This window comes from Aythya marila (genome assembly GCF_965140915.1).
Source record: "Aythya marila genome assembly, chromosome: 8".
Classification (NCBI taxonomy): Eukaryota; Metazoa; Chordata; class Aves; order Anseriformes; family Anatidae; genus Aythya; species Aythya marila.
The window spans coordinates 7,962,247-8,250,604 of NC_139049.1; the positions used below are offsets into that span (position 1 = coordinate 7,962,247).

The following is a 288,358-nucleotide window of genomic DNA, read 5'->3' on the forward strand; positions in this document are numbered from 1 at the left end:
TTCTTTTTATTGTTGGATTTGGGAAGGGGGGTTATTTTCTTTCATTTTCATTTTATTTCTTATGAAACTGTCCTTATCTCAACCCATGAGTTCTTGCACTTTTCAGTTTTCTTCCCATCCTGCCAGCAGGAGAGAGAATGTTGAGTTTACAGCTGCATGATGTTTAGCTGCCTGCATGTCAGGTTTAACCACAACAGTCCTTTTGACACCCAAAGCAGGGCATGAAGGCTTGAGAAAATGACAGATCTGACCAGAGCATTTTAGAACAATTTTTTTTAATAAGCATTATAACTGTGTAATAATTGCCAGTCACAATGTTGATATATTTGTTTATAATGTCAATTTATTTGTTGTCAAGGTTGTGTGAGGCTCGCCAAAGTTAACGTTTTTATCAGTTTGTATAGAGCATGTGCTCGTGTTTCACTGACTGTTAATGTAATCTGGTATTTGTACTCAGTATTGCCATCATTCTTGCACCTCAGGAACCTTCTTATGGGAACTATTATCATGTACAGTCTTTACCTTTTCTCCTTCAGGCTAATTACAATGGTTCCTGAAAATCTTATATATTCTTGGGATGTTCAAACTAGTACAATCCTATTGCTATATCTCCTGCATGTGTTTCTGGCTTTGGCTAAGGTTAAATGACTATTTAACATTATCACCCAGAGATCTGCCCTGAGGCAGGATGGTTACAGGTGGCACGGTGTATGGGAGGATATAGGCGAGTATCTATCACAATTGTCACTTTCCAATGGTTTTGGACTTCATCCCTGAACAAATGCAGAATCCTAAAAAAGGATAGTTTTTTTTTTTTTTTTTTTTAGAAAAGTATGTCCCTACCCAGAGGTTTATAGCTCTCTGCATTGTGCTGGGGCCTGGACTCTACCTATCAAACAAAAATCAACACCTTAAAGAAGAGAATGCCTCTGGATCCGATCCAAAGCACTACGTCTACTGCAACTCTCACAACAGACACTGTAGCTGAACTAGAGAACCGACCTGTTCTTGTATCAATTGCTCTTATATTTAAGAAGAAACAATGGAAGAGGAAGCCAGTTTGTTTAGGAAAAGAATAAACTTCTACTACGAAGGGGAAGGAGGAAGAAGTGGATGAGGCAGGCTACTGCAAAACAGGGCCATCACAAGAACAGGAGGGGGAAGAGGCAGATCTCATAAAAGACAGTAACCATCTGATACCTGTGGATAATGGCAGTAAGACACCTCTATACCCCCCTCCCCCCCCCCACACACACACTCAGCAATACATCAGTGGCACACAAACACAGAATCATAGAATCATTTAGGTTGGAAAAGACCTCTAAGATCATCAAGTCCAACTGTTAACCTAGAGCTGTCACATGTATCACTTATCCAGGTCCCTAAGCAACATGTCTATGCATCTTTTGAATACCTTCAGGGATGGTGACTCAACTACATCCCTGGGCAGCCTGGTCCAATGCTTCACAGTCCTTGCAATGAAAACCAACCTAAAACTTTCCTGGCACAGCTTGAGGCCATTTCCTCTTGTCCTGTTGCTGCACCCTGCTACAACCTTCTTTGCTGTAGCTGTAAAGAGTGATGAGGTCTCCCCTGGGCATTCTTTTTGCTAGGCTAAATAAGCCCAGCTGCCTCAACTGTTCCTCATAAGGTTTGGTCTCTAGATCCTTCACCAGTTTTGTTGTCCTTCTTTGGGCATGCTCTAGCACCTCAATGTCCTTCTTGTAGAGAGGGGCCCAAAACTGAACACATTACTTGAGGTGTAGCCTCACCAGAGCCCAGTACCAGAACTGAGACAATCACTTCTCTAATCTTGCTGACCATGCTATTTCTGATACAAGTCAGGATGCTCTTGGCCTTGGCCATCAGAGCACACTTTTGGCTCATATTCAGCCAGGTGTTGACCAATACTCCCAGGTCCCTTTCCACTGGGCAGCTTTCCAGACACTCTTCACAGAATCACAGAATTGAAGGGGTTAGAAGGGACCTCAGGAGATTATCGGACCCAGCCCCCCGCCAAAGCAGGTTCCGTAGAGCATGTTGCCCATGGAGGCCTCCAGATGGCCCTTGAATTTCTCCAGAGAAGGAGACCCCCCCCCCACAACCTCCCTGGGCAGTCTGCTCCAGTGTTCCGTCACCCTTACCATGAAGAAGCTCTTTTGCATGTTGGTGCGGAACTTCTTGTAATCTATTTTTTGGCCACTTGTCTTGTCCCCACAAACCACTGAAAAGAGGTTGGCTAAATCCCTCTGTCTCCTACACTTCAGATATTTTTAAACTTTAATAAGATACCCTCTCAGTCTCCTTTTCTTCAGGCTGAACGGCCTTTCTTCACAGGAAAGATGCTTCAGGCCCCATATCATCTTTGTGGCCCTCCTCTGGACTCTTTCCAGCTGATCCCTGTCTTTTTTGTACTGGGGAGCCCAGAGCTGGACACAGTACTCCAGGTGAGGCCTGACCAGGGCAGAGTAGAGGGAGAAGATCACCTCCCTTGACCTGATGGCCACGCTCCTTTTAATGCACGCCAGGATCCCATTGGCCTTCTTGGCCACGAGGGCACAGTGCTGGCTCATGGTCAACCTGTCGTCCACCAGGACCCCCAGGTCCTTCTCCTCAGAGCTCCTCTCCAGCAGGTCGTCCCCCAGCCTGTACTGATACTTCGGGTTGTTCCTTCCCAGGTGCAGGACTCTACACTTGCTCTTGTTAAACTTCATTTGATTTCTTCCTGCCCATATCTCCAGCCTGTCCAGGTCTCGCTGAATGGCAGCACAACCTTCTGGCATGTCGGCCACTCCCCCCAGCTTTGTATCTTTAGCATACTTGCTGAGGGTGGACAGCCTGTATCATTGCATGGGGTTGTTGTGTCCCAAGTGCTTAACCTGGCACTTAACCTTGTTGAACCTCATACAGTTGGCCTTGGCACATCAGTCAAGCCTATCCAGAGCCCTTGAGCAGATCAACACTTGCACCTAACTTGGTGTCATCTGCAATCTTACTGAGAGTGCACTCGATCCCCTCCTCCAGATCATTGATAAAGATACTGAAGAGAACTGGCCCCAGCACTGAGCCTTGTGGGACTCCACTTGTGACTGGCCTTCAGCTGGATTTAACTCCATTTCCCACGACTCTTTTGGCCTGGCCACCAGCAAGCTTTTTACCTAGTGAAGTGTATGCCCGTCCAAGCCACGAGAAGCCAGTTACTCCAGAAGAATGCTGTGGGAAATGGTGCTAAAATATTTAGTAAAGTCTAAATAGACAAAATCCACAGCCTTTACCTCATCCAGTAAGCATGTCACCTTGTTATTAAGAGGAGATCAGATTAGCTGAGTAGGTCCAGCCTTCCATAAACCCAAGCTGACTGGGCTGGAATATGTGGTTGTCCTGTATCTACCAAGGGATGGCACTCAAGATGATCTGCTCCAAACCTTCTCTGGCACCAAAGTCAGACTGATAAGCTTGTAGTTCCCTGGGTCCTCCTTCCAGCATTTTTTGAGATGGAAATCACATTTGCTAGCTGCTAGTCACCTGGGACTTCCCCCGATAGCCAGGACTGCTGATAAATGATAGAAAGCTGCTTGGTGAGCATTTCCAACAGCTCCCACATTACCCCTACGTGGATCCCATCTGGCCTCGTTGAATCTGGCACAAGGCCAAGAAGTCAAGCCTTCCTCCCAAGGAATCAAAGTTGCTTTCAATCCAAAATCTTGCCCTTTCATGAAATAGTGCAGAGGTTCAAGTTGTGCATAAGAATTGGGGTCTATGATCCACAGACTTTCCTGAGTTGTTTAAAGGAGAGCACTCGCCTTCACATCATGATGAGGCTGTGAGGACACTCATCTCTACCATGACCCCAGGCTAAACTCCCAGGAAAGTACACGGAGAAGAAGCTAGGAGCACACAAGACCACACACACACTACTTGCTGATCAGCAAATTAGCTGCACACTTTAATTGATGTCTCAGTATGCCACCAAAGCCAGCCTACTTCAGGAAGCAAATGTTAATAAAATAACAGTGAGATCAATACAGAACAAGAGTAAGAAGGAAGTACAGTCATTTGAATGGATAAAATGTAAATACTTTTACAAAAATGGTAACATATCAAAACAATCATCCAACAATTCAAAGGGAAAAAAGAAAGGCAAATTCTAACACAGAACATTGGCTAAGCTGCAAACACAGCACAATGAAACAGCAAACTCCAGGGAAAATTGAGCTCAAATCACTGGGTTGGTCAAAGGATCTTTCATTTCTCCAGCTGGGTTCCTTCATGCCTTTTCCATTTATCCAAAATACGCTGCAATGTAAAGAGAGAAAATAGAAAAGGAATGAACACCAAGGCTGGCACATAGCCATGTTTCTTGAGAGCAGTGGACAGCAAAGTTGCCTAGCATTCCCATTGCTTCAGTTTGACTCCCCAGGCCCCTTGGAACAGGAGCAGCCCCACGACAGTCACAAACTGGTAGAGGGTTAAGTGAAGGCCCCTAAAGCTGACCCTCCCTTCTTCTCCACAATTCTACAGAGCATTGTGCCCTCCACACAGAGCACTTACATTCACATCGAGGGTAGTTAATCACTCCATCGTGGCACTGTGCCTCAAAATCCTCTGGGTTTGAGACTTCCCGGAACCAAAATTTGCATTCAAACAAAATAGTCTCCTTAGAGCGATATATGTTAGGTCTTCTCCTCGAATGTCCTAGTTTTATATTGTTCCTCTTCATAGCCATCTCACTCAAACTACAGTTCCCTTGGGAAGAAAAAATAAGTTAGAGAAAAACTAGAAAAATTAAAGAACAGCCACCACCACAAGAGAAAGTACTTTCATCAGTTGCCTGTAGACCTCGTTGTCAACAGTGTGAAGCTGTTGGTACCAGCTGAGTGACTGACACTACTTATTCTCCTGTGCTGCATCCCTGCTGCATCTGACCCCACCTGTATCAACACACATTGCTGATGATGAAAGGCAAAAGCCCATTTCATACCCTTCAGCAATGTCACAGTAATTGTGGCTTGGGGAAACTGTAGGAGGAGGCAAGCACAGGTTTCCTGCTGGAGAAGCCTGTGAAGGCGTGCAATGGGCATTGCCCCTGCCTCCACACACACCAGAGCAGGGCACAACCAGAGAGAAGGCCACGGGTGCAAAGGGGGCACAGCTGTGGCTGCAAGAAAGAAGCAGGAGAGAAGCTCTCTGGGACAAAGCCCTGCCTGAACAGGCAGGCCTGGGAGAGCCTGCAAGGAAATGGTCTCCCTCTCTTCAGCCCTGCCACAGTCCATGGCACCTTCTTATTTCAGAGAAGCCACTTGCAGGGAACTTACCAGCCCTTCCATCCTGCCTGGAACCAGCCGGGCAGGCCCAGCACCAGTAACCCTGATGAGCCCCAGCGAGCCTGTTCCCCAGGAGCCTTTCCAGCTCAGCTTCTCCAGTCGGTGGCTTCCTGGGGGAGCCTCCCCTCATGGCCTGCAGCTTTGCAGGGTGCTCTCCCACCTTGGTGCCCCGCTATTTCTTCCCCAGGCACACTTGCTAGGGGCTTTCCCCTCAGCTTCTGCACTAAAAATACACCAAGGCAGCGGCCAAGCAGTGACAGAGTGGAGGTGACTTACTTCCTGGCTTGCACCATGGGTATTCTAATGTCCCGTCCATGCACTGCACTCTGAATGGGGAAGATGCCGGGTCCTGCACATGTCCTATTTTACAATCAAATTCAATAAAATCGCCTGATGTTGAGTACAGCTTTCTTTCTCCTCTCCATCTCAGCTCAATATTGTTTCTGTCCATGTCTTCTTCAGAGGCCGTACAAGCCGCTTGGAAAAGGCAAGAGAAGGATGTAATAAATTCATACAAATGTACCATACATACATTTTCTTCCCCTCTCCGAGCCTACAGGTGTACTTCACAAAACTCTTCCAGCAATGAGCTCTCACCCTCTGAGTTTTCCAACAGGGAAGACATTCTTAAGAAGGCAAAATGGAAAAACAATGATGGCTGAATCGCCACACACCGCTGTGGAGAGGCCTTTGCCCTCTGACAGTCTCACAGGGCAAGGGGGAAGCACAGCCTGGGGTGGGGGCACTCAGCTATGAACCTCCCTGTGTCTTTTTTGGGCTCTCTCCTTGCCCTCGTCCCAGCACTTCTCAAATTCATTCCCTCGTGGCCCTGGATTTCCTTGCACTCAGACCAACCCACCCTCCTGGATCTGCTGGTGACTGGGGGCAGGGAGGGACAGCAGGCAGCAGAGGCAGCTACAGGAGCTGACCTCCAGAGGAAATTCCTTCTGCACAGGAGAAGCATCAGCTGCTCTTCTGCCCTGTCAGCATCGCAGCCCCAGCACAAGCACAGCTTCACAAGTGCAGGGCCTGCAGGGCCTGAGAAAAAGACAACGAGCAGCTCACACAGCTCTGGGCCACACAGCACCAGCTTCCACCTACCCAAGCAAACTGGGGGATTTGTCCACTGCCCGTCAATGCAGGTGATTTGCTCAGGTCCTTTCAGGATGTAGAAACTTGGGCATTTGTATTTCACAGTCTGACCCTGGTCATATTCTGGTAATGGGAAGGAAAGGATGTCCCCGTTTTCAATATCTGGAGGTGGGCCACATTTTCTACCCTTCCCTGAAAGAAGATTAGAAAGAAAACCACTCTAGTTGCAAGAGAGGCCTAGTCACAAATTCTTCAGAAGACCATGTAGGCAGCACTTTGAGATACTTGGAGGAAAGCAGAGAGAAAACTGTCACTTTGACACCAAATGCTGCATTTGTTCATGTGCTGAAACCTAGCACATGCCTCATGAATCAAATGAGATTATTCAACGTGTTCGTGAAATGCTGGGCACCAACGTGGTACCAGCTGTTAGCTCACCCATCAGCTGCAGCCCACAGGTAATTTAATAGTTGACTCAATTGCACGGCATTCACGAAGGCAATGCACCACTTGAATTTTCTGGATGTCAGCGAGCAGGAGAACTGTGAGCTCTGTTCTCCAGCACAGACAGCACAATTTCTCACTCTCCTCACATTAGGCATTCTCAGAAAGTAGATTTGCAGAAGTGAAAAGTTGCAGTCTCAAAATCAGAGCTGGCCAGCAGTTCCTCTCAGCCTCAGGGTACTTTTCCAAATGTGGCACCCCTTGAGTGAAGCCATCGAGTAGACTTCCATTAAACACATCCTGCCACTACAAATGGAGGGATACCACGGAAAATCCCTTTTTCCTGAGTCTGACAGATATTCCTGCACTTGCTCACAAGCCTGAGACTGAAATTTGGAGACCTAAATGCCACTGAGCTAGCTTGAGGGCAGTCTTCACTGACAGTCTACTGCATGGAGAGAGAGAGAACTCACCTTTGCACTGGGGTGGCTCTGTCCAGGTCCCATTCTGACATGTTACGGTGGAAGCCCCCATCATCTGAAAACCTTGCCAGCACTGATAGTGAGCTGTCTCCCCAGGCAAATACCTTGGCTTTTTAACACCTTGAACTTTTCCACCAGCAATTTCTGGAGGAGGTTCACACGTCACATCTGAAAAGAGACATTTCTCCACTCAATTTGTAGGCACTCACATGTTCCCCTACACAAACTACAGTTAAGAGAATCATCTTGTTACTCCCCAGATGATGTTCTTAAGCTCAAGAGACAATACTGCCTTACTAATATGACTTGATTTTCCCGCTCTTTTTTCCTTGGCTTTCTGGGGCACTGTGAGCCCCAGGAATGTAAATTAACATGACAATGGCAGCAGAACACCTTCCAGATTCTCAGGAGATGACCGGGACAGTGAGAGCTTCTAGAAAAAGCCAACGTTTCTGTAGCTACACCACATGCCACAAAAAGCCTCCTTGCAAGGCCATGGCCCTCTGCTGAGATCCCCAGCGCTTCCCAAAATCACAGATGTAGCAGCCAAGCTGGCTCTCTGCTGAACTGCAGAGCTCTGGAAGACATTATCAGCCTGTACTACTCATGGGACAGGTAAGTAAAGTTGACTCCATGGAGGTGTATGACTGCCACGTTGCACTTGTTCAGCCCCAAGCCACAGATTTGGGCAGGGACTAGGAGGACAGCACAGCTCCTCTTCAGAGGAACCTTCTTGCCATTGCAGAACCCAGCCGATCTGCATGTTTTAGTTCCTGAGGCTCTGCTGGGATCTCTGTCATAGTGGAGCCTCAGAGAAGAGCACCTGTTTCTCTCCTCTAGTGCTTCTGCCATTCCGATACTCTCTGACAGCATTGAACACAACATAGGAGCCCTTACACATCTTTCTAGTGAAGCTCAGTAAAATGGTGTAGTCTGGAAATTACTTGTATTGCAGAGAAGAATAGCAAGTCAGCATACTCTAGGCCTTTTTTCTTCAAGATATTTTTGCTCTTGATGAAAATACCCATAGTATTTCTAGAAGCATTAAGCTAAATTAAAGTTCTTTGCAAGGAAGCAATAGTGGGTACAAAGCTGCAGTACACAAAGAAGACAAAACTAAAAAAGGTAATGTCTTTCTAGTATTAAGGTAATCCAAACAGTCCCCACGAAGCAAACAGCCATAATGAAAGCACAAATTCCTACCTCTGCAGCTTGGCACTTTTGTCCAGTGTCCATCTGAACAAGTGACATAATTTACACCCATAATTTGTGAATTACTTTCACATTCATAATGCACTTTGGCACCAGGCAGATACCTCTGCTGCTGAGGGCTGGTAATATGAGCACTGAAAATTTCAGGTGGGGGTCCACAGCGAACATCTGAAAAGAGATGTGCGTTTAAGAATCGTAGGACAGGAATATGGCTATCACAGAATAGCGCATTCAGAAGCACCATTATTCCTGATGAGGACAGATGGTTTGCATATGGTAGGTCATTTTCTACAAATAGGAAAGGAAGATACTATGGTTTTCATTCTGCAATGCTTCACCAGGCAATTATTTTATATATATATATATATATATATTTTTTTTTTTTTGCCTATAGTGACTTAAAAAGAGGAAAGGAGCTGCAGAGACCAGCTGAATGTGCAGACTGATGCCATCCAGAATTGTGTGCCAAAGCAATGGAGAACAAAGTGGTTTGTTTACTATTCAAAGGTAACTTTCATAGAGTGAAATTTCTAGTGATAAGCAATTAAAATATGTAAGGCTACCAGCTATGTCACTCTTTGCAGCCAACACACTTTCCTCCATAACCCGCTGACTGCTTGATCTAAGCAGTGAGCGAAGCTGTGGCTACTGGCTTCAGTCCAGAAGGGGAAAAGATTTCTTTGCTGATCAGTTCTGCTTGGTGCTTCTCAGGGACCAGAAAAACAGGTGTTGTAGCAATCTATTAAAAGCAACTCAATGATCAGCTCTACTGGTCTGACTCACTTGCACATATCGGTTGGCGTTACATTAACTACTGTTCCTGGAAGACTAAGAAGGATCATAGACTACTTAGAAGTACAACCTATACCTTCACAGATTGGTGGTGTTGACCAATTTCCCCTTCTGCAAAAAATTTCAGGGGGACCAGTGACCTGAAATCCTTCATGACACTGGTAGCGAACTGTTTCACCAGGCTCATACTTCTTCTTGCTCCTGCCTTCAAAAGCAGCATTGGCCACTGTTGGAATACTTTCACATGGTCTTTCTGAAAAGATATGCAAACTTGAAACTTTTGGTAATGTGATACACGTAGAATGACTGTATTGCTCCTACCAAAGATGCCTTTTATTCCATCAGCATAGTCAATCACTGCCTGTGGATTTTATATAAAAGGTAGCATTCAGAAACTTAAATGTTAGTACTCTAAATAGACATGAACTTCAGGCAATGCAAAGATTTAGATTATGTTTCTAGCCCTGCCAGAAAACTTTGGTAAAGGCTTCTGTCCTTTACTATACAGAAGTGATGTCTATCATTGAAGTACCAAAGCAATTTCTACTCACTAGTGGACTCTGTAGAAAACAGATCCTTGGATGGTAAGGATGTGCCCATGACTCATCTGGCAGAGACTGACTCTGAACATAGATTGCAAATATACCACAGGAATATATAAAAAAATAAACTGTGTTCTACTGTATCAGCCTTGCCCCCCACCAGGATTGCTTTGAAGACATTCATGAGGAAAAATAACATTCTATAGCAAAATATGGAATTACTGTCTGTTGCTACAGTTCAAGCTCCAGTTTAAAAAATTTCAGATTCATTGCTAAGTACACCTCAGGAAAAGTCTTGTTTAACATTACCAGAGCATGTAGGAGCTGAAGTCCAGTTTCCCATAGAACAAGTTATCTTTGATGGTCCATCTAACATATATCCAGGACGACAAACCACATCCAGTGTAGCACCAGCCAGATAAATTGTTTTCCCTTCTTTTTCCATTTTTAAGTTTTGATTTTCCAGCCTAAGATCATCTACATATTCTACAGGTTGCGGTGGCAAACAAGGATTTTCTTTAAAATATGAAGCACAGAGACAAATAGTATTACAAGACAATTAATATTCCAAAGACATATGCAGTCTAAAACAGAAAAGGAAAAGAAAAAAAAATCCAAACAAAAGTTATGTGGCTTGAAAGTAAGATGAAGTATGTGAGATTCACAAAACAAAACTCCTTTCCTCTCTCCCTCAAAGAAAATCCCAAAAGGATTTGTTTCATTTCACTTTGAACCAAATTAGAGCCATTTCCCACATCTTGACAAGGAGATATAGTTACAACTTAATAAAAAGAAAATTATAAAAATCATAGACAGAGAATCAGAAGAGACATTATTTTGTCCTGGTGAAAGTGAGTTTCTGGAATTGTAACTAAATTAAGCTTGTCCACCACTAATAAAATTATACCAATGTCATGGGGGGTTTCCTGATGACATAAGGACAATACCAGAGTGCAGCAGAGCTTAAGAACTATAACCTACCTCCCCAGACATAGAGTGGATTAAACCTCTACAAACTCCTCTTGAGTTGGGGTTGTCCCACTATGCTATTCTCTTACATGACTGTAGAGGGGGTGAACATATAATTTATGTTTCATGTACATTTTTGGTTACTAGTGAATTAGGATTCATCAACTGACACAAGTTGAAAGCATATGTTTCTTCTGAATTCCACAAGACAAAAGATCTAATTACAATCAAACTTCTTGTTTAGTAACTGTGACTGAGAATTTTATTGCAGTATAGCTTATTTTATGAACAGCTCAAGCACTTTTTCCATTATTCTTCTCTATCTCTGCCATATCAGTGGAAACAGAGTCTCCCAAGCAACAAAAGAGGAAAGAAACCACAGGGCATTAGAATTTTGTAGCTTAAAAATACAGGCTTGCTTGGCATGTTGTGCATATCAGTCACCAGCTCGCACCTCGTTTGTCCTGCGCTCATCTATCTCCTACCCATTTCTGAAAACACTTTCTTCTACTTCTTAATGAACTTCTGCTTACAAGATATCATCTGCATCAGCAATGTTTGAACAGTCAGCTTGTGGATTCCTCAGCATTCCAAGCACAAATACAGGCTGAGCATAGAATGTATTGAGAAGAACCTTCAGGAGAAGAACTTGGAAGTGTTGGTTGATGAAGAACTCAGTATGAGCCAGCAGTGTGTTCTTGCAGCTGAGAAAACCAACTGTATGCTGGGCTGCATCTAAAGAAGCATGGCCAGCAGGTTGAGGGAGGTGATTCTCCCCCTCTACTCTGCTCTTGTGAGACCCCACCTGGGGCACCCAGTACAAGAAGAGCATGGACATATTCAAATGAGTCCAGAGGAATGCCATGGGGATGACCAGAGGGCTGGAGCACCTCTCCTATGGAGTCAAGCTGTTGGGGTTAGGGTGGTTCAGCCTGGAGAAGAGAAGGCTCTGGGAAGACTTTACAGTGGCCTTCCAGTACCTAAAGGGGACCTACAGGAAAGCTGGGGAGGGACTCTTTGTCAGGGAGTGTAGAGATAGGACAGGGGGTAATGGATTTAAACTAAAGCAGGGTAGATTTAGATTAGATACTAGGAAGAAATTCCTCACTCAAAGGGTGGTGAGGCACAGGAACATCCCAGAGAAGCTGTGGATGCTCCATTCTTGGCAGTGCCTATGGCCAGGCTAGATGAGGCTTTTCGGCAACTTGGTCTGGTGGGAGGTGTCCCTCCCATGGCAGGGGGTTGGAACTGGGTGATCTTTAAGGTGCATTCCAATCCAAACCATTCTGTGGTTCTATGATTCCTTAGAACAGATGGCCAAAGTTATGCCATATCGTTCACATTTGTATTACAGGAAGAAGTCACAAAAAGGAAAGGAGAAAAATCAAGTAAGAATAAAGACAGAAAACAAACAAACAAACAAAACAAAACAAAAACAAACAAACAAACAAAGACTGCTAAAACTACATCCAAGCAACATAAATAAACACACGGCTCCTGAGGAGCTGCCTGAAGGTTTTATGCTCCATCTCAGATGAGTTTGTCTAAATAAAAAAAAAACAACCAACCAACCAAAACACCCCACAAACTTATTACATGACAATTGGTGAACTGCACCTTCTTTAGCAACTTACATTCTATTGCTTTTCTGCACAATTACCTGTTTGTGGCAGTCTTAACAAGAATAACATCATCCTTCTGCTAATTATGAGTGCAAGTACATAACACAGAAGTTCATAATAAAACAAATAGAAAAAAAAAATCCACTACTGACCGACACAGCGTGGTGGTGACTGCCATCTCCCATTTATACATGTTATTTCATTCCCACCAATGAGCTGGAAACTCTCAAGACACGAAAAAATTATCTTACTCCCATTCTTGTAATTTCTTTCAGCTGGTATCTGTTTAGCACCGTGCAGCTGAGGCGGAGGTGGGCAAGTGCTTTCACCTAAGGACACATATGCACATCATAACAGAACATAAGATAAAGCGTAACAGTTCACCACAGATTACAATACTAACAACCAAGAAAACACTGGCATTAGATAAGTCTTCAGTAGCTACCTGAAGCTTCAACTAGTATCATAATAATTTTGTTCTGCCTCAGAAACACCAGAGCTGCCTTTAGATGCTCATGTTTTCAACATGTATTCACAGAACACATGGTCAGAAAAATACACCATCAATATATTTTTCTACATCAAAATTGTCTTCAGAAATGTAAGCTGGTAGTCCCCTCTTTCCCTTACACAGCTGCACAAGCTTGTGTACTTTCCCTGACTCTCTCTGTATGGTGAGGTGTTTGACGAAAACCGGTCCAGCTTGTGGACCAATTCTCTCGGTTGTTTACAGTTTTGTGGTTGGTTTTGCCAGCTTTTCTGATTGTTTGCTTTGTTGTTGTTATTGTTTTTCCCAGGCATAGCTAATAGTGGAGTTAAATGAGAACCATGAAAGGAAACAAAAAAATAAATACGAATTTTGCCGCTCAAGGAATAAGGGGCAGCTCCTGTCATAGGAAAGGAAAAAGGAGGGAAAGAGGTAGATCTGAGCAGGAGAAAACCTCAGAAGCTTGGTTTGTTGCTTCTCATGGTCTCAGAACACTGGGAAGGTAGGAACTGTTTTTGAAAGAGAATGCCACCCTATGCACTTCTTCCACTTCCACACATCCTTTCCCATCAATATCGCACAATCAAAGCAGGCAATGAGGCCATGATTGTTTTTACTCTTTTACAGGCAATATCCTGCTCTACCTATGACTCTTGAAGGCAATCCTGCAGGCATCTGACCTTTGGTGTGCATTAGATTGGGGCAGTCTGGCCAATTCAGCTTTTTTCCTGTTGTTTTGATAAGAAATGACTGGGAAAAAAAAAATAGAATAAAAAATAGCAAGAGAAGAGCTTTGAACTTTAAAGAAAATAAAGTAACTTTGGCTGGAACTTGAGCTATGTGCTACTCCCATTTCTACCAGGGTACAGCCCTTTTGGAAGAAAAAAAGCTTAAATTTATCTTTGCATCTTTTCTCACAGCAGAAGTGACAGGGCCAACTGTTCCAATTGTCATAGTAGGTATTATTAGGTCTGCTTCACTAAAATAGTGTCTCTGAACCTAGTTCACTGTTCAAATCATTCCCATCATTAGTTCCCATGACTATCCCTTAGCATATAGTTGATTACACACACATACATAAGCGTGTTAGCATTTCTGTTTCAGACTAGTGGCACAGAGATACTAATAAGCTTTAATAATGAGCATTTATCATTCCAATATAAAAAGAAGAAATTGTATGCATAGTAAAACCACACCTGTACAATTAATCTCCGGTGACCATTTTCCAGACACACAAGTTGCCTCTTTAATATTGTTGTCAGCTGATGTACATTTATACCGTATAACTCCATGTGGCTCAGTCTCCTTTTTTGGCTCGGAAAAATAGCTAAGTTGTACAACGTCAACATCCACTGGAGTCACGCAGGGATGAGATGGAGCTGAATAAAATCAACACAAACAGCTAAAGAACAGATTTGATTCAGATAAGATGTACATGTGCATTCACTGATGAAGAGGTCATTGGTTTCCTAATGCATGTCCATGTGAAGATGTTTTTTCATTTACAGTAGTTTGAAGTAACTCCTAAGATTCCTAGATTACAGAAACAAAATTTTGTTCTTGCTATCTAAAGCACAGATATTACAAAATTATTTTATTTTAACAGGATCCCTTCTGCTGAGTCCATTAACTGAAAAACTAAGCATTCATTTCTTCCTCAAAACCGACAAACAAGAATAGAACCCTTCTTTTGCTTGCAGAAACAGGAGCATGGAGGTAGTAGTATTCCACACTAAATATATACCAGGTATCAGTCTCCAGGGAAAGTGTATGTAAGTCATAACCACATTTTGTGTTCTTGACTGGTGATTCTGAGTGTGAGAAGACAAGCTAATGCGAAAGCTAAGCGGATTGTATTTTGTTCCAGATTCAGTCCTCAACTGCAAATACAGGTACAGCGTATCCAAATCCCTGAGAAATACAAAATCACTTCTGTAGAAAGGGAAACTAAGAATTGAATATAATAAACTGTATTTCACTAAAGATAAATAATAGCCTATATACTCCAGTCAAATTTATTCTAGCCAAAACACCTTCTCATACAATACTTGTCTTTTTTTTTTTTTTTTTTTTTTGTTAAACCTACTGAGTCCAATGCATTGTTTTTTGTGACTTAGGCAAAGGGTTTACTTCACATCTTTTAAAAAGACTACTTTCAACAGTTTATGTACTGTGAAACTAAATGGGAAGGTTAGGAAAAAAAAAAAGAAAAAAGAAAACTACTGATCAGAAATGAAAAGGAATAATCTACATAAAAATGGCAAGGATAAGATAAGACCAGCACATCATGGCTATTACTACTATTTCTAATTTCTATTAGGATTTTAAAAAATCAAAGTAGTATGTAGAGACACAAATCTCCATGTAAGTAATACAATAGGCATGTGACTTTATTGCTTGTATGTCCCAAGGCTTCTGAAGGGTCTTTGTTGGTGAGGAACACTGGAAAACAGGTAAAAAATACTCATGTCATAAGGTCATTGCACACCAAAGGTGTGCAGTGCCATAATTGATGTGTCATCATATTTGATGTTACCCACTGTGAAACTGTCCATTTCTTTCCCCAGACTGACTCAGAGTATTTACTAATTTGTACCTTCGGAGTCTTTCCAGGATGAAGGACATGTTCACGCTTAAAAGGAGTAAATAAAAAAGCACTTAGTTAAGATGCATAAAACTATAGTATCTCTGGCTACTTATTGATTCCTGAAGATCTTGAAATATTGAATACAATGTTAAACTCATATCTGAAATATTATGGAAACAGATTACCATCACAAAGAGGTAAAGGCTTCCATTCCCCATTAAGACATTTTGTCCTCATACTTCCAGCATCGCCTTTTTCACATCCATATAATATTTCATCACCATGAGAAAACTCGAGCTGGTCTTGCTGGTGAAGAACAATATTCGGGATAGAGGAAGGTGATCCACATGGTGTTTTGTCTTCTGTGGAAAAGAGCAGAAATATACCACAATTTTACAGGAATCACATTTGAGTATCTGAAAGGATTAAATGAAAAGAATTACATTTGCACTTGGTAAGTCAAACCTACTCCTATTAACTAACAATACCTTCTATAGAGCTGAGGTATGTATGTAATTTAGTCAGTTTACTAAATCCCTTTCCAGACCTTTTCCTTCTTTTTCCATCACTGCGATAACTCCACAGCATACTCCCCAAGTAGTTTCAGCTAAGGTTAATTCCCCAAATTCTGTTTTTCAAAGATACATGAATCCTAAAGTGTAAGAAAACCTTCAATTAATCCAGCTCATCTGGATCCTGATTCTGATCAATCAAAATTATATTCAGTTACACACCTACACATTTGTAATGTGCACTCTCAATTAGTGTTACTACAAGAGCTGAAACCCACTGTAACATCACTTAGAGAGCTGCAGGGCTGTCATCTCTATGTGCTAACTGTGGTTCCTGCTGTGGGCTGCCACTGTTGCTGTGGTAGTGAAAGTAAAGGTTAATGGTTTGCACAGTTGAGTGCAGTACGAGGGTATTTATTTTGAGGGAGGAAAAAGGGATGTATTAGGGTAGGGGCATACAGCCGATTTTGAACAGGGAAGAGGAAAGACCCATGTTAATCTCAGAAACTGGATTTGAACAACTTTGCGCTCAATCTTGAACCACTCTTTTTTTCCAACTTGTGCACAGAAACTGTTCTCTGTGGAACAAATATCAAAAAGATGTGAGCAATCATTCTCCATGCTATACATTTTTAAAACGTCAGTGTTGCTCTTGGAAGATGTGTCAGAATTCAAACAGACCACCAGACTTTCCAAGGGAATCACAAGTCTTTTGGGACCTCTGTCAGTGCAGAAGATTTTGTTGCTAATGGATTTTAGCCTGGTTTCTAAGGAAGGAGACCCACATGATTGCATATCCCTTTCTGCCTGTTCCCAGAGCCCTTCACCCCCGCGCGTGCGCGCAAAAAAAAAAAAAAAAAAAAAAAAGTAGTTTTAGAATCTTCTGAACAGTTGAATAAAACATGGAAGATGATAGATATTTGCAAAAGAAAGTTCTCAAGAGCCCTGTGAAAATGAGGGGCAGCTGTAGCAGAAGAGCCACCTGTTGAAGATATTTCCATTTGATCTCTCCGTACACAAACTACACAAGGATCAGAGCTTGAGGAGAGAAGTATCTTGAGTGAGTGGGTATTTCTGCATATTAAGACGTATTATGGGGAGAATAAGGGAATTTGTATGGCACTTAGATGAGCACTGCAGTTGATACAGAAGATGATTTGTAGGACAAAGTAAACTAGTCCATGAAAACACAATGTTTATTGGTTCTCTTCCTTAAGGACACTCCTAATTATTTTCTGTATCTGCATATTCTCGCTTCAATTCTGAGACACTGTCTTAACAAGTGAATGGTAGTTTTGCACTCCTGCAATTGACATCCATACTCTGTGGTCTGAGGTACACCATCTAATGACATGCACAGAGAGTGGGTGCTTGTGTCGAGGCTGAACACCTGACTGTAGAACCATTCACCATTTCAATGTCAGCACTATAAAAAAATGTGGTGCATCTAACTCTAGCCTAGGGAAGACAGCAACACAATGCATATACAGTCATCACATTTGCAGCCCTGAGCCCCTGCAACATACAGTATTGTCATTGCTGGAAACAGGCCATGGCATTTGTACTGAGTTTACAAAGCCTCAGGATGGAGGCATATCCGGCTTACTTTGTCAGAACATGTCCTGACCTACCTGGAGACTTAGTTTTACTTGCTTTTACTGTAACAGCATTTTTTTTTTCCTAGTGATCAGTTGGCATTAGCTCTTTTACTTTACTTCTGGTTATCTTTGTATGGCAACACCACAGCTTTTTATATATAGAATTATGTAGGATACCAATGCAAGAAGGAGGAGGTGACCACTGTCCATCAACACATTCTATTTCCTTTGATCCAACCAATTTAAATATGGTGTCACATTCATATTCTGTTCTACTCCCATGCTGATACTGTTGCAGAGAACCAGCGGCAATACTTCCATTGGTAATCTCAGGTGGAGGTCCACAGCCTCTGGGATTCTCTGAAATCAAGAGATTAATTTTATGCTCTTTACTCAGTACTATCAGCACACTTACACATTAAGTGCAGCACAAAATAAAGTGAGATTCTTGTTTAAAGTTAAGAAAAATCCACAGAACAGGTTAAACAGGCTTTGACTATTTGGATTCATGTTGGGCTGCAGCCCATCGTCTGAGATGAATGACCCTGGCTCAGTCTACTTTCTTACTTCCATGTGCTGTCAATTTCCTGCCATGATAAAAGAAACAGTTGATGAAACAAAACCATTTTTAAGAGAAGAAAAGTGTTACATGGACATGCATTTAAAAAAAAAAAAAAAAAAAAAAAAAACTACAAGAAACAATGGCATGTTATGCAAATCACCCAGAAAGTAATATGTACCTCTAAAGGAATGAACTCCTGCCAAGGGAGCTTAACATGCTTTTGAGCTGAAGAGCTAACAACATAAAATATACTTGTTTTCAAATGCAAAAGAGAGTGAGCAAAAAGAAAGACAACAACATAACTGATCAAGCAGGAAAGAAATGTGAGAAATATGAGATGCTCTTGCCATCTTGAGCTTCCTTCAGAAGAAGAATAGGGGAATATGTCTTCCCTTCTGCATGACATTGTTAATCCTACAGGATGCAACTGAGGAATTTCATAGTAAAAAGCCTTCACTGAATTTTTTTTTTTTTTTTTGCCTTGAGTTCAGCTATGTATCATCTCCAAAAACATTTTTTTTTTAAATATAAAAAAAGGATATAGTGAGAGAGAGCATTGCTCAAATAAATAATTCCTGGCTGCCATATTGCAGCCTATTTATGTCTTTTCAAATAAATAATATTTTTTTCATACATTGCAGTGAAATTTTTTGCAAGCCATTTACCAGCTCACTTTCAGTTATTGCAGAACTCCAGTTGGCATAACTGAAGATAAAAGAATAAGGCAACAAGAAAAATATTTGGGCTGATGACCAGAAAAATGTTCTAGACATGTTCAATGTTTTTACGCACAGAAAAGTTAACATCATTGAAAATCCAACTGCTCAGACTCTTTCACGAGAAATAGCAGAATAATACCACATGTAGACCAGTACCTGCCCTTTTAGAGACAAGGTGACCACAAAAGTCTTCAGGACCCAGGCATTTTCGTACATTTCCTCCCACAATAAAGTCAACAAAAGATTTACCTTTACATGTTGGTGGTGATGGAGACCATCCAAAGTAATAGCACTGAGCAGAGGCAGGTCCCACTCTTTTGTATTTTTTTTTACAGAAAAAATTCACAACATCTCCATTGCTATATTTATCCTCCCTGGGAGAAATATATCCATTGGGCACTATTGGTATTTCACATTCTATTTCTACAAAGACAAAATATTTTAACATATACTGTAAGACCTACAAAAAGTACATGAGATACTACTAATGGAAACAGGGGAAACCAAAAAACAAAATACACAGACGCACAGCCCTGAAAAAAAACAACATGGAGGCAATGACAAGAAAAATACTTCCCAGTCACACTAATTGGTTAGCTATCAAAAAACTACAGGCACCACTTTCAAGATAATCAATCTAGTCTTTGCAACTAAGACTAAACCAGGGAGAACCTGGAAGGGAAACAGTGTGGGAATTGACACAACCATACAAACCCATAAGGGGACATGGAGGGGCAAGTGAGCTAAGGAGAACAAAGATCGGGATAGGCAGGAAAGAGATAAAAGGGACCAGTCATGTAACACTGTGCCAGTCAGTATGCTTGCCTGGCTGAGCCCTGCACCTGATCACTGCAGTCTGTCCTATCATCTGCATTTTATTAAATCTGTTCTTAACTCTCTCACTGTGTAATGTCACTCTCTATCCCCCTACGTGTAGCAAGGTTTAGGTGCTAGCTACTGGTGAGAACTACTGTATGTGTGTGAGTAAAAAAAAATGGTGCCAGTTAAGTAGGTGGGGTTCCAGTGCAGCTACTGGAGCCTGTGGGGGTCTTTACCTTCCAGCCACTGGAGTGGGAACAGTATGTCCCAAAAAACAGCTACGGGGTGGACACTGGTGTGAGTGAGGCAAGCAAAGGCCTTGAGGGCTCCATGAATGCATGTGCCTGTGAACCTAGAAAGTGCTGTGTGTGCACCTGGACTAGTGAAACTCTATCTTTACCAGCTGAAGAGGAGGAAGGGGACGTAGCTGTCCATATTTATGTTTTATCTGAGTGCCGTATGCACGTGTTGTTGAGCGCAAGCCTTGCCTGTGGCAATTCATGTGGCTGTGTCAGTGTCCTGTGTCTGTGAGTCTTGGATATGTGCTCAGCTTTGTTACTGGTTGAACCTGCAAAGGGGAAAGTGGCAGCTGCATCCCTTGGCCTTAGCAGAGGTCCCAGATCCCTGTGGCACCGGGCTGGATTCCAGCAGCCAGGCAGGAGCGATTCTGGGCCAGAGCAGGTAGAGGAGGCAGTCATGCTCTTATCATCACTTAGCACTGATTAGAACAAAACCAAATGAAAGAATAAAGCTTCACAAAGTTCATACAGTTACACTGGTCAGCAAGCAGAAAAATATTTACCAAGACACCTGGGTGCTGGTTTCCATTCACCATTTATTTCACAACTTGTAGTACCAGTTGCCATATTATCTGCAGTTTGAAATCCCTCTGAACATGAATATGCAATTGTATCTCCAGGAAGGAACACGCTTTTATCTACATGGTCATCCAAAATGTGAACATCAGGTTTTCTACATGATCCTGTAGAATAAAATAATGTTAGAGCATTTTGCAATCCAGAAACATTGCCTGTTGGAAACATCATTGCTGTAGGTACTTTAGTGTGTGCTAGGTTAGTGGACAATTCAGGATATTTAAAACATTAAAAATTCTGCATTGCCAGCATATGAATTTAGAATATTATATGCAATACATTCACGTAGTATCTATTGCATTCTGCATTCTAGAAAGAAGGAGGAGTAGAATCTGGCACAAATTCATTGGATTCAGTTCCTTTCCTTCCACTATTTATTTTTATTATAAATGTGATATCACACCGTTTGTACTCCTGTTCCCCGTGGCCTTTTGTGAGCTGATCAGAAAAAAACATCTGTGTAAATTCAGTCTGAACCAAAAGGACAGGAGAAAGTGCTAGCTAATGTTGGTCAGTATTACAGACCTTGGCCTTATAACACTGGAAGATCCAATTTCCTCTTTTAGTGTCCTATACCCCCGTACAGGAGAGGAAAGGACTTCTAACAGGAGAAAGGCAACAACAGTATGGAAGTATTTCTCAGAAAAGAACACTCTGGTCTTTTTCAAAAATGTGCTTTCTAGCCCCAGGGCAGAAAGCACAGCCTAATCTTTTATGCACAGTCATAACATGTTTCCAAATAATGAATCACGTTTCTTATTTGGTCACTTTTAAAGAAAGTTATTGACATAATTCTTTGGCTCACAGGCATTTCTTCATAAATTGTCCTTCACAAGTGTGAAAGGTTCTCACCCTCTTATCAAAAATATTGGAGAAACTGGGAGTAAGATTGGGTATATGCACATTGTATCACCTAAAATCACTGGAGAGGGCAGTGATCATCTACTTCATAACACTGAGGTTCAAAAAAAAATAGCTCACCTAGAAGACAGAAGATATTTTCCCTGCATACTCGCTTCAATTTTGCTTTCTGTCTTTCATTCTTGGAGCCCCAGAAAAGTTCATCTCTGGAGGCTCAGTCCTCTGTTTGACTCTCCCTCTGCTCTGTAAGAAACCTCTACCAATATAGATGAAGAAAATCAGAGTACATAGGGCATCTTGTTTGTACTAGTGGTTGCAACAGGGAGCTCTGAAGTTGTACTACTCACTGATGCACTTTGGAGTTGGAGTCCAGCCATTCTCTTGACACCATGTCTCTCCTCTGTCTTTTCCTTCTGGAGTTACAAAGCCATCATGACACGTATAGGTGACTTTTGCCTGTAAGCCAAACGTACCCCTTGCCGAGAGGAAAGAAGCATTATCCAGCACAATATTCTTGCATGTTTCTGAAAGACAAAATTCCTTTCCAGTAAAATGCTGCTAAACTACATACTTATGATACCCAGAAGATGGAGGACAAATGAAAACAGCAAAAGGATTGAGAACAATTTTAAGAGCACATTATTTTCTGCTTCTGTGTTAAGCTCCCTTCCTCAGGTACAACCAGAATGTGAAAAGTCGAAACTCAGTGTTACTAACTGGTATTTATATATATATTTTTTTTGTATTTACAGTCATGATGCTCACTATTGGCTAATACTAAGAATTATCAAATTTTGTTTTGCTTGCTCATAGCTATGTGAAAATATCAGCAAGTGGCTGTCCAAAACATTCTATGGTAGGTGTCACTTTCATGCTGGAATTGTTTCATTAAAAAATGTTTTGACAGTCTAAAATAAGGAGGTTAGTTTGAATTACTTTTTTCCATATAAAATTGTTATATAAAGTATCTAGTCATTATATAAAGTTATCTAAAGTTTAGGTGTGACATCATAGCAATTTTAGGCTTGCTGCAAGTCAGGTTCAAAAGCTGGAAAGGGCATTAGGAGAGAGAACCTTCCTGTTCCTTGCTCCTTCATGGAGGCTCTAAGGAGAGAAGAAATTACAGGCTGTTCAAAGGGAGTGATTACTATTTATTACATTACTGTACTGCTGGGTTATAGAAAATTTCACTACCAAAGACCAAGAGGGTCTGACTCCCACCCCAGAGCTTACAGTCCAGGAGAACTGAATGAGCCTGGTGTGGCCATTTTACAGGGCATCATTCTGCATGTTTTTATAGCTACTGACCTCAGTAGCACACAGGGACTCAAGAGCTGCATGAGACAGCTGAGGGAATCATGGCACTGTGTTTCACATGTAAAGCACCTAGACTTAGAGTTACCCCAAGCAGCAGTGATGGATTAATGCGGGTGATGTGACGATGGATTTATTGTTTTTTAGCTAGAAATTGTGACAAAATGTAAGCACACTCACTCTTACGGATACATCTTGGGAAAGGTGACCAGCCATTCTTTGTGCATGTAACTTCACCACCTTCACTTTCAGTATGATAGTCTTGGTTGCAGACATATTGACTTCTTTCACCTTCCGTGTAAATATAACGATTATATCTGAAATAACCATTTTCCAGGTGTGTTACAGAGCATGTTTCTAAAGAAGAAAGGTAAGTACATTTAACCACAGTAATCTGAACAGCTAAAACTCAGGTACAATAATGCTTAGGAAGACCGTTACCAAAAAAGGGGCCTCCTAGCACCTTTCTTTATCATTCTATTCCCCAAAGACGTCCATGCTCAAATCTGAATTAAAGTATGCTTTCCTTCACTGCCCTGAGGTTAACGTATCACAGGAGCGGGAGTTCAAATGACCCCGTAATGCAGTAAGAAGTGATCTGGTAAACATTAGTCCTTACCATAGTTCATAAGCAAGGCTGGCTAACTGCATTGCATCTAGTGTCATGAGCACTAGCTCTAGTACGGTCTGCTGAGTCTCTCATATGTTGATGCCTGTGCTGAGACAATTTTTGGCATTTCCCCTCAGGAGATTTTACCATCTCTATGCAAACGCGTCTCAAACCAGCTGTAGAGATTTTACCAACTGCTAAGCATGCTGGCCCTACGGATGGATGAAGGAATGCTGTGGCTCCATTATTGGAGTAACTGCTCCTTTCCTCTGGGTGGGACTCCACTTCTCCCCTGCACTGACCTCCACTATGCTCAGGGCAACTGGAGAAAGACCGACCTTTTGTTGATCTTTCAGGTCCTATCGATAGGTAGGAACTGTAATCTGACTGAAGATGGGGGTTATGAGAGAAGGCCTCAGCTCACTGATTTAAATATTTTCTATCGCTGAAAGATTAAGCCAGTGTATCTGGATCTCTTGCTGCAGCAATACTCACTCTCAGCTTATTGTGAGAGTGTGCCACCTGGCCAGTCCCAAACGTTATCCAAAAAGACTGGGCAGTGAATCCCAGACAGCAACCTCTAGACAAAGTGCACAAGCCACTGCAGGAATAATACATTTACACAGAGAAGATGTTCTTGGAATGTCTTGCTGCGTGTGCAGGTGAAAGCAGATACATGCATGGGACCTAGAAGCCAGAGATGAAAAACATTTCCTAAATCTTATTTCTCTTATTTTTTATTTATTTTTTTTAATCTCGGGGATAGGTGCAGGAGTAAAGAACATCCCAAACCCAGATTTATCATTTCAGCCTTGCTCACTTCAGAGTATCACTTATCAAGTGGCTGAGCTCTGCAGACAGGATAACAGTCTGGGTGAAGTTCCAGGGTTCAACTCAACCAGTTATACTTTAACAAACTGTACGTTGCTGCTACTTGCATTCCACCAGCACGAGTTCTGCTGCACAGATCATCAATAATCATAACAAAATTGAGCATATAGTAGAAGTGCACTTACTGAGGCATTTTGGCTCTGGATTCCAGCCCCCTTTCGAACAGTATATTCGAACGACTCTTTCTCCATTTGGGGCTAAGTAGCCATTACGACAGTGGTAATCAACATACTGTCCAATCCTCATTGGAAAGTAAGAGTGTGCCATTCTTTCACTTATCTTGCCGTTTTCTATCACTGGGTAGTCACAGGGTTTCTCTTGAAATAGAATTTAACAGCACCAGTATCAACACATGCATGGCAAAATGCTCAGCACACAAAGTCCTAAATATTAATTCAGATACCACTTCATTATTTGAGTGTTTCCTGGAACTGACAGAATCAGAACTGCACACTTTGGCAGATCTCAAGGAGTGCAGGATCAACTAGGCTGTGTTCAATTGATGTCTACAGCTATGCTGGTTGCCTGTTTTCATTGCAATCAACAGAAATCCAGTCCATCTTCTTGGTGGACACTAGAGGCTGATTCATGCAACCAAATGTAAGTATTAATTCTATGGCGAGATAACACAGTTTCTTCACAGGGTCTCAGCTAAGTGTACTATACTGACACTGATGGGAACCCAGGCAGCTAGCTCAGATCTAGACACTAAAGTGCAGAGTCTAGCAATTGTTGTAACAGCTGTCACCATTTTTATTTGTCACTTCCGAGATCTTACACCAAAAGCTCTTTCTAGCTTTACTCTTTTTCATTTTAAAACGTGATATTTCTTTTGTTTTCTCAGTTCCTCAAAAGCGCTTTTCAGGAACAAGTCAGGCTTAGCAGCAGCTGTCACTCAAAGATTACCCAGGGTGTCCTGCTTGGCCAAGGCAGCTAGGTTCCTCCTGACGTGCCCTGAACCAAAGCCCACATGCTGGGGGTGAGGAGGATGGGGAGGAGGGATCAGCCACTGAACGGACCATTTAATAATGAGAGAGGTGGTCTCCAAAAGATTCCTCAATTTCAGAATCTACAAATAGATAAATGCTTAATCCACTTGTTAACAATGTACTTTTCTTGGATAGATCAAATAATTTTACCCAAAGGTTCATTTACAAGACTGATTTTGTCAGGGTTTCTTTCACCTCCTTCTGTTTTGTATGTTTTTCTTTCATTTTCAGTAATCAAAGATCAAAGACCAATAAATAATGAAATTGCTGACTTTTGTTTTTCTACTGCATATAATGGGAAAAACTATAATTGTAATTAATGGAAGTTTAAGCCAAAAAAGAACTCATTACCAATCAATCAAGAGTATTTTGTTTTGCCATTTGACAGAGTATAATAAAGCTGCAATTGTTCATAACATATCAACACAAAACTGCAAGCAAAAATCTAAAGTTCTAGTTAACATGATGAAACACACCTTCCAACCATCACCTACGCATTGGTTTGGATATTTCAACACTCACTGTGTCCTCTTATCTTGACTGGCATGCTACTCCTCAGTTGGACCACAAACCTTCCTGTCAGGGAGCTGACTATTGCAGACTTTACTATATAATTTCACAAATATAGTAACAGATAATGCCCATGTTTATAAACATAATGTACATTTACATTATACCTTTGCTTCTTAGCTGTTTGTTTTCTAAGCCATTCACATTAAGTTTTATAACACCAGGAAACACAATGAATAAGCATTTTTTATTTCCTACGGTGCTGAGGTTTTTCTCTTGAGATATTTCCAAAATAACAATCGTGTATATTGTGCCTTCACTCACAAGAGCTACTTACCAACACAATCTGGAGCAGGCACCCAGCCTCTGCTGGTGCATTGAGCTGTGTTTTTGCCAGACAGTGTTCTCAAATGATATCCAGGATTACAGTCTATTGTGATCGTAGCCCCTTCTCTGTAGCTGTTTTCTTGAGGTCTAAAGATCCCATTGGGAACTCTTGGAGGAGAGCATAGAATTTCTAAATGGAAAGAGAAAAATGCAGTGCTAATTTGAAGGATGCCTTTATATTAATTGCAGAAGTTTTTATCTTCACAGTCTATTGACCAAAATTGCATAAAATAACTTTCAAATAGAGATGTCTTAGGGAGTGAGGCAAACACATTCTTTATAAACTGGAGCTTTTTTTTTTTTTTTTTTTTTTTCCACTTGCAATTCAGAAAATCACACCAACACACTCCGGGCTGGGAGGGGATGATTATACAGTCACCACAAGTTGGTCCTCCTGTGGAGTGAAGGTGGATGAATCAGCTGCATACATGTGCTGCTTAGTCATCTAGGCTCCTGGTAAGTCAAATAAGATCTAGAACAACTTCATGGTAGCATAAAGCTACAGGAATGAAGGAGGACAGAAATTATTTTATATTTTCCTACTATAGAATGACCTTGGAGAGGATTTATAATTGCATACAGCCCAAGTATCAGAGCCCAGTATATCCATGTCTGGAAGAAGGCTTTGTTTGTCACTTCTCAAAAGCAGTATGCTGCTAAACCATAGGCAATGCATATTGATTAGTATCATTACTAATCTTGAAGCAGAAAGTTCAAGGACTGAGTGGGCACTAGGACTGACTACTCTTTATTTCTAAAGGAGTCTTTCTGGAAGAGGTCCCAGGAAGGTGGGTGGCACATAACATCCTGTAACACTGCCCTTTTGCAAACATTTTTTTTTTCCAGTTTCAAGTGTTCTTTGGCAATTTCTTGAACATGATTTGATACAGTATAAAGATTTCTCCAAAATGTATATCAAATTATTTCAGCTAGGACATCATGCACATATGTCTGTTTGTGGGATTTGGAGTTCTAACGGAAGTCTTTAAGTACTGTAGCTGAGTGAAACTAAATCAAAATCTGTGACCCAGAGTGCAGATGTCCAACAGGACTGACGTCAGAAATCATGGATTTGTCATCTGAACTGCACAGACGGCGTTTGGGAGTTAGAAAGCATAAGGGAGTTTCATCACTGTAAATGTATGTATTTGTAGAGATCCTTAGACAATTTCTGATGGGAACTCTGAACATCATGAATAATGTGGTTGCACAATTACAGTTCCGGTAATAGTAAACAAACTGCTGTCTTCATCGTAGGCTAAGAGTCATGGACAGCGGCAGGATTCACGCAAACCATGTTACTTTAGTCTCTGATTATACATCACTTCAGGGCCAGATTGGTTCTTTAGGTTAGTGAATGTCAGACATACTGTACCTAATTCTTGACATAATGTCTGTGTAGAGAGCACATTTCAGCTAGCTTTGTGTATATTGCAACACTACAATTCCACTGTATTTTTCAGCCTAGACACTCGTGGCCATCAATGGACAACTTACCCTTCTGAGACTGGACTACTTAAAATTTGCTCTTATTCGTATGGAAACGGCCATAACCACTTCAGACTGTTCTCCCTACAACCCTGTCTTACTATTTCTCAACCTTAAGTGAGGATTTAAATTTGAAAGGTATTTTGAAAGGTACTTTTTGTAATTTCCACTCATTTTTTTAAAAAGGTGCACAGAACACTAACAATTTCTTACTGAAGGTCTATCAGTGAAACAGAGATCATTTTTGAATTGTTCCTCTTTCATTGGAACTAGTTTCTCAGAACTAGTAGCTCAGAAATTTCAAAAGCTAATGTAACAATGAGCAAACAGGTGCTCAGTCTACTCAAACTATGGTAAGACTCAGGAACACTCAAGAAAAATGCAGAAATGAGTTCAGTAGGTCAGGAAAACCTACTGTTCTATTGTCTTCAAGCCTTCTGTTGTTTCACAGGGTCATACAGGGTGAGATGCTGAGTGGCATTTTACTCTCTTAAAATTACAAGTAGCAGAGTGGTGGCTACGGTGCCACAGCATCTCAGCTACTGAACGTGGAAGACTTGAAGATACATACATTTGTAGCTCCACCTCAAAGAGCTGCTTGTGATTCATAAGCAAGTAGGTCATCAAGCTGAGAGCCAGTTTTATCCATACTGCTGCAATTCATAGGGTATCCGGTATTTAATCCCCTCTTTTTATTTTCAGAACAGCCACTGACTTTCACCAGTTATATTCAAGTTAAAAACAGTATACTTGAATTTCACTTAAAAAAGTATCATGTCTTGATTTGAAGACAACAGGACTTCAGAAACCATATCACTTCTCTAAGTTGGTTTCAAATGTTAATTTTTCTGTGCCATTAAAAATTTCAGATTCTTTCTCTAGTTTTAATTTCTCCAGTATTAGTGGTTTTTCTGCTTGCTTCAATAATCTTTTTAATGTCTGATTTTTTTTTCCATCCCTTCACTAAAGCATTTTCACTGTATTTTGTAGAAGATAAAGAGATTCAACTTTATCCTTCCTATGCAAATTAAGAATTATTTATAAACCAAGAGTATTTTTGCTATGTTATCCCCACTAATTCAGAGTCACAGAATAAAAAAGGCACAGGATAAAATTAAGCAGCTTCTAATGCTAAAGTATTTCATCATCCATCTCATTTATGCAGTATATGTGAGCAATTCTATCTTCATAGGCCCATCCAACTATACTCAAGTATATGCTTGAGTATATACTCAAGAAAGGCTGAACTAACCATTTTTTGCTATGGCCTCTCATGGAAAAATCATATTCAGTTGTTTTGTCACGATTTTCATGGTGTATTGGCAAGATGTGGATGATTATTTTTTTTAAAAATCAATAAACTAATGATAATGATTATGATAATACTGAAATTACTTCCAAATACAACCAGTGCCCAAAATAACTTTAGGAAAAGGCAGACCAATGCAGTAGGGGGTTGGATGCCATCCAGATTCAGTACATAGTGCATCTGCTCTTTCACCAAATGTGTATCCTTCTTCACAACCAAAGTGTAGTTGTTCAGACTCCTTGTAAGATGACTTTGAGTTACGCACAAATCCATGAGGAATTGCTGGTACATTACAGATAATATCTGAAGTTGAGAAAGACAAAACGCATATATGTTTATCAACTTTTATTTGCCAAAAATAAATCTTTATTGGAATATATATATACACGTATATTTTCCACGTAACTTCACAGAAATTTTGTCCTCATAAATGCTTTCATTTGGAAACCATTTGGAACTTATTTGAGATCTCTTCAATGACCCAATTGTAGGTGCCAAGTAGAAAGTACAGTGTAGTACAGCTACAGTAGGAAACTGAGTCAAAAGACAGCTTTCAGGGCTATGCTTTGTTTTTAATGGCTTTCAGAATCAGTATATACAGAATCGCAGAATTGTCTAGGTTGGAAGAGACCTCAAGATCATCGAGTCCAACCTCAGACCTAACACTAACAAGTCCTCCACTAAACCATATCACTAAGTTCAACATCTAAATGTCTTTTAAAGACCTCCAGGGATGGTGACTCCACCACTTCCCTGGACAGCCTGTTCCAATGCCTAACAACCCTTTCAGTAAAGAGGGCTTCCTAATATTCAACCTAAAACACCCCTGGCGCAACTTTAGCCTGTTCCCCCTCGTCCTGTCACCATGCATGTGGGAGAATAGACCAACTCCTACCTCACTACAGCCTCCTTTAATGTACGTATAAAGAGCGATAAGGTCGCCCCTGAGCCTCCTCTTCTCCAGGCTGAACAAGCCCAGCTCCTTCAGCTGCTCCTCATAAGACTTGTTCTCCAGGCCCCTCACCAGCTTCGTCGCCCTTCTCTGGACTCGCTCGAGCACCTCGATGTCCTTCTCGTAGCAAGGGGCCCAAAACTGAACACAGTACTCGAGGTGCGGCCTCACCAGAGCTGAGTATAGGGGGACAATCACTTCCCTAGACCTGCTGGCCACACTGCTTCTTATACAAGCCAGGATGCTGTTGGCCTTCTTGGCCACCTGCGCACGCTGCTGGCTCATATTCAGCTGACTATTAACCAATACTCCCAGGTCCTTGTCTGCCTGGCAGCTCTCCAACCACTCATCTCCCAGCCTGCATCTCTGCTTGGGGTTATTGTGCCCCAGGTACAGGACCCAGCACTTGGCCTTGTTGAACTTCATACAGTTGACCTCAGCCCATTGGTCCAGCCTATCCAGATCCTCCTTCAGAGCCTTCCTACCCTTGAGCAGATACAGTATGGGACATTCTAAAATAAGCAACTAGGCTAGCTGAAATTTATGATTTTTTCATTTTTCAGATAATTTCATTTTCTTGTAAGGAAAGCTTGAAGCTCTCTCATGTTCAGTAGATGATTAGTAAAATTATAGAATCAACAGAAAAAAAAAGCAATAAACAATCTGGCAAATTGACATTAGAATACCTAGCTATCTATAAAAGAACCCCAGCATCTCCAGCTCCTTGACAAACCAGTAAAACTACTGAGATCTTGCAGTTTCCAAAATCTGAATTCCTGAAGTGAGATAATATTTATGGCTTTGTTTCCTAGGCTATAGATAAGGACACCAAAAGGTTATCCTGGATTCGTCTGCTGGATGTATTTTATACTTACCCTGAAATATATTTCATCATAGATGTCTTTGTTTAATAAAATTCACTATATTCTACGAATGGTGCAAGGACTTGCGTTTAATACCATTTATGTTGTTCAAATTGAAATAAATGGGTGTTTCAAAGTGGCAAAATTTAACTCTGACATTGTGAACAGACCATACATGTATCTGACATCCTAGCAAACACACCTGGTCTTACGAACATATACTTTCATATGAGATAACATATAAATAATCTAAGAAACTTGTTGGACCAAATATTTGACAGAGATTGTTACTTCCTGTGGTTCATTATGTACTGACAAGCCAATCGCATACAATTCAAATTTGGAAAATGGGAGGAATAACACCATTCACCATGACAGGCTGGGAGTCAACTGACTGAAAAGCAGCTTCATAGAAAAAGACTTCACAGTCCTAGAGGACAACAAGTTGAACAGGAGCCAGCATCCTGGGCTGGATTTAGACAAGCATTCTCAGCAGGTCCAAAGATGTGGTCTTTGCTCTCTACTCAGCACTGGTAAGACCACATCTGGAGCACTACGTCCAGGTCTGAGCTCCCGAAAACAAGAAAGAGATGGACATTTTGGAGCAGGTCTAGTGAAAGTCACAAAGATAATTAAGGGAACTGACAGATAAAGAGAGGTTTAGGGAGTCTACAGAAGAGAAGGTTTTTGGGGGATCTTATTAATTGCATGGGAATGCACAAAGCTGTGCTGGGGAGGTTCAGACTGGACATTACGAAAAACTTCTTTACTGTGAGAGCAGTCAAACACCAGAACAGACTTCCTAGTGAGTGGTTGATGCCTCTTGGACATTGATGGGAAAGGTGCATTTGGATGATGCCCTTAAAAATATGCTTAAACTTTTGTTTAGCCCTGAAGTGGACAGGCAGTTAGACGTGATGATCCTTGTAGGTCCCTTCCAACTAAACTATTCTACTCTATTCTATATAAATTTCTGACTGTAATTGGTGACGTGGAAGAAAAGATGATGGAACCATGCCTTCTCACTGGCAGGAAGTGACAAGATGAGAAGCCACAGGCACACAGAGGTACAGAAAATACCACTTAAAATAGGAAAATAATTTTTACTTGAGGGTGGTCAAACAATGGACTGGGTTGCCCAGAGACGCTGTGAAGTCTTCATCCTTGTGGATGTTCAAAAGCCTACTGGACATGATCCTGGGAAATTTGCCCTAGCTGACTCCATTTTGAGGGACCTCACCTATTCTGTGATTCTGTAGAAACTGAACATGATTTAACCTTCTAACTTGTCAAAACACAGTAAGTAGTTTGAAGAAAGAAAAATCCATCATGATTTCTTTGCATTTTATGTAGCTTACAAACATGAATGAATTAGAATCATACTTATTTTTTAAACTAGGTTCATATAGATTCAAAATAATATATCATTACTCTGGTTAAATAAACACTGAAGTGATTGACTCTTATGTAGGTACTGAATCTAGTTTCAAAGAATTGAGTGCAGCCTGGCAAACCATTTAGCTTGTAGTTAAAATGCAGAACAAACAGGTGGTCCATTTTGACTATGTTATCATACAATATTCTCTGATTTCTCTTTCTAATCCTACTTTTGCAAATATGTAATAGACATTGTTCACAGACAAGCTATGCTTAATTGCTGTGCAATAAAGTGAAAGCTTTGTAGTTTCCTAGGTGGTAACCAGTCCCTAGAAGTATGTGAGAATAAAGCTTATTGCAGATAATAGTGTTCCGTTTACCTTGGCACTGAGGTACATCGCTATCCCATCTTCCATCAGAAGAGCAATGTATTTCTTTAGATCCAACAAGCCTGTATTTTTTATTACATTCAAACTCTACAACCTGGCCAAAGGAATATTCTTGGTTTAGCTCAAATGCACCAGTCATAACTATTCTTCCATTTTCTGGTGCTTTTACAGGTAAGCATTTTGCCACTGGAAAACAAAATAAAGTAAAGCAAAACAAAACAAAAGCAAAAAGATAGCTATTTTGATGGCTATTCTCTGAAATATATTGATGCACAAAAGTTACAATACAGATAAACCACTGAAATTACCTTAACCATTTTAAAATATATATAAACTTGCTAGGTATTCTGATGCCATTTATAACAGACATTTCAACCTAATGAAAACTCCTCAGGCATGAAAGGAAAATTACATAAGGACTTTGAAACTGCAGTATCTTATTGATGTGACACAAAAAAAAAAAAAAAAAAAAAAAAAAAAAAAGTTGGAAAACATTGCTCTGCATTGTGCAGGGAACAAGCTGTATGCCTAAAATTGAGGACACTCAAAATTCAGTCAATTGAACGTGGAATACCCGAGAACAGCTATTAGGAAATCTTAATAAATAAAAAAAAAATAAATCTAACATTACAAATTTTTAACTTTTAAAAGTAATCATCTCTGGGAAGAAAGGAAACTTTTTAATAAAGGAAATTTTTATAATCACACAGGTTTGAAACTGATAAAAAGGTTTCCAAATTCAGGGAAGTATCTAAACTATCCAGTTTATTTGGTTCTGGGGACTGGCTGTCTTTTGTTCTCATTCTCTCCTACTGAGATTGTTCCACTGTATGCTAATAGGGAGAAGAACTGTAAACAAAACCTTAATAGCTAAGATATTCACAATGGCAGAAAAGGAAACAAGCTACAAACAACAGACTTTCACGTACCTGTGAAATGTCTTATCCCAACTGTCTTTTATAACTGTGTTTCACAGATACCTACACATTTGGGGTCTTTATGTAAGGCAAAGCTTTAAGCCTGTCTGCGGGTGACAAGACTTAGTTTTGAGAGTGCTTTTTGATAAAAGCTTGAGTGTTTACTGGATTAAAATATCTGAGCAGGCATTGTAAGAGTTTCATTATTGTATAACTTGAGTTTAGACATTTATATATCTTTGTGAATTAATACTAGAGGTTTAATCAGTGAATATAGTTGAGTTGTTATTAACACCATGAGAAGTCATAATATAGTCACAATAGACAAAAGTAGCCCCACAGAGAGTAGCAAGACCATAAGCAAGTTCTAGATAGTATCAGACAGATAAAAAAAATAACTTTGATAAAAAATTAAACGTCAAACTCCACTTACCTTCACAGTGCGGGATATCATTGCTCCATCCATCTGCCAGGCACTCACGGTAATTTTTTTGGCTAAGCATCTGGTATCTTACAAGAAAAAAAGTAAACAATAAATTACAGTCTCATGACAGAAACAGCAGTGCTTCTGTTTTTGAAGCACAGGAAGTAGGTTTCAGATATTCAATTACAGACTAACCAAAATATAACAAAAGAAAACAGTATTTTTCTGCTTGTCTCCCCTATTTTGTTTCTTTTACTTGCATATGGCAAAAATATAAAACCAAAAAGAAAAAAAATCATAAAGTAGGAAGTAATTAGTAAGGTATATTCTTCATTATAGATACACCAAGCTTTGCCTAGAAAATAAATGACCTAAGGGTGATATACACAATCATTAGCTAGCAGAGTAAATCTCATGCTGTCTATGCTTCAGTATGAGTGAAAGCCATGGGACAGCCATACGTATTCCATGCTTTGCTGAGTTAGAATTCTCTTAGGTTTGAGGGCATCATAGCCACAACAACATTGCTTCTGCTTAGTCTGGAATGAGCTCCGAGAGGGATTACAGTTAGTCTGAAATGACAAAAGAACTGTCTGCATTTAAGGAATTAAGAGGAATATTGATTTTGCAACTCATATTTGTACTAGACTAGATTCAATAATACATTTCAGCACCTCAAAGTGTGCAAAAGCATGGCTAAACCACTGTATTGTGTTTATGGCTGATTTGCATTTCATGAGGACAGAATGTTGTTATAAGCATGTTTACTTAAGCACAATACTATATATTTGCCTTGCTACAGTTTTCATTGGAGAAGATGAATAGAGGGAGAAGAGAGAATTTCTTCCAAGCAGTAAGTGAAGAGATGTTATCCAGTCCAACAAAAATTTCTTCCTTCAAACATTTTTTACAAAGCATTTTGTTTCATAACTCACAGAAACGATTTAAGCAGGACTTAACGGTTGTGGTTCTGAATAGGTGATTCCATTGTACTGCCTAATGACTTCTCCAGATAACTGCATAGTGACTGCCTGCTGAGAGCAAAGATTCCAGCATGAGCAGTTGTGTTTTCATCAGCTATCTGGTCAAGTCATGAGGCAGCTTTACATGCAGACCATTAGTTTTGTTTTCTACTCGGACAACCATGATTTCAAATGAGCTACAACCTTATTTGTTTCAGACAGTCTGGATGACAGCTTCATGTGTGTGAAGTACAGTTAATTCAATACCACCAGACATGAGAAATAGTTATGTTTAGTATTACTGTAATCTCATTATTTTAAATTAAACATTAACTAAATGTTCTTAAATATTAGTAAATTGCAGCTGCTTTACAGATAACAAATCTATTACTGACACTTCTCTTATCATTAAAGCCTTAAATTAAGTCCCATATACTGAATTAAATAATATTACCCATCATTACATCTGTACTCCACTCTAGCACCAAAGACAAACTCATTTCCACTGGTAAGTTGAAAGGAACCAAACTCAGTATCTCCGGGATGTCCACAGGGCTTATCTGGTAAGAAAGAGAGAAAGAAAAAAAAGTACTTACACCATACATAGAGTCAAAATTTGAAAGACAGCAATTTTGTATTAATTAGTAGAGTGTATTTCATGCAGAGTATATGTTCAAAAATACTCAGCTTTAGCTTAATTAACCTCCTTTAATGAATCACGGTTTTCAATGAGAACATATTAGAGTGAGAATTGGTTTTATTTATTTATTTTTAAAGTAAACAACAAATTAGGAGCTTTCATTCCTTTAAAAAAACAGCAGATCTCATCTTAAGTTTTATGATACGTTTAATGGCAGGATGTAATTTCAGTTTTTCATATACTTTCTGACATAAACTGGTTCAAATCTTCCACCACAGAAGCAATCCATGACTGGAAATGAAATTTCCTCAACCTGATGGGGATTGTGTTGAGTAAAGAGAGATTAGATGAGGCCACAGGAGTCCTGTGGTCCTCAGCCCTTTCTGCTCAAAGGACTGTAAAATAAACTACATGGCTAAACTTTATTAGGCCTCAGAAGAAATCCTTCATGATCCCTGTCAAACTAGGCATTTTCATTTCTTGGATCATATCAACATCCTTGTTTTTTCCAAGGAAGAGGTGCTTGAGTAGGCCCTAGACTTTCTCCAGTGTGACACAGAGGAAATGGACAACCCCATGACCAATTTCACTGTTTAGTGTGGCCTCTCATAGAAAGGGGATGTTATCACTTAATCTGTGCCAACCCACCACTTTTTACCTTCCACCCACACCTTGCCAATATCAGCATCTGTTCACTTGGTGGCAGTATTTCCTAAAATATGTAACTAAAAAGCTACAGCAATTTTTGTATAATTGAAAAGATTTGTGTGCACTAAGTACTTATATAAACACATGTAAAAATAAGAAGTAATTAACATAATTTAGCACAGGAAAGATAAAATTCTGACTGCAAGATGCCAGAAAAAAATAACAGAACTTTTTTTTTTTTTTTTTAACATGCTAAAATACAATTCTTCCATAGCCTGCCATTTATAGGCAATGTACAGTGACTTGTTATTTTTATTTAATTTAAATGCAGAAAGGTCTATATCAACTGTTTAATGGACCTCTTTGTTGCGGTACCTTAGCTTGTGTCCCAGATATACTATAATTGTATCACTTAACCAAAACCAGAAACACAGCTGCACAGACATACATAGAATGGTGCTAGAATTAAAAGTGTCTTGGATATTCTTAAAAGCAATTTCTATTCTGATAGCAGATACACAGATTGGGTTGGTAAGGCTGGCCTAGCATAAATCTTCTGTAAAGCAAAAAAAATAAAAATCCTTTGACCTGGAGAAAAGGAAATTCCCCAAATGTTTCCTTTTGCCTAAATGCCTTTTAAGATGATATTTCAAAGGATGCTGAAATAAATAATGTACAGGTAAAGGTGCAATTGAAATTTCACATTAACTTTGTTGGTAAGGTATGTGACACGCCAGGTCAAATGTTTGTATGTATTTTGCATAAATACTTACTTCTGCATTCTGTCAGTGGGTGGCGTTGCTTCCATTCTCCATCATCACACTCAAACAAAATTCGTCCATATTTTATATATCCAGGCCGACACCTGTATGTTACTTGAGTACCATGTTGATAGGGGGGGTTGTTCCATGCTTCAGTAGGCACTTCTTTAACTCTCCTAGGAGGAGATTGTTCACAAGCTAAAAATTATAAATAAAAATATTGGTGACTGAGGAACATCCTACAAACTCCAAAATATTTTTACAATAGAAAATGTAGCAAGAAATCCTGATAATATTTGTAATTAAATGAGCATATCTTTTCTACTTAATCAGTATAAAGAGTCACTGCCAAGAATCCATATGTTGTAGGGACAAAAACTACATACTGTACAGTCATAGTTCATTAATATATTTTAGTTGCAAAGACTGGGACCAGATATTAGTGCCCCAGCTCAAAACACAAACATCTCTTACCCTTCCATCAGAGGGAGCTGATGGGGGAGCAGTCCTTTCATTGCCACAGAGAACAACTTGGTGCACTCTGTAGATTTCCTTTCCAGTTATTTTCTCCAGATGCCACCGCCATCCTTACTGACATTAACTCATGTGCCACTTGATCAAGTTCAGTCAAATCTCCCTTTGCCTTTACATTCCCTAAAATTTCTGTCAGGCTAAAGTTATCCAATATTCCAAAACATTTCCCCCTGTCCATGAGATTACTTCTTATGACATGTTACATGATGTAATCAATTCTGGGTATTCACTTTGACCTTTGTAAGCTTCAAAGCATTTCAACTCAGTTTGGGGGGTGATGGCTGTCTGATATTTCTCATTAGCTCAATATCATACAGTCTTCCCCAAAAGTTCCTTACTGGGCCTTCTTCAGTGTTGAAGAAATTTACAGCCAACGTAAATTTAAAAAAATGAACCTGAATTAGGGTAATAGCAGTTTCTTAACCGTTTCTCAATGTCTTAATAGAAATTTCTGAACTTCTTAATAGAAGATTCTCAACAGTTTGAGAATGAGAATAGTCAGACTGAAGGGGAAAGAAACAAATGCTGGGAAGATGTTAAGAAAGACAACAATCTAACGTTAAGAAGGTTAACAAATGTTTTATTTGTTTATAATCATTGGCCTGATTTCAGTGACTAATTCTCTATGCCTGAGTGACTGAAATGTGCTTATTTTAAAGGCTGAAACTTTACCCATAGAAGAGTCTAGACAGTCTAGCTGATTAGATACAAGTAGTCTGTTTTATATCTGAATGTCAAAGGTGAGAATTCATCAAGAAAAAATAAAGCAATCTCTGAGAAATTAAGCCTTAGAAAAGAAATGAAACCTCCATGTAGAAAAGAAATGGGAGAATAAATGTTCACTAGGCAAAGATATTTCTTGGTGAGTAAGATTCATTACTCAGTACAGAGCTGGCACCAAAATCCTCTCACCAGTTTAGTTGTCAGGCCACAGGTTTGAAAAACCATCAGTACTGTCACTGGTACTTTCCTACATGTCTAAGTGCTGTGAAAGTGGATCTACAGCAAAAATATTTAGGATCTTTCCTCATGCAAGGGATGTAGGGTTATAGCTTGCTGAACTAAACTGGATTTCTAATCCAAAGTGAGCAAAATAAATCCTTACTCTTCCTTATCAAAGTGTGCAAAGTGAATTTTACTTTAGGTAAGACATACCCCTGAACATTCACTGTTTCTATTTCAGTTTGTGAAATGCCAACCAAATCAGGCAAATTTTTGGAAAATTCTTTAAAGCTTTGGGGAAAAAAAAAAAAAAAAAGTATAATTAAGTATATTTTTAAGTATTCTGTAGCTATGATATTTTGAAAGTATGAAGAAAATAATGCTCATTGTGAGATCTAAACTTTCTTTTGACTGGCTTAAATACCCAGGAAAGGTAGACAAGACTTGAGGATACTGCTGAAGTGATAAAGGAAGAGTTTCAGTTTGCTCAAAAGTTCACATTTTTTCCAACTCTTTTAGCTATTCTAATAACAAGCATGTTCCTTCTAACCAATCATTCTATCTTGAGTATATAAGATTGCTCTGTCCACCAGAGGGTATTATAACCCTACTATCAAAAGAGAGAGTAGAGACTTACTTTTATTAACAAAATTCATTAAGACACATTCACATTTTAATACAAAATATTCCTATTGTACATATGAGTAAATTGCTTAAAGAATCCCCCACCTCAAAAAACAAACAAACAAAACAAACAAAAAAAAACATGTTTATCATGACATAGTGTGCCTTGGTCTATTAAATTTCAATGAGATTGACATTGAGTATGCTATGATTTCTCCAAACTGCTAAAAAATTTTCATATGGCAGCAAGTAAGTAAAGCTTAAGTCGACGGTAAAACAGAGCAATGTTGAATGTCCAGACTGAATTGGCTTCTGCAATGATGGAAATCTGCAACAGTGCACTTGGGTGATGGCTGGAAAGCCGCAGGCTATTCAGTAGAGGGATAGCTTCTCTTACATCTGAGTTGTTACACTTTTATTGACCCTTGTGCAGACTAGGGACTCTTAAGTCTCTTCACCATTACTAAGACATATTTGCTTCTGGATTTAATTTCAGCTCTCTGTTCTTCACCACTACTGCCCTGATGTCAGACTATGCCATGGCAAGTGTTACTCTGAAGCGCCACAGTATGTGTATGTATTTCAGACTACAGTTAATTATTCTCTCTCTCTCTTTTTTTTTTAAATGCAGTTTCTTAGTAGTTTGAGAAAAATAACTCTGCTTACAGAATGTACTTCAAAACTATATTAATTGTATTATGTACTTTGATCTGGGTACCTAGTAAAATTGAGATTTTTTGCATTTTTATATTATAAAGTACGGCTTAAATGCTTCAAATCCCTTCGTGGACAGCTGGAATTAATGATTTAGTACATATATGCGACTTGGTTAGAAATAGCTCAAACTGCTTTCTCACCATAATGCCAATAGCAATTTCCTGAAAGCTAAGCACAAACTATGAATTTAAGTAGAAGTATATTTCAGCACTTGTGCAACAACCTAGCTCTCAAACAACTCACACAGACTTCCAATATGAAGCTTGAACTAAGAATCCAGCATGGCCCATGGTAGTAGTTGTCCCAGATGGATCAAATATTGCTACATTTGCATTCCTTTGCTATCTCTTTAATCTAAAGAAAGCATTGTGAAAAGAAAACACAAATTCAGGCAAACTCTCTTTTCAAATTCCAGGACCTTTCTAGACTACTTTGAAAACAAATTAATGATTAGTAGTTGCATTGAAGCAGCATTTACTGTAAGTACATATAAAAAAAAGATGGTACAATTCATTAATATCAATATTTTTCTTTCTTTTTTTTTTTAAAAAAAAAAAAAAAAAGTAAAATCTATCAGATCGCTTTGATTAATAAGGTATTCATAATCTTCACCTAAAATTAAAACAACCTGAACTGAGCACAGACACATTAGCTCCAAAACAGGCAGTGCCCTTTCTCCAACAGTTTAAGAAAAAAAACAACCCCCCTCCCCCAAAACAAAACAAAACAAAAACTAAAAACCCATACAGAAAGCAAAGCAATTAAATAATTAAACGGGCACTAAACAACATAAACACAATATCAAGGAAAATAAATTTAACAGTGAAGCAGAAAACATCAGTAGAGCCTTCTGGAAAAACACCCAGAATACTAGCTACCTCTTTAAATATATACAAAAGCATATCTGTATATATTTATCTCATTTAATTGATGAATATACCACAGAACAAGCTGTCATTCAACAGCTATTTTGTATGCTAAGTCAGTCACTAAACATTTATTTTTCTCAGATTATCTCATAGAAAAAAAATACACATTAATTGAATATTCTCTATTTTAATCTACCAACTATTTACAAGTTTTAGATGTTAGAATAATTAAAAATATAACAAATAACAAATGATTTGTCCATTTGTAGTTTATAGAGATGATAACCATTTAAAAAAATGTGCAACAGTTTAGTAACAGCAGTAGTTATCCAATAAATAGGTGAAATAATACTCGTGACAAGATACTGAATCCTGTGTTAAATATTACCAGAAGAAATCTCAATTACTGTTGACAGAACTTCATTAAAATAGGCTTCAATTTGCACATTTTATTTACAAATTGTTTTAGCAACAATCTTCCTACACACTTTAAGCATTTTTTTTTCATATTAAAGCTTACCTCTTTCTGCAGTACAATACACCCAACATAGGAGGAGAGCTGTATAGCCCAGGAATGACATTCTAGTGACTCAGAAAAGGCATTTAGTACTGTAGCCAACTTTTTTTGATTACTTTATGCACTCCTATTTCACTCACTGAGTGACTTCAGGGACTGACCTTGCAAACCATTTATACTGTGAGTGATTTCAGCAGTCACTTCCCCTAACCCTCTTGCAACACACAAGGGTTTATTTTTTTTCCTCTCCAAATGTTGCTAAATAAATAAATAAATAAATAAATAAATGCCTGTCAATTTTGGATGACACTGTCCCTCCCTGCGGTGTGCTTGTTTTTACATCATACCTCCGCCCCCTCCCCCCCCCCAAAAATAAAAAAGTACATATTATTTTTTTGATGTTCTTATATGTTTAAAAAACAATAATGAATATTAAATGTGTGTAAAAATGAACATCTTTGCTACATACATTTAAGACCTATGTTGAAAATAACTGAAATACAAAGCAGACAAAAATACAAAGTGATTTACTAACCCTTAGTTCTTGCATAAGATAGCCCACTACTTAGATCAGAGGTAATATATTTCATCAAATAACCCTTGGTGATGCTGAAGAATTTGTTTCAGTATCACATGAGAAATTCCAAGATGGAGATGTGAATTAGTGTAATAACTATAACATGGATAACGAACTGTCCAAAGAAAAATGATATGGATCGCACAAAAAGATGAACCACATGATAAACTGAGCTAATGGAGGAACTCTTTGTGGATTCATGTTAGCAACAGTCTTATTAATACTTTCCCTAAATGTCTTGGCTTTAGAAGAAGTGCACTCCACATAGAAGGGGAGTTACTTGACATTGAGAATTTGGAAAAAAAAAATAATCTAAGTTTACAAAGCATTCTCAGGAGACAGATGAAAAGACAGGTGCTGACCTCTGTATTGGGTTTATGTGGCAAGGTTTTGGTAGCCGGGGGCTTCAGGGGTGGCTTCTGTGAGAAGAGTCCAGAAGCTGTCTCATGTTAGATAAGGGCCAGTTGCAGCCAGCTCCAAAGGGCCCCACCGCTGGCCAGAGCCGACAATAAAAGAAGTTGCTTGCACCTCTGTGAGAGCAGATTTAAGAAAGGGAAAGAAACTACTGTACAACAGCAGCTGGGAGAGAGATGGGTGAGAAGCAGCCCTGCAGCCCCCAGGGTCAGCACAGGAGGTGCTCCTGGCACAGAGCAGAATTTCTCTTGCAATGAGGTCCCTAGTGGAGCAGGCTGTCCCCCTGCAGCCTGGGGGTCCCACATGGAGCAGACCTCCATGCTGCAGCCCATGGAGGAGCCCCCAGTGGAGCAGGTGGATGTGGCCTGGACGAAGCTGCAGCCCATGGAGACCCCCGCAGGAGTAGGCCCCGGGCCAGAGCTGCAGCCCATGGAGAGGAGCCCACAAAGGAGCAGGGGCCCTGGGGGGAGCTGCTACCCATGGGGGACCCATGCTGGAGCAGTTTGCTCTTGGAGGATGGACCCCATAGTACAGACCCACAGTTGGAGCAGCTCTTTTAGAGCTGCTGCCTGTGGGAAGCACATGCAGAATCAGTTTAGGAAGGATGGCATCCTGTGGGAGGGACACCATACTAGAGCAGGGGCAGAGAGTGACCATGAGGGAGTGGCAGAGATGAAGTGTTACAGACTGACTGCAGCCCCCATTCCCTGTTCCCCTTAGCTGCTTGGGGGAGGACGTAGAAGAAGGTAATGGGGGGAAGGTGTTTATAGTTTGAGTTTCTCACTGCTCTAGCTTGTTAGTAATAGGTAATAAATTACATTAATCTCCCTGTGTTGTCTTTTATCCTTGACAATAATTGTTGAGTGATCTCCCTGTTCTTATCTCTACCCTTGAGACCTTTTCATTGTATTTTCTCTCCTCTTTCCCTTTGAGTAAAACCACCACAACCACACACTGTTATGTGGTGGTGTCTGACTAGCATGGAGAATACATAGATATGTGCTTCCAAAAAGACACATAACATATCCTCATGATAACTGGCTTAGGTAGTCTACTGGTATAGGTTAAGAGAGTGTTTAGAAGAGAGATTCCAAATCAAGCCTGAATTCCAAAGCAGTGAATTTTTTTTTTCCTTCTCAAAATACAGCTGGAGTTTTTTTTTTTTTTTTTTTTTTTTTTTTTTTTTTGTCTTTTATTTATTTACACCTAGACTGTGTTTCCAGTTATCCATTTAAAGGAATAGCCTTGCTGAAAACTAGCATTCAGTTGTTTCACCTACAAGAAATCTGCCAGACAGTAAAACACCTCTTCCTTTCCCTCCCTCTTTCTATTGCCAAGTGGTTCATAAGTGGAAAATGATCTCTCACCCTGCTCCATGACCTTGTGATGATTGGCCTGCATCCATTTTGCAGGTACTGGTGCATACCTGATCGATAAAGATTATTTTATTTTATTTTTTTCACCTGTCTAAGCTGAGTTCTAAAAAACACCTTCTCACAGAACAGCACTGTAAAAATCTTTAATTCTTTTCATTCTGTGGTACAGAACAATGTGCTTCTGCATACAACAGTGCTCTTATCTGCACCAGGATAGCATCGTTTGTCTTCTCTGCATCAATCTCACTGCATGCATTTACATGTTTCTGTACGAGTGAGCTGTTGAGTCCAAAAGCAAGTTTCCTTACAGCAGGAAGGAGCTACTCACCAGTCAGCCTCACCTCACTGTCCAATAGGGTCATGGAAGAGATTCTTCTGGACACTATGCTGAAGTATATGGAAGACATAGAGGTGATTCTGAGCCAGCATAGCTTCCCCAAAGGCAAATAGTGCCTGGCTAATCCAGTAGCCTTCTCTGATTGAGTTACTGCATCAGCAGAGAGGGAAGAGCAACTGATGGCATCTATCTGGACTTCCTGTAAGGCCTCTAACATAGTCCCCCAGAACATTCTTGCCTCTAAATAGGAGACATATGGACTTGATGAATGGCATGTTAGATAGATAAGGAATTGGCTGGATGGCCACATCCAGAGAGTTACAGTCAATGGCTCAGTGTCCAAATGGGAACCAGTAACAAATGATGTCCCTCAGGGGTCCCTACTGGAACTAGTACTGTTTAATATCTTTTTTAATAATATGGATAGTGGGATTGAGTGCACCCTCAGCAAATTTGCAGACCACACCAAGCTGGTTGGTGCTCTTGATAATGCTACAGGGAAGGGATGACATCCAGAGCGACCTTGATGGGCTTGAAAAGTGGGCCCAGGTGAACCTTGTGAAGTTTAGCAAGGCCAGGTGAAAAATCCTGCACCTGGGTCAGAGCAATCCTCAACATCACTACAGACTGGGTGATGAATTGATTGAGAGCAGCCCTGCAGTGGAGAATTTGGGCTTGTTGGTTGATGTAAAAATGGATATGAGCTAGCAACATAGGCTTGCAGCCCAGAAAGCCAGTTGTATCCTGGACTAAATAAAAAGCAGCACGGTAGTAGGTTGAGGGAGGTGATTCTCCCCCTCTGCTCTCATGAGAGCCCACCTGGAATACTGTATCCAGTTCTGGGGTCCCCAGTACAAGAAAAATATGGACCTATTATACAAGGTCTATGGAAGCACAATGAAAGTCTCTGATAAAGCCACTGTCTTCCAGCAAGGAATTTGTGATGCCTAGTAATAGCAGTTCAGCTAGTCTCTGCTAGAATAGCACCTCTGACTGGTATAATTACAGCATGTTCTGACAGCATGCTTGCTGTCACACCTGATTCTAACAATACCAATACAGCTTGTAGCATTCTAGAAACAGTCAGTTTTGCTCAAAAATCTTCAGAAAGGAGTCCTATCTTACTATCTTAATAGTGAGATTATCTTTTCATTGTCAACAACTGTTCGTCTCTCCCAGTGGTAGAGAACTCCAATTCATAACATTACGTATCACTTAATACCTACAATTACAACCTAATGGTGTAACAGGGAAAAATTGCCCAGTTTGCTTAGGCATGTAATTAGCCAGCAATCACTGAGCTATTCATTTGGGATCAGTATCAACAATACATCAGATAGGACACTTAACAGAAAAATGCTAACAAGCACCTAACAAATTTCTAAACGTCCTTTCACTACCAATCTCCAAAGTTTCTATTCATGCACACAAATCCATGTGCACCTACTCACAGAGAGTTATATGCACAGTCCCCCTCTCACATAGCTCCTGTTGGAGATGTGGGTTCTTAATGTGTACTTTTACCGCTCATCAAAGTCTGTTAATGCACATACTGGGGAGTAAGCACCACCCAAGGTCACAAACACATACAGGTGTGCATACCTACATGTTGCACCCTGAACTGTCTCTGCCCTCACTGGATGCAAGTTGCTTGTATTTGATGGTGCAGATGCTCCAGCTGGCCTAGGGAAAAGCCATGTTGCTGGTGGGCCAACATTCAAGAGTTAAGCCCAGCTGCTCTGCTTTTTGACAGCTTCTCTGTTCCCACTGTTCTCCCTACTGCTACAAACTTTCCTTCATTCCTTGTAACACTTGTCCAAACTGGGACCTCCCTTGTTTCAAAAATTACTCTGTAACTCTCTCATTACTGTTTAAGCTGTCTGATAGTCATCAACTCGTTAAATGTGGTCAGCTGTGGCATACGGAGTCTCATACACTTTTGGGTGCTTTAACTTGGATTCACATCTTAATGGCTGTTTTTCAGGCCATTTCACCAAGGGTGGTATATGTAAACACCCATGGAAATAGAAAAGCAATTTTAGGATTTATTTGAATATTGCTTTATCTTCTAATGCAAAATATATATTGACATGTTCAGGTAGGATTTTGCAGCCATGATGGAGGACCTATCATGCCCACTTCTAAATAATCTGTACTTTAAATAAATGTTATATTATAAATTTGACATTTTCTGTAATTTTTATTAAGAATTATCGTAACTTTATTATAAATTACAATAATTTTTGTTATAAATTTGCAACATGTAAGTATGCACACCCATGTACGTGACCTTATGTGGTGCTTACTTCCCAGTATGTGCATTAACAGATTTTGATGAGCAGTACACGTACTCATTAAGAACCCACCTCTGTTTAATTGCCATCTCATTCTCCTAGCTTGGTACTCTGTAGTCAAAAGAAAAGCAAAAGTTACTTGAAAAGTGCTCTTTGCAAAAAAAAAAAAAAAAAAATTGTCTCCTACATAAAAGCAGTTGTTACTACCTCTAGTTTAAACTAAGTTCTATTTACAGCCCAGTGAAGATCTACTGGAAGGCAGTTCAGAGGACATCACCATTTCCTCCCACATTGCTCTGCCCTGCCACAGTGCTACCATCCCAATTGTTCCTATAGTTTCTGTTACTGGTCACCATGGATGTCAGAGCACTGTGGCATATAAGGGCCAGGGATGGCCCTGAAGTGGATACAGCTCCTTTTGGGATCTGTGCTATGGTGGTGCTGCTTATAAGAACACATAGATCAGGTGATATTGAATGCCCTGTGTCTGAAACAACATTACAAGGTTCATGCTTGCAATACAGAATCATGCTCACCAGACTGTGTAAAGCAGGCCGTCTACCTACCAAGGTTTCAGTTCAATTAAACAATTGAAACAAACAAACACAAAACCTTCTCCAGTTTTTTATACTTTGAGAGGAATAATCAAATTGAAAATTCCTCAGTTTTCTCCTTCTCCCCTAGCTTTACGGTGACCTTAAAACTCTGTTCTCACTTTGGGCTATTTCAGTCTGTTACTGTTTCTGAATCACTATCAAACCTTTTGCTCCAGCAGAACAGTCTGTATACTGCACAGTCATTTACCAAATGTAGAAAGAAAGGAAGACTCCAAGAATACTTTTTCTTTGAAGTTTAAATAAACATTTTTCCTGTAGTTTTTGCATGCCAAACAATGCAGTATTGTACTCCAAAAGGTGTATCAGGCAGTAAAATGAAGAGAGATGCAAAATCAACATGAAGAACACACAGTAAGAAAATAAATAGGATCATTAAATCTTTCAAGGTTTATAAGAATAGCAGTGTACTTCTTTTGGAACAAGCTCCTGGTATAGTCTGAAACTGGTGCTGCTGCTTGTTATGATTAGTTATGATTAAAAGCTTTTGTAAAGTTTCATTTTGTATTAGTAATATTCCCCCAAAGGCTGTGTCCTCTTGAAGGACAATTAAAACTATCAGCAACTATTCTCGTTTGCATATCCAGCATACAAGCCAGCTACCTAGCAAAGAGATAACATAAGCATTTCTTTCTGTAGAAAAACTGTAGAAACTGATAGTTATTTAGGCTATGGTCATACACAGACTGCCCTCCTCATTCTCCTTATGGTAAGATTCAGAATGAACCAAAATTGGATCTTATCCCTAATAGCTAAGAATCTAACAAGCCACAACAAACGTACATTTAAACAAACAAAAAGAGGGTTCAAACCAATATGTTCATGTTGACCTAATTTACTACTGAGATCTTTTTGAGAAAAGGATGCGAAAGAGATCAGAGTGGCATTGCTATTGCTATGGTAGTTCTCTTGCAGCAAGGGAGAAGAAAACGATGACGCTTTCAAATGTGTGGGAACAGAGACTTTTGTTAGGGAAAGATGCAAAACAGAAGTAAACATTTGAATAGAAAATGACATAATAGAATACAGAAAAGTCCAGGCAGCCCTTGGAAGTGAAATGGAAATAAGTAGTGGATCTTTTATCTAACAGATACAATGTTATGGTGACAAAAATGGGGAAGGTAATCAAGGCTGCCTTTAGCTGAGCAGCAATAGACATAAAATTATGGGCCTAGGAAAGAATACATTTTAGATTACATGAAATAAATGTGCAAGAAATAGATCTAACTAGATTTAAAATTACAGTCTCAAGGGCCCTAGAATTGTTGCACTGGTCAGCAACATGCCCTTTGCTTTCCACCAACCTCAAGAAGCACAAGCGTTGGGTCAAAGTAAAATAGAATGCTACAACCAACAATTGAAGGTCATTTTGCCCTCTTGCTACTCAATAAGAACCCACTTGGGCAACATGCCCTGAGCTATAGCTAAGTTTTATAGTGGTGATATATATGCTTTTTACACATACAGTCAAAATTGCTGTCTACAAGCTTTCATGGTTAAATTCATTAAGGCGTCCTCTAGATAATCATTTTACACTGTTGTAATTTTTAGTCCTATACTCCATATTAGTAAATAATAGTTTTGTATTGTGGTAGTCAAAGAGGGGGAGTCCTCAAAATAGAACTCTCACCAGTTTCTGATATTGGCTTGGTTTAGCCTTTCACATCCATTCAGACTGCTGGCCCCTCAGTCCAGCACACCTAACTTTTTTCCTACAAGGCATCCATGTTCTGTGCTTCAGAACACATCTATGTGCTCTTTCCATTTGAGCTTTGCACCCATTAGTTTCTTGCTTTTTAAAAATATAGTAACTTTTTTTTTTTTTTTAAATAAAAGTACTGTTTTCTAACTGAGGAGTATACTCCTCCCCCCCCCCCCCCCCCCCACTACTGCATCTCTATTTTCTAAGATAAATAATATTTATCAGGAAAGACTCTTCAGAATTATACCTAGGCATGTTTTAACAGACAATGTCATTATGATTTTTTTTTTTCCTATTGAAAAATCTACCTTTGGAGGGTATTTTGGAAGTGAAATTGCAGATAAGTAAAATGTATTTAAACAATATTTGATTAATTTATCTAAACCACTGTTCATTTTATGTTATGTGAATAATGAATCCCCAAACTTTCCATTCAGCCAGCAAATCTGCAGAATTATCTTGTGCGCTTTCCAGTGGTGCCAGTACTCTAGACCCTTGTTCCAGTCTTAACCATGAAACCACACAAACACACTCAAGAGAGTTGATCAATGCACAGAAATGTGGAAATAGAGTTTGAAAAGTAGTTACCTAAACATCCAGATACTTCTTGGTTCCGGGATGGAGGAGGTGGAGGGGATATCTAAGAAGCACCAGGGCAGAGAAAAAAAAAAAGCTTCAAAATAAGTTTGAGTTTTTGTCATTTATTTTTCAGTTAAACATTTTTTAAAATCATGTTTAGCTGTTTACCAGCACCACAAGACTAATAGGAAAAAGCATGCCAACTTTACAGAGAAGGCATTTCCTCTTACTGTTTTTCACTACCACCTAGACTACTGGCCTATGGGAAGCGTCTTGTATATGCCTACTTAGTGAGTTAACTGAATATCGAAGACAATATTAGTCTATCATCTTCCTTAAAAGGATAATACTTGCAAATTACTGCTGAGTATTACAGAACCATTTAAAATAATTTAGTATGCACTTGTTTCATACATGCCCTTTTCTTCTTCACCTTTTGTTTGAGAGGCTTATCTTTAAACAGTGTTCTTTCCTGTCTAACCACAACCTAACAACACTGTGTAGAAGAATAAAAACAATAGGGTCATAAGCTTATCAGATATGTCAGACAACATTTATTGTCTCTGAATCTGGTATACAATTGAAAAGCAATGGAGGGAACAGAAATTAAGAATTGTGTCTGATAAGGACTATTTCATCTCCTCAATGCAAAGGACCATCACCACATCAAAATGCACCACTTTATCTCAGGCAACATTCTACTCTAACTGTTTGCAGTCAAGTTTTGCTTTGATTTACCTGAAGAACTGTAAGTATCAATACCAACAGCAAAGAATGTTCCAGTGTCAGTAAATAAACTGAATAATAAAAACATACAATCTTTTTGAGGAAGGTATCAAAAACTAACCAGTTAATCTGATTTACTTGATTACAACAAAATGCACAATTCAGACTTACATAAACGGGAAAGACATCATTAATAAATAATATATACCTCCATATACACTGCAAGTGTTCCAAAACATACAGAAGTCATTAACATTGTGCCAGCATATGCTTTTACCTATACATCAACAAAAATATGAGTAACCTAAAAAGGAAACTTAAATGCTTTTTTTCTATTTTCCATACCTTAGTATGAGCCAAGATTTATATAAACACTAGCAAAAAACTCAGCAACAAAGTTCTTACTCTGCCTCCCTTAATCTTCAGGGTTACCCACCTGTACCTAATCAGTAAAAAAGTTTAAAGAAGACAGATTAATTCAAGTCTATTTTCAGTTTCCAAGACTGTGTCACAGGTGTTTCTGATACTTCTCAGGGCTGCCATCCCCTGAGACTAAAAACTCATATTCCTTGAAAGAAGTGAGTGTAGCTCACAGCTTTTCTTTAACACTTCAAGCATAGCAGAAAGAAATCCTAGCTTGAGCACAGTGACCCAGTAAAACAGCTTGTGTATAAGAGCATTTATCTCCACGCAGAAGATTCAGTGTCTCTTCAGCTTGAAGATGTTCAAGGGGGTTTAAGTCCTAATCAAAATATTAGATTCAGATAACTAAAAACCTAGCTCTGTCCAATTTTATACACTTAAGAGCTTTTCTGAAAAAGTACAGCCTAATTTTATACAAAAGTATAGTCCAATTTTGTACACTTAAGTCCAATTTTTATACACTTAAGAACTTTTCTGAAAAAAACTTTTCCTAGTCACTTTTATGAGTGACTAGGCCTCATACTGTCAGAAAGGAAGAACAGTTATTTTATAACGCAAAGAGTTTATATTACTTTAGAGAATAAAATTAAGTTTCCGTATATATTGAGTGACTATAGACTCAGTTATGAGTTTGCTTTTTATTTACTCTGCTCAGCTATTTACCAGGGTGCTAGTATGCCAGATACCTACTACCATTTTGAAAAGCATTTCTGTGGTAGAAGAAGTGCAAAAGCTTCTACTGTTACTTAGCTCCTCAAGCATGAAAACAAATGTTAGATTAATCAATTAGGGTGGAAAAATTAATGAGGCTGTTAGAAGATACAGTAGACACACAATTAATTTCTCATCTGACCTATGATTCACAGACTTCAGAAAAGGACTATAGTTAGCCCAAACCCTATTTTACTTGTACAACAGATCATTATAATATATAGTTTCCCTCTGCTTCAAGTGAAGGAACAAACACAGAGACCAAGTTTTCGCAAGATGAGAAAACACAGGGGCAGAGCAAGGAAACAATGTTTTCTAAGAAGAGACACCTTGCTTGGGTGGAGAAACAGCTAAGAAGAAAAAAATAACTGCACATAACAAGTATTCTAATGGAAAAAGATCCTGTACTTTTTTGTTTGTTTTTTTTTTAAATTAGAGTTTTAGAGAACTCTGACTTCAGAATGCAGCATGGTAAAACTGGCAAGAATGTGGCAGCAGGCTAATTCACTATGTTATTTATTTCTCATATCAGCCAAAGCAAAGAGTGACTTACCTTTGAACTGTTGACACATATGTGCATCTGTCTTGCTTAATCTAACAAGCCCTTATGAGAAGCACATTGTGAACTCTGAATGCAACAAACTCTGAAAAAGGGCAAGCATCATCCCCCCTGTTATCCCAACGTTTTACAAGACTTGGGCTACAACATCCCACTCTCTAAGAAACAGCAATCAGAGAAGCAGTGCTTTAGAACTCTACACTAAAGAAACAATGAAAGATGCGTTGTCTGTAACAACAGAGGAGATAACCCAAGTCCCCAGTTAGTCATCTTGGTCACTTGTAGAAATCTTTCCACAGCAGTATGAAGCTTAAAGTCAGATTCTCAGCAGGGCACATCACTATTATGCAGTACACTCCAAGTACACTTGCCATGCTTCAGCTGATCCCATTTGTGCCAGCTTTTAACTAGCTTACACAGAAATCCAACTGGATGGAAGATAGAAGGCTCAATCTTCAATGCACAAAATGAACGTAAGCATCTAGTTAAGCATGCAGTATTTAGACCACATTTAGGGATTAACTTCTCACTTAGTCCCAGAACCAGCAAAGACTAAAAACCTCATTCAAACTTAAACATTACACCAGTGTCACACTGTGAGTTACTTCATTTTAATAAAGAAACACTACTACTGAAGAGCTTAGATGAAGACCTAACCAGGGAAGGCAAATCATGACAGTCAGGGAAAATGTAACAGTATTTTTGTTTACTAAAGCTGTGGCATTACATACTGAGTATGACTATAATACATATGACAGTCTAGATTACAGTGTACCTTTAAGAAGAAATCTAAAAAACTTTCTTTGCTATTTCAATTCGGACAGTGAATTCAAAGAGATCTTCATATTGGTAATATGCACTTCCTCAGTCATGTGGGGAGTTAGAGTAGTTCCTAGAATGTCTCCCACTTTCAGTCATTGGCCACAAATTTCAATGTTCAGTTTTCTTTTTCTTGCACAATTCAGAGACTTTAAAGGAGTAAAATAAGATTTCAGACAAACATTGCAACTTTGGTCATCCACAGATTACTTGCTTGATTTCAACAATATCACTCAAATATGGTACAGTCTGGTCTCACTCAAAACAGTTACTAACACAGAAAAAAATCTGGCTTGGGAAACAATGCGCTAGAAATGTTTTCAGAGATGAACCAATTCAAGTACAAACCAAGATGTCCGCTTCTGTGAGAAGAGAAAAAAAAAAAGAGAGAGAGAACAAAAAAAGCATTATAGTGTCTGCTTTGATGCCCTTAGTTGTTGGTCTGATCTGTATTGACCTCAAAAAAAAAAAAAAAAAAAAAAAAAAGGAATGCTAGTATGCAACTAGTGTTTTATTTTATTTTATTTTATTTTTAACAAGGAAAGTAAATTTTTCATCAGACTATATTCTGTAAAATAAATTTTTATATCCACATACAATCTTACACATTCAACATGTAGCCAAATCTTATAAGATGGATGATTACACTGAAAAAGTATAGGAAAAAATGGCGAAGGATTGTGCAAAACACCCACGTATATTAATAAGAAGTGTTTGATTGATGCTTGCTTGCACAGAAAACTAAAATTGTAGTTTATTGAACCTTTAAACTCACACAAACCTACTGCTGAGATAAATAAGTCTTCCCTATCTTATGATGGCTTGTTGCTGCTCTGCTGTAGCTGCACTAGCTCTTCTGCCAGCACTTAGGGTGAACCTAGGTTTGGGAAAGTGACAGAAATTAAAATTAACCCAGAAAAAAAAAAAAAAAGTTATTTTTCGGCTGCATGGGTTGCAAATTCAGTATGTGTGGGGAATAAGTAGCCAGGGAGAGAGGAAGCGTACAAATGACCCCTCTGCCAGCTCTGCCCCTTCGTTAAGGCCTGTCAACATACAGGCGAGGCAGAACCACCTGGCCACCAGGCACTGCTCAAGAACCTCAGTGACCCTGGAGCATCCCCACGAAGGGACTGTGCTGGATGCATTTTGCCATTTCAGAGGTGCCTGTGCTCCCTTGGTAGATAGACCAGCCCAAACTGGGGAGCCAGGAGAGCCCCTTTTTGGGGAGCCAGCCGTGGCAGCTGTGTGGCTGCGCACCCCCTGGGTTCTTACAGGGCCTGGGCACTGCTCCTCCTCTGTTGGACAAAGCCCTGAACCATTATAGCACCAGCTCACCAGTGGCTTACCGCATCTGCACGTGTGGCTTCAGAGAGCTGGCACGAAGCAGGACGAGCCATTTCCCAGAGCCGTGCTTTAACCCAAGGGACTACAGGTGGGCAGGGGACAAAGGTAGGGGACAGCGGGCTCGGCTGAACAGCTGTCAGTAACGCGGGGCTGCGCAGACACTCCCTACAGCCGGAGCAACCAAAACCAAAGGAACAAACCCAAACACGCGGCCCCCAGGGTTTATACTGGCGTTGCATCCCTGGCGTGGGTCCTACACCGGGGCACCCCCAGGTGCAACCAGCGGGGGCTCAGCCCCCCGCCGCAGGGCCCGCTCAGCCCCTGCCCCTCGTGCCAGCGGGGCGCCTCCCATTGGCCGGCAGTGCAGAAATCCCCGCCCTTCTGCTTGAATATGCTAATCAGCGCCCACCCCATTGGCTGGCCCGGCGGCGGCGGCTCCGAACGACATTTGCATGGCGGCGGGCAGCTCCTTTGTTGTCAACGGCGGCGGGCGGCGCGCGTGCTCGCCAGGGCTGCCTGGGTGGGTGGGTGGGTGCGCGCCGCCGAGGCCGCCCCACCGCCGCCCCCGGCGACCGTCACCCGCGGAGGGACGGCGCGGCGCCCCCCCGGCTCGGCGGCTGAGGGGGGACGCCGGGGAGCGCCGCTTCGCCACCTCCTCCTCCTCCTCCTCCTCCACCAGGCAGGATGGTGGACCTGGACAGCGAGGTGCCCCCGCTGCCGCCGCGGTACCGCTTTCGGGACCTGCTGCTGGGCGAGCAGGGCTGGCAGAGCGACGACAGGTGAGAGGGGGGTGGCAGGACCCCGCCTGCCCCGCGGTGCGTGAGGGGGCTGCCGCGGCCGGGCGCTGAGGGGAGGCAGCCACCTCACCGCCCCTCGGCGGGGGCTGCGCGTGTTAAAACGCCCGGGGTGGCCGATTGGCACGCTTCTTGTGCTAGCTCTTAGGCTGAGGCGTAGCCACCGCTCGCCGATTTATGAATTATTCCCTTTACTAAGAAAATCAGCTAACGCCGTTAGAAGAAACAAGAACAGACGGCGGTGTGTGGTTAATTGCAAGGCGCGATGCAGAACTCAGGGGCAGCAGGAGGGCTGTGCCGCGGCTTGACCACGCATCCCATCCCCGCGTGTCGGGAAGCTGCTACACGATCCAACCTGGCAAAATTGCGTGCGAGAACCACTTTGCACGGGCAATTTATTATGGTTAAATGACAGGGAAACAAAATTGTCTGCTCGTATACAGTGGCATGCTGGATCGATTTTAATCCAATACTTTTATATAGCCAGAATGAGTCATGCTTTAACTCAGCAGCCAGAAACTTTGAATTTAATGCTAATCTAACCGTTTTCAGATTGTAGCCACATTCCTAAGAAAGATGGATTCTCCCTGGTAATCATGCAAATACGGAACTTGGTGTTAGCTCTGTTTATGGGAACATGGTATACGTTGAAAAACTAAATTAGGTGTATTAAGACAGTTTTGAAATGGTGAATGATGTCTTAAGATGATCACAAAAATGAATGCTGTTGATTGGAAATGATGGCGTTGTAAGTGTGTTGCATTAGTTTAACACACTGCCGAGATGTTTATCAAAGCATGGTTTTATATTTAAAATATTAATTAAACCATAGGTATATTCAGTGTTCACAATTTCTGATGACAGTATTCTTTGAGATTTTAGAAAATGTGGATCTTGGCAACTTATACCTACATTTTACTTTCCACTGGCATAAGAAAATAAAAAACACAACTTTTCTTATTTTACCAGCTAGGATTTCGATGGCTAAAATAAACAAAATATTCTCTATACATTTTCTCTTTGGACCACTCCATGACAATACTTTGCCAGCTCTAGGTCAAACTTCTGCCAAGTACTTCCCTGATACCAGTTGTTTGACTTTCCTAAACTTTATAAAGTTACGTTCTATGGAGGAAGTGTTGCCTGGTCTCAGCAGAAAATAGTGCATAAGCACCTGCACAAACCACAGCACCTCTTTAGATATAGAAATTTCAATTTCAAGTCTGTGTCTGCTTGATGAAATATATAGAAATAGGCCTTGGAAAACATTGATAGTGGAGTTATAGCATGACAGTATTACAGAGCATAATTATAGATGGAAAATTATGCCTAAGGACTAGTGGAAAATGAATAGTTACTTCTAGTTATTTTGTTGATATTCATTCAAGCAATGTAAGGAAGATCTCTGGACACATATAGAAATAAAAAATACGAACCACAAAATAAGAACCTGGGACTGCAAATGGCTAGCAGAAATGGCTTTCCAGATCTTCAGGTGTTGTCCTCTGCCAGGGCTAGGCACAGCTGCGGTGTGGGGGTAGGCTGCACAGTTGTTTCCCCACAACACAAACAGGATCCCACTTTACATGAGGCTGTCATAGCAGCACTCCTCTCTTCCAGCTCTGCAAGTTACCATAGCAGTCTTTTCTGATGCTAGTTTTCTGTTAACTGAACAAAGTCCATTCTTAAAAAAAAAAGAAATTTGAGTTTGTTTGTCCACCTTACTATAGGATTCTGTTGAGATTCTTGTATTTCTGTATTCAAGGATCTCTTCTAATACTAACATGTTACTCCATGCCATGTTATTTTGCTACTAGTATGAAAAGCATACTCTGCGCAGAAATACTGTCAAATGGAATATTTCAAATATTACACCTACTTTCATGAAATGTTTAATGAAAGAGACAACAAACCTGTGGGGACCCTAAGATAAATTGTTACTTTGTAATAATTAGTCAAAGGAGCAATATCACAAGTATGCCTTTATTTTATATTATTCTTTTTCTTTGCAACCTTAAATGGTCCGAGTTTGGTTTTGGTGAATTATGTTTCTAGTGCTATCTTCTAATTAATGTGTAATACAGATATTGCCAAAGGTGTTGCTTGCACTCTCTTCAGCTGAATGGACGTTGACTATGAATAGAATACCCTAACATTATAATACAATTGAAGCAGCCTTAAAATATGGCCACACAATAGCAAGTGATCAAGATAGTTCATTTTGGGAGGTTACTTGCCCTCGATTAAGATCCTGGAAATAATTTTCTGCACACTTCCAGTTCACTGCAACTTCATACTTCCAGTTGCTTTCAGCTCCTGCACTCAGATTTACATCGACTGTTTTCCATCTGTGGTCTGTGAATTTCAGGTCTGTTACCAGCTGAAACCCTCTGTTTCTTGTCTGTTCATCCTGGAGGTCTCTCTTTTCTCCTTCCTCTCTCCCTTTCTAGAAAGATGTTCACTCTTTGCTGGCTGAGGGGCATACATGCCATCTCTGTGCTTGTAGATGCCTGTTGATTCTTCAAAGCGGAGAGGAGATGCAATCATTCCTCTGATCTGCCTGCCACAAAACCAGCCAGGGTTCTGTACCACCGAATCTCAGTTTCAAAGGAATAGTTTTCCAGAAATTCATATGGTACTACTTAATAATAAATATGATTGGAATGATGTAGGTCTTTTTTTTTTTTCTGGAAGATATATTTTCAACATAAGCATAGTGTCCAGTTTTGAAACCTTACAGGTTATGTTTTTTTAGGAGCAGGGTTTGATCAGCTCTTTATTTTGAAGGATCCTGTTCATTTATAAGATACAAACATAGAGTTGTTCTTAGCTGAATGTAATAGAATCCTGATTCAGGAAACTATTCTTAGATCTGTGCCTGGTTGCAGGCAGTTTTATAATTTTCCTTTTCTCTCCATGGTGGAGCTTCATTTAGGTTTTTCTTTTTTTTGGTGTCTTTCATTGTCCGTTTCTTACCCATCCTTCCCCAATAAGGTAACATCCATTTTACTACTTTTGCATTTCTCTCTCAGAATAAAGGTAACTACACTTGCATGGCATAATTCCTAATAAATGTTGCAGTTGGCCTCAGTAGCAGATGGGTTCTGGGCTGTCGTATTCCACAAACTATCAAATTGTGTTGTATACTCTTTTCCATAAAAGAAGTTTCTTTGTGAACAAAAACACAGCAAGCCTTTGGCAAATACATAAACTATTTAAAACAATCAACATTCTTGAATTTTCTGAGTAGTTTTTCCTGGGGGGGGGGGGGGGGGGGGGGGGAAGTATGTTAAGACCAGTTTTGTTTTTAAGGGCTAGATTTTCAAAGGACCTAGCTCCCTTTGAAAACCTTGGAGGTAAAGATGATGCTTACAGCACACAGGAATCACAAATTATCTCTTTCTGATTTATAGCTTAAACTTTCACCAACATCTACCATTTAACCTGGTACAATTAGATGATGTTAATTCAATAATGTTAAATTCCTGGACTATTCTGAGGCAATCTTTTCATATTAAGCTATTCACATTTTATATGAAAAACATTACTCAAATCATTGTGGTTAGTTTTTTATTTTACAAGTTGAGGCATTCATGTTCCTGTCACTATGAAAAATATTTAAATATTGCCTAGATCAACATGAATTTTTTCTGCAGGAGAACAGGTAAAAGATCGGCCCAGTAGCTAAAGTATGGGTGTGCCATGTGGGCTATTTCTGCAGCAGGTAGGGTAGCATACCAGGTTTCATCTGGCCTTATAAATATTCCGGCCATTGGACTAAGGGTAATGAAAAGACTGAATGATTGACTTTTTCACTAATTTTGTAAATATCACTAATATCCCTTTGTGAAGCTCATATTTTACTTTCACTGTTGAAAATATCTGAAACTAAATGGTTTGATTTATTAAATACACTGAGATGTTTTTCTTAACTGTCATAATGCAGATTGTCTTTCAGTTTGGGTGCTTGGGAAGGAAGCAGGAGTAAAGGGTTAACTCAGTGGTTAGCACAACAGTTATTTACCCACTAACTCAGTGAGGTCTCACTGAAGTGCAATTATAACAGTAAATTACATAATAAAATGTTTCAGTTTCCATAAACCTACTGATAGTCAATTCTTAGTCTTACCAGCTGTGTTGAAGAGCTACACAAATAAAAATAGAAAATATCCTACTAAGTGAAGACCTGATATGTTTAAAATCTGGTAAATAACTTGCTTCAGAAAAGGGCAGAAAAGAAGATATTTATTTTAGGTTCCTGTGTCAGCTTTGGAAAGAGCTGTTTAGAAAACAAAATGTGTTTTCTTGTGTCATGTACCTGTGTAAATATATAGTCATTATATACTTTAAAAAAGCCAAACAAGAAGATACTAGAGACTTAAAAATTCTAAGTTAAAAATAAAAAAATAAAAACCCAAACATTTAAATTCTGCTGATAGGAGTGCCTACTTTCTGTAAATAACTCAGTGCTTAAGTATCTTGAAGAGTCAAATTTACCTCATGTTTCTTAAACTGTTTGTGTACTTCTAGTCCATTCTTCAGAAGCTTATAAAGTTATGATGCTGCATTTGTTTTAGTTCAGTAAATTCAAGCAATTCTAGAATGTTCCCCACCATCGAAGAATGACTGCTTATACTAGTGACCTCTTTAAATTTTCTGCTGTATGCTTTGGCCAGCTGTTGAACAGCACCCATAAGTGATTCAGCAGTTGGAGTGTCCAAGGAAACACTCCTAGAAGGCAGGTTGCAGGCAGTCACCCTATTCTGGAGGCTGAAACAGTTTTCCGGTGTGTATGTAGAATGTTTTGTGCAATTTAATGTCAGTGCATGGGCATGTTAACTCACTGGTAAAGACATACCTGGAGTGGGTCATGGTTTGAAGTAACTGCTACGCTTGAACATTATGTGCCATTTCTCCCATTTGTGCTGCTAGATCCGTCTTTCTCTTCTCCTGTATTTCCTGCACAGTCACACACTCAGATTATGCATATATGGTGGCTGCATTACAGGGAGATCCATTTATAACTCACAGACTTGCTAATGCCTGGTGTCTTCCTTTCTCAAATATACAATATAGCCATAAATGTAGGCAATAAGTGTATTTTGTCCCGGAGTCCTTAAAAAAAATATGTATCTGTTAAAGAGCTTTAATTTATTGGAAAAATTATTTTCCCACAATATTTTACAGATAGAAAAAGAGAAGCATATGGATGTTTTTAAGATGTGCAGAATGAGATTCATTGTATTGACCTCATAGAAGCATATGTAGCATTTTAGGTTTTAAATATCTTTTACACTTTGGGTTTATGTAAGATTCAGCAATATGTTGGGCTTTCTTTGGATCTTGCACACCAAGGTAAATTTTATCAATGCTGAATATTTCTAGCAATATTCAACACCATCAAGTACATATTACAGCATTGAATTGGTGAATTAATAGTCTGTCATATTAATAGATTGTATATGCAATCCTACACATGATTGTACAGTCATATCTGCTTTATACTACTATTTAATTCTACCACTTGTTGGAGTTCAAGGTGGTATACAGAGGCAATATGTTCTAGGAAGAATCACCATTATTGTGCCACTGCAAAATCACAAAGATAAAAATTAAAGAACAACAACAACAACAATAACAACAACAACAACAACAAAAAACACTAAACCCTGATACATTTTCCAGCTCCCACCCTCAAAGCATTGGATTTCATAACTTTTCCATATGCTGTATTTACAATTTCACAGTCATGGAACAAAAATTTACATTTCTCAAATCTGTATTCTTCTCATTTTGATACATAAGTAACAAGAGACATTAGCTGGTACTGGGAATGTGTTTCAAATACTGCTCCTATATCAAGGTAAAGATTTGAGTAATTTTGCTGCAGTTCATGATGAAACTATAGAACTAAATGTTACCTTTGTGCAAGAACTATTCTTATAGTGGCTACTTAATGGATTAAATTAAAATTAGTTTTCCCTTCTGATATGCTTACTACTTAATGAGCATTGCCACCTATCTTGGAAGGAAAGATTCAGATAATACAGAACACCTCCACACATCACTTGGACAATTGTATGCTGCTGGCTGTCATGTTGACTGGTGACTTTCAAGGAACAACTCCCTACTGTAAGTCTCAGAAGGCACTTTAACAGTCATTTGTCAGTGTGAATTACTGAGTAAAGCCCTCCCTTTGACTTTCGTTTTGGAAATCACCTGAGATTGCTAAACTAAAAGGGGATAAAAAGCCCACACATTTCTGAATCAAATGATTTAAAATATCTGAGTCTAGATTCAACTCACACAAAAATTCTATTATAATTTCCTCAAAAGAAGGTTCTATTGTTTTCTTCAAAATAATCCTCCTCTTTCCTTTAAGAAATACTTCTGTCATTTTGACATCGATTTAACTTTTATGAGTTCTTTATTTAACAGAATCACAGAATCACAGAATTTCTAGGTTGGAAGAGACCTCAAGATCATCGAGTCCAACCTCTGACCTAACGCTAGCAGTCCCCACTAAACCATATCGCTAAGCTCGAAGCTACAAAGTAAGAGGACTTCAGCAAATATTGCCAAATTTATTTTGAATTATCCTCATAAGTAAATTTTCAAAGTAAATTAAACGATTTAGAAGCCTAAGTTCTATTTTAGAAGCTTGATTGTGATTGAAACTGCTCAGGATCGGCAGGGACAACAAGGCTAGTGTCCTGGTCGGGGTCTGCTATAGACCGCTGAACCAGGATGAGGAGACGGATGAGGAATTCTACAGGCAGCTGACAGAAGTTGCGAAATCTTCAGCGCTTGTTCTCGTGGGGGACTTCAACTTCCCTGACATATCCTGGAAGCACAACACAGCCCAGAGGAAGCGGTCTAGGAGGTTTCTGGAGAGCGTGGAAGATAGCTTCCTGACGCAGCTGGTTAGTGAGCCTACCAGGGGTGGTGCCCCGCTAGACCTTCTCTTCACAAACAGAGAAGGACTGGTGCAGGATGTGGTTGTCAGGAGCTGTCTTGGGCAGAGTGACCACGAAATGGTGGAGTTCACTATTCTTGGCGAGGCCAGGAAGGGGACCAGTAAAACCGCTGTATTGGACTTTCGGAGGGCTGACTTTGAGCTGCTCAGGACACTAGTTGGTGGAGTCCCTTGGGAGGCGGTTTTGAAGGGCAGAGGGGTCCAGGAAGGCTGGGCGCTCTTCAAGAGGGAAATATTAATGGCGCAGGAACGGTCTGTCCCTACGTGCCCAAAGACGAGCTGGCAGGGAAGAAGACCAGCCTGGCTGAACAGAGAATTGTGGCTTGAGCTTAGGAGAAAAAAGAGGGTTTATAAGCTTTGGAAAAGTGGGCAGGCCACTAGGGAGGACTATAAGGATGTTGCGAGGCTGTGCAGGGACAAAATTAGGAAGGCCAAAGCTCATCTGGATCTCAATCTGGCTACTGCCGTTAAAGATAACAAAAAACGTTTCTATAAATACATCAACACAAAAAGGAGGACTAAGGAGAATCTCCATCCTTTACTGGATGCGGGGGGAAACTTAGTTACAAGAGATGAGGAAAAGGCGGAGGTGCTCAATGCCTTCTTTGCCTCAGTCTTTAGCAGCAATACCAGTTGTTCTCTGGACACTCAGTACCCTGAGCTGGTGGAAGGGGATGGGGAGCAGGATGTGGCCCTCATTATCCATGAAGAACTGGTTGGTGACCTGCTACGGCACTTAGATGTGCACAAGTCGATGGGGCCGGATGGGATCCACCCAAGGGTACTGAGAGAACTGGCAGAGGAGCTGGCCAAGCCACTTTCCATCATTTATCAGCAGTCCTGGCTATCGGGGGTGGTCCCAGTTGACTGGCGGCTAGCAAACGTGACGCCCATCTACAAGAAGGGCCGGAGGGCAGACCCAGGAAACTACAGGCCTGTCAGTTTGACCTCAGTGCCAGGAAAGCTCATGGAGCAGATCCTCCTGAGAGTCATCACACAGCACTTGCAGGGCAAGCAGGCGATCAGGCCCAGTCAGCATGGGTTTATGAAAGGCAGATCCTGCTTCACGAACCTGATCTCCTTCTATGACAAAGTGACGCGCTGGGTGGACAAGGGAAAGGCTGTGGATGTGGTCTACCTTGACTTCAGCAAGGCTTTTGACACCGTCTCCCACAGCATTCTCCTCAAGAAACTGGCTGCTCTTGGCTAGGACTGGCGCACTCTTCGTTGGGTTAGAAACTGGCTGGATAGCCGGGCCCAAAGAGTCGTGGTGAATGGAGCCAAGTCCAGTTGGAGGCCAGTCACTAGTGGAGTCCCCCAGGGCTCGGTGCTGGGGCCGGTCCTCTTTAATATCTTCATCGATGATCTGGACGAGGGCATTGAGTGCACCATCAGTAAGTTCGCAGATGACACCAAGCTAGGTGCGTGTGTCGATCTGCTGGAGGGTAGGAAAGCTCTGCAGGAGGATCTGGATAGGCTACACCGATGGGCTGAGGTCAACTGCATGAAGTTCAACAAGGCCAAGTGCAGGGTCCTGCACCTGGGGTGCAATAACCCCAAGCAGAGCTACAGGCTGGGAGAGGAATGGTTGGAGAGCTGCCAGGCAGAGAAGGACCTGGGAGTGATGGTGGATAGTCGGCTGAATATGAGCCAGCAGTGTGCTCAGGTGGCCAAGAAGGCCAACAGCATCCTGGCTTGTATCAGAAACAGTATGGCCAGCAGGGCTAGGGAGGTGATCGTCCCCCTGTACTCAGCTCTGGTGAGGCCGCACCTTGAGTACTGTGTTCAGTTTTGGGCCCCTCGCTACAAGAAGGACATCGACGTGCTCGAGCGAGTCCAGAGAAGGGCGATGAAGCTGGTGAGGGGCCTTGTGAACAAGTCCTACGAGGAGCGGCTGAGGGAGCTGGGCTTGTTCAGCCTGGAGAAAAGGAGGCTCAGGGGCGACCTTATCACTCTCTACAGTTACCTCAAAGGAGGCTGTAGCGAGGCGGGGGTTGGTCTGTTCTCCCATGTGCCTGGTGACAGGTCGAGGGGGAATGGGCTTAAGTTGCGCCAGGGGAGTTTTAGGTTAGATGTTAGGAAGAACTTCTTTACCGAAAGGGTTGTTAGACATTGGAACAGGCTGCCCAGGGAAGTGGTGGAGTCACCATCCCTGGAAGTCTTCAAAAGACGTTTAGATGTAGAGCTTAGGGATATGGTTTAGTGGAGGACTTGTTAGCGTTAGGTCAGAGGTTGGACTTTATGATCTTGAGGTCTCTTCCAACCTAGAAATTCTGTGATTCTGTGAAGATCCTGACGGTCTAATTAATTCACTGAAAAACTAAGTGTTTTCATAGTATCTGCAGTGAGACTCTACACAGTAGTAGCTGGAAAACTTCAGTTGCCCTAAAACCTGAAAAAATTGCTGTATGTACAGGCCAACCCCTTTCCCACTGTGCAGCACCACCTAAATTAAAAAAAAAAAAAAAGAAATGATAGCATTTGTAAAGCCACTGCATCAGCCACACTTGAAAGTCCAAGTTTATACTTACATGGCAAGTGTAGGAGTGGAGTCTCACATGCATAAGTTCTTAATGTATCTCAGAATTCACCTTCCTTCTAAACTTATGTAGGATTAGGTCCCTTTTGTAGATAAAAAGGGGAATGCATTTCTTTGTGTGGAAGGGAGGAAGAGGGAGATGAGGAAACAATTCTGTCAGCCTCAAGGTAATTTCTGTTCTGACATCATTCTTATGACAGCAGTGAAAGCAAAAAAAACACTTTTTCTGTAGTCTACTTAAACTACCAGAAATGAGAATTGGGAGAAAGACATAAAAAGAGGAGGAACACTTCAGTATTTTTAAATCCGTATCTTTTCTTAGAAGACTTTGGTGGTGTGCCCCAGCAGAATTTTCTTGTGCAGAAAAGCTTCAAGTGTCGCAGCTTCAGAACTCTGACAGATCAAGTAGTCTTCCTCTGGGACAAGATGGTGCACCATTTGTAAATGTGCTTGGTACTTCAATCATTACTTAATTATACACTTAATACTCTAAAGCTCTTATTTTTCCATCTAGAACTTGATACATGCTACTTTACATCTGGCAGACACTATAGTATTCCTTGGGGAACTGAAGCAGTTCCTTCCCAAATGGTTTCTCTCTTAATTTTATGATTATTATTCTATCACAGCCAATGATTATGATTATTTATAATGGTAAACTTCTGTGCTGCACTGTGCATTACTCTCAGAATGACTCTTCTACAAGAAGTGGTAAAAAACACTGGTTCCTATTGTCTCCCTTTTATCCTGTAACAAAGAAATAGATCACTTGAAGCATATGAAATGTCCAGTTTTAAAATATTTTTATTATATGATAATTCTGCTAGGCATCTCAGTGTTACACATCCAGTTTCTAAACTGCACTAGTAATGTTGATCTTTTGTACTGATTTCTGTGGTACATTTAGTCCACACAAGAACTCATACTAATCCACTAACTACTTTAAAATGGGATTCCTCCTTTTTTGTTTGTTTGTTTTATTTTATTTTTTTTTTTCCCTCTCTCCTCTCAACTAACTGAGCATGTTAAGTAAGTCCTTCCCATATGTCTTTACCCAATGGTCCCATGATCTGTGTTGTTTTAAAGAACATCCTTCAACTACTTTAGGTGTTCAGCACTGGAGAAGATTTGTTACAGAGTGCCTTAAAACAGCTGTTAAAGATTTCAGCCTCCCCCATGCAATCATCTGCTAATTATGTTAGCAGTCAACTTCCTGGTGGGAAGCAGCAGTAAAACAGAAACAGTCATTAAGAGACAAAACCAGTGTTTATACTCACAGATAAAACAGTGATATTATTTAGTAAGAAGTATCTCTTGGGGGACAAATCCTGCCTCCTCTCACAGAGATGTCTGTTACCAACTTTTCACCACAAAATACAGCACTTTCTAAGTCTGACATCCTTGTGCCTGACTTGATAGCCATGGTGGATATGGGGGAGCAAGGAGGGAGGAAGGAATTAGGTTGAGACCAGTGCAGGGGCAAGATACTGAGTTAAGAAAAGAACTTTGCCTAAAACCTCTGCCTAGGTCTTACAAGTCTGCCACTTTCTTTAGCCATTAATAAGTCCATATCTAACAGCTAGGACAAGGATCGTACACCTGACAGGGCGATTTACAAGATTTGAGCAACAGTCCTAGCTATGGATTAGCTCTGCCAGGAAAGTCCTGCCCGGTCTCCTAGATTCTGTAACCTAACTACCTTGACATTTTGCAAACAAGAGTTTGTACTTTAGCTTTTCAATGTTGAACTTAGTAGCATTTACTGTACATCAAGTATCTTTAAGTTACAGAGCTCCTTCAAAATATAGTGTTTTTAGAATCCTTAATAAGGAGTAAACACTACAAAATAGCCACACTCTTATCCTTCTAAATAGCCAAAACTCTTTTAGGGATTTTATGTTTTTACTAGCTTTCTTTTCTCTTCCCATTGCAACTAGAGAAGACTTCAGCACAGAGAAAAGCAGAGTTAACAAACCAAATCTGAAACAAATACAAAAGGAAAAAAACCAAGCTGAGTTGCAAATGGAAAATTGTGGTTATATTTGTTTGTTATGCAACAGCACCTGTTAATAAACAACATTCCCTGACTCTGGAAGGGAATTTAGTTTTCCATCTTCCCATCAAATTCAAAATAAACTAAGGGACCCAGTCATTTATCACTATTGCCCTGTAACTCTCATCATCAAGCACAGACAGCTATTGCAGAGATGGTCTAAAGGCTAGGCTCTATATTTATCTGAATGTACCCTTTTTGAAAAGCAAGCTATGTTTTCACTGTGTACTTGCATTTTATCACTTGTTCAAAGTGGTTTAATAATTTTAATAAATGATTATTTAAAAGGTATTTTTGTAGATACTGTCCATTTTTAATTACTGTTGTGTTCTTTGAGTAGAAATTCAAAAAAGACAAACACACAGCATATCAAAATATTCTGTAATGTGTAGATTCTGATTAGCTGACCAGTTTTTATAAAGACTATCAAACTCTAAGTGCATTTTTCAACACCCAAGAATATCATAAGAGTAAAATTTATTTCACAAGTGAAGTTCCAGATATCCGGTATCTGATTGATACTGAAAAATTAATTTATATAATTTATTCAAACAGTGACCCAAATGATCATTTGTTTTTGTACTGAGACTGACATCAGATTGCATGAAAATTACAATTGAGCTAAAAATGATTAAAAAAATCACATTTAAAGTGCACCAAATTTTAAAGACTTGATTAGTTTTTACTTCCCATTTTTCCTCTTATTTGGCAGTTCACAGATCTCAATCCTTAAGAAAAACAACAAATCAAAGTAAGTTGAATGTCTACTGGCATTATAAATTCATATAATTCTATTAATTGTGGCAGTTTCCTGGTAACAAAAACTCAGCGATGCTATTTTTATGTCTTTGTGATTGATTCAGGTGGTCATTCAGACTCTTTTAGTATGACCTTGGCAAAGTGTTGCATGTTAGGAGGAACAGGACCGACTACTGAGAATGCTTCAGAGTAAGCAGCTCCGAGGCTATTGGGAGGGATCTTCGATTATCATTTTAGACAAACGAGCTGTTGTAAAATCATCATTATCAAAGTTATGAGGTGAACATCTTCCTCTAAGGTGGGAATGACCTGGAGGTAGAGCTATCTATCAGGCTACAGTGAACTGTGGGTTTAGAAATTCCTTTCTAGGATGGCAGTGCCACTTTACAGTAACAGAAAGCATCATATTGCAGAGAAGGAAAAGTTGGAAGTACTACCATACCTTCTTTTATTGACTCAGACATTTGACAATGTTACTTGTTATTACTTCCTAATGTTAATACAATCAGTTAATTTCATAAACTGAAAAATCTCTGGTCATTGTATCTATGTATTCCACCTAATGCTAACTACTTAGCCTTAAGATCTATATACATCATCAAAACAAGGTGATGGAACAATGCCTTTCCTAATCCATCTCACCAACACAGTTAACTAAGAAGATTTTAAGTAGATTGACTCTCAAAGACAGAAAATGATGAAATTTCTGTATTCATTTGGGAAGTCACAGTTGAAGAAAAAATAGTTTACATTGAGTAAGCAAGTTTTCTGAAGGCACCTGGCTAACTCATTTTGTAAACAGACCTAAGGCATGTTATGGAAGTTGGAAAAATTAAATGCCGGGCACAGAATTCTACCAGCCAGACCACAATGAACTTTGAAGTGCTGTGAAAGTGCTACTTAACATGAATAAAGATGACAAATAGACTTGTAAAATATTTTCACAATATTTTAAGTTTTTCTTAATCTAATGAAAAACAAAACAATCCCTTTAATCAGGAAATATTACAGCTCACTAAGAAGAATGAGAATTATGTGAAATCCATGATTATACATGTACCTTGTTGCTGTGAAGAACAGTATCAGACAAGTGACATTTTAGACATACTGACTTTACAATACCTGTTCTATTATATATTCAAAGTTCCTGAATCGTTGCAACTTCTTCATGAGCTATTTAAAAGTGTATTACAATTAAATAACAAAGTAATCATATATAACAAATGTACTGTGCAGTAAATTGCATTTGAAAGGAAGAAAGACCACTGTTAGATATATTGCAGTAGTGTATATATATAGGATTTATGAAGTAATATTTGCAGTTTAACATATTTTATTCTCTATCTGGTAAAATTGATGTCAAAGCACCTTTACATTCTAGAAAATCAAGATAGATATGCATCAATGCATAATTACTTTAGCAAGTTTCATCAGCATGTGCTAAATGTGCTCTTCTGTTGATCTGGCAGAGCAAGACTTTCCTCAGTGGGGAAACTTCAGGCAAGACACCTACCATCAGGTATCAGGCTTTCATTTCATGCCTGTTTTCTAAACCTTTACCCGAATACACTTCTAGATTATATTTATCTATTAAATAAACACATTTATCCTCTGTGCAACTGTTAAATGCATGATTGCTGGAGACCATGCACAGGAAGATAATCTCATATCCATCCCTGTATTTACTTCTCAGAGTTGTTGGCATTCTTACAACAGCTTTTGGGGGTACCGTTTAAGTGTTTCCAGATTGCAAGCCTGGACTGTTTGGATATCCATCTTGGAAAAAAAACAACCCACACTTCTTTTTGTAAGGCTACCACGGTCCTGGGGATGTGTAAAAAGCATGTGCAGTATCATTTTTTTCCCCTCCAACTTTTTAACACTTCAACTATATATGGAATCTCAGATAAGTTCATTCTAGGCTTGCTAAAGCATTTGTGGGAAGTTTCAGATTAAGTAAACTTAAAAAAATATATATATATAAAAATCACTTGCATATCAGGCATAGTTCCTATGGTTATAATTTCTTACACTGTAATCAACAAATACTACTAACATAAATAAGGAACTAAACAATTTGAAAATTGTTTAGAGTACAAAAATGAATGAAACATTTACAGTTTTATTGTATTGCTCTGGCTGTCCAATTTTTACATCCTACTTAATTTAGTATTTCTTTTATTAGTAGAAGGAAAAATGTAGCATACAAAAGAAAAAATGTTTGCAGAAGAAAAATGTAGCTTAAATGCTTTGAGGTAAATCTTATTCTGTTTCAGTGTGCTTTGTGACAGTGATCAATGCACATCTTTAGAATAAAGTCAAGAAATAATGGAATAATATTTTTAGTTTTAAAAATTCTAAAAATAATAAATCTAGTATTATTGTATTTTAAGAACACTTACTAAATAGTGGTACTTCTCCTTTGGGAATACTGCTGACTATGATAAGAGTCAAGAAATAGCTATAAAAAACCAAATTGTTGTGCATTCTTTACCCTTGTAAACGGAGTTCATATGGAGGTGAAGAATGATCAGATTAATTAAGTAGAGATATTTATATTCGAGAAGGACTATGTATATGTTACCACACAACTTGGTCAATACATTTCCACAATCACTTTTACTAACACTGAAGAGACTATTTTAATCCTTTCCTCAAAAGAAACCAGAATTAAAAAAATGTTATATTGAATGGTGGTTTGATGATAATTAGCACAAAGTATGATTTTAACTGGAAGCCTAATCTCTTCGAAGCTGAAAAGTCTTTTTCAAGTATTATTCTGCTTCTGTGATCAAGTTAGATTCACACTCCAAAAAGTTTGTTAACAATTTTTTACTAGATCATAGGGCAAAGAAGTTTCAGCATTTATTCCCTATTGCAAAACTTAACATAGATAACCTGTAAATGGTGTTGTTCCTTAGAAATTATGCACAAATGGAAAAATCCCAAAACACCCACTCAGTTTCTCTTTGCCAGCCTTCCTTCCTCCCATAGTCCCTGCTTCACTTCCAACAGAATTAGAGTTGAATCTGTAGTTTGTGGAAGTGAAACACTAATGTTCTATCCATCAGATTGCCAAGTTTAAGTAGACTCATACAAATTCTGATCTGTGTAGCAAGACTGTAAAATACTATATTAGTATTCTAGAATATAGTTTTGCCCAGAATTTTATTCCCTTTGTATCATTAAGTATTCATTAAAATACTGTAAAAGCACTGGATCTACATGAAGAAAGTTGGCCAAATAGTGTTCTGACAGCTATGAGAAAATGGCAAGAAAAATCACCCACTTCTTTTTTAAAGTAAAATAATTTTAAAGTAATAAGTTAAACAACATATTATAAATGGCAGTGCTACCAATGCATACTTGTAAGTCTTACACAGAGTATTTCAGGTGACATCTTAATATCAGAATTTGTAGGTTGGAAGAGACCGCAAGATCATCGAGACCTAACACTAACAAGTCCTCCACTAAACCATATCACTAAGCTCTACATCTAAACGTCTTTTAAAGACCTCCAGGGATGGTGACTCCACCACTTCCCTGGGCAGCCCATTCCAATGCCTCACAACCCTCTCAGTAAAGAAGTGACCAGCATTTGACAGTCTAAGAACATTCTAGAGGATAGAGAAGTTCCCAGATAAGTTATGTATATCAGTCAAAATGTTGAAAATGTTAATTTGTTAATATTCAGCATTGTAAGGAGATGCTTTGTACACTTTTGAAAAACATAAATACTCATCCAGTCCAGTGCTTAACAACAGGCAGATAACAAAATGGCAACTCTACACTGCAGCACTTGGATTAAATGTAAGCCTTTGCCATCAGCTCCCATTTCAAGTACTATTACTGCTTGCAAGAGAACAAAGAATGTGAACTGGCTAATATGGACTAGCACAAGTCTGGGAAATTCAGGTATACTGTAAATACTTTGTATCGTAGTATTTCCTTTAATCATTAATTTCAATGCACCAGGCTGACATTTACATTGTCAAACAGTAAACTGAAACATAACTTTTTTTTTTTTTTGAAAAGCTGTATCAGAATGGGTATCTGACATCAGAGATGAGCTAGCGTTTAAAGATGGTGTTTACATAGCTTTTCTTGTGATGTTAATGACCAAAACTCAGCTACTGTTAAATCATTACATTGTGCTCTGACCATACCTAGAATGCCTTAAATCTTAGTGAGATTTTGATAAGAATTTACACAGATAAACATTTAAAAAATTGAAAAGTGTCACACTGATCTTCAGAATAAATCAAAATACTATAATTATGTGTTTTAAAGTTAATTCATTATAAGCATACTGATATTTTTTAATCTTCAAAGGCATGACAGAGAAAAGACAGAGTGGTAAAGAAAATTTTCCATTGGCATTTGATCATCTCACCTTAAATATGGTAATATAAGTAAGATTGGTGGATAAATGCTGAAATACTAACAGACTCCATAAACAGAGTAGGAACCATTTAACATTGTATGTTAGTATAGTTGTGGGACATTTTTCCATTTCTGCAGGACAAGTAGTTCAACACAGTCAGCTGGAATAGAGTTATTCTATTGAAAATATGTTTTATTTTCAGCTATGCAGAATTGCAGAAAAAATAGTTCTGAGGAAAACAAAACCAAAATCTCAATTGACCAGTTTAATCTCTGAAACTATACTGAATTTATTTCTCAACAAATTTTCTCAAACTGGTCATTATTTCATGGCTTCTTTAATGATAAGAATCCAGACCATTTTTAAGAGAAAACATTTTACGCTCATTTTTAACCACGATTGTCTTCTTTATACTAGTGATTTTAATATATAGTTCAAAACACTCTGAGGTATGAAAGCATTATTTTATAACTGTTATTCATTGGTGGGTTTTGTGGTAACATTTTGGAGCTGGAGAGTAGAGTGCTGAAATAAGCAAGAGATAACAGACAAAATATGAAGTCCAGGCTAGAGAAAGGATTTATAGATGATTTGAATCAGTATCTCAAAGACATACAACAGAAGGCCATCTTTTCCCTTAGCTGTCACGAGATTTGTAGATTAGATGACAGCATGTTTAAAACACAGAGAGCAAGATAACCATAGGTCTCTCTGCTCTATAAGTGCATGTGTTAAGCTACATGTCCTAAGCTTTCCCTTGTCTTTCAGACAATTTCTCAGACTTCCAATTTTAACAATGCAATTTTAGACCTTTCAGTTCAATCACATAGGCACCAGGAGGGAAAGATAAATACATAGACCTTATTGTAAATATTAGGGAAAAAAAGTTACCTTGGAGCACTCCAGTTTTCTGAAATGGTTCACATACCTTTTGCCTTTCCTTATTAGAAGGAAAAAAAAACCTGTTCTAGTGACAAAAAAAAAAAAAATCTTGCCAGCAGAATATGAGAAGACCCAAGATTGAAAAGTTACTAATATGGAATAATTTCCTTGTTAAAAAACAATACAGATGTAAAACAGAACATAAGTCACAGCTCTATAGCTGCTCTCTGTCTTAGGAGATACAAGGATGGAATCTTAGTTCGCAGTGAGGTAAACAGCAATCTCCCTACATAGTGCAGGATTTTGCTTACATGCCTGCAAATGAATGGAATGAGAGTCTTATAAAAACAACAATTGAATTTTTCCTTTTTCCTTTCCAGTCCTACTTCTTCTTAATACTTATTATGCTAAAACCACTGCTTAACAGTTAATGTCATGAAAGTTTCTTTTTCTATATTTAGTCATAAATTCTTAATAAGCGAAGGCTTTTTTTTTCCTCTCCTCAGCACCTAGCAAAATGATGTCCTCAGCTATTGGAATCCTTAATGTTCTGGTAAAAAAAAAAAAAAAAAAGTCTAGAAACATTTCCAGAATCAGGGCCTTAAGAAACCTTTATTCGGTTGAACTGAACAACTGATGTTTAGCCTTTTGTGTGTGTGTGTGTGTGTGTGTGTGACTAATCAAAGTATTTATTTGGCAATCTGTTATTTAGTTGGTTCTCCACCTGTGAGCATACCAAGTACATTGCTTGCCATAATTTATATATAAATACAATTCACAGAGCAAATATGTTTAGAATCATCACTAGCATGTCAGCTATGTGTTATTTTATCAAAGCAATTTAGACAACAGAAAAAAATAAGAGGTAATCATTAGCAATTTGTCACACAGCTATATTATCTGAACACCTAATATATTTGTATATGAACATGCAATATTCTGATAACCTGTTCCTACAGCTTTCCCTCCCCAGTGCCAAAATAGCTCATTCTACACCTGGAATATATATGTCCAATCGTGTTAGGCTACAAAGCATTTTTATTACTTCTGTGACCACATGTACAGCAGTCAGAGTCTTGTTAATAAACGCTGATGAATACATGTTTATCTAAATGATCAATAGATTCACACCATAGGGAGAAATTAGAAATACTTGGATTTATTATTCCTTTGCATTTCAGTTGTATGTATCTAAGTTGCAAAATGCATATTCAGCATTACTTTAGTATGCTTGTTGTTCAAGGCCAATGACAATGAATTCTATCTTGCTTAGTCTGCTTGTACTTTATAAGTGCATCAAACCTCTGCTTTGATATGTCTGTAAGAAGTTACCTGACTTACTCTACTAGGATTCTCTCTGTTCTATCTACAGGAGCAATGTATATTCCTTTATGAAAACGGACTGCATACTATTCTATTCTTCAAGAAGAATCATCTTCCTACACAGTTTCTTTCCTCTTTGATTTTTCAATCTAATTTACTTCTATTATATTAAAAAAAAAAGTCATGTTTCTTTGGCCATAATGGCAGTGGTACTGTATGTTATTTCTTAGAGAATGCCTTCTTGGAGGACAGACTCCCACTTTGTATTATATCATCTTTTTTTTTTTTGGGGGGGGGGGGGGGGGGGGAGGTAGAATTAGATGGGGATTGTAGGTTGTTTACTTCTTTTCCTTATTATAAAAGTATTTGAGTTTTTCTACTTTCAGTATCAATCTCCAGAGAACCTTTTTGAATGCCTTATAAAAATTTAAGTACATGATGTTCACTTCAGACTTCCCCCTTATCTATCTCTTCCAATTATCTCATAATGGAGCAGAGTGCTACAGCTCATACTCTATTTATATCTGTCATTTGCTTCGTTCTTAGTTTGTTCCCAGGCTAAATCCAACTTGAAGGTCCTGGCATGGGTGCCGTTTATTCTTTTTCATCTCTTGTTGACATTCTAACTAGTACTCGTGTTTTTAAATCAATCCTGATCTCCATTGCAAGAATGTATTTGTTATCTTTTTACCATGATTTTATACCATGACTTATAAGCAAAATACACTTTTAGCATGGGAAATGATCCATTTTGATTTTAAGGGCACTACAAATTGAAATAGGTGGCTACATCATGCTTTATTTCAGTAAGCTAACAGGGTATACTGCTGTTTCAGCTATATAAATTCACACAGTCAGTTGAAATTCAATATTGTAAGCTTTTAAACACCTTTTTGTTATAAAGGTGAAAGTTCTCATAATATTAATCAATTACCAGATACTTGGCTTTACTCAGCTAGGTTTCTTTTTAAAATCCTTAGTCTGTTACTTAGTAGATGATACTGGTCTGATTGGTCAGTTATTTGCAGACAGTAGTAAGAGACAAGAGGAAAAGTGTAAGAGCAGAGCAAGTTAACATACTAACTCCTGTTCTAATATAGCCTCTTTCTGGTGTACTCTTTTCCAATTCCCCTCTCCATGAACACTTGTCATATATGGTCCCATATTCTCTTTTGGACAATTTATTCTCTAATTGTCCTTACTAGTATGGTTATTATTGAAACAAAGGACAGTTTTTCTAGTCACATCAAGTGCTTCTGATGCTGTGTTCTGAAATGCTAAAACGTACTCTGGAACTTTTCATATTAGTTAACGTTTAAGAAGTGTTATTAGGCAGTCTAATATAGGCAGTGTGATTAAGGGAAGGCTGGAGAGAAACAGCTGTAATTTCTTAGATGGGGTAACTTGTTGAGATGGGCTTTGGTTGTATGATTGTTAGCATGATCAAGTAAACAAGTGATATGTTCTGTTGAAATTACCCCTGTAGGAGATCATAGAATCATAGAATATCCTGAGTTGGAAGGGACCCTTAAGGATCATCAAGTCCAACTCTTGACACTGCACAGGTCTACCCAAAAGTTCAGACCATGTGACTAAGTGCACAGTCCAATCTCTTCTTAAATTCAGACAGGCTCGGTGCAGTGACCACTTCCCTGGGGAGCCTGTTCCAGTGTGCAACCACCCTCTCTGTGAAGAACCCCCTCCTGATGTCAAGCCTAAATTTCCGCTGCCTCAGCTTAACCCCGTTCCCGCGGGTCCTGTCACTAGTGTTAATGGAGAAAAGGTCTCCTGCCTCTTGACACCCCCTTACGAGGAAGTTGTAGACTGTGATGAGGTCTCCCCTCAGCCTCCTCTTCTCCAGGCTGAACAGGCCCAGTGACCTCAGCTGTTCTTCGTACGTCTTCCCCTCAAGGCCTTTCACCATCTTCGTAGCCCTCCTCTGGACACTTTCCAACAGTTTTATGTCCTTTTTATACTGTGGTGCCCAGAACTGCACACAGTACTCGAGGTGAGGCCGCACCAGCGCAGAGTAGAGCGGGACAATCACCTCCCTTGACCTACTAGCGATGCCGTGCTTGATGCACCCCAGGACATGGTTGGCCCTCCTGGCTGCCAGGGCACACTGCTGGCTCATATTCTAACATCCTAATAGTGATGATACATATTTTTTTCCATAATCCATTTGGAAACATTTTTGCACTTTATAGATCACCATTTAGCAATTACCTACAAAAATATAGGCTGGCTACATGGAATTAATTACAATAATATGTTAAATTTTGTTCAAATTTGAAGGAGGCAAAAATTGAACCAACTCATTTAGTTTTGAAATACTGTTTTTAAAGTATGTTTGCCAATTGCAAACATTCTGAGTGAATATATAATAAAGCAATAACAATTATTATTGATACATTATGACTAGCATAGGTATTTTACAGAATTGTTGGAAGGCCATTCCTAAAAGGCTCTGTATCAAAGGACCAATTATGGAAATATGTATAGCCAGTGAACAACTCACTAGTAATACGTATACAACAGTTCAGTATGCTAAGTGAAGGCTTAGTTTTAAACAGTTATGGATAACACCATTTAAAAAAAAGACTAGCTAGCATTGTAAACCCAGATACCTATAAGCACATTTATGAATGCAATTCCATAAACATCACATGAACATAACAGCGTATAGTAATTGATAAAGTTCCTGGTTGTTTCACCAGTCATTCTTTTCTCCCAGTATTTTTTTTTTTCTTTTGGTAATTTAGGCAAGTGCAGAGTTGATCTATTAATTCTGTGGCAGCAAATTTATGCTAAGTCTTTCACACCAGTGCAAGGAGATAGTTCATAATTGCCTTATACCACTCAAACATTGCAGTCCTGCTGCTCTTTTGCATTAACTGTGATGATAATCACAGTGATCAAGGTAAGTCTGGTTGACAACTGATCCAATTAAAAAATTACTCTCCAAAACAACAAAAAAAACCACACACATATATATTATGATAGCTTTCAATCAGAGCAAATCCCTAGTTTGACTCATACAGAAATCACCCCATTGTAAGGGCAACATGAACACTCCCTTTGCAGAGATGGCAGGTTCTTACACTGGTCATAAGATGACATCCTAAATTTAGGGTGTATCTAATGCTGTCTGTCAACAGTTAGAATAGGTCCATTTTACATGCCTTATAATCTTTTATTCCTACATCTGAATCATACAGAAGCCTGTACCACTGGTTTATCTGGTAGTATGCAAATCAAGCATTGGTGAGTACTGATAGATTTAACAATAGCTGGCACAAAATTGCATTGTTGAGAGCAGCAGAGAGAACAGGGACCTACATGTTGATAAATAAACAGCCATCAGTTCCAAACATAAATCATAAAGCTACTGCATCATGTAATATAAAAGAAACAACTATCTGACTTTCCTGGAAGTCTGCAAGAAGCCAATTAACACCAACTAGATGATTCAAAGAGGAAATACATCTGCCTATTTTGTAATAGTTTTGCTGCTTCTGCAGACAGATCTCAAATCTACCCCAGTAAATGACTCTGCACTGCACACATGTATTTTCCATATTATGTACATGTACACTGGTCTGCAAGTTTATCACCTACACATCAATGTTAAACATTCAGCTAGCTCAAACTGATATTGGTAGGCCTGTCAGTGCAGTCTACACTTAGCCTTATGTCCTAGACACCTCTGTACTGTCAGGCCTCTGTTAGCAGCCCTCTCCCTGTCACGGGTAATAGGAAGCTCAAATCAAAGGCCAAAGCTTGGGTCTCTCCTTTCAGATCTGCTATTCCTTGATCTTCAGATTGTGAAAGTAATGAAGGCCCATTGTTCTCTTGGGTAAAGTAGCTACTGCCTACGTAAGAATCCTGGATATCTACTTTTATATGTCACATTGCAAGGTTTCTTCAAGGCTTTATTTTTTTACAGCTTCCTCCTGCTTTCTCTTATGTTTCATTGTAGCAGTTGCAGTCTGTGCCTCCTTTGTAACAATTAAAAAAACCCAACTGCATAAGTAATCAGTCCTGTCACTTGGGCTTTGTGGATTACTGCTGCAATAGCGGTGTGGACTTTTATTTAAATCCTATTGAACTATATTGTACCTGTCAAATAAAGGTTTTAAGTCATTTTTCTGACTAAAAAATATTTTAGCTCATCAGTCCTACAGCTATTTATATTTACATCACTATGTTAACATGTACATAGCTTTACCTTCCACATAGCATAAAACTCACCCAGCCTTCTTCATGCTGTATAAAGTACTGTGGATCTGCTACACAGAGCCCCAAAGAGCAGCTTTGGCACTTACTCCACACTCATCATATCCTTCTCTGGAGGGGATTAGGAGGTGACAAATGAAACTGTGGTGACGACTGTGGGTGGCAAGAGGAAGTTGTGAGGATTAGGGATCAAAGGAAAGGAATAAGTGACAATGGTGGTAACAAAGTGAAATTGAATATTTTTCTCCCTTCCCATCTTCAAAAGTGAAGTCTTTTTTTTTCCTCTCCCCTGAAGGAAACAAGTGAGGGGTAAAATAGTCAAGGAATCAAATGTGTATGTATCCCAGGAATATAGAATTGTACATACGGTGTACAGATGATGTCACTGGAGATTAAAATTAGCATCAGCTTGGTTGTTGTGAAGCAGTAAACATACAAAAGATATATTGTCTCAAGTATTTCAGTGCTTAGTTTCCTGTGACCTGGCAGTTGCAGTAAACTTGTCTATTTTCTGAAAACATAGTTCATACTCAGATTGCCCTTGCAGAAAAGCCACATGTGAATTGTATAGTGCATGCCAAGCTTTCATTGACTGGAGATGAGTTTCATCTGCATTTTTTTTTTTTTTCATATAGCAAAGAAAGTATTTATTGAGAGAATTGTGTGATTAAGGTTTGAGGCATCATGTTAGTTTTACATCACAGGAAATGCAGAAGACATTTTACAGGGTTCACTTTGAAGCTAGATTCTCAGATCCAGAAACTTGTTGATATGCTTTATGCTCATGGTTAATAGTTATCTGCACTTAAGGTTTATAATTGTTTTAGATAAATAAGCTAAACTTCATGCTTCATTTCTCCTCCAAATATCTGCAATATGGTCACTGCGTGTGAAATGAAGCAAGTAAGTTATGCTTAGTTTGTCTTGAAGGAAGCAGCTTTAGGAGATTGAATAAAAAAAAAAAAAAGAAGAAATCAGGTCAGTCTGGATGGTATGAGATATCTATTTGGTGGCCAATTAAAAAAAGTAGGATCTTGAGCATAAAATGTATTCACTTTTAGCTTAACACTTAAGAAGAAAGTCTTCCACATTTGAAGGACAAATGCCGTGTTGTTTTTCTGACAGACACTTCCAGTTTATCTGATGCTTCTTATAGAGCTTTCTTGGTATTTTCAGCATAGCCAGGCTCTTTTTTTTTTTCTTGCCATTTTTACTGCAGAGCTCTGTGGGAAGCTGTTAAACAGCTAAGAATCATTATCATCTCCATGTAGTTATCTAGAAAGTAATCAAGACAACAAAGCTAGGACAAAGAAGTATAAGAACACAGCTCTCAAAAGGGAGGACACAATAGATCACATCCCACTAAGTCAACGTGATACAAAAGGCAGCATAACGTCAGGCATAGTAACTGCAGTTTTATGCGGGGAATAACTTTAAGGCTACAAAAACTTAAATTTCAGAATTTCAATACAAAAATTGAGACCAAAACAAGACTGTTGTTTGGGTTGATGTATGAACTTTGCTTGGAAAATTTGGATAAATTTTCTGCTTAAGGAACAATAAGGTACACAAAGTATAATTACCTTCTTGAACAAAACTATTTTCAGAGGGAAGACAGGAATTTGTGATTTCGACATGACATGTTGACATTGTCTTAAAATTCAGAATTCACTTTCTGAAACCTCTTCTTAAGAAATGTTAATCAGTAAGACTGCATACAAAGGTCATTTAAATTCATAGAATCATTAAGGTTGGAAAAGACCTTCAAGGTCATCTGGTCCAACCATCATCCTACTACCAATGTTACCCTGACTGCTGTAGGTCAGGGTAACTTTTTTCCATAAACTTATATTTCTTTCTGTGTGGGTACAACTAATACCTCTCTATAATTTACAATGTTATATGTAAAAATGTAGGTTATCTTATTAAGCCCCAACATTTCAAGAAAAGTCTTCAAAACTTGTTTTTCTGGCTTGATGTAATTATGCTATTGATTTTTCTAAGACAAATTGTCAGTTTTAATGGAAGAATAGCAAACATAACATAAAAAAAGCAGAAAAGCCACCAAAGAGAAGTAATTATAAAACAAGATGTTAACAATAAAAAGCTCTGAAGTTGTGTTAGAAAAAGATCAATATACATCCTCTTCCAAATCTCACACTTGACCTCCAGGGTTGTGTAGAACATGTTGTACAAGTAACAAGAAGATACCTTTCATTTTGGGATAAAAACTGTAACTACTAAAAGCAAATGCCCAAATCAATAAGTGAATATCTGGTGTAATTATTTTATTACCTGGTTATTTTACTCAACTCTAAGTGAAAAGAATCTTTCTGTTGACCTTAGTGGGCATCGATTCTGACCTTCCAGGAAGCTTGCTGTGCATTTCAGCTAACAAGTCATATTTAAAGTTATGTTTTCCACTTGGTCACATGATACTTTAGAGGTAACAGATTGGGATTCACCCACAAGGTTTTTTGTTCCTTTTTTGGATTTTTTTTTCTATATCCATCTGCTCTTTTTATCTTCTCCCTGCTGCTCCGTTTTCAAAAAAATGAAATCTTAATTTCTTACTTTTTAAGTAAAAATAAAACCAAGATAAGAGATCCAATCTGTGAGGATACTATACACTAACAGCTCTCAGCCTTGTCCTACTTCCTGGTTTTGAAGAGGTGCAATCTTGAGAAACAAGAAGGAAGAAAAAGGTAACTTCACAGATGAGCAATAACAGAATAGCAAGATAAGTCTGTCTTATAGATAAGAGATATCCAAATTACTAATCGCGTAAACTCCACTTCTTATTAGGAACCTGATTTGAGATACTTGCAAGTGACCAGACTTGAAAAGAGTTTACTTAGAATTTCTTTACTGTCAAGACACTTTGGTTTTATCCTTACTAAACAAAAGACCTACACAAACACAGTTCTTCCTACTGTTTGAAGTCCTTGGCCACTACAAAAGTGAAAAGAAAAAAAATCTGCTATGCCACAGAGACATCTTTTTTTCCCCTCATTTTTAAGAAAGGTGCTGATAAAGAGAGCAATGAGTCTAAGATTCCTTTATTTTGGGATGACAGAATCTAGCAGAATTTAAGGCTTCAGTTTATCTGAACACCTGTTTCTATCTTTATCTGGGTAATCTCCATGACAATGTCCCTCAGTGTTTAACTGCTAGCTTTGTAAGAGAGAAGTGTTAAATTGAGAATATGAAAACAGTATCAAAACTTATTAACATTTGATGCTATCTCACAGTAGGTTTTATTTTAAGTATTGGAAAAGGAACAGTACAACTCCTCACCTCTATCCATCCATTTTGAACATGCAATAGATATTACAATGTGTGGTCAACATTAAGTTTCAAATTGGCCTAAGGAAGTGATATCTTTTAGGGACCATATAGCACCAACAGTAATGGGGCCCATATGGCATTTATACAGTTCAGAGTTTATTAAAGCCATGATATCTGTGGACTATCTTAATAAGCAACACAGGTTATAGGCTGAAAATTGATGAAATAATCCATGAGAGGAGAGAAGACAAACATCTCAAAAGACTGAGATCTCCTAAGGTTCTGAAGTGATAACATTGAGAGCAGGAATTGTCAGATATACCCATGGCACAGGTGAATATTTTGTACATTAGCAATTCAGAAGGAATTGACTTCAATTTACTATTAAGCTAAAGAGATAGCAGAAACAGATGGGTGATTAAAGAGACAAAGAAGTTGCCACAGATAACACTAACTTAATGACACTTGGTGACAAAGACCTGTGAAACTGTTGACAGTGGCATATGAGAGATCTAGAGAGAAGGCTATACATTCTGTTTTCTCTGTAGTTTGAGTTAGAGGTGGTGGTGCTATGGGAGAGAATGAATTGTTTATGCAAAAGAAAAAGCAGAAGCAAAAATAAGAAAATGGAAGACTTTGACCATAAGGAGAGGAAGTTGCCAGAGGAGAATAGAAAAGGGTTAGTTACTAGCAGAAAGGAAAACAGAATTCTGAGTTACCTTTCTTTACGTGTTCACCATCTGGAAATATGTGTTGAAAGCAAAGGTTCATGTGGAGAATTAGAGAAAAAAAGCCACATGATTGTGCTATTTTCCTCAATATTCTCAGGTAGAAAAAAAATGACATTCTGTAGTGTGGAGGAAGACAAGACAGGGTGAGTTCTGCAAGGAACTGGATAAAAGGACTGTGGAAGAAGAAAATGGAAGTATTTTACACTTCAGATGGAGGAATGGGGAGGAAGAGCAGCTGGAATGACAGGTTAGTGGAGTGTAAATTCTGAGCTGAGTGTGGAGAAGAGGTCTCCAAGGACCAAAGAAAGAGGTAAGCAGGAATTTAAAGGGATGGAGGGCTATAAACATTTCCTAAAACAGTCTGCAGGGACAGGAATGGTCTTTAAAGCTTTAGTGTAGACAGAAATATGTCTACTTGAGGAAAACTTACAAGTATTTTTATTTTAGGAGAGGAAATGAAAGAATGAGTCTTACTAAGGTAAGGTAACTCATTGGAAAAGTTATGTATACAGAAATTTGGTAAGCATTAATAAATACCTTTAATAATTTGTCTAAGAACAGTTATTTCTAAGTCTTTCATACATCATATGCAGTTTACCCCAGCAAGCTGCATGACCCTGTGTATAACTTGCCTGTCAGAGAGAATAGATTCAATGAACAGACCTATGTAGTTGTAGAAGTATCTGCCAAGTAGCTTTTGCTTTAGAATGTCAACGGTGATAGGGACATGTAGCTGTGATACAGAGTAGAGCACATTAGGCTCATGAATTGGCCTCCTCCTAAGGCAGTTGCATTACTCATGATTCACCAGCTGTCCTGTTGCCTTTCATAGAAAAGCAAACTCTTGAAATAAAAAAAAAAAATTGGTTTTTTGAATGGTATAGAGAAAAGTTAGTACAGAAAAATAACTTCAGGAAGTCAATAAATAAATTAGTCTGGTGAACATAGAATAATATGTGAGGAGCAAAAATAAAGATATGGTATTCTGTGATGTGTTACTCTGTCTTTTGCTCCTAACACTACAACATATAGTTAATTCTGGGCTGACAGCAACTGAGAAGTCTTATCAGCGTGCCTGGTATTCAAAAAAATTGTTTCAAGTCTCTTTCTGAAAAGGAGTTGCCAATGCTATTGAAAAACACGACTAGTATTTATGCAATTCAGGAATAGTTAACTGGCACAACTGCATAAACACTGAATATGGTCTGGAATCAAACTCATGAAACATACCACAGAATCACAGAATTTTCTAGGTTGGAAGAGACCTCAAGATCATAAAGTCCAACCTCTGACCTAACACTAACAGTCCCCACTAAACCATTTCCCTAAGCTCTACATCTAAACGTCTTTTGAAGACTTCCAGGGATGGTGACTCCACCACTTCCCTGGGCAGCCTGTTCCAGTGCCTCACAACCCTCTCAGTGAAGAAGTTCTTTCTAACATCTAACCTAAAACTCCCCTGGCTCAACTTAAGCCCATTCCCCCTCGTCCTGTCACCAGGCACTTGGGAGAACAGACCAACCCCCACCTCGCTACAGCCTCCCTTGAGGTACCCATAGAGAGCGATAAGGTCACCCCTGAGCCTCCTCTTCTCCAGGCTGAACAAGCCCAGCTCCCTCAGCCGCTCCTCGTAGGACTTGTTCTCCAGGCCCCTCACCAGCTTCGTTGCCCTTCTCTGTACCCGCTCAAGCACCTCGATGTCCTTCTTGTAGTGAGGGGCCCAAAACTGAACACAGTACTCGAGGTGCGGCCTCACCAGAGCCGAGTACAAGGGGACGATCACCTCCCTAGCCCTGCTGGTCACACTGTTCCTGATACAAGCCAGGATGCCGTTGGCCTTCTTGGCCACCTGAGCACACTGCTGGCTCATATTCAGCCGACTATCCACCATCACTGCCAGATCCTTCTCTGCCTGGCAGCTCTCCAACCATTCCTCTCCCAGCCTGTAGCTCTGCTTGGGGTTATTGCGCCCCAGGTGCAGGACCCTGCACTTGGCCTTGTTGAACTTCATGCAGTTGACCTCAGCCCATCGGTGCAGCCTATCCAGATCCTCCTGCAGAGCTTTCCTACCCTCCAGCAGATCGACACACGCACCTAACTTGGTGTCATCTGCGAACTTACTGATGGTGCACTCGATGCCCTCGTCCAGATCATCGATGAAGATATTAAAGAGGACCGGCCCCAGCACCGAGCCCTGGGGAACGCCACTAGTGACTGGCCTCCAATTGGACTTGGCTCCATTCACCATGACTCTTTGGGCCCGGCTATCCAGCCAGTTTCTAACCCAATGAAGCGTGCGCCAGTCCAAGCCAAGAGCAGCCAGTTTCTTGAGGAGAATGCTGTGGGAGACGGTGTCAAAAGCCTTGCTGAAGTCAAGGTAGACCACATCCACAGCCTTTCCCTTGTCCACCCAGCGCGTCACTTTGTCATAGAAGGAGATCAGGTTCGTCAGGCATGACCTGCCTTTCATAAACCTATGCTGACTGGGCCTGATCGCCTGCTTGCCCTGTAAGTGCTGTGTGATGACTCTCAGGAGGATCTGCTCCATGAGCTTCCCTGGCACTGAGGTCAAACTGACAGGCCTGTAGTTTCCTGGGTCTGCCCTCCGGCCCTTCTTGTAGATGGGCGTCACGTTTGCTAGCCGCCAGTCGATTGGGACCACCCCCGATCGCCAGGACTGCTGATAAATGATGGATAGTGGCTTGGCCAGCTCCTCTGCCAGTTCCCTCAGTACCCTTGGGTGGATCCCATCCGGCCCCATCGACTTGTGCACATCTAAGTGCCGTAGCAGGTCACCAACCAGTTCTTCATGGATAATGAGGGCCACATCCTGCTCCCCATCCCCTTCCACCAGCTCAGGGTACTGAGTATCCAGAGAACATCCGGTATTGCCGCTAAAGACTGAGGCAAAGAAGGCATTGAGCACCTCCGCCTTTTCCTCATCTCCTGTAACTAAGTTTCCCCCCACATCCAGTAAAGGATGGAGATTCTCCTTAGTCCTCCTTTTTGTGTTGATGTATTTATAGAAACGTTTTTTGTTATCTTTAACGGCAGTAGCCAGATTGAGATCCAGATGAGCTTTGGCCTTCCTAATTTTGTCCCTGCACAGCCTTGCTACTTCTTTAAAGTCCTCCCTAGTGGCCTGCCCACTTTTCCAAAGCTTATAAACCCTCTTTTTCCTCCTAAGATCAAGCCACAATTCTCTGTTGAGCTAGGCTGGTCTTCTTCCCCGCCAGCTCGTCTTTGGGCACGTGGGGACAGACCGTTCCTGTGCCATTAATATTTCCCTCTTGAAGAGCGCCCAGCCTTCCTGGACTCCTCTGCCCTTCAGAAGAGCAACTCAGAGTTGCTGCAACATTAGAAACTTAAGGGAGATATGGAAAGAACTCACAGCCTCAGTGGGGTCTCCCTGGTAAGCCTCAGGAGGTGCTTCCCTGAAAGTATCCTCTCGTTTTGAGAGCATACAGAGAGTCATAGTATATGTGTAAAATTAAATCATGTTGCATAATATCATTCTAAAGCTGCAGTCATTTTTGTATTTTGGCAAATAGGTATAGAAGATTAATGCAATTAGTGGGACAACTGTTGGCAGCAATGTTGAAATCTGTATCTTATTCTTATAAGAAGAAAACAGATCAAAATATTAATCATGTAGATATGTTTTAGAATCATGTTTGGAGATAATTTAAACTTGGCAAACAAGCAGTTGAGACTGCTCATGGGTTTGATAATGAATGCCTTTAAACAGAAGACAATTACAACACTAATATTAGTAAATCTGGAATATTTAAGTCAAACTAGAACACCTGGGTAATACCTTGTGTTCTACAGGCATAATAGGAAGAGTACTTTGATTCACTATTCAGAAAATGTTTCATTCTATAATGAGAGGAAGCATTAAGATAAGGCAAATGTAAATATTAGATCTTAGTTTAGAGCCTGTGTGGTTTGCAATCATGGAGTTTCAGTACACAGTATTTATTTATTTAAAACAGAATACATAAGAGCCATAGGAGCTAATTTACCTGAAATCCCCTAGCTGTTCCTGGGATGTCATGTAGACTAAGTAGTAGTGGCTGTCCAGAGCCCAATGACTTTAGAAAGGCAAAAACCCCAAGTGTCAAAATGCTTCACTACAGTTTGAAATTCCATATTCTGCACATTTTGACAGTGAAATGAAGAGATAATTGATATAATACAAGACAGTATCACACAAATGGAGTTCAGCAGAGATCTTGAAAGTATTCATAACAAGTAGAAAAAAATCCCCTATCAGAAAGAGGCATTACACCTGTCAGTTTTAATTATCCTACACTTGTAGGAAGTATTCTTTAAGAAGATACAGGGACATATTGCAAGCACTAGATTTCATCTAGTACTATGCTTAGTGCTCGGCAAATGGCTTAAGTAAAGACTTGGCTTTTAAAAACTGTGTTGTAAGGTACCCCCAAAAAACATTGAGGCTGTGATCTCCACAACTCTATCATATCATGCTCACACCACAAGAATAGACCAACAGATCAGGAAGCTACTAAACACATATCTTTTCTGTCTCTCCAATAAGTGGGATCAGACAAGCACCTCCCCAAAATGACTTGCTGTCATTCAGTATGGAGAGGAGTTGGAAAAACTCAGAACTTTTCTATTGTGTTTATCCTGACCTGTGCAACTGGAGACTCATTTCTTACCAGAAACAAATAGACCTCCCTGAGCTAAGAAACAGTAATGGAAAAATCACTAGTCTTATTGTTCTTTCCTTCATCATGGGAAGATGAAGTATCGTTTGACAAATGGTCTTGATTGGTCATACTGATTTTGATAGAAAATGCAGGCCCAGAAAATCTAGTGTTAACAATTTAGCTGTGATGCTCTAAACAAGTCAGGGTTCCATTTATCCCCAAACTTACAAAACTTCAAAAAATGGGCTTCTACCCAAGGCAGTCCATTAAGTCACACTAATCTTTTCTTAAAAACTGTGAGAAAAAAAGTGTCCATTCCTTTTTCATTGTAAAGTAAGCCCTGACAATTCACTTCAGTATTTCAAATACTTTGTTTTGATGCACCAACTGCAACGCGCTTAATTTCCAAGTTGGAAATCTAACAGGATTTCACATATATTCGATTGTCAAATCCCAATTAAAAAGAACATTGTGTCTATATTACAAGGCTCTTGTAGTATATGTATCATGTAGTAGCATGAAGTGTCTCTTGCCGTAAAGACAGATTCAAATAAATGGGTAGTTATCTTCAGATTGGTTCCACTTGTACAGCTGATGCCTTTGCTTGGTTCCCATGTCAAGTAACATTAAGCATAAACATTTTGCAGCTCTCTATGCACATAGTGAGAAATCCTACTCATACTTCAGTTTCTGAAAGGATTATTTCTGTCACATCTGCTACTGTTTAACACAAAAGAAAAGCAATTTGTAGATTTGAGGGTGCAGGGTAATACTGTAACTACAGTGAAGCATGGCTATGGAGTTAGAATGACATTATAAATAGTAGTGGAAAACTGCAAGAAAAATTAGTTAAGTCACTGTTTCCAGTGACACATGGCCACAAGAAAGGGATTTTGTATTAGTGTCCTTGATGTGAATTCGTATTTTTCCACTATACTTTGTATTACATTAAAGTACATTAGTCAAGTTACATTTTGACAGAATTAGTAGAGTGCAATCCATACTTGTACTTTGGTACTGTCAGTGGAATGTTTTCAATATATCTTGCATCTCTCTTCCAAGCTTAAAATGGGGGAAGACCACCACTAATAGTATTTAAATCTAGAAAAAAGCTTTTAAAGCATGAACAGCACACACACAAACCAATAAAATGTTTTCAATAGTCATTACTTTAGTTGTTTGTGCCAGAGATATGTTAGCCACGTATTTGTGCATTTTCAGTAAAGCTGAAGCGAAGTAAAGCAAAATATCTGCTCTTTAACTCCCCAGAGCAGATTCACATGGTATATTCACTGCCTCCCACATAGATTGAGTTAGAAATGATTGACTGACTACATACACAATATTCTTGTGTTCATTAAACATTTTTGTCCCAGTAACCATCATGAAGCATGAGTGTTTAACATTAATCCACCAGCTTGATTTACTTTCTGATCAGGGTACACTGCACTACAACTGCTGTGTATGTGGAGATGAAAGACCCTAGGAACATAGAACAAAACCAAACCTATTCTATAGGCCAGATCTACATACACAGATCCCTGCCTTCATGTCACAGCTGCCATTTCATCAACAGCAGAATCACCAGTTCCATTTGCTTGGAACCAAATTAGTGTTGAAACTAGTGTTTCTGCTGCAACAGAGTAACCTTGTTTTATATAAACATATTGCAATGAAACATCCTAACTAATGCATAGTGAGTGCAGAAAAATCCTGTGCAAGCCCTTCACTGATAATAATAGGTGATCGTAACATTGCAGGCAAAAATAAGAACTCATTTACATTCTGTTCCTGAAACACTCATTTTCTATGTTACACTTCAGAGCAGGAATAAGAGAGAAGACAGCAAGTATTTAGGGTAAACAATTATTCATTTGAAGAACACAACAATGATTGAAGTACAACAAACATTCTCCCCAAAACTAAAAAGCAGAATATTGAAAAAGAACAGTATCCAGCAGTTTCCATCCTTATCCCTACCAGTGGCTCCTTCAGTCATTTATTTTTGGTTTTATTGCTGTTTACTAAGTGAAATATTCTGTCCAGTAGCCAGAGCATTATGAAATTACAGTGATTATGTGTGTGATAAAGTATTTCCTGCAAATATAGGTCAGAACAGTTTTTACTGAAGTTGAAAAAAAAAAAAAAAAAACAAAAAACCAAGAAATCCACAAACACAACCGGGGGAAAGGAGGAGTTGAACCATAGGAATGGTGTTAGCAGCATTTGTGATGCATTTTGCCATGGAAACTGCAGCAGCGTGGAATCCCAGCCTGCTGCAAGCTCTGGCTGCTAAGGAAAGTGAGGTGGAAGCAGACAGCTGCTAGAGGGCTAGCAGAGCAGTTCCTAACTGTAGTGATAGGAGGGTGATTAGCTCCCACATCCTCTTCCTTCGATATCATTAAATCATGGCTTTCTGTTAACATGTTGTTCTTCAGTTGTCAACTAATTTTTTTTTTTTATTTTTTTATTTTTTTTAGCTAAAATCAAAGATTAGTGTAAAAAGATAACCAATACTGTGCTGCTTTTAAATAACATCTCACTTCAATAGCTTGTGCCACTTTGTTTACCTACTGAAACACATCCTTGAAGATTAAGTATATACACTTCTGTTGCAGTTGCCAAGTCATGGGAAAGAAATGTTTCCCACCTAAACTGCCACTAACACAGTGACAGTAAGTACTTTGGGAAATGCGCAGAAAAGAACTGAAGCAGAGCTCAGTCCCCTACCCCCAACCTGTTCACCTTCTAATTAACACCTGGACATGCTTCTTTAACTTGTCTTGAGATTACAGACAGTCTAACCTTCATTTCTGTTAATGCCAGTGCCTCCCACAGTCTTGAGCAACATAACATTCCATTTGCATCTAACCTCAATAAAGAAGAACCCAGCAACAAGCTGTTCATTGTCTGATGGACTTTTCCTCTAGACTAGTGGGACTCTAGGACATTCCTATATGCCTAAGCTATTCTAAATACATAGTTGTGGCTACTCTTAGTTTAAGAAGGGGAAGACAGGTGCATTTCTTCTATTTCCAACTGCTTACAGATCTTACCTCAGAAGGGGTAGAGCCAGTTAGGGCAGGAAAGCTGGTAAATCATATGATACAGTCTTAACTCTATCAAACATGTTATTTCACAGAAATAAATGTAAAATTCTCTAAGTTACAGAACATAGTTTCAATATAAATAGATGCTTAGAAATAAGCTTTTTTGGAATCCTTTGAATAGGAAGGAGTGGAATTCTCATTTGCTTTTGCGAACTCACTTCAGTAAGAGTACAGCAGTTCTCAAACTGACTGGCTTCTCAAAGAGGCACAGGAATTGTTCTGGGGTGAAGTGAATGAGCATTCTCCACAGGAGAAGTAGAATTTGTGAAGGAGGTCGAGCTAATTGAATATATCAGGGACTTCAGTGAAAATGGAGTTAATGCTGCACTCATCTTAGCTGCAACCAGTGCAGCTCCACAACTCTAGAATGGACTAAGTTTTTCTGTACAGTTAATGTGCACCTTTTTCCTCTTGCTCACATCTACAACACTGTTCTCCCTTCCCATTTGAGAGCTATTACGTAGGTTATACTCAGACTGAACTGAGGGACAGAGACATGAACAGGATCCTGGCAAGTTGGGGGGTAATAGAGGAAAAGTTACTGTTGCTTTAGCAAAATTGGGAGGAACTGCTTGCAGTACAGCATCAGATGACTGCATTATGTTCTTGCTTTCAGGTCTCAATTTTGTTGTGACAAAAACCAATGAAATTCAGAAGGTGGTTTGCATGGTATAGAATCATTTGAACATTTGATACTAGCAAACACTTAACAGAGGCATGAATGCTTAATAAAGTTGTGAAGCAAATAGGAAAAGAAATCATTAAAATGCCAACTTTAGAGAAAGAATTAAGTTCAGATGGTTTAACCTGAACATCAATGAAATAAACTTCCAGTGGAAATTCAAAAAACATAGAAGTGTCTGATTTCTCAGTGTAGAGCATTCAAATACTTTGAAAATGATTCTGCTTGTGAAGAGGATAAACTAGTTACGTTTTTGTTTCAATTTTAGTCTTAATATTAACCACTCAAATCTCAGTAAGCTTTTGACTGAACACTTTGTTCCTCCAGTCATATAGAAAGAGAGATTATTAGGGAAAGTTATTCTTGAAAAAAAACATTTATTGCCTTTCATATTCAATTCTAATCCTTCCTTTTATATTTCAGGGTGCAAGTTGAATTCTATATGAATGAAAACACATTTAAAGAGAGACTAAAGCTCTTCTTCATCAAAAACCAAAGATCAAGTAAGCAGTTGGATTAATTTCTTTAAAGTATAATTGCGATATTTCGGGTAGAGTCCAGTTCCATTAAAAGCAATAGCAAAGTTAACATTAGTTTTCTTCTGAGCTAATTTTTCCCCAAAAGGAGTCCATTTTAATTGATTTCTATAATACACACAAAAGTATAATCTAAAACTTACAATTACTTATTTTGTAGGATCAAATAATTATAGGGATGTGATTTTATTGGTGTATGGTGATCAAACTGACTAATTTGCAGTGCTTATTAACATGTCCTGACCTTATGTTTAAGAAATAGAACTTCCAAAATGTTGAAGAAAGCAAAAACATGGGTGCTTCTGCAAAAGTGTTTAGTAGTATTAAGTATTCCTAAATAAATATCAAATCTTTTCTGTACAAAAAAAAAGTGATTTGGAAGTCAAACTGTGGGAAAGATATACCAAATTCTCAGTTTTCCTGAAAGTAGTATCTTTTTAGTCTAATTTAAAAACCATCTTCATTGACATATGCACTTAGGCTATCATAGAGGAAAAACTAAGACATTCATCCATCCATGCAGCTGATTCAGAGATAAAACCTTATATATGTTACCGAATCTTCATTAAACCAGTAAGTTCACAACTGAGAAGAACAGTAGCTGAACTCGGATTTTATCTGTGTAAAATGACTGACCTCCCTTTACCCTTCACCTGTAAAGAACTAAGATTACAACAGTTTTTTAGGTAGTTTTACACATTTTATGCAAGTTTTTAAAAATAACAAGAATGCTTTTTGGTCTTCATGGTCTTCAAGATGGCTCCATGTCATTGTGTTTGCAAAAGGACAGAAGGGAGGAAGGAATGAACTTGACTTTCTCAGTGCCACAATTTAAGAAATATTGGAGAACTAGATGCAGATTATTATTATTATTATTTTTTAAGACAGACCACAATATATGAGACCTACTATTAAATAAATGATAGTTTAAAATCACAAGACATGATCTTTTGATTTGCTTCTTCAGCTTTCAAATTGAGATAAGCAAAATATTATACTAGGCCCCCCTCAAAAACATATTGTACTGTAAAACTGACACTTAGAAATCTGCAAATAATTCCAAAGATGAAATTCAATCTGGAGAATCAAGTCTAACAAACCTGTTGGATGTTCATTAACTTAGGGATGGGAAAAATCTTTGTAAGTTTAAAAAAGTAAATATTCATATAATAATAAAGACAGCATAGGGGAAAAGTCACCTTAACTCAGGTACCCAAATAATGTAGAAAGCAGAGACCTTACTTTCCTAGCAAGTACTTTGGGTAGCCTTTAAGTATCTTCATTTCTAAACTTAAAATAGGTCATAGGGTAGCTTATTTTTGCTTGGTGTTAAACACATTGTTATATATTTTACTAGATTTGGTTGGTAGATTTGTTCTCCAGTAAATAATTTTAACTTGAGTAATTCTGCATTAGCATAGGTTAGAGCTCTATTATATTTTGGCCAATATGGAAAGCGTATGAGATTTCAGCATGCACATCACAAAGAAAGGAGATACATGAAGAACAATTTCATACACTTATGTTTAGAATAGCATTTTTTTTAAAAATGAAGTTTTGCTCAGAGTTAAGGGCTATTAAGTTATATTAAATTTACATTTTAAGTGTAATTAATTGCACTATGATTTCTCCAATGGTTTTAGTTCTACTCTATTTTTTGCCCTGTGACTTTCAGTCGCAAGTAGTTTATATCTTTATAGTCTTCATCTTTTGAGGTAGTTGATATAGCATGTAACAGAGTAAGACAAAAAAAGGAAAAGCATTCTGAACTAAGAAAAAAATATTACTCCTGGCCGGAGATGGAGTAAGAAATAAATAGCTTTCTTTTTGTTCCCTGAATTAGTCCACAAAACAGATTTGATGCACTCCTATTTACTAAGTAAGAACATCTGTAAAATTAAGAGCTGACTCATCATAAAACTCTTCTCACTGATAAGATAGGAAGGTTCTCAATACCTACTTGCTTGAGAAAAGGTCAATAATTCCTCCCCCCCCCCCTTAGATCTTAACAGGATTAACAAATGCTTATTTTGATGACAGAACTGAAGATTGTACATTTAAAAATATAAGTTAACAGCAGCACAAAATGAAACCTGAAGTTAATCAATTGATTACTTAATTGGTTAGTTAATTTGCTAATTACTTTGGCAAGTGCTTACCTTTCTGGCTAAGCACTATAAAAGAGTCATCTTAAGTTATTACACTGGGACATATCCCCTAGGTTACGATTGGAGAAGTATTGGACTACGGAAGAGGAATAATGTGGAAGTTTTTATGAAAAATCATTTATGTTTTCAAATATAAGAACATCACCCTTTAGATCTTAGAATTCAGTGAAAACATTGAAAGCTTTCTTTCACATACTACACATCTAATTCCCATTCTTGCTGATTCTACTGATACATTTTCCTCAAATTTTCAGACATTATAGTGAACTTCTGGAGTTTGATTTAGTTAAACACTTTTCACTAATTCTCAAGACTTCAAGTAGATGTAGACCAGAGAACAAGAAGTAATATCATTTGGTCTGGCGATATTACTCCAGAATTTAATATTCTATTGAAAATTAATATAAATTGTTTGGTCATCAAAAGACCAGTAGCATGAAATATGTTTCAATCATTATTCCAATTTTGAAGGCATTTCTATAAACCAGTAAAGTAGTAACTAAAATCTAATGTCAACCTAGTTACCACTCACTCCTTTTGCAAAAAAGTTTATAATCAAAGTCCAAACAATACACAATGCATTTTAAAAAGCTGTTGGCCAGTGAATAAAATGCTTGTAAGACTTGCTTGCACTTGCTGTGATCACATACAGCTTAAAATAAGTCTCAAAGGAAAAAGATGAGTGAAACTTCAATTCAGTGGAGAGGGAATAAAACTTATCAGGGTATGAATTATTAACAGTATACTTTGATCCAACTCCTAAAGCTAACTGCTAGTAAGATGATTTTGCTAAAAACTAACTGTAGTTTACAGACTTGCAAGGAGGGAATAATAGAATGTGATGGTAAAATCTTCAGCTACTGTCCCTGTCACTTGTGCTTTGATTTAGATCCGGTCTCTAAATTGGAGGATTAATCTCTGAAAATGCTTGTAACGGAAGCATCAAGAAGTTATAATAAACAAAAATCAAAGTTACAGTCAGTACTGGTTAAGTATGATGCATCAGTCTATACTTAGAACTTCTGGCGAGAAAGATAGCAGATACTTCTTCAAACTGAGGAGGAAACATTAACGTTTGATGTAGTTATAATTATTTCACAAAACAAACAGACTTTGAACTGTTATTATCAATTTCTTCTTTTGAAGAAGACAAAGCATCTATTGCTATGGTTACAGGCACACGGTGAAGTTATAATCTCATTAAACAATTCATAACAGTATATGATTGATGTAACTGAATACAAGTTTCAGACACCAACATCAAAATAGAGATTCTGTGCAAATGACCCTGCTACTTGAACAGTCTGGCTGGGAATGGGGAAAAAAGAAATTAAATCAAGCAGACCATGTTGCTCCACTGACAGCATGTAAAATAGAGGACCAAAATAGCCAACCAACAAACAGCGGTACAAAATACTTTCTTTTTAAGAGGGTAAGAAATGAAAAGTTAAGCCCAACCATTTAGCTAATACCCACCCCTTCCCTGATTTGAAACCTTAGAACTCAGTAATAGTGGAATAAACACATTTCTTCCAATTCACAGGTGTCACCCCTACATTCTGAGGCTACAGAGTACTGTTCTCTGGTACTTTGACCAGAGAACACTTATTTAGTATGCACACTTGTTATTACAGATTTAGTAGTAGTGACTGAATACACACCCTCTGACAGCACATCCTATTTCTAGAGGCTGACACATACAGAACTAGTGTTTTTCTGAAACAGAGGATATACTTGGTCTGTTCTTCCGCATTAATATTGTAGTGCCTGACCCAATCTTGTATGATAGGCCTATCCTATCACCTTGTCAATATAACCTACTCCATGATACTTTGTCTATGCTAACAAGAGCCCTTATATGGAAGCCATATGTGGTGTGAAAACCCTGCCTCATTCTGTGGGAAACAGCCATTCCTGTTGAGACATTCAGAGCCTGAAGCACTTAAATATAGACTGGAATAGATCTGGGAAATTTTAATATTGAATATGTAAGTAGTTTTAGATCTCTTAGGAACAAAATGTGAGAGTTTAAGACAGCAGCCAGGAGTGTAGGTCCCATGCATTGATTTAGTTTATAACCAGAAAAGCATTATTTTCTTTCAGAATTGAAACCAACATATAATTTCAAATGATTAGTAGAAGTTGGCACATCATCAACATAGAAGAGAAGCATTTAAGACCAATATTAGTATTACAGAGTTAAGAATAGAAGAAACAAGTGAAAGACCTTTGAACTTATCTAATAAAGCTAGGTAACACAATATGGATAGGGCAAAGAAATCCAGTGTTTTTGTTATTGTTTCGTTTTTGCAAAATCTGTTGTTATAAGTACCTCATTGTTACAGTAACCAGTAACTTTAACAGACTACACAAAATTGTTAATGCAGACAAACAATTTACATTTTCTTCACCAAGTGGTCAAAAAAAATATGGGAAAAATTCTAGCATAGTCCAAAAAAAAGTAGTAGGGTACTTACTAGCAAAATAATAGCAATAACAACACACTTACCTACCTTTCACATCCCCCTAATACATTTACTATTTCATTGTCTTCATTCAGCTTTGGGGAATAAATAGTCTGTGGCTAATTAGGCTTGATAAAACAGCAGGAATCACTTAGGTTAATGTTCACAAACCTAATTACCAATAACAGCTGTGGGACTTCTCATGGTCAAGACATAGGCACAGAATTTTAACCCCTAGTTTACAGATGAGATGCTGTAAAAGTCCATCCACTTCTCATGTGATAATTGCAGCTTCACAGTTATGTTAATAAACACTGTTACGTAATAAATTTTCAGGTTTCTTTTAGCAAATGAATGTAACAATAGTTAAGAATGTAGTCTTTATTTTTCTATGATTTGCTGTTTGTCTTGTTTTAATGGAAATGGACCTAGGAGGTAAAAAAGGTGATTTTCCAGTATTGTCTGTAAGGTGTACATTTTGAACAGAGGGCTGAGTGAAGTGAAAAAGTTTGTAACAGAACCATAAGGTAATTATTTCATTTAAAGGGAATGTATGCACACAGATTTGGATATGCACAATAAACCTGTAGTTCTCAAAGCATAGAAATAGTTATATCAAGTCCAGCAGGCCTACTAACATGTTTGCAACACAACAATAAAAGATCCTATCTTTATTGTGACTAGGTACAAATGAAATCAGATCTGTGTGAAACCCATTCAATCAGCGATCTGCTTTGGACAGAAGGGTTCAACTGCATGGAATTGGACTCTTGGTTGACATGACTGAAAAAAAATAGCTCTTAAGGTTGCCTGCTACCATTTAACCGTAGACAACCAACAGTTTAATGTAATTAGTGAATGAAAACTTAAAAGCAAGAGTTAGATGAAAATATCTGGTAAATATTTACATTTAAGACCAATGAACTTAATAACAAGACTGAGGATTTAAACTGTAATACTCTAATGATTGCAAAACCTGATTAAAATACAGTTAAGTTTCATTGTAATATAAAATAGCAACAATTAGCACTGAATTAAAATGCCCATGTGATAGAACCAACAATCCAAGTGGATCCCTTGGAAGGAATCCTGTTTCTGTGCAGTAGACCTATGTTTGTGAGATATACTTAATAGCGTGTGATAGCATTTAGTATTTGAGACTTACCAGCTAGGACATTTCACTATTCACATGGTCCATAGAACAAGTTATTGATGCATTTCAAGTTGTGCATTCAACATGACTTTCATGTGTCCTGATTCTTGGATGTGTAATTATGCAACTTCAATGTTAAATAACTAAAACTTAATATTTTATGTTAGCAGAGTATTTATATATTCTGTATGAGAAACTACTTCATGAAGACTTTCAGATATTAATATTTAAATATTTGCCATTGGATATCCTCAGTTTATGGTTGAAAGTATCTCTTCATGTTACTGTATCTTGCATCTCAAATATTATATGCCCTTCTGGTTCCCGTTCTGAGAATAAATCCGTAAAGCTACAAAAGATCCAACGAATGGCCTCAGGAAAGATGAGTATCATAGGATAGCTTTGAAGCAAATGACTGAGTAGATCTTCACATTAAACAGACCAAAACTTAACCCAGAGATTTCTGGAAGCTAGAAAGAGGTACTTTATGTATATAGGCATATTGCTACATTCTTCTGTATGATATGCCAAAGGCCAATATCAGGGACAGGTTAGTGGGTGGCTAGACCTTTGCAGCATGGCTATTCTAATTCCTTTTAGTTCTACCTTAAAAGTGAGTGAAAACAGAGTCTGAATTTCTGTGTTTTCTCTCTTTCTTTCTTTCTTTTTTCTTTTTTTTTTTTTTTTTTTTTTAATAGGCCTGAGAATACGATTATTCAATTTTTCTCTCAAGCTACTAAGCTGTTTCTTATACATAATTCGTGTGCTTCTAGATGATCCAGCACAAGGACATGGATGGTAATATTTGTTTTGTTATTTGTCCTCTCAAATGACTGCTTAACTTACATGAAATAAATTAGTTGTATGAATAAATGTTTGGTATCCTGCCAACAGGGATTTAGTTCTATGTCTTCCAGATATCATGAATGAACGATAAAACTAGTCTTACATTTTGAATGGAAATAATACAATAATATCTTTTAATTTTACTGATAAAATAATACTGGCTATTTGTGCAGATACTGTGCAAAAGACATAGTTGTGCAAACATGTATCTTTTGGTTTTATTACTACATAAAATTTCTGTGTATAATTTTTGTGTTTTAATTTATATAAAAAATGAAATTACAGACACCTGAATACTAGTTTATGCAAAAGTACTGTAAAAGTATTATAGGATCCATACAGAACAGTGGCTGATAGGTGAATAGCTGGGAGAACCAAGCCAGGAAGAAAATGGGCAGATGAATGAGGAACAGTACTTTGGAGGGAATATGGAAAGGTTTTCCAGAGAATACTTCTACAAGATATGTATTTTTTTTTTTTGTGGTTATAAAACATAGGACAGGAGTTAAGCGGAACTATTATCCACAATAGCTGGAATGGTTTAGAGCTGTTAAAAACCACCATTCTTCTTGTGCATAAAACGTCCCTATATAGCAGCTTCTTTCTGGTGCATCAGCTGGCAGAGAAACAACAAATCAGTAGTAATTTTTTAGTAGTTTATTAAGTCTCCTGTCAAAAAATTTGTGTGTTGCTCTGCAGTTGTTCTCAGACACCAGAATGGAAAGTCCTTTCAATGTTATTTGTCAATAGGATAGTTTATCATATATGACTTATCTATGACACAAATATTAGAATGTTAGCTGTCTTACTTAAAACCCCGGATTTTGCAGTCAAGCAAACAAATGCATGAAACTGAGCTTTCATGCAAATGATATTGATGATAATTTTCTAGCCCTCTACTTTCTCTAAACACTTAGAAGAGAGGGAGACCTAAGGTACATTATATGCTCATGTTCTGTCATTCTAATGGATGATTTTTGCATACCTACAATTGGCAGTATGATATTCTATATGGGTCAATTGATATGCTTTTTTTCATGTTTTATACAATCAATTATCAATTATAGAAGAAATGATATTTATAATTTTTGCAATCCTGTACTTCAGTTGTATTTGTATTCTGGATATAATGAATCTTTTAAATTGTGAGTGCTAATAAGCACCACTATTTTATTAACTTACCTGCTTGTGCCTGGTGGACGCTGCTGCCTGTCTCATGTGCCTGTACGTAAACTCCCTAAACTTTCAGTCAGAATGAGTTTGCCAAAATGTAGTTTTAATATTCTCAATAGGCCATAGCAATCAAATAGGGACCATATTAGCAAAAAATTGCAAAGATCACAGTGACTTCCTGGGGCATGGACACATAGTCTCAACAGTCCTATGTAATCCTGATCAGGTCCTGCTGATTTTTCTTGTGACTAATATGTCCATCATTGAACAATGTAGTCAATTTTCCTCTCTTAGCATGTTATTTCAGAGTATGTGTTGTCAGTGTGATGTATGTAACTGGTAGTCACTGATGTAAGTTGATGTAAGATCTTCAGAGACAACTCTCAAAAGATTGTTGAAGTTACTGCTTCTAATACTTTGACTAAAAAAAATGCAAACAAATTTTCATGAAATAAAATCACTATGTAGAATTTTAAACTTGACATTATTAGCTATTCTACAGTGAGAAGGAGTAAAAACTCAGGATTTTAAAAGACATAATGTGAAATGAGGGAGATATTTGAGCATTAAGTTGAGAAGTCTGCACAGGGAGCAATACTTTATAATGCCTCATAACAGTATGGAAGAGTGGTATTAATTCATGTGCATTTTGCTACAAATATGGCTTTTGGAAAAAAATGTCAAATTCAAACACTGAAAGATATATATATTTAAAAATAATTGTGGCTACAGAAGGGATTTTGTGGAAATTGAAACAATTATATTATTCTTCTGGTTTTGAATAAGTAATGCACTTGGTGTTGAAGTTTGAAGCACAATTGGGTAACAGAAAGTAAAATTGGACATCATGGATCCAATTTAAAGTAATACAATTTTCTAGTGAAAAAAAAAACAAACACAACACTATAGTTCACATGTTTTTGTGGCTAATAGTTTCTGGCATGAAGAAGCTACGTATATTGTCTTATTTTGAGAACTGTAGTGAGCCCAAATGCATGTTTTACATAGCAATGTTGTGGCTGACTATGTAGAATGGATTAGAACATCACCACTTCTGCCACTGGCAGGTATACTTGGATACTTTTGTATTCATATGCAGAGATCTTTCTTCATCTGGTAGGCTGCTTAATTCTCCAGGCATTTCCTAATGTATTTGTTCCTCGAGTCTAAATGTTTAATAAGTCACCAGCCAGAGAATGTATTTATCTTTTCTATATATTATTCCATTGTATCATGTTGCGGTACATTTAATAGACTAGTTAGTTTGTTCTGTGTATATAACACCTGTCTGGCTGAAAAGTTTCAGGTAAGTCACTTCTTCATGCTCACCAAGAACCAGCCTTAGTAACTATTAAGTTACTAGTAACTTAAGTAACTTAGTTACTTAATAACTACTATACCAGACAAACAAACCCTGTGCCCAAATGGTACCTCATTTTGTCAATGGTTTTACCTATACAGATCCCAAGGGCTTGATACCTACCTAAACTACTGCCATAATACATTTTTACAATTGCTGTGAAAAAAAAAAAAAAATCCTTTCTAGACACTGTGTCACAGTCTGTGACATTGTGTCCATTGTGTCAAAGTGGTTGACTTTAAAGTGACAATTCTGGGAGGAATGTTTTTCATCACAAACTCTCCCTGCAGATTTATTGCTTGTCTCAGAAATTCTAGCACAAGTTAAGAGTCTTTCATTTACTCCTTCAGGCACAGCAGATGTACAGAGAAGTGCTTACGACATAAAGTGTCCTTATTAATGGACACCATTTAGCATCTGTCTCACTCATAGTCAGTAAAAATATCACTATTACTTATCTGTGGTCCACAGATTCCTTTCTTTTTTGCTGACCTTGCTTGCCAGGGACAAACAAGGATATTTACCATCATTTTCACAAAAATATTTTCCCACATCCTTACATGACTGTTAGAAGGAAGGATTTGTACCAGCAATTCAAGGAAAGAGAACATCACATGTACGTAGCAGATTGATTTTTATTTATTTATATATATTTTTTACATCAAGGTCACCAGCCTTCAGTAATTTCATATTCAAATTACTGCTTCATGAAACCCCAGCCCACCTCAACTCCTCACAAGAGGTTATGAAGAGTAGTTGGATGCAATCTTTGTTGTTGAGTGTATGGCAAGTGTATGTGCTCTTTCTATCTCAACATGTGTGACCTGTGTGATAGGGTTCCTAGTATGTCTAGATCTTTAATATCTATTGTGTACTTAGCTCAGGTTTTGAAAGCATACTTTGTTATATTGTTTTTGAATTGGATCATGTTTGAAAATGTCTTTAAAAGATGTAATCTAAAATGCTTTATAGTCTTCATCTATGGATACAGAACACATACAGAACTACTTTTTTAAAAAATATTATTTTTAAATCACAGAATCACAGAATCACAGAATTTTCTAGGTTGGAAGAGACCTCAAGGTCATCGAGTCCAACCTCCAACCTAACGCTAACAGCCCTCCACTAAACCATATCCCTAAGCTCTACATCTAAACGTCTTTTGAAGACTTCCAGGGATGGTGACTCCACCACTTCCCTGGGCAGCCTGTTCCAGTGCCTCACAACCCTTTCAGTGAAGAAGTTCTTCCTAACATCTAGCCTAAAACTCCCCTGGCTCAACTTAAACCCATTCCCCCTCGTCCTGTCACCAGGCACGTGGGAGAACAGGCCAACCCCCACCTCGCTACAGCCTCCCTTGAGGTACCTAAAAAGAGCGATAAGGTCGCCCCTGAGCCTCCTCTTCTCCAGGCTGAACAAGCCCAGCTCCCTCAGCCGCTCCTCGTAGGACTTGTTCTCCAGAACAAGTGTCTGGAGATGAGTCAGAGTGTCTAAATGTCTATATCCATTGTCTAGTGTTACAAACTATTGCATATATATTACAGAACACTGTTAATAATGTAACTAATATGCTTTTCCCTTATATATTTTTATGATTGTGTTTTCATATATATGTGCTAATGAAAATGAACTTTCCATGGATGTGATGACAACTATCAGTAAGGAATTAAACCGGAGTTGTTCCAATCAAAACTACACACATGGAACAATTGATTGGTGAGTTTGAAAAAGTAAACCAAAAGTCCATGTAATAGTGGGAAGAGCAGGGGAGCATGAAGACAAATATACTTCTGTCTTGAATGGTGACATTTTAACAAATAATGGTGACATTTCCATAACTCTCAAGCATTTTCAAGTTCCTACATATTTAAAATTGAGTTTTAAATTCTAATTATTTCTCTGATTGTATGACTCAACTGTTGGATTGGATGCTGTTGCAAGATCTGAATTCCTGCAGTCCTTATATCTTGCTGAAAAATAAAACAAAATGCAAAAAAACCCAAAACAAGCAAACAAAAAAAAATTAAAAAAAAGGGCAATAAAAAAACACACATTATTTAGAAAAAAAAAGATGACTAAGAGTAAATGACTAACCGTAACTTACTGTGTTATTGAGGGTGCCAGATTTCAGTAGAGCTCTATCAAGTATTATTGGGTTTAGTAAATACTAAAACAACATAAGATTTTTCTAAGATATGACAGTTCCTATGACATAGCTACCGTTTATACCATTATAGAGATGATAACAAAAAAATTCAAATGTAAAAATTGCCAAATTTCTTTTTCCCGGAACAGGTCATTATTCCTCTGCATCTCTAGAATCAAAACCTCAAATTGATATATTCATCTCCTATGATTTCCAGAATCATAGGAGATGAACTAGCAGCCACTGAAGACAGTAAAATACTTTGATGTTACTGGGTGTTGGATTATTCCTATGTGAACTTTGTGACTGGCTCTGGATTAGAAGGACAAAGAAGGACAATACTCAGATAGCTACTGATTTATTTATTGAGATTTTAAGTATAAGGTTGCTGTAATTTCCATTGACATATATAATTTTTCGAAACATTAACCAGCTTTTGTTTATTTTTGTATTTTTGTGCTGTAATGAACAGGTCTCCTATTATTTGGGTGAATCGAAGTTTGCCTTTATGGGGATTACAGGTAATATGTAAATGGCCAATTTAACTAATTCCATTTAATAACTATAGGCAATATTGATTTACAGTATTTTAGTGATGTTAAAGGATATGTGGAAGACTTAATGTTAAAGAAATCTACTTGATTACAAATACAACAAAAGCATAATGTAAAGATGAGCAGATCTGAGCTAACTGAATTAAATTTACAAAATATTTATGAAGTATTAAAGCTTATAACAAAATATTGTAGAATTGGGATAGCCTTTTCTCTTAGAATTATGTAACTCTGTTGAGTCTATCAATAAATATTTTCTGTAATGATGAGTTTAAATTTCATAATCGGTTATGATTAGCATTTCATGACACGTGTTTCCTGGGCTTTCATGTTAAATACACTAGAAAGTTAAGGTTACTTCATAGTAGAAGCCATATGTTTAGAGGTGTATGTTACAAAAAATGCATTACATCTGCCCTTTGTGGGTCTTGGAGATCTTTTGAAGTACCTGGTCTAGTGGGAGGTGTCCCTGCCTCTGGTGTGAGTTTGGAACTAGATAATATTTAAGTCCATTCCAACCCAAGCCATTCTGTGATTCTATGTTATGTTGCAAAAGAGCAATGGGACTCAAGTTATGGCCTATGCTTTAGTCAGAAAAATGAGTACTTTAGCTTTATGCTAAATTCTGTTAGTTGAGATGAATTCAGAGGATGCACGGAAACACTTATCTTATTCTTTTCAATGTGATATTTTATGTCATATTCTGTAGAAGCCAGTATTAATATAAATATTTTCTCTCTCCTCTTAAGGTTTCAGTGGCTTTAATAAGTCTCTTTGAAACACTGCTGCTGAGTTACCTAAGCTACAAGGTAAGTACTTTAGTTGCCTGACTTACATCCCCACTGAATCCAAAACAAGAGGGTGTGTTGCTTTTTTCAAATCAGTACAGTGTTACCAACACTGGGACACAGCCTCTAACAAGAGAGAGATGCTAAGAAACTGTCAGTTTTCTGAAACATTCCTTTTGATGTTATTAATATACATACGAACAGTAGACCACAAAACTGCAGTAAAAATTCCAATGAAAATCATATTAAAACAGAAAGTAACTGAGTTAAATATTTCAATATGATATTCATGTGCCTGCATTTGAGTCCGCATTGATGTACAAGCAAGAGTTTGAGAAATATACACATACAGAAGACAGGATATGGAGGACAGGCAGCCCTGTTCTTGTTTCCCAAGTTGATAAGCAAATGGTAAATATTTAGAAAGTGGAAGTCAGTAATGGAATTTCCGTTCTTTAACTTTGTTCACTGACACGTTGTCATTTGGAAATCTTGCTTTTTGGATACCAATTTTCAAGTGCACAGTTTTATATGTGTTTGGAGTCCTTAATACAATGGACACATGATTCTCATTGATATCAAATCTGTACCTACTCATTATCTATAACTTATATTTCAGGTTTCTAAAACTACATAACAAAGGCTTGGGCCAAGGCAGTATTTTTTATTTTATTTCATTTTTTACAATTACCTAGGTACCTACATATTTATGTCATCTATCTCTCTGATGGCATTAGGCCTTGAAATCCTCTGATAAAAGAATGGGAATAAAATATACTTTTGTATTTCATTCTCCTTAGAAAGTTATATTCTCCTAGTATATTTATTCAATTTTCATCATGTAATTAATTAATTTTGTTAACTGATATCCTAGTGAGCTTTAGCATTTTGATTATCCAGGGAAAAAAAAGATTTAAATAATTTATAAAATTTAATGCAAAAAGACTTGGTTTACAAAGCTGAAAATATCTTGGAACACTGTTTTATTTCTGCATTACTGCCATTCAGTAGCTGTAAGAGCCACTGAAGTTACAGAATTGTATTTTAGTGTACTTATCAAGGCATAAATGTTTTCCTTAGTGCCCTATAATGCTGAGAGCCTTAAAACTGTCTGCTAGCTAAAAATTGTTCTTCTTAATCCTTGTAAGCAGTATATGCTATTTAGGTGTTGCAGTTTACAAATGCAAATCAATTGTAGGCAGAAATAATCCATATTAAATTAACATATTTTGTGCCAAAACTTGACTAGCAATTGCAGTTTATACAGTTCCTGAATGTATTAGTCAGCATTTGATCCCTGTCCCCTGTGCCTGTGGTATGCACCAGTTTCAATGAGTACAGAAGATGAGAGAAATATTGGGAAGTCAGCTCCATTGAGAAGTTACTTACTATTGTACAGTGGATATAAAGCTGTACTGTCCTGAGTTGCCGCACATACCTGTCAGAGAAGGTAATTTGACGCAATTTTAGGGTGGCTATATTTCTACTCTCCATAAGGAAATAAGAACATTATAAGGAAGAATAATAGTACTGAAATGCAGTTAGGCAATCTACCAGTGCAAACACCTCCTTCCCTTTTTTCCTGTCCTGATGTTTAAAATCTGGAAACATCACGATAGAGACATTTACCTCAGTTTTACAGCAGTCTCAGTAAGCCAAAAAGGCTGTCAGATGCTGTAAAGCCTTTCCACACAGCCAGGAAGACTGAAGGAGTCTTGGTGTTTGTAAATCTATGACAGACTACTAATTTCATGCTACCATTTCCAAAGCTATTAGAATTTAGACACAGGTCAGAGGACAAGGAGGAAGAAAAAAACACATATTGCTAGGATTTCACAGATAATCTGTGAAATAAATAAATCAGTCATTTAAGAGAATACTTCAAGTAATTTACCGTTCTGATGCTTGGATGGTGACACAAGATGTCATTTAACCTGCAGAATATTGAGGACATAATAGCACGTTACGCTACAAAGATGCAGTGAATTTGCATGTTTTATTCCTTTCATACAGTGAGAAAGGCAAAGAACATAGCCCTGTATTGTACCGCTGAACACTTGGAGTCAAGAAAGAATGGATTACAATCTATGTTCTTACAGTTTAACACATTACATGAAGGTTTGCCCTTGGACAGAATTCTGAAAAATGTCTACATTACAAATGTTCATTGCCAAAACTTGTAGCAATAGTTGGGCAATCCTCCTATATCACTTGTGCACAAGCAGTCTTAGCTGCTTGTATAAGTACTGTGCACTCTCACTACAAGAGGCAATTTTGCAGAAGACATGATGTACTTGTATGTGGGAGCTGGAACCTTAAGACAGCAAGCATCACTACATCCCTAGAGCACATCGTCACAAGTATTTTGCCTGCAGAAGTAAATTATGTGATGCTGCTTTTCAAGAAGCAGAACAGATAACTCTTAACATTAAAAATGAGGAAATTATCAAAAACACAGAATGGGTTAGTTGTTAGTATATAAGAAATATGAAAATCAAATTTTCATTTTATTATTCCTACCATTAAAATCAGCTTACAGTCTCATAACTTCAATTCTACGTATAGGGCTGCTTATCATACAAAGTATTAAAAATTATTCAACTATGTCTTAACTGCCACCAGTTACAATTACATGGAAGAAAATAATCTCTGCACCATAGGTACAACGGCTTCCAGATGCAAAAGGGAAAAATAGAAGTAGAAAAAGAATGTTATACACAATGCAGCTTAATTTTAAGTTGCTATATCAGATGGTTATTTTAACAGGAAAGATTAATATGTAATTGCAACTGAAAATATGATGCTGTATTGGCAAATTATTGCAATATTATAACTACATATGCTGCATTGTTATTGCATTACCTATGATGGACTGTTAATATACAGAGTTAGAACCTGTAAGTCACTTAATTTTAAATACCTCCTTTCTTAAATATATGTATTTTCATCCAAACATATAATCGTTTACAATCACTGGTCATACGTGGAAAAGGTGGTATTCCCATTCTGCAGCTAGTGGTAAAGATTAAGAGATCTGTACTACTTCCTTTGAATTATGTGGGAAGACCTCTGATTTCATGTAAGCATGATCGAGGTTCAAAAAGTGTGCCCTAAAATGAAGTGTTTGTGGCAAAAATATAGAATTTTAATCTTGGAGTTCTAATTCATATATTAAACACTAGACTGTCTTCCTTAACGTCTCTCTCAAAACCAGTTGGGAATTAGAGGATACAAAGTAAAGGTAAAAGAATAAATGCAAAGGATGGAAAGACTCACTATAGAGTACAGGTATCTTTTCCTAACTTAACCGCATTCCTCTTTTTAATACTTATTTCTTAATTAGTATCTTACTATCTTAATAGTAGGATTGGAATTAATAAAGACAAACATGCAGACCTCTGTGACTGACTAACATGCAGAAGCTAATGAAATAAGATTAAGAGAAAATGAGCTGTTATTTTTCTTTTGGAAAACAAAACATTTATACTCCTCTTTTACATTATATTCTGCTCTGAAATTCTATCAGAAGAATGTACAGAGATGTGGCTCATCATTCTACATAAATGTTGATTTTGATCATAGGGCAGTCACTTGTCCTTTTGATTAAGGATAATCAAAACAAAAATTTTCAGAGTAGGACACATCCTTTGCATATGTGTCTATACAATTCTTATACTGCACTGGAGCTTTGTCTCTAGTGTTTAGGCAGTCATAAATAATAGGTACTAAAGTGAGAAAAACTCTAGGTGCAATCAAAAGCTAAAAAAAAACCAAAACACACAAAACAGTTGAAGCATTGCAGTGCAGAATTTTAGAGATTTAGAGGCTTCTAAGTAGAAATAATTGCAGGTAGAAGAATTTTGCCAGCAGGCTATGCTGCTGTATGAGCTTATGACTTGTATGCAGATTCAGTGAAAAACTAGAATTATTAAAAAGATAAATTCTGTAGGACAGGAGGCTTATCTCCTCATCTGTGTTAGTGTAATGTAAAAATTAAATTAAGCCAACCTTGGAAGAAGAAAAAAGCAGCAACAGGATCTCTATGTAGGATTCCAAGGTACTTAAAAATGCAATAGAAGGAACCAGAAACATTATTCTTTGAAAAAATTGAAAACTTAATTTCATGAAGCTCTTCATTAGAGCTGAGAGAATGAGTTGACTAGTTAATGCAATTAGAATTCTTCATTTGAGCTGTCTTACTAACTAGGTCATAGCAAGGAAATATACGGTCATAGGGAAGCAAGGAACTGCTGTATTAAAAACACAGATTTAAGAAGTATACACATGAGTTAAATTATGTAAATTATGTTAAATAACAGTAATAAAAATAGTCAGGCCATAGTGTCATATATTCTATTCACATTTTTATGTGTGTGTTTACATCTGTGAGACAAATCATCCTCCTGAAATTCAGCTACTAGGAGAGACTCCATATATGGTATTGGAATATTGCATATGTTCCTTATTTTGCTTATATATATATATATATATACACATATATACATATATATATTTCTTTCCTTTTCTTTCCTTTTCTTTGAAGGGAAATATCTGGGAACAAATTCTGAGAATACCCTTCCTACTTGAAATAATAAATGCTGTCCCTTTCATCATCACGGTAAACCTATTTGAATTAATACATTTGCACATTACACTTTTACAGCTGCACAAGTACTCTTAATCTTTATTGAAGTAAAAGTAAGTCTTTTATGGATGTTAGGTCTATGGCTATGGGAATCAACATTAGTCAACAAGAAGAAGAAGGCAGTTTTCTACTTAAATGAAAACAATACATAACACTTTCTCCCCAAAAGGGGGCAAAAAACCCCAAAGACCTGAAACTCAAATTACAGTGCAATCAACAAAATCAACCAGCTAAACATAAAAATCCAAGAATCTCTTGTGTCTGCACTGGCAAGTGATTTTCTGTATTTTACCATATTGTTTAATATACAGTTCATCAAAAAGAAAAAGTGTTCTTTAAAGCCTTATACTAGAAACACATTAATAAGATAAATATTTTTACTGAGTGTTTCATTGCTGCTAGTTTCTTGAATAGGAAACTTTTAATGAATTTGCTAATTTTTCCTTCAGATTTTCTGGCCAGTCCTAAGAAACCTGTTCATTCCTGTATTTTTAAATTGTTGGCTGGCAAAGCACGCTTTGGAGAATATGATTGTAAGTATGACAAAACAACAACAACAACAAAACCTCAAAAACTCATTCATACTTTCTATTTTCTTAGTATATTGTCTTTAGTGGGATTTTGGCATTGCAGTCCACTGTCCAACTTTGTTAGGAAGCTAACCAGATCTGTAGTTACATTATACAAATGGTCAAACATTGCTAAAGCTGCATTCTCCATCAAAATTAGAAACAAAAATGATGTCAAGTGGAATCTCAAATTAGCATAAATTGGTACTGTGCCAATGAGGCAAAGTTAGAATGTCTGGTTCTTTCGCTACTCTATTCGTATACAATTACAGGGAACTCAAGTGCTATGCCTTAATTGGTCCTTGCAGCCTGTAATTTGTAAGCTAGATATGAGCAGACAAACCTTGAGGCAGCTTGCAATAGTACCAAAAGTATCAAAATTGTGCTGGGATGAACGAAGAACTAGTTAAATATTCACTAAATTACAGCTGTCTCTTTTGCACTCTTCAATGTGATCAGCAAATTCTAAGTGCATTTGAATGAGTGTATTTTATCAGGGCACTATATAATTCCACTATATAGAATCAGTTCTTATTTATTAATTCAAAGCCAAAAATAACAGCTATTTTCCATTAATGTAGAATGATCTTCACAGAGCCATCCAACGTACACAGTCTGCAATGTTTAACCAAGTCCTCATTTTAATATCCACCTTACTGTGTCTTATCTTCACTTGGTAAGTGGCCAAAATCCCTTTGTGTTTATTATTATATATATTGACTTTTCTCACTTCAGTACATGATGATAAAACAGGCATTTTGGGAATCATGCATTGAAATAAAAAGAATAACATGCTTGCAATGAAAGCGTTAATTAGCACCTAGTACTGTTGGAGTCTTGATACTCTAGGTTTGGAAACAATGTGCATGCATGGGAGTGAGACTTACTCTCACTCTAAGGAAGGAAACACATATGATGCAAAAGCACAGGAGAAAGGGGAGGGGGGAAATACACATACATCCTAAGAGTGCATTCTCAGTGGTAAAGTTGCTTGAAGAGTACCAATGGAAGTACAAAGTATTTTGCCAGACAGAGTGCCTTTGGGTTAGCACACAGATAAAGATTTGTCTGTCGTCTGGGGACAGTGATTTGATTTTCTCTTTATTTCTTTAGCTTGTTCTTGATAGCTGCTGTTAGGTGCCTCCTAACTCTTTTGGTAATAACAGTGTAAAATAAATAACATATGGCCTTTTTCAGTCCTGTCCCTTTCTATTCTTTGTTCACGAAGAGGAGTTTGTTCTAGCCAGTGGCTAAATGAATGGTCCTTTGTTTTATGGCCATAGAATTCCATGACAAATGCTATCAGTTCTAGTAAGCTAGTAACAACATTTCCTAAGAACTGACTGTGATCATTCCTGGTTGATATGGTACAGAAGATGCAGCTAAAATGGAACATCCTGCTCACCACCAGAAATTTTAATAAAGAACAGTAAAACATGAAGAAAATGGCAAGCTCACCTGAAGTAATCATGTCTGCTCTCAACAGCTGTAGATAGCAGCTCATTACAGATCATTATATACTGACCTAGTATTGACCCCACTAGACTGCAAAATAAGCTAAATAGGCTGAGAATACTCATTAATGCAGGAACTAAGGAAATTAAGTACTTTTGGAATGACCAAGAATAGATGTTCAAGCATTTGAAGCTTGCCTAAGACTGGGGTTCTGTTTAGGCATTTTTTTTTACTATTGCTTACATATACAAAAATGGTGTTTTTATATTTTTTTAGCCCATCTATGTATGACCTTTATTATAAGGTCATACCTTTGTTATTAAGGTATGACCTTGTATTACAGAGTATATTTTAAACATACCTAAGAAATTCTTTGTAAACAGTCAAAATCAGCTTAATGTCTTCAAATTATATTATATCCATAGTAAATTTGAGGGAGTAACTCAATTTAGGAGACATCTTTTAGAGATTACATGAATTTTGTCATGTTGAAGGAGAAGCAAAGTCTGTTTCTGGAATCTGCCCACTTGAGGTTGGGTTTGATCTCAGGCTGTTCTCTTGTACTTTCTGCAATAGCAAGCAGTAACCGAGTGACTGTATTTCCCCCAGACACATATGGGACTATTTATGGGTTTATCTATACATGTAATAGAACATATTAAAAAAAAAAAAAAAAAAAAAAAAAAAAGTTTTGAGCTAGCATCAGTCAGTTTTCAAAAACACATTTTGGTGACATTTAGAGATATTACCTTGGTCCACAGAGTAGCACAGTAATGCAAAATTGATAAGCCTAGCTTAGTAGTTTGAATACTGTGTGTATGGTTTCAGAGCAATTACACTCATCCATACTTTTGAACTTTCCCCTTACAGTATTTTCGGTACTATGGAGACATGTGCATGGTGTGCTTTTGGTGGTACTGCTATGTCTACCTACTATGTCTACCTCCCCAGCTTTAAAGTTAATGAGATAATGCCTTCCAGGCACTGCATGTATTAAATTGTAATTAAATTAGTAGTTGCTGGTTGACAGCCTTACTTTTACCTTCTCAGTACTAGTGAAGTCTATATAACTTTACAACACAGGTTTCTGTTCAAAAGTTTGCCTTTTCTAGCAGACACATAGAAGGAAGAGGCACTAAACTTCTTAAGGGAATTACATCATTTTATAGGAAGTCTGAGATGGAATGAAGAACAGAAGGACTCCTCTTTCTACTTATTTTTACCTTCTTGGTTAGTCTGCTGCACTAAGAAAGTGTAGCAAAACTGCTTTCTTACTGCTTTAAGTGAGACTGACAGCTTTTGTAAGACTTGTGATGATCCTTTCTATGAGAAAATTTAAAATAAATTAATGCTGAAACATAAGCACACAATCAAGCACTAATCAAGTAATTAGTCCACATTTAAAAGACATGTTCCTTTTTTTTATTTTTTATTTTTAGCTTTGTGTGTGTATGTTTTTAATACCTTTAAAATATTGTTTTTGCTAGGTAACTGAAATGGGAAAGAGTTGCTTACTTTCTTGTGTAACTACAGTTTTGCAAGGAGTACAAAACAGCTGGATTTGTACCAGCTTGTTGGAGCTGACACGTTTCCACAGATAGTTCTGAAAGTACAATTTTGCTGCAGAGTGTATTCTAAAGACTTTTCTGAGAGCTCACATGTTTACAGAGTAAGAGGTTATTTATGTCAGGAGATACTTCTGTCTGATCTTTGTGTGCACGCAAGTCTAGTGAGCAGCAACATGCCATGCTAGTTCTGTCTAGGCAGAGCTGAAATAATTCTTTCTTAAATGTGGAGGGAATGTTCAGTCCCATCATTTAGAAATGCCACAGCACACCCAGGACCCTGGAGATGAATCTGGCTGGACCTCCTGACCTCCCACTGCTTTACAATGGAGGGAGAAGATTAAGTGTGTTTAAGAACAGTACATTTTCCCTTCTAATATATAGACAATAGCATCACATTTGCTACCATTTGATTGATCATCTTTCTCAACAGAAATTACTTACGCTAGCTGAAATGAAGCAGCAATATTTATAGAAAACATTAAAAAAAAAAGAAAAAACATAAAAGTAGCTCTTCCTCATCAACTTTGCTACTATCTTGATATGTGCTTTCAAAATAATCAAACTTCTGATAGCTAGCAGAAAACCCACAGAAAATGAATTAAAATCTGCCTCATGCATCATCATCAAAAACATCAGTTACAATTCAGAGGTCTTGTAAGTGGTAGTGTCACATTCCAACCAATGTTTTATAACTCAAAAATAAGCTTTCAGATTAAATATTTAAAAAAATACGTATATTTTACGTATATATATACAAACATCTATATTTTACAATATTTATAAAGTCATTATTCAAGCTGTCCTTTGTGCTTAGAATTTAGCTGGAAAAAGCTCTTACATTTTTGCACACAGCTGACAATTTTTGGTGTTATTACAGAACAAACAGTAATCACATAACAAGATTTGTTGTCTACGCTGTTCTTTGATTTTTGATAATTGTTTATGGATCTGGGGGTAGAACTCATCTGCAGACTAGCAAATTCATAAGCCTAACTCCATGTATCTGCAGTTTACAGATTACCTACAGGGATTTTAAAATCTTTTCTTCTGATTCCAAGGATATGTTAGGCTATCAATAATTTATCTTTCTTTAAATATGACAGTGATCTTCTAAGTAAAAGAAGTGCCCACCTGTATGACAAAATGTTCAGCAATTACTGTTAGACTTTTAGTCAAAGTATATGTTGTGTCATTTAGCTAATGGATGTTTGCATTTGCTTGCCAAATGGAATACTAATTACTTCTGTAAACTCTACAGTTTACAAATAACAGTGAATGACTATTTCAGGCATCTTTCTATAACACAGTGAATCATCTATTAAGACTTACTTTGTTTTTTAAATCAATGTTAATCATATACTACCAGTGTAGAATAATTAGCTTGTGAAAAAAGTGGCTACAAACAGATTATTTTTTTTTCTTGCTGAAGAACATAAGAAGCCTGCACAAACTTTACTCATTGAAAGCTCACTGAGGAAAATCTTAACATTACCTATCCTTCAGTGCTTTCAACGTCAGAAAATGACGATATTTCCACAAACTCACTTACAGAATACCTGTAGTATGCCAATACTGTAGCTACAAAGTCAATTAAAAATTCTCATCTGAAGGAAACAGTAGGAATAAGTTGCTTGTAAGGATGAAAACATATCCAGACAACAACCCAGTCCAAACAAGGCAAACCTTCAGACTTTGAACACTATGTTACAGAAGACAAAAAAAAAAAGAAAAAAAAAAAAAAAAAAAAAAAAAAAAAAGGGAATAATCTCACTTAGTGTTAAAAAGAACGGGGCACCTCAATGCTCCAGTTCATTTTATTATCAATAAGAGAGGCAGCCACCTCAGAATGCAGTGCAGATCTGAAGCCAACTAATTCACTACATGCAGGTCTAATTCTCTGCCCTTCTGTGTTGCTTATAGCGGGAGCTGATAATGGCAATTCTCCAAGAAAGATGCCTAACATTAAGTAGGATGAACTCAGAGAGTGTTGGTGGATTATGTAATGTAGAATAATGGTTTTTTTTTCTTTTTTTGTTTTTGTTTTTGTATCTACACTTCTTTCTATGCTGTAATGTTTTGTTGTACAGCATAGCCAGTTCTCAGGTCCAATCTCAGTTTATGATTTAGAGAGATTATTTGCATTCAAAAACAGCACAAAATTAAACTGCGATTATGTCATTTAGTTTGATCAAATCCAATGATTTGATCATTGGTAAATGGTAAAGCCCATTTAGAACATTAATTGAAAGGCCTAAGTAACTGTAAATAATAAAAAATAAATTATTCAACTATTACAAGAATCCCACAAAGTATTAAATAATAGCAGTTGTTCTTCTCTGTCTCTGAAATGAATCAGACCTGTCAGGAACTTGCCTGTTTCCAACAAAGGACCTCTATTTTCTGTTTTGAAATATCCCTATGCAGTGCTCTCCAAACAGAAAAATCCGGTCTTAGAAGTAAGCCAGGTAGTACTTCAGGTGGTCAAGAGCAGTAAGTACTTCCCAAATTCATTGTACCAACTTTCCCCATGTCCTGTTTCTTGGTTGCTGAAATCAGGGTGGGGGATAGGGATAGTTTTCCTGTGAGTGTGTACAATTGAGTTCTACTTCAGACTCTACCTTAATGCTACGTTAAGTGATGGAACAATAAAAAGGTTGTGAAGCCTCTGGAAAGTCAACAAAACATTTCTCAAAACATACATTTGTTATTTGTGGGCAACTGATCTTTAAATTCAATAAAAGTTTATCTAAAATATTATTTTCTGGGAAAAAAGTGTAGATGAACAGGGAGACAACATTTTCATCAACTTCAGTAGGACAGAAATGTATTTATTGATATAATGTAAATTGTATTTTAGTAGAAGATTGTGGAGGAATTCAGAGTTGGCCCTGATTTCTGGCATCAAATGCAGTAGTCAAAGTCTTACTGATTTCACTGTGGCTGTGCCACATTTCTGTGTGTCTGTAGTGCCCAAGTATTTCCAAGGTTGTATATGGATATCATTTAAGCTGTAACAATATTATTTTTTGATGGTCATATATGCCATTTGAAAAACAAAACAAACAAACAAAAAAAAGGCATTCCTGAACTGTAAATTCACTTGTTAAAATTAACCAATAAATAAGTATTTTGAGATTTAAACTATTAAACAGACATTTAAATAGTAAAGCAAACTGCTGATTACATTGTTGGTTCATGTTTGTCATGAAATGACAAAGTAACTGCTTTGCATCTTGGATGGATGTCATGAGTTGGTGATCCTTATCTCATAATTAAGGGAATCAGCCAAGACAATTAATGAATAGATTGATATATGTTGTTTTCAGGTATTTGGTTCAGGCCATGAAGTGGCAGAGATAGCTGAGGATAGCTGAACATGAATCAGCACATTTTTATCTGTAGATTAACTGTTGAGCTTTCAGCAAGGCCAGCTCTTTGCTTCTGTATGATAGATATGAACAGGCAAAAGGGATATATTTAGCCAGAGGTAGTATTTCAAGTCAAAAATTTACTGCAAAGAATACTGTATGACATTATTACATCCTGAAGAGAAAACAAAAGGACAAATTAGTCCAATGTTTTTAATTTCGTCACAGATTTTAAAAGTTTGCTAGTAGCTAATTACTATTGTATACTCTATATCACTTCTCAAGCATATGTTGGCAAGAATTATTTAATCAGGTTTGAATTTCCACTGAGAAAGCTGATTTGTGATCCAGTCTGCTGGATCTGCTAAAAGCATGTTATTTAAAGATAATTTTTCTGTTAAAATTTTCAGATCAATAGTCATTTCCCCCCACCCCCTAACCCCTGATTGAAACTGTGCAGTTGTCAGAAATGCATACTGAGCATATGTTTTGTTAGGTACAGAAATTGCTAAGGTAGCTTTGTAAAATCTGCTTTATCAGAACCATGTGAAAACACAGTATTGCCACAAGTAGTTGACAGTCTAGATTATTTAAATGAAACAAAATTTATATAAAACTCCTATTGTTTATAATGGAATAAGGTCTTCTTGGATCGGCCACATCTTTCGCACCTTTGCTAGCAATGGGGATCATTTGCTTACGTTAGTTAGTACTATTAGTACTTGTAGGCCAAAGCCTTTCAGAAAGCTTGATTAGAACAGGTAATGAAAAATTACAATGATAAAATGTAATAAAAAGAAAGTTTCATGGATTAATGATGCCCTTGCTTATTTTAATGCAACTATTGTATTGCTACAATTGTCATATATAAATTTATACTCTTCTTTCATTTGGATGATAGAGTGGTATTTGTCATTATACATTTTAAAAAAGATTTTTACATTTTAAGTTCAAGAGTTCAGATCTTAAAAAAGCAATATGGCTGATCAAAACTGTTAGAGTGCTGCTTAAAGAGTATAGGATACAAGCTACTAAAAACTGGTGAGTTGTTTATGGAAGGCGGAATAGAAATCATGTTTATTGTAGGGCAGAGCAGAATTACAAAAGCCCAATCAGAAGTCTTCTTGGCTACCCATCAAACATGGTTTCTATGGAAACTCAGATAATTATACAGTGATTTTCATGCTATTTTAGTTAATAATTTGGTAGTGACATAATATTTCCTTTGTTAATCTTTTTAGATGTTTCTACATAGTTATTTCTAAAATAATTAGGTCAGAGTCTTTCCCATGCTGCTTGCAGGGAATTCTTTGTGCAACAGATGTAATAGAACATTTAAAACTAGATGCAGAGACCAGTGAAATTAAAAATAATTTGAGTAGCCTGTTTATTGTGGTCTGTGGTGCAAAGTCATAAAGATTAGGTAGTTCAATCTGTATTATCTTCTGAGTGTGAAAGATACCATTTGTAGTCACCTTCTTCTGAAAATAAAATAATCAGAAAGGCTAAATGGTAGTTTAGAAATCTGCCCTTCACAAAGCTTCTATAAAATGGAGTGTCAAAATCAGATTATTTATAAGCAAATCTTACTTTTATTTTTCCTGATTTTTTTTTCATATGTAGAGAAATATTAAATTAAAGAAATAAGCAATATGATTGAAGGATTCCTGTTGTTTTACTATACCCTGGAAGATGAGTAGGGGGCTTTAGGTAGTTGTGATATTTTCAAGTTACAATCAAAGCCTTGTTGATTTTCTAGCACAGGTTGTTGCAGATCATTAGGCTGAAAAGTAGTTCCAAGGTGAATTTAGATAACGTGGGCAAAGAGCCCCCACAGGGAGCCTTGAGACATAGGAAACTACAGATGTAAAATTGAGAAGCATGCAAAGTCATGAAAATTATTGGAATATGGGTTCCCCAGTAAGTTTTCCATTCATTTGCAAATACACATGCACACATATCTGCTGCTGAATCACAGACTTGTAAGTAGATACCTTTTGTGGAATTGTAAATGTTGCATATGCAAAATATGCATGTTCTCTTCAGGTTAGGGTGACAAGAATAGCTTTGGTAAAATAAAATTGCTAGAATAAAAGTAGATCTGGAATGCAAACCGTGATTTGCAGATTGTGAAATACTTTATCATTTTATTGGTTAAATAAATACATAAATTTTAGGTTTCTCTTTGATTTTGGAGGACTTCTAAAATCAGATAAAGATCCTCTTAAAGAAGCAATTTAATACGTATACCAAGTGTTAAAAACTTGTCTTCCTTTTTTTTTATTTTTTCATTGCATGAAGGCATTGCATATCACATCCTTCTTTTTATCTTTGCAATTAAAAGAAAAATCTGATATTCCCATGCTGTCTTTGAGAGCATTTTATTATTTTAGACATTATCAAGCAGAATGCCATGTGTAGCAGCAGATGACTAATTAAGTTGAGGATATTACTTCACTATTTAAATTCAATGCCTGGCATCAACCCGTCATCACTCACTATTCCTGGCTCAAAAATGAAGTTGTCATTAGCATGCAGAATTAATATATATATATATGTATAATATTTCATTGACTGATTCATTAGCCTGACAAACTATTTACTTTACATTAGTGAGATTTCATGTTTGTGTTGGCTTATGCTAACACATTTAAATGTTATATTAGATGCCATCAGTTCTCTGATGAACAGTAATTACGTGTAGTGATTTGCTGACTTTTATTGTCTTTTACATATTCTAAATGTATTTTCAGAGTGTGGAGTTTAGCACAGTTAATATTTCTCAAATCAGAAAGTGAAGAATTAAAAAAGATGCAAATTTGGACTTACCAACAGAAGCTGGCACCAGCCACCAGGAATTACTTGCTCACATTAGGCATAGTTTTACTGACTATTGAAGGGATGTCTCTGAGACTTTGGCATAGTTAGAATTGCAATGTAAGATGATCTAAAATTAAGAAGAAAAAAAATTCATGCATTTAGGACAGTGATTTTTAAAAGAAAGAATTCTCATTTTGCTCTTCTGTATACTTGTATTCCATTAGAAATTGTTATGATGTTTAGCCAGATGTTCTTCAAACAGGTGAAGACTAGAGGGGTAAACAGTCATCCAAATATAGTACCACATTTGGTTGATAAACTTAAGTCAGATGTCCTTGGATTTCTCTAACTCACCTGTGTATGATATTCTTTCCACTAGCCATAGGGTTCCCGTTCCCCATGCCTGATGCAACATGACAAAATCACTTACTGAGCTTAAATAAAGCATATAAAGAATGAAAACTATGATTCATTATGAAAATGTTACATTTAAATGTAATCTCTGATAATTGCTTGTGGAAATCAACAGAAGTTTTTAACAGAACATACAAATTTGTCAACCACTTGACCTAATCATCACAATAAAAAGTAAATGTGGGTCAAAAAGTGTTGAAATTAATCTCCAAATGGTATTTCAACTTTAGTAAATTTGCATTTCTAGCACTGTCAACAGATACTAATTTCCATTCTTCCTCACCCTCCACAAAGTAGAAGTCTTATTAATAAAGGACATTATTCAAATAAATAGCAGAGAGATATAGGAAAAAAGCATAACTAACTAACTTCTGTTGGCTAGCAGCAGTCAGATAATAAAGTCTGTACTTCCTTTGGCAATAAAAACCTTCTCTTAAAAACAACTTAAAAATAGTAAATTATAGGGAGTTCTCAGCTTTGGTAAAGCATCCAATTGTATAGAATCATAGAATCATTTAGGTTAGAAAAGACCCTTTAGATCAAGTCTGACCATCATGTAACACTATACTTATAAAGGAACTTGAACCTAAGCCTAAAGTTGGATTTATGCTCCCATTATTTACAAAAACACAACTATATTTTTTGTTTGTGGAAGTTGAATGTTTCTGAAACATACATGAAATATTATATATATACTGAACATCATAGTGGAAGTGCCCGAGTCACAGCAATAAGGAACAAAAAAGAATTAGTATTCATTTACTAAACATTGAAGTAGTAACTGTGAGTTGATTTTGCAGACTGAATGCTTAATGACAGGCATGAAATCAAATTGTCAATTCCTTTGGGCACAGAGTACCATACCTAATTACATTCCACAGCAAAACAGTATGCATACCAATATATTACAAAAGGAATAGGAGATCGTATACAGGGTGAGGCTGTTTAAAAGCATCCAATGCATTATGGTCTCCTATAATTGCATGTATTCTACTACTTTGCTTAACTTCACAGTGCAAGAATAAAATTCTTCATGAAATTCCAATATATTTTTGAATTACCTTTCTCATATTATCAGAACATCTATCATTATCAGCTAATAAATATGGCAAATGATAATCAACTGCTGCTTACTTAGGAATAAAGAAAAGCAGTGAATGAGTATTGATAATTTGTTTTTCAGTTTACAGTGTGTTGATGTCAAACAATTAAATCCAGTCCTATATTTTGCAAGTTTTTTATCATTAGTTATAAGCAGTGAAAACAAATTAAATAGAAGGATTTTTTTCAGGGAAGTTCAAAATAAAAGAGGATAGAGTTATGTGTGGGTGTGTATGTACGTTTGAGTGTACATTTATGTACCTATCTGTATGTACATATACGTAAAAGGGGGCCTACAAGAAAGCTGGAGGGGGACTCTTTATCAGGGAGTGTAGAGATAGAACAAAGGGTAAGAAAAGACCTCCAAGATCATCTGGTCCAACATCCCCCTATCACCAATATTCCCTATCACCAATATTATAAGTGAAACATAAATAAGGAAAGGAGAACTCAGTTTATTCCATGTCCAGAAGTAAAACTGACTTTTGACAGAGCTTGGATATACCTGTTTAATAGATAATAGTCTAAGATAAACCAAAACCAATACTAAACAATAAAAGGAATATTGTTTGTCATCAGAGAAATGCTATGAGGCTGAAAATAAATAAAACCATGTTATCAGTAGCTTATGGACCATTTTGTAACATGGTAACAGTTATAAGGGGGTGAACACCTAAGACTGACCCTGTCTTGAATAGCTGTAAAACTTTTTTTTTTTTAATAAACTCTTTTCCTAAACATTTATTTAATTTCATGGCCTGGCTTATGTGGGATTAGATATTTAGTAAATTAGATATGTTGTGGACAGACTGTCAGAACAGACTGAAACTAAGGTGTTTTACCACCACAGGATCTGCACAAGGAATTGCATAAATCTAATAAGCTGCCATAAAGTAATATTGGCATCTGGGATTTTCCAGGAAACCAAATAAATGGTACTGAAAGATATTACACATTTCAGTGAGGTCTGGAAACACTTCTACCACAGGCAAGTTCAGTACATTATACATGTAAACATTAGAGAAGATACTTCAAGGACAGAAGCTGCAGGCTCATTTACAGAAAAATCAGTGTTTGTAAGGAGACTGAAGTATACTTAGTCTAGAATGGACAGAAATGGTTTTCCCTCCACAAGAGAAAGTCTGCTTGTGGAGCACAACTAAGGTATGCACACTGAATTATTATTACAAGTTCTTTAATGTAAGTGGAGTATCTCTTGGGACAATCCTTCTATGCTGTTTTTGATTATTCTTTCATTGAACATCTGCTACTGCTCTCAGTAGAAACAGGCAGTGAATTAAAGGAGCCTTTGCCTAACCTAATATGGACATTGCCATTTTTTTCTGTCAGTAGTTTAGAAACTTTTTCTCTATTCATCTAACTTGAAAATCATTTTGCCTGTTCTTACTAGATCTCTCCTTCACTATCATAAAGAGGAAAGAAGCAGGAGAAGATCCTTAAAGGATTCCATACGAGTTCATAGATTTTTCTTCATTTTTGACTCTGGCAAAAGATAGGGTTGTAAACAATTTTGTCATTTAATGAAGAGGTTTTGGAGCATAATGAACTCTGCAGCTGTTCAAGTCAGTGACTAAACCTATTTTTAGTAAAATAAGTCCAACTATTAGTTGCAAGATAATAACATGCAGTGCACAAAAGTCTGAGGAGGTTTTTATTGTTTTGAGAGATCATAAAATGGTATGAGACTTCAGCTAACCTAGGGCTTGCCAATTGTACAAGATAATTGGCAATTGGCTACAACTCTGGTTTAATCAAAAGGCATCAATAAATAAATGTTTGGTTCTTGATATGACTGAAAAACAGTTTGACACAGTTTTTCAGAAGATGTTCTCAGAGATTCAATGAACTATAGAACTGTCTGGGATACAGACATCTACAAGGCCAGAACATAGTAAGTAAGAATCCCTGTGCTCTTTTCTGAAAGTAAAAATTTAGTAAAAACTGAGCACGGTGAGTAGCTGTATATGGTACAGACTAGGAACTTCTCCCTCCCCAAAGTTGAGGCAGTTTCTACAGTTCATACACCACATCTTTGCACCTGCAGTATTTGACTTGGAACTAACATTGTTCAAAATCAATAAAAACCTAGAATAATAGGAGAGACTGTCAATGTAAATTATAGATTCTGAGCACTTTTTCCATCTGGTAATGTCTGAAAAAACATAAGCGTCCCACAAAATCTTGATTCTCTGAAGCTATCCAAGCTAGGTGATTCTGTGGTTCTATACTTGGGAATACCATTTCAAGTAATTCTGAAAGTATATTCCAAAGAGTGGGAAGTGTATTTGATGGCCTGCTTGATCTTCATGGCTCCTGAGTAGCTCAGACACACTGTTGCCACAGATTAACAGCTACACCTGACAAAGATATAGAGCCAAAGATAACACGTGTGATGTTTAAAAATTTTCTGAGGAGTAATGAAGTCCAACATTTGGAACATAATTTTGTCCTCTGATTCATGTGGCTTAGCAAAGAGATTTGTTAGAAATACAGAAGCAGGAATGAAAAATGATCAATAGATTCTGGAAAATAGAGCAGGCTTGTTTTCTTTTGTAATTTATAGCTGTCCCTAGAACTTCAATGTGTGTAAGCCCACCTTACCTTCTCCTGAAAGGGGAAATAAAAAAGAGCCTATTTGGATTTAATCGACCTATGCAATGGAGACAGACTTTTCATAAACATAATCCTACCTGTTGTGCAAAATCTGGAAAGCAAGGTTTAAACATGCTTTACTATGATTGACCTGTGTAACAAAAAATCAATTATTGGAAGAGGGCATAGAATATTCCTAGGTGCCAGCACTCCCACTAGGCTGGGTAGTCCTCCTCTCACTTTTATTAGTACCCCCACCCCCCCACTGCTCTCAAATAATGCATTTTTAATGATTCCATGCAAGAGAAAGTACCTTGGTAGAAAAGTCTGAGTCAATCAAGCTTATTTCATGACCTATTTACTATTTCCTTAGAAGTGGAGGATGTGAATTTGAATTCACAGACAGAGGATAAATATGAAGCTGGATCTTCCATATTCCAGTGGCAATCTAACAAATACTGATTAGTTCATTTAAAAATAAGCAAATATTAAAAATGATAAAAAGCAGTGCTGTCATAGTGGATATAACCTGAGTATTGATTTAGAGTTTTAAAAGATCGAGTTTCCATTTCTTTATTACTATTGTCTTCTCTTAGCCAACCTACTCTGATTCAAGAATATATATATATTTAATGCATCTGATTATTAAAATCAGATTTTTAAAACGTTTAACATGATTAAAAATGACAAATCTGTCAAGTACATAATCAAGCAACTTCTATGCTGACAGGTGTAAAATATCAGGGTTTGGAAATGCAAAATATTTTTCTACAAGTTATCTCAGAGCAATGTCAGATTCAGACAGATATCCAAGCAGTTTTAGAGGTAGTTTCCTTTTTTTTTTTTTTTTTTTCATTTTGTCATTATAAGGATTTTTTATTACTTTCAGCAATGACTTACGCTAAGTGGATAACTTTGGACTCTGTTCTGTTACATGGGAAGGAAATATATGCAAATCTGTCTCCAATTCCTATCCTGATTCTACATGCTGGGTTAGTTTCTTCTCATGTACATTTAGCAAATGTTTGGCTATTGAATCCTTCAATTGTTAATTTAATTTAAACATTTTGTTGGAAGAGGGAATATGGATGGTTTGCATAATGCCTGTTACCCTCTTGGGAGTGTTTCAAATGTATTAGAAGAAACATTAAGCATGATTTTCCAAAGCATACCGTGTCTGGTGCAGACCACTTATTAAATTAGAAGTTTGCATTTGAATTTTCCAGCATAACATATATAATTTCTGTGTATTTTAGATTACCTAATTTTGTTTCCTGAAAAAGGATAGGTATTGTAATACTGCCTAATTCTGTAGATTTCCTGGTGGTTAAAGTACGACTTGCATATTTCTATTTCCTGAAGAGTGAGTGACTCCTTGTGTGAGCAGTACAAAACCTCAGGCTCCAGCAGGCTCTTAGCTGTAACAGTACTGACACACTGAGGTCGGAATGTCAAGGTTTACTTCATTGACCATCAATGCTCTGGGGCAGACTGAAAGCATACAAAAATACAGATAGTTCTCAGGACTTACAGACTGAAGCGTGCACAAAGCTTTTTATGGAAACACTCTAAGCTGATGCAGCCTACAGTGGGACTCTACTTGAGCAGTCCCAATGACCAGGGTTCTTACACTGCAGCTCTACTTCACATAATGCAGCAGCAGCAGTAGAAAAGGTTTTCACTCAACTTCAACAAATATTTATACACACTTGTTCATTTCGTAATATCCTATTCTGCTTAACAAGATGTTCTGCAGTTTCTAGAAGTCACATGGCGTATTAGTAGAAGTTTATTTTTGTAAGTTCAGCTTTTGTACCATTAGCTACATATAACTTCCTTGGGGAAGGAAAACACTTACATTAGACATGGATAAGCAATAATACATCATCAGGCAAGATCATTTTGGCTGGAGATAGAATTGGAACAGAAAATGGTTACCTTTTCAGCTGAAGAGAAATTCAGTATTCATTTCTGACATCATGGGATTGCTGCATAGAGTAAGACAGACAATTCTCCACCCATACCTTAACTTGTATTTACCAAGTCCTACAGAACCCAAGAGCTTGATTCAAAGACTATTGAAGTTATCTGAGTCTTTTTCTTCGCTACAGTGATTTTGGGAAAAATAGAGAGTGTTATATGAAAATGTTTGCCTCTGAAAAGAAAACATTCTGGAAAAGTATAAAGACATTGGGCTGTCTGATGAAGTGGAATATTTGCAAAATATTCCGCAAAAATATTTGAGGTATTGTGTCCAGTCAGTCTTAGAATATATTTCAGCATGCTCTACTGCACTCAAAGTTCAACTAAGAATAACAAGTATATTTCTCGACTCACTCAGTTTAAAGACAGTATAACAATATTTATCTTCTTTCCAGTCAGCATTTCTCCCTCGTTTCTCTCACTGTCTTGTATATAATTAATCATTTCTGTGTCTTGGAAGTCAATAATTCCTACAGTTTTAAAGCCTATTATATGGAATGAAAGAAGGAAATTGGAACTTCCGTTCTAATTCTTAAATTTAATATATTATATATGATATATTTATCCGACCCCTACAATTATATTGTATATATTTGGATATTCCAACCCCTACAATTCTGTGATTCTGTGATATATTGTACCAGATTCTCTCATTTTAACATTTTAGAAATTGCAAATCTCTTTAAACAAGTCAATTTTGTTTTCCTATTTTAATGCTGTTTATGGAAAATTGCTTTTCAGAAAATAAATAATCAGACAAAACAGATTTTACAAAAGACCTGAGAAAACATCACAGGGCTTGGAAAAAGTGAAGCATTTTGTTTTCAGCAACCTAAAACCTTAGCTTTGGGAGGTTTGAGGAGGGTAGAGATTTTGTTATTGGTCGGGGTATTTTCTGATTGTCTTCTCTCTTCATTTACTTGCTATAGATTCTGATCATTCCTTGTTCTTTTCTTTGCCTCTCCCTCATTACAAAAGAATCAGAAGCTATTAGAAAGCATTAGATTATTAGATCACGCGTAAAGTGTTCAGCAACATCTTCGCCTTTTCTGACTGTAGGTTCAGACTGCAAAGCTCTGTAGTGTCTCATAGAAGATCATCAAAATTCGGAGGACGTATGTTGTCATTCAGAAGTTAACCTACAGTATTTCCATAATTATGATATAGTAAATTAAAAAGTCACTTTAATGTAATTCCAGTTACATCATCATTCAACACAAAGTTTTGTGAAGTATAAATTGAGCTTTTAATGATTCTCTGTATAGCAATTCTACCAGCACTGAGAGCTGCTTTTCCAATAATGCCTAACTTCAAAGCATAGGAAAGTACAGGACAAAACTGTATCTGTCTCTACATCAGTACCCTAAACAGCACAGCATACCCTACAGAGACAAATTCCAGTATGAAAGGTTATTTCCTTCAGTTCAAAGCAGGGCATTCTTCAAATAGAGCATTAATCCTAACATCGCTTTCGTTTCGAGGACTTTAGACTACCGCCAACTTGATATTAGCATCTTTAGCCCACAGTGAACACTTTTTGCCAATTTCAGACAAAACTTCAGTACATTTATCAGAGTACTAAAATATAGTAAACACCTTCTAGAGACTGAAGTATGAACTGTTCTAATAGCTACAGTTTGATTTTGATTGAGAAAATTTCTTTTAACAACCTGAGTGAACTCTTACAAATCTTTGCTTTCTAATGCAGATAGTTACAGCCACTATAGTGGCAATGTATATCTCAAGGGCCTGCCATGTATTTCCTAGGAAGTTAAAATGGTTGTTGTCATCATCATTATGCTCTGTATTTTGCCCATAGGTATTTACTACAGTTGATAGTCTATCAGCAAAGGGTTCATTCCAATCTTTTTCATACAGAAAAATAAAAAAGTCTGTGAAAGTAGCATTGGAAAACTTTAAAATAATACAAATATTAATTGGCAGCACAGATCAATCAAGTAATTGTAATTTAATTTGTCATTTGTTGTAACGTCACCATTTCATATTCAAATATGTGGAAACTTTAAAGACATTTGGATGTGAGAAACTATTAATTTAAATAGGAACACTTACTTCATATGGGCTGCAGAATTACTATATTTCTGAGTTATTTCAGATGTAACTTCTACAGTATCTAAGCACTGAGCCTGTACCACGGGATCTCACTGAACATGTTACAATTTATCCCCAGTGCGTTCAACATATTCATTAGCTATTCCATATAGCTAGCTACTTACTTAAAACACTACAGAGGTAATTAGTCAAGTTGAAGCTCAAAGTCCAAGGAAAACAATGCTGTTAAATGCCACCTAATCCTGAAAACACCTAAGCATCTCTAACTTTGGCTTTAGCCTCTGATGCATTATTTTAGACCTCAAGAGGCTGTACCTCTAACTAATAATTTTCTGTAAAAGCAGAAATAAAGAAATATTAGATATGTTTAGCACCACTGACAAATGAAAATACAAAACAATCTAAAATGATTATATATAAAAAATAATTCATGTACAATGCTTGCAAATTGCTATCCAGATTCCTGTGCCCATTTCTGTGACATACTGCCACAGCATGGTAGCAACATGATTTAATCTCAGGGATTATTTTACACTGCAGTATTTATTTCTAACAGCAGGTGCTCAGAAACAAATAGGAACTGGGTTTGAAATAAAATAAAGCACAAGTTTTCCTTATTCCTCTGATTTCCACCTGTCCAGGTGACTTGCTTAACAGCACTGCAGGAGCAACATTGTAATTTTATTCTTTTTATATATAAAATAGTTGGGTAATTGTAACTCTTTTTTTTTTTTTTTTTTTTTTTTTTTTCCCTTACAATTGTAGAATATTTTGTTACGTGTTACTGCAGTATGCTACTATTTATAAACTAAATCAATTCAGGCCCCCAAACATTTGTCTGGTTCCTTGGTATGGACTAATGTCATAATGCCCTTTGAATTCTCACTGTGGAGTGAACTGTCCCCTCTTCTGTGCTCAGATTTTCCCTGAAGAAAAAAAGTTCAAATTGGATTGCATAGGTAAAACTTAGGATATGCAGGGTGAATCATTAAGGTCCTGTGGTAAAAGAGGAACAAACCAAGCAGTGCAGACATTCAAAAAAAGGAAGTGGGCAAGACTAGATTTATATTTAACTGGACTATCCCTAGGTATAAGCTACAGCATCATCCTGTCTGTTCTGTTTAAACATCTGAGTTTCCTTACAGAAGGGCTGTCTTTTTAGCATGAAGCAGTTAGAAATTTGCATATCTGTGTCACACCAGTGTATTATCATTTCGATCTTAACATTTGGTTATTTTATCAGGACAGTTAAATACTCAACTAAGGGACAGGGAGAAAACAGTAAGCTCCTGGTAGTAACCACTTTCAATTTTTTTAATTTTTTTTTTTTTTTTAAGGTAGCTTCTGTACTGCATGTGGAGATAGGTTATTTACAAACTGTAGTTAGTTTTGGCACACAAAATACTTAAGCAAGCAAGTATTCCCGGAATTAAAAAAAATAAATAAATAAAAATTCCAGTAAAATGAAGATTGAACTCTCAAAAGTTCAAATGATACCTGGCTAAACAAAACATGACTGATCTTCAGAGATTACATTTATATGTTTAAAATAAGTTTTCTTCATGAGTTTGTAGTAAATTTGCTGACACAGCTTTTACTTTAGCAGACCCATGTTGTTGTTTTTTAGTAATAAAAATATCCTTTCCATTATACCAGCTTTATTTGTTGTTATGGCTTGCTTAAATCCACTATGAGAAGACTGCTTGTTGGAATTACCGAAACCTTAAATTGATATAGAAGGTGGAGAATTGGGCACCCTATTTTAATTAGGTGTTTTCTATGTATTTATTATTACAGTTTTCTCTTAAAGTACAAGCTGGTTTAAGCATTGCTTTTGCTGAACATTGCTTTCTTGATTGATATCGTTATGTCTGTCCAGGCATGACTAAGTAGATAATTGTTTTGTCATGGCATGAAAGGAAAGGAGGACATAAACAAGAATAAGGAGATAAAAATGCCACCATACAATATCAAAAAAGCAAAAAGAAAAAGTCTGAGTTATTGTATATTGCATTATGTTGGGAAATATGAGAAAGCAGAACAAGAACATATGCTGGCTCTTTTAGCACATGTAGTATTGATTCATCTTTTAAAAATAATGCTCAACATTTAACAATTTACAAGAAAAATAAAAAGATGCTGATGCTGTTATTCATATGAAGAATTAGGTTATAGAAAAAGTACTCAATAAATTTTGGGGGAATGGAGTAACTAATCCATGTGGGCTTGTCTTATTGGAAAGGCAGTAAATTTCCATTAGACTCTGTGTGCAGTATAACCAGGTAGCCCAGACTAATGTTTCTTCGGATGTACTGGTAGTGAGATTAAAGTACAAAATTATTGGTGAGGAGTAAAAGGGGTAATATTTAATTTGGAAATTAGATTCCCATAAAGCTGTCTCTCAAAAGTCACTTTTTCTGCAATTTTGTGATCCCTTGCTCTGCTAAAAACAACAGGCAGAGCAGCAAAATGACCAGTGAAATTAAGACTTGGTAGACTATTTTTGGATTTATCATTCCTTTGCTTGCAGGGTTATTAGGGCCTCAGGTATAATCTGGTAGAACTGCAGATGAAGTGCAAGTAATTTTGAAGAAAAATAATTTTTTCAGGTTCTAAGAAGAGATTAATTTCTGGTTCAGTAAAGCTCCCATGTCTTACTGACTTTAATATTCATAGCTAAAAGTAAGAAGCACTGGTTTATGCCCACTGAGTTCAGCAAAAGACAACTTGAATCCACAACAATTTGGCTAAAGCACAAAATTATTTTGACAGCTTCAAGGAATATGAATATAGAGGATTGTACAGGAGTTCAGCTAATAAAATGATGGGCTCAATGGGCATTTTGCTGTTCACTTAGAAAAGGCTGGAAGGTTAGCCAGACTATAATTGGGTTGGTTGGCTAAAGAAAGTACATGAACAATAATATTAATAAAGAGGATATCCCCTTCATCAAGCTGTGAGCTTTCCTATAAGCAAATTAGTAAAGATTTTTCAAGGTTTTACAAAGTGAATAAAAACTGAAGAAACAACTCACACTCCTTTAAAATGTAAAAAAACAAAACAAAACAAAGAAAAGCACCACCACCACCAAGAAAAACAAACGAACAAAAAACAGATTTTATACATTTTAATCCATTCCTTTAGGTACAAAGTGTAGAATTGACCCTTTTGATTATGCAAACACTAAGCAATTTGACAGGCACCAGCATTAGAGAAAATACATTGCTAACAATCATAGAATCATAGTTCAATGCAAACCTATCTGCAGATACTTAACACTCTCAGTGGAATGGTATAATAGTCCTGTTATGGCCATATCATTGACTATGTGTAATTGCTACTTTCCTGGCCATCGTGACTTAATTCCACAAGTCAAGATTGTATTTTAGAGATGTACCCACAAAAGAAAACTGAAGAGAAGAAAACACACAAGGGTGTTCAGGAATAATAGCAACAACAACAAAAAAATCCACCACAAATCTGTTTTTAAGATTACATATAAAAGTTATGTGAATATTAAAATAGGTTATTTTTTGTACTTGGATGCCTCTGCAGTGTACTCCATTATTTCAAATTGAGACTAGAATAGGAGCTAGCTGAAAAACTTCCTTGCCTGAGACCAAAATAAAGTGTTTTTCATTAGCATGTTTCCAGACAGTCCCTCTGTTAATATTTTCAGGAACAAAAATATAATTGCCATTTTTTCTAAGAAGGGAGGGAAAACAAAGAAACAAAGAAAGAAGGAAACAAACAAAAAACAAACTGGGAACATAGTGAAATTATGGAAGATCTAGATTACACCACCAGTGAAAAATGTGGAACAAATTGGATAGGAATATAAAAGTATCAGTTCTGACTGAAGGATGGAACTTATGCAAACAGAAAAAAAAAAAAAAAAAAAAAAACGACACCCTTTTTAGAACATTTTGAGAAGTGTGAAAACTACAAATGCTAGAACTGTGAAAAGGAAACTGGGAATTTGATCCATATGTTCTGGAAATGCCACTGCCCACTGCTAAATTATTTTTGGAGAACAGAATGGAGAACAGAAGAACAACTGCTAAAGCTGTTATAAACACAGGCTCTCCCTGGTGATGCAAAAATTTTACCATGGCAGATATTAACGAGTGACTATTACCATCTGGATACGGTATTTGAAGAAATAATCTTTGGTACATTCTAGAATAATAATTACCAAGGAATACGGTATTATTTACCAATTACTTCTCAAATTCTCCAAGAGGAAATCATTCAGCTAACTTCAATGATAAAAAAACACAACACTATTCAGAGTGGTTCACGGATCAATTTTCTTCTTATAGGTGAATATAGTTTAATAACTGAATTTGTTTACATGATTCTACTGTCTTAAAAAAGATCATATTTTAAGCTTGGAAAGCTCTTCATCATGGTATAGTTTTTCAAACTGAAGTAGTTTTAAAACATGCAAAATACAAAACAGCAATAGGACCTCTAAATAGATTCTGCCACTACTTCTAAAAACCAAAAGAGCATTAACTTACACAAATCATTCTGATTACAAGAGAAATAATTACCAAGTAACACGTGGAGCACACTGACTTGTTCATAGAAATGCGTGACAGGAAGGAATGAACATTATTTGTCCTGCTATTAAAAACAACCAAACCATATATTTCTATTCTGTACTTGTAGCAATCAGGAACTTCATAACAGTTGGCACCTTCTACCTGAAGTTTGGCCCTGGATACTTATTCCTCTGACAATTGGATAGCCTCCAATTCCTACATTCAGTTTATTCTAGACAGTTGGTACTCATTTATACCAACATTATCTTTTTAGTATGCAACATGTACTCTCATAACAAGTTCATTCTAGTAGCTCTTACCATACAAAGTGATTTAAAGAAAGTATTATGTACATTTTCTTGGCCATACCAGCAAACGCTCCCTGAAAATGTTAAAAGATGCTTTTTAAAAAATTCTGAACGGTGGCAACTATATACCATCTGTTTTGTTCTGGTTTAGAAAGGAATTGCATCAATCCATGATGTTCTATACACCACCTCTCCCTCACAACAGCCACTAAGCAAAACCTAGCAACAAAGTTCTATCATATCAAAATATTGAAAAAAAATATATTCTTTTATAATAAATGATGTAAAAATTATACAAATAACAAACTTGTGGTTTGATACTCATTTTTCCTCTTTTTGAAAAAAATGTCTTTGCTGAGCAATGTATCCACTCTAAAATAAATAATTTTCTGCATATATAACATAATCATCAAATTTGAACTGAACCTAAGTGCACTTTATTTTTCGTGTCTTTATTCATTCTTTTCTACATAGTATTTGTGGAATTCAGCATCTGGAACGAGCAGGAAACAGGTTGACTCTCTTTGACTCCCTTTATTTCTGCATAGTGACATTTTCCACTGTGGGCTTTGGGGATGTTACACCCAAGATATGGCCTTCAAAGCTGCTTGTTGTCATTATGATCTGTGTTGCTCTTGTGGTGTTGCCCATACAGGTAAATGTGGATTTTTTCTTCTCTTTTGAATTGTTTTTAAAACAAAACAACTGAAAAAATACTGTTATTATTGCATATAAAATATCAGAAAATTACTGTCTTCTATATCTTTTATTCTATTTATACTTTTGCCACTGTTTGTCCTCATATAGTTTAGATTTATAATGAAATACGGAACACTAAAGCCAGTTTTCAACTGCTGGCAAAAGATATCAAGTACCACATAGCCCTTCTCTTCATCCTGAGATATGGGTTATTAATGGAGCAATTTAAAAAAGCAACACAAAACAACCAAACAAAACCAACCAACCAACCAAAAAAAAAACAAACAACAAAACAATAGCCAGCACTTTCTTTATGAGTATAACATTTCCTCTGCAGGCTTTCCCTGTTTCTAATCTTGCTTCTCTCCACTTCCTCTCTTACTCTTACAGCTCAGTGCTAACTTAAAAAAAAAAATCATTAAATCTGCAACTTAAGCAAATTTTCTTCATATCTGTGTATGTCAGTATACACAGAGCCAAATGCACGTTTAGAAAATTTTGATGCCTATATAGGCTTAGGCCTTCTAACCCGTTTCTACAAGAAAAGGTTGATTCATTAAAATACTTGGATCAATCAATCAGTTTCATTACATTTACTGAACATTTGTCAGCTCATGAGCAAATGCTTGATGTCAGACACCCTCAGACTATACGGCAGCACTGTCATGATGTTAATGGTCTGACATCTGGTGATGACCTATACCTCCAGGACACAAAAGGGAAGTGTGAGGAGACACCATTCATGCTTATCAAATCTTGGAGTAGGCCTGATAGACCTTGAAGCTGCAGTTTCTCACACAGCTATGGTTTCCAGACTCTGTTGCTCTGATGGTGAACTAAAGCTTACTGTGAGCAAACACCACAGAGTCCCTGGGAGACTTGAAGCTTGAGCTATCAGCATTAATTTCCTTGAAAAAAATTGAACATTTTAATTATAGCTAAATATACAAACATACACAAACATATGCACTAATACAATTATATTCCCACTCAGTGGCAATTCAGTAAAATACATATTCTTTTTGAGACTAAAATATGCTTTAAGAAATTTGGAACTTCCCCAGAAATAGAAATTTCATGTTTGAACTACTTCTAATATACACTTAAGCATCGTGTATATCGCATCCCTCCTGAGCAAAACTGCAGGCCACCATGAGGTCTCCCCTCAGTCTCCTCTTCTCCAGGTTGAACAAACCAAGTGACCACAGCCACACCTCACACATCCTCCCATCTAGTTCCTTCACCATCTTTGTTGCCCTCCTTTGGATGCTCTAATATTTTTTATGTCCTTATACTGCTGTGCCCCAAACTGCATACAGTACTCGAGGTAAGGCTGCAGAGTAGAGTGGGACAATCACTTTCCTTGACTGGCTAGCAATGCTGTGCTTGATGCTCCCCAGGAGATGGGTGGCCCTTTTGGCTGCCAGGGCGCACTGTTGACCTTGCCATTAACCAGAAGCCCCAGACCCTTCTCCACTGAGCTGCCCTCCAGCTGCTTGTTCCTCAGTCTGTATATATATCCAGGGTTGCTGTCCCAGGTGCAGAATCCAGCACTTGCTCTTGTTAAATTTCATACACAAATATTCATTCTTGTTAAATTTTACACACATACATTCACTAGAGTGCCTAGCACTCTAGTCCATCAAGATTTTTTTGCAAGGCCTCCCTGCCCTTGAGGGAGTTAACAGCTCCTCCTATTTAAGTATCATTTGCAAACTTAGTATGCATTCAAGTCCTTTGTACAGATTATTCATAAAAACATTGAAGACAACTGTCACCCCAAAATGGAGCCCTGGTGTACCCCACTAGTGACTGGCCACCAGCCTGATCTAATCCCATTTACTATAATCCTCTGATCTCTTGAGCTTTTGTCCTGCTATGATATGATATACAATTATTATTCACAATTCAGTTTCTCCATCAGTTGAATGGAGTGAGAAAAAGAATAGTTATCAAAAACAGTTAAATGAAGCTCAGGATTAAATGCATATTACATACTACAAGAAGCTTTGAGATGGCATTTGTGTGTTTTATTAGTGGCACAGATCATTACAATATTATCTTTAGTCTAACAGGTTCAGACTAGAGGAGCAACATTTTATATACTTAATAACTAATTCATATTTCCTAGCCTATTGTGCACTAGGCTTCCCTTTGCAAGAGTACAAAACAGGTATTACTGTTAGCCTGCATACACTGTTAGCTGAATGCATCTATTATTCAGCAGCTGGCAAATGCAAAATTGCTGTATTAACAGCTCCAATTATTTTAATTGGTATCTATATGTATAAAACAGATAGTTGAGTATAGATTTGATAGGAATATACAATGATATTGTCACCTCCTGAGTATTATAAAATCTCTGAAAAGAGTCATTGTCCAAAGAAAAACGGTGCTTCTATCTGAACATTTATACTTATAGTGACCTACATGTATGAAAATTTAACCTTTCATTTGAGAGAAGCATTTACGTAACAGGGCACTGGAAAAACAGATCAGAGGTGTGAAATAAATAAAGTAAATAAGGTACAGTCTTCATTCTTTTCCAAATTTTTGTGACTGAGTATCACTTGATATTTTAATGGACTTATCCTGCTATTTGTGTGATAGAGACTGGCTGTGTTGCCATGTTTTTTTATTGATCTAATCCACTTATTAAAGAACTTTTTTTACAAAGAAAAATGCATTGGGAGCTAAGGACGTCTTTTAATAAAGGTATGAGCTAAACAATGCAATGTAGCTAAGTCATGATACAGTTTTACTGCACAGCTGCTTGTCTATATTTCACCGACACATGGCATCTATTGCAGTTTGAACAGCTGGCATACTTGTGGATGGAAAGACAAAAGTCTGGTGGCAACTACAGTCGACACAGAGCTCAGACGGAAAAACATGTTGTGCTGTGTGTCAGCTCCCTGAAGATTGATTTACTTATGGATTTCTTAAACGAATTCTATGCTCACCCCAGATTACAGGTATTTAGAGTGGGGAAAAAAAAAAAACAAAAACAAAACAAAACACAACAAAAAATAACAAAACTCAAAACACTGATTTCGGGAGACAGTGTTCTGGAATGGCCTTTAATTTGAAAAACTGAATTTGGGAATAGTTGACTGAATTGGGAATCTATAATTGCAGTAAGAAGCTGAGATACAGTATGGAGACAATCATTTTGAATTGAGCTAAAGGGATTAAATAGATAGAATTACTGTCTTGTTGAATTATGCTAGTCCTTTCAGAAACAGATATTTCCATGCAACTTCCTTTTATTCTATTTAAAGTAGACAAGAAACGAAAAATGTTCAAATTCTTTTTTTCCTCTTGTTTTGGGACCGTATCCAAAACTCCTCACAAGCCAAAGAATATTTTTGTTTTGTCATTTTGCTTTGTTTTTCATCAGTGTTAGGATAATTAGATCCTTTTGGAAATGTTGAAATTAAGAAAAAATTGCATGGACTTTAAAGGACAAAGACCTTGTAAGGTTGCATGTGAGATTTTTCTTGGTTTACAGTTATTCCCTAGTTAATGCAAACAGATGTCATAAAGTTGTTCTGATCACATAAAAGCATATATGAGGTAGCAGTTTGGATTCATTATTAGCTTTACTATAGACAATTTCTTTTACAAATATTTCTCTGACAATGTCTATTACTATGTTAACTGTGATACATTAAGTAATGCAAAACCCCCACAAAATACAGTTCTTCAAATAGTCAAGCAGCAGTATGACATCCCAAATGCAGATTATTGCCCAAATTAATTAGCTAATAAGAAGCATAAGCAAATGTATAGAGAAATCCAGTTTTTCACAGATATATGCACAAACTGAAATCAAAAATTTACTTAACTAATCTTAATAATGAGTCTGTGATACACTAGAGACAAAGTAAGAAAAATCCTAATACTACTTCTGTAGCCTGAAACAGCTTATATACATTCTCTTCATATTTGAAGTAGGAAGCTGTAAGATACAGATGATGCTGGAAGTAAGCTTCCAGCAGAAGTCTGTGTCTGATAAGGAAGACTTCTACATCAAGCCTATCCTAAGCTCTCAGTCTCTCCCCTCCTTACATTCCTTCTCTCTCTCCTTTCATAACTACACACTTATATGCCTCTGAGCAACCTTACTTTTGCTGATAGGAATTTGTCTGTAGAACAGAACAGGAAGAAGTGTAGAACAGAAAACGAAGTTTGGATCAGCCCATTAGTGTGGAGGAAAAGATTTCAGGGACTAATAGAGCTGGATAAAATAATTCTGTTTTGATTGCGGAAAGCTTCTTACATTTTCCAGCTAGAATTACAGGAAAGTGAACTGTATCTAAAAAAATGACACTTGTACAGAAACAAAAAAAATGTTTCTAACTGGACTCTAGTGGCCACCTTTTAAGTCCTTCACGAGCAGTGAACAACTGTCCTGCCATTTTAAATTTGAGAATTAACACAAGTTTTTGACACCCTGACTCTCTATTGACTCATCTGCAACAACAAATGGTAACATCAAATAATAATGTGATTATTCCCCATTATGTTTTTTGCAGGACTATTATGTTGTCATTTTGTGTCCTACTGAGATGGATGCTCAGGTCCGAAGGGTGTTACAAATCCCAATGTGGTCTCAGAGAGTTATCTATCTGCAAGGCTCAGCACTGAAAGATCAAGACCTGTTGAGAGCTAAGTAGGCAAATATTGACAAATATTTGTTTTTTACTTTTGTTTTACACATACTGTTTCATAAATAAGCTTGACGGACAACAAAAGCTGCTGTACTAGAAAGAAAGCATGGGTATTTAGAAAGCAGGGATCTTTGATGTAATTTGTTTTTCCTAATATCTGAAAATTTTCAAGGAACATATATTTGTAAGCTTTCATTTCACCAATTTTTTCTTCACTGTCTTTTCTTTCTCAGTTTCTGGAGTTATTGATAGAGAGTGCCTGTTTTAATGTCTTCTGAAAAAGCAGTAGAGAAAATTCCCAAACTTCCAATAATGCTAGAATTTGTTTCTGTTCTTTGTGCTCAGATAATAAAGATAACAGTAGCTCTCCTGACTGATTAAAAGGGGTTGGGGGGGAGTGAAAAATTATTATAACCCTTTGAACAGGCTTGTTTTCTTACTAAGTTCAGCCTGGTAATAAAAGTGACAACTCTACTATACCTCCAGATACTCTTCCTTCAGGACCTTCCACTTAACTCACACTTATATGACTTCTAAAAAAAGCCTTCTGCCAGTTCTTATTGAATGACGTTACTCAAAACACATCAGTCAAACACCATTTCTCAAAAAAGAAAAAAATAAATAAAACAAACAAAAAAACCCACCTACCATTGCTCAATCACTAAAAGGTGGGAAGGAATTCACAGTGGAATTCACGTAGGAGGACTGTCTCTTCAAACTCTCCAAAGAGAAAGGTGATACTTTGCAAATAACTGATTTAACTTACCTGCACTTCTCTTTATAAGAACTTACCTGTCATCACTTAAATTAACCAACTAATACAGATATTTCAAATTAAGCCAGTAACTCAGTACTTGTGTCACTCAGCCTTTTAAAGAATTATTCCCAAGAATTTAAACTGTGAGAAATCTTGTAAGCAGTGGTGGCTTTTCAAATATCTGCTACTAAAAAAAAGCTACTTTCTTATCTGTTTAAAATTTGAAAATACTGCAAAGCTTATTTTCAGGATTGCAAACTTTTTTTTAAGAAGTGGTTCCTTGTTTTTCACTTTGTTGCTGATGTTAAGGAGGAATTCATATGGGGATTTGGCTGGCATTTGTTCTACACATTGAGAAAGGAAAAATTAGACTGTTCCCTAAAGATAATCATGAATTTCACTTATAATAACCTGGAGGTAGTCAACTGTGCTTTTTTCTGCAGAACATGTAATTGAATGTACCTGTCATAGAATAATTTTAAACCTCTCCTGAGGGAAGAAGCATAGTAGGAATTTAATAGAACATTTAATATGAACTATAACCCAGTACCTAAGATGTTTGCTATATTTCTTTTTAATGAGAACGTAATGTACTGAGAAGATAGCAAGGGACATGGTAAACAACTTCTAATACAGTAATGGTTAACAACAACAACAAAATCAAGAAGTGTTTTTTTTTTTTTTTTTGTCAAAATTTATACATACATTATACATGAAATACAGTGCCAAAATATTGGTAATAAAGGTCTCGCCAAAAAAGGAAAGGAATACCAAAAGTTGGCAGACTAAATAATTAGTAAATCGTTAACTAAGGACTGTATTTTTCTTTCTAAGCCTTAGTACACAATCTGACTTTACAAAAAATTGATATTTGTTCTTGCTTCCTATCTTTGAGAGTTTCATTTTGGATTTTTTTGGTGTTCTCTGAACAGTGTTCACATGCCTAGCATTAACAAGAAAAAACAAATTCTATCCTGTGGTATCATACTGCTACTTATATCGTTCATCAGGACAACTAGAACTTTTGTATCTACTTCAGCATTTGAAATAGCACAGTAACTGATTAAACAGCTCTCATGCTGACTATTACTAGAATGTGAACACTACTGTGCTTGATTTCCTTCCCCTAGAGCTTTCTCCCAGTCTCTGTCATGAAAAACATTTTTTTTTCTCTCTTTACACTTATCCACTTCAGTGAACCCTGCACAAATCTTAATCCTCTTCATATCCAGTCATTTTTTTACTTTATATTTTTTTCCTCCCACAAATTTATCTTCAATATATAAAGCGCTTTTAAATTCTGTCATTGTCAAGCAGTGGAAGAATTGTTTTTTGCAGATCCAGATTTTCTGACATACAAATATGGTGTAAAAGACAAAGCTTTTCCAATTGTTAGAACATTGTTAAAACGTTTCTCTCATTAGGGTATTATTGTGTTTAACATAGTTGTTATTAGTGTTTCTGTTGTCAAAATTCATAATATCCACAGAATGTTAATATCAAAGGGGTTGTTACCCTTGCAATATGTAGCTGAAGTGATTCAAGAAACTTCAAAAAACATTGGAGAAAATGGTGGATACAATCATTGAAGTTTAATTTTCTTATAAAATCATCTATGCATGCTGTTGGTCCCTCATCATCTCTCATCAAAACGTGTTCCATCACTCATTTTACTGAATTTTCTTTCTTACAGTTTAAGACCATACCTTCCTATTTATGTTCTCATGCTTCACTGAAACAACTCATACAGCTCCCATGATTTCTTCTAAATCAGTGATTAGAATCAGCCTCCTGTCCTCACTTCTCCACATCAGCTGCACTTGACCTTACTATTTTAGATATATGGATTTGCCTTTGTTGCAATGTTTTTTTTCCATTTGAAATACTTCAATCTTCTGAAGCTTCCCTTGTTTTCCTGTTGTTTACTGCTTATGGGGAACCTACAATGACCTAACCTTATCCTTCTCTTTGTACTTTCTCTGAATGACCTCACACAAACCATGTATTTAATCACCATTTCTGTAGCCATAAATTATGAGGTTGCCCAATCTATCTGGCTTCTCATTATAGATATCTATTCATCAACTTTAGTTTAGTTCCAGGAAAATACATCTTAATTTTTTTTTTTTCTGCCCAAATAACACCAGTATGCTATTGTTGGTCATAAGTTTGGGATCATCTTGAAAAGCACCCTAAGTAGACTGAAACTGCAAGTTTCAAGTGTTTTCTCATAGAAGCTCTCACTTTAATCTCACTGAAACAATGCTTATGTTTTTAATATATATCATCACTTTAATCTCACTGAAACAATGCTTATGTTTTTAATATATATCATCTTAAGTCCCTAAATACTTGTTTCAGAACACTCTGGAAATATTATTTATATAGTCCATTGTGTTACCTTTCACTGCAGTTCTTCCCTGGCTTACGTTTCTTTTCACATCAAAAAGTGACCCCTTATTCTCATTTAGCCTGCCACTCCTGGTCCTTACAGAGATGAAACTCTCTGATAAGCCTATAATACTATTCTCTTTCACACAAACAATAGGTTAGCATACAAATCCCACTGTGATTTCACCTGTGTTCTCCCTTCAGTCTGGGATGAATTACTCAGAAACATCTACAAAGTAATGCTAGTATTCTCCATTGCATCTTCTCTTCAATCTGTTCTCTGCTCTGATATCTAGTGAGATGACTTCCTCTCATGATAATTGTCTTTTTGTTCTGTGTGTACACAGCACCGAATAGAATAGGCTCTCAGTCTAAGCCTATGACCTAAACTATTGCTAGCAACCACCACTTCCATTTTCTAGCAGCAGAGAAATCAAAGATTTGGGAATCTCAGGTCCCATTCCAGAGTTGCTGTAATAAGCAGATAATTTTCTCCAGCTTATGTCTCACTTTCCCCTTTCCAGGACCATATCTGTCATGCTGTTTTTCTTTCCCCATAAAGTCCTGTCTTCGCAAGCAGGTCAGCCAAGTCCCCATTTCTTTGCTTCCCTGCACCAGCAGGTGAAGTAGACTCACTGGAGGATGACAGTAAGATCTGAGGCAAGAGTCAAAAAGCAAGCTTTCATGAGACTTTCAGTCAGAGAGTTTTTCCTCCCCACTTCCACCATCCCTGTTTTTACTACATGACCTGTAACCTGTAGAGAACAATTAAGCATTAAAAGTTTTCAAAGAGGCCACGGACTGAAAACAGTTGGTTTATTGCATACATACACAGAGATGTTATTTATTCCTAACACATTATTCTATCACATCTACCCATATTCTTTGCAAGTGCTATGGAAGACAATTCTATATCATAAGCCCCCTCTCACTTCTTCTTATCAATAATAATGTGTACATAATGTACACTTACACAGTATATGAATCGGTGCTATTTATTCATTTTTTATACTCATGGCAGATAAATACTTATTTTGCAAAGAAAATGTGTTTGAGACCACCTTGTTTTTTGTTAATGTTGGTACAACTTCTACTGGCACTGGGGAAAGAAAGTTTCCTAGAACATAGTCAAGAAGTAGTGATAGTACTGTGATGTAGTACACAAGTTAGACTAAACTTTCTCTGTATTCTGTATCTATAAGCACACAAGACTATAAACTGTGAAACACAAGTCAACAGGTGTTTTTTTTTTGGTATATAACAGGGTTTTCTCCCCCCTTCTTCTAGAATGGATGATGCTGAAGCTTGTTTCATTCTGAGTAGCCGCTGTGAGGTGGACCGGACAGCAGCTGTAAGTTCTGAAGAAATAACCAAGAATGAGTGTGCATGCTGTTTATACTGTTATTGTGCCTTATAACCTCTGAGGAACTGAGGTTTGTTCTGTGAAGAGATTAAACACACAGATTTTGCATAAGGGGGATTAACTTCAAGTCAAAAACCTACTAAAACTTCCATAAATGCTTCTATTTGAATGAGTTAGAACCTTTTCAATTAAAAACATTTGCTGGAAAAAATCAATTCATCAAAATCATTCCTAGCAGATCTATCAGGTTCAAAACTGTTTATAGAAAAGCAACGTATCTTGCAATTTGCTAGAGATCGCACAGCTTTAACTGCTGAAGGTTCCATAACAAAGCCTACTATTAGGGCTCCCTGGAGCTGGAAGCAACAGGGTTTCCAGCTTCTATTTATCAACCTTGGATCCTGTTAGCTCATGTCTCAATGCTCAGTTCTGTCACAGACCTGGGAGCCTTGAAATCCCAGAGCATTACGATTCAAAGAAGTCATTATTCTGTGTCTCCAAAGGAGAATGGAGAAAGTCAAGAATCTCAGCTGTAAGACTCTTTGGGTCAATGTATTTTGAAGTTTTTAACCAAGATTTCACTTCCCACTCCGTTTTGTTGTTCAGATTTCCTTTTCACAGGGAATACAATTATCTATACTTTAAGTAGGAAATTGGACAAGCTTGTTTCTGTTTTTCATTTTGTTATATTTTACTACCCCCTAGAACTTTGAAATGAAATGGAATTTATTTTCTACACTGTTCCAGCTCTAGGCCCTACTGAGGATTTCAGTAATGTAGAACACAAGGCTACAGTTTGTCACTGAGCTGGTGCTATTTCATCTAAGTCCATCTCAGAATCAATCTACAACTGATTTTTTTACCCTGCTGTGCATAAGAAGCCAACAAACTGTAGGAGTGCCTTGGATCCTCTCCTACTTTTGACAGCTGTTGAAATAAAAGATGCATCAGGGAGATCCCTTACCAGAACAGCTGTTGTTACTCATGTGATTTTTCAAAGCCAATGAGGCTTTATCTCTCCAGCTAGTCCTCAGCAGCAGATCTACTCATTTTGCCATAGTTGCCAGTGACAGTTCATTACTTCCTATTTTCTTAGTTAAATTCCACTGCCAAAGTTTATTCTGCTTCTGATCCATGGATTTCAACAGCAACTCAGAAGTACAATAACAGGTGACAAGCAGTTACTTGATAAAAATTGTTTCCTTTCTCACTTAAAGTAGTAGGAATTTCAATAGTCAGAGCAAGAATTTGTCAGCTTTCCAAAGTCTCCTACCAGCAACTCTCTCTATTCTGGCAGGAGAGAGCTTTGCCAAGTTTAATTTTATCAAATGCTATTTCAACATCTCAGACCAAGATGTAAGCTGCTCTTCTGCTATAGAATGCAAGACACACATCTGTTTCACACAGTAGGATGCAACTCTTAAAAGTGAATTCAATGGGCTGTCTACATCAAATTGCTCCACAAAACTAAGGTTCCTGAAACAGTGCATCTGCTATTTTAACCTAATAAAGGATGGGAAAAGTGTCTTTTAAACTATCCTGTAGATAACTCAATAATAGGTTATATAAGTATATGAAAGATGAGTTCTACTGCCAAAAGCTTTGTTCTGGTGCTTTCTGAAAATTTGGAGATTGCTGATTTCAAGGTCGCACCTTTTCTTCCTGTCTTTAATCAAATGGAGTGATATTACTCTACTGCTAACCTAAGTGTGAAGAAAAAAAAACACACAATACTATTCAAAAATGTATTAAATCAGTCTTGGTTTGAGTTCTGATGATGTAAATTCCCACTACATCCTCTTTAAAACTTGCAGCTTTTAACAAATGAACTTAAATATCACCTCTATATTTATCAGCATCAGTATAACAGATAATTTTTGATCACTGTCTGCAAGTTACTGTGTGGAATGCACACAGAAGAGAATGTATTTTTTTTCCCACATTTCCCAAAGATGCATATATTTTATAAAGAGGATAGAAGCATACTTTTGCATTAGCTGTCTCTGTTTATAATATATCCATATATGCTGCCTTTTTACATTGGAGAAATATCAAAATTTTAAAGTCACTGCAATATAGTATAGAAATTACTATAAACGTAAAACAGAAAGCCAACAGTTCTGCAGTAATGTCAAATTGTGATGAAGCTACAGAATCAGTGCAAACTACTCTAAAGACTGTTTTTCTGACACCTTTTCTATTTTCCTGACACCTTTTGCATAAAACAATAGATGACATCTGCAATAATACAAGTTTTCAAATCAGTCCCCAACCCACCCCCAAACCTCTTCTCCTGTAGTGTATCACTATAACCTCCATGTATGCCATTACATAGCCTTTTGTTACTTCTCAACTGCGTTGGTGTTTTATTCCCTTGAGACTAAACAGGGAAAACAAAACAAAACCAAACAAATGCAAACCAAACCCACAGCACCCTAGGGATAAGAAGTCATAAAATACAGAAAAAGTGAAGAAAACGTGACTGCAAACAAGGAAATCTTATAGCATGGTATACCTAAGATCTGAAATTTCCTGAACAGACACAGCACTCCTACATCTTTCATGAAAAGGTTAACATGAAAAACATGAAATGAAGCATTTTACCATCCTCAACAGGTCTTTCTCTTATGATTTCATTCTAGTATTTCTACTAGAAAAACTACTTGCTACCATCTCAAGTGACATTAAAATATTATGGTTTGAAAACATCAATTATGTTCTGTTCCAGGCAGAGATTTTCCCTTGTGTTTATCAGTCTGAAAGCTTTTCTTATTGCTGATGCTGCAACCATAATGAATCATTCTTTACATATTATCTTTCCAAAGCACCAATTTCATGACTAGGCAAAGCATTTCAACCCAAATATTGTTTCCTACACGCAGCTCTCAATTATTCCTTTCTAGTTCTGAAATAAATAAAAACTGATCACTAATACATTGAAACTACCTCTAGTTCACGAAATTCAATATACGAATGCATTAGCACATACTTTTCTTTCATGGAATAACAGTATTCTTCCTGTCATTAACTCACTCTTGACATGTGGTAACAAGTGGGAAAAACTATCAGGCTAGGAAATCTGTTGGAATCCTTTGGCTGGTAGCTGGCTGCAGATAAGCTGTAGATAAGGATATGTTTGGTGTAGATATATACATATTTAGATTTATGTAATAAGCATAATATGTATTATTACTTAGATGTACATAAACATCCACACCAGCCGGTGTTGCATGTTTTAAAGTTAGTTTTCTGCAATGGAAAGTTTTTTATTTTCTAATGGAACAATATTATTTGTATTATATTGTTATCACCTCACACTCTTTATTCTAGGATCATCAGACCATTTTAAGAGCATGGGCAGTTAAAGACTTTGCCCCAAATTGTCCTTTGTATGTACAGATACTGAAACCTGAGAATAAATTCCACATCAAATTTGCAGGTAAGTGTAAGATTTCAGCCATTTGAACCACCTGTTAGTGGTTAGCAGCTTGTTTCATAGATGCACAAGCAAAGTCATTTTACCTAAGCATATTTACATGTTAGAACCACATGAACAGTACAATATTTTCAAGTACCATGGGCTTATATTGTAAAATTTCATTTTTATATTAAACTTACTTATAAGCTTTTTGAAGATTACTGTATTTATTACTCTGCTATGTTATGTAATATACCATGTTGAATTATTTGAGGTCCAGGTAGGTTTTCATCCTGCTACATTACCCATGTCTTGAAACAACTTCTTACTTAAAACATACTGTTACCAAGGCGTGTATGAAAAGATCTGCTTAGAAAAGGCCACATTTAATTCAACAAGCAACTGAAAAAAATCTTTACATTGGAGTGTTTTTTTTTTTTTCTAGGTCATGTGAAAAACATGATTTTCTTTTCTTTCAAATGTTTTGGAAAGAGAAAAATAATTTAATTCTATATTCAGTAAAATTTTTATCTTGGAAACTATGATATAAAATGCAAAATGATGTTAAGAAATCCAAACAAATCCTCTCTCATAAGAATGGATTACAAGCTCTAATCTGGCAAACTTTCTCTGCACTATATATGTGGATATCTGTGTCTCTCAGTATACATAGAAACACACAGATGTTCACACACACACATGTATATATTCATGTGCAAAAACATATCAATACATTTATGATGACAATTCATTTTGCCTACCTCTGGAAAAATACTACTATGAAGTAGAAGGAAAGCTTTCCTTTTCAACTGTAATTTTGAAAATTCAGTTTTCTTGAAGGATATTCTAATCAAGAAAAGATTGATGATTCATGCAAAATTCAAAAAAACTCAATGGAAAAATATTAGTCTCCTTCATCATCCCAGAATGTGGTGAAAAAGTAAATTTCAGCGCAGAACAATTCCGGAGCAACATTTAAAGCTGTAATTTTTCAACAAGGTTGGAAAGAAGGAAAAGAGCATCAATAGCAGTCCCAAAGTTATAAAAGTGTAATCTTAAACTATGAGATGGCACAGCAGAGAATAAGATTCATGCTGTGACAAGAATGATGGTGCTTTTTCATCTCTCCCTTAAAACCACACAGCACAAACTCTTCTCCCTAGCCATGGCCACTTTTCTTTATTGGTGACTGTTAATTTGTTGTTCCTAATTGTATTTTTAAGAGAGTTTCATTATTCTTAATGTCTTGTCTCTGTAGGAGCTTATACGTAACTAGATTTGCAAAACAGAGAGCTTTTTAGTATCTGTTTAAATCTCAGGTTAAGAATTTGGCCCATATATTAAAACAAACAAAACCTACAAAACCTTCTTTTGTAAGATTTCCTTCCATTGAACTTAATCAATCTGAATGTTCTGTATTTCTTGAAGCTCTTGAGGAAACCTTATATACTCTATGCTTCATTAGCCCCCTCTAATATTAATAATAAAAGCACTGTATTATAGAACTATATGTATATATACAGCACCTTACATCTCAAAATAATTTTGAACTGATCAGAGGGATCACTGCATCCATTTCCACACACACTCATTTCAAATCATATTGTTTCTTTCATACAATTTCACTGTGCAAGCAGAGAATTATAAGCCTTCCTGCAAGATTAATTTAATCTTACTGATTACACAGGAAATTTTTAATGCAGTTTTAAATTTGGCTAGGTTACCAGCAACACCAGATGCTAATCTACCACAGATAGCTGGCCACTGATATTAGAATCATCAGAGTAGCATTTGCTTGCATACCTTTTCCCAAGAGGACTCTTTTGGTTACTAATCTTGTCCAACTTGCTTCATTCTACGATACATACCCACTGGAAGCTGCAGGCTATAGCAATGTCCAGAGTCCTTACAAATAAAATTTGTCATAACCATTGGCAACATTTTTCTAAGTGTTTTTCCTGTTATGTTTCAAGACTGTTTTATTACTGCCTTAATGCAAGAGACTTCCTTTAGATTTGATACTCCTCTAAAAAATGACTCCTTTCTTCTGAATGTTTCCCAAACCAATATTGTGCATTTTTATGAACCTGAAGTACTCAGTAATACGATTTCTTCTTCTACTACTACTTTGTGTGTGTGTGGTTTTTACGTGCAAGTTTACAGAACACAGCTCTCAAAAACAAAGTTTCTGAATTTAGGAAAAAGAAAAAAATCAGGAAAGTTCTCCTAACAAAAAGTTTCATTTTAAACTAAATTGAAAATGTCTAAAACACTCAACATTTTATATTAACCAGTCATCTGAGATTGTATTAGACAATCCTGAAATGTAGACCCTAATTGCATTGTCCCAAAGAAAATCTCCAGGATGCTACTCTGTCTTGGATTTAGAAACAGTACATAGGACAAGTAATTATTATGATTTATTTCCATCCAGTAGATAACATTTTGATGTTTTTCTTCTCTTTAATAAGAGTACAAGAACCCATTCTTATCATCACAGCAAGGGAATGGAGACACTTAGCACTGGGTAATATGGCCTGTCAGAAAGACATGTTTTCCTGTCTTTTCACTTGATGCCAGAGAGACACCCTTGCATCCTGTGTTTTCTCTGCTATTTTTTGCCATGGAGTTTTAAATAACTTCCCTTATTTAAAATGGTAGCTTACACTTAATACAGTGGAAATATTTCTCTGTATTTGGGTACTATGTTTCAGTGGAATCTGAAAAGCATGTGGCATAAGGGTTTATCTTAGTAAATTTCTTGGTGTGTTCAAGGTGTGAACACACTACAATGTGGTGACCTGAAAGTTATCAGATGGGCAAGGAAAGACTATATCATCATTCCTAACTATTTTTTGTCTTAGCTGAAATGCTTTACTTCTTAGCTATTTCCAATATCCAAATACTTTCACATGTCCCATTTTTCTTTCAGTAATATTGCATTTTCCTTCACCTGCAATTGCATATGGTTTTCTTAATCTCCCAGTTTTTCCTGCAAACTCACAGGGTTACAAAAAACTACGTACCCTTAATGCATGCATCTGCTGTTGCATTTCAGCACAAACATGAAATAAAGTGAAAATTATCCACAGCAGAGCAGTACATTTATGTAATTCAGAGACTGGAGTACATTATATATTTTTTGAGTTGTACTAATAACTTCATATATTTTCTAGAAAATAAATTAATCATCTTTACGTTGAATATTCAGAAATTATATATAATCACAGTTCCAGGAACAGGGGACATATTTTGTCATTCTGTATTTATTCAAAATGCACTAACAAATTAGCTCATATTGGTGAAGTCTGACATTAAACCTTCAGTGGTTTATTATGAAAGAACACAGTCCAGATTCACTGAAATGGATATCGAATACATCTGATGATTAATCTATCCAACCACAGATAAAAATAGTGTAGAGATAATGGATGGACATTTTTATCTATCTGGTCTGGTAGTGATCATGTTAATTTATCAGATTGACAACAGCATCATTTCTGAGAATAGTTATGTCAGGTCTAGGACATTCTTACTACCTGGATAATGCTGCAGACATAAATCATTATTTTGGGTATGTTTTATCTTCAATAACATTACAGAAGTCATAACTCACTTCATGGCATTATTACATCTATTTGTGATAGACAGCAAATTTTCTGTCAAAATATATTTTCACAAAAACTACAATTTCCCAAATATTTTTAATGGCATATTTCTATAGTATAAATACAATCAAAATACTTCTGTTTGGTAATCTGATTTGACATCTTTAATATCCAAGATAACTTCCAGTTTCTTCCTCTACTTTACTGCACAAAGAATGAGTAATTTGTTGATACCAGTAGCCAAAGTTACAGATTTGACCAATGTCCCAGACTCGAGAACTGTTACCCAACTTTTTCCTTACTCACTTTAAAAGAGGAAGCATTAAATACAGTTCTGCATAACCCTCACCACAGCTCCACAATAAGAGTCCTGAATGTAAATATAAAGCACAATGACAATGTAGGCAAGTTATGATCTGTCAAATAATTAGAGAAATGAACAAGTTATTTTTGACCTTGTTTGTGTATTATATGAGACCTTAACTCCGACCAGAGAAGAGAAACCCATAGTACCTCTTCCTGATGTTTCAAATGACTACAGAAAAGAAGGAAGAGTGTTTATGTAGTACAAAATATTCATTTGAATAATGTAAAAATGCAACTTATGAAGGGGAAGAGAGATATCAGATAATTCATGAAATAAGCACCACTGAAATAAGACGACAGCACAAATTAGGATAGGAAGAAGTAGTGGGCAATTTTTTCCAGTTGTATTTCTTGTCCTGTAAGTCAACACCCATAGTTAGGATAGAAGAATAATTTAGCGCAAACCTCATTGTTATATGAGTAGATTTCCAGAAATGAACTGAAAATGGTAATAAGCATCCCATAAAGTCAGACACATTTTAACAATAAAGATAGACACATTTCTAGAATAAGACAAGGTTGGTTGCAATTATTTTATATTGCTTATAAACCAGGAGCAAAACATGACCCTAATATAGAGAAGAATCAACATGCAATTCTATTCCTTAGCACTTTGGATCCTTATCATTTTGGATCTACAGAATTTTACACTATTGGATTTCTTAAAACCTAGTTTCCAAGTGTGTTATGCGAGTCTGACGAAAAGGCAGATGAAGCATGAAAATGAAATTCAGAAGTAAATCTGATTCCTGCTTTGGGATTTACTAAGCCTAATGTTACTGTTTATAAATTAATATTTTACATAAATTTCATTTTTTTCTTAAATTGCTGAACAGGAATCAAGAAGGGCTGCACTATTGTATAGGCTGGAAATGGTGGTTTTTTAATTTAATTTTTATTTTTTTTACTAATGAATTCGAATAATGTTTCTAATAATGGTAATAAAAGTGCTGAAGAACCTTTTGTATGACGTTGTTGAAGTATCTTTGAGAATATCTATAGCTTCAAAACACTTCTGAAGTAGGGTATTATTTTCATACCCATTTTACAGATGCATTAAGAGTAATGAAGGACATGAGTGACTCACAGTCAAAGTCTATAAGAGAAGTGGAATTAGTCCTATAAGTTCCATTGTCATGAATCCTAATCTAAAAGCACTTGAGAACACCACATGCATTCCTTACACATCGGTGATTAGCATGACTACTGTAGGACAGCAATCTGTTTGCTGAGAGCTATATTTTCTGTTAGCCTAACATTTTGCATAAAATCCATCCAGACAGTCCCTATATACATTAGAGAGTATAGGACATATGTAGGATTTAAGTGAGATATACTTTTCATTTGCATTGTGCCATCCATGACTGACTCTTTCATTTATATATAGTTAGGTCAACATACACAGTTTTGTTCAATACAAGATTTGAAATAACAGCTGATGAAGTAATTTCTCTGTATATTTTTCTTGTGTCTATTTTCAGAAGTATTAGGTGTATTACAACAACATTATAAGGAAAGACCAAGGGGCATGTATTTGGTAAAGCTCTATACAAATTCAAAAATATAAAGATTTCTTATTCAATATTAGGAAGTCAATATTAGTTTTCATAAATCTTTGCTATCTGAGTAATGGTAACGGAATAGTGATATTTTATCTAAGTAGTAGACCATGCCTTACGCTCTCAAAATCTCTAGTTTAAAATTCAAATAGATGTATTAGTGTCACATGGTCAACTAAAAGAATACATTTCTGTCTGAAATATTTTGTGCAGCAAATACTTCATTGCTATAATTGAAATATATTTAGGGGAAGAAAAATCTCAGTTTGTTCTACTTTGACAGTGTCTTCATATAACTAGATTCATTCTTTCCCTATGGCATTCAAATAGGTCTTGATCTTCTGAAAATACAAGAATGAATTCCTCCTTTCAATAGCCAATGATTCTGTTAGTGAAAAGTGTCTAGAAATTAAAAATAATAATAATAGTGAAGGCATACAAAGTGCCCTTGTTGTTTTCAGCAAGAGGCATGCTCATAGCTACACTATAAATTCTGGCTGGAGAATAGCTTATTTATAGCAGTAAGGTGGTTCTAATCATTTTGATGATATGTTAGTGCAGTTAGAAGTAGAGTTATATAGTCAGCTCAGATCCAGATAGGATTATTCAAATTTACTTACTTTTAGTCATCACTTTTTATATGGCTTATATTCATCATATACGACCATCATCTGTACCAAGTGCAGATCATGCTCATCAGAAGCAAATACTGCTCCCATTGAAAGTGTGAATCTCCCATTTAGTGTGAATCAAACACTAAATTCAGAAGAAAATAAAATTACTTAGCATGCAATAAATGTCTTTGAGACCTTTAAGATTCTACAATGAATGTAAGTTTAATTAAATTGTAAGGTTTGTGCTTATCCCTTTTTATATCTGTTTTTCCACTGTCAGGTTTGCGTGAATGCCATTAAAGAGTAGTATCTATTTCCTTTTCATGTTATCACCAGCACTGGTGAACTGATGAACTGTGATCTGAATTGTAAGCAGTAGTCATCCAACCTTAATAATAATTATTCCAATACTGAAAGAATGTGCAGAAGATTTGGCAGTTTTAAATATAAGCCAATGTAGGGAACTAAATTTAATGCCTCTCTTGCTTTCTCTTATCAATTCCTCTCCTAAATTCCATTAAAACAAAGAAAAAAATAGACATGTCTACAGTACTGTTCCATCACAGCAAGTATTACTGTGCAGTACTACTGTGCAGACATACTTTCTTGTAAGAACTCTCAGAAACTAAGCACAATTTTGTAATTGCAAAACCCAGGCAAGGACTGGATTAAAAAAAAAAAAAAAAAAAAAAAAAGTAAGGTTGTATGAAACGGTAAAAGAAAACAGAACCACCTTTGCCTAGATGATAAAAAGGCAGCAGCTATCAGCTGCTTCTAGGAGGTCGTACTAGTCAAAACTACAACATACATGCAAGTGCAGTGCAAACATCCCAGAGCTGCTGTCAAATAACTGGTCTGTAAGCCAGCACAGCCTATCTAATTGATCGGGCAGTCTTGCACTGCAGTATCCTACGTATATTATTTTCTGAACACAAAAGTGCATCTCTGTACCATACTTGATGTCTCTATACGAGTTCATAGAGAACTGCAGCAGGTACAAAATTTATAAACTAGATTATGTTACAAGGCCTACTCATACTACCAATGTAGCAAGATAATGGAAAAGCAGATTCACAGAGCTATTGCATTCTCTCCATGCATAGCTGTGGTGAAAGTAGAAATTGGATGCAAAATTAACTTCAGTCATACAATCTGAGAGACAGCATAGATGGGGCAAATCATCTTAACATCTTGAACCCCTCCAGGTTCAAGTGGATGCAGAAGATCTGAAGGCAAATTCTTGTCTTGTCTTCAGCATTTTCCTATACAAGGACAGGAATTGATAATTGTGTTCAATGGAAAGTATTTTTTATCTTTTTTCCCCCCCACAGATCATGTTGTGTGTGAAGAAGAATTCAAATATGCTATGCTAGCTCTGAACTGTATATGTCCGGCTACCTCTACATTAATCACACTGCTGGTTCATACATCTAGGGGACAGTAAGTATATACTACCATTATATTACCACAGCAGTCTTCAGACCATGTTTATATTTTCTACACTTTAAAAGCATTAAGATAATTTACTCAAGGTATTATAATATCAAAGAGATTTCCCCTTCCCCCACTCCAACTACTTAACAACTTCTTGCATCTATTGTGCACTAGTTCCACAAAGGAAAATGTTCATTGAGTTCAAACAAAATTTCTTTTGATAATATATAAAATACCATATTCTATTAATTGTGTGTACATTAAATAGCAAGCAAACATACACTTGAAGAGGTAGGTGGATTTCAACATTACTACCACACTGCTGGAAGGGGTACAGAATTACAGTATCTCTACAGACTGCAAAATCACAGTAGAAATTCTTTATATTTATTAAAATAATTTTACCATATCTATTACATTTCTGTTACACTACAGTCTTGGAATAATAAGATGTTCCTATTAAAATGTTATGGCGAGAGAGAAACATTTAAAAGTAAATCTCCAAATAGATCTGTAGAAGTGGAGTACATGCATACAGACTGTACATTTGAGAGCAGTAAAATGCATATTTTTTTTTTCCAAGTAATCACAAGCCCAGTAATATCTTGATATTCACTAGCAGAATTATTTAACCTTCTGTATGGCATTTGCAGTATTCCCCTATGCCAAAGATGGGGAACACTGAAATTATTGCTACTACCAGCAACAACAAATGTCAAGATTTTAATGGCACTGTCTGTACTAGAATCTGTTAATAGGCTAACAGCAAAATTCTGTTTCCACATCTCCTGAAAATCATGGTGACACACATTCTGTATCTGCCCACTTTTCATTACATGACATGCAAACACAGAATACAGATCCACTTTAAAATATTCCATATTATTTGTACATGAAAGAAGAGTAGTGTTAACATCAATCAGAGTTTTCTAGCAGCATAAAAACTAATATATGAAAAGGACTCTGACTCTGTTTTCTACTGCACCTTACAGTATTAGCATTTCTAACACAGGTATATTGATCCCCAGGCATAGAGCTTCCCAAATAAGATTCAAAAAGTTGTAATAGAATGCAAAGGTACTTATTACTTCTTTTGCAGTAAAAAATAATTGATGTAAAAAAATAAGTGTTTTTAAAATAACCTATTTCTACTCTGGCCATAAACTTTCAAAACTGGTTATTGTATACTAGGAGTAAGAAAAATATCTGTTGTGCAAATAATTATTAGTATTCCTTTGAATCCTATTTGCAGAAACATACAAACTTGCTGGATGAGTACAAAAAGACTTTAGTGAAAATGTTTAGTTGTCAGTCTTATACTTTTAGACAGTACTCATCAGAGCAATTGATTTCAAATGGGTTCCCAAAATACTGTCAAATGGCAAACTTTGGATAGCTTAGAGCACGTGTATTAGTGCTGGAGTAATTGCTTGAATAGATGTGACTATTCTTTAAAGCCCAACTGTATTTGTGGAAGTTAAAAAAAGGTACCAGAAGGAAGTAACTTCAAAAGTATTTCAAATTTGAGTAGTCTTGACTTCACAGTGCAAGAACTAGAAAACTTAAAAGATCAAGTATTCCCCTCCCAACATGTCGCTAAGCTTTCCAATTTAATATTTTTGCTGCTTCCCTTCATTCCATCTTTACATGCATTAAAACGCACATAATTCCCAGACTGGTGTTTTTTTCTTCACATCTTATTAAAGATGATCTTCAGTAATGAGAGTTTTAAACATTGATATTTAACAAGTATGTGTTTATTGAATACAATATTCTGACTTTAAAGGACCATAATCACATATATTTGAAAAAAAAATTGTGTGGGTGAAAATAATTGCTTTTTCCTGGATTATCCATTAAATGTCCTGATTTTATCATTCTAGAGGAAAAAAACCTTTTAAACATGTCTTCTTCATGAAAGTCTCCTGAGATTTCAACTGACTTTGAAGTGCATGAAAAATGTTGGTAAAAAAAATGACTCTGCACTTCATCGTCTCCAGGGGGTAATGTGTTTTCAAAATAGCTTTAGGTTTTTAGCTTCATCTACAGGTTGACATTGTATTGCAAACATAAAATTGCTTTGGATTTGGCTAATTAATAAGCCAGATTATTATTTTTTAGATTTTATAGCTATTTTCCAGGTTAAGTAATAGGTAAATGAACTAATTGTTAAAATACCTGCCCAATGACCCTAATTTATGCATAAGAAAAATGATGTCAAATGAACGTTTGAGTTTATCTCAGTATAAGTAAAAAGATTTGGTGAAAATGGATTATATAAACTAAAAATTAAAAAATTAACTATACATGCATTTGTATCTGGACAAAATACTAAACTGTATCTTAATAATGAAAAGTATTGGATTAACAGACTTCCAATCTTAATAGTGAAGCCCTTTCCCTTAACATTGGTTCCTGTTTCATTATCTTTTCATTATGCCATTTTGTTTACTACCAATAACTGTATTCAACTTTCAGTAGGATGTGAGGTATAAAATCCCTGTAAGCAAGATTTACATGAGAAGAATAGAGTTGGATTATGGGGACACTGCTTCCAACTTTGGATAATCCTTTCAAGTCTATTCAAAATCACTGGATCTTAATGATTAGTTTTAGCTTTCACAGAATCATCTAGGTTGAAGACACTTCCAAGATCACCTAGTCCAACCTCTGACCTAACAAGTCATAAACCATATCACTAAGCTCTTTAAATGTCTTTTAAAGACCTCCAGGGATGGTGACTCAACCACTTCTCTGGGCAGCCCATTCCCCATATTTGCTGGCTTACAAGTTTAGTAACTTTAATGCAGTGATTGGGAGCGTTTGTTCAAATTGATATCACAGATAAGAATTTATTCAGAAAGTAGCTGGATTGATAATTTAGAACTGTGAAGTAAAAAATTGCTACTTGCTACTCAAAAAAATAAATAAATGTTCCCACCCTTAATCACCTCTTATAGTGACAAAGCTTTATCATTGTCTCTTTCCTAGATCTCTTTTTGATACAGCCTTCTCTTACCACTCAAAGTAGGAATTTTTTCTCTGAAGTCTTTAGATCTACTATTCACAGGACTGTGTAGCTCTAGTCCCTGCTGAGGGAGATGCTGGAAGCATCTAGCCACAGCAATGCTCCTGGCTGCCAGGAACCAACGTGTCTCTTTAGCACAGCTTTTAAAAAGAAAGATACTTCCAAAAACCGTCATTGCTCTATGTCAGCATTTCATAACCAATATTTATCAGAGAACTACAGAATGTTTGAATGACTAATTTTAAATGATCATCAGTTTATTAACTTAGAGCATTGGAAAAAAAAAAAAACACAATATGGAAATAAGTAAGGTTAGCAAAAATAAAGCAGATCAGAACTAGAAATTGCTGACAAAACTGAATAAGAAGTAATCATGAATAGTGGGTTAATTTTAAGTTCAGCTATAACTGGGTCCAGTTACACACTGAAAGAAATCATTTATAAGTGCATTTGCAAACTGTACACTGCTGTTCAATTTTTACCAAGTTCAGATGACTGCCTACATCTTTCCATTCCACAAGGAATGGCTCCTCTTCTTCTATACAATTTTAGACACATCCAAATGGAGGACATTATCAAGACACTGACCAATTCCTTGATTTTTGTCATTTCCCTGGTGAAAATGAAGGGAGAATATGACCACTGTCACATTCTAGCTTGTTGTCATTTGTTAATTTAGCAAAGTTAAATCTTAACATGCATGGCTTATAATTTCATGGAATTGAAGAGTTCATTGACATTTCATTTGTTAAAAGAAAAATTGTCCCAGGTATTTGTACTTTTACAAATGAACTGCCAAGTAATATATCTACAGGTAGACACAGGAAATCCCATATTTTTGGTATTTATAACATTTATTATATTTATATTTATAAATGGTGTGACACAAGTAATATGAGCTCTTTTCTGATAATCATGAAGATAAGTACACTAGGATAATACTGGAAACTAAAGGCAATAAATAGCAGCAGAACACAGACAAAAATAATTATTCTGTATTATCCTAATTAGAACTATAACACAATAAACAGTAAACAAAAAGAAACACATACAAAAAGACATCTTGTCTACTGATATAAATATGTGAGGATGTTAGGGAAAATGTTCACTTTCTAATCAGTGTTGACTGCTTAAAATTAAGGGGAGGTTTGCTGAACTGGCTTTCCTCTTTAATACTACTTTTCACATTAACCAGACTAGATTGCCATCCCAGCTGTTTATGGAACTCAAAACCTCAGTTTGAGAGAGATCACCTCAGTTTGAGAGAGGTCAAAATTCTACCTTTACATATGTTCTTATTTAAAATCTTATTATTGATCTTAATTATTAATCTTAACATTTACCTTTAAACATTTCCAATCTAGTAATAGAACTCTAATATTGTTTGTATTATGATACAAAGAAGAAAATACCATTTCTGACTTGAACTTCACATGATCTTTGCAGAACAGCACCATGGGAAGCTTTTCGACAACTAACTGGAACCAAGCAGACTTTAAGCAGGTAAACATTTCATAGGGGGTAAAGGGAAATACGAAACAATTTTCTTCTGAAATTACAATCTATTCTACACGTAACACACTGATTTTTAATATTGTTTTACTTATTTCCATTAGCCCTGAAACAAAATGTTTCTATGCTGAGGGTGGAGAAAAAAAGGTAAACTGAAGAAAACAGAAATTGCATCAAAATACTGAAAATTCACAAGAAAGAAAAACACAGAGCATGTTTGCCGGTTATCCTGATACAGATAGGGATATATGCATCTATTATATCAAGTAAAGCTCATGCAGATGGAACCCTGTTTCCATGTAAAACTTCAATAAAGGAAGAGGCTCACAGAGGCCCCAAGTTTGCAAGTTTTGGTATTATCTAAGGTTTGGAACATTTCCACTAACGGTTCACTTGGATAAAAGAAGGTTAGCTACATATACTAAAGGTGATTAAAGGTGATACCCTTAAGGTGATTAAAATAATAATTCCTTTTTTTTTTTTTTTTTTTTCCTAGGAGAAAAAGGGTATATACTTATAATAGTATACAAAGCACCAGTAACTAAAAATGTTTTTTGGGTAAATGCTGAAGATAAACTGAGAATTAAATGCAGAAAAAACATCTCTTTTACAGATAAATTGATATAAGCCAAATGGGTCTTGCCTGTGTAAGTTATTTGTAAATGATTCTTTACCTTCTTCAAACAGAACCCAGGCAAACTGTCAAGGAGCATCTGAAGCAACTGCCTTTATAAATAGAATGAGCATGCTGTTGGTTTCACTTGTCATCTTTCGATTGCAGTGAATCTACTTACTGTGGTGTGAATTTAAACTAATTCTGCCATATTTTTCCTGATACTGAAGCACATAATCTTATAGGCCTATTACTTAGCAAAAAATGCACTTTAATTCATTAAAAACAATCTCTATACTTACAGCATCACCAAGTTTTGATCTCAGATATTTCACAGAATCACAGAATCACAGAATTTCTAGGTTGGAAGAGACCTCACGATCATTAGCCCATGGGACCTTTCCAATATACATTTGTAGTTTCTACAGCCAAGTGATATTGCTCTGAGATTAATAAGAATTTTACATTGTTTTAAATTATTCCTTTTATTGGTATATTTCAGGGAGAGTCCGCAATCATCAGAACAATGGCAGAAAATGTATGGCAGATGCTCTGGTAATGAAGTGTATCATATTAACCTGGAAGAAAGTACTTTTTTTGCTGAATATGAGGGGAAAAGCTTCACGTATGCTTCTTTCCATGCACATAAAAAGTATGCTTTTTTTTTTTATCAAGTATTAAAAATGTAAATAATAATTTGTTTTGCCCAAAATGTACCTCTGCATTTGAAGGTGCAATATTATACATTACTCTGTTTCTGGAATTAAATACACTAACACGTTCTTATACTAGTACTAATAAGTATATATTAATATATTATGTATTAGTGTATTATTATATTATACTAAAATATTTCATAGATATTCTTCTCTATGTTACAATTGGTCAGGAAAATCTTGTGTTGTTTTTTAAAGACAACTCAGTCTGAGAGATTAGAATATACAGAATAAGCCTGACAACCAGGAAGAATCATACCTTTGAGACAGGTTATATCAGAACACCAGTCTTTTTTTTTTTTTTTTTTTTTTTGATTTAGGAGTCAAAAATTTGATTTCCTTCACCGCATGTTCGTTTTTGGAAAATACTCAATTTTAAGGTAGTAATCGCTTAATCCTGGTGATTTTTCAAAATAAAAACATTTTGTTCAGTCAGATTGAATCTTAATGTTAACATATATTATGTTCCAGATCATTCATTTTTATTCAGTACTGCTATGTGAGTTGAATATACAAACTGAACATAAATCATGTATATTCATATGTATTTAACAAAATTATCATATACCAAACCCTAAACACTGATTTTATTCTCATACTTAGTGTGAGAAAAAGATTTTTTAGCTTTAAATCCCTTTTCTATCACTAATCAAATAGATTTTTAGAGGTGAATGGCAAAAATGAATTCGGAAAATGGTTTCCATTGCATGTGAATAATGGAACAATTTAACTTGATGAATACTTTTTCATGTCATGTATCCATTCTTATATTAAATATTTTCTCAGAAGGGACTATTCATCTTGTTGAAAAATTAACTGAAACAGTATTAGAAGAATACTCTGGGGATTAAGAAAAATGTTGGATTCAGATGCCAAGGGATTCATCAGCTCATAAAAACTGCTTGATCAGAAGTGGCCTATTTAGGAGATAACATTTTTCAAATTTATTTGTCCTCCAGAACTATACAAAATAGCAAATATACTGAAGACTCATTTCTGACAGTGGAAATTCTGGTGTATACAGAACTATGCAAAATGAACCATGCCTTTCCTTTTCTAATTAAGGTTTGGAGTCTGTCTGATTGGTGTTAGAAAGGAAGATAACAAAAACATTTTGCTGAATCCAGGTCCTCGCTATATCATGAGTTCTACAGATATATGCTTTTATATAAACATCACCAAAGAAGAAAATTCTGCTTTTAAGAACCAAGATAAGCATAGAAAAAGACATGAATCAAAATTATTGTATCATGGAGCTTCTAGGTTGCCTGTACACAGTATAATAGCCAGCATGGGTAAGTAAAAAAAATAAAATATATATATATATATCAATAAGTAGCACATTTATAGAAATACCATGTTTTAAGAAATACCAAGCTTTAAGAAATTAAAACATTAAAATAGAAATTGTATTAAACACTTGCCCTCTTATTTTCTAGAAAAGTATTTTTTTTTCTTTTATTTGAGAATATGGAGTTAAACTGTTTAAGATTGTTGTATATAAAATGTATGCAAACCAAAACAGGGGATAAAATCACATAGCTAATTTCTGTCATTCACAACTAGACTTTCACAGTAAATTTTCATAATCTTCTTTAATTACCAAAATGCCCTGTGCAATTTGCCTCAAAGCTGCTGTAACTGTATCTTACTCAGCAGACAGAGATAGCCCCCCCACCTCCCAGCATAACAAATGTTATCAAGAAGCTAGCAGACATACAAGGAGAAAAATCAGTATGGAAGATATGCCTATGATAGACTAAAAGTCAGAGCAAATGAGCCAAAAAAAAACCCCTGCTTAATTAAGATAGAAAAACATGCTGTAAATCATGTAAAACTATCTTCGTTGTCAATTCTTAGTGATACTTGAGAACAATTTGAGCAGGTTCCAGAACTGAGATTTGGTGTAAATATATATATATATATATATATATATATATATATATACATATATACACACACACACATGCATGCTCATATAAATACGCTATTATTAAAACCATCAAAAATATAAGTACTTTTTAGAATGGAGATTATGATTTTCACATACATGGAAATAGAATAAATTGATTTAGTACAAATTAATAAAGTAATTACACATTAGTAATTTCCATCAAGATTTTTCTTCTTTTCCATGGCAACCACTAGTAGATCTTACAACAAATAAGGAGATAAACAATCCCGTCCAAGTTTTTTTTCTCTCTCTCTCATTTCAGAAAATAACGTCTTAAAGTTAAAACAGACACTGGAAATTAAAAATTAAAGTGAATTAAAACAAAGTAAGAATTCAAGTGTCAACTTCTCATGGAGATTTTAGAAATATGAACATATCTAGTGAGTTGTTACATGCATTGGCAAATTTATAACTATTATTAAATGATATTCATCAATCAAATAAATCTATAGGAGATGCATACAATATGGATTAATTACAAATAGTATATATACTCTTGGTTAGAGAAAATGCAGTTTTTCAGGAAAGGGCTTCTTCAAGTATAGTTTAAATATTTGTTATATTTTAATGCAATAAACACAAATAATCAATACAGTATTCCTTTCAATCTTTGGGTGTGTGGGTCAGATAATCCCCATGAAATATGGGAATCTTATTTAAATGTTTTGACAACCACATTGAGAAAACAATTTCAACACTACTTCAGGGACAGTGGCTATCGATTTACAAGACACAGGATGTCGAACATCCAGCGGACCTACACTAGCTCTTCCTTCTGAGGGAGGTAAAGAGGGCAGACGGCCCAGCATAGCACCTGTTTTGGAGGTTGCAGACTCTTCCTCACTTCAGACATGTGACCTGCTAAGTGACCAGTCAGAAGATGAAACTACCCCATCGGATGATGAAGTCTCTGCAGGCTTAGAGTATGTATATTCAATATAAACGAAACAGTATTTGAAATACTAATAGCATGTAAAAACAAGCATGGATAATTTTAGGACACGCAGATCAATCCAAGTTTTAGCAAGCAAGAGACAAAGGCCAGTTATGGAAACATTTCCTTTTTAAGAAATGCCATTGTCTGTTAGCAGAAGACTGTTATGCCCATTTTGAAATAAAAACAGATCAACTCCTCCATTTACTGGAGATTTTCTACACTCTATTAAAGATTTAGATGTGTAGAGCAATTTATTTTATAGCATAGACAAAGTAACATTCCTGAGCGTTTTTGTACACTCCATAGTTATAAGGACTACTTAACTAAGTTGTAAATGGATAAGTACTTCTGTCCTGATGATCAGGTCATTTAACAAGCTTGTTAACGTAGAACAATAGGCATAAGCATCTGACTTCAAAACGTAGGAGCAAAAAAAGCAATATGAGGCAAACTAATCTAAATTATATGTATGTTACTGAAAGTAATGATGCATTGCTCACATAAATGCTCAAAAACAAATCCTTTAACTGCTGTACAGATAAGCAATTATGTTTATTGGAATACTGACAGGGATATTAAAACTGAAATACACAATTAAGCCTATGGCTCACCTAGCACAGTTTCCTATCTCCAACAGCGGGAAGTATGAGAGGTCCCATGGAAGATCACAAAAATCCAATGAAAAAAATAATATAAGAAGTCATCTTCAGTCTTCAAACTGAAATAACAGAGCATAAAAGGCTTCCTATTTTCTCAGTGTCCCCTGATGGCTGTGGATATTGTACATATCATGTATGTACAACTGAAAAACTTTCTAACTTCTGTTGCAAGTGACAGTCTTCCTTGCTACCACCCAGATTATTAAAAATGAAAGCCAATTAGAAAGCTCATCTCAGGTAAAAGAAGGTAATGGCCTCTTTCAGTCTTATTGAGTTTTTGAAAGACAAATGGAGAAGGAAGAAGTCCCACTATGACTTCTAGGCTTTTTTATATCTTTATTTTCCTTTGTTAGAAATTTTTTGTATGTGTATTGAAAACACTAGAGCAATGAACTACAATACATCAGCCCAATTCTAAAGATGCCTATACACAAAAAAATACCAATCAGATTTCCTTCATTCCACAAAAATGTGACAGCTTTCATTAAATTTTATAGAATTGGTCAAAGATACAAAATACATTCTTTATTAGCTTTATACACTTCAGTCTATTAAACTACAAATAGCTACAAAACTTAGACATAGGTAAAAAATTGCATAGAACAGTTGCAAAGTCAATTGTGTGTTTCAGTAATTGGCTATATTGAAAAATGTTTTTTCTACTCCCCTAGGTATGCCAAAGGCTATCCTCCTTACTCTCCTTATATTGGAAGCTCTCCCACATTTTGTCACCTTCTGCATGAAAAAGTACCCTTCTGTTGTCTAAGATTAGATAAGGTAAAAGGAGTTTCTGTTACTGCATGAAACTGCATTTGCATTTGTCTTTTGCGTCAGTTAAATTCTGGTTTTAGCTTAGAGATAAGCTTTATTTAGTACCTACTAAGTTTTCTCACCCTTTTCATCACCAAGTATTTGTTTATGTCTACTCAGGTCTGTATCGGGTCAGCTGATACAATTTTCTATTTCTAGTCATAAAACCCTTCAATGTCACAGCTAAGTCTTTATTCAGGCTGGGAGATGAGGGGTTGGAAAACTGCCTGGCAGAGAAGGACCTGGGAGTATTGGTTGATAGTTGGCTGAATATGAGCCAGCAGTGTGCTCAGGTGGCCAACAGCATCCTGGCTTGTATAAGAAGCAGTGTGGCCAGCAGGGCTAGGGAAGTGATTTTCCCCCTGTACTCGGCTCTGGTGAGGCCGCACCTCGAGTACTGTGTTCAGTTTTGGGCCCCTCGCTACAAGAAGGACATGGCTCTGGATGCTCGAGAGAGTCCAGAGAAGGGTGACGAAGCTGGTGAGGGGTCTGGAGAACAAGTCTTATGAGGAGTGGCTGAGGGAGCTGGGTTTGTTCAGCCTGGAGAAGAGGAGGCTTGGGACGACCTTATCACAATCTATAGGTACATTTAAGGAGGCTGTAGCAAGGTGGGGCTTGGTCTGTTCTCCCATGTGCCTGGCGACAGGATGAGGGGGAATGGGCTAAAGTTGCACCAAGGGAGTTTTAGATCGGATGTTAGGAAGAATTTATTTACCGAAAGGGTTGTTAGGCATTGGAATGGGCTGCCCAAGGAAGTGGTTGAGTCACCATCCCTGGAGGTCTTTAAAAGACGTTTAGATGTAGAGCTTAGGGATATGGTTTAGTGGAGGACTTGTTAGTGTTAGGTCAGAGGTTGGACTAGGTGATCTTGGAGGTCTCTCCCAACCTAGATAAATCTGCGATTCTGAGACGATTCTGTGATTCATACCCACTGAACTTTTTTCTTATTTTGATTTTAGGGGTGCCAGCATAACTACTATGAAGATGCCAAAGCCTATGGATTCAAAAATAAATTGATTATAGTTGCAGCAGAAACTGCTGGGAATGGCTTATATAATTTTATTGTGCCACTCAGAGCTTATTACCGACCGAAGAAAGAACTAAATCCCATTGTATTACTCCTGGATAACCCGTACGTAGACTTTAGAAATATTATTCTCTATTTATTGTTCTTTTTTTTTTTTATGATAACATTTTAAAATCATTTACCATTACTTTGATAGATGATCACTCTTCACATGACCAACTTAAAATCAAAAACATTATGGCACGTATAAGTTTGCAAAGTTGGTGACAAAAAATAGTACCCTATATGCATTGTCACGTACAACATTGACTTTCTGCTGACTGTAAAAGGTCAAAATTTTTATGTCCTTATTATTGACTGCTGATGTTTCAGTGGTATTTCTTAAAACACCTCAAATAAAATGAGTAGTTCCTAAAATTAAATAACTTCATAACTGCTATATAAAGATCAATCCGTGCAACAGTTTTATAGCTACGAAACAGCACTTCAAACCCTAACTTCAAAAAAGCACTTAAACATCTGGACCAGATAAGAATATTAATAATTTTAGACAAGATAAGCAGTTCTTTAAGCCATTAGGACCCACCTCCCACCCCCCTTTCTCTGTGATTATATAAAATCGTGGAAGAAGATTAAAACCTGAAATATTGTTGTAAATACCACATCTGTATGGTGACAACTGGAATTATTATTAGACAAATTCTCTAGCAAGACCACTTACAAGTTCACATTGAATATACAACTTTTTTTTGCAGCACTTTGGTGATGCTTAAGTATGTACAACCACAATCTGGAAGACATGCAAATAGAGGTTAGCCAGATGCAGAATATTAGACCAAACTGTGACTTAAAGAAATGGTAGCAACAGAAATGTACAGATTTTGATTCCAGACTGACACTTGTTTGCATATATATGTTCTGGTTTATTATAAGTGATTTTTTTTACGTACAGATCTTCAGTGAAGTATCCTACCTAGCCTCAAACAGCTCTTTAATGTATCTATATATGCTGGTGTTTGCAAAACAAATGTTTTATGTTTATATGTGTCATGGCATAAAATTTAAATTAAAAATACGAGCACACAGTGACCTCTAGTGTCCTATTTACTATAGTGCCTGAGTTATACTTTAACACTGTTGTGATATTTTACAGCTAAAAACACTTTTCATAAGCAGAAATTAAAGTTGTGGTTGTTAAACTAATACCCTTAGTGTTGCACTCTCTACACAGCATTTTCTTTGACTCCTCCCATCATTCAGTGAGGCTGCAGAGGCCTAGCTGAAAAGCGAAAGTGCTTTTCATACGTGCACTAGGCAGAATTCATGCTGCCATTCAAGTCAATTGGAATTTTTAAATTACTTCACTGGACTTAGGAATTCAGCTACTTTTGACGAAAATATCCGTGCCTTGTTGCTATATTCTTATTTTCTGTTTATTGTAGCAATTTATTACAGTATGACCATTCTGACATATATCTCATGTTTTAAGATTTCACTCATTTCTCAGTATGTAAAAAGAAAGCCACTAAAACTTCTGAATAAAGAAACAATAAAATAATATTAGATTTCATGTTCTGTTTTAAAAATAAGGTTTCCTCTAAGATTTTCTCATCAACTTGAATAGTTACTGGCACTATTGGCACTAAAACCAAATGATGATTCTACTTTTAAATACTGCTAATTCATGCATTGGAGTATAAGTTGGCAGTATGTCTTTGGAATCAGTCATTCGTTTTTATATTTGAAATTGTACTGTGCCATAAAATTTCTGATTTAAGAGGTGCATTTATTAATATAAGCATGTTAATTCTGATCATTCTTTACAATTACAGAAAACTGTTAATTCACAGCTTTCTGCAAACCTATCTCCTTTTTAAAGAGATAATACTGCCAATGTCTTTAAAAAGTTTATTTTTTATTTTGTAAAAAAATCACATGCTGAATCACATTGAAGTATTTTAGAAGAGATGCTGCTGTTGTGATATTGTGTTTCATTTTGTAATCCCATCTGCTGCTTAGGCCAGATATGCATTTTCTGGATGCAATCTGTTGGTTTCCAATGGTTTACTACATGGTGGGCTCTATCGACAAGTAGGTGAAGTAACTGTTAGAAAACTTAACATTGTAGTGCTCAGTGGTATGTTCTGTGTATTGTCAATGCATGTTTAAATGTGTCTTGTATTTGAAGATGATCTATTTGCATGCATAGTTTGTGTCTGTGTGCAACAGTTTAGGATTTCAAGTTTCTGATTTCTGAAGGATACAGTTAGTGAAAAGAATGAGAGGGAATGCAAGTTAGTATCTTCAAAAACAAAACAACAATTTATTAATATGTATCTAGAAATTGACAGATAATAGCCCTGATTCTAGTGTCATCCAATACTTGTCAGATTTGTTTGCATTTACAGACTGGGGTTTAGCAAAGATAGCTATAGAACATACTAAAAATGATAATTCTAAATGTATCCAACAGTCCTCATTTTCTGCTACATAAAATAATCGCCTAGTCCTGTCTTCAGAAATTCTGCTAATACATGTTCGCATCTCTAAGTTTAGCCACATGGATTTAACATAAAAATCAGGCAGAAATGAATGGATCAATTGCTCATTAGCATTTTACTAATATCCCTTGTATAGAGTGTCAAATCAAAGAAAATGGTTTACTTCACTACACAGCTAATAATACTGCCCATAATACTCATTCTCCAGATGGAAATCAATCACTTAATTTGCTGTCCTGAATTAACAGAAACCAGTTTTTCAGAGAAAATTCTAGAGATTCAACATTTTTCAGTTTCAACCTGTTGTAACAAGAGCTTTAAAACTACTTGTAATAGTGATACAGTTTCAGATTTATTTTGGCAGTATCACAGTCATTGTGAGATTTTCAGTGAATCTACAGAACTGTTTTTCACTTTCCAGATTTTTCTCTAACCCAAAAAGGTATCTTGAGTTGTTAATAGCTACTATTGTTTTTTTTTTTTTTTTTTTTTAAATCTCTTAATTCCCTAATGATTATAGAAAATTACCTAAAAACTATAGAAAATTACCTAATAACTATAGAAAAAAATCATACCAGCAGAATAATCAAATTGACTCAAAGTATTCAAAGTAATTAATAACTCAAAAATGTTTGTGTTTTTATTAATGTGGGAAATTCAGTTTAATACAATTCACTGAATTTATTTCATTTATTTCAAAGAGGAAATCACCAAACCCTTCCCTAAATATTGCATTTTATTTTATTTTTTTTAAGAGCTGGATGCCTAAAATGGCTGTGTGCCATCTTTAAAAGAAGTGATTATGCAGAGTTCTCCAATCTACAGTTATACTAGCATGTACAGTTGTACTTTAAACCACTTTAAACTCTTGCTACTATAACTAGTCAGACTCTGTAGTTTATTTTTTGACATCTATTTTTGTCAATGACAAGACTTAAAAATATAGTTCATACTTATTCTGTGTTTTCCAAAATGTGTTTTTAAATCACATGCAATTATTAGAACCTGATCATCGTTAGCTAAGAACTACAATTAAAAATACCCAGAGTTCCTTTCTTATTTAATGTCTATGCTATACATTTCCTAAGCATTTAAAGATGCCACCTACTACCTTTTATACCGTAATTATATTATATATTTGTTTTTGAAGAATATGTACAAAATGTAAAATAAATACCTAGAATTTCTATCCTTTTCCTTATTCCAAAATTTCAAAGTGAATTTATAATAGGATATGGAAACCTTGGAACCTTAGAAGATCAATGAGAAAATGAAAAAAATGAATCAGGATGGTGAAGACAATATTATAGATAATATCAATTATAGAATCACAGAATGGTTGTGGTTGGAAGGGACCTCTGAAGATCATGTAATCCACCTCCTCTGCCAATCACAATCACCTAGAGCACATTGCACAGCATGGCATCCAGATGGGTTTTGAATATCTCCAGAGAAGGAGACTCCACAACCTCTCTGGGCAAATTGTTCCAGTGCTCTGTCACCCTCACAGTAAAGAAGTGAGCTCTTATATTCAGGTGGAACTTTCTGTATTTCAATTTGTGCCCACTGCCTCCTCTCGTCCTGTCACTGGACGCAACTGAATTGCCAAATGAAAAGCAAATATAATAACAAAATAGCTTTTCTCTTTGGAAGTAAACATGAGGATGCAAAAATTTAGCTTTCAAATTTCCTCAAGAAACCATGAAATACCCTGCTCATTTTAACTTAAGAATTGCTACGTTTCTAGCAGACACACACACACACAAATGTATGCCATCACAAAAAAGTCCTTCCTAAACTCTTCAGAAAAGTGCTTTGTTTCTATGGAAAATGTTATTGTTAAAACAACTGAAACATGCTTCATTTTGGAAACAGACACTAGTTGCCTGTGATTGTTTCCTTTGGTTGAGCTCATAGGAGGTATTGAACAATATTGGAATATATTCACTATTCCAGCAAGGTGAAAAGTTTTCCTGAAGTACATCTGCTCCTAAACACATGATAAGAACAATGTAACTACATAAGTAAACCTAAAAGAGGAGTTTCTCAGACATACTGTTATTTTTTGTTTGTTTTTTAATTAACATTTTGAAACAAACGGTTGTGGGGAAGAGCAACCCAAGTCATTTTAGGTCCATTTATTGCCAAAAGTAACTACAACAAAGTGAGTTGTTGAAGCACATAAGGACATACAGTTTTCCCACATTAGTGTTAAAGGCTTATTTTAACAATCTGAAATAGTTTTATCATTTTAGCAAAAGAAGAGGGACCATAACCTACTGAAATACATTCTGTATAACTTCAAAGTCAAAATAATTATTCATATTCTATTCTATCAATTCATTAAGATGATACATTTAACACAGACTATATTGGAGGTTATAGTATGTACATGGAGATTCAGGGAACCAGCAACTCAGCATGTGATTTACCAATACCAACCATCACTAGTCTTTCAAGCGTTCCATATTTAAGTGACTTGTTTGTTTCTTTCTCCCTCTTTCTCTACACAAAAGCCTAGATGACTTATTAAGATGTGGGGTCACCTTTGCAGCTAATATGGTGGTGGTGGACAAAGAAAGTACGATGAGTGCTGAGGAAGACTACATGGCAGATGCTAAGACTATTGTAAACGTTCAAACACTTTTTAGGTAAGAGACTTTTTCAATCTATCTATACACCATTATTAATCATGAAATATCTAATAATGTGTTATATACTTAGATGAGAAATAATTCTTTTTTCTTTTCTTCTACTTCAATTTCTACTTAAATTGTGTCTTATATGGGCAAATCTGTTCACATAGCAATAAATCTTAGCAATAAACTTTTCTTGGCATACTAAGATTTTCTTTTGAAATCTCAGATGATCATCCCAAAACAGGATGATTGATCATTTTTTAAAGTCAATTTACAGGTTTGCAGAAAAAGAAAGAAAGCTACTCTTGAAGACTTAGGACCAAAACTAGTTGAGAAAAATTTTTTTTCCTCAGTGCAGTCTTTTAGAGTAATGCTAAAGCCAATACTAAAACCAGATTCTTCTAAAGCAATAACTTCTAAAGCAGTAACCAATGCATTACTATGAAATTAGTTATAAGTGCTTGCATTTTGCGTACATGGTTTTGAAAAAAAAAAAAAAAAAACCTGTTTTGTAGGCACATTTGTGTAGTATTATGTATGACAACAAAAGACTAAGAACCATAAAAGAATGCTTAGTGACAAATGATCAGTATAGTAAATGGGCTAAGGAACCAGTTTTACGATGAAGAGATAAAAAATCCTGAGAACCACTCCTGATTAAAACCGCATATTCAATATATTGATTCAACAAGTACCTAAGGATACCAGTCACTTTAAACTGTGAAAGAGTTCTTAGTTGCTTAAAAAAAAACCCACAAACAAACAAACAAAAACAAAAAAAACCCTCACAAAACCATATGTGTATATAAGCACTATACAGCCAAGTATGAAACACCTTCTTGATATAGAGGGTTCAGTGTCATTCAACACTACTGCCCTTTTGTGTGTCCATTTAACACGGGAGAGAGATGCATAGAAGTCTCTTGAAACTGTCAGTTTCTGAGAACTAAGCACATGAAAACAAAAGTATTTTAACAGATTTATTTTAATACACCTGCAACTACATAGCTAAATGCTGTCAGCATTATTGCATGTGCTCAGAAGGAGCAAAATCAATGTTGCATAGGAAATTAGTTCTGACCTGTTTTAACTTTGAGCTTAGTTTTTGAATTTGTATCTGATTTTAGCATAGGTTTGTTTCATAATCATGCACAAATTAAAAATTAAAAATGAACTTGATCTGTGCAACATTCAGGTGTACTATTAACCATATCACATTAGAGTATCTCACTGAGACTTTGATATGCATCACTAAATTTTCCAGAAATACTTCTTACCCTAAAATATAAAACAGAAATATAAACTGAATAACAAAATTCAGTAAGGACTAATTGATTTTTCCACAGTTGTGTTCTACCTTGTCAAATGCTAAAAATAAATAAAAAAGAAATCGCAGTAACACCATAAATATCCAACTAGAACTTGGTGTATAATCATTCAGTTGTCTTGCACAATGCTTACAACTAGATAGCAGCTTTAACTCATGCATGAAACGTAAAATTCCAAGTATAGTTTAGTATGGTTCTAAGTCTGTCTTGTTCTTTTTGCAAACATCAAAATAAATATGTTATAAGAGTTAATATAACTTTTCTGAAAACTTTCTAAACTTTGTAAAGTATTATATTTTATATATTTTTTAAATTTTTATTTTTTTTTCCTAGAACACATGCAAAACATTCACTATACTTTATGTAATATCAGAGTTGAAGAAATAACTAAACTTCAAAAAGAAGCATAAAATAGTGGCATTTACCTGTTTTGCAGGATAAACTACCTAGAAGACAGAGACCAAGGCTGAATCTCATTGATTTGATTGACTCAAATCAACCGATCTCATTAAGAACTGTGGACAGGCCTGAAAAGATGTTGCAAGTGTGCTGTAATACTGTTTGGCCTAGGTTGCCATTTCTAATAAATGTGTTCTGACATTATTCCCTGATTTACATAAATTAATCTTGCTTTTCCAGAAGGGTTGTTTTCCCCCCTCAACTCCCTTTAGGAACTAGATGTATTGTTGACAAGGTTATTAGCACCTTTAAGGCTAGAAATTGTTCCATACCAATTAAAGTTGTGACACTAGCTTATCTGACTTAATTATAGTTAAAAGGAGTGAAGAAGTGTGACTCAGTCATACAGAATTATAAAGGACTTTTTTAATCCTTTAGACAGAAAAGAACTAAGGAAAAATTACAAAAATAAAAGTACAAGGAGAAATTACTAGTTTGGGGCTGTGTCCTAGAGATGCTTTTCACTTCTTGCTGTAAAATTAGCCACCAACCATTGAGTTCCTATTGATAGCCACAAGTGTACCTGAGAAAAATAGGTTTCTAGCACAGATTCTCTGCCTAAGGAAAGAGCATTTATATTTACTTTATATTAATGGATTTAAATGTTGGTGTTTAGAAGTCCTGTTTAAGTTCTTATAAGCTAGCATTCTGATGCCTATGTTTCAAATACTACAAGAAGTATAGCAGTATCTATATAATCTATAGCAGTACATCTAACAACTAAAAAGTTCAACTGGGATCTGGCAATCAACACCAAATGAGGTTCATCTATAAATGAGGTTATGATGGCATTACATACTTTATCATCTTGGCTCAGGAAAAAACTAAATGCATCTCTCACTTGTCTGATTCTCAAATACCATTTCAACAGCAACCCAGGTTTTCCATTAGACTGATCAAGGCTTTCTCCTCCCAGTCCAGCCATTTACTTTTACACACACACACACACACACATATATATATACACTTATAAGTGTGTATATATATATATAAGTATATATATAAGTATATATATAAGTATATATATATACACTTATATATATAAAAGTGTATATATATATATATATATATATATATATATATATATATATATATATATAAGTGTGTATATATATATATTATATATATATAAAACCAGAATGGAGTAGAGAAGAAGAATCTTGGCACAGAATTGGCCTGTTCTGGTGCTGAAAGCTTGCAGGCAGTGCCTTACACCAGGGACAAGAGGCAATCTGGCTTTGACAACCTGGAAAGTCTTTTCCCCTAATTCTGCTAGAGGGCACTCGAAGTATGAATTTTACCAATAGCAGGTTTGAAATAGATTTCCTAACCAAAGTCAGTTTTTACATCTTGGTGATGAACTAAATCAATTTTTAACAAATCTAGTAAATTGCAGATTTTCTGCTAGTTGTATAGATTTTATCATTAGATCAGGTGTTCAATTTACTGCTACTCTTAGTGCGAAATATTATACTGTTATTTGTCAAACCTGAATGCCTGTCCTTTAAACACAGCAGTACAAAACTTTTCAACCAGCAGAAGTTTCAGTAATTATTCACTATATGATGCAGAATTCATGCAAAAGAAATCAGGATTTAAAGAGGAAATTTATTCCTCAGAACTTTAAGAGATTTATTAAGCTCCTTAATAGATAAAAGTTCATACCTATAGAATATGACATTCTTAGGATTTTTACTTTTTAAACACATGATACATGTGCAGATGTATCACAGATGCATCTCAAGGGTATGGTTACTGTGTATTTAATCTGTGTATGCACTCTATTACTTAAGTGCTTTATCTTTAGTAGGATATAGCAGACTGTGTAACTACTGCACCACTGAGAGTTGGTATCAGTCTTACTGTAAAAGCTAAGAAGCTACAGAAATTCCTAAGTGTACACAATGCCTTTTAGGGTACAGTGCCCACAAATGGTCATCATTAAGTGATTCAGATTCTCACCCAGTTTGCCAGCTCCATTAACTTATCCTTATACAATCATTCAATATTTGGTTACTCGCAGGGATGTAAGTGCTAAAATAACAATGGTTAGCATTTCTATCATCACATGATCATTAAAAGTCTACTTTTTAGCTTCAACATACCTAGAAAACTATTGGAATAAGACATTAACACGCATACTGGTAGGTAGCTTTTGAAATGTATTTCCCCACATTTAGGCTCTACATGAATTAATATTTCAGTGAAGCTCCTCACACAAGACTGAAGGTAAAGACTAAAGACATGGAATTGATTTGACACTAACTTACTAAGTTCGGGTTCCAAGAAAACCACACAAAAACGGTTGATGAGCACCGTTTCTTATTGGTATAAGATGACAGAGTTAAAGCTTTGCGTCAAGGTCTGTTCAAGAAAGCAAAGGTCATATCTCACATCTTTGCAAGGGAACTCAACCACAGATTTCTCCGAGTTTGACAAATACTTCCCTGGAAGAGGAACTAGAACAGAGCAGCTTTTATTTTTTTTTTTTTAAACAGACAATTGCTCAAAAACTCCTTTTCATCGTGGAAGTGATTGTGTAGACGTATGAAGATACTGCCAGTGTATGAAGGCAGACAGATTTTAAATCACATTTTGTACAAAATCTAGAGGTCCTGGGAGAAGAAAGCTTGCATCTCAGTATCACTAACCACTACTCCTAGACAGGCTGAAGTAATGTGCTGACAGGAAATTCAGAGAGAACAAACACAAGATACTAAGCACAGGAAGGAATAGCCTTGTGAAGCATTGCAGGTTAGGGAGCAGCTCTGCTGGGAAGAATCTGAGGGGCTTGGCAGACAGCAAGCTGAGCATGGGCTGACAGCATGCTCTGGCAGCAAAGGCCAACACAACTGTAAGCCGATAGCATCTTGGGCTGTGTTAATAGGAGCATGGCCAGTAGATGGAGAGAAGCAATAATCCCCCTCTACTCAGCACACGTTAAACTGAACCTAGACACTGTATCCAATTTTCAAGCCTTGATACAGCAAAGACATGGATAAACTGGAGGAAGTTCAACAGGAGATCACTAAGGTGGTCACAGGCAGAAGCAGATGCCCTGTGAGAAGCTGAGAGAGCAGGATTTACTCAGCCTAGTGAACAGGGAGACAAACGGAGGATTTAACAGTCATCTTAGAACTTGAAAAAAAAGGAAGAATGTAAGCTGAGACAAGAGAGGCTCAAACTGGATGTACTGAAAACCTTTTCCCTCTTGAGGACAGGCAAACTATAGAACTAAACACACAGGGAAGCTGCGCAGCCTCTGTCCTTGGAGGTTTTCAAGACCTGACTGGAAAAAGCCCTGAGCAACCGGGTCCGAACTCATAGCTACCCATGCTTTGAAGGAGGTGTTAGGCTAGAGGCTTCCTTGTAACATGAATTATCCTTCAATTTTTCTACAAACGACAGTTTTAAATTCAAAGTCACACCTGGAATACTGTGTCCAGTTCTGGACTCCGCAGTACAAGAGAGACATAGATACACTGGAGAGTCCAGCAAAGCACAAAGATGTTCAAGGGACTGAAACATCTCTCCTATGAGGAAAGGCTGGAGAGCTGGGACTGTTTAGCCTGAAGAAGAAAAAGCTCGGGGATGTCTCGATGCATACATTTTTACTGGGAGGATGACTGCAACAGGTTCAGCAGAGGGGTTGTGGACTCTTCCTCTTCAAAGATACTCAAAATCCATCTGGACACAGTCTTAGATGCTACAATATTCTCAATAATGCTTGCAAATCTTTGCTGTTTGCTATCTGTAGACCATCTGTTTGTATTCACCTATCAGTGACATTTTTTTTTTAAATAAAAAACACTCCTTCATGATTGACTCATTTGGGAGAACATACTTTACAATAGTGAATCACTGGCACTGAGAACTAGAGAAAGTCAGGCAGTAGTTGCCACTTAGAATTTGCTGATTCCAAAAGTAACATCCACAATACTCCAACCCATGGCGAGTAGCAAACAATGGCTTTATTCCCCATGATAGCACCTGAGTTTCTTAGTGACCTGTAATCATTTTATCCCAGGATAAAGAGTATTTTCTAGGTTTCTTTGTATAGTGAGGGGAAATAAAAACATGCCAATCATTCTGGAATGATCTGATAACAAAGAAGGAAGCTTAAGTGATCGTAAAGCAATAAAATGTAACAGATTATTTTTATCTGAACAAAACAGAGGCCAGGATGTTTTAGTCATTAATATTACAATTTTCTACTATCATATGTAAATAAATACTTTCAGGATCAGAAGAGATTACAAATACATGTCTCATTTTCTTAAGAGATTAATTTACAGAGGAAATAAATAATGAGTTCTAGTCCAAATAGCGTAGCCTTTGCATAGGGTAACCTTCAAATCTTTTTCCTTGTGAGATAGCTGAGGTTTGGGTCTTCAGAGTCAGCTTCATGAAAATCTCTTATTCAGCCAGGTCAGAGTTAAATTTCCTTCACTGTTTTTTGTTATTGAAAGTCTGAAATAGTGTTAACTTTGAAATATTTACACATGCAAAATATTTGTGAGAACACAGATATACATAAACATACATTTGCTCAGCAATTTTAAGTTCCTACAGTCCCAAGAAGTGCTAATTCTAGTCCAGATTACTCAGTCTGTAGACACAGACCATATAAACAGAACTAAAAATAAAAAGGAAATAGTACATAAGCTAGCTGTAATCAAATGGTATAGTTTACATACAACTGGATACCAAGAAAAGGCTAAATAGTTCTGCATTTTTTATTTCCTACAGATTTCTGTAATTTTAAAAATAATTAAATAAAAGCTCTGGTAATTAAGTAGTTCCTTTCTAGCATTTAAATAGAATGTAAGCTTGACCTTCAAATGTACATTTGCTTCTTTGTGAATTCTACAGAGAGTATTTGTAGAAGTTCCCTCTGCTATTATAACAGCTTTTCATTGTACCAAAAAAGGTGCAGTTTTCATGCACTTAATAAAAACATGGACATAAACACAAATCATAGCATTATATAGAGCCTTACACTTGTGATTTGTTGTAATTAGAGCTATAACTGTAACGTTCTTTTAAAATACAGGTTGTTCTCAAGCCTAAGCATTATCACAGAACTAACTCACCCAGCCAATATGAGATTCATGCAGTTCAGAGCCAAAGACTGCTATTCTCTTGCTCTATCCAAATTGGAAAAGGTAAGGAGATTTGCCCTTCTCCCCCTCCACCCCCAATGTAAATATTACTGTTTGAATACATTTTCTTATTTTTTCTTTCAAACAATTATTCAAGAACAAGTGGAAACAGTGAAATTATTTTATGGTTGTAGCAGCAACGTAAAAGCAAGACAAACAGTATCACGATACCGGTTTGCAAATACAGATCTCTCTTCAGTCACCTTCTCCCTAGTCCCATTTGCTATTAATCTAGGTATTATTGCTAGGTTTTCTCACATAGCCTCCTGTTCTCATCACCTCATGAATCTTAGTTATCTTGGCAAATTTGAATTCATGCTGAAATCGTTTTCATTATACAGAAATGAACATATGACTTCCATTTCCTAGCTGTACAATATAGTCCTAGATTCTGGGAGTAAATTTCAGATTTCAAGTATTTTCCCTATTCACTACATGATGTTGACATAGTGTTGACATGTGTTCACAAATTAATGTAAAAAAAACATTTAGTAGAAGCTTATCTTCACAGGCCAGCTCCAAGTTTCTTACATGGGAATGGAATTGTGTAAACTCAGCCTGCCTAGAGGCGATGGCCTAAGTTTTATAAGAATCAACCTTTAACTCAGTTGACTATCAAGTTACATTTTGATCACAAATACATGGGTGATGTTTTGTGATTTGTCAGCCTTTGCCTGAAAGAGAAGGAAGGCTTCATCTCATTTAGATGGTATTCTGATTTGCACTTAAAAGGAGAACAACGAAGAAGCTAGACAAAAATTGTTACGGATAGAGGAGCAGTTTGCATTAGGAGGCATGTTTTTCATTCGTATTATGCCACTCCCACTATCCCTAAAGATTTTTACCTGTGACTCCTGCATTTTACGACTCCCTTTCCTCTATGGTAATTGCAGGACAAATAAGCTGGAACAGCACACCAGAAGGCTGTTCTGCCATTCAGCAAGACCTGGACAGGCTGGAGAGATGGGTAGGAGGAAACCAAATGAGGTTTAATAAGAGCAAGTGTAGAGTTCTGCACCTGGGAAGGAACAACCCGAAGTGTCAGTACAGACTGGGGGACGGCCTGCTGGAGAAGAGCTCTGAGGAGAAGGACCTGGGGGTCCTGGTGGACAACAGGTTGACCATGAGCCGGCAGTGTGCCCTCATGGCCAAGAGGGCCAATGGGATCCTGGCGTGCATTAAAAGGAGCATAGCCATCAGGTCAAGGGAGGTGATCCTCGCCCTCTACTCTGCCCTGGTCAGGCCTCACCTGGAGTACTGTGTCCAGTTCTGGACTCCCCAGTACAAGAAAGACAGGGATCTCCTGGAAAGAGTCCAGCGGAGGGCCACAAAGATGATACGGGGCCTGGAGCATCTTCCTTATGAAGAAAGGCTGAGAGACCTGGGTCTGCTCAGCCTGGAGAAAAGCAGACTGAGAGGGGATCTCATCAATGTGTATAAATACTTGAGGTGTGGGAGACAGAGGGATTTGGCCAACCTCTTTTCAGTGGTTTGCAGGGACAGGACAAGGAGTAATTGTCACGAGATAGAGCACATGAAGTTCCGCATCGACACATGAAAGAACTTCTTCACAGTAAGGGTGACAGAGCACTGGAACAGGCTGCCCAGGGAGGTTATAGAGTCTCCTTCTCTGGAGATATTTAAGGCCCATTGGATGCCTACTTGGGCAGCCTGCTCTAAGGAAGCTGCTTTGGCAGGGGGGTTGGACCCGATAATCTCCTGAGGTCCCTTCCAACCCCTTCAATTCTGTGATTCTGTAACTGGCTGGAATCATGCACTGGCAATTTAGAGTATCCACTGTCAACAGCTGAAAGACCTTCAATACAGTGTTTCACCTACTGCAAAATTATTTTTTAAAATACTCCCTTAATCCATACAACTTAATGACATGGGGAAGAAAGAATAGGAATAACTTTTTTTTTTTTCCCCTCAGTATATAGTATCTACAGTTGCTTCTGGACTATTCAATGGATGGTTAACGTATCAATTCCAATGCAATGAAACCAAGATTTTAATCTCATTTCTCTCTCTTGCCTTATACAAGCTCCCTTTTTTACCCAGCACAGATACTGAAAATAATTAGAAATATTATAACTTATGTAATTTTATTTATTGCACAAATGCAAAGTTGTGGGCATAGGTTGGAAGCTGAACAGTTAACTTATTTCCTATCCAAACCATTCTATGCTGAAATAGCAGTAGATAATTTACCTTAAAAGAACATTTTCTTTATTGCGATTGAAGTTGTCTGCTGTTGATATTTCCCATTCATTCCATCTTAATGTTTGCAGGGAACACTTCACAGGTGGTGCTGGAGTTCATTAAGTGTTCCAGAACTCCCTCATGCAAAATCAAAGACAATTAAGAACTTGAGTAAAAATTATCTAATGCAGTCAAATGTACAGTCGATGATTATTTCTGCATTAAGCATCCCATTTTCAGAAAGACTTCAAAAGTCAGACTAGTTGTCTTCAGATAGCACTCAAACAAGCATGCAAGATTTACTTTTCAACCTAATGGGCTATGGAAGAAAGATACACATCTTGTGTAGATGTGAAGTCCATCTGCTGTTACAGCTGCAACTTTCCTCATTTTAAAAATAAATAGATCTGGACACCAATCTCAGCACTGACATAAGAGAAAGTAGTGGTCCTTTTATACAGCAGAGAAAAGGAAAACATAGTACTCACAGTTTAAACTTAGAACTTAGTTCTCCATTTGTCTTCGATAAGAAAAAAATGAAGTAAATGTTCCTGCTTTCTTGAAAAATGTTTAGAATACCTTGGATAAAATTCAGACTTTATTTTTTTATGATTTTTTTTTTTTTTTACTATTTTGTAAGTAAATATTGCAGGTGTCGACAGAAGGATAAAATCTCTGAAGTGATCATTTTAAAATATGTGCATATATCTTTTCATCACACCAACACTGATTTCATACCTTCAAAGAGATAAGTATATATATATATTAGGTAAGCAGAAATCTGCCTTAAACATCCTAGCATATTTGCTATGACACATAAAAGTACGTTGCTTTTTTCAACTTCAGTTAAGGATAGAATCACAGAATCATCTAGGTTGGAAGAGACCTCCAAGACCACCTAGTCCAACCTCTGACCTAACACTAACAAGTCCTCCACTATGGCAAATGGTCTCCATTTGTTATTAATACTGATCAGGTTTTAAAACAGATTTGAAGTAACATTAAACAATAGCAAACAGGAATTAAATGTGAGTAATAAAAATATTGATTGGTGCCTCTTAAATGGTATAAATCTATCAGTTGAAGTGGATCTCTAATGATTTAGATCAGCTATAGCTCTGACTGATACCATATACATAATTTGCATGCACATTTTGTTGTTGAACTGACAGATCTATAGAAAGCTTTTTCATATCTTCAACAAAAATGAATCTGTTCTTGCCAAAACAGTAGGACAGAAGCCATTAAGAACATAGTCCAAAATATTGTAATCTATTCCAAAGGTGAAGCGATATTGATCCAAAATCCCTTATGTCAAGAAAGAGACCGTAAAGAGGCTTCCATACCCAGATTTAAGTCATATCTCACATGGGCAACAACCAGCATTTACCAAAACTAGCCGTGCACTTACGTTTTCTCTGTAATAAGCCACTAAACATCATCACGTTTATATGTTCTTGGATAACTCCAAAACTGTGTTTCACATTATATCCTTATACATTCCATACAGCAAATTTGCATTGTTCGTACATACCAGTTAGATAGCAGTTTCACATTACTGTCTAAATTGGTGTAGAATATATTAAATGAAGATGGGCCCTACATCTCTTTCAACCACTGAAAGATATTCAAAACAAAGCTTCAGGTTACTTTGTAGTTGGTATTTTACAAGTTACATTTGAGACTAAAACCAAAATATCAGAGCCTTGATTTCTTCACTAGAAGCTACATGTATAAGGTCAAGATTTCACATGCAACTCCTTACATCACATACCCATACCTCACACTCTGGCCTGGAGCTGAAAGACATTTCCCATCCCCTAACAAGGAGGTGCAGCACAGCCCTGGTGCCATGAAACCACTGTGACAAGCTCATTCATGTTTACATTAGCACAGCTTAGAATATCCTTGTGTGAACTGCATCCTGACTAGAAAGAACATAACAGCATTGACTGCTATGAAGGACTATGTGTTTATTTATTAATAGTAAAAAAAATAAAAATAAAATAAAATCGTGATAATAAGAGAGGAAAGAAGGAAATAAAATTAAAACATTATGAACTTGACCTGAGCAAATATAGTCTAGTATTCTGACAACAAGCAAACCCCAAAGGAAATAATTAATTGAAAATTAAATAGCCTTCATGAAGAAGGCATGGCAAACGCTAGGAACTTCCCAAAACCAGAAGGGTATTACTGTTTTCAAAGCAATAACAAGTGTAATTCTGAACTTCACATGAGCAAAGCCACAACCATAAGGAGAACACTGAGAATGAAGTTGTAATAAATGGCTTAGTCTTCAAAATATGACTATAATCAAAGTTTACCATTTATTAAAGGAATAGAGGTAAGCAAACAGTGCAGTGTGTGCCGGGTCTCTGCTCCACCAAGACGCACACCAGTTACATCAAGCAGCTGATTTTTATGCTCCTAGGCTGATACATATTCATTACTACTTCTAAAAAAAACAGGGTTATTATAGTTTCCGCAATCCAAACCCTCCTACTGGAGCATGCGTATCAGTCTCCGGTGGTCCCTCTGGGGGTCTCTTGTGCTGAAGGCTCATAGTCTTCCTCCCTCTTGTCCTTCTCCATTGTCCAACTTGGCTGTATGTCAGAGACTTGTGCAGCGTCCCCTGCAAGCTTTGTCTTTTAGTCGTTCTTCAGCTCTCCCCGTCTCCTTAATCTCCTGGCCAGATATCAGAGACTTGCAATAGTCATAATAGTTTGCGGTTATACTGAACTCCCCCAGATATCAGAGACTTCAAGGAAAAGCCTACAAATACATTTCCCTTCAAGCTCTCCATTGACACGAACTGCTAAAACATTCCTTTGCAAGATACAAGAACTATATACATTAACCACTCTGTTTTTCCTAGACTTGTGGTTATACAAGGGTCTTTAGGACAGAAGGTCACATTCATCATAGCATGTGGTCCTAGCCTTGTTCCATACTGACACGAATCAGATGAACATATTTCACAAAGTAAATAACTCCATCTATTAATAACAGTCTTAAAATGTCACCTAAGAATGTGCAGTTCTGTTGGATGCACTCATGCCGTGATCTTTTCTACTTATGTTCCTAGAAACAATCTATACTTTAAGTAGTTGTAACCCCTTCCTCGTGAATTCCAAAAAAGTGTCAGGGAAGGAACTGCTGAGCATCACATGAAATAAAACAGCTGGGATATTCTGATACATTTTGGGGTTCTACATCTGCAGTATTATCTGGAAAACCAATGAGTCTGCAGGTAATAAAGAAAAACTTCAACACAGCATGCTTGAGTAAAAGTTGTATTTCTTAAAAATCTCATTTAAGCAAGAATAAAGAAAAAGCAAGCTTGTAATAAGAGAAGAAAGGAAACAATATAAGAAATGTAATATATATGGGAAAAATAAACTTCCAAGCTTTCATTTTTAAATAATCCAAACAGGACCTATGCATCTATCTTCAAAATTCTGTATACAAACAAATTATTCCCCCAAAATATATCTTTTACTTTATCCTATCTTTCTTAGCACAAAATCAGAATCTGCAACAATTTTATCTAAACAGATGGACAGATAAACACAATACCTCAGTCACGATGTGATGATAGTCACTTCACAGCCAGTAAAGTACATTATTTTTTTTTTGCACAGCCTATAACATACATTATTTTTGATTCATGCCATAAAATGTTATAGAATGGATGTAGTTTTAATTTTAAAGTATTTGTTGTAAAACAAATCTTATGTTTTCTGTAATTCACGCAGAGATTTTCATTCACAACAGCAATTAAAGAAAAGTATCTTCTACTTTGCACTAAAAGAAAAACATTCAAAAACATAAACTAAACTACAAAAGAACTACATAAGTTGTTTCTGTGGCTTACACCAGTAGGTGTAATGTTATGCTTTGCTAGGTAAAATTGCTCTTTGTACTCTGACACTGCTGCTTTCCTCAATTCTGTCTGAAATACACAACTTACTAGAAACACCCCTTTGCTGCTTGACCAGGGTATGTGAGCGCGTGTTTGCATACATGCAGTTCACATGGTGAAGAAAAATTATGAGTCACAGAGAAAGTTAATAAAAATACAGAGCATTGCTCCAACCACACAAACAAATAAAAAAAAATATTAGGAGAAAAACCAAAACCAGGCATGTTTTTTTTTTTTTCTTTCTGTGCAAGATAATAGTCCTCCTTTCCTTTGCTTACGTTGAAACCTCTGCTCAGTACTTGTTCCACAGAAGCAGCATAAATCTTAACAATAAACATGAATCATGAAGGGCAGATTTAACCTCTTGAATTTAAACACATTGAATTTATTAGCCATAACAATGTATGTGATATTTCTTTCTACTGATTCAAAAGGAGAAGCAAGTCAAACAGATGCTTTTGAAAGTATGTGCAAAAAAACAAACAATACGCTTATGTACCTGGACACCTGCTTCTCTGGTTTTTCATTTAAACTGCTTGTTTAAAATAACATCTCTGCTGTGCTTTTAGTGGTTACATTCTTCCAAAAGGAAAATGCAACTCAAATTGATACTGTAGTATCAAATAAAATTGATCTTATAATAGTCTTGCATTGTAAGGGTAACTACAAAAATTCATAAGTTCTTACACTCTTGAAAAAGTAAGTAATTTAAAGAACAGACAATATTTTACTAGATTTTTAAGCAGGTTATAGGTTTTGAGAAATACGTGCTCTACATAAACACCTCTAAATAGTGGTGGACAGGATAGTATTGACAGTTTTAGTTAATGGGCTTATACTATAAGCCCTATGTCACACTCATACTTAACAAATAAAAACAAAACAAAAGAGTGTAGGTTTTTTTTGTTTGTTTGTTTTTGTTTAAAAACGTTTTATGACATAAAAGCACTAAGAAAAGAGGATTGTGACCCTACAGAAAAAAGGAGTACAACATCCTTTCCATTTAGCTTTGGTTTGGATACCTGGTTATTTGTTTGTAGAGACTATGCACAATGTCCAGCATACTAAAGTGAGTTGACAAGTATGAGAACAAACCTAAGTTGAATAGTATGGAAATAGGATCTTTAGAAGGAAGGAAAGAAGTTGAACACATTAACTGCAAGTCTTTCAATGCAGATGGCTATGGTAGGCATACTAAGACATCTGCACGTAGAACAGAGGCCTGCTTATTAGCAATTTGCCATAACATGATTTTATTTTATTTTTTTTTTAATAGTAATGGGCCTGTACCTTTAGTCTTGACCTGTCTGATGATTAGGGAACAATTGTCTGTTTTGTGGAAAACTTACTTAGCTAGTCAGCAGGAATGCAGCTGACAGACTTGAAACAGACTTCAACCGTTAGCAGAGCAGTTAACGTGGCAAGGGTCAGAGAGGGAACCCAGAAGCTCTGTTCCAGGCAGGGTGGGACTGCACAACAACAGATGACACAGCAAGCCTTGGTCTTCCCCACTTCCTGCTGGGGAGTTATCTATAGCAAATCAGCAATCTCAACTCAGCCAGAGTTCTGGAGGCTAGTTTCCATCATTTAGGTAGTGCTTGGTATGGATGTACCTTGTGAATTAGCAACTGGTTATCGTGACTTAAGTCACTGGTAGCACTTTGTAAGATTCTGGATCCCTCTTTGAGCAACAAAAACTGCTAGTGAGAGATGCAGTCTGTTTGACAAAGTTAGTTTCTTTGCCAACCTTGTTAGGAATAAGTTGTGAGTTAATGAGTTGCATTGGTTTATCTGATGCTGTCAGGTGAGTGCTCAGGAAGAGTAGGAGATATGACTTTCTACAGTAATGCCATCATCTAAGCATACATTTTAATTTGCTAATGCTTGTTCCAGTCCATATCTCCAAGGAGGGAGGCTTTACAAGCTGTTTCACTGTTATCACCCTCACAGTAAAAATTTGTTTCCTTATGTTCAGAAAGAGCCATTTGTATTTCAGTTTGTGCCCATTGCCTCTTGTGCTGCCACTGAGCACCACTGAAAATGCCTCACTCCACCATCTTTGCATCCTCTCTTCAGATATTTGTACACGTTAATGAGATACACACAAACACCCTCACCACCTCCTCTGCCCCAAACCTTCTCTTCTCCAGGCTAAACAGTCCCAACTTTCTCAGCCTTTTCTCAGCCTTTCCTTACAGGAGAGATGCTCCAGTCCTTCATTGTTGTGCTTTGCTGGACTCTCCAGTATGTCTGTGCCTCTTTTCTACTAGTGAGCTCAGGATACCATATTCCAGGTGCGACCTCACCATTGCTGAGATGAGGTGCAGGATCACCTGCTTCAACCTGCTTGCACACTCCTCCCCAAGACACTATTAGCGTCGTTTAACTTGGTGTCCACCAGGACCCCCATGTTCTGTTCTGCAAAGCTACTTTTGAGCCTGTCAGCAGCAAGTATGTACTGGTGCATATATGTGATGGATGTGTGTCTCAATTACAAAATATAATACTTCTGTACTTTGAGAGCACATCTTATTCTTCATGACGTCTCTGAACCAAAAGCTTGATGCATTCTCTCTCCTTAAAACAGGAAGCTCATTTCCAACCTGTAGTTTCACTAATAACTAAAGGAATAAGAAGCACATTGGTGTGGTGTCTCTAGACATGAGTTGTGATATGAAAAAGGAATAACTGTAGTTATGTTCTTTGGCTTCCTTCCCTAGAAGTATCAGATCAAGAAGTTTCTGCCCTAGTCCACATATGATCTCCTCTCACATTCTCTGAAATACTATTTCTTCCCTTTTGAATAAGGTTCTGTTCATGCTTCATGTTCACTTCCCTAGTAGACTTTTTGGATCTTAACAAGAGTTCACTGTCAGCATAAAGAAATTTGGATCAAGAATAACAAGAATTTTGCTTTAAGCACAGTTGAAATCCTACAATCTTTGTTTAAAATGATCTGGTAGAAAGTCCCTGTGCAACTGCAGATGTGAAGATTGAAACAATATATGCATTAAACAAAATCTTTCAACTTGAAAAACTAAGTATTGAATGCAGGTGCTACATATTTGTGGAAACTACAATTCTGGGTAAAGGGATTTTATACGTTTGGTCTCTTTCAAGGTAATATCAGTTTGATATTATAATCCTTCTAAAAGCAGCACTAAAATTATTTTTTGTTATTAATTTCTATACAGAAAGAGCGGGAGAAGGGATCTAATTTGGCATTTATGTTTCGACTGCCTTTTGCTGCTGGCAGGGTTTTCAGCATCAGTATGTTGGACACACTGCTATATCAGGTATTGTGCCTAATTGTCTTCTGTCAACATAGATAATATGCATTCTAACCACCTGTTTTATTGTATGTAATTGTCAGATGACCCTGTTTTCCTACATGTAAGCCATTAACGTAGGTGTCTGTGCCACGAGCCAAAGACAGATCAGTGGAGCATGTTCCATGTGACCTCGCTATTACAGTAATCAACCCCTCAAATTGCCCTCTCATTGAATGAATTCTGCTTCTAAACAATACAATACTTGCTATGAAACTCTTAAGAGTCTGGTGAGATGGATAATTTTGATTCAAACGGTATAAAATACACATCATACAGGCTATTAATGCTTGTATTCTGCAACAAAAAGTCAGTGCCCATTCCCACAAAGTAGCAGGTCTAACCACAAAAATCAACAGAAATATTTGCATGAGTAATTTACCAGCCATCTTACCAGGCAGCCTCTTCTTACTCTTGTCAACTAGACCTCCATATGACCAGACATCACACTTTAAAGCCAAAAAACAACTAGCTGCAAGTTGTGTTCCAAGAAGGAAAGATAACCTGCCTCCAATGCTGCCCTGCTATACCCAAGAGGTGGCAACGAACAGTTTGCAGAGCACACAATGGCCTCTAATTCCAGCAGCCCAACTGATAAGGAGGAGAAACGTTAATACGTTTTAGTTGATCTAATGTCTGTTCCTGGTCTTTGCCTTCACTTCTACATTTAGTTTGCTTAGTCATATCTAATTTCCACCTTTCTGCCAAACAGCAAAACACTTTGTTAAAGCAACAAACCTAACCTGAGAGAAGGCAGATCTACTTTAAACATTAGCTGGGTCAGCAAAGGCAAATGGCTCCAGTTTCAATTAAAATAATAGCAGTCTCACCTTGGCATTATCCACTACGCAGTACTGCAGCTCCATCTAACATAAGACAGCATTTCATCTGCACTGAACATAGCTATTTTAATTTTGTAATCAACAAAGCTAACATCTGACTTCCACTGATATTACATCTACATGCACCTTAGTTTTCAGGCTTCCTCATTATACCTTACTCTCCCTGAATCTTTTTGTACACGAATGCAGAACCAAAAAACTTTTTTTTTTCCCCTGTCAGTAGATGCATAAAGAAATAGCTATTTCTACAATGATTAAGATATCTAAAAGATGAAGAGATTGATTTTAAATGTGGATGTGCAATGTGTTTAGAATTCACACTTAGCACATAAGGTTACCTGCTCATCTGTTCATTGAAGTTTTCTTTCTTCTCTGTCTCTCCTGCTGAAAATCTTGCAGTCATTTGTGAAAGATTATATGATTTCTATCACAAGACTTCTGCTGGGACTTGATACCACACCAGGATCTGGGTTTCTTTGCTCTGTAAGTTGTTTTTTTTCTTTAAAGATAAATTATTGTTATTACAGAATAACAAAAAATATTCTGTATTGTCTGCAAAACACCTCTACTTTCTTTGTAGAGCAGTTTCTTTTGTGAAAGTCCAAGAAAGGCCATCTGTTTCTGTTTTCACTGGGGAGAAGACAGGAAAAATGGGTAGAAAATGTGTCTGTTTTTAGTTACCTCCAAAGCAAAAAACATTCCCTATCCCCAAAACCCACAACCCATTCTATAATGCATGAAAGAAAACAGGCAAGACAGGAAAACACACAAGTGCAAGTTTTGCTGTTGTTTTTGCCCCCCCCCCCCCTTATTTTTTTTTTTTTTAACGTAGATGGCAGTTCAGCAACCAATTTTAATAACCAAATATATCAAAAATAGGAAACTCTACCTGTCTGTAGAGCCTAGCTAGCACTTACACACAATGCTGTTTGACAATACCTATTTCCATCATAGGTAACGAAGGGAAAAATTGGACTTCATATAAATATATATCTACACACATACCTAAACTGAAGTAATTTAGTATATGTCATTGATGTTCAAATCATCTTGTTCATGTGTCTCTATATTCCCTATGCAGAGTTAAAAATATTTAAGTGGGTTACTCCACCCAACTTTGTTTTCTCCCACACCAAGGTAGCAAACATAGGTGAGTTTTCTAGTTTCTTTCTGGGAAAATATAAAGAATTGCAGGCTGTTGCTCTCAAAACTAAAGTTATCTTTGCTCTGATCAACATTGGCTGAAGAAGCTTGTTTTTTAAAAGAAGCACTTCAGTGTTTGTTGGCCAATCAGTAAGCTTTGTTACAGTGGAGTGCCAGTTAGTTTAATCTTTCACAAGGGACTCATAAATATCTTGAAATAAAGTTTTTGAAGTCATGAAATATTTGAAATTAATGTAGTAAATTTTTCAACCATTTACGCTTAGTGTATTGCTTTCTCCACCTTCTTTCTCCCCAAATACTGAGCTTGCTGTCTTAAAGAACAGTTATCTGGCAGCATTCAAAATATTTGCTTGTTCTACAGCCTGTCCATCAACAGGTTCTTACTACCGCTGATACGTAGTTCATTCTTTTTATATTTATTATTCTTTTTATATTTTACTCAGATAATGAACACTGGATGAGGGATACCATATAAGTTTAAATAATTTTAAAGCATTTTAAATGACGATAATTTTAAAGATAGAAGTAATTCCTAAATGACTGAACCACTTGCACCACAATGTCTACCAAAGAACAAAGGAACAGTGTCTACAAACTTGACAGAAATTTCAAATTTATTGTGAATGAAAGGTGCAACTCTACAATAAGATAATTACCAGCTAGCATTTAGTTTTCATTTTTTCTCAAGAGTATTATAATGAACAAGTTATAAGTCATCATGACTTAAAGTTTTCCTTCCTATTGTTTGTTCAGATGAAAATCACAGAAGAGGATCTGTGGATTAGGACATATGCCAGACTATATCAGAAACTTTGTTCTTCTACAGGAGACATTCCAATTGGAATCTATAGGACAGAATCTCAAAAGCTTACAACATCTGAGGTACGTCACTTTACTATACTTTGGAGTTGGTTACAGAGTATACAAGATTCTTTTTTTTTTTTTTTTTTTTATGGTCTTCATAAAAATTGGAACAACTTATTTAAAGAATATTGGGGGTGCCATGTATGCAAATGCACTTAATTCTAACCCACTAAGGCCTCCCTCCGCTGGCATGTATACAGTCAGATTAACACAAGGCCCAGACCACATGAATATCAGACCCAGTCTACATACAGATTTTCATTCCTATGCTCATCTATGAATTGACTAACTAAAGAGCAAATGCAGCTCAGGAACAGGTAGATTTAGGCTGAACTTGCATGTAACGACTAACAGCAATATCTATAACAAACTGTATGACCAGGTTCTGTATCAGGTGCAATAAGAATGTCAACACTCTAACCCAAACAGGTAGCATTTCAGTATTCACATGAATTTGTAACTAGAAATGAACTAGAGAATAAAATTGTTATTAAAAATATAATGGTATTTCTTTAACCTTGGCTGTTGTTATTTCTGTATATGTCTGCCATATAAATATATATTTCTCCCTGTGTGTGCACATACACACACAAACATATCAAAATTGATACTCTCTTTCCTGACTATTTAACATACGTGCTGTAGTGACGTACTACATCATTCATTTTCATTTTTTGTTTGTGCAGCTTCCATATCTCTTATCCATAAGCCATTTATTTACATGAGCATTAATACTGCCATCTCATTAAACCATGATTCAAATATGGTTCTACTTTGCAACAAAATTTTTCTGCTTCTGAAATACAGTCTCAGTTTACAGATTTCCAATATAGACAATTTATATTCTTTTCTGCGGTAAGGTTATAAAACATTAAGCCATTTAACTACAGGCTTTATCTTGAAGCAAGTACAAACATTAAAGTTAACTTAAAAATAAGGGTTACAAGAGGCTATGCAAGATGCCAAGTTGACTAGTGATTCTTTGTGGAGCACCAATACTACTCCACATGGCTTCTACAGCCTAGCTGGCATGCACTGCATTTGCAATAATGTCAGATGACTTTAAATTTAGCAGCATTAACACAATCCATCAAAATCCCTTTGAGAGGGATTTTGTAGGCAAAATCACTGCCATCGCTGCTAATATGAAAAAAAAAGTTGTCATAGCTTTTATCACAGCAAAGGACATGGCAAACTAAGAATTAATTAAACACAGATAAACTTTCAAAGGCTTTACTAAAAAACAAGATTTAAGTCAGTCAGTTAAACTCACAATTTTACTGTAACATGAGGAACCTTTGAAGCCTGTACTTTAGTGCTTGAATACCTGATCAGATCAGGCCCAGATTTTCTGGGGAGGACAGAAGCAATTAAAAACCAAACAAAACAACAAAACAACAACAACAACAACAACAACAAACTCCTTCTATTACTTCCTGCCAGGTTTCATTGGTAGTCTCCTGAAGAGTTTGATAAATCAGGCAGAGGAAGAATTGGAAAAGATAAAGACATCTAGTTAAATTCCCAAGTTGTTATGTACTGGATTCAAGTGGAAGAGTGGTACTGTCTTTGTTCATTAAATTAAAAACATTTATTAACCTTTTTAAAAAGCTCCAGAATCAGAATGCAAACCCCAAGAAGTATTTCCCACATATACATACTCCAACAGTTTCTTGTTCAGTGGGTGAACATTCATGAAAACCTTACCCTTCTACAGAGGCATGGGAGCCTTTCCTAACCTAGCTCTTCCCCAGAATATGTAGAAGCATCACACCTGGCTCTGCTTCTGTGGTGAACTGAGAAATTCTGAAATCTGTAGTCTTTCTGGAGAGCTATTCCATTATTAAAGTAATTGCCAACTAATTTAAGAAATAGTGTGAACTATCATTTAGTTTTTCAATATATTAAACCAGAAAACAGCATTAAAATACTGTTTGATGAGGTCTTTAAAATGGAAGTTAGAGAAACTTGAATTACTTTTTTTTGTTTTGGAATGATGAATTTCTAGTCATAAATTGAAGGTTTCTAATGCAGAACCTCAAAAGTGTATATCAATTTCATTTTAAACAGACATAGAAAACTTAATTTGAATTAAGTATACCTTAGAGCAGGCAGTTAATTTTTAACTTGATTCACAAGAACAAAATATACAAATATTTCTATATGTACTAGTTCTCCTTTGAAACCTTTTTTGTACTATCCAAATAAGACACCCTCACTTCACTCTGACAGACAGATGCACGTCTTTCCCCTAAAAATAAAATTTTCAGTGATCTAGTTGCTAAAGAACATGAAAACCTAGCTTGCCACACAATGACCTGCATGATTCCATCTATTTCCATTTAGTTAAGAAGAGAGATATGGGATATTCCTTACTACCTGTGTAATTGATTTTCTGTGGTTGCTGTTAAATACTCCATGTTTGCTTCTGTGAATTCACTTCAGTTTAAATTGTCTTTTGTTTTGTTTCCCCCACCCCTTTCATTGTCAGTCACGAGAAACGGCTTCACAAGTAAGTATTTGATCATTGTCTGCCTGTTTCTGAGTCAAACCCTGGGAGTAAAATCCTTACAGGAAACAGAACTATGTGATGGAACATCCTTGAATAAATAAAGTGTAAAGCAACATTGTTCTGTACACAAACATCTTATTGAAAATTTGAAAGCTGACAGAATGACTTTTACAAAGCCCTATGGGATTTGGTAGGCTATCCTTATTGAATCCTTTTTGAATCTTTGCAGTGAGCTGAAAACCTTGATCCTAAAGACACTAACTGTTAATGGACAAAAATCCCCAAGTTTATTGTAAAGAATATGTGGCTACACGTAAACCTGGTTCGGGTTGCTGTTGGAGCAAAATTTTCAACACTGACAAGGTCAACAGAATCTTGCCTTCAGATTTGATTTTAATAGAAAAAGATCTTTAGAACCTCTGTAGCTCTTCAGATAAATTTGGTGTAGTCATTGATCACTTTAAGTGTATCATGACCTCCTTCTGTTCTTGAGGATTCATATAAAGTAAGACAACCTCAACTTTAAAAGTCATCTTTGTTTTGGATTTAAAAACAAACAAACAAAAAAGCCACAACACATCAAACTAGCATCAGTAACCGGGTAATAAGACCACACTGATATCAGGATATTGGTGAGGGCTTCATGATTTCAATGCCAATGGAAGACATGTTTTAAATATCAGAACAACAGCTCAAGATTATAAGGAAGTAGGGTTTTTTTGTTTGTTTGTTTTTGGAAATACAATCCAAAGGTATTATAGTTAAATCTAACATTCACCTGAGTCATTTTAATACTGCTTTGTGTGATTGCACAAAGAGTATTATTGGTCACAGTTGGGTGGCATGAAGAAAATAGCAATAGAGGGCCAGATTTTAAGTCTGCTTTTTTACAATACCATTGCTAAAAAGCAATATAACTATACCTCAAGGTAGGAACTATAGATTACCACATTTGGAAGAGATGCCCTGAATCACACTTTAGAATATTGCATACAACTTCAGGAACAGATGTAGTCCAGAAATCACATGCTGGTAGATGAAAAATACCTGGAAATGAGACACTGGTAACAGGCAATTTTCACCTGTAGTATTAAGAGAGCACTCGAAATGGTGCAGTCAAAACAGTTACAACTTCAATTTCTTTTAAAAATTAAAAAAAGTTTTTTTTTTTTTTTTTTTTAATTTTTAAAACTAAAAAAAAAAAATAATCTAGTAGAGAGTAACCAACTCAGGAACATTCAGTAACTACGAACAACTAAATTCCCTCAGCTCCATTACAGCTAAAACACTTGTTCAGCTGCACTACTGAAAAGTGAATGTTTTATTCTGCCTCCATTTTTTAAACCCCTTAATGTCTCATCATTCTCCCTTCAAGTCTCAAATCTCTATTAGTGTGGAAGAATGGGAAGACACTAAAGACACCAGAGAGCAATTTAATTATCGCAGTAACCATCGTAACTCAACATCTAGTGATCAGTCTGATCATCCTTTGTTACGACGAAAAAGCATGCAGTGGGCCCGACGACTGAGCCGAAGAGTACCAAGACACTCTGGTAAAACGGCTGAGAAGATAAGCCAGCAGCGAATGAATCTTTATAGGAGGTCAGAAAGACAGGAACTTGCTGAACTTGTGAAAAATAGAATGAAGCACCTGGGCCTTTCTCCAGCAGGATATGGTATGATTAACTTAATCCTTAAAATTAATAAAAATATTAGCATTATACAAAACCCTTTTTTTTTTTTTTTTTTTTTTAAGAACAGTGTGCCATAAGTAAAATAGGCTTGTGGTAATTTCTTTTAAATGAAATTTGTTTCATCTTTTTAAAAAAATCAGTTCTATTATCACCCATTCCTATTTTCAGATGAAAGTTCAGAATATATGAGCTTTAAATAAATATGACCACCTCCGTCATATTTAAATTTAGCATATATATGTGTATGCAGAATATGTAAATATTCCTTAGTCATTGAACAACTGCTCCATATTTCCACAAACTTGTTGAAACATAAGTGAAGAGAGCTATTATGAAGTTTGCAAATCTATCAAGGTGGGGAATTGTTTGTGTGAAGGAGGATACATTTTCCCTGTATTTTTAAAAATGAACGCAAAAGTGTCATATTAAAGGCATTTTTATGAAGCAAGTTTCATTAGGTCTTTAGATGTTTTTATAAAACATGTCTTTTTCCAGCAAAACTAATCTTAATTTAAAAAAAAAAAAAAAACAACAACTCTATTGACAAGAGTTCTGTAATAAACTCCTAAACTTTATGCACAACAGCTGCCTGGGATGGCCTTCTACAGCCTTGGCTTTGTAGTGTTCTGTGGAAATCCTCAGAGCTATGGGTTCTAGTTTTCCTAGGAAAAGCAACAATTTCTTCATCTCTCATCTTTTCTGTTTGCAGAGTAGGTCCAATAAGAAGCTTAGCGCTTTCTTGTTCAGAAGAACCAACACTGCAATTCCCATGCTCAATTTACATTCAAAGCATCCAAAATATTGCTTGACAAATGCATTACTACTGATTTTTCAACACCATTTTATTTACAGTTTACCTATATCTAAAGTATCCATTAGCTGAAGGTAATCAGTATCTCCTATACCATGAATATTCTTATTGGCCCATTTTGACAGCACATATTCTTAATGCAGGGTCAGGACATCCTTTAACATCAACAGCAATGTACTACCCAGCAGTGGTTCCTATTGTTGCTATGTACACATTAACTTCATCATGAGAAAAAGCTACTGCAGAATACACGGTTATAATTTTGCACAGTCTTTACAATTTACATACGAGTTCTTTATCTGAGACTCCAACTGGATAATTACTACTCCCACTTTATATGTGTATACTATGAGTCTGCTGAAAGAATCAGGACTAAGTATCTTCCAGGAGTGACACAGGCCACAGTAACATTTAATCAACCCCAAGAAATTTTGTAAACATTGTTCACATTTATACTAGTCACAGGAGAACTTTGGTCAATTCCTACTTTTCTTTTATAATCCTAGTTAAGAGCTGACATCAGATGTTCATTTAATTACTTAAAACCATTCTGTTATATTCAGAACAGCAAAATCTTGATAGGTAGATGCTTTAGCTAATACAAATCTATCTGCCCTGCTTCTGATTTACAAACTTCTGTTATCTCTTCCGTGTTTTCTTACAGATGCATCTCATTATAAAGAAACTACTTTGACAACCCCAGGAACACCATGTTCTGAAAATAAAAATTAAGTTTTACACATGCAGCCAGCTGCTAACCTGGACTGTCACATTCCCACTGCCATCTATCCTCCTTCACATTCAGTAAAAAAATTCCACACGACTTTCACCTGCCTTCAAAACTAGCTCACTGCCCACTCATCCCACTACACATTAAGCTATTACTACATATCCTGTTACTACATATAGAATAGAAACCTTTTAACATCCCTGTTTTTTCACACTTAGAAATCAATCATTCCAGTTAGCTCCCTGCAGAAGTTAAGCATATTCCTTAACACCATCTTTCTGAGTGTATGGGGAGCGATGAAAAAAAAACAGGAAACAGTCACAGCTGCTTACATATCCCCATATAAAGGAATGATCCTATACCTAATTTCACATCTTCAGTTTTGTTTACACTGATAACCTAAAACCCCCTAAGCACTCCAATTCTAAAGTCAAATAACTGAATTCACTTATGCCAATTGAGGCACAACACATTTTTGGCCATGCAAGCCCTCTAGCTGAAGCATGATACTAGCATGAGGCTAGTACACTGGTGAATGTGTTTGTGTAACTTTTTACAATATGTTGCATCAGCTTCATTTTACAGAAATAAGCTGTACTGTTAGAGACCATTTTAGCTGTGTAATTGCACCTGTGCTAAGAGTCTGAGTTTATCTAATTGTTCTCTAGACAGACATGCTTACGGTAGTGCAAAATGTGGTACAAGCACACAAAAAGTTACATGTAGTTTAAAATGTCCAATATCAATTTTCATCCTAAAGACCACATATCAAGCATACTTGATTAACGCCATATAGGAATTGTGCTGAAACTAGAATGGGACTGTTCTCTTTTGCATCATTTTCCCTAAAAGTGAAAAAGTAATTAGTACAGATGAAACGCCTTTCCTATTAAATTGAAATTAGCCTCACTGCAACAACTTATGAAAAAACATCAAGAGAAGGTTATACAAAAGAAAAGATACAGCAGTGACAGCTACAGAGCTACAGAAGCGTGCTGAGACTCAGCTAAGTAAAACCCCTAAAAAAAAAAAAAAAAAAAAAAAAAAAAAAAAAAAGAGGAAAAGATTTCTGTCAGCCAATGCAACATAGCATTAGAAGAATGGTTAAAAATACAATGAAGAAATTCCAATTGCTGTTCATACAGCTTTCATATTTCAACCCACTGGCACAGGTGATAAAAGTGAAGATTAGTATTTTCCTTGACACTTAGGGAAAGTGAAGAGAGAGATATATTGACCAAATTTGGAAATGGATAGCATTTAGCTTTGGCTATCGGTGGAACTTTATGCCAACTGAGGATGGAAGACCCTACTTTCCTCTTAGCAATGTAAGCCAAATAAATGATTGTTTAATCAAAATAAAACTGAGTTGCATTCAGAATTAGTATGACTGGAAAAAAGTGCAAAAGAACATTTTTTAGAACACCAGAAAGAAAATGCATCTTGAGAGATAAATCAAAAGATGCTATGTCAGATAGTTTCAATTCAAGTACAGTTGAAAAGTTGCTAAACTTATTTGATATCACTTTGACACCTGATCCTTCTGACAGCTCTGAGCTTAAGATGATCTTTTAATTGAATTAGTTTACCAGAAATTATACTTTTGACAATTTGTTTTTCAGTCTAATGAATTTGATATGTGCATTTTTGTCCTCTAGATGAGATGAATGATCATCAGAACACCCTTTCTTACATCCTGATCAATCCTTCTCCAGATACAAGATTAGAGCTGAATGATATAGTGTAAGTATAAGCACAAAAATCACAGGACATGAGAATTTTATTACTTTTCTGCTGTTAACAGGAGAACACGCTTTCACATATACCTGGGAAAAAATATGGAGACTTCTGTTTAGACAACCACTTATATGTATAATTATGTAAAATATACACATTTCATAACCCTTTTACCTCCATATTCTCTCATCTTCCTCTTAATCTGTGTATTTAAACAAACAAACAAACAAAATTAACCGAGTTCACTGTATGGCTTCACAGAATTAATGTTCTCAATAAATTTCTCCAGTCTTAATAGAAATATAATTCTTCAAATGGGATTTTACTTCATGGATTCAAATGCCACTAAAATAAAAAGCATTTCTACCCCAAATATCATGCAATATTCATGCTTATGATAATTCAAACAAATGACAGAACCTAAATGCATCATTTTTTATTTTTAATTATTATTATTTTTTTTAACTTGCTCAATAAGAATTTTGAAGACCACTTGAGAAAAAACAGGTGAACGCAAAGTTTGAACTGCTCAAGAATTTTAGATATATTATCAGTCACTTTCTCATACTGAAGTTTGATGTGATTACTCTGTTTAGGTCCTATGCCGTTTTTGTCTCTAGCCTCTTTTGCCTCTGCCTTACTATACTAATATCCCCCATCTGCTCCAGGGTCCTTGTGCAAGGTCCTCCACGCCAGCGCCAACCCATCTCGCTGTCTACTCACAAGCAGGAAAATTGTTTGAGCTATTATCCCTATTGATACTAAAAAAAAACACAAAACCAAACAAGGAAACCCTACATTTTAGTGCTTTATATTATTGTGGTATTCTAATAGTTTTTATGCTATACTTTTTAACAGCAACTACAGTTATAAAATTTGTTGAAATTATTTGGAATAGTATTTTCACTGTTATGGAACTCCACAATATAATATTTACTGATATTTAACCTGTAAATGCACATACTGTTTCCTAGTCTAGCTAGATGGACTAGGAGTCCACATTTTATTTTTCTACCTCTGCAAAATAATCAAGGTATACAGCAATTCAATAGTGAGTGCATAATTTTGCAGCGGTACTGAATTTGCTGTGCTGTACCTACACATCTTTAGCCTGTACACGCACATACTGTTACCTAGCTTGATGTATGATCGTTTCCTGATAGCGGGCCTCAGAGCTTGTGTCTCAGTTTATGCCAATGGCTTTAAGATAAATTTTAGTTCTCTTGACTAGACAGCCAGTTTACCCTCATGCAATAGGAGATAATTAGTGGAGAGGCAAGAAAGAAGAAGTATTTTTTTTCTACAGCAATTTTCCTTTAGTCACACATTTTAGAGCAGGTAAAAATCTTTTTTTTTTTTTTTTTTTTTTTTTTTTTTTTGTCCTTGCTGCTGACGAGCTGGAAGGCTGGTCTTCCCACATCTTTTTTCACCTGTTTCTCAGTACATTTTCCAGACTTCCTCCTGCACATTACTCTTTCGTTGCTGTTATTTGCACTTTCAAGCCAATGTGAGTTAATCCCATCTAAGCCATTTATTTCTGGACAGCTCTATGATGAAAACAAAAGCCCTTAAAGGGCTACAGATTCAACTTTCATTGTCTGAATTCCTATACTTATACAACTGAAGTCCTTCACATTTGCTATGATCTTATTATGTTTGTGATTTATTGTAGGCATATTAGATAATATGCAACTTTGAGTTAGCATATGAGGAAAGTTTCTCGGCATTTAGAAATAAGAGTACTTTCAGGACTCTCCAAAGCAGTACTTGCAGCTGTTGGATCTACTAGAAGTCCTTTCTCAAAACTAAGAGGTCCATCCTGAGCCTGCCAGACTACACCAAGATTATCAAGATTGTGCTTTTCAGTTCTCTTAGCTATGCACAACTAATCTCTTGATTCCTTACAACATTCTTTTTAGAGGAAATGTATGAACTGCTTGTCCCTTTTTCAAGGCATAATGAGTAAAAAGAGATGCATAAAGAAATACAGAGTTACTGGCAAATGTGTGTTCAAGGACTGTAGCGGATGTTTAGGAACAGAGCTGATGTATCAAAAAGATCAAAGTGGCTCTCAGGCAAAATTAAGGTTTAGCTGTACCCTGTACATATATAGGATGCCTAGGCAGATGGTGCGAAAGGCTTTACTATTATACAGTGTAAGTGGAATTGCCAAAAATTTCCAAGTTACCCAACAGGAACTAGGCCTATCTAATTCTTCCTCAAATCTTTTCAACATTACAACAGTCTGTGTTTATTTGTCCTTGCTTGTTCCAAGGCTTTTAATAAGAGGTATAATTTCTTTTTATAGATACTTGATCCGACCTGATCCCTTGGCTTATGTTCCAAATACAGCACCCAGCCGAAAAGACAGCTTCTGCAACACAATGGGACAAGATACCAGGGAGGAAACACAACTTTGATACGTAATTCATCACAAAATTAAGAGACATTTTTATACACACACAGTTTCCACCAACCGTTTTGAAAACTGAGTGGTACATTTTATTCAGATTCTGGAATCAAATTGACAGTTGGTAAGTCACCAACTTTAGAAACATGATCTCTAGAAATTCTAATTTTGGTGATTGTCAGGCTTTTGGCCTGTTCAGTATGGTAGTTGAACTTCATCTTAGCAGAATTGTGAAACTTATGATTTAACCAATATAAAGAAATGATGAAAGAAGTGATAGATTCCAACATATGTTTCACTTAGAAGCTTCTATGCATATTTATCAAGTTGACAGCATGCCAGTGACTAAGCTCCTGATGTACATCCTCAAAGATTATCTGATGCCCATAGACAGATGATGCATAATTTGTGGCAGAAAATATGTTAATACCTAAAGGCGCCAATAAGGCTGTATGCATCAAGAATCCAGCCTTTGAGATAATATTCAAGCTTAACTTGACACCTATATATATTAGAAAAGCCTAGTTTGGTCCCATTGTCTCTAGGACTTCAGTGTATGTTCTATGGGCTTACAGAATGACACAACTTAGTCACACTCATTGAGGTTCAGATCTGGGGCACATCCACTCAAAATTTAGCCCAGAGAAGCCCATCTGGAAGCAACTCCCCATCATCTCACACAGGCATTTCAAAAGGTAGCATTTAGTAGAACAACTGAAGCAGGACCATTTTATTAGGGATACAGAAACAGCCCCCCCCATCTGCAAAACCTGGGAAGGAAGTATGTGAAACTGCAAACAGTGGTAGCTCAGGTGAAAAACGACCCTTTTAACCTCAGGGAGGTGTCAATGAGAAGCCTTAGTAGATAACAGAGAAGAGAGAACATCTCTTTAGGAAATGATTCATATCACAGAGCCTTCCTATCTCCATGATGATGACAGAACTGCAACTGTCCAAAGTATGCATATGCCCAGTCAGATTACCCAAATGTGATAAATTTTATATGAAATTATGTATCATGTTGAAAACGAGAGAAACTTATTACCCAGCCATAAAACAAATGGAATACTGCATTACATGAAAAAGCACCATGGATTTGAAGGTTCGGTTTTGGCAGTAAGTACACAAGAAAGCATCTACTATTGTACCAAACACCTGAAGCTGTTACAGAATCTTCAGTCTACACATATAAGAACCTCAGAAGTTTTGCTCAAATCTTCTACAGAGGAAACATGATCTTGCAAAATCACATGCTTGCTTTGCCATCAATCACAAATGGGGAAGAGCATCCTTGAGGTAAAAATCCTACTGCTACAACAATCCAACAGCGCAAGAAATTTGACATGCAGATTACAGTGAAAAGACAGATTATTCTTTGGATTCCCTTGATGTCTTACATGTACAAAAAAAAAAAATACGTTTTCTTCTGTATTATTCAGAAAACCAACTACATGGCAGATTTTGTTCTGAAAAATAAAATGCCAAGTTGCCCAAAGAAAACCTCATTGGTGCAATTATGCTTATAAGCATTGCAAGAATGTTGAAATCAAATCACATTCATATTAGGAATTACAGAAAATATATTATTTCTTCTCTTCCTCTTAATTCTTCTGAAACTTAACTGTTCCATATGGCTTTAAGATTACTGACTTACAAGAAAACAAAGGCCTTAGAGTAGACTGAAGTTGTCAGAACACTAGCACAAGAACAAGAGTTCCAGTTCTAAGAGGAAACTTCACTACTGAAAATTAGTACGACTACTATTCACTACTGAAAATCAGCACAAGTATAGGTTCTATACATATCTAATGTAAGGATCAATGGGCATATATAATTCATTTTGACAAATCAGTTAGAACAAAAGTATAAGTTCATTTTTCAGTTGTTCTCACCTATTAGAAGTTAACTCTGAATTTTGCTGCCTCCTACATCAGTAGGCACATTTGCAAGCTACCTGTTCTGTTAGGGGACAGGAGGGCAGGCAGAATATCTTCAGCACTTCAATTTTCTCTACTTAGAAGGGAAATTCAGTGCCAATGAAAGGACTTTCCTAAAATGCAACTGAACCATCGATTGCTTTACTGAAACAACTTTCCTTAGTGACAATTTTAATTACTTAGTTACCGGATAGACTGTTGGTTTCTAGATAGAAGCTTTAATAAAAAACACATATTGCTTATGCTTCAGTATTTATACTAGTTTGCCTATGAAGCAGATAAATTATCCAAATAAATTATTCATAGATGCTACCTACACTTAGATCTCTGAAGTTTGGTATAGACTATTGACAATGACAGGAAGTCTGCTTATATCTAGGATATACCTATATCCCACAATATGCTAGCCAGAAAGGTAGTAAGTTATCTAAATCTGTATCAGAGCCAACTACTGCCTAAGCAAGCACCGCTTCAGCAAAACCAAACTTCATAAGAATAATTGTTTTACTACATATGAATGTGGAACATACTACATATGAATGTGTATGAACCCTGAATGTTTCAAGGGTTAGTTAAGCAGAGCCCAAAGCAGCAACGCTAAGGAACCTGTGTTTTTTCCACAATGGCTGCCTGTGGAATCATTGAAATTCAAATAATGCAGAGCTGCCAGAAAGCGATATTCCACTAAAGTTTTTTATATGGGTCTCATGTCAGGCATTCCCCCCTCCTCCCCCACTACTTGTCTTCAGGCCTGTTCTCCAACCATACACACAAGATGAGGTTTCATGTAAGAGGGCCTGGAAACAGTCTCATTATTAATTGGAGCCAGAAGTAACGCATTCCAGTTAGGTGTCCAGAGGCCATGAATGTAGAAGAGGCAGGAAACTAACTCTACTCTGAGACAGCCATTTATACAAAATTAGGAGAGCTGACATGCTGTCAGCTAGAGACAGCATGTAGGAAGTAGATCTTATCACTCTCCCAAGATGCAAGAACTGTTGAATCCAGTGTTTAGATTAATAAGCATTGAGATTTGAAAATGTTTTTACTTCCTACCAGACACCTGAAATGAAAGTAGAATAGAACTATGACCACCTTTTAAATGTTTATAAACAAAGATAAACAGAAGGTGGGGAGATTCACAACAGGAAAATAGCCCAAGCACACAGGAGACTGCCTAGCATAAGTCATGCCTATCTTCTCAACCTGACTCCTCAAAAAACTCATGTTAAGTAGAATTAGCACGTATTCAGTTATCATCTCTGCCACGGAAGGTAATACTAGCCTTAGGGAACAAATTGGTCAGTTACAGAATCATCTCTGTCTTTTGATCCAGCTGGGGCCATCTCCTGAGAAAGTTCCCCTACCAAGAAGGAAAATTGCTATGATTAAAGAGTCAGAAGAGGAGGATTGTCAAATTCATTCAAGACACTGGTCTGTTCTGTGGCATAGGGATGTCTTTCAGCATGCAATCACGTGTACTGGAAGTAACTACAATGCTGTATTCAGACTAGCCTGGATAGTGATTTAAAATCAGTCACCAAGACAATTCTGGAGAATAAACTACAATGCATAGGTATTTGTCTGTAAGCCACAGGCATCTGCTAAAGACATCTTACAGAAATATATACACATGTAGTCTGTGCTTTTTTGCCTTTTTTAATTTATAAGATTTCTGGATGAATTAGCTCAAGACCATTACGTTAAAGGGAGAACAGAAAGAAGCTTTCTGTTGCAGAAGCTTTTCAATAGAATAATGTTTTGAGACCTCAGGAACCACAAATCACCAGCTGGGTCTTCTGCATAACCAGCAAATAAATGGCAGCTGAACCAGTTGCAGGACGTTAGCCCATTAGAAGAAAACCTTATGGTGTACACATGGGTAAGACACCACTGATAACCCAAGAGAATTTTCACAGAAGCAGTTTGAACAATGCTCACAAGTTACTTAGAGCTTGCCCCATTCACAATCCACCCTTTCCTCCAAGGGAAAGGGTCAATATTCTAAATCAAAAGACATGCATTTGTTACTGCTTCCAAACAGATTCTCTAACAAGCTGTGGAGATAAACTCTCATCTATCCATCCAATTCATCTCAGGTGCTAAGTATTCCACTAATAAACTACCTGATTTTTTTTTCCTGTGCAGATTATCTGGTCATTGCAGCTGTATTTATTTATTTATTTATTTATTTATTTATTTATTTATTAAGCTGAGGCAGAGGGGAGGCACAGGAGATGTTGATTACTTTGTCTGTAACAGGGCTTGTTTCTGCAGAAAATTCCTTAAATCACCATGCAGAACTTCCTTATTATCAACTTCAACAGGAAAGAAAAAGACTAGATAGAGGTACAAATGATAGCTAGAAACATACAAAAACACTTTATTTACCAACCCTTCTATTTCAGATTTGGACTTTTTGAACATTTACGAGCAACAAGACTTAAGCTACGTTTGAGTATTTTATGTAATCTCCTAATTCCCACCCCTAGTATAATTCCATTATTGCCATCTGTACAGCCTCCATCACATTATAGGGGCAATTAAAAAAATCCTTAAATGCTTTTAAGAAATGGTGAATTCACATTAAATAAAGAGTTCAATACAGTTGAAGACTATTCATTCATAATAAACTAACTATAAACATTTTAATTAAGAGGAACCAGTCAAAAAAGACTTCAAATAATCCACAGGGCTTTGAGATATTCTGCATACTTGACACTTGCTACAATTTTACTATGCTCCTGCTGTGTTTGTGGCTTATGAAATACTACTCTGCATTTAGCAACTTCAGTTTTCAGGCTAACCTCTTCAAATAATTTATTAGTATGTCTAGAAGGAAAAGGAATGCATTTCAGCTTAAGAACAGCTAAAATGATGAGTTCTCTCTGGGCATCTTAAAATCCTATGCAAATGTTTAGAAAATAATCCCAATTACAAGTGTAAATCAATGTAATATCTGAGGTAAAAAGATTACTTTTTAAATTGAATTGCACTGGAAATTTTTCTTCTATGCTTTTTGTGAATACATTCATAAGAAACTGCGCTGAATAGGAACTGTTGGAATAGACTATTGCTATACACTAAACTATACAAGTGGTTGTTCTATGTCAGATAAAATGTAACCTGAACATTTATAGTTTTCTCCTTTCTAAGCAGAATAATAATCAAAATGCCAGCAATTATAAAGGCAATTATAAAATCTAGTTATTAATGGTCTTTTCCAAAGATAATTTTAAGTTACTTATGGATGCAAAATGTATTACATTTTTACCAGCCAACACCAGAATTAGAAGATTATCTCTGTTTACATTTCCTGAGATTAGTCTTACCTGAGTGCAGGAATTTGTCGCAGAAAAATTATTTTGCCAATATCCTTGTAGTCACATCAGTAAGAGTACTTCTGAAATAATTAAGACTTTCTTGTAAAGAGATGGTTTCAAAGGAGAACTATGCTGCTCAAACCTCCCCCATAGGGAGTACAGCCTCCCCCAGAACTGTTTCTAGTAGACCAGCAACTCCAGTGCTGCCAGAGAGGCTGAACAAGCCCCCAGCCCAACCTGCAACAAATGGACCTGAGCCCGATCTCAGCTTGCACCACTCCAATACACTGAAGGATCTTCTATGGGCAAAGGGGAGTTTGCAAGTTCCATCCCATGGACTAAAAGAGGTAAGAGACTCTATCCCATCTCCTGGCACCAGAATACCTGTTTCCTGGCATCAGAATATCAGAAGGCCTCCTAAGCCTTTCAATTAGCATTTTGAAAGAGTCCCCACTCATGCCTAAAGAATTGCATCACACAGCCTTGACCCTTTCCAACTTCCTGCCACAGGGGCTCAAATTATCATCACCTCTCTCCCGCTCCCATAAGTTTACTCACCTCCAGTGAACCCATAACACTTCGAAACTTCTCTACAACCCACAGCTTGCTTGTAAATTACCCCAATTAGAAGATCTACCTGCATCTACAACCAGTCTTAAAGAACCTGCACCATGTCATACAAAGGGCATATCTGTTTCATCTGCAAAATAAAATCTAAAGATTTCCCTCCAGTACGACAGTAAAAACATGAATTTAAAATGCTTTTGTACCATGACTAATGTAGAATCAAATCTCACTTTTTTTTTTTTTTTTTTAGGAGCCTATTGTTCAGGAAACAGATAAAAATGTTTAAAAATAGCTTAGGAAAACCATGTTACAGAAAGCAAGCAGCATTTAACAGCTTGTTCTGTTTCTGGTGCCAGATGCATATCCCTATTTGTTAGTGCTCACAGTACTCTAATTGCATAGTCATAATACACATTATCAATTTGACATACTCTGTAAACTTCACCAAATAAGCACGTTTTTTTGGACTTAATTAGAAAATTTGCATCAGCAAGTTTTGTCAGCTCTAGTACAGCATCCTGAATCAAGCCCTTTCTCACTAAGAATCATTATTATTGGAGTGTGTCTTGGTTTTCACCCAAATGCTATTGCAATCAGAATTTTAGCATGCCTTAGATAAGTTCCTACAATCATATATCACGTCACACAGTCATAGGATCACAGGATCACGCTACCTGGAAGGAAGCTCAGAAAGTCTGCAGCCCCATCCTCCTGCTGAAAGCAGGACCAGCTGTGAGCTCAGATCAGGTTGCTCAGGGCTTTGTCCTGAAACCCTCCAATGGTGGAGACTGCACAGCCTCCCTGAGCAGCCAGTTCTACTGCTTACCTGTACTCAATGGAAGAAATTTGTTCTGCATATCATCTGAGCCTCTCTTATTTTAGTGCATGCCCTTCCTCTCTCATCCTCCCACCATACACCACTGGGCAGAGTCTGACTTCACCATCTCGATAGCCTCCCCATAGTTACTGGGGGCTGCTGATAGGTGCCCCCAAAGCCACCTCTTCTCTAGGTTGAAAAGCCCCACTCTATCAGCCTTTTCTCATAGGGCTTGTGCCTCACCTCAGCCTGATAACATACAGGAGTTGTTCATGGATTATAACTTTAAATTCAATTTCAGAAGGATCAATTCTTCTATGGTGGAGAAGTTAGTATTACAGAACACAGAGAGTGGAAAGGACTTTTCCTGATATATGTGCTGATGTGAATAAAGTTGTACAAACATTTAGCTTTTTGTAAGAGAGTTTGAAGAGTTCATTATTTTTTACTTTTTCTTGGATATGTATGATATATTTGCTGGGCATTGTATTATAGCAACACATTTTTTTGCATTGTACTAAAAATCCATCAATAAATAGGTTTCTTCATTTATTTCTTTGTCATGAAACAATCTTTTTTTTTCCTTTCAACAATTATTTTTTTCATTTTAACTACTTTTTTTTTTTTTTTTTGTAAATTTTATATTTGAAAATGTGCCAAAAATAACTTAAAAACTGAATATAGAATGAAAAATTCTTCATCCAAGGAAATTTTGTAGTGTTTTCTCCTTGAACATGCATTACATGAAATTTGATGACTAAACCGGTCCAATATTGTAATTACTGTTTTTAATTTTTTTAGTTTTTCATGACTGTGTCATTTCCTGCTGAAATCAATGACAATGTTCCTAACATGCAATTTTTTTTTTTTTTGTCTCAGTAAAAATCAAGCAATAGCAGTTAGTAAAACCACAACTTGAGCTACCGTAAAATAGTAATTTAAAACTCCTGTATTACAGATACAAAGTGATTTTCCTCTTGAGTTTGTGTTCTGTCTGAGTAATATTTCCTCATGAAGTAAAAAGCCCCACACTTGACAAAATACATATAAAGCAATTCATACAGACAGCTCTTGTATCTCTGTATTTAACCTTCTGTATACTTTTCTGAATATAATCTCCCTGGGCATTTAAAGCTTTTGGTGACACTAACATTATTTATTTGGACAAAGATTAATACTCACAAAATCATAACGTGGGGATGATAAGCAGAATCTCATCCTTACCTCCATGACAGGGCAGATCAGCTAAGCTGTTGCTGGCATATTAGTGTAACATAACCTTAAATTACAAGATGGAGTAAAGAAAAAAGCTCCAGTTTCTTCAGGTTTTCATTGTTGGTCATTTTGGTCAAGACTCCTGGATAATTTGTATTTTTCTCCTCTGGACTATCTTTAAATTGTTCAAATCCTTGGACATAATGGACAACACAGAGAAATAACCTGCTAACCAAGAGGAAATAAAATTCCATGAAAGAAAACAGTCCAAATAGCAGATAATTTACATTCATAATCAGATAGAAATTTGGGAAGTAATTTACTTACATAGATATTTGGATTGAAACTTTTAGCCTGCAAGGTTATTAAGCATAGTGTTATTTTTCCCTTAGCTATGAGGATACTTTGTACAAGCTTGAATATCCTAAAATGGAATTTAATAACTTGCTGTCAAATTACTCTATCAGCATTTACTTTCCATCTAGTTTATTGTATCTCCGTAATAACACCTAAATGGATATCTTGCATGAGGTATTCTCTGCATATTTGACTACTGAGAGTAACAGCAGCTGTACACATTAAGAGAGTTTGGGCAAATCCTAATATTAGATTTTCTGAAAAGGAAGCAGTTTCCACCCATATTTCTAATGACTTATTCGCTGGCATAGGGTACCCTGTATGCTTTCTTCTTCAATCACATTAGAAAGCAATCTGAGAAATATGAAAGGATATTAAGAGTAATTACATCTGAGTAATATAATATTAATGTATTAATTTATTATTACCTGTTAATGAAAATCTGTTTCATTGCATCTTCACTTTTCTTTCTTCAGTGTAACAAGTTCACATAATCTTTTTCTATAATTTAAAACAACAGACTTAATCAGTCTCATCCAAACCAAATTAACATACCAAGTGGCATTTAGCCAGCTGTTTTGGCAGAGAAAACCTGCTTTGCTCTTTGCACTTCAAAAATGAATATACATGTCTGCTGCTTTGTCCACTGACAAAGAAAGAACAGGCTGCCCACTATAGGTCTTTTCCTTTTACCTGACAGATATGTTTCTCTTTTGTAGTGTTTCCCAAAAGAATTTCTGTTCATCTGTTTGAACGTAATAAGATCTATAATTATGTTATTGTACAGACAAGGAGAAAATGGCAATTTGCATATATCAAACAATGAAACACTAGGTGGACGTAGTATATGTATTCCCTGTGCATTGAGATGGAGCCCAAGTAGACATCTTCCAAATGTATATACTTCATCATTACAGAACCACTGACAATTGTCAAAGCTAGGTCCCAGAAAAAGAGACATTTTCTGATCAAAACGGAAGATACTCATCACCGAGGTATTCTTATGATATGTATCATTTATTTGCCTTATTCTTAATAGGCTTCTGCCCAATTATTAAACAGCCTGTGAAAGAATGTTGTGGAGGAGGTGAGAGAGGAGCTTTTCTATTAGATATATTGTGTTAAAAGAAACATAACTATCTGTCCTCATAACAAAGCTTTTGCCCCTGCAATAGCAATCCAATTAGTACCCCAAGAATTAGTACCCAATTAGTATTAGTTTAAAGTTGTGATAAGTGTTCAGTTTGTCCTATTGAATAATATCAAGATATTGCTTACTTTCTCTCAGAAGGGCCTTATTTGGACTCTAACTCTCAACTCTCAGCATAAACAACCAATCTTAACTCCTGGAGCAGCAGAGTCATTTCACCAAGTTTTCCTGATGGACCTGATGAAATGGAAATATATATATATATTTTTTTTATTTTCCAACAGTCTAATTTTCAGCCGGTAGTTCTCAATTTTCTTTCAGTAAGAATTGTTTTATTTATTTGGTTATATACTGACCTTTGATTTCAGTTAGAACAGTAAGGTGATCAGAATTCAGAAATTAGAAAAGTCAGAGTTATTGCTGAAAAAGACTTTGAAGCAATCAGGAAACCATTTCTCTTGGTCCACTGACAAGGACAGGAGAAGGATTTTCTATAGTAAGTCATGTTGGCAGCTTTAAAAGTGTGCACAAAAAGTTGTTCCTTTAATTGGACAGATATTGTATCAGAAGAGAAGTTAGTTTGTAATTGTATCGCTCAATGACAGGAAGATGGAAGCAATCTGCAGGCTTCTGATTCTTCAGAATTCCTTTTTGTATTAAACATATTCCAAAATTTCATTTTAGAATAAATTATAAAACATTTTAAAAGAAGTAAAAAAAATCTCTTTAAAACTTCATTGTTTCATTTTCAGGCTTTTTTTCCTGAGTAAGAGAAATGCAGTATGATGAATACTGAAAGAAATAAATCTAAATACAATAAATACAGTATTAATAAACGATTTTCTCATATATGGCAGACCTTATTATTCAGATATTTTAATTTAAATTAATTAATTTAAGTATTTTAATATATATGTAAAATATATAAGTGAATTCAATACAATATTATAGTCATTATTTTAATATGTATATAAATGCAAAATAACCTGCCAGACTTTCAGTATGGTTGCTTTCAATACTAGCAGCAGGATAGTGAACATCTAAGAGATACGACAGATTGTAGAGTACATGTTTATTTCAAATGCATACATTTATTAAAACATGCAAAAATGCATACATTTATAGTAAAGATAGTAATTGCTGTTCCAATTGCTACCTACCTTGTAGGTTATAAAAACAGGAGAAAGCTTAAATTAATGTAAACTTTTCAAAATGTTAATATGCAATTGAATGAATTCAAATCTAATAAAAGATTATGATTGATTATATGTTTATAGCCTTCAAGCTGTGGATTGTGATAAATCACAGAGCAGGTACCTTTGGCCATCTAAAAGTTCAATACAGAGTTGATAGTGACTGTCTAGGCTAAATAAAATGTTAATGCAGATAGAGAGCAAAAGATAATTTCCAATGATCTGAGTGTAGTTCCGCATTGTGATTTTCTTGATTAAGCTAAAACATCTTGTCAAAGTCTTTTTTGACTTCAGTAGGTTTTAACAGCACAATTAGATAAAATTCTGGTTAGCTGTAGAAAGAACAGTATCTTCTAAGGAAACATTTCTAATAGACAGCTAGAATATTTATTGGTTCAAGTTTGATAAAATTATTAAAATGGTAGCAGCGATTCATATTGCAGAACAGCAAACAATAAAAAAAAAATAATTAAAATTTATCTTATGACTTTTAAAGTGCCAAGAAGCTCCTTGGAACTTTGTTTTCTATTCTTCACACCTTGTTTTCTATTCTTCACAGAAAAGAAGAAATGAAACATATTTTAAAGAAATTTCTTACCCACCAGAATTACCCATACTATTAAACCAAAAGAATTTGAACTTATGAGGATTATTTTTCTACAACATACTGTGTGGCAAACTTGAGTTAATAGCACTACCTATGTTAATGTTGACATAGTGACACACCATTTATTCACACACATATGTACACACACACTTAACTGCATTCAGAATTTAACCTAATTTCAGATATGTTGAAAGAAGCCAGAACTAGGCCTTACTAAAATGATAAAAAGTAAGATGAATGTGAGTAGAGAAAAATAGAAAAGGAGGAAAAAAAAAGATTAATATGGTACTTTTTATTGTAGTTTCTGAATACGTCAACATTTGCTTTTTTTTTTTTTTTCTTAAAAAAAAAAAAGTCAGATGTGAGAAGTCACGAGTGAAGATCTACCTCACTAGCTTCTTGTCCACCCTACCTCATCTCTGGTTTTTGAAATAATTTCAAAATAAGACAAAAACAAACAAACAAGCAACTCCCACATATTCTATCAGTCCTTTGATATTTTCACATCTTGAAATAATGAGTTTTGAAGTCCAGTACTTTCAAGGTGATCACACAAATGACAAACTTCAAAGCAAATTTTAGAAAAAATGGTACTTATGTTTTCATATGCAAATTAAAGATTGGCAGAAAGCTAATTGCAGAGATAGCTAATTGCATTAAAGTTGTCTGTTTGTAAACATATCACAGTGTCTTTTGCCTACTTTGTTTCAATTTAGTCAAACTGACTTTTGGCTGAATTGACTGAACACATAAAAGGAAACTCTGGGAAGAGAAGAGCGGGAAATGTACCCACATAGGCAGCCTCTGTGGAGAGTACTTCTATTCAGTGCTCCACCATCTCCTCTTCCTCAGCAGAGAAAGCAGTCTTCTGTGAAGACTAAATTGTGAAAAGTCCTGATCCCAACCTTCTGGTGGTGAGGAAATTCCAGGGACAACTATGGAATTAGTGAGATGAATCTATAGCCATTTCACCTATTTTTATTTTTATTTTTATTTTTATTTTTATTTTTATTTTTGTTTTTGTTTTTGTTTTTATTTTTATTTTTGAAAGCTTTATTTCACTTCAAAGTTAGGTACCACAATATTTGGAGGATTGCTCTGGGGATCTCAGTGAAATTTTCTCTCAGTGGATGCAGGGATATTGCAGTCCTGAAGCAAGCTCCACCAATTAGTCTTGAGTTACAGGGGGAAGAAGGCTTTCTTGATAAAAGAAAGCAAGTTCTCTTCCCCTTTACCAACAATATTTAACCTCCCAGAGAACCCATGCAGTTCTACCATCCTTTCCACATACAAAGTTATCCAGATGCCAACTGCTGAGGCTTGAGTTTAATTGGTGGAGAGAAAGAAGTGGGAAGGAAAAATGTACTATATCTTAACTTTCAACACATTCCAAGCATTTTCTATTTCTTCATAATATATTGTTGGAAAGATCTGCAATCAGTTATTTCAAGATTTGGAATACGTTTACATTTTACATAACTGACTCGGTATTATCATTAAACTGAAGTCTCTTACAGTGATTACAGCGATTTGAATAACAAATGGATTAATAAACTGTGAAGTGCATTAAGTACTTTAGAAAAAAGACTGGAAAAGTATGTTAATACTTTTGTTAGTACTGACATATATACTGACAATACTTATGTTAGTACTGAATAGTACTTAATGAACATATGGAATGGATTCAAATGCCATATGAAGTATTTTTTCAAATATTCTGTAAAATCTTCAGGTATGTACTTTTATGATTTAAATTATACCTAGACTGAGTTAATCTCATCACTACTTTTGCATAGAAGCAATATTTATTTACTTTTACCAGAACATTTGTGAAGTTTTTTTTTTTTAAAACAGAAATATGTGACAGAGAAAAGAAGAATTACAAATTCTCTTTTTCTTTATACAAGTGCTCTATGGTTTTAAACATAGTTTTAAAGGAGTATTTAACAGTAGCAGCTATCTTAAGTTTTGATTGTCTCTAGTTAGCTGTTATATTAATTTTTCTTACAATACATATGGAAGTGTGGATGATGAATACTTAATCAGATAAACATGGCAGTTCACTGCTTTTATGCAAGTGAAGTTCAAGAAAAATTTGTCATGGGACAAAAAGGGAACACACTTCATGTGTTGAGCTATGAGTTTTTCTTTAGTCCAGCAAAACAGTCTAATTGAAGAATGATTACTAGGTTAAACTCTCTACATTTATTAAAACTTATTTTCTTCTTATGTTACATCAAGCAACTAGACCTAAGATCTTGAAAATCATCCACTACAACTACCTGAGCACTTCCAGGCCTCAGGAAGTTACAATATTGTAGTGGGTTTACGTGGCAAGGTTTTGGTAGCAGGGGGCCATAGGGGTGGTTTCTGTGAGAAGGATCTAGAAGCTGCCCCATATTTGGGAAGGGCCCCATTGTCTTCTAGAGCTGAGGCAATAAGCGATGTTGTTTTGCGCCTCTGTGAGAGCATATTTAAGACAGGGAAAAAAATGCTGCGCCACACAGCAGCTGGGAGAGTGAGAGGAGTGAGGAACAGCCTTGCAGGCACCAAGGTCAGTGCAGAAGGAGGGGGAGAGGTGCTCCAGGTGCCGGAGCAGAAGTCCCCTGAAGCCTGTGGTGAGGACCATGGTAAAGCAGGATGTCCCCCTGCAGTCCATGGAGTACCACGGTGGAGCAGGGTTCCACGCTTCAGCCCGTGGAGGAGACCATGGTGGACCAGGTGGCCCTGCACCGACGGAGGCTGCTGCCTGTGGAAGACCCCTGCTGGAGCAGATTCTGGGCCGGACCTGTAGCCCGTGGAGAGGAGCCCATGCAGGAGCAGGTGACCTGGCAGGAGCTGCTGCCCGTAGGGGAGCCAGGTTGGAGCAGTTTTCTCCTGAGGGATGGACCCTGTGGTATGGACCCATATCTGGAGCAGTTCTGGAAGAACTGCTGCCTGTGGGAAGCCCACACTGGATCAGTTCATCAAGGACTGTGTCCCATGGGTGGGACCCCACAGCACAGGGGACGAGAGTGACTGAGAAGGAGCGGCAGAGAAGAAGTGCTGTAGACTGACCATAACCCCCGTTCCCCCGTTCCCCTGCGTCGCTCGGGGGGAGGAGGTGGAAGAGGGTGGATGGATGGGAGGGGAAGGTGCTTTTGGTTTCTTTCCTTTGTTTCTCACTTCTCTAGCTTGTTAGTAATGAGCAATAAATCTTACTATCTCCTTATGCTGAGTCTGTTTTGCCCGTTACAATAATTACTGCGTGGTTTTCTCGTCCTTATCTCAACCTTTGAGCCCTTTTCACATATTTTCTCCCCCTTCCTCTTTGAGGAGGGGGAGTGAGAGAGCGGCTGTGGTGGAGCTCAGCTGCTCACTCGAGCGGAACCACGACAAATATCAAGTTTTAAGGCCCATTTGGAATTTGGGAGTGAGTTGAATTGTATGTGTAGAGATATACAGAGAAAACCGAACAAGGTGAGATCTCAACACGACTTCAAGACCACATGTTGCCCCCAAACACCTGACCATTCTCTTTCCGCCTCAACAGATCTCTTGAAAGGATTGACATCTCCTTAAATGAACAACACAGACTTATTACTTCAGGTTAAAACTAGCACTAGGGAAGTAGAATAGAAAGATTACTTCATTTATTCTCCATGCTTTTTCCCTGTTCATAGACTGGGCAAAAATCTTTTTTTGTTAACTGTTAGATTTTTGATCCACATCTCTGTTATTGCAATAACAGGTATAGCTTATAACCTGCTGTGCACCCTTTTAGCACAGCTGTGCAGTGTAGCCAATATGCCTTTTTCTTGCCTATTTCTTATTGTATGCTACTTTACACTTTAAAGATCTAGTTAAGTACATAACTTCAAGAAATAATTTAAAGGAATCAGAGCTGCTTATATTAAAGCTATAAGCACTCTTACTTAACTAAGCAATGGCAAAATTATTTAAAAAAACAACATTTTTATAGTTTACTTGACATAAAGGGTTTTGTAATGATGCCATCTTGTGATCATGGTGAAAATGACACTGCCTCATACTAAGCAACATTTAATTTTCATATTTTTTCTAGGTTCAGGCAAACAGACAATCTTAGGATGAAACTGATGGCAGGGCATACTAGGTTTTGTCTCATTTCTTAGCTTGACCTAAAACCGTTTTTCCATGGTTAAGTTTTCATCAGGTGGCTAAATCTTAAGATTGTCCAAAGCGAAGGTACCAAACACATCTGCCAATAGTTTGAGTACTAAAAAGAAACAACGTATTTGCCTATATGGAACTGGCACTAGAATTTTCTTTAGAAAATGCATTTCATAAATGGCTTTCTATGCAGTTTTATAGATAAATTTAAATAAAACATTTTAACATCAGCAAAACTGAGTCAATGCAAAGAAATCAGAACACTACGCACAACCTCAAGAATCTACCGATTTTACTGGTGTATAACAAGAAGGCAAGATGATAGGGGAATGGGATTATGAAGAATTCAACTGAAAATCTGGAATCATCAGAGTTTACATTTTACAGTGGTTGATTCTAACAGTAACCTACTGGAAGACATTTATAGAACATATTTGCTCCTCTGATCCTCCATGTAAAGATGTCGCCTTTATGTATTATTAGACAGCTATTTAATACTCTATACACTCACAGAAAATCTAAGATTCAAGTTGCTTATAAAGCTTCATTTTCTAACTAAAAATTCCTCAGTATACACATTTGTTTTCATGAAATAAAAATTGCAAAATATGTCAAATGAAAAAAACATATTGCATTCTGCAAGTAACTTCCTTCCTATTAAAAAAAAATAGAGAAGGAAAATAAAATGAGAAAGATTTTTTCATTTCCATTTAACTGATCGAATAAAAACCCAGTACATGGCTGGGGTTTTATTGCAATTAGAATAAAATGGAAGACTATATTAGAAACGTTTTAGTTAATTTATATTTTAATAATTAAAAGTTCTGACGGTAATGAGTTACTACGATCAAGTACAACAAAAATTAACAAATTTAATTATGGGTGTTAATATGTGGGCAGTTCATAAACAACTATTTTTCAGGATCAGTGTCTCATAATACCTTATGTGGATTCCTGTAAAATCTACAGAACATTAAAGTGTTCCCTCTTCTCTTGGCTAGTTATGAACATTTATCATTTAATTCAGATGTTACTAAAGCTTAAATATTCATTAGAACAGAAGATCCTTGGGCTGTAGCCACAGGGGGACATGCATATGAAGAGTCCCGTGCATTTCTGTTACGCAGTCACTGGCTGTAAATCAAAGGACATTTTCACCACTGGATTGGAAACATTTCTTCCCCAATGGAACTGTGTGGGTCTCATGTGCTTTCCTACACGGGTTTGCCTCATGGAGTCAAAACACATGGGAGGTAACCTGGAACCCCTTCCAGCTGGGAAAGGCACTGAATCAACTCTCTCCTATACCAGATACAGTGCTACCTTCATTTTCTATGGTTACTGCCACATTTTTGTAAGTCAGCGCTTATGAATCAAACATGAGCTTTGCATGCTCATCAGACCTTCAAAAGAGAAAGTAAAATGTGACCTCATTTGAATAGTCTGATTTAGAAGTGAATTTAGAGGTGCGATGGACGGAAGTTGTCAACCTTTCCCAGACAATGACCACTGTGAGCTTGTCCACAGGCACTATGTAGAGCTCATGAGAAACCTCCCCAGTGAAAATACAGACACCAGCAGATTTTCAGGTGCTCTGGGGGAGAGACCGAAGCTGAAGACCGAACACTGAGGTTCCCTTGATTGCAAGACTGAAGCTACCTGCTCCAGGGAGCATTTTACAGCCCAGAGTCACACATTGCAGTTCTTTTTTAAACCTTTATAGTTAAGTCCCCTTGAATGTAGGAGAAAGATCACTTTTATTTAGGGGTTGTTAAGAAAAATTGGCCTGTATGAAGAATTGTATCCTGCCGAAGATGTTAAACTGTGAATTCCACACAGAGGAAAGCCTCATTTTTACACAGTTCCAAAGAAACACCAGCATGGTTACCTGCTTAATGCTTACTATCTAACTTGGACAAAAATACCTGCAAAACCAGATATAAGGGGATTTTCTTTTGACATAATTGTTTCAAAAACACTACATTCACCTTTCAGTTCTAAAATAAAGAGAAGATGCAAACAGATGAACATAAGGACAAGGAGGGTTAAATAAAAAAGAAAAGAAAAGAAAAGAAAAGAAAAGAAAAGAAAAGAAAAGAAAAGAAAAGAAAAGAAAAGAAAAGAAAAGAAAAGAAAAGAAAAGAAAAGAAAAGAAAAGAAAAATTTAAAAAAAAAAAAAAGAGAGAAAAGAAAGAAGAGAAACAACAAAAAAGTACATTTACTTTCCTGAGTGGGAATATCTGCCTATGCCTTTCCTGTCAAACTGTTCAACTTTTTGCTTGATGCCCAGGGATTTACTCTTGACCCTGACAGTCAAGAAGAATTCCTTTAGAAGATATTCAGCAAATTGTCAAAGGCAATTCAGGTAGCTGTGCTGCCAGGCCTTGGCAACTTTAAGATAATATGGGCACCAAAAAGACAAAAATTTTGTACTTAAAAGGTAATTAAAAATAGCAATCCTTTGCAATGATTCTTAAACAAAGTAACCTCTAAGTCACTTTAAGAAACTGTATAATAAAAGACTTTTTTTTTTTTTTTTTTTTTTTTTTAATAATTTTAACTTTATACTACAAGGGGAAACAAGATTTTGCATTAAGATCTCTTAAATTCTTCCTTAGGCTAAAAACTTCAGAAGTCCAACCAGGTACCGAAACCCAGACAATCATAATGGATTGAATGATAAGTATAACTGCCAAATATAGACAGGGATTACACTCTGACGTGTGCTAATGTTCAGATTGCACAGAATAACAAACATTTTCACTTGTATGGAAATGCTTTGCTGAAATGTCCTGCCAGTTGAACTGGGGGAGTATATGTAATGTAGTTCTATGTAAAATTAGTTACATTCCTATTGGTCTAATAGGTATTCCTTTATAGTGGCTTAATCTTAGCTGGGCCTCTAGATGGTAGTCTAATACCACTAGTAAGAACAGGAGGACTTGTAATGAGGTATGAATACTTTCCCTTTGTCACTGGCAAATATCCACCTCATGTTACAAAGTAATCATAATATGCATGTATTATCAGTCACCGTAAAACTTACTGGTAATTCCAGTTCATGCTCTATTGGAAAATTGTCTGGTTTCCACCATTTGAATTTGTATTTTTATTGGCCACGACAGTCAATTATTCCCTAACAAAAATCAGTGCTAAAACACTCTGCTGAAATAAAATTTTAAAAATTTTGCAATGTTCCTGTAGAGGAAAAAAATTACAATTTTTATTTCAGTCTAACACCTAAACAAACATCACTTTTATGTTAGCAATTACCCCCCGCACCCAAGCCTTGTTGAAAGATGAATTCTGAAATGATATATAATGAATGTATCATGTAAGTGTCTTAAATACCCATTTTTTCAGAACGAAATATTTTAAAATTTGCTTTCTTTTTTTCTGTGCTTGGTAGAGTATTTATGAGGAAAGCCAATCTGTCCATAAAAACTTTATACATAAATTCTGTCAAAAATATTTGTGTGTTTTCTGTATTAAACAGTTGTACATGATGACTGAACTGATGGTGTTAAAGTTGTTTAATAATTATTTTTGATGTATACTAAGCTTTATTTCCTATGGACAGAGTTGCTGAGTTGGGAAACTAAAATTTTCTAAAGCACTTCTACAAAGATTAAAATATAGTTTTCCAGCCATTAAGGACACCATTGTAGATACACTACATGTTTATCAAGTCAATGTACACAGTAAAGTGCACCTAACGTTCCCTATCTTTGATCACCTCTGAGACTGGATTTTGAAATGAAGGGTAAGATATCCTTTTCTTTAAGCAATGGTATTTGAAATGGAAATATGTTTCTAGCATGCTATCTGCATTGTGAAATCCTCTTGACTGGACTGGAATTCATATAGTGGGAATCAAGTTGGATTAATGAAAAATATTATAATATATTTGGTGTATATATCTGAACTAGGAAAGAAACAACATCTATAACCATCTAAAGTTAGTACAACAATGGGTGATAAGCTATCACTTTTTGTATTTTTTTGTATACTTCAATTATACTCTCTCCATTTCTCCTTCTGATTTTTGTTACAGCATATAATGTGAATCACCTCCTCAAGGCAGGTATAGAAAGAAGCATTTAGGCTTTCACATTTTTTTTTCACTGAGTTCTAATGTTCTTCTATTTGCTGCCATACCTTGAGCTCATGTAACATTCTTACTTGGATTTAGAATCAGGTTTTACACTTCAGAATATTACTGCAAGTAAGCCTATCATATATATAAATAAAACATAGTTTTGAACTATCATGGTTATTTTTTCATAAAGATAGAAGTAGCATACATGTGGTAGTAAAAGGAAGCCACACTCAGTAGCAAAAGCAATGGAAAGCAAAATTCATTAATACTGCATCCAGACTATACCACTTGTCAGAAGTTTTCAAGAGAAAAAAAAAAAAAAAAAAAAAGTAATCACTCTGCTAGTCTGAAATGATCAAGTCATCTTAAAAAAAAAAAGGAAGCACAAACAGAAAGCTTTGCGTTGCTATCTGAAATACAACACACTGTGATAGAAGGAAAAGAAGAGAGAATCTAGCTTTGAAACAATATCTCTGTATGCTAAGATGAAGGATAAGTGGGTCACTCTAAAATAGGGGCCAAGACCTTTGGAAAACTTAAGACAACCCTTTAATATAAACATGCTTATTACACAGAATCACAGAATCACAAAATTTCTAGGTTGGAAGAGATCTCAAGATCATGGAGTCCAACCTCTGACCTAACACTAACAAGTCCTCCTCTAAACCATATCACTAAGCTCTACATCTAAACGTCTTTTAAAGACCTCCAGGGACGGTGACTCAACCACTTCCCTGGGCAGCCCGTTCCAATGCCTAACAACCCTTTCAGTAAAGAAGTTCGGGCATGGTTTAGCAGTGGACTTGGTAGTGCTAGGCAGATGGTTGGCCTTGATGATCTTAAGGGTCTTCTCCAAGCTAAATGATTTGGATTCTAAGAGTAGAAGTGCCCTATCCTTAGGGAGATTCTCCAGGAGACTAGAGGTGGTTGGTTCTGTTCTGTCACGCTTTAGGCATCCAAGTTGTCCAAGTTGTGCCCTGTAAAGCTTTCAGATGTAAACAGTTCATGTAGAAGACCAGGTTACTTTCTACTGAGAAGTACTAATTTGCTCTTGAAATTCGGCAAAGAAACAACTAAAAGAACTCAATTAAGCAGTCACATATTGTAAGCTCCACAGTAGAAATCCAGGCTCGGGTCATCTCACCTACCTATCAACTTGTAGTGACATCGTGATCCAACAATAGCATGGGGAAAACGCTTTACTATGCATACAGCTAAAGGCTTCTCCTAAGCAAATATAAAAATTTAAAGGGTAAATTATGCCCTCAGATTTCACGGGGCTAGGGTAAAGCTGTTTACACTGCTCTTAACACTTCTTTCCATGCCTCCATTGAGTCATGAGACTCAAACATCAAGACTCAAATTTAAGACTCAAATTACAATTACACTTCACTGGGTAATGCAGGAAACACTATGTGAAGTAAAAGGTAAACCAGACTAAGGGAGGAAAGTTGGCTCCCCTGTAACATGGAAAACAGACTAGAGGCAAGTTGGGCCAGATCTTCAGGGGGTACGAACTGGCAGGCAGCCAACGAAAAGGATATTACTTTATACTTGCTTAACCTCTACCCTTCATGTCCCCCCTCACCCCCCTTATTCTTGCAAATTTTATTTGTGCTAAGATAGAGCATCAGTTAAGATAAACCCTTACATTCTGTAGCAACTCTAGTTTATTTCCTGGTATATGTTAATATTACAAGCGTCTTTGAAAATAAGACAGCCACAGTAGCAAAGCCTTCTGTTTTTGGGGGGTAAGACACTACGCACTCTTCTTTCTTTCCTGTTTTTTCAAAGGTCCAGCATGTTGCAGTATCATTTCCAATGCCCAAAGAACCTCATGGCTATCAGTGACAGCAATGCTTCTGTTTCTAGATTGCCCAAAATAATCAAAAAGACCTGGGCACTCAACCTGAAGTGTGAAAAACACCTAAAACTCAAATCAACTTATCTGAACCAAGTCACTCACCAACACTTAAATCAGTCTCCCAAAGCATGTTCCATATGACAGATTTCATGACACACAGAAGGAAAAGACAGCTATAGTTTCAAAAAGAAGAGCCAAATTTCAATTTTCTTGCTCCGCAGATAACTGAGACACTGTCCCATAAATCCCTTGCCCAGCTGGCAACCCCACAAACAGAGAGGGGTTTTAGGATGCTCACAGTCAGAGCAAGAAAGTCCTTTCCAATTGGAAAAAACCAGAAAAAAATAATAATTCCACTAACTTGGAAATGAAACTATGGAATCATAGAATAAATAAGGTTGGAAAAAACCTTCAAGGTCATCTGGTCCAACCATCACCCTACCACCAATGTCACCCACTAAACCATGTCCCTAAGCACAACGTCCAATCTTTCCTTGAACACCCCCAGGGTGGTTACGCCACCTCCTCCCTGGGCAACCTGTCCCAGTGCCTGACTGCTCTTCTGAGAAGTAATGTCTCCTAATTGTTTTCTTTGTTGAAGAGCAGTGCTCTTTGTTCAATTCTTTAATTCCTGAGGAGCAGGGGCATGATGTTTCCATTTTTCCACTCCCCAGTGACATCACCCCACTACCAGGACTTTTCTGCTGTGATGGAGGGAGGCTTGGCAACTCCATCAGCCTGTTCCCTCAGGACCTTGGGATTCTGCTCATCAGGTCCCATAGACCTGTACCTCTTTGGATTCATCAGCTGGTCTTGAACCTGCTCTTCACTTACAGTGGGTGAGACTCTGCTCCCCCAGCCTCCATCTATGGGTTCAGGGAAATGAAGGATGTGGGAAGCCCATCTACCAGTGCACACAGAGGCAAAGAAGTTGCTGAGTACCTCAGCCTTCTCCACATCTGTCATTATCAATTACTCAGTTATAGAAACTCACTCCTAATATAAGAAATTAGCCACCTATAATCACTCACACACTACTGTTTTCACCCCTCGGTTTATTTTTACAAATGTTAAAGGCGCATGGTGGTTCCTGGGGACTCCTCCTGTCACCCAAGCGCAGCAACCCAAAGGGAGCTGGGGCCTCCCTTGGGCTCTTCCTCGAGGCTCTGCGCAGAAGGGCTGCCACCTCTCGCACAAGGGCTGCCGGATGGGAAAGAAGCACTCACACAACCCCTGAGAATTGGCAAAGGTCTTTATTGCCAGGTGGCTCCAGGCTAATGCCTGGAGTGGAGCCTGGGCGATGCGGAATAGGGAGCTTGCCGAGCCCTTCTGCACAGCTGCCGGTGTTCCTTCAGGACACTTTTCAGAGAGCTGCCAGGGGAGTCCCATGTTTGTTGAGGCCGAGGTGGGTCCACTTCCATCGGTTCTTCTTCATCTTGTGCACCCACCTCCATGGGCTCCGCGGGTTGGAGGACAAGCCAGTCCCTGGCAGGGACTGCCCACACAGGCTGCCTTCCACTGGGCATATTTTCTGGCCACGGTGCCGCACCAGGACGCCTGCCAGTTCCGTGCCTCGGGTCTTTTCCGTTCTCCGCTTGATTTTCATTCACGGAATTCCTGCTGTCATCTCTCCCTTGGCCACGGCTGGGTCCCGCATCATATTCTGACCGCTGGGCACGGCTCTGCTTCCCGTGGCCCTCCAACCCACGCTCTCCGTCATCACTGGACCTCCGGCTAGGCCCAGGCCTGCTGCTGGTGTCCATCCGAGGGGCCGGTCTGCTCCCCGCATCACTTCGGCTCCAATGATATTTATCATAATAGCCTCTGGGCCGGGCACCAGACACCTCCTGGGCACTGCTGTTTCTTGTGCTGGAGGTGCTGGCCCTCGACCCATGGCGCATCCACGCAGAGGCCGACATCCTTCTCAGTGGTCCCAGGAACAATTTCTTGTCCTCGCACTGAGAAGGGCTGCTGCTCGCCTCTCTCTCACTTTGCTCCTATCTCTGGCCTTCCTTCAGCCGCTGGCTTTCAGAAGACCAAATCGCTGAGCAAGTGGCGGGCCAGTGGCAGGGGGGCTCCTTTTATAGGGCCCGGGGCAAGGGCGGGGCCAGTGGTGGCCACTGTGACCTCGGCAAAGCTCTGTGATGGAGTGGCCCGTGCGAGGCCGAAGGTGGCTGCCTTGGGAGAGGCCTGGAAGATGCCCTCATGTGGAGGAAGTAGAAGGGCTGGGGGGGCTGAGGTCCCCCTTTTCTGGGGCTGGCTCCCCCCCAGGCCGTTTGGCTTGCCAGAGAGAAAGGCTGCCCCATGCAACCCTGCCTCGACCCGTTTTTTCTCCAGATATCCAAGGGTTAGAATCTCTCGTTAACAAAAAGAAAACCCCACCAACAAAACCAAAACAGACCAATTCAGAAGGCTAAAGCAGTCAAAACTGAAGTACCGATCACAGAATCACAGAATTTCTAGGTTGGAAGAGACCTCAAGATCATCGAGTCCAACCTCAGACCTAACACTAACAAGTCCTCCTCTAAACCATATCACTAAGCTCTACATCTAAACGTCTTTTAAAGATCTCCAGGGATGGTGACTCAACCACTTCCCTGGGCAGCCTGTTCCAATGCCTAACAACCCTTTCAGTAAAGAAGTTCTTCCTAACATCTAACCTAAAAATCCCTTGGCACAACTTTAACCCATTCCCCCCTTGTCCTGTCACCCTTCTGTGAACTCGCTCAAGCACCTCAATGTCCTTCTTGTAGCGAGGGGCCCAAAACTGAACACAGTACTCGAGGTGCGGCCTCACCAGAGCTGAGTATAGGGGGACAATCACTTCCCTAGACCTGCTGTCCACACTGCTTCTTATACAAGCCAGGATGCTGTTGGCCTTCTTGGCCACCTGAACACACTGCTGGCTCATATTCAGCCGACTATAAACCAATATGCCCAGGTCCTTCTCTGCCAGGCAGCTTTCTAACCACTCATCTCCCAGCCTGTAGCTCTGCTTGGGGTAGTTGCGCCCCAGGTGCAGGACCCAGCACTTGGCCTTGTTGAACTACATACAGTTGACCTCAGCCCATCAGTCCAGCCCATCCAGATCAAATTCTTTATAATTAGGACAGACGTTAACAAAACCTTATGCAAATAATATTAACAAAGTATTCTGTGTACTATTTATGACAAAAATTAGAAGTGATTGGAGGTTTTTGACTCTACAAATTATTGATGAAGGAAATATACACTTTTTACAGGTTGATTATTTACTTTGCATGTGCACGTCCCTTCATCTGTCTCTTTTGGAGCTATCTCCCTGGTCTCCTAGTGATTTTTTTTTCCTTCCAAACCAAGATGAACAGAGATGAACCTGGGTTCATCCCCACATTGCAGGGAAGTATCTCATCTAGCAACGTGATTCACATACATTTTTTCTTCCTTTCCTTCTATTGTGGGATTCTGGGAGAAAAACTCAAATTTAAAATATTTTGTTCATGTATCACTGCAGTTGCAAATACATTTTGAAGTGGATAAAATTTCCAGGAAACCGTCAGCACTAGTAAAAAATAATTGTGGCCTATTCATGAAATCCTGCTCAGCCAAGTTTCCTTGAAGGCTGTGATATGAAGGAATGTGGGTTTTGGCCCTCTATTTCTTCACATCTTGTTTCTGGATTGTGGGAGATAATCATATTGCTATATGAAAACCAATCTCTTATGCACAGCTATGTGAACAGCACAATTTAAAATACTGCTTATACTTCCTTACAGAAGTTGCCATAGCCATTTCATTTCCTTGCAAAAAATGGTGACATCCTAAGTTATTCATTTCCTCCTTTGTAAATAATAGTAAATGGTTCTTCTGATAGGCAATTCCTATTATTGCATACAAGTGCCATCAAGTTACGGATGCATTAAAGTGCTGCAGGAATTAAATCACCTTGCTGCTCATGATACCTCCAAAAAGCTTGGATATTTTAATAGACTGTAATAAATTTTGTCACTGGAAGTCACTTTCACAATTCACTGTGCAACAAATTATTTAACTACTTCTCTACACTTTTCTACCACTCTTTTCTCAGATACCAAAGGCATTAATTAAATTGCATGCACTTCCTTGATACTCACAGTACTTTCCTCTCCAATCCTCTCATATACAGAAGCGTAGAATGAAGAAATCCCTCTTCAATGTGAACTTTAGGATGCAGGGTGAGAAAAAGTTTGATAAGCTCTTAAAATAGCCCAGAAAATAAATGTTATGCCACACAAGCATTATTTAAGCATTAAAGTGGTGTCTGTATGTCTGATGACATTAGCTAGGATATGGAAGTAGTAAAACTATTATTTGAGTCAACTATTATTTTATTTTCCTCATACTTCTGCTTACAGCTTTCCTTTTCTCCTTCCAATTTCAATTTAACCTTTATGATCTGTGTAAGAATATTTGTTTGAAATTGAAATCCTAACCTCTGTTAAGAAATACAGAGGATACAGCCCACTTCAGAAACAATGGTACTAACATTTTTTAAAAATTTGATAGGAAATAGCAAGACAAAAATTTCTATTTTGTGCACATATAGTAAAATGTGCAAGCCCATCTATAATATAATACATAAACTTTATTGCCTACCTGTCTAAATGCATTGCAACCTAATATACTTTACATTAGCTATTACTTCTGCAAATTCTCATTTTCTCTGTCAAACGATGCATGAAAGCTAGAATCACTACAGCTTAATGGAATAAGCCTCTTATCAGTGCTATATGTCAAAAGCATCCCCTTCTGAACATCTAAGGACGGAAAGATCACAAGTTCTAAAACAATTGCAATGGAATTTACAATAGGTCAGAGGTTTCAAAGTTCTGCCCCAGCTGTTTACTCCTTCTGCACTGCAGAGACAGTGTTTGGTGTTATGCTTTAATTTGGTTTTTAGAGGTTTAAGTGTGCAGGAGGCCAGCATTGGCTTACAGATAAGAAATTATGTCAGGAAGAATTTATGTCTCAAAGAAGTACTCTAGCTGCATCTATTAAAGAAGTTTGGAAAAGACAAAGAGATAAGGTCATGCATATTTGAAATCATTGCTATAATATCAATAATTCATATACAGAATATCAATAATAATGAGTAATAACATAATGGAAAACAAACAATTGAAAATAATAGAATAATAAGTAGAATAATAAATAATAATAGTAGAATAATAAATAGAAAAATAAACAGGCAAGAAAGCAGTTGAAAACAGTTTAAAAAACCCAAGGCTGTGGTCATTCAGGCTACATCCAAAGAACAGAAGCACAGATTTCTGGGTGAGCTGCAACAAATGATGTAGCAGGAGAGGTGAGAGAAAACGAATTCAAGCCCATGAGTACCGTGATCCGGACTGACTGCCTCTGCATCTCTTCTAAGCCTGTGGATATATGGACTTGAGACTATATGAATGACTGTGTCCTTACTTAATGAAAATTACAACTAGAAATACTGCTAATGAACCATTACAGTGAAAATAATAATAATAAAAAAGATTTGTTTGCCTTTACACTTAAAAAACAGAAATTGTCAGTTTAGCAAAAGAAAAAAAAAAAAGTAGTTAAAAGAGATTATCCTGAAATTTCCAATTGCTGTCAGTATGAAGTAGCTTGCTTCCATGGCTATTAATCTACCATAGGACAGTACTGAAGAGAAAAAGGTGATATCTTTAAAGAGTTACAAATCAACAGTTCTACTTCAGATTTCAATCTTTGAAGAATCAGTTTGTTTCGGTTCGTTTAGCTTGATGCCATGAGAACATGTTAACCAACAGTCCTCACATATTTGAATATTCACTCATGGGCAAATCTGTGGACACTTAGACAGGGCTATGCAAACCAGCAAAGATCTAATAAAGAAACTAATCTAATAAAGTCCCACAAGAACAAGGACTTCTTTTAAGTTTTTCTCATTCACTTTTATTAGAGAGTAGAGTAACAGGGAGAAATGAGGACATAAAGCATTAGACTAAATTTACACAGGAAGCTTTTGAAGCTTCCACCACTGCAGAGCTTTAAAAAAAAAATCAGCTGAACTTCAGCCAGAAAAGACAGCCTGCTTCAGAGCATGGGAATTCCACTGATGATCACTGAAGGTCTCTTTCTGACCTATTTTCTGTTATTCCTAGAATATACACATTTACAAAATTATAGGTTCTTCAGAATCTCTTAAAATAAAGAAAAAGCTTATTACAAGTCTACTATATACATATAAAATAGGCTTTCTATTTAAAGAAAATATTTTTCCCTCACATCCATTTATTCCCTTCATTCAAAAGAGTCAAAGTTCCTACTAATTTCTTAGATTTTTATACAGGTATATGAATTTATTTCTTAGATTTTGATAACTGATATAACTCACACAGAGGAATGTGCCTGAATTCTTTTTTTTTTTTTTTTTTTTTTTTTTGACTTTGTTCACACTTCAAATGGATAAATGGATCCTTGCCTAGATAAAATGGGTCTGCCCATAAACTAGCTTATACTCCAGAACAGTTCATTCTTACTACTTCTATCTAATTTTTCATGCCTTTCTATGATATTGTGTTTATCTAGGATGATTTTTTATACATTTTATTTTATCATAATTCAGTAATTTCCAGCTAAATCAAAGGATGAGTGAATTATTTCAGTGAAACCTGACAAAGTGTGGGAGTTGCTCAAAATCATTTGCATTTTTTATGCACTGGACAAGCAAATTTCAAAAAGCTCCTGCTGTTGTAGCAGGATGTATTCATGTAACACCAGTGGACTGTGTTTATGAGTATTCAGCTCACAGGTGAAGCAGCATGAGCAAGAATGGGACATAGATGAAAGAGTGCTGACAGATGGCAAGTACGCCAACTTTCTTCACACATAGCAAAGACGCTGGACAGAAAATGCAGAACTGAGAATTAATTCATTTATTTCTTAGTAAGGCCATGAATGTTTTACTGTTGTAACCTTTTGTTTCTAGTGGACTTCATAATGACATGATTTATTTAAATAATCTTGATTATTAAAGGTAAAAAGAGCATTGCCACTAGCATGCCATGAAAATAAATTATATACACACCATCTCAAAATATGTGAAAAATATGAAAAAGCAAGTCAAGAACGCCTCAACTATTTAATTACACCTTCAAAATCTGTTTCAGTGTTTGCAAATAATTACATCAAAACCCTAACTCTGAGTAGCCTTAGCTCCTTAGCCATTAGTAATAAAAATGTTACCTTCATTATACTTATTAACTTATTAATGTTTTAAAATCTAATGTGTAGACAGAAGAAAGACTAGGCAGCAAAAATGTAGGTAGAAAGACCAGTATGTAGAAACATGAAGTTATATGTAGAAAGCAAAACATTACATTAGTGCCCCTTGTCATGATTTGCTAGGCACATGACAGTTCAATTAAAAGGTTTCTATTAATTTCCAAGGTGCTGGATCAAGACCACAGGGACCTTCTCTTTTCAGTAGAAATATCCCACAATGGGAACAAGATACTCTGCCCTCTTCTTGTTATAGAGCTTTCTGAGTGTCTGTTAGAAAGACAAGGAACTTGTCCTGCTTCCCTGTATATCAGCTGCAAATACACAGAGGTGCATGGGAGCCCAGTCTCCTGTCTTGACTGGCCAGAGAGCATCTTGGAGAGAGATCCAGGGAATGTACACTAGCCACCTACAGACATGCTTCTACACTTGTTCCTCTTCTCCAGCAATGGTTCTACATTCTTCCACAAACTATTCACCCTCCAATGAAGCCCTCTTTCTTTATCTCTTTGGTAATACCACTGCTTCAAATATCAGTACACCAAAAGCTTATATGCAATTTTTTTTTTCTGTTCTCACTTCAAACAGAACACCCACCAACTCCTACTTTGGATAGTCAGACTGCCAGAACACAGCAAAGAGAAGCACTAGTAGCAAACGATCCCTCCAAAATACTTCTACAGTACTGTATAATTTCCATCAGAATCCACTCAAATTCCCAATGGATAATTCCTTAAACAGAATAGATTATAATGTTATTAGCACTGATTTGAGGATGCATTTATCAGGGGCAGTTGCTGCACACTGGTGGTTGTTTTACTTTGTGCACACATATTATTGGGCCATGTAGTGTAAACCAAAATACTATAATCAAAAGGTAAGGACAAAGGGAAAGATGGGGTGAGTCTCACCCCAGCAGCAGTCACTTCCATTGACAACTGCGATAACAATATTGCAATTTTCAGGTACAAGGCGATGAGAATAACAGCATGAGATCAAAAGCATGATGTGCTTCTCTAGGAAGGAAGAAAAATATGAAATTATAGGGTTTGCCTAGATTCCTTCCACAGCACTACTGAAATAATTGAAAACATGAGCCAGATGCCCCAGCCTAGGAAGAGTACAGGACCCTACAGATCTCAAGCACCTTTTTAGGCAGAATTTCTTTGCTTTTCAGTGGGTTAATCACATGGTGATGCCATTCTCTCAAGAAAATCAGCAGAAACATTTAAAAAGACATTTGACAAGGGCTGATCCAGTGAGCCACTTTCCAGTGCAATTTATAGAATCATATAGAGAATATTTAAACTTGATGATATAAATAAAATCTTTGTGTTCAGTTTCCTGACATATCCAACAAATAAAAAATTTAATTTCCTTTTCTTTTTTTTTTTTTTTTCATTCAAAATAATTTGCTGGAGACTGTTGTATTATTTTCCAGCTTTAGAAGTTCTGAAGCAGAGAGCAGAAACATCACTGTATGATTTATGTGATTAATTACACAACACAAAGCCAACACTTTATCTGCAGTGTCCAAATGTCACATATAACCTAAAGAGGATCTATAAAATCAAATTTTACCTATCAAAAAAGGCTGATTCTAGATACCAGTAAGTATTTAAATACTTCTACCTGGTTTAATTATCACTTCTTCCTAAACTTTGTTATTGCATTGAAAATAATGAGTTATTTCTCCTTCTCTACACACCTGATAATCATAGAACCATAGAACGGCTTGGGTTGTAGGGTCCTTAAAGATCATCTAACTCCAACCCCCCTGCCATAGGCAGGGATGCCACCCACTAGATCATGTTGGCCAACGCCCCAACCAGCCTGGCCTAATGTAAGGAAGTGGTTATAAATCAATGCTCCATCAAAAGTAAAGAAACTCTACAGAATCTGCTTCCTCTGAACATGAACTTGCCTAACCAATTAATAGATATGGTGTGACAAAGCTGTAACAAGTAAAAGAACTAGTGCATTTAGTGGTAAACATCCTAGTATGTCTTCTACATTTCAATAGCAAGAAAAAAAAAAAAAGTACATATATTTGGAGAAAGATGCAGAATTATATTTATACTGACAAGTAGAAAAGACTTGTCAGTCTCATGTGTTGGAAGAGAAAGAGCAAAAGAAAGTTTGAAATGAAAATAGAAGAAGGAGGGGGAGAGGTGCTCCAGGAGCTGGAGCAGAAGTCCCCCACGGCCTGTGGTGAGGACCATGGTGAAGCAGAATGTCCCCCTGCAGCCCATGGAGTACCACGGTGGAGCAGGGTTCCACGCTGCAGCCCGTGGAGGAGACCACGGTGGACCAGGTAGCCCTACACCGACGGAGGCTGCCACCTGTGGAAGACCCCTGCTGGAGCAGATTCTGGGCCGGACCTGTAGCCCGTGGAGAGGAGCCCACGCAGGAGCAGGTGACCTGGCAGGAGCTGCTGCCCGTAGGGGAGCCAGGTTGGAGCAGTTTTCTCCTGAGGGATGGACCCTGTGGTATGGACCCATATCTGGAGCAGTTCTGAAAGAGCTGCTGCCTGTGGGAAGCCCACACTGGATCAGTTCATCAAGGACTGTGTCCCATGGGTGGGACCCCACAGCACAGGGGACGAGAGTGACTGAGAAGGAGCGGCAGAGAAGAAGTGCTGTAGACTGACCATAACCTCCATTCCCCCGTTCCCCTGCGTCGCTCGGGGGAGGAGGTGGAAGAGGGTGGATGGATGGGAGGGGAAGGTGCTTTTGGTTTCTTTCCTTTGTTTCTCACTTCTCTAGCTTGTTAGCAATAAGCAATAAATCTTACTATCTCCCTATGCAGAGTCTGTTTTGCCCCTTACAATAGTTACTGTGTGATCTTCTTGTCCTTATCTCAACCTTTGAGACCTTTTCATTGTATTTTCTCCCCCTTCCTCTTTGAGGAGGGGGAGTGAGAGAGTGGCTGTGGTGGAGCTCGGTTGCCCACTTGAGCGGAACCACGACAGTCACGAAAACAAGGCCAAGTATAAACAAACACATCAGACATGTTTTGAGATTGATCCCCTCACTTCCCAGCCCTGTATTCACTGATTACTTATCCCCACTCCTTTCTTTCTCTCATTATATTCAGCATTGTTTTGCATTGTAATCACTTAAATAATGTTTACTGGTCATGGTTATTATTTGTACTTTAACAGGAAGTCTAAATGATAGATAATAAATAATAAACTTACACTAAATTTACATTAAATAATAAACTGACATGACCGTAAAAAATCTTTGGAATTTGAGAAAAAAACAGTCAGCAAAAGCCTTCCAGGATGTAAGCTGGTGGTCTGAACTATATTGAAATTCCTAGGCTTTTTCAAATAAAATTATGATATTAATCTCTTCATTAAATGCCTTTCATTTTGTAACAACTGGACCAGTCACCGCGAGAAATTTCACAAAGAAAATCTGTTTGCCCATTCACCAGAAGACCCCATTCTGACTGGGCTCCAGATGGTCCCCTGGAATCTACTATTTTCACTTCTGTTGTTCTGTTTGCTTTTTCACTCCTACTATCAGTTACTTTATTATTATTATTATTATTATTATTATATTTTTTATTATTCACATTTCCCTTATTTATTTATTTATTTTACCACTTTACCTCCTTATTTATAACCAGCTTCTGCCTCTGGTAAAGGCCACTAGAAACCTTCTCATTGTTGGACAGATTAGGAAACCCCTTTCCAAAATTTCATGCCCATGAACTTCTTTCCCGCCTGACATGAAACACACCTGAGGGAAGGTACTTAACGTTATCTCAATATCTCACAGTGGGGCTGTTAGATTTCACCTGGAACTCTCATAGGAAAACATGAAAACAGGTTTGAAGGAGATATGAATCTTTCCTGTCATGCATTTCCCCTTAGCTGAGCCTAGGTCTCTTGGTTCTTAACTAGAACCTTTTACTCTCTGGCCATGCCCAAGGTGTGCAGTCAGTGCTTGTACCCAGAATCTAGAAATAAGGAGTCTGGGTGTAACAACTGCAGTTCCTTTTCCAAAGGGACTCACTGTAGTGACTAAACACAGATTTTAAAAATTAAAAGGAAAAATAGAGATGCTCTTTGTCCTCGCTGTAAGCCTCTGATTTCAGTAGGCATTTCTCAAGGGTTAGAGCACTCATGATCAAGGATAAATTGAAATTAACTGAACCATTTGAGCTGTTTACTTTTGCAGATCTCACCCTTGCTATACATCAGGAAAAAAAAAAAAGAAAGATGACAGTGGATTTTCATGACTTTATAAAAATGTAGGTTTGGTCTCAAGTGCCTAACACCTCATTGGCAACACAGTGCATTATCACTTAATGCCTGTGCATAGCGATTAGAAAACACTAGCGTTTTCTCTCACTTCACAGGAACATAAAGTGCTATTTCAGATAGTCAGTGGGCAAGCCTGAAAGTGCAGCAAGGTGACTCAGTAGCAAGAAAAATAAATGACAGCAGGAAGCAAGAGAAAGCAGTTTGCCTCAGCCGCTGATGTTGCTTATCCCCTTCCTCTGCTGTGCCTCTTTTTTTTTTTTTCTAGCACATTACCTTCTGCTGTTTCACTAGCATCACAACTATCTTTTCCCCCCACAAATGAATTGTGGATCATCTGAATATAGGAAAGGCTAATATTAAATCTCATGTTTCACTTGCATTTTGCAGGAAAGGTTTGAAAACCTTTGTCTTTCATGGCCCGTTGTATTTAAAAGAGGGGTGCAGTTGACAAGGATCAGTGTTTGTGTTTCTTGCAAATATCGTTAAGGCTGGGGATAGAGGTAAAATTCAGCAAAATAAAGGTGAAAAAAAAAAAAAAACACAAATGAGCATCTTGCTCTAAATGACTAACGGAGCTATGGTAAAAACTGGTCAGTGACTCATGCTTACTTTCAGGTTAAGCTTTGGAAAAGACTAGTTAAGATGCTCCAGTTAACTGACAGTTAACTGCTGGATCCTGGCAATTCAACATTTCTGTCTTGATCATAGAAGGAAAAAGGCTTGGATAATAGTTGGTTTTCTTAAAGAAGTATATCATCCAAATATGGGTAAGTGATTCAGGTCTTGGTATTCATGTTATCCTTTGAAAAAGGTTGAGTTAAAAGGACTATGATCAAATGTACTAACACAAGAGCTTATGTTAACACAGTCCTACCTATATGTTTGATTTTGGTCTGGCTGTGTGTTGCCCACCTACAATTAATGGCAAAAGACAGGACCAGCAGCTCAGGAAGAAAAAAAGACCACAAGAATGAAGAGGATTCATAATCCTGGGTAGTACACAGGCTGTTAAAAAATGAGGAAGGCTTCATCTGGTACAACTTTGGTTGCTATTAGTAACATTACCCTTGGTTTCAGAAAAGGGTAAAAACTGAGGAAGACTAAGGTTAAAGTTTGGAAACAGGAGAGGTGAAGAACTTCCCTTATTGCTGAAGCCTGAGACGAGAGCTGGTAGTGGCAGATCTACTTATCTCTGAACTCTGGTGCCAAAATCAGTTCCCTAAGTGTGGATCAGTCCAGGTTTGGATTAGGAAAGGAAAACTGGAGAACCAAATCTAGTGTACGTTCTGACAAGAAAGACCTTTCTGTGGTCTCTGAACATGGCACAATCCATCTAAACAAATTATAATATGCCTTACTTTATTTCCAAGTGTACTAAACATGCATGTCTATCCAGAGGAACAGTCACTAATACCTGTAAACAACACAAAACAATGCATTATTCATTGTGATAACATTTATAACTCTGAACCACACTGATGGAATTGCCAAAGTAAGCAGATTTTATTCTTCTTCCATGTTCATAGAGGCCTGATTTCCTTAGATGCTGACATTTTATAAATGTCATAGTTTATGAGGAAATAATAAAAATCCAGATAACATGGCACAACACTGTGACCTTTAGCTGAAGGATTGATATAAATTCTTTGGTAAGCTCAGTAGAGAAATTCAGAGGTGAAAACTGAGGTTCTAGTAAGCAGTTGGGGACTTCAAAGGTCACAGATTTAGCATCAATTCTGTCTGTGAGTCAGAGCTAGTAACACTTCTAATTTTTTAATACCTGTTGTTTGTGATTTGTAAACCATTTTAATTTAAAACTTGTATATTTTTGTTATTTGGAACTGAATTTGTTTTCCGTGACTAGACCAATCAAAATATAAGGAATCTCCACTATTAATGTTATTGCTTGGGATGTAGATCCCAGAGTATCTGCAATTTTATTAACTTAAAATAACTTTTTTCATATATACCAAATAAATCCCAACATTTCTTAGAAAAATGTGTATAGCCTACCATAAAGTTATGATACTGTACTTTACAGATGCTTTTTATAAAATATGAACAAAAAAATCCTGACTACCTCTGTTTAATATGACAATCATGTAATAACACAAGCTGTGAAGGCAAAATATGTTATTCCAAGAATATTTAGAACTTCAGCTGAACTCATGTCAACGTTGTGTAAAGCTTTTCTGATTTTCTGCTCTATCCACAAGCACACACAGAAACATCTCAATAGCAGATCACATGGTGGCCTAACAGTATTTTTATTCTGTTGGTCAATTAATGTGTTCTCTAAATATTGCAAGCAAATAACAGCTGCATCACTATAACTGTCAGTGAGCTACAGTAGAACCATTCAGGAACAACATTTGTTACAGAATATCACAAAACCACCAAACTTGCAGCTTCTTGAGAGATGTACAAAGAAATCTCTTAATGCCTGAACTGTAGAAAGAAATTCCCCTAAAATTTATAACTGTTCTAAAACTTCTTTGAAGTCATTCTCCATACTAATTTTAAAGACATCAGTTTGTTTCAGATCATGTCTTCAAACTTGTTAAATCCTGGTGTGTTGTTTTATTATTATTATTTTTATCTTGTAAAAAGCCCTTGTTTGAGATTAAATTTTACATGTCACTGTTGAGCATATTGCAGCAAAATGAAATATCATTATATCTTAGTCCTCAACTACCTACATATATTATGCATTTTAGAATAAAAGACTCATTGCAAACAGAGTAGATAAAAACACAGATTTCCCTATTAATTGTGTCCAGATATAACTTTGGCTTTTCCTTAAATCTTGAAAAAGAATTTTGCTGTTACACACTTACCTACTTTTAGATCAAATACATCCAAAGGTATAATTACTGTTTTGCAATAAACATTGTGGTTACTGAAAAATTATGAACACCTTGTAAATGCGTGTTTTGTTAAATTTAATATGCAACAATGATGAAAGAGATGTTTCAGTCTCTAGATTTTTCAGTGATGTTCATAATAATCATTAATACCCTTCAAGCAAAAATCTGATAAAAATACTGTAATATCAAAGAGTATTTTGAATACACTCTGTACACTTAACACCAATTTGTATTTTAATTTATTCTACAATAGTATTTTGCAGTTGTGTAGCACCTTCTATAAGAACAAATTTTAGATCTTGCATACACTGCTTAAGTCAAGTTCATAAACTGTGGCTAAATATAACAATTGCTGGGTATTAGAATTAAGACATCAGATTTCATATGTTGAGCATAATGTGGAAAATATTAATTATAAGTTATTAGGAACCTAATCTGTAGGTCATTTAGGGAAGGTCAGTAGAAACCATTTTAAAGAGGAAGTGGAAAGAATATGAATGTCTCTCCCTTTCCCTCTTCCATCATTAAACACTCATTATGAATCATGATTAAGTAAAACGCATCTGGTTTATCACTTAGTCTGTGCAGCAGAAGGTTAAAGACCATTCTGCCTTCTATTGAACCATCTAATGAGATACTCTGATGAAGATTACGTGCAACAAAAATCTTCTTGAAAAATTCTGATTGAATTTTTCTCTGCATGTGGATTTCTTTTTCTCAAAAGAGAAAATTATGAATCTCTTTAAAAACCCAAATGTCCTTGAATGAAATTATCACTGTAAGGTTCTGGGCTTAGGAATGTGAAACTCTTTTCGATTCACTAGTAAGAGAACCAGCTCAAGATCATTGCTTCAAGAATGAGGGAAAAAATACCTTATTCTCATTCTTGAGGAAATCTTGCTTTGCAAAGTTTTGCTGCAGCAGCAGAACAACACTCTGGAGCAGGGTCAATGAAGTATGAGTTTTGTGAGTGGGCCATTGAGAATTTTAAGGTGTGGAGATAGATATCTAATAAAACGGTACCTTACTAGGGCTTCTGATTCTGTTTCAGGATGCTGTGGATCTTAGCGAGGATTGCTGTCTATCTTCTTACTGATCCCTTAAGTCTTTCCAAGCTTCATTGATTGTTTTGGATCATCAAAAGCCAAAGTCAGCTTCAACTAAAGATTATGCTACAGCAGACATTCTGGCCAGGCATAGACATGGAAGGAGTTGGTTAAATGGCCCAAATTTTATCCCATACCTGTAAATAGAAAGTAAAGAACTTCAGAAATACATAAATGTAAAAATAGGCAGAGCTCAGCCTAGACAGCTATAAACGATCTCATAACAGACCACATCTTGTCATGGTTCAACCCATGCTTGTGAGACACACTGGGAGCAGGGGAGGAAGAATAGGAAAGGAGAATCTGTGGGATGGAGGAAAAGATGAAAGTGCAGCATGAAAGAGCAGTTGCAATGTCTTAGTTGCATTATGTAGTGACACTACATGGAGTTGTCCCCTATAAACAGAGAAGAGTTGGCACAACAGCTGAGCACAAAAGCCTGAAGTCACTGTTACTACCTAATTCTAATTCTAGAGCTCATTCTAATTTTTATATATGTATTATTTCTAGTATTACTGTATGCATATGTATATATATATTTATATCAAGTTCTTAGGCTTAAAAAGTAACTTCACAAAGTTGAATTTATTAACTATGCGATACATAAGAAATTAAATCCTTCACCTAGTCACTCAAGACAGAAGTATGGTTTAGTCCCTATTGTGTGTGTGTATATATATATATATATATATATATATTATTTTCCTCACCTAATTTATATTAGTTAATATAAATTGTCTGAAAAACAAAATAAAATAACAAGAAATAAGATTTCTGATCTCAAAATAACACAAAAATCCTGAAAGCACAGGAGGCTAATGGTATCCCATTTAGCCCATACATGCTTCAGGCAAAATGTTTACTTCTTTATCCACAACAACCTAGAAACAGAGGATGCTAACACTTCCATGAGGGGCAACTGTGTTAAACTGAAGCAAAACTATCCATGTATATCCTTTGTACGAGTACTCAATAGAAAGATCATTCAAATCATGTTTCTCCATAGTACATTTCCATCCGTCCATCTCAATTTCTTCATATGCCTGCCTAGCACTTCTCGTAGGAATAAGAGTTGCTCTTTCATTTGGCTACTGTTCTATACTTTGGGAATGTTCTCTTTCTGCCTGAGCTGCCTTTGATTTTTGTAAGCGTTACTATTATACCATGTACAAAAGTCTTGAAATCACGTTACTTCACTCTAATGAATAACCAGAACCCTTTGAAAGATGTCTTCCAAAAGTTCTCTCTGGCATTCCCATGCATCTGTCATAAATGAGCATGTGCTGGGTAGAAGATATAACAAGCTGCATTAGTAGAGTTGACAGAAAGAACACACATACATGAAATGCATATTGCCCTACATGCTTCCAAAAAGAGTGGTTTAAATAGAGATTGCTCTGTTCTTTACTACCGATTAGTAATTAATGCTGGACTACTTCCACAACTTCTCAGCAACTATTGACCTTGGTTTTATTTTTTAGTTGACAGCTTATGGAGCATACTATTCAAATTAAGACATAATATTCTTACAGTTTAATGTTTAGCAAGTACCAGTGGGCCATTAGACTGTGCATTTATTTAGCTTATGACTTCACAATGCCAAGTGCTGAATTGGATTCATGCCTTCAGTGAATAAGGAAGATGGTCAAAAAGGAGAGAAGGGCTGCAGTTGCATTTCCATTTCAACCACCTGAGAGTCACAACAAAGGCGGGTTTTGCAATTCCTAGAAAAGGAGTACTTAATTCTTCATCCCACTTGCATGACACATGACATTTACCTTGCTCTCTATCCTTTTTCTTTGTCCAGTTTCATAGTGGACTAATAACCTCAGCCAGTTTTTTTTTTTTTTTTTTTTTTTTTTTTTTATCAGATCCGTGCTCATCTGGTAACTCATCCGAAAGGAAGCACAGGGTTAACTTCAACAATGCAATGTCCTAAAGGACAAAGGTATTGTAGGTGTGAAAAATGAATATCTTGTTCACATGGTATCAAGTGAGCATAAGCAGGCAGAAAATAAGGGTGGGTGTGCTACTGATAAGGAGAAAAGCAGTCCTGCTTATTGAGAAGGAATCAGAAATGAAGAATAGTGGAACTTAATTAAACCACTTTGTTTTGAAGGGAAAACATTTGTAGTGGTCTGGCATTCAGACCTAACCATTTTTACTGCCTTGTATCCTGACTAGATTCTTTCTTCAATGTGTTGCAGAAGAGCAAAACTAGCCATTTCTTTTCACAAATTACTCTTTTATGTAATACCTATTTCCATGCAATTTGCTACGGAAAGATAGGTATTTTCTAATATGGTGAGACCTATAACTGCTTTGATCCCCCATTTCTCCCATAAAACTATCTGGAGAAAATAGATTCATGCCATTCAAAGCCAAGTGAGATTCATATCTCACAAGTCCCCAGAGACATTTGGGAGGAAGTATAAAGTACTATTTACATGAGGAAGTCTGTACGGCTAGTCTTCCTAGCTGAATTAAGTATTACTTTTTGAAGACGGTTAGCCCTTCCAGCCATCTCAGACACAAATTACATTGGAAAGCAAGATAACAAAGGTCTCTCTCTACAGGTTAGGAGTGATTTGTTCCACAATATGCCATACTGTGACAAAACCTATAAAAGAGGAGAAAATTCTCAGTTATCAAGGTAGAATCTGTGATCTGAATAGCAGTTAGTTACTCCACAGAGAATACCTCATCAGTTATATCTTACGTAACAGAAGTAAATTGAGAATGGCTTTGATGAAGTCCAGAATATGGGAACCTGGGAGGAAAGCTGCCCTCTATTTTCTTCTATTATTTCAGATGACTGAAAAGTTGCCATGACCACTTGGCCACTCATGTGAGAGGACCCATCACCTATGAAAACAAGAATCTTATTTTTCCATAGTATACAAGACAGGTTTTCAGTTAGCTCCAGGAATTATAGTTTAATATCATTTATGTTTTTATCTACATAGTTTAGGCTACTTCATTTTATTATATATAAAACAACATATCAGGGGTTTGACAATGCTTGCATTAAGCAGACAGTCATGCATCTCTTTCTAGACAGCTTAATGAGTAATTTTATGAAGGAAAGAGCTCATTTAGGAATTATGTCTGAGACTGTATCACAAAGCCTTGTCTATACAAGTACATTAAAGGTGATAAAATATTTAAAATTACTTTAATGACTCTATCCTTATCTCTAAAAGAAAAGCAAGGGGGGCAATTCATGCCATTAGTGTTTAATGGAAGAGGTTTACGTGCTGATATATACTGTTTTGTTAACCTTCTTCTAGTTAATTCATTATGTATTGAAAAGCTTCTGACAAGATGCAATAAGTGAATTTCTCCTGTAAGTGAGGCAAAATAATTAACAGATTAGAGGTGCCCCAGGTGTCTGCTATGGCCAACATTAACCTTGCTTCTCTATGTCCTCTGCTGTATTTTCAAGATCATTTGTAGCCCCTTTCTTTTACAAAAGAAGGAATTTATTCTCAGGTATCCTCAGAGGTCTCACACCTTTCCTTCCCTGAAATAGCCCAGCCCTATCTTCTTCAAGAACTCAATGCTAATCACAAAAGATACGACTCCTGTTTTTAAGTTAGTCCATCTGCTAACAGTATTTGAGTAAATGAATAAAAGTAGAATAAACAAATGAAAGAACATTTGACTACATTTATTGCCATTAGAGGCTCTCACTATTCTTTTCATTAGCATTATCAGACAGCTTGTAGAACATTGTTCTGTTTTTCTGTATTTTCATTGTCTTTTCCTTACTCTGTGCAAAATTTTCAGATAAAATAGAGGGCAATTTGATTTCAGTGAGACTTTTTTCCATTAACTTTGGTGAGTGAGATTCTTTTCATTATCTTGAGTGGGAGTGATTTTATTAATAAGAGGGTTTTACCAAAACAGTTTCTGCCAAATTTACCTATATTTTAACTGAGAAAGACTGGCAGAAACCTGATTCTTTTTGTCCCATCGTACCCATTCTTTTTCAGCCATGTCACTTCTGGTATCAAAAGAAATACTTCCTTTTTATTTTTAAAAAGTATATATATTTTTAATATTTATTCCTTATTTCTACTCAGTTTCACTTGAGAGCCACAGTAGACTGGATTTTCCAACCGTACTGGGTCTGGCTGGAATGTTAAATTTCCCTGCAGCAGCCCATACAGTGCTGTACTCTGCACTTGTAGCTGGAACATTGTTATGTTCCAGCTACATAACATTATTATGTAGTGTTTATTATAAGTGTTATGTTATCATAACACTTCTTGTGTTATGATAACACAAGAAGTGTTATCACACCAGTGTTGTGTCTACTGCTGAGCAGCACTGGCACAGCATCGGTCCTCTCTCTAATCCTCCTAGGGGGTGGGCTAAAAGTGAGAAGAGAAACATCACTAGGGCAGCTGACCTAAACCAACCAAAGGGATATTCCATACCATGTGATGGCACACTCAGCAATAAAAGGTGGAAACAGGAAGAAGAGGGGAGGGGTGGGCTCTCGTTGGGAAAACGTCGGTCCTCCTCTCAAACACCAGCTACGTGCGTTGAGGCCTTGCTTTAAGGACATGGTCAATCATCGCTCATTTGTGGGAAGTAGAGAGTAATTTCTTTCCTCTGCACTTCCATATAGCCTTCATTTATTTTATTTGTTTGTTTTCCTCCCTTCTTTTTATTTTCCCTCTCCTTTCTCCCCTTTCCCTTTTTATTTCCCTTTAGCTAAATTGTTTAGTTCATAATAATCTTTATTTAATTATTATTATTATTTCCCTTTAATTAAATTATCCTTATCTCAACCTGTGAGTTGTTCTTTGCTTTACTTCTCCCCCTCCTCATCTAAAAAGAGGGGGAGTGAGTGAGCGGTTGTGGCGTTTAGCTGCCCATCACGGTAAAACCACCACACCAACCAAACACTGTTGTATTTCCTTCTGTCAATATGAATTACTATTGAATTTTTTCTGGTAGTGTTAGAAACCATGTGGTTGAAACTTAATGGCAACGAAAGATGTATTTGTCACACAAGAATGAAGCATGCAATATCATTAAAGCACAAGACTGAGAATTAAATGATCTGGGTCATCAAGTAGCTGTGGATAAATCATTTAGAACAGTCTTTCCTAACTTCTGTTAAATCGGATAGTCAATTTAGATTTCATACATGTATATTCAACTTCCATGATAATTACATGTAGGTCACTCATCTGAAATGCCCATATCGCATGTACTTTACAAGAGGAGTTTTAAAGTTTCTGTGATTCTTTTTCTACCCATCTAAGATTAAATATGTTTTGGTTCTTTCACACAGGTATATAATAAGGCTTATGTAATTAATTCCACCACTATTTCTAAATAGTTAAGCTCTTAAAGACTAAAGCTGCTAATGAAACACTGTTGTTTAGAAGCTGGTGCTAAGAAGGGTGCAACTGATGTTAGAAATTGCAGGTAAGCCTAATGAGATCACGACATATGTCTTTTACTTTCTCACTGGGTATAAACCATTTGGATTGGAAAAGTAATGGATACAGTTGTTTCTTCTTTTATGAATATAAGCAAAACACACGTGGAAAGAAACTGTCTGTTCTGTTGCTGCAAATTCTGACACTGAATGGCTGATAAAATCCTTCTAGTAATTTCAATTCTCTCCGAAAGAAGGCTTTAAAGGTTTAGAAAGATTAGAGAAGAGACTGATTTAGAGTTTAACATTATCCTCTGACCCACTACATTAAATGACTAACATATTTAAAGATTAGAGGGCATGTTGAGACAGGATGTGGAAAGGTTATATCTGAATGATGCAGCATTTTTAATTGCTGACTATTAGAGACAGGTTCTATCAGAAAGACACTTCTGTATTTTATACTGCTTGTCTCCAACAAATGCTTAATTATACAGAAAAGGTACATTTTCTGCCAGTTTTCTAAGGAGTCATGTGGTTTCTTTATCCACTTTGTGACATTTTAAAATTAGCCAGAAATAACTGCCATCATAAAAAAATGTTTTTGTAAGTTTTAAATTCAGAGCTGAACAATAAAGTTCCCCCTTTTACTTGCAGTACTTTTTACTCAGCAAACAAATAAAGGCTTTATCCGTGCCCTACAGATCAACCTGGTCTCAAGAACATTGTGTTTATGAGACATCACTATAATCGTGCCTGCTTATTACAATTCTTATTAATTCAGAAAATTGAAGAATATCAAAGATGATCTTGCTTTGCTACACCAAAATACTGAAGAAGCCATCCTCAATTTTGTTATTAATAAAGGAATTTAAAAATGTTAGGTTTAGAAAACAAATGCAAAAATTTGCATCTTCTATTTTTAAAATCAGAAATACTTTCTGAATGTTAACCAGTGCCTAACTTCCCAGGACATTAAAAGCTAACATGGCCTTCCCTATTTCCTACTACACCAGAGAGTTTCAAAAGCAGCACTTTAAAAATCAAGCCCTTCTGTGTGAACTCTATTTCTTCTCTCTTGGGGGTGGGGGAAGGTGCAGCACCCAAAACACCAACAAAACACCAACACAACCTTCTAAGAAACCTATTCTTTTATATAAAAAGATTCTCAACAGCTAAAAGCTTTGTGATATATTTAGCACATCATGAAGGGACATGTGTATAGGGTTAATTATGACAATGCAAATGGTTCTGCTGTTTACTTCCACAGAAAATTCACTATGACTATTAGATTACGTAATCTAAAACTATGTTCAATATAGTCAGTTTTTATAATTTTATTCTAGTGTACTTTAAATTTGGTTAATGCAAAATTTGTGAAATAAGGTCACCTCATTAGTTATATTTCAATATAATTAATTCAACTAGCATGTACAATTGTACCTATAGAAGTGAAGCAGTACCATTTTCTGTGGCAAATAAATACCTTCTGGCTGAGGTACGTCAATTTTGTACCAGCTGAGCCATCTTCTGAGACAGAAATAAGATTTGAGGATCCTTTCTTGGGAAGTGCTATAGTCTACCAGGATTATTATTATTTTCACAAGATCATGTAATACTTAGTTACAACTTCTGTAATTTACCATGTTATATAATGCAGAATTGAAAACCCACACAAGATAGTAGAGGGAAAATATGCCTCTGCTTTAGGAGCCTTTATCTCACATTGTGTACTACAGTCACTGAAAATTTAGCTATGTGATTTTATTTTAAGAAATGGTTGAATAGAACTGGTACTCTGGAAAAAAAAAATAGACATGCCACCCATAAGAAAAGAAGCTGAAAATGGGAAACAGTCACCATAGCATAGCATCTTCCTAGTAAAGCACTACCTCTGCAAGACAAAGTCTCCACTAACACTTTAGCATCCAAAGCAGAAGAGAGCTTACCATCCCACCATCCTGCTCAAATCATACATACTAAAAGACAGTGAAATGCTTTTTTTATATTAGAATAGCGATAGCTTCTCAAGGTGAACACAGAAGTGCGTAATCCAGAGAAGTCTCCAGTAGACATAGGAAACAAAGAGGCTATTTTATCAATACGATGAATTTACTAGTTCAGCAAAGATAATTCAGTATGTAGTAGTAATGAGTTGTGCTGAAGGCCCTTTTTCGTATAGACTCAGGGTGAATCACAGAATGGCTTAAGTTGGAAGAGGCCTCTGGAAATTATTTGGTACAACGCCACTGCTCAGGAAGGGCCACCTAGCACAAGTTGCCCAGGTCAAGCTACTATGTTCTGTCTTTTGCTGTCAGAAGCACTGGAAAGCATAACTAATACATGTGCTATTTTCAGATACTATGTGCACAGACCTAAAGTAGATTAAAGAATCCCTCTGTCAACAATTAATTATCTGAGCATAGGAAACGTTAATTTGCTGTTTACTTTACAAATACTACTGAGTACAAAATAGGAATTATTTCTGGACTGTTCAGAATCCTCAGAGTTGATGGTTTGCACATGATAAGCAACTGTCATAAAAAGCTTACAAACTCCAGATGAGAAAATGAGAAGGCAGGCTGACAGTCCATGGAGGTAGTCACACAGTATGTCATTCGCAAACCCTGGTGGAGACTGCCACCTCCTTTTATTCAACAAGGTCTCCTGGTTTAAAAGACAATACTGTTTTTGTAATAAACACATTGTGTTCTAACCTAAATAGCGAAACTACAGCAGAGTAGTCCAGCCCATTCCCAGACAGGAATGTTGTCCAAGGAAGGCCATTGCACTCTAACCAGTGTGGGGTACCTCTTACAATAAATGTCAACCCCTCCTCCCTCCCAAAAAAAAAAAAAAAAAAAAAAAAAAAAAGAGAACATATATGAGTTCATGAGAAAAAAAAAGAGAGAGAACATATATGAGTTCATGAGAAAAGTGAAATTGTTAAAGCTGTCTGAAGCTGGAAAATAGAGTATCATAACATTTTTACAAATTGTTAAATTTCATTATATTTTTACTGTAACCTTGAAGAAAACTTTCTTTCGTTGGTTAAAATTTACAAGTAGAACCTAATGTTAACCAATGGCACAGGACTGTGACATGTGAGGATGTGAGGGGACACTAAGGAATGAAGAAGTGCAAACTATGGGACTTTCAATCACCTGAATAGACAGCTGTCACCTTAAATACAGTAAAAGTTAAAATCACCTGCTGCAAGTACTATTGGAAACAAACTCAGTGGAGGAGGTCATGGTTGTGAACAGCTATTCTCCAGAGCTCTTGTTAATGGATAGCATGAAAACTTCCTGAATGCAAACCAGGACATCCTTGAAATAATTCTACCTGTGACAAACTACTGTAGTAGAAATAACTCATTTCCTCACTCAGAAATTGTGGTGGTTTTACCGTGCTGGGCAGCTAAACCCCACAACCGCTCTCTCACTCCCCCTCCTTTAGATAAGGAGGGGGAGAAGTAAAGCAAAGAACAACTCACGGGTTGAGATAAGGATAATTTAATTAAAGGGAAATAATTATAATAATTAAATAAAGACTACCATGAACTAAACAACTTAACTAAGGGGAAAATAAAAGGGAAAGGGGAAAAAGGGAGGAAAACAAACAAACAAAATAAATGAAAGCTATATGGAAGTGCAGAGGAAAGAAATTACTCTCTACTTCCCACAAATGAGCGATGATTGACCACGTCCTTGAAGCAAGGCCTCAACGCACGCAGCCGGTGTTCGAGAGGAGGACCGACGTCTTCTCAACGAGAGCCCACCCCTCCCCTCTTCTTCCTGTTTCCACCTTTTATTGCTGAGTGTGACACCACATGGTATGGAATATCCCTTTGATTGGTTTAGGTCAGCTGCCCTAGTGATGTTTCTCTCCTCACTTTTTGCCCACCCCCTAGGAGGGTTAGAGAAAGGCCCAATGCTGTGCCACTGCTGCTCAGCAGTAGACACAACACTGGTGTGATAACACTGCTGTTCCAGCTACAAGTACAGAGTACGGCACTGAATGGGCTGCTGCCGGGAAAGTTAACATTCCAGCCAGACCCAGTACAGAAATTCAGACTGTCAGATGGGAATCCCTGAATTACATAGTTTTGGGTCTGATGTTCTCATAGAGAGGGCAGTCAATAGGCAATAAACTTAAATGGAGGAATAATTGTATTATTGTGTTGAAAAACCCACATTTTATTATCTCTTTTTCACTTCAGATGAATATAACATTCAGGTAATGAAGCAGTTATACTCATTTTTAAAATGATGCAGTCAGAGGCTAACTGTGAGCACAAGAGTTACAGGGATGGGATAAAACCAACAAGACCACCTCTGTTCGCAGCTGAAGAAATGAAGTTTGCTGAAGGTATGTAGTTGATATTCTGAGGTATTGAAATGGTATTTATGCCATAATTAAAAGGCTCAGTGAGTGTTTATGTATTATCTTTTAGCAGTCTCTGTTGAAGCAGTTAATGGAACTGTTAAGGAATGCAATTAACTGGCTTAAATACCAATGGAAATTATCCCTGAATTTTCAAGACACAATAACCACTACAAAGATGCTTTAAACATTCAGTTACAGAAATTCTAAAATGACAACAATCATAGGATAAACACAGTTGCCTTACAGTTCAGGTGCAAATTGCAATCGTACTTCTCTGGAAGATACAATTATAAGAAAAAGATCCAAGTCTTAAATTCAGCATACCTTCCATGATTGAAAAGATAGGTTTTAACAAGAGTACTAGGAATTTGAAGCATACAATATGTGTTAGCACACCATATTAAGTATGTTTAGGCAATGCATTTAATATTTGGGTATTTACGGAGCTCTCAAACCCTCAGAGTTACTTTCAAAATGGAAATAACTTAACTGTAGGTAACACTCAGAAGTTTGTATTATGACCAATAACAAAAAAGATGATGTATAACAACTGCTCTGCCATAGGCAATACCTACTAAAAACAGACCTGGCAAAATTACTTGCTTCAGGTGAATTTCATAATAATCTGTTACAGGTTGTCTGGACTATCAAGAATATTGGTTTTGAGATGCAATCATTTCTGCTTTCTCCTTATCTAAACAAATATGCAGTTTATAAGAAAAGGGAATTTATTTTTATAGAACACATAATTCTTATTGGAAGCTTGTTCACAGTGGCAACTTCTTTGTATTAATGTAGCATTTTCAATGCAATTATTTCTTTTAGAGGAATCTTCTGCAAGAGTAATTATGTCTTCAAATTTTTCCACACAAAAACAAGACCACAGGATTCATCACCCTCCTCAGTTTATAACCCCCTCACCTCCAAAGTCCTAATTTCTCCAGACACTATATTCAGTAAAGCTTTAATAGACTTAGATAAATGTCTAATATACTAGCTCAAGCAAAACACCTTTTTGATAACCACTACTTACTTTCCAGCCTCCACTCACTGCAGATAGAAGTTATTAAGAAATTATCACAACTGAAAACTGAAAAGTTGTGTCCTACCCTCCCCTACAACAACAAAACAGAACAACAATAAAAAGCCCCCCCCCAATAAATAAATAAATAAATAAACAAACCCAAAGCTCATAAATGCTTTCCCACTTCTGATTAACCAGTGCTTTGTAGCTGTCAAAGAATTTCACAATTTCTGTTTCCCAAGCAGATTGGGATGGAAGGGGGGAACTTGGAACAAACTGAATGCATTTCCCCATTGCTGATCTCTGTGGAAACAGAGTATTAGTTTGATTCAACTAATTGTAATGCAAGACAGGAATAAAGCTTATGGCATAATGACACTATTTTTGGAAATACAGTTTTATTTAATCATGAACATTTGCAATAAAGAATGCTACAGGCTGTTTTTCTAGTTTTATCTCAACTTGAAAAATGTAAAGGACCAAATACCTTTCAAAAACAATAATGAGATAAGTACTTTTTTTTATGTTGAGAAACTTAATTACAGTATAACATGCAGAAAACATCTTTTTTTAAAAAAATACAAATATATTAAAAAAAAAATCTAATGAAAATAAATTATCAGTAGATGCATTCAAAAATGATCAGATTTTTATGTAGTGTTCCTGATCAAAAAAAGCAGTTTGTATTGAATGTTTTAACATAGTTATGCTTGAATAGCAAAAAAAAACCAGAATTTAATAAAGAAAATAATTTCAATCTACAGAATATTTCCATGCAAGGACACAGAAAAATATGGAGTGGGATACATCATTAGCATTTGGATACCTAATTCTAAGAATCTGAAATCAGAATATTCCAAAGATCTGAAGCAACATAATGCATCTCATATGTTGCGGTAGAAAGCCATCGTTGGCTAATAATTAGATTTATGACTTTTTTTTTCCTAGTGGAAAAAATCATTGGGATAAGAAAATGTGACTTCATAAAACTTTTTTAGTATAGGCTTTTTGTTTATAATCTGATCCTGAAACCATCACACTCCATAGTGAAAACCTGAATATATAGTACCATATCATTAATCAGCTGGAAAAGGAATGCTAACAACAGTATAGGCAAGATTCTCAAATTCTGTTTCCAGAGAAGTCCAGGAGTAGAAAACTGCAAAACAGCCTTTAGAAAAAAAAGCAAAGCTGACTTTTAATCAGGTTCTTGCTTTTAATACCAGACAGGTGGCTACCAGCAAATTTCCCCATCCTAGTCAACAGTTTTCATGTCAGAGGAGACTTGGCTGGAGCTGGAAAATAGTGTTAAACTCTGCTGCAGTTTGCTGCCAGTGTTTGACACTCTCTTGCCTCACCATGCAACACCTGTCCTTCCTTCACATCAAGTTTCAGCATCAACATTAGTTTCTGTTTTGTACAGGGGAATGGCAGTACTACACTTCATTTTGAAGTTAGTGCTGTGAACTGTGGTGACATTCCTTTTATCAAGACACAGCATGTTTACAGGAAATGACAATAAATATAGGAAGAGTGTCAGATTTTTCCTTTTAAAAAGTGTTATTTCAGAAAGGGATAGGATTTAAAAACAACCCTGTGAACATATAAGTTATGCCTCAACTGCGCTTGGAGAACAGTTTGGAAATCCTTTTACATGAATCTATAACAAATGTTGTACCATTCCCTGTTTCCAGACTAACAGTTCAATTAAAATTCACAAATTTTATTTTATTCTGACATCTGCTTGCTCACTAGGCATTCACCTCATGCAAACAGATAGAAACCTTCGAAAGGCTTCCTCTGTGCGTTGTGAAAACACTTCTCGCTTCTTGGTGAGATGCCCATGCGTTCTTTTTTAAGCTTTGCCGTTGTGTTTCTCCCACAACTGGAAAGTGCTTCAGTCATTCACATTGACTGTAGTGATTTCTGACAGAAGTACAGATGATTAACAGCAAGGCCTCCTGCTGTTTTCAGTCAGCAAGCAACTATTCATGCTTACAACAGATGTTATCTTTTTTTAGGACTTCAGAAACTATAAATGGGCTTGAAAAATTGATCTCAGTTCCACTCCATTCTGTTCCTACCACTACACATACAAAAATTGTTCCTCCTGCATCTTTCTCCATGCATCCATTTGAATTCCTAAATCATGTTCATTGCACTACATCTGAGTGCTGCCATAAACCCAGAAAACAGGGACTTAAAAAGTAACAAGTGCTTGATTAAGGCTGGGAAATTTCTCTGTGAATATCTCTGCATGAACACTGTACTTTTACTGTTAGTGCATTTTTACTGTTAGTAAATTACTTTTAGTAAAACAGATGAATTTTAGATTCTATGTCACTTAGCAGTAGGGTTTTATGCCAATGGCTGCACAACTGGTCAGATATGGACTTTCATACTACTTGGAAAACCCAAGAAAAAATTAATCCAGTGCAGTTAGCTATGGACCTTGCATAATCTACAGAGAATGTTCCATGCTGTGCCACAAGTTTTAGAGTTGAAAGAACATGAGATCTGTTTAAAAGGAAATTTTTTCAGATTAGGCAGTGGTAACCTTGATATTCAAATATTTTTTTTTGCAGTTCAACTGAAGAATGTTTCTAAGTGATTATGAAATACAAAAATCTGAAGTTCATAAAGCTGGATTCAGAATAATAACTATCCTGAAAATGATTCTCAGATAGTAAAAAAATATCTAATTTCTTTCAACAAACTCTTAAATTGGGTCTGAGTACCTTTGTTCATAATTATCTTCTGCTTATATATATTTATATAAATATGTATTTTATATGTTTACATATTCAGAAGATTAAAAAGTTGGGAAATACTCATTTCTATATTTTTTTTCAAGTCTTTTTTCTCTTTCTTGCTAATCAATTCACAGTGACCTATTTTTGATTATGAAAATACCTTATTTTTCTCCAATGACATTTAATCTCTTAATATTGTCTCAAAAATCTGGAGTGGGTAGGGAAAACTAAGTCAACCACTAGTTTAGAATGCAAAAGACTCCCAGACATGCTAGGGTCTGATGAAGACCCAAACTCCTAACTGAAAAGAAGGCTTGTATTTATTTATTTTGCCTTTCAATATTTTTTTGTTTTATTTTCACAAATTAAACACTCGAACCAATAGGTCACACAACTCCAAAGATGACATTTTTTTTTTTTTTTTTTTTTTTCCCAAGTATACTGCCTGTTTTATATTCAAAGAACATTGAAGAGAGTACTTTTGCTTATGAGTTGGCAAAGCTCCTGGCATAATGGGAATATAAAAGGGAAATTTATGTTGTTCCCCTGAGCACTGGGTTTTGCATAACATGCTTTACATATTAAGCAATAGTGACAAAATGATATTTTTAATCTCCCCACAAAATACAGACTAGTGCTCCCAGGTGCCCCATGAGAAGTCTTTACTTGAGCAATTCCATTAACATCATTCGAATGCTACAAGCATAGATGGGGGTAATTTGGACAGCAGATCAGAGTCTTATTTTTATATGGGAAAACACTCCATGTGCACAGAATCCTCCCAATATAAAATTAGGCTTATAGTGAAAGCTTGAAAGATTATGTCCCACCAGCTAACAGAACTCTGATGCAAAACAGATACAAAGAGAAAGATATGACATGCTATGAAAATTTTTGCGTCTTTTTTTCTATTGTAGTAGTTTGACTATTTTGATTAGGCATTCAAACAGCTGTTGTGATGTTTTCCTGTCATCTCATAACAAACAGAAAAAAAATAGAAGATCATAATACAGTTATATTTTAAAGTATAAACTTCTAAAATTCACCTTATGTAGTTACAGGTTATGTAGTTATACCTTATGTAGTTACAGCTACACAGAATTCTAAGAAAGTGCAGCATCCTGTGAAAAACTATTTTCACCTTCCAACCCTTCTCCTTCCTTCTTTTACCTTGACTTTTTTTTTTCTTTTTAAATCAAAAAATGATGTAATGACTTTCCAACTTAAGTCTACAGATTGTAGTCTAAAAATGACATTTCAGGAGTCATAATTTTTAGCAGCAATTCTATACACATGGAAATGGATTGTGATCGAGTCAGATACAAACATTCATTTATGATTCACAGAACGTGCATGTTTTATGTTTGCCTATGAAAGGATTTTGTATATTTTTAGTGCTTGAAATATGGTCAAACTTGGTACTTGGAAAAAATAAAAATAAAATTAACGTTAGGTCATCACATACATTTACAATACATAGGAAAAGAAGTGTAAAGCAGAGTTACGCACTTTGAACTTTCACCCTACTTTACCTCAATAACAGAAACACACTGTTCTGTGTCAAGGGATCCCCACCAACTAAGAAACACTGAAAGTCATATTTTTTACTTCTAGACATACAGCAGGCTGAGATGAAAGAAATACACCTGAGATGTATCTGTCCTTCTCAGCCCAAAACATGTCTATCCAAAAGAGCAATGGAAATGAAGTCAGTGAGAGTATAATGTCTTCTAACAGATGAATATTTCTCTGATTTTCTTTAAAGTAGGCATATCAAGGATAAGTTCCTTAGGTTAAGGAGATCTTTCAGAAATTCCATTATGATAGTCTCTTGGTCATACCTAATTTACAACTGTGTTTTTTTTGTTGTTTGTTTGTTTGTTGTTTTTTTGTTTGTTTTTGTTTGTTTGTTTGTTTGTTTTTAAAAGAATAAAGAGCTGTCTGAGTGCTGTATGTCATCATATATTTCTGACACAGAGAACTCATTTAAGATGGCAACCATTTCCAAAACCTGAACATTAAGCTAATGTAACATGAAGATGAATAACTCAGTCTAAAGGTTTTGATCAAAACTCAGAAATAATCCTTACTACAGAAACACCTAGGAAATTTGCTCTTGGAATAAGAGGATTTATTGTTAAAAAATCCACATCACTGACAGCTCTCTGAACTAAAACAATGAAATACACACATCAACAACATCAGAAACTTGCATCTTTTCTTAACAGCTTTTCATTCTATCACTGTGCTGCAGATAGTACTGGACTGTTTTCCTAAATTGTCTAAGCTTCTCTAGGACAGAAGACAGGAAACAACCTTTCTTTCCTAGGCATCAGCCCAGCAGTTTAGCTTTCAGTAGTGATCTTTGGTATTTTTCAACAACTAAGGAACAAGGAAAAAAAAAAAAAAAAAAAAAAAAAAAAAAGGTTTTTAACCTCTGTGCTTTTTCATCTCAGTTTTTCTGAAGTATAAAGGAAAAGTCCAAACACTGTAGTATGCTACTGGCTCATTATGTCTCTAGTCTAGAAAATACTGTAGCTCTAGCTGTGAGGCATTACATGGGTATGATTATTCCCAAATTAACAGAAAGATTTTGTAGATTTTGTAGAGGAAATTGTGCAATCTTCACCCTTCCTGCTCAATTTGTGAAAACCATGTTACTGGCTATATTGTTATATTTATGCGAAGGATGATTATTTCTATACACAGATTTTCCAAAAGGAGTAAGTATTACATCCACTGATTACCCTAGCAATGTGAAATGGTAATGGAGAGGCTTGCATTGCAGGTGGGACTGCATCTCCTACAGAAATGATTTAGAGAGCTTTGAACTAGTGAGATAATAGAAACAATCCTGTAACACCCCAGATTTCAGCCACATGACAATAGAAAAAGTATTTTTTAACCCATTTTCATGAAACTCAGAATAACCCTTCACTGAAAAATTCTGAAACTTCTGAAAATTCAGAGACCCCCAAACCCGTGACCTTGGTGCAGATCAAACTGAGAAAACTTCAAAATGGAAAACAAATGTTTCAAAGGGATACAAAACCACAAAAAACTCACCTCCAGTATGAGAAGATATGAAAGAGTGCATCAGTATAAAATGGCTAGTTTGACACCAGTTAAAACACATTTGTAGAACATTTTATAAAGTACTTCAGAAATTTTAGCATACTTCTTTACATCAGCCAATGGAATGTGAAATGCAAAAAAAAAAGTCTTGTGCCAATATGTAAGTAAGCCCCCCCCATCATTTCCTGTTTCTATCTGAAGGATCAAAGAAGAATATTCGTTTTTTTAATCTTGTCAGCTAATAATCTAAGGAAAGCCTTTTTCATCATAGATATCATACACCAATACCACGACATATGATGACACTATTTTATTTATTTATTTATTTATTTAATATGAGGAACTGTAATGGCTCAAGAGACTGGCAATGATATTTTGAACTTAGGTCTTTAACTACCTGTTTCAGACTCATAGAGAAAAAAATATTACAATCATGCAGATGCTCTTGGATCATGAGAATTGAATGGGTGTTAGCTATTAGTCTGTTATGGAAAACAGTCTTCTCTACTAGATATCAAACCTGTATTATCCCTGTTGTGAATTTTAATGGAGTCAATATAGATTTAATGAGCTTTGTACTTGAAATTAAAATAAAAACAAACAGGCATATCCAACACTGGTTTATGTGATTTGAAAACAAGTGGAATGGAAACTGCAAAATAAGAAACCTTAGCTTTTACTTGTAGTGGTAGAACAAAATTTAATGGACAATGTTGACCATGAAAGAATGATCTTTTAAGCTGTCACAGTTGTGATTATCAACCATTAGACTTAAACTGTAGAAAAAGAATGTTCTTGTAAAGGAAACAAAATGATGTGATCTACCTGGCTTCCAGCCTGGTCACACTAGTCCATTTTAAGTAGCAAAGCTATGAGATAAATGAATCCCAAATAAACGGTCTTACTATATCTACATTTTCTCTACAAGAAATAAAAAACAAATATTGATATTAAAGAAATTATGTTACCTAGTACTAATCTACAGTCTAGAAAAGCACCTGTTATATTAAGCATTAAGAACAGTGTCACAGTTCTAAACTTCATTCTTATTTTTTCCAAATTTTAGTGATGTGGTTATCTAAAGCAAAATTTTCTGCAGCCTGGCTAATCATCATGGCAAACATTGGCAAATAGCAACGAAGACATATAAAGAAATGGAGTAAGTTATGCAATGAAAAAAAAAAAAAAAAAAAGATGGTATCTGATGTGAGAACATCAACAACAAAATAACAGCACAATTTGTCATTCATGAAGGCTCCTAGAGCACACACACACACAAATATATGCCTTCTGGCAGAACAAAGACTCACACCCAAATTTACAGTCCTCAAAATATCTACAGACCTTCTGTTTAATACTCGAGTCTACATGGAACTATCTAAAATCCTTTATGTTCTCTTAACAAGAACCTAACATTTTCTTTCTGGGCTTGAAGATATACGACACTATGTTGATACAAATGAGCAGTTTCAATGAAAGCTACTATTCAATGAAAGCTACTGCTCAAAAAAAAAAACAACAAGGCAGTATCAAGGATTCTTTTTTTTGATAGCTAACTTAGTCTCAGATATTCCAATATTATAATATCAGAAAACTTTACATTATACTTCAGAATTATGGAAGACGATGCAGCCAAAATATACTTTGACACAAATAGCTCTAAGATGCATGTTTCCGCAAAAGGTATTAGAAGACAGACAAATTGCTTATGTCTTGAACTGCATGAAGTATACGAGGAAATCATTAAAGTACATACAGGTAATTATCTGGAGTATGGACGAAAAGACATTTAAATGTCAGTGATTTCATTAATTTTATAATGGAAGATTGAGAACTGATAGAGTAGAGGGTAACAAACCATGAATGGCTGTCATTATAGGCTAATGGACTATGATTCTGATTTCATAAAACTAGTTGGGACTGATGTACATGCATACACATAGAAGTATGCATGTGGAAGTTAGCAATGTCTGGAAATCACCTCAGTCAAGCACACTGTTGAAAATGATTCATGATGTGATTGTTGATTTTAGTGACTAGACTACATGGCTTACAGATAGGACATGTGAGTTGCCTACCTGGCTTTTAGCAGAGCTTTAATCCAAAATCTACTTTAGAAAATCAGAATGCTAAATTTGTGCAAACCCTGAACAGAGAATATATTGTGGACTTCAAGACATTGTGAAGAAAAAAATTAACAATATTATGGTGAAACAGAAATATGTTTCAGCACCAGGAAACTTAGGTTCAACTTGGAAGACTATAAATATGGACCTAATTCATTACCTATATAGACACATTCTCCAGTTATGAGATCCACATCCTTAACACAAACTTCTCATCCCTCCTGATGCCCCATCTCTATGTGAGGGAGTCCAGTCAGCCTGTACTAAGTGGAGTCCTGGAAACTGCAATCTGATGTTTGTTCATTCACAATTTTGATTTCTTAAGCTAAGTAATTTAGCCAGGATTTTCATGGGATGCTGGACTCTGCTTATGTGGGTAGTTGCTAAGAAAATGTTTCTTCTACCAACTCCAAGCCAGAGTAGTCAAAGGAGGCAGCAGAATTTACAGTCATCCTACCTATAAGGTAATATTCCTTCCCCAGTGCAGCTGAAAGCAATCAAGGAACCTTTTATTGTTCTCCCTTGCTAGAGCAGAAATAACACTAGCAACCATATTTCTATGAGTCAGCTTGAAAAATCATAATTTTTGGCATGCAAATTTTAGTTTCTGTTCTCTCTCAGTAGCACTGATTTAACAGTTTGTTACTATGTAAGTAAATTATGTGTATATATATATTATATGGATTATCATTTCAGGTTGTTTTAAAAGCACTTAATGTTTGGTATTTTGATTTATAAGGACTAAAATAAGGGAAAAAAAAATGTCTCCTACTCCATTTTTTTGAAAGGAAAGACACTGCATACCAATCTAAAATGAAAGACAAGGACATGTTTTAAATGAAAAAATATTGTAGGTGCAGGATGCATAAAATCAGGTAGGTTTTGATCAATGCATTTATGAGATTTTCAAGATGCATGAAAAAAATAATCAGTGATCTACTCCCAGTGACCAATGCCAAACCTTTCATCTGCTGTACCTATGACACAGTAAAAATGCAAAAAAAAAAAAAAAAAAAAAAAAAAAAGATTTTTTTTAAAAAGGCAAAAAAGCCAAACAAACAGTTCTATCCCTTATGAAAGCAAGAGCATACTCATTGGGACTGGGATTTTAGTAGTATCAGACCCTGGAAAGGTGTGCTTTGATTTCTTTGTTTGTTTTCCAGGAAAAAATAAGAAAGTCTCATTTAATGTTATTTATTTGTCCCTGTTATTTGGTTCCTTGGTAATTAGAAGAGAGTTTTCATCTCTTGTCAGGCAAAATATTATGTGAAAGCCTAATGATGCCACCCCCAAAGCATCATTAGGTTACTTGATGGAGGATATGATTTATGTATGTTATAGAAGCATTTACTCCAGGGAATCTTTTCAAATCAGCAAGAACAAAATTTTGTTCTCTGGTAAACAGAAATGTAATGACAGGCTATTAGTTTTGGGTGGCTGATGTTTGAATTCCTGGAGTTATGAAGACAGTCTGCTTTTATACCAAGGGCATAATATATGTCTATGATGGAAATAACTAATGACTGTGCAACTTAGGTCATTACTGTGCTAGAAAACGATGTTCAGTTGTACTCTCAAACACATGTAATTTTTATAGGGTAAATCAAGGTTTCAGCCCACATTTTCAGAAAGAAAAAAGAAAACATATCTCAAATTCCTGTATATTTGTAGGCCTTACACCAGAGTAAAGGAGAAATTTTTACTTTTCAGTTCTGCTTAAAAATGTAAGATTCACTTGTTTCGTTAGACACAAAGGAGTGCAGTGAGACAAGTATTTCATTTCTGACAAAACACTAAGGTGGAGAAGTGTAATTACTCACAGCTACTTCTGTACAGCAGTGCCATCCTCTTCAGAGTTGAACAGTGTCCTATCAAATAGATGGACAGATTGATAGAGTCATGGGAAATACTTTCTGTGAGATTTGCAGAAACACAGAGATTTGTATAGTCTATAGAAATACTGTCATGCAATGGAATCAAAACCATGATATGATGCAGAACTATACCATTTTGCAGGCTTATCTAGCAATACTGGTTATAAAAACTTCTAATTCCACAGAATTTTAGTGATGAATAGGCACTTACTAGCCATTTCATCTAGCCACATTAATTTGTTAGCAGTATCAGCATCTCACAAGCCATTTTCAGAATTTCACCAACAATACTTATCTCAAGAGATTCCTACAAATTCCCAAGTGGGGTCATTATCAAAAGGGTATCAAATCTCTTTCACAAAAAGAAAGCAAAAACAGAGCTGGGGCTAGGGTTGTTAAGCATTTAATCATGCTGTTGAATCACTACATCCTAAAAATTTTCACCCTATGGCACTGAATATCTACTAGATTTTAATACTTAAGCCTTTTACTCTGAGCACAGAGATTATTTTGCTCATCCTTACTCAAGTGAACAAAGCCATTTACTGTATAACTTCACTTATGTGAGAAGAGTACCAGAAGCACAAAGACTTTTTTTTTTTTTAATGACATCTTCAGATTATTCCAATTTTAGGTCATGAAGATGCAGAGAACACAGACAGCTCTTCCCAGTTCTGAGTAGAATACAGATGACCAAACACGAACAGGTTAGGGACATTTGCTCCTTAACTCACCATTACTGGCAATCCTTCTGATATGTGGAAGTAAAACTTGACATATGTAGAGCTTAAGTGTGTCCTTTTCTTTCCCAGCTCACGTAGGCAGAGCTGGAACTACGTGCTTCATCAAGTAAGCTATAAATCACCCTTTTCAATCTTTATGTCCCTAGGTGTTTTTCACTCCCCATTGTCAGGCTACTATACATCAGCTAGTCTATGTGATATAAGGAGTTTCTAGTGCAGAAAGTTGTATTGTCAGCACTTGAGGCTACATAGGTATGACAAGCAAAATAGTATTAACTAAAGAAAAAAGATGGCTTAAGCTCAGGGTAAAAAGCTTAAGTATTTAAAGCTATCTAATAGATCTCTTCTACCTGTTTCAGCTTTCGCAAGTAATGCATGCTAACTCTTTGGATTGCTTAAAATCTCAGTGTACTGGGTCTTTAGAAATAACCACAAAACACTTGTGTAAGACACAAGACACCTGCAGAACTTATCTTTTATAAAACAGAATTACTCACACAATATAAGGCAAACATTTTGTTTAGAAAACAGCACTGAAGATGTAGAACAGAATGCAGGTATACTGAGATTTGTTCATTTCAATCCATCAAACTTATCTTTAAAGAGATAACCTTAAAGTTATATAAATAACAAAATTGCTGAAAGTATCTGAAGGCATTTTGCTAACCTCTAGCTACCTGAAATATAAAGTGTAGCTATACAGAGTTTTATTATTAAGTAATTACTATCATTTATTTTCTGGATTGTAACACGTACAACCTGTAGCCAAATACTTCTAATCACTTGGGACCAATTACCTCATGATAATCTTGTTAGTTGGTGCTATTTTATTTATTTTATTAAAAATAAAATACTCAAAGGTAAAATATATACTTTCTGATTGTAGGGAACTCACAGACTTTCACTTTTTTCTGGTGGGTTATTATCAGTTCTGCAGCCAGTATGCAAATCATCCCAGAACAACTAGTTCCAAACAAATAAAAGTACAGGTGGAAAGGTGGTGAGGAACTTGTTTGCCCAGACTTTTATAAAAGCCAAAGAATCTCTTCTGACCAATATAGTATTTTTGTATTACATGTAAAAGGATAAAGCTAGTTATGTTAAAACCTAAATAGCTGTTGAAACCGCAGATAATTTCACTGGACTTGATCAATGAAACAGAAGAACATTCATCTCACTGTTCATCAGCAAAATAATTTTGGACATCGCTACTGTCATGTCAACTTAAAAAATTTCTAGCATTATATTCTGTATTCCAATATGACTTTCCTTTCAGGTAGCAAGAGGTAAACTTCTGCAAACTGCAGGAAACTGTCATATGACCTCACTTTGTTCCACAGTAAAATGTGACAATACATTATAGAGAATCATTTCTAGAATGCAGGCAAGTGAAATAAGTTTACAGAACCAATTATACAAAGTCCCAGATGTCTAAAGAAGTAGTCAAGTGTAAAGAATGCTAATATGTAACCTGAATAAACAATATCATCACACACTGCAATGAAATCCACAGGTACCTGAGGGGATATCTGTCTAAAAGCTTCACGAACAATTACAAAAAGCTAGTTGCATACACACTTCCCCCAAAATACTGGGTTACACTACAGTGAATTTTTATTTTAAATTCCAAAGACTGTTGGACTGAGATACAACACTGAGTACATTTCAAATGCATTTCCTTGGAGGGTAGATGTTTAAGTATCTAGGATTACCAAAAGTGGAATACAGAGACTTAAAGCCAGAAATCTCATGTATACCAGAAATACTTTAGAACTCTTAAAAAAAAAAAAAAAAATCCTCAGTCTACAGGAAATGATGCTATCCCATTTAGCCACAGAAATCAAGTATCTTTTTTTCTTTAGAAGTTAATGAATTTTATATACTTCGATATTTAGTATGATACCATGATTTGAAAATTTCAGGTAGTTTAGCACTCATTTATACTGTAGCAGGTCTGTTGATTAGTACAGATTGAAATCTAAAGAAGGAGATCCGGTGCCTGCAAGTGAATATCAAGGATACTCCCAAAAATACAGATTTAAAATAATTAAATCATCATTGCATATAGCAGTTATCTCATATAATGGCTACATATGGTAAATACTCATCACTTCATAAACATCACAACTAACATATAAAAGCTGAGTACTTAGGTGTATTGCAATAAATTTGGCAACTGAGCTGAAACTGGAAAAGAGCTTGGTTCACTGTATTCTTACAAGTAAGAAGAGGTAAGTTAAAAACAGAAACTATTTCACAGATAACAGCTGACACAACTCTGAATTAGAAACAGCAGCTACGTGATTTCTGACATTTCTTTCATGGAAAAAAGAACAGTATATAAAGCTAGCCAGATGCTACCTAAATAATTCTGTAAAATAAATTGATTAAAAAAAATATTCTTATTTTACCTGGATTTATAGAACTTGTACTTCAACTGAATAAAACACATGCCCATCTGAGGCTCTTGAAGAATACAGTAGAATAATAAAGAGGAGTCTAATTGAATGGGAGGATATGAAAACCAGTGATAGGGTCTTAAGTGGGCTTTATGAAGTATCTCATCTGCTCTTACCATCGTGCTTTTTCAACTAGTGTAAAGCTTAAAAGCCTCTGTAATAGAAGCAGTCAGTGTCTGATAAACGCAAGAGGAACTGTCTGATTTGTGAGCTAAAGGAAAGAGTACTTTCCTCCTTTCCTCTGGAGTAAAAGCCAAAGCTACTTTTATTTCCCCTCCTCAAGCTCACTCAGGCACTGAGGTTCAGGAGGTAGCTATTTCCTTGACCAGACACAGCAGGTTCAGCTAATAAAAGAGGTCCTTAGTGGAAGGCTAAGTAATAATGGGGAAGGATTACCTTTTGCATTGAAATAGTTACACTTTTGCAATGTTAACCAAATACTAACACCATCTCTTCATTTTCTGGTACTCTAAAGACTTGGATTTATTTTCATTTTTATTTATTTGTTTTTATTTTTATTTTTTTAATAATAAACAGGAAAATGTCATTTTTTCATATCATTACTTCATAACAATAAAAAATTCAGAAACTCTTCTCAGCTTCTATCCATGTGTCACAAGGACGTGTAAAGAAAGCCTTTTAGCCTTTTTTTTTTTTTTTCTTCCTGTAGAGGCCTTGTGTCTGCTTTTAGTTGTTAAATAAAAGAACATCTGCTGTAAATATTGTGAAGTATTATAATATACTGTAAATATTGCTAGAAGTAAGGCTGTACATTAAAGTGAAAAGGTTTGTAATTCATTGAGGTAAAAAGAAAAACCAAGTAAATAGATCATGATATGATCCTCCTCTGGTGCATCAAGTACAATTCATGATGCAGCATTCTGCTACACAGGAAGAGTACATGCTACTTGAGGAAATTAAAAATAATTACTGTAGCTGCAGTAAGATTTCATAACACTTTTTGGTTTTATGTGCTTCACAATAATCATCAAATCTTTGAATTCCAGGCACAGGAAGTAGAACAGAATATATTCTGTTCTATATATATTCAAGCCAAGATTTGCTAGAAGGCTGACACCCTTTGAAGATCTCCAAATGCAAATAAGTGTGGGAGGAAAAAAACATTAGCTCTATATAGTATAGTATATTATACTATGTTATAATTATAGTATGTTATACTATAGAAATGATGAGGAGATCTTTGTTCCTTTTCTTCTGGAAAAAAAAATAAAATGCAAGAGTTTATATTTTCAAGGCTGGAAAATAAATTTAAAAAGGAGAAGGAAGGGAGTTTCCTCTTTTGGGATGGTCACTGATTTCTCCTATCAAGAGCTCTGGCATCATCTCATTTACCAAGGTAATCTATATTCATATTATATTATATTATACCAATACTATTAATTTAATATTGAAAACCATCAACATTTCATTCTTCCATTTTTGAAAGAGTATAAATATTCTAATGTTGCTATTAGGAAGAGTTTCAAAAGGCCGCAACCAATTTCTATGAGTTTTCATGGCAATGAATATGCAATTAATCATTACCTGAAAACAAATGTTTCCCTTCTTATATTAGAAAAAAGTGCTGATTAATACATTCTGTCTCCCTTCCTCCCTTCCCACCTCCCTCCTTCTCCCATCTCAACAATGAGAAACTACACATCATCTTTCAGCCAACTTTGGATCAAACAGAGAATCTTCCTTGCCAAAGACTTCACATCTTTTGAAAAATATGAAATATTTTGAAATCGATTTAGATCTGAATGATGTGATTGTATCTCTTCCTTGTATCTAAAGCACTGAGAACTAAAGTAATATAGAATACATGACAATTTTTTAATATTTTTAAGTTCAGAAAACCAGACCTGAGCTGCACCCAAAATTACCTTTTTATTGTAGAATTGAATCTAGATCACAACACTGTAAAGGCAATAAAGTAAAGTTTTTTTTTTGGTAGGAAACAATTAAATTTTGGCTCACCTGATAAAAGATAATCATGGTTACTCTTGGGATAAGAGGTAGAAACACTAACAGCCATTTACCCATCTTCTCTGATATGATCTGAATAGTTTCAACCTTTTTTGAAGTCTTTATCCCTGGCTACCTTGAAAAGTTTCACTGAATTAAGTTAATAATTTTTAAGAAATATTGAATCTTGTTAAAAATAAAAATTATAATAATAAAAAAGCCAAACAAATAGCTTTTCCCTGTGTAAAATATTTAATTTTTGCTTTGAACACTTTGGGGAAAATATAGAACTATTGGATAAGAGAGACTGTAATGGAAGGGGAAGCAGCAGAGTGAAAGTGTTATTTTTTTATCCTTTTCTGGAATTCATCAGAAGCAATTTTCAACAGTTAGTCACCTGCTGTTCTGGCTTCCTACAAGTAAAGTAATAAGGAAGATGTTATTTTATGTATTCCAAATTTAAAACAATCCTTTTTATTAGGGGTTCTCTATGTCCATTTCTTCCCGTAGACACTGGGTTCTACTAATAAAGAAACTGTAGATTCTGTAGTGCAAGACAGCAAGGACTGGAGGCACGCTGGGGATTTTGAACTTTGCACTTCAGACTGGATCATCTGGTCCCCCTGCAAATGTCAAAGCAGAACAGTGTTCAAAGCCTGTGTTCAGCCCACAGGCTTTCTGAGCTATGGAGAACTGCAAAAGATATCACTTTTTGAATCTCTTGTATTTGAAATTTCAAAAGCATGTCAAAGTCAATGAGTTGAACTACGGAATCTACCCACATCATCCTTCTATATAGATCTTTCAAGAGTTCAAGGATAAAGTTTTCTTTCCAGAAGCTGTTCCTCTTCATCCCACCTACCCAAATAGGCTACTCTATGTAACACTTTTTCCAAGCAGCACAAATATAAAAGGAAACTTAGAGCTTCAGCAGAACAATTCCTTATAATTGCACTGTTACACGATTGTTTAGGACAGGAAGAAAGGAACACCTTACATGACTTTGAAGAAACTACCAGTCAAATACAAAAGACGTGCTGTATAAGTAGAAAGCTACTAAGATAAAATTTCACTTTGTTGAGGTAGTTTCAATGACAGGTATCCTATATTGTTTGGACAGATGAAAATAAAAGTAATGGAACATAAAATCAGGAGTCTTCCCTTCACAACTAAAGATTAAAAACACCTGCATGCTAGGTATTAACACATTAAACAAACAAATTTTATATGGTGTAGTGCATAGCAGAAGAGCAATGTCTGAGCTGTTGTAAATTTATTTAGTTCTACTGACAAGATTTTGATTTACATCAGCTGTATCTGTAATCCAAACACTTGGCTCAGACAAGTCAAAAGCCTAGACAAGATACCTACTATTTAGATCGAGAATATAACTCTCCATTAATGTTATTGTTCTGTCCTTCAGATTACCCAGCATAGGCTGGAATATACTAGTAAAAGAGATAAAACAAAGTATTTGACTGTAATATATGGTTGCTAATTCAAAATTGGTATTACATAATGGCAGATACTTCTTTCTCAAATAAGTACATTTGAATACTATATAAGATAAAATAAAAAGATGTATTCAATTCTCTAAAGAAAAACAAAATAGCCAAATAGAAAATAGGAAGCACCTTTCTTTTAAGATTTGGTTCCTTTCAAGCCATTAATCAAAGAAGAAAATGTTAGGACTTTTTTGGTTTTGAAAGAATTTTGTTCCCATAGCTAAACTGTTTGACAATTTTTTGTCATTCACCATAAGGTGAAAATCCACCATTTGCAATACCGTGAATACTTTCATTACTGTAATTAAGACCAATCTTCATAATTTTGAAAGAAAACTTAGATAGCACAAACATCTGCATAAAGAGTGTAATAAATGTCTTTTCACAGAAGTTGAACAAATTTAGGGCAGAATAGACAAATGTAGGGCAGAATAGAATTTGTTCTTCAAACTCTTAATGCTAGTTTCCGTATACTATGACAATAGAGGAAGGAAAATCAGTTAATTTTTATTACAAAATGTTGGACAGTTACTTATACTCCAGAAAGTTGTTTTCTGAGGGAAAAAATAGTTAAACATTAAAATATTGCTCACAATTACTACAGCATCTTTTAAAATTTAACATGATTTGTACAAATTGAGATTGGTTAAAGGTAAGGGTTTTGAGAACAAGCATATAATTTTGTTTTCAAAGTAATTAATTTGCTGTAGTTCTACCAATTTGGTCTGCAGCTTGCACTGAACTACAAAGTGAATTTCTCTAAACATGATCTTCTAAATGCATCTTGCATATTTACTACTCTGAAATTTAAAGGAGGAAGGTGGATTTTTTGTTGTTGTTGTTGTTGTTGTTTCCTTACATCAGTACATCATTTCAAAGTGGAGCACAAATAGCTTTTTGTAGGCAATATGCTTCTTTGCAAACTCCAAAGTCTTCTCTACGGGTTATTTTAATTATTAATTACCACATATAATTTTAATGTGGAAGAAATTAAATATGGCACCTGAATACATTCCAGTCAGTGCCATATAACTGGTTTCAAAGAATATTTTACTCCAAATAGAGCTAGTCAATGCAATACAAAATATATATGTACATGAAAGCAAAGTGGAAAATGAATAAAATACCTAAATATTAATCCCACTGTTTCCATGTACGGGACAAGACCTACATCCCTCCAACAAGTTCAGATTAGTAAAAGTGTGGAAAAAAACCTGTGCTTTGATAACAAGAAAAAATATCAAATCTGTGTACAACAATCTGGGGTAAATAAGACTGAAGTGTGACTGCAATACTATTATGACTAAAGAAAGCATTACACGAATATAAAGCCAATGCTCCTGAACTACATGGATCTTATTATGTAACAAAGGTATATCACACTTTCAGATTCTTTTCAGCCTAGTATTTCTGCACAGATTTGATCCCTTTTATCTAACGTTCCTACACTTACTGTACTAGTGATTAAGGCACCAAAAGACGCTCTTTACTTTACTTGTGCCAACTGATCAAATATACCAAGAAAACATTTCCGTTTCTGTCAAAGTCAAAAATGGCTTCTGACTAGCCAGGCAGCTTGTGATTTTGTTGTACTAATTCCTAATGTCACGGTCTATAACCATCCTCTCTCAAACTTGCAACTATTTTTTCTTATAATTTACTCAAATCTGAACAGTTTGCATAGCTCCAGGTATGCAGGTACAGATCAGTATGCATCAGGAATTATTACTGTTACGCAGGAGTGACCCTCCCTAGCCAAACATTGTCATCCTTATTCTGGACTAAAGCAAAGGGACTGATTTACACTTTTTCCCTTTTTCCTAATCTGAAATCTTACTCAGCAACCTTGCTCCCACATGCTACCATCATTTATTACATTATCTTTTCCCTTGTCCTATGAACTTTGCTTAAAAAGCTGGGAGCAGTCTGACACTGAACACCCAAAGCTACGGTGGAAATACCAACAGTGGCAACAATTCAATTTCCTTTGCAGTAAAGGAAACAAACCATGGCATAGGTGACAGAAGTCTCCTAGCAGAATCAAGCCCCATTTTACACACACAAAAAAACCCTACCATAGAGTTCTAGCACCAATATGAAAATAAAGTTACCTTAGTCAGAATCTACAAACATATATATGCAGAAGTAGCTGGGCAGTTATTTTTTGATACCCTTTTTTATCAAATGTGATTTAACACTTGGTGAACACAGAGGAACATTGTTTTTAAAATTTAAGTTGTTCTGCAGCCCCATCACCAAAAACTGAGTTTCTGGTACTCATGCTTTAACAGTTGGCTATCCATCTTTTGGAGCAAGATAGCAAAGAAACTATGAATGTGCTTCAGCACAGCACTGTATTTCTCTTACAGGATATCATTTCAGGTGCTAATTAAAATAAGATAAGACATTCATAAGAGAAAAGCTCAGTCTACACACAAGTCCCTAGGGAGGAAAAAAAGATTAATTTGTACAGGAAAAACAAAGCCACCTGTCATTCCTATAAGTAGCTCATGTGTATGTGAATCCAGGTGCATACCATTAAAGACTAATGTATAACTGCTCCCTTCTTCTGCTTATCCACTCCTCTGTTTTTTTTGTGTGTGTTTTGTGTTTTTTTTTTTTTTTTTTTTTTCCCTCCTTCTTTTCCTTTTCTATTTTTCTTTTATATAATCTTTCCTAGATTATGTAAAACTTCTTTTTCCCCTCATGTGTATGAGCTCTTTTGATTTATTAATTCCAGTGGTCTGGAGAGACATATTAAGAGAGCTATCTGTGTTTTAATGATGACCACTGTGACAAGTACAATATGAAACTCTCATCCTCATTCCTGGCACAGAGAGATAGGCACGTTACCGATGCTGTACTTTAAGTAAAGAAAAATAACCATTAAAATATGCAAGCAGCTGCATTTTAAGTGAGACTTGTGCATTACTAAGCAACATATTGTAATAAAGGAAACTATATTGTGTTACACCAAAGATTATGAAATGCCTAAGAGTCACATAAAGCAAATTAACAATATATTGTGTATTTATAAAACCATAAGGACAAAAACTTGCTCTTCATAAATTAAATTGAACATTGTAAGTTTCCAAAATTCTCCTTCAAAATTGCAGTAGTGATAGCTGAAATAGTGAAACTGGAACTTTTTCTGAATATAGTTTTGAGTTTCAGTTAACATGAGGGTGACTCAGAAAAGATCCTTTGAGATTGTGTTTTAACTGTATATAACTGTACATAGACAAGCAACAAATATTCATAAATCAGGTTAGTAAGGAATACTGCTTATTGCAAATGACTTGCAGTGAAGTTCAGCAGTTTGACTTCTCTTAATAAACTCCATAAAATGAGGAAAGTAAAAAAAAAAAAAAAAAAAAAAAAAAAAAAAAATGTCAGGACTTTTCCATAGCAAGATCGCATACAAGCCAGGCTATGAATTAACAGTACACTGACCAATTCACTCAGGTACACAACTGCAGCACAGAAATGGACTACGGATAAAGACAAAATATTTGCTAGGGAGTAGTGGGGGGCATCCAATGAATACTAAATCCACAATTGATTCTGTAGCTTCTACATAGATGAGCTTTCACTTCAAATAAAGTTCCAAATTTACTCTAATTACTAAAAATATCTCTCTCTGTGCAACAAGATAGACACCTTAGAAGGAACTTATCACACAATCTGCAGCGTATTTTAGCAAGAATCTATTATGCTTTGAAAAACATAAGCAAAAGTAGATTCAAATTAAGATGCTTTCTTCATTACAACTGTGCATCTCCATCCATCAGAGACAGGTATTTTCTTGCAAATATCACCATATCACTATGGTTCAAATTCATGTCTTTCCACAAGCTTAGATAATAAGACCTACAATCAAACCTTACTAGCTTTAAATGGACTTGTGCCAATTCATACAGGGAGAGAATCTACCTTGTCACTTCTTTATTCTTTTGTGTCATTTCCCAGCTATGTTAATCCTTTCACTACTTTTGGTTTAGTAAATACTTTGTGTTTTGAGATGGGTTTTGCATATGCTAAACATGTTTAAGGTGAACTATTCAATTAGAACTATCCCATTGATTAGATGCACTGTGAAAGGTTTTTAATTAAAATATATGTTTTGTCAGGATGTGAGAAGAACAGATTGTGCTAACCAAGAGAGCTTTCCATGCCTCTTAATTAACAGATCATTTAATTTATAGATGACATAAAGGAAAAGAACCTAACTTTGATCTTCCTTGCATGGTACAAAAATTACTAAGAGATGATAGGTCATTAATAAGTTGTGCTATTCACAAGTTTTAAGTTTGTTTGTTTTTTCAAAACGTTACCAAAGAGCTGAGCTACTTCTAAAAGTACTCAGGTACTATGCTGTTATATACATCTCCCTAAATTTCTCTAGCCATTAGATTTTCAGATCTGAATTGGTATAAACCATAAGGATTGACACTGCAACATCTGAGATTATCTTTCAGATTTCAGAATTCTTGAAACCATCCTAATTCCTTTTTGAGCTAGGATTCAAGTATTGTACATGTGTTGTGGTGGCAATACAGGAAGACTGGAATCTGGACTTTGTTTCTCCAGTCAAACAATAGACTTTAACCTTGTTTTCCCTATTCCTCTCTTTCTCAATATAGACCTTTTTTTTTCTTCTCCCAGTTGCAGTCTGTCCTCTCTTTCATTAAAGACATCCAAACACTGCAATATAAGAAGATATTAATATTATATTTGCCTATTTATTTTATCCATCTTAGACTGATTATCTGGTCTTTTCTATTTTATAGAGGCAACTTTCTAGGTCTAGATGATCAAAGGTCTTTGGTCTTCTCTTTGGCAGTTTCCTTCAGACAGTGATAACTGAAAATTGAAATACTATTTGGTTTTATTTTTTAATATTTTTGCTCAAAGTACAGATGAAAGCACTACAAAAAAGTTCTTATTAGGGTTATTCAATATTTAAGCAGCAGTGTTTCACATAAGGAATTTGTATTGAACTGTATTCGTACTGTCTTCAGCAACAAAGAATGAGAAGCAAAAAAGTATAAATTGAAAATAATATGGTACAATATATCCATTATTGCAGAATTTCTGCAAAAGATACTAATCATTTGTCTGGATTTGTTTGACTATCCCCTCTCTAATGAAAGATAGTAAGATCTGGAATTCATATTGAAGCTCAAGTGATCAAGAAGTGAACTCAAACTATGAATGTACTCAGTGATGTTCCCAAATTAATTTTATAATGCAAATGTACACTCCAAGATTTACCACTTCACTGTGAGAAATGCATTTACAATGTATTTAGAAAGAGTTTAAATTACATGTATGGCTTATCTATTAGCCTAAAGATCAGGGGACAAAAATTTATTCAATACAGTAAATTGGGAAATACAGAAATACTTTGAGCTTAATGATACCTGTGCTCAATTCCTTGATTCTATTCCAGAATCAATGAAACTGTTTCAAAGAGGACCTATTGATCTAACGTGTAGTAAAGAGGATGGTTTAGGAATCAGCTGCAAAATGAGAATGTTTTGTGTAGACTCACGGCAAGGCACACATATGATGAAAACCAAACAACAGAAACAGTATGATTAGAAAAGGCACATTTCCACATAAGTGGAAAGGTCATCTGGCCTCTCTGTACCAGAATTTCCTACCTGCTGTAGCTGAACAAAGGTGGACAAATATCAGGAAAGAGGTCCAGGAGTTTTATAGAAATATGAAACAACATCTGCACGTATAATTGAAGCAAAGAGTGTACAATGTTACAATCTAAACTCTCTAAAAATCACCAAAAATCCATCAACTGTGAAACAGAATGCAATATATAAACAATCAGGTTGCAAAACTCAACTAGTTATGTAATTCTCATTATCATTCATGTAACACAGGCAAGTAATAATGGTACCATGAGGCATGACTTTTTTTATTAGCATAATTTTTTTTCTGATGCTACCATTATGGTTTTCTTATACTGACAAATGACTGCTGCCCATTCCTACACCTGTTACTATTTCCCTTAGATTAACTATTCCATGTTTCTGCTCTCTATGCTTCTCCTCTACTAAAATAAAATCAACACCACCCTTTTTTATTGTGTTTTTAATTCCTTCCTGTTTTCTGTATTCACTTATGCCATGGTTATGTGTGGTTAAAATTGCATTCCAGATACAATGTATTCTGGATTATAATCTTTTATACGAGGAACGTAACGTGGAACCAATTTTCAGATCAAGCACTTAACAACTCAATATTGCCTGCCTCAAAAAATTGTGTAGTTTTTCAATTAATGCGATTTATCTACTCTATAACGGTTACAATTTCCAGAGACTGTGAAAATTGTATTTAAATCATAGGTCTATCATCAGAGATCTACAAAGATTTTTCTAAGAGCTTAGATTCTACAAATCTAGAGTATAATGAGTATATCACACCCTGTAGCAATCTGAACCCAGATTTTGAAATAAGAATTTCCTACAATTTTGGAAGTACTTGCTCAGACAACTTCAGGGAAATCAGTGGAGGCATGAAGATAGAGAGCTTTAAGGGGACTGTGATGTCTGCTTTACTTCTTCAGCAGATTCAAGGATCTTTAGGGAGGCTTCAGCTAAACACCAGCATCCAAATGAAAAGTAATTTTCACTGCAGTTACCTTCTACTTGGTTGCTTATGAACAAACATACTATGACTTCACCTATTTCTGTGACGAGCTCATATTATACTTAAATAAAGCTCCTGTACTGACATGCCAGTCTATACCTCTATACAGTCTAAATCTATGATCTCCTTTACTAGTCCCCTCCTAGTCAACATGACCCTACAGTAAATCCAGATGACTACCAACATATTTACCTGCACACAATTCTTTCAATAAAAGAACGTAGTAGCTTTACTTTACAAGTAACAAACTACTTTACTTCCTGTTTATACACAAATAGCATGACCTAGAAGCAATGGAAGTAATGCAAATGCTAACAACAGCTAGCAAACTTTACTTTTTTTATTTATTTTTGGATATATGGTAACTCCACTTAAAGATAATTGCAGACCAGCTAAATCCATGTCTTGCACAGTTGCAGGATATGACTCATCACAATATATTTTTCGCATATATTTTCAGAGAAAGAAATCTGCCAAAGTGCTGACCAGAATATTTTGTATGAAAATACTCCTGATGAAAAATACAACATTTTTCAACGAGAGCATGACATAGACAATGGACTAAAGGGTAGAGATTTTAAATTAAAGAATGAAAATATTTGACACAGCATTTTAAAATTATGATTATGAAAAATGAACATTATTATTTGTAGTAAATGAAGAGTGCTGACACTTCTATTTTGGGTACTGAAATAGTGTAACAACAGTTTCAGTTGGTAAAAGCTACGAAAAATCTTCAAATAAAAATAAGGTAATATTCCCTTTCATCAGAGTTTTTCCATTAACATGTTAAAATCATCCTAATCATTTAACACTTTATTCTTTCTGAGAAAGGAAAGCTCAAAAAAAAAAAAAATCAATTTTTGCACAACAGATCATTAAACTAATATAGCAAAATATATTCCCCCCAAGTGACTCAGTATTTATGGAAAACACTTCTAATGAATTAATTAGCTTTTTATTGAAGGATTCACTAATTCATTTTTACCTAGAGATGTTTTTTTTTTTTTTTTTTTTTTTTTCCTGAATGTACTACTGTTGCTGAAAAAAAAAAAAAAAAAAAAAAGTTAGTTATTAAAAAAATTAAGCTGGAAACTCTATTTCTTTTCATACTAGTGAGAGAAAGCAAGCTCATGGAAAAAAAAAGACAATAAGAAAAAAGTTTATCCTTTATCTTCACAAATCAATAGTTTAATCAAAAGAATCTTAAATTACATGACATTGGAATACCCTACAGAAACAGACCACTCTAAGATCTATACTATCTTTACCAAGGACAAGATAACCTTAGATTGGGCATTAGATGTAGTGTACAAAATTGATTATTTTTGTTAAAAGGAAACATATTTAGACTTAAACAAATAGAAACCTATTACAAAAGAGACAGTAAAATATAACTTTGAAATATGACTCAAAAAAATCTCTTAAATGTTAAAATTAATAAACACACAAGCTTGATATAATTTTGCTAAAATATTTCAAAAAAGAATGCCATCACCCTAATTCCAAAAACAAAAGCAACTGAATTAAAATGCTAGCAAGGAATTTAATCTTAAAAAGAAACCTCTGTTAATGTTTGGTTTGGTTTGATTTGGTTTCAGGAAAATGGTAATAGAAAACCAACAGATTGTCTCTTATCTTGCAGAAACCAAGGCATTAATAATTCCTAGAAAATTCCTCTTTAGTTGACAATGTATGCACCTAGTTTCATCAGAGCAAGGCATTGAGATTTCAAGACTCTGTAATACAAACTTAGTTCAAGATATGATATTTTGAAATATTGGTGGGGTGTAGGGCCCAAAGTCACTCTGTCTTAAAGCAGCACCATAGCCAATACTGTTAACAAATTGTTAATATATTAGTTATATTAATAATATAATATATTAACAATATATTGTTAATATGTTACTTATTGTTAATTGATGCAGAATATATTGCATATATATATATTATATATGATATACATGTATGATGCATATATTCTGCATCAATTGTGGAAGAATAAGTGTTACCCAAACAAATGAAAACATATTTCATGGGTGAGTCACTTGTTATTAATTTGGATACAGTATGTTATATATAGTATATGTACATAGTGCTTTCATGCCCAAGCTGGTGTCATCCCAATGGATTCTGCTATGTCATGTTGTTTTCTTGCTACTAACATAGTCAAGCTGACAGTACACACATCTTCTAAGTCATTTAGGCAAGAGTCAGAAGATATCTTAAGTGGTCATTTTGTCCTGGTCAAATAAAATCTAATATTGAAAGGGTTAATTCTGCTGCCCAAACCTGAGCAATAAGTGTTGCTTTATGGTGACAAAGACACCTACACACAGCTGATGGACACAACATGACTTGTAGAATATCAAGCCCTTTTCCACTAGCAACTGCACTCAGAAGAATGAAGAAATATGTGCAAGCCTAGTGCAATGAGAATATCAACCATGATATATTTCGCAAAATAAAGTAGTGAGTAAATGATGTTGCAGAAGTATAACAGAACTAATTTGCTAACAAATTAAATAGAATATCAATAGGTTATCACCTACATAGTAACACAGGTTGATAGTAGAGATGAAAGATAGCAGAGATGAGAGACAACAATTACAGATATTAACACACATGAAGCTGGCAGACGTTAAGTTTTCCAGAATGTTGTCTTGTTATGATGTTCTCAGGTTTTTAGGTGTGAGATTTCAGCTTAACACTTTTCACTCAGCTTCCTCCATGCCCTTTTTAACACCAACAGTTTCACTCGGGAAAAGAAGATGGAAAAAAGGTTTTCAAGTAGTAGCATATGTGTTTTTGAAATACATGTACTTCACAGACAAAATATGAGAGAATGTATCAGAAAGGCCAGATAGGAAACAGGCCATCATTCTACCTCTGGAATTTCCAGAGCAAATATTCCACTCTGGGGAACAGACTGAGGTGCATACTAGAGCAAAGTGAACCTTGGCAAATTAACAGCAAGCAAGATTAGTAACTTGAAGGTGCGTGAAAAGCCAGACCTTCAGTTCAGGACAAGTCTAGCACCAAGTCATTCACAAGTAAGTTTTCCACTATTTCACTAGCCTTGTATCACTTTCAGAAACCACAATATGAGTTTGCAAGATTAGCTTGCAAAAAAATTACTTGTCATTACACTAGCCTAGTCACCTGACTGCTCCTAGCAGAGCATATTTGCCTTCAAGATAGTTATCAGAAAAAAAGTGAAGAGAAGCAAACAGTGTCTCTCCAATATGACACAGAGAATACTTTTCACATACATGTACATCTGTATCTGCTGCGGAGGAGTGATCTAATACCCATGTGGTTATGCTGAATGTTGTTCACTTAAAAAGCAGTTGCTAAAAGGAAAAAAAAATAAATCTATGCATTAAAGCAGTAGAGAGCAATATAATTACTGGAGAAGTAGTAGGCTACAAGAACCTGGAATTGCTGCTAACATGCAACTTTTGCATAAAGTGGAATATTATTGCATCAGAGATGTACAACTCTTGTGGACACTTAAAACTAGACAGCATAATCAATGTTTACTTAGCCTTTTGTCGTCTACTGTTTTTGTTTCTGATGTTATATAATTGAACACATTGTGATTCCAAAGGTTTGAAATAATGAACTGACCACAAATATGAACTTAGTATTATAAATATCACAAAAATGATTTTCATTAATTTATGATCATCCTTATAATAGTATTATGGTACAAATCTTAAGAAGTGTTGCTTAGCTATTGTTGATTGATTAAATGGCAGATTAAATGGTTAGTTTGAATCTACCTATTTTTCATAAATTTTAATATTTTAAATTATTTTAAATGTCCTTACTTTAGATACTAAGATGAGAGTACAGCATCATTTTCCAAGGTGATTATAACACTGACAAATATTTTTTAGTGCATGCATTTAGGTGGTAGAGCTCAATCAACATTGCTACTTCAATAAAAAAGAGTTATGTATTTATTTTCCTTGTATTTCATTTGAAGAAGCTGGTCACTAATGATGCTTAATGTCTACAGTTCAATTTCTTGTTTCCCATCCTCTGTTATAAACCTGAAATCAATTTGATTCTTGTGGAGGTGTTATGGAAAGCTCCAAGACCTTTTTTCTTATTGCAGTATAAATTTCTCTTTCCAGTGACATTCTTTGTGTTCCTGTAAATAGGAAAAAAATCCCACCTAACTCTTAGAGAGACTGAACGTTTAGTCTTTGGCAAAGATCAAAGCCTAAGCCAAAAGAAAGACCTTAACACATAATTTGGAACAGTAGGAAGCATATTAGCATCACATTCACAATGAAGTCTGTCAAGTGAAGTCTTATCTGGAGGAAAGTGCAAAAATGGTTACTTTCTACAGGACAGACAAGCTGTCCCTGCAGATCCTCAGGACAAATTTTCAGATTTTAGTTAGTGAAGATTTTAAACTAAGTGTTTTTTTTTTTTTTTTTTTTTAATTCCTGATAAAGGAAGAATAGAAAATGGAAACTATGGCTTCATTTTCATATGCAAGAGTTTACATGATCTGCAGTTCAAATACATTTCTATCTCATAAACTGAGTCAACTTGTTTTGGAATCAGTTGAAACCCTTTGAAATATCAATAAGAAATTCCCAGCTGTCTTCTTCAAGTCACTTACCAGGCAAATTCACAAATTTATTAGAGAAGACTTGCAAATCCTACATTAAAACAACTATAAACCTCCACAGGTAATACACAATTTAAAAAAACAAATACTTTAGCTTATTATTTAAAGTACAAAAATATCTTAAAAGCCCAACGTCAAATGAAATTGAGTGTGATATTTTTAAATAAATGGTAATTCCTAAAATTAGTGGCAATTACCACAATTAAAAAGATGTACAAAGCAAGAAGAACATGAAGAAGAAGAAAAAGAAGTTGCAAGAAAAGGAAAAAAAATCCACAATTTATTTCACATTTGAAACAGAGGACAGTTAAGGGACTGTTTACATCTTATAAAAGTAACCTTAAAAGTCCAAGTGATTTTAGAAACCAGTACTTCTGTAGAAACTTTTTCCTGCCTCCCTCCCCTCTAGCAGTAGATTAAGAAGAATTTTAATACTAGTTTTAGATGAAATTCATATTGTTCCAGCTTTTTGAAACTTGTGATAAACTGAGTGTATTTAAAGAGAAAAATTCTAGGCAAAGACTTCCTGCACTGAACAACAATATTAAATTTATACTGTCATTGTATACTGAATATTACATATTTCCTAGAATATTGTTTATGAAAACAGTGAATTGGAAAACCCTCTGTGGTTTCTGTTGACAAGTCCTGTGACTGCTCATACCTTTATGGCAATTTGTGACATTTATTAGTTAATTTATCTTCCTGAAATGAGTCAGTCAGATGCAGGAGGATAAAAAATGTTGAAGAAAACCTTAATACTGTTAGGTTATTTTTCCCTCTGTGTATTCCTCAAGACAAATACTTGGTGAGCCACCTACTCTTGCAGATTGTTATTCTATTTCTAAATTACTAACATAAATTCAATTAGGATAAGCTTTTTAAGTAATGAACACTTACAGTGCTGTTCACAACTGAATGAACACAAAAGTTTTACTCCACTTTCAAAGAGCAGTTCTTCAGAAAATACAGTGTGGGATCCTTGCACTGAATATACTCATAAGCAAGATGGAAAATTGTGATCATATCATTACATTCTCTTAGATGTCATCGTAGTAAATCAGAGAATTGCTTCTCAGGCAAGAACTTTGAAAGCAATTTTTTCTTCCCACCCTTCAGCCTGCACTCAGTCAGTTCTGTGAAGCTGGCAGAAACCGCTTTCTGGGAATTAGTTCAGCCTAAACAGAAACTCTGCTGGTAGACTGTGGTTAAAGAAATGGATTTTGCTTCATTTTAAGGAATCCCAGGTTATAATTTAAATACAATTGTAGCATAATGCAAGTTTGAGCAACTTCTAAAAGTTAAATACAGTTCTGAAGTTTGCATTTCCATCATTTCTGTTTCTTCAACAAATGCAAGCAGCAAATATGAAAGGTCAAGACCATAATTTGTTTGTATGAAATAGCAAGGAGAACATAAACCTAGAAAAAAAAAATCAGGTCTGGCAATATCTAGAGCAAAAATTAATCAGCTGCTTCTATACAGGTGATGAAACTACTCTCGTTGTATTTGCTCCAGTAAATCTTCATTCTTGCTTCAATTAGGCTGGGAGAATGCACATTATCCAGCAGAGCCCTCATCAGTCAATTGATCTAAATGACTCAGACCGTAAGTTATGGAAAAAACAACTAGTCAGGCCTGTAGCCTTTATCTCAGTTCATTCAATAGCACTTATGGCATGCACTAAAAGCTGATTACTAGTCCAATGCTGCTGACTTAAAGGCAAAATTGCGCTCAAACACAGAAATTAGTTGAATATCCTTATAAATGGATACATCTTATCATTTCTTAGTGTTTTCTTCCACATGCATTTTTCTTTTTGTCATTGGTGGTACTTCTAAAACTGTGCTAGTTTATGTACCCTGCCCACCCACATTTGAAGAAACAACAGAAGTTTCTCCAATTGGAAAAATGAGCAGAAACCTCAAATGCCTAGCACTGCCATAAATTAAATATTTTACCTCCAATACTTGAAAAGGAGCGTAGACACCTACATTCAGTAAGAGTCCAAAACCACTTAGCACAATTTAAATTGTAATTTCTTCCATATTACCACAGACTGATAGTATACATAATAACCAGTACAAGTCAGAAACATCTGCCAAGTTGAGAAATACTGACGCAGACGAGGGTGAGAAAAAACAATTTCAGATGGCATCCTTCTTAGCAGTAGGATTTACAGATTCAAAACCAATTATTTACAAGTGGAAATATCTCCCAACCTTTGAAATACATTTATTTCTATTTTATTTTATTTCATTTTTTTCCCACAGAACTGCTCCATGTGTACATTTTTACTTTTATCCCTTATACTTCTCACACTGGTGACATTAGTCAGCCTGGTATAAGAAACCTCACATTAATGGATGATAAATACATCATGCCTCCCTTTGCATTTGCTGTGCTTGACCCTTATTATAAGCCCTTAAAGTTTATATGCCCATAAGCTCCAAATAACTTCAATTTTAAATACGTATTTTAACACTACAATATTTCTTCCTTCACATCTAATGAACTTTTCTTTCAAAATGATACTTCAATTACTGATACTGATTACCTTCAATTTTACATCTTTATTTTTCTGGTCATACCTTATTAATTAACAAAATTTGAGGCATATCAGTTCTAACCTTGTCTAACATCGTTACTTGTTTGTAGAAACTGCAGCCATGGCACTCAACAATTGGAGCTGCTAGTTATAATGCCACATACCCCAACTGCAGGCAGCAATCTTGTTTTTCATTGGTGTTGCTTGACTAATGGCAAAATTGGCAATAGTCCAATATGTGTACACAAGTGACATTTGTTGTACACTACTGTAATGCCACTAACTCCAACATCACAGTTACTCCTACTTTGCACTGCTATAAATCAAACTGCAATCACAGTCTAGGAGTACCTTTGAGCCAAGAGCTGGCATTTCCACATAATTACTGTTCCAAATATAACTGCAGTTAATGTCCTGCCTATTTTTCAGCATTCTTTGCATTGCACTTTTCATTTCCAGTGATTTACCTATCTAAGTACCTTTCAGTGGTGGCAACAGCAGACATGCTTTCTTCTTGCCATCAAGACAGCATTTGTTCTGTCAGTTACAGTAACTGCACATGTTACTGAGACCTGGGGCAAACACCAGGGGCAAAAAGAAAAAAAAAAAAAAAAAAGAAAAGGAAAAAGGGAAAGAAACAGAAATAATGGTGTAAAAATATTTCTGTTCAAGAACTGAGTTGTCCATATTTTTTTCTTCCCCCAAAAATAGCATCACAGGAGTAAGAATAAAAAATGTATCAAGTGAAACAACAAATACCAACAAAAAGAATAACATGAAATACAGCAGAAGATGAAGAAAGGGCATTTTAACTGCAATTGATTTCCACAGCCACCTACATGGTAACTCCAGAAAAAATGCCTTCGTATTTCACTGTCCCTGAGGCCCACAAGACTCCCTGCAGTATGACAATTCCACAGGGGGAGCACAAAAATGAAGTAAATATATATATATATATATATATATATATATATATATATATATATATATAATAGGATTTATTTTAAATTGCATTTTTAAGAAATTCAAGTTACTCTATGCTAGATACTAATAGTCTTACTGAAGGACACTGTAGAGAACCTTTAATTTAAAGCACACATTAAATTATTTACTTCAGGCACTGCTGACATTAAATTGGCCAGGTCAATATGAAACTCATTATGAGATAGGTTATATTGCTAAGCTCTGTTTCACTGTGGCTAGATTGATATTGTCACCTCAGCTGAGAGTTTGTACTTTATACTGTATCTCTTAACAGGCAGTTTGTGTTTTAGGATTAGCATTGTAATCCTATTGAGTTCAACGCCACCAATATGTAATCCTGATTAATTTTGGTGTTTTCTAAGAGTTGTACAAGATCAAGAGTAATTAGTAGAACTCAATATAACAATATCCTGCTTTTTCTGTATTTTAAGTCATACATGCATACGGAATAAAGATTTCTGTATTATTAAGAATTCTGCTTCCACAAATTGAATGCAACTTGGTGAAAAATAACAAAAAGGACATAAAAATGAAACAAATTTTCCTGGCAGAGCAAGACACCAAATGTTTGTAGCTCAAGGACAAGTCATTCTAACAGTAAGATGAGATGCTGATATTACTACTTTACGTCTTCTGCAGTTAGTGGAAAAAAAGCACTGTGCATTACAGAAGCCCTTATCTCAGTACTCTGTTAAACGCAAAAATAGGATTTCAGCACTTAAAAAATGATGATTAAAAAAAAAAAAGGAACCTAAATCGTATATCCAAACTGTTGTAAACCCTTGTTCAGCTGCCACCTGAGCTTAGATGTACCTACACTGGCTACCACAATGTGTGTGCCTTAAATATCTCCTGGCATCTGTTTCAAGGTATTCTTGGCAACCTTCAAATCTTGACATAGCCAAATAACCCAGTGCTTAAGTTCAGTCAGGTTCTATAAGCCTGTCACACTGAATTGCTCAAAAAGTCTTAAATTGCTCAAATCTTTCTAGGAAATACATGTGAAAATAATATGTGGAGCAAGAGTTGGAAGGACAGGTAAGTCTCTTAAGCACAATAATCAAAGAATAACTCAGACTAGATTGCTGGACAGCAATAGTAATAAATAAAAAGTTTTCACAGATACATTTGAGATGTTCTTTAAAAGTAGCAAACTTTTTGCTTGTAAAGGACACCTGTCACAAACTAACACTGAGAAGTATTTCTGAATGCTCACATACACAGAAACAAAATACAAGTGAATGCTTTACCAAATCATGTTATGAAGAATAACATGCATAGAATTAAAAGAAATAAACAAAAATCAGAACATATATACCCAGAGCCACATTCTTAGATGAAATGGGTGTAGTTCAAGCTAGGGACCTGCCAAATGTCTAGACCTTCCTATTCTGTCTAGCTATATTCTTTATCTCTCCCTTTATCCCTCATTTTGGTCCATAACTAGAGCTGCTTTCTATACTGATGTTTCTGGATGTGAGTGGACTAAAGATACCAGTTGTTTGTGATTGTAGAGGGTGTGTAGAAGATTGTAGACTTAATTATCTAGGGGTAGAAGAGATCATCATCGTGTAAAATGTCAAATGTGAACAGCTAATTTATGTGCAAACTCGTTTAAACAGGAAGATGCACGCAAAACCCTTTAAATACTCCGTACATTTTTTGCCTTCATCAATATATAAAAGATAGTAAATACGTGATTATATGAGTAGTTTATGTACATTTGAATATTGCTGCATGTTGTGAAGGAGTGCATTTATAATCAATCTTATTTCAAGAAGAGAGTTTTAAAAGATTGTATTTTCACAGCATATGTGAAAGACAAATCTTAAAGTTATGTACGGTATGAAAATTATCATTCTTATGGTCAAGTTCTGAAAATGCAAAACAGTAACCATTTATAAGATTAAATTGACAATTCTTGCAGTGGCACGAGAAAAAAATACAGGGAAAACATTAAAAAAAAAAATCCAGTTAAACCATAAACCAAGAACAAACTTTGTATCTGAGTTTCCAAGACCTGATCCACTGTCTTTATTAAATATATTTTTCTTGCTGAGACTCTTGTTCTGGTCTATTAAGCACTGTCATTGCTATTTATGGACTGCAGACACCTGCCCACTAAGAGCTGGACCGAGACCAGCTGGAAGTTATCCTTGTGCAAATAAAGCTCCATATGTTCAAAGAGCTACATAAACAAACTCTGGCAAATCCTCACAGAATCATCTTCAGTTCAGATCATCAACACGTGGGCAGAGCAGAGGGACAGGAGAGAGACATGATGACACACCCCATAATGAGAAAAAATAGCAGTAGAGATAAGGAACAAATAATCTTGCAACTGTTCATTCGAAGTGTGTTGGCCAACAAACACTTCTGGTCAGTCAATAAGCAAATAAATAAATAAATAATGATATTTTAAAAATTGTTACCCTTCTCCACAGCATTTATTGTGATTTCTGAAAATTAACATTATTTCACTATGCAAAATAAGCTTTCTGATTTATATAGATGCTAATACAGTTTTAAGATGTTATTACTCTCTCATAAAAATAGATTCTTGTAGCTCTACCTTTTTCTATTTTGAAATATATTAGAGATAAGTATAGAATGTACTCAACAGAGATTAATTTTTGTTTGTTTGTTTATTCCTTTATAAATACTAAGGAAGTATTATAGTATCAGATGTTTTAATCAGCTTAAATCCTTCCTGCCTCATGGGAAAAATCCACAGACACTGATAAGGAACAGCATAGAATATACACCTGTTTATTACACATAAATACATCACATTTTAAAATCTCCAGGACTTACATCAGCATTAAGAGAGTTTCTGGGGGAAAAGACTTGGAAAATTCATATTGACTTTTGCCCTCTACAAAAAACATATAGTTACATTTATTGGCATGAGCAAACAGATAAATAGCATTGCTATTTGTGAAGCTGTGATTTTACAGAAATTCACTAGAGAGGATTGCATCTTGGTGAATATATTACATACAACCTCTTAAAAATGAATAATGTGAAATCTAAAGTAAGTACCAAGACAGATTTCTATGCTCAAAGTAATAGATACTGCATATAAAATCCAAGATTCTGGAATCAGTCTTGGGAAAGACCACTCTGTAATAATTGGCAACTAACAATTAACTCCAGTTACTTTCAGTTGGAAAAATTATGCTCATTTTTTTTTGTAACAAGGATGATACACATATAACATTAACACACACACACACACAGAAAGGGTTACTTTTCCCACCATTCTATAATTGAAAACATATTGAACAAGCAATCAAACCTTCTTCTAAAGGACTCACATTCCTGTGAGTCACAATGGACCCACTCTGTTGTATTCATTTTTATCACCTTGATGATTTGGACTGCATTTGAAGAGCAAAATTGAAGAGCAAAGCATAATATTGACTACAGCAGGACAATTACAAGAGAATTTTTCCATTCAATTCTCATTTCAGCAATAGTGGCCAAAAAAAGAGAAATCATCTGTCTTTCACAAATTCCAAACCATTTTCTTTAACAAATATAGAAAATATGTTCTGGGAAAACACCAGAGTCTTGAAGAGGAACCTACATCTGCAGATATTTGTTATTTAACGTTGTGAATAGCCGTGGACTTCAACTAGAAGGAAAAATATGCTTATGCAGGAGGATGTGGAATAATAAAAATAAAGCAATCAAAAGCAATTGAGTAGATAAGAACCTATAAAGTCTGCAGAAAAACAAAAATTAATAGAAATAAACTGTAAACCAATGTTATCCAAAAAAAAGTGACAGATAACGTTGAAGGTGGTCAGAGAGAAGAGAAGCTATTTAAATGAGAAACTAGGATCTGAAGTCCAAGGAAAAACAAGATACTCACTAAATGAGGATGAGATGCTTTAGAAGTTAAATGAAAAAAATTATAAAGCTCTCAATAAATGCAGAAACAGTACAAAGAAAATAAGAGAAAAAAAAAAAAAAAGTGAAGAAAGCAAAATATTAGTAAGATACACTGGCTAATTCCAAGGCTATTTTCAATTCCAAGTAAAATTAAATTTTCAGTTTCCCAAATAAGGAAACTATATATTAATTTAAGGTCCATTTCAAACAAATTAAAAATACACTTTATGCTCAACCCCCCTACTTTAACAGACCACTATTAAGACTCAAAAGGGAATGCCTCATAGATTAGCAAATGATAAAAAAAGTTGCTCAAAAACAACCTTTTCTTCCTATCTCACTCTGTCTATTCTAAGAAGTTTCCTCTAGCACCAGTTTAGCAAAAGACTTAAGAACATACTCCTTTTTAATTATATAAGGTAACCACCATTGTTGTCAACCCCCATGGAAAATATAAATACCTGAAATAATAGCTAGAGCTGGTCTGTGGCCTGTAGGTTTTGCAATTGCTATTAAAGGTTATCCTTATCTAGGTTATAAACTTTTTAGTACAACGAATTTCCCTAGCATGTATTTAACATTAATCACCCAAGAAGCTCTAACAAGAGATGTTTTTCAGGACACTACTTCAATACAAATCTAATGATTTTTCTATGAACTTATCAGTTAAAAATTGAAGACACAAAAAAGCAAACAGATCAAGCTAAGAGAATGGACTTTGAGACTTTTGCAGTATTGCTAATTTTAGGAATAAATACTGTATTGCAAGCACAGGGCTGATCTGCATTTCATTACACTGTAACTGTCTGTTTGTGATTTTATTAGATTAATTAACACCTACACAGTGCTTGTTTTGGGCTTACAGCAAATCTCAAGAGCTAGCAGGAAGGCAGGTAGGAAGGCAAGCACACTGATGACAGCTTGGAGCTGACATGGTCATCAGGTTTTGTGTATTCAGTTGAATTTATTTCCCCCAAATATCATAATTACAACACTCAGTTTTAGGCCATATTATGAAAAATTCAAAAAAATAGTTTTCTAATAGTTACCTAATAATTTTTGTCCTTAAGTAAAAAGATACACCAACACATCCATATATCTAAATCTATTCGTATCCATATTTCTATAGGTATGTGCCATGCTGGTAGATATATGAAAGATTTAAAATGTTAAAATGATTTGTTGTCACAATGACAGCTAGTGAACCATTTATTTCTGACTACCTGGGCATCACTAGTGCCGACAAGTAAGAGACAGCTTTTGCTGTTCAGAGACAGAAGAGACAAACAGTGTAGGATTTACCATTACTGAAGGATTCCCCCCTTATCCTCAGGTTTTGTATTGTCTTTCTTCTAACAATCCCACTTCTAGTGTGATTTTCTCATGTACATTCCTATATACTTTAAATGCTGTTAATACTGGTGATTTTGAGAGGAAAGTGACGCAGTATAAAACCATGCATTTGCTTAGTCTCATTTGGAGCTATGGAAATGCTTTTCCTACAATCGTCTTCTGTGAACGTTTTTTTTCTGTAAATTTTCACAAATTCCCTAAGGTTCATTCTCCTTTGGTGGAGTTAAACAGAGAAGTGACCGAAGTTTGCTCTTCATAAAATATTGGTAATATAGACCTACTTTTAGGCAGAAATAAAGGTTATTTTAAATGTTCTGTAGTCAGCAGAACTTTCTATCTTCTATCAATGATTCAATAATACTATGAAGTGTATGACTGACAGATCCAGAAAATGAATTGTGCATGGAAAGTTTACCAGTGGTGTTAATATACTTTATATTCATACCTTCCTTTCACAAAGACAAGATAACATTTAGAATTACAGGATAGTGATCTGAAGATACATGGAATTGTACACAGTTGTGCCCAGAGTACAGACAGCTCCATCAAATATGCACATGCCAACAAATCATGGCATCATGGCATAATTAGTAGTGGCAGAGTTGACAAACGACCAAGGAGCATGTGTTTAGGGGATAGGTTTGTTTCAGCACTGCAACAGAGCACTAACAACAGCTATCACAATAAACTGCTCAATGAAAGAAAAGGCTTGCAAGTCTGTCCTGAAGAAGAGAGGATTCAACTCTCTCAATTCTTCATGCTCACTAGAATTGGTTTGGGACGTGAACAACTGTTGCACATAAGGCAATTTTATTTTTTATTTTTTAAAGTCATACTTTAGAATATTTTTCTTTTGCTCAGTGCTGTTGTTCTGCAAGGATGGACAAATCAATGGACAATTAGACCTTTCAAAATGCAGCAGTGTGACACAAGCCCTCGGTCTCACTGAGGAGGATGACAGTAATCCAGTATGTAATAAAGAAAAAAGACACTATCAGATCCTACCAAACAGACTGGCTTCATTGTCAGGCACTGTAATAAAACGGTGATCCACAACAGACAATGCAAGGTTGCTCTGTGCTCAGATTTCCCTACAGCACCTATTACTTCTACTAAAAAAACACCTTGAGAACAACACTGGAAATGACACATATCCACCGACACTTAATTGACTTTTCAGGTATGATGCCAAAACCAAGACTTCTATACGTATCAGCAGCAGAAAATCAGGCTACAATCATTCAGGTCTTTGTGTTGTTGTTAAATGCTGCTTAATGATGCCTTCAAATGGTAGTCATCTGGTCTTACTTAGATCTAATTTTCTCTCTAAGAAAAGGAAATTTTAAAGCTTCAATCCAAAATATGCCAGTTGTTAAAATCTTTGCTGGATTGTCAGTCAAGATTATCACTTACTTCCTGAGAGTATTCTTAGGTTTTTGACTGCATTTTTTAGGCTGCATACACTGAGCACATAAGATAAGACTATATTATGGGCTTCTGACTAATCCTGAAACTATCAACTTTAATTATAAAATGTATTACTTCATTTGTCTGTTTATCTTATCAGTAAAACCATTCATTTACCTTTCCCGTACACTTCCAAAAATATATCTATATATCTTTGTTATTCATGTCATAATAATAGCTTATAAACTGCACATAACAGCTTGAGGCATATTCTAGTTGCTGTGAGAAACACTCTCTATGGTGTGCTGTGATAAAAAGTAATAGATGTAGCATCTAATTTAAAAAAATATATAGAAGACTAAATTTACATATACAAATTAATATTTCTGTGCACTATTCAAATTGCCTTGTTGTGACAGATGCAGCAAATTCAAGTAGTTTCACAGGCAAATGAAATTCTGAGAACTTGTCTTGCAAACTGTACCAATCAATTGAATTTTCCTGTAAAGACCGTGTGCCAGAAACTGTGAATCTTCACTGTGTAAGACACAATTGCAACTACCATCTCAGACTATTTGCTTCTTCTGACAAGTACCTCAGGTTCCACCTTGAGGCTAAAAAAGGTAACTGAACCTAGATAGGCAGTTTTATTGTGCTTAAAAAAAACCCCTCCCTTTTAAACAGAATAATCATACAAACAAAAGGGGTACCTTCAGGTTTTAATGCAGTGGATTTGGAAGGCTTTTATAACTAAAACCAGTATGAAATTCTCTCTGAATATTTCACTGCAAACTGTAAAGATAACATGGAATTTCAGACTGTAAAACTAATTTAAATGCTTAATGGAAATATATCTCAAGAAATTAGTTGAGAAAATGAGTTAACATTAAAGAATTCTAATGTTTTTTGTATGATCAAGTAATTATGGCTTGATTGAGAAACATCAGGTGGAATTTTAACAGTTTTTTGTTTGTTTGTTTGTTTGTTTGTTTTTCTAAGTTAGCACCACTACTCCCTCCATTTTATTTATTTATTTATTTATTTTAAGAAAAACATTAAACTATCCAGCCTCACAGTCTAAGAAGAAACAATACAAAATCTACTGCTTCAGGTAATAGTTCTCAGTTCAATTCTTGATTTCAAATACCATTTTTTATCATGAATCAAAAATATTGGTCATTGAATATTGCTTCGTATTAAAAAATGAAAAATGGAAGAAAACTATGACAACTTCTGTTTATTTGAAAAGCTATTTCAGTTGAACAATAGCTATACCAAGCCAAGCTTGACAAGGTCAAGAATTTATTGACCTCATGTAACTAGCTCCCTCAGAGGTTTCTGCTATTAATGTTTTTACTGTAAAAAACACTCACTCACTTTGAGCACCTACACATAATTTAAGTTAACATATGTTATTACCAACTTCAGAGTAAACATACAGTACAAAATAAAAATAAGTAACAGCTAAATCTCACCACCTATCAATCCATTAGGAGAAAGCTTGCCTCATGGGTGAGCAGAGATCATTTAGAATTATTGAGGTTAAAAGATCATACATTCAATTCTAAATTATAAGTAGATAAGTAAGTCTGCAGTGGCAAATGTGAAGAGAAGTTCTTGGACAATGAATTTTTCCTTCCTAGTGGTTCACAGTTCTGTACATTGGAATGGGAATATGCATCGATCATCCTCCATTTAAAGTGGAGGATCATTCATTACCTCATTCATTACCTTTTACACTTTTATTCCCCAAGAAGTCACTGAGTGAAGCCACCAGAATGCAAGCTAAGGATCCTGACCTTGCTTTAAGTACACATCACAAATCAAAGCAAGAAAAACAGTGTAATAAACTATTGTTCAGAACTACCAGAAATTAAAGATCCAAAGATGAAAACCATTTTTAGACTATTTCCAACTTGTCCCATCTTTCTTCCACTTTGCTAATAATGTTAAGACTAAAGAGATCAAGAAGACCAACAGTCCATTTTTGCATTTTAGTATATCTAGCAGATGGGCACACAGCAGCTTTCTTCCCACTCCACCATACTACACATCTCCTACAACAGTCAATGTGTACAAACTTCCACTTGTTTATGAGAATAAAAACAGATAATTCTATAAGTTCAATTTTCTAAGCAGAATATTATTTCACAGAATAGTAAACATCTTTTAAAATAGTGATGCAGTGAGGTCACTAAGCGCATACTGAAGTTCTGATCATTGTTATTGTTTTAGTGAAAAAAGTAATATTTAATTACACTAGACAGACTTTTACAGTTTCAACTTATAAAATCTTCGTGTCTTAATAAAACTAAAAAGAAAAAAAGATTCTATAATAGAAGCATAAGCACAAAATTTAGCTAGCACACTATTAGTAAAAATTGTTATTCTCCTTTTTATTACTTCCTAAAATTTTAATTAGAACTCTATCAATCAAAGTAAAAGCCACAAGAGCTAAAAATAATGCCAAAAAGCTGCTTCAGTTTTTATTCACCATCCTGTATCTGTGAAAAGTAGTTACTCCTATCCAAGTGTGTTGCCTTTCATTTGTCACTACTGAGTTTCTTATAAGTTTTTCCAGATTTTTCATTCTATTATTATTTTTTTTTTTTTTCAGATCATTGAAGTACACTTCAGGGAAAAAAATATAATAAAAGGAAGAAGGTTTATGAAGCTCATGATGATAGTATGTATGAGCCTGTTTTTAGGGCAGGTATTGTCGAAAAATACTTATTCATTTAGTCATAATGAACAATATAAGCCATTGAGAGAAAGTATCACATCTGGAAGAAAAACATGAACCTGGCTTAAAAAGAAAAGAGTAGTATTACATCAAATATTCATTGTGACTAATTAGTATTCATTTCTAGTTTCTCCTAAGTAACAAAGGAACATGGCAAATGGAAAAAAAATATTACAGGAACAGCAATACTTAAAATATAGATGTCACTTAGCTCACCAAACTCATTATTATTTTTTTCTCAGGCTATAAACAGCATGCCAAGAAAAATAGTTCCTGTGTGTGGTCATTTCTATGCATTAATATATTTTATAATTTTCTGAGGAGCCATTTCAACACAATGCAACAAATGCTAGAGGCAACAGTAGGCTATTTATGATTTTTTCCAACTGAATAGCTTTACTATATGATTCCAATAACTGTCAGGTCTACCTAATAGCAGAAGAACTTTTCCATTTATTAAATTCTGCGTATTTCATTAATCTAGTACATGCTCTAGACTACCTTCAGTGCTACAGTTTGTTTTTCCCCCAAGATATCTAGTAGGGAACAGCATATCAAACTTGTTCCATTATTCACCCTAAGTCTGTAATCAACCGAATCTGTTATTTCCTTTGCAAAGGCATTTCAAATTGTTGGCATTTCATCTAAACCAGGCTACTAAGATTATTTTTATAAAGGTCTGCTGAGAAATTTCACTAATATTTGTTCAGCAGGCTAAAGTCTACTAGTTCCTGTCTCATGTCATCCTGCATTAATACAGTTTTGGATTCTTCACGACCTCTTTGCTCCACAATACAGTACCATATTTCTTAGGAATCAAGAGAACACCAAAAATGAGAAAGTCATTCTAAGAAATCACTGGTAAAATGTTCCGGTGGTCTGCACACAAATTGAAAACCGCCATATGAAGAACTTTTTTCTACCTGTTTTGGCATCCCAGGATTATCCAAAGTTTTCAGTATGGCACACTGCTTCAATTAGTCATGATTTTTGATCATCACATTATTAAATGTTACATAACGTATTAGAGAACTTGCTGAGAAGCAGACTCTTCACAGCAGTCTGTGCTATCTATGTTATCCTTCACTAGCAGTCTATGCTATCTGTTTTATCCTTCACTAGCAGTCTATGCTACAATAATCAAAACCTGGCCCACGGGGTGCCAGGTTTTGGATGCTATAGGAAAGAATTGAGTGGAAAATTTTGAGAAAGTGGATATCAGACTGTCTTCAGCTGTTTTGATGTTCTTCACTGGAAAAACACTGTCTACCAGTTCACATGACTGCATTTCATACCTGGTTCCCAGACAAACTTCTTTTGTCCCAAACCCAGCTGGTGTGACAGCTTTTCAAATGAAAAGCCAACACAAATTTTAGGTTAACATATTTATCCCATGAACACAGTACTGATGTTTTTGCAACCTACTTCTCTATATTCTTGGCCTCAAGCCATGTTTACTTTTCAAGCTTTTATTTGCATATGTAGATGAACAGTGACATGAGGAGTTGACAGTCTCTAATATAGATATAAGAACAATTAAGTCACTATAGTTGCTTGAAGAAAACTCATTTTGCTGACACAATATATACCCATGAGGGATTCAGAATATGCTAATTAGTAATAAGACCATTTTGACTACAGAAGTTGCATTTCTGCTAGGAATACTTTCCAAGTCTAGGACATCTGTACTCTTAAAGCCACTTGCTTTCGTTTTCCCCTATTTGGCTTCCTATTTCTGCAGAAATGAGAGCACAGAAAATTTAAGCTTGCAAGTTTCAGATAAAGAAATTTGTAGGTGTGATAACAGATAAGAATGATCCACTTCACATGAAAGCTACATACAAATTTTGGGGATGAAAAAAGAGAACAAAATCAAATATGCAATACTTCCATTTCAAAGACAAAATACTTCCATTAACAGGACTGCAGATCATTGTGAAGTGCAAGGGTAAATAGAGATAACGAGACTTAGAACATCACTGACAGAAATTTGATTTTTAAATCAAACTAGACTCAAGAATCATACACTTTAATAGGTAAGTGTAAATGGGCAAAGGAAAAAAATAAATGCCGCTACAACAGTGTATATAAATTATAAAAGTGATTAAGTGGGTGGAGCTGTCCCTGGGTTGATACTGACTGCTCCGAGTTGTGGCTGAGAAGCATATATCATAGAAAGTTTCCTTTCCTCTTACCTAGCTGTGGATCAGCAATGTTCTTCATTCACACGAAGCATGCACTGTTCTCTTTAGCTCTTCTGTAGCTTCTTGGGAGGAACCGATTGGAATAGTTTTGATTCCTTAAATGTATGTAACACCATGGGGCTAGAAACAGGTTCCTAAAAAGGAAAGAACAAACACAAGAATATGTAACCCAAAGAAAGGGATATTGGAGTTATTCACATGTATAGCAAAGCACATCCCTGGTTGTCTACCATATTAGCAAACTATTGCCATTTAAGCTTCCATTCCTACTTCTGATTTTTGGTTTCATTAATATATGATATCTTACAATTTCCTCATTTAAGCTCAAGTCTGTATATATGAAAGGAAATCTATATTGGTGATTTGAAGAGTATCTAATACTTTGTTTTCATATTCTTTGCTTTTGAAGTTCATAGGTGCAGAAGAAGAAATACATGTTTACCAGATTCAGACAATAGCTACTGCTGAAAAATTAAGATTCTTCTTGAAAGCTACTGTCTTACTGATTTTAACAGTAGGTAAAAAGATGACGCAGACACTAGTGTTTCAAATTTAAGATATTCACTTATTAAAATTCAGGATCATTGGCTGAGGAATTGAACATTTACTAATGCAGGAAATGGTAAATACCTTAAAAAGGAAAAAAAAAAAAAGGAGAAAAAAACACAACACTTTGCA

General features: G+C 36.3%; 2 protein-coding genes across 9 annotated transcripts; one reads left to right on the plus strand and one right to left on the minus strand.

Moving 5' to 3' along the window:
• Positions 1 to 3,918: 3,918 nt before the first annotated feature.
• Positions 3,919 to 41,277, minus strand: CFH (complement factor H). Its single transcript, XM_082765942.1, has 24 exons — positions 41,137 to 41,277; positions 36,943 to 37,128; positions 35,336 to 35,441; positions 33,929 to 34,005; positions 32,570 to 32,764; positions 29,130 to 29,300; positions 26,151 to 26,330; positions 24,440 to 24,631; positions 22,994 to 23,170; positions 21,847 to 22,023; positions 20,566 to 20,745; positions 19,194 to 19,367; positions 17,841 to 18,023; positions 15,739 to 15,915; positions 14,163 to 14,345; positions 12,632 to 12,808; positions 10,198 to 10,404; positions 9,423 to 9,599; positions 8,546 to 8,722; positions 7,334 to 7,510; positions 6,426 to 6,608; positions 5,601 to 5,801; positions 4,552 to 4,746; positions 3,919 to 4,296 (listed from the first exon to the last, which is right to left on the minus strand). The coding sequence occupies exons 1-24, from the start codon at positions 41,195 to 41,197 to the stop codon at positions 4,283 to 4,285; spliced, it is 3,927 nt and encodes a 1,308-aa protein (XP_082622068.1). The 5' UTR covers positions 41,198 to 41,277; the 3' UTR covers positions 3,919 to 4,282.
• Positions 41,278 to 54,163: 12,886 nt separating this feature from the next.
• KCNT2 (potassium sodium-activated channel subfamily T member 2) lies at positions 54,164 to 204,432 on the plus strand. 8 transcript variants are annotated; one of them, XM_082766176.1, is made up of 31 exons: positions 54,164 to 54,387; positions 90,468 to 90,547; positions 97,065 to 97,164; positions 101,405 to 101,461; positions 102,364 to 102,412; positions 103,195 to 103,254; positions 107,777 to 107,851; positions 108,328 to 108,411; positions 109,029 to 109,123; positions 131,172 to 131,352; positions 134,207 to 134,371; positions 135,935 to 136,071; positions 140,505 to 140,568; positions 143,911 to 144,019; positions 151,477 to 151,585; positions 156,054 to 156,110; positions 157,235 to 157,384; positions 158,514 to 158,743; positions 160,109 to 160,325; positions 161,670 to 161,775; positions 162,768 to 162,940; positions 167,853 to 167,987; positions 174,816 to 174,927; positions 184,246 to 184,347; positions 185,622 to 185,705; positions 187,140 to 187,268; positions 189,742 to 189,762; positions 191,138 to 191,438; positions 194,656 to 194,740; positions 197,043 to 197,157; positions 201,490 to 204,432. In XM_082766176.1, the coding sequence occupies exons 1-30, from the start codon at positions 54,293 to 54,295 to the stop codon at positions 197,152 to 197,154; spliced, it is 3,474 nt and encodes a 1,157-aa protein (XP_082622302.1). In that variant the 5' UTR covers positions 54,164 to 54,292; the 3' UTR covers positions 197,155 to 197,157; positions 201,490 to 204,432. The 8 variants fall into 8 exon arrangements, with proteins under 8 accessions (XP_082622302.1, XP_082622301.1, XP_082622303.1 ...); XM_082766175.1 differs by lacking the exon at positions 201,490 to 204,432 and having other exon boundaries at positions 197,043 to 201,272; XM_082766177.1 differs by lacking the exons at positions 189,742 to 189,762; positions 201,490 to 204,432 and having other exon boundaries at positions 197,043 to 201,272.
• Positions 204,433 to 288,358: the final 83,926 nt, after the last annotated feature.

Bases quoted from the DNA above. Each gene is read 5' to 3' on its own strand.
- CFH (XM_082765942.1), bottom strand. From the start codon at position 41,197: ATGTCATTCCTGGGCTATACAGCTCTCCTCCTATGTTGGGTGTATTGT. The intron at 24,632-26,150 runs GTAAGTAGCTCT...TTCTATTTCAAG, and splicing joins GCCTGCTCCAGATTGTGTTG to AGAAACCCTGTGACTACCCA. The intron at 23,171-24,439 runs GTAAGTGCACTT...TTTCTTCTTTAG, and splicing joins TCCAGAGCCAAAATGCCTCA to AAACATGCTCTGTAACACAC.
- KCNT2 (XM_082766176.1), top strand. From the start codon at position 54,293: ATGGTGGACCTGGACAGCGAGGTGCCCCCGCTGCCGCCGCGGTACCGC. The intron at 144,020-151,476 runs GTAAGTGTAAGA...TCCCCCCCACAG, and splicing joins ATTCCACATCAAATTTGCAG to ATCATGTTGTGTGTGAAGAA. The intron at 167,988-174,815 runs GTAAGAGACTTT...TTTAAAATACAG, and splicing joins AACGTTCAAACACTTTTTAG to GTTGTTCTCAAGCCTAAGCA.